At 31.9% G+C, this 288358-nt stretch overlaps 6 protein-coding genes across 7 annotated transcripts in view; all 6 read left to right on the top strand.

Annotated features, from left to right (window-relative positions):
* The first annotated feature begins 3782 nt into the window (after window positions 1–3782).
* Window positions 3783–28523, top strand: LOC143084904 (protein unc-50 homolog). Its single transcript, XM_076260968.1, has 8 exons — window positions 3783–3905; window positions 10139–10394; window positions 11877–11902; window positions 12767–12832; window positions 13078–13198; window positions 21192–21331; window positions 25133–25234; window positions 27996–28523. Exons 2-8 carry the CDS (start codon window positions 10171–10173, stop codon window positions 28130–28132), a joined length of 816 nt encoding a protein of 271 aa, XP_076117083.1. The 5' UTR covers window positions 3783–3905; window positions 10139–10170; the 3' UTR covers window positions 28133–28523.
* Window positions 28524–69043: 40520 nt separating this feature from the next.
* On the top strand, window positions 69044–121419 carry LOC143084902 (sushi domain-containing protein 2-like). Of its 2 annotated transcripts, XM_076260966.1 has the most exons (19): window positions 69044–69126; window positions 81332–81413; window positions 93925–94061; window positions 95054–95395; window positions 96806–96904; window positions 98181–98346; window positions 98884–99147; window positions 101155–101336; window positions 101924–102087; window positions 102564–102851; window positions 103097–103368; window positions 103980–104138; window positions 104974–105165; window positions 106395–106534; window positions 108507–108645; window positions 108931–109152; window positions 112334–112522; window positions 117731–117845; window positions 119791–121419. In XM_076260966.1, the coding sequence occupies exons 1-19, from the start codon at window positions 69124–69126 to the stop codon at window positions 119915–119917; spliced, it is 3282 nt and encodes a 1093-aa protein (XP_076117081.1). In that variant the 5' UTR covers window positions 69044–69123; the 3' UTR covers window positions 119918–121419. The 2 variants fall into 2 exon arrangements, with proteins under 2 accessions (XP_076117081.1, XP_076117082.1); XM_076260967.1 differs by lacking the exons at window positions 69044–69126; window positions 81332–81413 and adding an exon at window positions 90136–90271.
* A 660-nt stretch (window positions 121420–122079) lies between these two features.
* Window positions 122080–157322, top strand: LOC143084901 (sushi domain-containing protein 2-like). Its single transcript, XM_076260965.1, has 18 exons — window positions 122080–122213; window positions 133004–133140; window positions 135043–135381; window positions 136430–136528; window positions 137995–138160; window positions 139186–139449; window positions 141072–141253; window positions 141812–141975; window positions 142341–142628; window positions 143188–143459; window positions 144013–144171; window positions 144503–144694; window positions 145422–145558; window positions 145853–145991; window positions 146259–146480; window positions 147760–147948; window positions 149531–149648; window positions 156318–157322. Exons 1-18 carry the CDS (start codon window positions 122150–122152, stop codon window positions 156445–156447), a joined length of 3261 nt encoding a protein of 1086 aa, XP_076117080.1. The 5' UTR covers window positions 122080–122149; the 3' UTR covers window positions 156448–157322.
* A 7438-nt stretch (window positions 157323–164760) lies between these two features.
* On the top strand, window positions 164761–213369 carry LOC143084900 (glycine receptor subunit alpha-2-like). Its single transcript, XM_076260964.1, has 8 exons — window positions 164761–165483; window positions 202794–202867; window positions 204995–205062; window positions 205830–206059; window positions 206662–206744; window positions 208060–208206; window positions 208955–209355; window positions 210120–213369. The coding sequence occupies exons 1-8, from the start codon at window positions 165392–165394 to the stop codon at window positions 210297–210299; spliced, it is 1275 nt and encodes a 424-aa protein (XP_076117079.1). The 5' UTR covers window positions 164761–165391; the 3' UTR covers window positions 210300–213369.
* Window positions 213370–241045: 27676 nt separating this feature from the next.
* Window positions 241046–262464, top strand: LOC143084899 (glycine receptor subunit alphaZ1-like). The gene is made up of 9 exons (XM_076260963.1): window positions 241046–241298; window positions 253478–253577; window positions 255702–255778; window positions 256956–257023; window positions 258172–258401; window positions 259171–259253; window positions 259815–259952; window positions 260971–261455; window positions 261699–262464. The coding sequence occupies exons 2-9, from the start codon at window positions 253483–253485 to the stop codon at window positions 261888–261890; spliced, it is 1368 nt and encodes a 455-aa protein (XP_076117078.1). The 5' UTR covers window positions 241046–241298; window positions 253478–253482; the 3' UTR covers window positions 261891–262464.
* A 24226-nt stretch (window positions 262465–286690) lies between these two features.
* LOC143042947 (uncharacterized) overlaps window positions 286691–288358 on the top strand; it is a 13500-nt gene continuing 11832 nt past the window's right edge. The window contains exon 1 of the mRNA XM_076215452.1: window positions 286691–287441. Within this exon, the coding sequence (XP_076071567.1) occupies window positions 287128–287441 (314 nt within the window). The 5' untranslated portion in view covers window positions 286691–287127. The remainder of the gene's footprint in view (window positions 287442–288358) is intronic.

Here is a 288358-nt window from a genome sequence, read left to right as displayed (position 1 = left end):
TAATTGTCCCGAATAAACAGCTGTCACGGATGCAAAGAGCTATTGGAGAAACAATTATTTTAACAAAAATATAAATCTTTGTAAGATCTAGTTCAAATATTTATAGTTTTTCACTTGCTTTCCATCACGATATAATTAACGAGACGTTTTTTCAAACACAACCAAATCACCCACCATGACAGCATTTTGTCCAATCACAGAAAGGATTTTCGAGCATGCGTATTCTGTTGCCATAGTTAAGCGTCCTTAAGTTCAAAGGGCACAAACCGAAACTATACCGACTACGTCGGAAAAAAATAAGTATGGAAATGAGGAATGTTTCAAATAGACAACTAAACCAAAGAGCAAAACTCAGTCGAATGCTACCAATAGGTCTTCAACACAGCGAGAAACTCCCGCCCCGGAATATTTTAACCATTTTTCTAGTGTAGTAATGTACATTGAGCCTCTTTCCATCTATCTGGAAAAATTGACAACTATTCACGGTAGGTATAACATCAATCCAGAAGCTTATTTTGATTTGATTTATTTGAGAATAATTATTTTCTCAACTTTGGCGTTATTTCTGATATCTCAACTAGTCTAAGACTCAAGCTGTTATAGTGGGTTTTTTTTTAATTTTTTTTTTATTATTTCCACTATGTCACATATCACATCGTTCCTGATTTTATTGAGAATCGTAGATAAAAAAGAAATAAAATGTTCTGATACCTGTTTAGTATAATTTTATGATTTGATTATTTTCTGATAAAGCTGTGACGGCGGAAATTTTCCATGTGAAATCAGATATCTGTAAAGTTATAAAACTTAGAAATGAACTTTTGTTATAAAAATCATGAAAATAAGAATCTTTATTAAAACATATAAATATATACATGGAAACATGAAAATCTTAAACAAGAAGTGAAACGTGAATTTCCGCTGTCACAAAGCTACTCTTTGTTCTCCAGAATTATACAGTTTAAGGAAAAAAGGCTTTAATTACTGACAAGAAATTATCTTGTTTGGACCCATCAGACCAACGCTCAGGCACTTGCCTCAGAAAAAATATCCTATATACCTTAATATGTACTAGTATATATAAAAAAAAATCTGAGACAAGTGTCTGTGGACCAACGGTATATTATGCCACTTTTCGTAAGTTCTGTAGTTGACATATTTACAGCATCAATTCAGCAACAGTCTAAAATTATTTCGTTAAGATTCATTCCGAAGAGTTTGTTTATAATTTTCTAATTCTTGCATTTCTCTTTGAAGTAATAGATATTTTGATCAAGTTGAAGGAAACAAAACTTTTTCCATAAAGTTTATCTAACTTATAATGCTCTATTAGAATTCAAGCTTTGTAATTCTAGTCCCTTCTGCATCTGGTTAAAGCTACACTCTGCGGAACGGCAGGGTACCTGACCACTTCAGGACTGAAAATCGTTTTTTTCTCAATAATCAAATACCTTGTACGGTCCTGGACAGTGGTACACATATATGAATGTTGATTTTTTGCATGTCACTGAGATAAGCTTTTCATGTATTTTTTAGTTACAGCTCTAAATAAACGTTTGCAGTTTGCCTTAACTTTTGCATGTGTGCTTTATTTTTTATTTGTTATGCTTTATTCATGTTATTTTCAGTTGTGCATTATTTTTTTAGTTTATTATATAAATCACCATAAATTAATTTTCAGCAGAAAACAATATGGGCCATAAGGGAGCAACCATTTAGCTTCAAGTCGTGGGAGGTTCAGTTTTTTGTTTGAGTCAGATTTTTTTCACGCGATGGGCTTCAACACTATCTATCAAAATTATTTGGTCAAAATTTAACACTAGAAGGTAAGGGGGAAATCTGGATTCAGACCGTTATTTTTTTCATCAATTTTGGGAATCAGAATATTTTTTTAAGGGAAAAAACCCTACCCCCTCCAGCCTCTTGAAGTGCAATGAACTTCCCCTAAATATTTTCTATCTGAACTTATTATTTTATTTTAGACAAAAACTATATGTAGGACATTCGTACTGCCGGGAACATGCCGCATGAAATATTTGTCTCTGGACTTTTAGATATTTGGGATAAATTTTTTTACATGTAGTGAATATGTATGAAATATTTCCCACTGAAAGTAACGTAAGCAACAAACAACAAAATATATCGTATTTGGTTAATGCATAAGCCTATATGAAATTATAATTAGATATATACGGTATGAAGAGTGCCAATGAGACAACTCTCTACCAGAGACCAATTGACATAAAACGTAATAAAATGCAATGTTTCCCCATTTAGATTCGAAAAGGAGGAAGATATATATTTTGCTTTAACATAAAACAAATTGTCGGGAATTACAAATTAAACGGGTCTTCTTATAAAATTCACTTTACTTTCTTTAATAACGGTACAATTAGATTAAGAAATGAAAAGATTGTCAGAAGAAAAAGGTTAATTATAATTCATCTCATGTTTACAAGCTTTGTATGATATGGAGAGGTATAAAGCCACGCTTCAGGCCCAATTTTATTCTTATTGCAGAGAAATAAAAAAAAATCGCAGTTTTATGCTTCCCAAATTTGAAAATTTGAAAAAGATGATTTTTTTTATCCTCTCGTGATACAAAACTTTTTCACAACTTAAGAACCTCATCTGAACGAACAACACGAGTCATCGGAATTTTTTTTATACTTTGTGGTCTTGTTGATAGTAACTGACTATCAAGAAAATTCTATCTGAGGAAATATATACAGATGATCCACCATAAATAGCGTACCCCGAATCGACAACATTGAAAACGTATGAAAATCGTCCAGTGGACAAACTTGCAAGACATTTCATTTCTTTGAAAACGAAGTCGTTTTGACTACGCAAATTATCAAAAAGTATGTAGTTATTTTGTAAAGTTAAAGTATATTTACGGAAAAGCACTATTTAGCATGCAACAAATCTAAATTTTCAATAAATAACGTCGCAAATGACAATTTATTTGTAAACAGCGGCAAAATCCGACATTGGACATCTTGCAAGACATTTGCCAGTAGCCGTTGCATTTTTATATGTGGTGTGAGTGCTGCAAAATATCGATTTTGATATGGTCTATGTATGTACTTTTGTCAGCATAATTTACACAAACGAAATATCATACAATCTTATATTCTTAAACCTACAAATTTTGATAACTTAACATTTTCCAATATCTGACCATAATGAACACTATTTGTTTTTGCCAAAAAATAGGGTTGGTCGTTACAGGAACGCATATTCAGTAATATTGTAATATTTTATATATAAAGCATATCACTCTATCGAATTTTCGTGGATATAACACTGTACTGAAGAACACAAATACCCCTGCTAAATTTATTATGCGTATAGTTTGTTACGTCTGGCATGCATATTTTTGACGTTTTGTCAATGTTGTCCTTATTTTAGACTATAGTAAAATATGATAAAACGATTTGTATTTTTTTTTCGGAATAGTATTTACCTGTCCAGTCTATGGATATAAGTTTTATATAACTTAACTGTTATCATTTTATAGAAAAGCTGTTTATTAGTGTGGACTGGTTGAAGTTACACGGTATTGACGCAATAACGTGCGTAACGTCACAGCAAACCAATAATCAATCAATATGTAGGACATAATTTTGGTAAGCTAGAACTTAAGGTATCGCCTTCCTCGTATTATTAATTACTGTAAATTTTTCAGTGTCTGATATATATATATTCATATCAAAAGTTTGTTTTCTCATTTATTTGTAATGTACGGAAATTATTATTCCGTACTCGTTTTGTGGGTTATTTCTACAAAACATTTTACGGACTGCAAATGCGTCTTTGTCTTAAAGACGCTTACGTGAAAACGTCAAACTCTACAAATCACCAAATCACCACGAAAAAGATTATTTTATCATTATTTACAGGTAACACTAGTTTATTTCTTAAAAGATAACTCAATTTATTCGAATCAGACTTGTAACCTGTTATTTTTCTACACGAAAAGAGAAAAATATAAGATCAATTTGTGCCACAAATATATAATTTACCTTGTAAAAAGCCTTGTTTTCACAAACATTGACAAATAATCTTTTCTTGTTAATGTGAATCCCTCAAACGTCGCAGTACACAAATCTAGATAGAATGGCAACATCTTCACCTGTATGTAGTATCATACATGTATGTTGCACAACTAAGCCCTGTGTACATGGTGTAAAGGCAAGGCACAGGGGTTTGTTACAATTGCAGGGTTTACTATCCATACGAACCATTCATGTCCAAGACCAAACAAGATGTCGATATCAACATTGATGACACGATATAGAATCCATATCAACAAACGAATACACCGTTACAAAACACACTGTCGATATCGACAATTACGGTACGATATCAAATCGATATCTGCAAATGAAGATACATGTAGCATGAAATTACATACGGTCAATATCGTTGATATCGACAATAACAACACGATATCGAATCGATATCTAAAATTTGTGAATTAAAAATGTATGAACAAACAAGATGTCGATATCAACAACAGCTACATGTATACAATATCGATTCGATATCGACATAGAAAATTTTAAACCTTCCTGATGATATATGGTATAGGGATATACATTAAAGGTGAAAAAAACATAGTTTTAAAAGAAGTGTTGACAACCCAGGACTATTTAAGAAGAACAGAGGACAAAAGACAAACCTGGTAACAAATAAGACATACAAGGACAAACAACAACATTTGACATTGAAACTAAAAACAAATGAAAAACGCAGACCCAGAAATACTTGGGCGACTATACCATATATTTTTCATGTTTTTAATGCGTTAACATCTATGTATGGATGAATGTCAAATTAAGATATTTTACATGATCTCTTAAATACATTGCCAACATATAGACAAAAATGGTATGTAAACTGGATTTAAAAAAAAAAATACGGATTAACTTTAACCAGAGGAAAAAAAAATATAAATGCACATACATGCAGAGCTCCAGATAAGAATTCACAAATTGGGTTTTTTACCCACCATTTTCTTATATAATTGGATGATAAAGTTTTTTGATTGCATTATCAATTCCAATTCACCCCTCATGTTAATATCAAATTGGGTTTTTCACCACCAAGCTCCTTAATGTATTGGGTTTTTTCATCAACACAATATTGAATATTTAGGCAATATCAACCCCAGATTTTTTTTCCATCTTAAATATGTTTCTTTCTTTGTTTAGCTGTTTTATTTGGTTTACATGTAGGGTTAGGGTTAGGGTTATTTGCTAGCTGTTTTATTTGGTTTATTGACTGAGAAGCAATTGTAGGTTTAATTTGTGTTCCGTTTCAAACCTTCTGCCAGTTTTGTATTTTCTCGTATAAACTGTAAAAAAACGGATATGTGTATTCACAGGCACTCGTCTTATACCTTTATAGAATAAATTCTGAGACCAGTGCCTGTGTGTGTATTCATTAATTAACCGTAAATGAAAAAAAAATAGTATATAAACTCTAATTATACTTGAATGTTTTTGTTTTATTCCAATTTTCATAAATCTGGGTTTAGTTGTCTTTTATTAGAACTTTTTTCGCATTGCTTGGGATTTATCATTACATTCATTGAATTAAGACAAAAGTGAATGTCCGGTAAAAATATTGAATAGAAGCATGTTTTCTGCTTCTTTTGAAAAGCTTAGGGAAAGTTATGATGATAACAAGACTCAGCCAGTGTTTTTAGGAAGCGTCCATCGAACACACATGCTTCTATTCAATATTTTTACCGGACATTCACTTTTGTCTTAATTCAATGAATGTAATGATAAATCCCAAGCAATGCGAAAAAAATATGACTTCATGACACACGCTAATTGGATAAACGCCGAGAAGATCGAAATATTTTTAAAAACACGTGTACCTATTGAGCAACGGAAAACTCTAACAGGGACCCATTTCAGCTACAAGATAGAGGTTTCAGGCCGTTGTTCAAGTAATGGGATGTTTGTCGATATCGACAACAAAGACAGAGGTTTCAGACTGTTGTTCAAGTTATGGGATGTTTGTCAATATCGATTCAATATCCTTGATATCAACAACAGGGGTATACAATGTAGAATGCTTGTTGATATTGATTCAATATCAACATTCAAAACAGGGGATTCAGGCCATGTGGACATAACAACATACATACGAAAAGTCGTGTATCGATATCAAATCAACATCGTGTCTTGGACATACCTCCGAACCCCCTGTTTTTTAGCTCACCTGGCCCAAAGGGCCAAGTGAGCTATTCCCATCACTTTGCGTCCGTCGTCCGTTGCCGTCGTCCGTCGTCGTTAACTTTTACAAAAATCATCTCCTCTGAAACTACTGGGCCAAATTAATCCAAACTTGGCTACAATCATCTTTGGGGTATCTAGTTTAAAAAATGTGTCCGGTGACCCGTCCATCAGATCAAGATCGCTGCCATGGCTAAAAATAGAACATAGGGGTAAAATGCAGTTTTTGGCTTATAACTCAAAAATCAAAGCATTTAGAGCAAATCTGACATACGGTACGAAATTTTCAGATGAATCGGACAACCTGTTGTTGGGTTGCTGCCCCTGAATCGGTAATTTTAAGGAATTTTTGCTGTTTTTGGTTATTATCTTGAATATATTATTATAGATAGAGATAAACTGTAAACAGCAATAATGTTCAGCAAAGTAAGATTTACAAATAAGTCAACATGACTGAAATGGTCAATTGACCCCTAAGGAGTTATTGTCCTTTATAGTCAATTTTTAACAATTTTCATAATACTTGTAAATTTCTATTAACATTTTCTACTGAAACTACTGGGCCAAGTTCATTATAGATAGAGATAATTGTAAGCAGCAAGACTGTTTAGTAAAGTAAGATATACAAACACATCACCATCACCAAAACACAATTTTGTCATGAATCCATCTGCTTCCTAAAGTTTAATATTCACATAGACCAAGGTGAGCGACACAGGCTCTTTAGAGCCTCTAGTTTAGGGGTTTGTATGGATAGTAAACCCTGCAATTGTAACAAACCCCTGTAGGTAATGGCACTTTATTTTGGTGATACTGTACCAAGACATAAACTAATCAAAGCCTGTAAGCACTGAAAAGTAGACACATATGTCTTTTCAGGGTTCAAAAGCTTTATTTATAGAAGAGATCATTATACAGAAAACAAAAGCTATATTGAGCTTTTATATCATCTTAGTACAAACAAAACATTTAAACATGTTAAACATTGTCTTAGATTATGTCAAATTTATTTAAATACCTTTCCTGTATCAATAGTTCTAATGCCAATCATGGTTATGATGGTTATCTGGACTGCAGCCATGAATTTCCAAGGGGGTTGGGTATTTGGACTCACAAACTTTAACAGTCACAATTCAACGTCGACTTTAACAGTGCTTATTTGATTTCAAGAAAGGGGGGGGGGTCTCTTTCACCATGTTGATATGTTTTACACCTGTCTCATAATAATTTGATTACTATGAGGTACCGGTGTTGCTCATTGTTGAAGGCTATATGATACATTATAACTGATAACATCTTTGTCCGTAGGCTAAAGGTCTTTGATGGATCGATGGTATTCTAATTTAACAAATATACGTAATTTAACATCGGTGGCCATTATAATTAATTAATTGTCAATATATTTATGACAGAGAGCTAGCATGGTTAGCTATGTGTAAAAAGATCAGCACTGTTATACTTCGAAGTGAACCTAAATGTATAAGACACATGGTGGTTCTAAAGGCAGCCGTTATGATTTGATGAAGCTTTTTAAACATGTAAAAGAATAAGAACTGTTTCACATTATAAAATGACAGATACATGTACATGTAAACTTACTTTTGTCATGTTTTATTAGTTACACAGTGTGCAATTGTACTAATACAAGAACATGATTAAATTCATATTGGGTGTAAATTTCATGTTTGGATAATTGCACACCGTGCATTCTGTGTAAAGAATTTTTTCTAATTTTGTTATATTACAAATTAATATATTCAAATTCAATTATCATGATTATTAGGACTATAAATAATTATATAATTAATCTAAAACTGTGAAATATGAAAAAATATTAGGACTATAAAGCAACTAAAAAAAAAATATTAGGTCAACATTATCATGGTTATAAGGGAGATAATACCAATATCAATTTAGACTTATCTAAGTCAGAAAATGACAGACTTATTTTGGTCTATTTTGATTAATGAAAAAACTTAATTTTACTTGGTGGCCAAAGTACACCACCTATGACAGCAAAAACCTGTCTGAGAGTTCACAAGGACTTGAGCTATCTATATTTAATTATCTAATTGAACATCCTTACTAAACACAGATATTTTACCTCATTTAGTGTGGTTCCAGGTGGTTGCATTGTAAGGTAAATTAACATTATCTCCGATTTTTTAGACTCTCATTCATATTTTTCTTTAGAAGACAAAGCATTGTCTTTCAATGTTGTCATTATTTGATTTAGATGCATGACCTTTTTAGCTCACCTGGCCCAAAGGGCCAAGTGAGCTTTTCTCTTCACTTTGCGTCCGGCCTCGTCGTCTGGCCTCGTCAACTCTTACAAAAATCTTCTCCTCTGAAACTACTGGGCCAAATTTAACCAAACTTGGCCACAATTATCATTGGGGTATCTAGTTTAAAAAATGAGTGGCGTGACCCGGCCAACCAACCAAGATGGCCGCCATGGCTAAAAATAGAACATAGGGGTAAAATGCAGATTTTGGTTTATAACTCTGAAACCAAAGCATTTAGAGCAAATCTGACACGAGGTAAAATTGTCTATTAGGTCAAGATCTATCTGCACTGAAATTTTCAGACAAATCAGACAACCCGTTGTTGGGTTGCTGCCACCAAATAAGTAATTTTAAGGAAAGTTTTGCAGTTTTTGGTTATTATCTTGAATATTATTATAGATAGAGATAAACTGTAAACAGCAATAATGTTCAGCAAAGTCAGATCTACAAATAAGTCAACATGACCAAAATTGTCATTTGACCCCTTAAGGAGTTATTGCCCTTTATTGTCAATTTTTAACCATTTTTCAAAAATTTTAGTATTCTTTTACAAAAATCTTCTCCTCTGAAACTACTGGGCCAAATTTAACCAAACTTAGTCACAATCATCATTGGGGTATCTAGTTTAAAAAAATGTGTGGCGTGACCCAGCCAACCAACCAAGATGGCCGCCATGGCTAAAAATAGAACATAGGGGTAAAATGTAGATTTTGGCTTATAACTCTGAAACCAAAGCATTTAGAGCAAATCTGACATGTTATCAAATTGTTTATTAGGTCAAGATCTATCTGGCCTGAAATTTTCAGACAAATCAGACAACCTGTTGTTGGGTTGCTGTCACCAAATTAGTAATTTTAAGGAAATTTTTGCAGTTTTCGGTTATTATCTTGAATATTGTTATAGATAGAGATAAACTGTAAACAGCAATAACGTTCAGCAAAATAAGATCTACAAATAAGTCAACATGACCAAAATTGTTAATTGACCCCTTAAGGAGTTATTGCCCTTTATAGTCAATTTTTAACAATTTTCATAAATATTTGTAAATTTTTGTAAATTTTTAGAAAATATTTTCGACTGTAATGACTGGGCCAAGTTCATTATAGATAGAGATAATTGTAGCAACAAGAATGTTCAGTAAAGTAAGATCTACAAACACGTCACCATCTCCAAAACTCAATTTTGTCATGAATTTATCTGTGTCCATTGTTTAATATGCACAAAGACCAAGGTGAGCGACACAGGCTCTTGAGAGCCTCTAGTTATAAATATGCGTGGGTCTTGAAGTTAACTAATTTTGACAACTTATCGACTTGTAGGAGTCAATATTTGCAACTTTTGGATCCTGGACAATTATTTCTTGCTTAACAATATTCCACTTATTTAAGTCGTATTTTGTCTCACATTAAAGGGAGACAAATCCTAAAACTTACAAATTTAGACCTCTATGAGTCAAAAGCAGATTCAGACTTATTTATGTCGGAGCTCTGACTGTACTTGTAAGGAAATCAATTTAATCAAACAGGAATTGAAGTTGTCAAATGTTACAAATTTATATATATATAATAAACATGATGAAGGTAATGATTTTTTTTCCAGCTATGGATTGAGTAGATCAAACAAGGATCAGTATGTACAGTTTTAGTAAATCGTCACCTCCAGCATCACCAACAACATCCACCCACTCATCGTCCTTTAATTCTGTTGATGGAACACATGATAGCAGGAATGAAGCCAGACTTACAGCTACAGCAAAAAGACAGAAATATCTCAAAAGACTCTGTAAATTCAGACAGATGGACTTTGAGTATGCCTTTTGGCAAATGATCTATTTATTCATATCTCCACAGAAAGTGTAAGTAATATTTTGTAGTTTTGTTTATTTTAATTATTGTAGCAGGTTATAATCAAAGAACAAGTAACAGTGTTTTATAAGACTGCAAAAAAAAATCCATATAAAGCTATCATGTCATCGTCTGAAGACACATTTGGATTCCAGACAATAACTTTAGTACAAGTGAATAGATCTCTATAAAAGACACATTTGGATTCCAGACAATAACTTTAGTACAAGTGAATAGATCTCTATAAAAGACACATTTGGATTCCAGACAATAACTTTAGTATAAGTGAATAGATCTCTATAAAAGACACATTTGGATTCCAAACAATAACTTTAGTATAAGTAAATAGATCTCTATAAAAGACACATTTGGATTCCAGACAATAACTTTAGTACAAGTGAGTAGATCTCTATAAAAGACACATTTGGATTCCAGACAATAACTTTAGTATAAGTAAATAGATCTCTATAAAAGACACATTTGGATTCCAGACAATAACTTTAGTACAAGTGAATAGATCTCTATAAAAGACACATTTGGATTCCAGACAATAACTTTAGTACAAGTGAATAGATCTCTATAAAAGACACATTTGGATTCCAGACAATAACTTTAGTATAAGTGAATAGATCTCTATAAAAGACACATTTGGATTCCAGACAATAACTTTAGTACAAGTGAGTAGATCTCTATAAAAGACACATTTGGATTCCAGACAATAACTTTAGTATAAGTAAATAGATCTCTATAAAAGACACATTTGAATTCCAGACAATAACTTTAGTATAAGTGAATAGATCTCTATAAAAGACACATTTGGATTCCAGACAATAACTTTAGTATAAGTGAGTAGATCTCTATAAAAGACACATTTGGATTCCAGACAATAACTTTAGTACAAGTGAGTAGATCTCTATAAAAGACACATTTGGATTCCAGACAATAACTTTAGTACAAGTGAGTAGATCTCTATAAAAGACACATTTGGATTCCAGACAATAACTTTAGTACAAGTGAGTAGATCTCTATAAAAGACACATTTGGATTCCAGACAATAACATAAGTATAAGTGAATAGATCTCTATAAAATTTTACTTCAAGATTCTATATCACAAATGGAATGCTGGGATTGAGTTTGGGGGTAATTGGCAAAAATGTTCAGGAATAAGTGGCATTTTCCTAGTTTCCAGACAATATAAATGTACATGTAATATTGGCGGTAATATGTACATTTAATATGTTTAATTAGTTAAATAATCAATGAATCTTTGTGTTTGCAAATAAATGACATACATGTACAATGTACAAACATGACAAATTTTAAATGTAGGTATAAATTGTACATGTTGTACTGCAGACATAGATTTGTTGGTAACTTTTATTGTCTATCCATGCTAACAAAAATTATAATCTATTGACATGTTCATGGCTGAAAATATGTGTACACTGGCATGAATTTGTAATTATTTTCAAAAATTCTATTTTTATTTCAGGTATAGAAATTTTCAGTATAGAAAATGTAAGTATTTTTAATTATCTGATTATTGTTCTAATTATAAAATAATTTCAGAAAGTTGTTTCTAAGAAACCTGGAGTTGAATTTGATTTTTTTCAAAATAATTTTCACATGTCATTAAAAGACAGAATCTTCCAGGATCTATTAACCACATAGGCAGAATATCTTAAAGGTTTATTTTCCACTATAAATAACATTAGTTCTGTATGGTACATTTTTGATAATATTTTCAATCTAAATAATCTTAATATCATAGATATTTTTTTATGGTATGTATTTATAGATATTTGATAGTTAACATCCTTTCCTCATGTCTATATAAAAGTAAGATTCAAATCAGCAGCTAATTCTGATCCCTTGTGAAAGATGTTCCTTTTCACTTCTCCAATCCTAGACCAATTCCTGGCTTTAATGATTGATGTCCTTGTTCTAGGCTTAAGGCAATGATGTCGTATAATAATTTTAAAATCAATTCCAAGATACCACCATCATGACCATGTGAGAATATGAATTCATCAAATACAAATTTATTCAGAGTTGGCAAAGAAAAAGAACATTAAAGGTTAATTTTATCACTTGTTAATTGGCAAATGATCATCATGATCATGAATAGGAACACATATCAAACATCAATATTTTTTGTGCTGAAATCTCTTTTAGATGTCACATCTTACAGATGTCACAGTAAGATGTGACAAGTTATTTTGAAATTACTTAATTTGATCTTAATTGGCCATTGAACATATATTTATTTTTGACAAGCTATATATAAGCTTTAATAGCTTCTCCCCCTGAAAACCCTAGGGACTAAGCATACCATGTTGATGTACAGGATAAGGATTGAATGATTGTTGTTTGTTATTTCAGATACAAAAGATCAGTGGGCCAGAGATGATCCTGCTTTCCTTGTACTAGTGGGTTTATGCATTCTCAGTAAGTGTAATTACAGTTTTATAATTTTATAAGATATGACGATAAGTTCGTGTACCTATGATATATACCTAAAAAACATGTTAAGCATTTTGCTTGATGTTTCCAAAGACAAATGTCTCGTGCATTTCTAAGAGAACAAAACAATGAGGTAATTGAGAAGGTTCTTTAAAGTGAGTTGACCAGCTGGATAAAAGTCGAGGAATTTGGGCTGCTACTTAAAATAAATATAATTTGTTATTTTTCAGTATCCTCAATTGGATTTAGTGTAGTGTTGAAGATACATTTTGTTGGATTTTTAAAGCTTGTGTTATGGACAGTATTTGTTGACTATATCGGAGTTGGACTCCTTATTGCAACAACATTTTGGTAAGTTTAAAACTTGTTGAGTGTGTAAACTAAATGTTTGTTTTAGTTTTTAAACATGTCATACACGTATATAAATAATATTTTTTATAGTCCTGATAGTTATCTGGTGTGCAATGCAGTAAAAGAAATATAGATAATACCAGTGACTGTCTGTCTGTGTGTCCATCCCTTTCTTACCTTTCTTTGTCTGGTAAAATAATTTTCAGATTTGTATGAAATTTATATCAAAAGTTTTATATCAGCAATGTCATGTACCAGTTAAAAACATAGTGCCGATCAGTTATTTGAAAGGGAGCAATTTTCCTTGTAAATATGAATTGAATTGAAAGTAGATATAAGAAGATGTGGTATGAGTACCAATTAGAAAACTCTCCATCCAAGTCACCATTTGTAAAAGTAAACCATTTTAGGTCAAAGAACAGTCTTCAACACAGAGCATTGGCTCACACCAAACAACAAGCTTTTAAAGGGCCCCAAAAATTACTTATCTTCAAATTTCCCATGGAATAAATGGCCATTGAATTCAACTATACTGCCCCTTTTCAATGAACCTACATGTACATGAAAGGATACGTAAACCCTCCCCTAAAAATAAACCCATTGAAGGTCTTTTCATTTGTTTGATACACAAGTCAATTCAATGTGAGCAATTATACAAACGTGACATATATTTGTTAAATACAATCTTTAATTGAAATTCATCATAGTCAGGCTTTTTAGCACATTGATTAAAAATGAATTAGGGTTTAACAACAATACATACACATGATCTGCTCTTGTATACAGACAGAGAAACTTTAAGCAACAATTACAGTGAATTAATAAAGCATACCAAACTAAGTCTTCCTCAAATAGAATAAATGTCGGTAGGGGTGTTGGGAAATAAACAATTTTTTAAGGATGGCCTAGTGCAAAACCATTCAACATTGTTCTAACGGAAAAAACCAACGGCCTAATCTATGATATAAAAATATGCATTTGTGTCAGAATTTTATGAAATTGATCCCAAATATTTCTTACAGCATGGTCTTAGACATCTTTATAATCAGCACTTGTAATGCCCTTGAAATGATAAAGATAAATTCATTGTGAGCAATTTCAAGCCTACATTTCTTGTAGAATGAATAATAAAACTTTAATGCAACCATAAACAAATATTTTGGAGTTATTGCCCTTGGACAAATATTTGTAATATTTGTAATGGTGTCTGAGACAGTCACATTTGGATTGCTGTAGTTTTATTTAGATTTCATTCAATCCAAATTTAATTTTGTAAAAATGATGATAATATCTTTATATCAAATCAAATCATTTAAACACTTACATATTATATAAAAATATGGAGATTTGGTATTATTCTCTCCATGAAATTCAAAGGACAAGAATGTAAACAATATGTGTATATAAAATTCTTATCATCATACATGTCATATATATATGGCTCATTGTTGAAGACCTTAACCTATAATGGTTTACTTTTATTAATTGTGACTTGGTCAAAGGAGAGTTGACTCATTGACACTCATACCACATCTTCCTTAGTAACAAATGTCCTATCTATATGAAACAAAAATATTTATGAGCATATCTAGCAGAGATGTCATGAATTCACACAATGTAATATTTTTATTGTACATCAGGCAAAATTACTTTATATTTATTAATGTGTTAATATTGAATTTGTTTTCAAATTTAGAAGAACATTCAGGTTATAGTTATGTTTATAAAAAAAAACAATTATTGGGGCAAATATACATTGTGTATTTAACTGTGAAGAAAATGATGTTGTGTAATGAGTTTTTGAAATGAAATAATTTCAATATTTAACATGATTTTTTATATTAAATTTATGCCCATTACCTGTGAAGTAAAAACAAAAATAAAAATCATTACAAATTCAAATTCAAATTCAAATATTTATTGCCGTAAAAAATTTAAACAATAAGTTTGTGACATACAAAATAAGTAAACAATATAACAATAATTCACATATTACAAAGACTGAATGTTTATTGTAAGCATGGTACATGTGGTAAGGAGTCTAAAAATGACTAACAAAAATATCTTGACTTTTTCTGTAACTATTGTGAACTTTGCAAATTAAAGGTTAATGAAAATGAATGCAAAATTTCCCTTTAAAAAAAAAATAATAAAGAAGAAGAAAAAAAAAGAGGGGTGAAATAAATAAGTTCATAAATTGAATAAAGTTAGGCCCGAGACCACAATTAATTCCTCTATCATTTCTATATAACGTTTTGTCGCATTAAATTTTTTTTAAGTATACTTTTTGTCTAATTTTGTGTGTGTGTAATGTACAGTACAAGTCCAAAAATATATGCAATTTTCAGAAAAATTGCATGTTTGCATCATACAAATTTGGCCAATACACATCACCCCTATAGGCAAGTCAAGAGATGTTCCAAAAAGTGTAAATATTTCGTTTTTATACGACCGCAAAAATTGAAAAATTTTTGGTCGTATATTGGTATCACGTTCACTGCGTCGTCGTCGTTGTCCGAATACTTTTAGTTTTCGCACTCTAACTTTAGTAAAAGTGAATAGAACACAAGGTTTATGACCACAAAAGGAAGGTTGGGTTTAATTTTGGGAGTTTTGGTCCCAACATTTTAGGAATTAGGGGCCAAAAAGGTCCCAAATAAGCATTTTCTTGGTTTTTGCACTATAACTTTAGTTTAAGTAAATAGAAATCTATGAAATTTTGACACAAGGATTATGACCACAAAAGGAAGGTTTGGATTGATTTTGGGAGTTTTGGTTCCAACAGTTTAGGAATTAGGGGCCAAAAAAGGGCCCAAATAAGCATTATTCTTGGTTTTCGCACAAGAACTTTAGTATAAGTAAATAGAAATCTATGAAATTTAAACACAAGGTTTATGACCATAAAAGGAAGGTTGGGTTTGATTTTGGGAGTTTTGGTCTCAACAGTTTAGGAAGAAGGGGCCCAAAGTGTCTAAATTGTACTTTGTTTGATTTCATCAAAAATTGAATAATTGGGGTTCTTTGATATGCCGAATCTAACTGTGTATGTAGATTCTTAATTTTTGGTCCTGTTTTCAAATTGGTTTACATTAAGGTCCAAAGGGTCCAAAATTAAACTTAGTTTGATTTTAACAAAAAATGAATCCTTGGGTTCTATGATATGCTGAATCTAAAAATGTACTTAGATTTTTGATTATGGGCCCAGTTTTCAAGTTGGTCCAAATCGGGGTCCAAAATTAAACTTTGTTTGAATTCATCAAAAATTGAATAATTGGGGTTCTTTGATATGCCAAATCTAACTGTGTATGTAGATTCTTAATTTTTGGTCCCGTTTTCAAATTGGTCTACATTAAAGTCCAAAGGGTCCAAAATTAAACCAAGTTTGATTTTAACAAAAATTGAATTCTTGGGCTTTTTTGATATGCTGAATCTAAACATGTACTTAGATTTTTGATTATGGGCCCAGTTTTCAAGTTGGTTCAAATCAGGATCCAAAATTATTATATTAAGTATTGTGCAATAGCAAGAAATTTTCAATTGACAGTTGATCAGCAATAGCAAGAAATCTTCAATTGCACAGTATTGTGCAATAGCAAGAAATTTTCAATTGCACAGTATTGCGCAATAGCAAGAAATCTTCAATTGCACAGTATTGTGCAATAGCAAATATTTTCAATTGCACAGTATTGCGCAATAGCAAGAAATATCTAATTGCACAATATTGTGCAATAGCAAGAAATTTTCAATTGGAGTTATCTTTCTTTGTCCAGAATAGTAGTTGAATCAACTTAAATCATTGTTTTATACGATATACAATGTATATTCACTTTTACTGTGACCAACTGATAAATTTAAACAATCTTTACCATTCAGTGATAACAAGCACTTTATTTTACATTCTAATATTTTATGATGTGTTTAAATGAGTAGTTATTGTTGCAAACTCCATTAGAAATTTGAATTGAGATCAGTTTTGGAAATAGGGAAAGGGGGATGTGAAAAAAATGGTGGGGGGGGGGGGGGTAAATGTATCTCATTTCAGATTTCATAAATAAAAAGAAAATTTCTTCAAACATTTTTTTGAGAGGATTTAATATTCAACAGCATAGTGACTTACTCAAAGGCAAAAAAAATATTTTAAGTTCATTATACCACATTCATTCTGTGTCAGAAACCTATGCTGTGTCAACTATTTAATCACAATCCAAATTTAGATCTGAATCCAGCTTGAATGTTGTGTCCATACTTGCCCCAACCCTTCAGGGTTCAACCTCTGCGGTCGTATAAAGCTGCGCCGTGCATCTGGTTGCACCTGGCCTAATCACTCTTTCCTTATCAAAATCAGTTAAAATAAAACATCCTAAAGTTTATTTCAGCTCTCTTCTTTCATTTCCACCGCAGAAAAGCTAAGAAATGAATGAGAAAGGGAAAGAAAAAAAAGATACACTATATTTAAAGGGAAGTTTATTCGTGAACAACGAAAAGTGGGGTCATTAATTGTGGTCTTGGGCCAGTTTGTGATTACAAACCAAATAAAGGTGGTGATTAACAGCATATTGATTTATGAAAAATATTTTCATAAAAGAAAATAATTATTTTTCGCAAAAGCAAACCCAAGCCTTGTGCAAGATATCTTGTTAGTTTCATAAAAATAAATTAAACATATTTGCAGATTACTTGAAATTAGTGTTGTCAACGGTTGACCGGTCGAACGAACGAATACCAAAAACGCTAACCGGTTAGGGAGCTACCATTTGATTTTTATGGGGGGGCTAGGATGAAAAATTTTGTCCTGCATTTTTTTTTTAGCTGTAATCTCTGTCCTGCCTTTTTATTTTTCACTCTGTTCGGTCCTGTCTTTTTTTTTAAAGTTTATCCTGACTTTTTTTTTTGCAAGTGTCTCATCCTGCTATTTTTTTACTCAAAACTCCTGTCCTGCCTATTTTTTTCAAATTTCATCCTAGCCCCCCCATAAAAATCAAATGGTAGCTCCCTTAACCAGACTTTTTCTTTTAATTATGATAGATTTGATATAAATTTGTATTGAAATCATTGAATAGTTATAGTTTTATTTAAAATTTGTCGCCATGGTAATTAATTTGACAGATCAATTGTCATGATTGTCCAGTATATTGATTGCTATTGTTAATCCTAAAAACTTGAAATTAGTGTTGTCAACGGTTGACCGGTCAAACGATCGAATACCAAAAACGCCTACCGGTTAACCGTACTTTTTTTTTTAATTATGATAGATTTGATATAAATTTGTATTGAAATCATTAAATAGTTATGTTTTTATTTAAAATTTGTCGCCGTGGTAATTAATTTGACAGATGAATTGTCCAGTATATTGATTGCTTTTGTTAATCCTAAAAACGTAAAACTAATTAGAACTTGTCTCTCAGCTCGGGGCAAAATCTTAAAGAAACATAATTAGTATACATGTTTTTTTAACATTAACTTTGAATCAGTAATACGATTAAATTTTAATTACGATTTACTTCATTTTTTTTTTTTCATCTAATATTATGTAGACCAACATTTAATGTGCAACCTCCATCTTGCAATGCTTAGTCTTACTTTAAACTAAATGCTAACTCAAAAACTGTGGAATGCATACCAATGTGAATGTACTCAATGTATATGTGATAGTACGAGTAACATGCTAATCATTTCAAATTGAAACACTCCACATTATTTTCGGAGACAACAAGAGAAAAGGAAAGAATAATTGGTTTCAGACATATTCAATTCTACGAGATCAAGAATTTTTTTTTTTTATATTTCAATCTGAAGATATTACAAACGCTATAGTTGTTATGGTGTATTTGATTAGCTTTAATTCTAAAAGCGTAAATTTATGATTTGGATGGAAGGTTGTCAAATTGACACTCATACCACATCTTATATCTATGTGTAGGGTACTATAGATAAGGCTTTCAAACACCAACTTAAACTACGGGTTAATCGGTTAAATGATTATCGGAGTAACCGGCCTAAGGCAAAAGTGTACAATTTGACAACACTACTTGAAATACACTATATGTTAGAGTCTTGTGCAGGATTTCTTGGTAGTTGCCAAAACCAAATCCTATTTCTAATAAATATATGCCTAAAATAATTTTTCCTGGTCATGATATAGTCAACATTGTTAATATCTAATTATTTTAGTAATATCTTAATAAAAGGTAACAATTAAAAAATTTGTAAGTTAAATAACTAAATAAAGAAGGACTTTTCATCGACTAGATCATTTTCTACATTGGTCAAGTCATATTGTCAACGCTGGTCATTGTCCAGTACATTTATAACCAATTTACAAAGAATTTGATAAACAGCAATATATTCTTTAAATCATCATTACTGTGTGTTCATCTCAGTTTTGCAAACCATTTCAGGGACATATTAACTTGAAAATAACAAGACTTGCTGTGTGGAATTGTGGATGCAGTAGAATTTGTCCCCGTGTCTGTCATGTCTGTAGTGTATATGTCCTTATGTTTTTACACTATAGTAGGGTTTTTTACTTGTTAGAGTGGTGTCTATCTATACTTCTAAATCTAAACACCATTTTTGTTCATCTGATAAATGTATAACCGAAGAAGGCTAAAGTCAAAACTTATATAAGGGTATATATACTTGATAGGGTACACTGGAAGTTTTACCCTTTACATCGATTACTGTTTCAAATAATAAGCAATCAGGCAAATTGATAAGTTCCGGAACTATCCGATGCAATTTCCTTTAAGCCATGTCATTATATGTCAAATGTTACATTGTACCTATTACCTTATCTGTACATTCCTCATCTGACAGGTGCACCACCAAACAATCAGGTATTTGGGATTTGCTATATATATGTTGTGTACAAGTTGTAATGTTGTACAAATTATAATTTGTACAGAATTTTTGTACACGTTATCAGTGTTTTATGACCTGCTGAACAAAAATGGATGATGCAAGCACAGTCTTTTGCTCCGCATATTTGTGTCAATTTTTCACAACTTCATGATACAGTCTAATACTGAGCATTGATACAAAAACATTTTAAGACCTCAAAAAGATTTTGTATAGATATGAATATGGTATAAGGAAAAAAATAAAATTAGAATTTAATAAACCATTCAGGTATCCTCATTTCCAGTGTGAAGGCACGGAGAATAGCACTAAATGTTAGGTTGACGTATATTTTTTTCAATTTTAAATATTACACTGGTACATTTTATAAGTTAAACCTGTATCACCTGTTGCAAGAAGGTAGGTGTCAAAAAACTTATAACTTGTACAAAAACCCTGTACAAATTATAATTTGTACAAACTTACATCTTGTACACAACATATACATGGGTCATAATCACAGGGTTGTCACTACTAAGTTCAATCATTGTCACATTGTTTCCTTATAATTGTGGTATTTTAAACAGCATGACTTTATAAAATTGACGATACAAATACTAAAAATCTAGACTTAAAATAAGGCATAGCCAACATGACTTAAAACAGTGAATCAAAGAATTCAACTTTATTTATAACTTATATAGTACAAAGCTGTTGATTAAAAATTACTCAGTTCCAGCCCCTTTTGTTTTCCAAATAAATAATAATACCAATAATTGACAAGTTCCAGGTCGACAGGTTCAAACAGAAAGATTTTGAAAGCAGAGAAAACTGTGCATCTTATTATAAGCATGACTTTATCAGATGACAATAACAGTACATGTACTTTAAGTTCAGGTTAAATATAAGGCTTACACATTATTATATACTTTAATTCAGTCACAGACCCGCAATTTTGTGGGTGTATTCTAGTACATTCCAATATATTAATTTTTCTTTTTCTATAACTGTCACATGTGTCAATTTCTTTGTCATTTTGTCTCTCGTGGAGAGTAATATAATCTCATTGGCATTCATGCTGTTCACATTTCCTTATTCGTATATTTTTATCAACTTAGTAGTGTTTTCATTATTAACATGGATATTCTTTTTCCAGGTTGATTTCAAATAAGTATATGATAATGGCTCCCCCTAGGGGACAGGATGTTGAATGGGGCTATGCGTTTGATGTCCATTTGAATGCCTTTTTCCCATTATTGATGATATTACATCTATTCCAGCTGGTGTTTTTAGGACGTAAGTATTTAAATTGTAGAATTATTCACACTGCAGCAAATTTTGTTAAAATTTCACAACTTTTAATTTATTTTCTTGGAGATAATAAGATATTAGACAGGTGTGACCTATGATAGAGGAGGAAGTCAGTCTAAATAATTATTTTAAATACTGATTTTGCGAATTTTAAAACATCATTAGAATGTACTGAAGCCATCAATTAGTGTTACATTTTACAAATCCTGACATTAATTTTTTTTTAGAATTAGTCTTATATAAACATGATGAACCAATCTATAAGTTTTGAGGAATCGAAATCATGGGGCTAATCAATTTAAACAATTTTGGGGATACGAATGGTTTCAAGCAATTTGTAGAATTTTACCATTGACTCAGGGCCATGCCCTCACATCAATTGTTTTATTCTAAACATTAACATGATTAAGATACATCTCAGGTTCTTAAGATTGACTTGCTTTAAAAGGTAAAAACAAACAAAAGGATTGAATTTAAACAACTGTATTATAATGTTCTTCTCATAATCTTCATGTTTCGATATTTCTCTTAACTTATATGCATGTTTTTAACAACACGGAAAATCAGAATTAAGCAGTATTTATATTTAGTGTTTTTATAAATTTAGAGACAGGTAAGAGGGAATTCCACAGTTTTGATAAAATATGAGAGTTCTCTGAATTCAGATAAATCTATTTCTGTAATATAAGAACTGAAGTGGAGTTTTTTTTATATGTCACCATTATGAAACAGATATTTGATATTGTACTTCCTTAAAGAAATGGAGAACCATCTAGGTCGTTTGATTAAAATTGAATATACATCCTTGCACAAATCACAAGTCTAGGGTTTATTTAGGTAATTATGCCTGTAATTTTCTTGACTTCAAGGGGTATCAGATTGAATAATTGCTCTGGATATTTTTGCTTCGAGTTGTCTTCCTTATATTTCAATCAGTTCTGAATCAAAATTTGACGATATGTAAAGAAAGATTAACTCGTTCTGTCGATATACATTGTATTATATTAAATGTGATCACAATTTAAACAGAGAAATGTGTACGGAAAGACGTCATGCCCACTGACCCCAAAGGAAATTAAATAAAGAGTTAGAAATGGGATTCCTCCTAGAATTCACATAGGAAAATAGGCAATAAGGTACGAAGTGAATACCTTTTTTCACTCTCAGTGACTGCTATGGAAAGTAAACTTGGAATTGATAGTATAAAAATAAAATACAATAATTACATTATTCATACACTTGTATCGATGATTGGGCCAACCTTAAAAATATGTTTGTTTGCAGTTTTCCGACTGTACCTTCAGACTGAAGGGTCGGTAGGTAGGAAAAATATTTTATTTTATCAGCCAAAATACAGTTTAAGCAAGCAGTTACACTAAACCAAGTTTCTTGTGAAGAAAAAAAAACCATTTTAAAACAACAAACACTGGACATGCTGAAAACCAACATCAAATGAACAGGCATTTTCAGATAAAAAACTTTTTAACCAAAACTGAAACTTTAACATAGTGTCATTATCCAATTTATGACATAAAATATGGTATAATTATTAAATACTGGAACACTTATAAACAAGGAATGTCATTATGACTAGAACTGTTTTAAAGAAATATATTTAGACATGTATGCTTCTTCACTAGAATGTTTTCATGAGTAGAGTATTTTCATCAGAAAAATGTAGATATTAAAGATTTATAAGATAATGTATTGAAGAATGTATTTTTAATTAAAAAAAATAACCATCGAATCTTCCTCAATTGAAAAAAGGCAACTTGAAAAAAAAGTATTAAGACATTGGACTGTTTTCATATTTCTAACAATATTTAATTATATGTGATAAGGTTATATTTTTGCCAGGCTTTAATGAAAACCAAAGAAATCTAAAGTTTGGGGTGAAATCCATAGCACCCCATTAAAAGTAAATGGTCTGTATGGAAATGTTTTTAATGCATAAAAAAAATTGGCAGCATAGCTCCTAAGGACATGTTTTAATTGAATTCACACAGGCCACACAGTTTGGGTATATTTAATATTTCAAAAAAGAGAATAATTGCAATGAGTGGGGCAGCCCCCCTTATCCTAAAGGAGCATACTCATTGCAATAGAAGATAGATTTAATATAGAGAGAGTATATTTATTTTTCAAGCTAACCATTCATTTTCTCTACATCTTTGTGTAGTTCGGGTTGCTTCTTATTGATTTGGCATGATCTATATCCATTAACATTTCAAATGAGCCCTTCCTCCGTACAGGCGTGTTTACAGATATCCATGAAGATTTAGGTCACGGAGGAGTGGTTTCATCTTTGTCGTCTTCACAATGATTTGTAGAAAATATGCCATACTTCAAGCTGCTGTCGATTTATTTAACCACTGAAATTGGTTCCATATAGTCAGGCTCCACAGATTTTGTACCCGATTTGTTTGAGACAGAATGGTTATCGTGTCAGTTATGAATATCCGCTGCATCATTGTCAATGATATCATCACACATCATTATATGTGCCTGAATCTGTATAAACAGTTTACTATTATAAACTTTTTTGTTTGTTATTTGTCTTAAAATTGACACGAGACGACAGCCTAAAGTACTCCTCCGTGACTTCATGGATACCTGTAAACAATTTCCATGTGCTTTATCATTAAATGGTCACATAAACGCTTGACGGGAAGCTAAGAAAAACCGAACTTGAAATGCGTAATTGACCCAGACTTTAAATCATTTCCGGAAAGGTCACAAAGTTCCGGATATTAAAAAAATTTTCTTCAAATTTAAAGCAATAAAATTTTCACAGTCGGGAGGATTTTCAAGGGTCGGTCGGTAAACTGCTAACAAACAATATTTTAATTTAAGCCTTGGCTATTTTTTAAAAGTTGAATAACTATTCAGATTATGTAAATTACATTTTACATGTGCAGTTGAATTATTTAAAAAAATTATACTAATACTAATCAATGAAAACAATGGCAATCGTATCCCTCAGAGCAATCATGCTCTTTGTCATGATTGTAATGAGCAAGAACATATTTAAAATTGATACCAGGTATTTATTTATTTTCCTGATTCATATGTGTCTACTCAGTACTGTAAATAAGTGATTTCTAAACTACCATTGTAATTTACAAGGAAAGGGTTTGTCTTATACCAGACATATATCTTGAACTTGTATTTGCCATCAATAAAATTGAGAAAGGAAATGGGGAATGTTTCAAAGCAACAACAACCCAGCCATAGAGCAAACAACAGCCGAAGGCCACCAATGGGTCTTCAATGTAGCGAGAAACTCCCGTACCCATAGGCGTCCTTCAGCTGGCCCCTTAAAAAATATGTATACTATTACAGTGATAATGGACGTCATACTAAACTCCGAACTATGCACAAGAAACTAAAATTAAAATAATACAAGACTAACAAAGGCCAGAAGCTCCTGACTTGGGACAGGCGCAAAATTGCGGCAGGGTTAAACATGTTTATGAGATCTCAACCCTCCCCTATTCCTCTAGCCAATGTAGAAAAGTAAACGCACAACAATACGCACATTAAAATTCAGTTCAAGAGAAGTCTGAGTCCGATGTCAGAAGATGAAACAAAAGAAAATAAATAAAATGACAATAATACATAAATAACAACAGACTACTAGCAGTTAACTGACATGCCAGGTCCAGACCTCAATTAAACTGATTGCAAGATTATGTCTTCATCATATGAATATCAGGCACAATCCCTCCTGTTAGGGGTTTAGTATCACACTGTCATAAAACTTATTATTCCATTTTTATATTTCAGCATTCATTAATGCAGGATATTTCCTGGGACTAGTGTTTGGTAACACGTTATGGCTGATAGCAATCATGTATTATATTTACAACACATTTTTAGGATATAGTGGTATGTATTATCAATTTGTTTGTTACAAATTAAAACCAGTAAATGAAAGATATATTTATGTTATGTGCAAACAAATGAGTACAAACGACATAAAACATGATCAACTAATGTTAATACAAAATAATCTCGAAATCATTCCAAGTTTAGAAAAAAGTAAAATAACAAAAATATTTAACTCGAAGAAAAATTCAAATCAGAAAGTCCCTTATTAAATAGCAAAATCAACAGCTGAAACAACAAAGGAGTGTAAAACAAATGTCATATTCCTGATTAAGTACAGGCATTTCCTAATGTAGAAAGCAGAGGATTAAATGTGGTTTTGTAGCTAGCTAAACCTCTCACATGTGTAACAGTTGCATAAAATTTCATTTAATTGACACAATGTGTGAACAAATCAAACAGACATAATAGGTCAAAATGTCAAAATTCGGAAAACTTGTAACTAAATTGAAAATATTACAGAATCTATTCAAACATCAACAAAACAAGAACAAAAAAGACAATGACTTTTATATACGGGTTATCAAGATAAATAAGTTAATAAAAACAGCAATGACACAGCAGCAAAAAAGACATTTTTTTTTATTGGTGGAAAAAGACCAAGTCTTCTGAAGGCCTATGGTGCCGACTTTAAAATCATTGAGCCTCCGACTTTAAAATCATTGAGCCTCCGTATGCCGCATTTGTTTCACAATTTCATAACAACTTCTGATTCCTGACACCGATTTTTACACATGATTAAGCATCTGAATCATTTAATTTGTAAATTAGGATTGAAAAACAATCACTATCGTAAATATGTACCCTTTTATTTATGTAAATTATTAGATTTCATCTCATCTACATGAACGTTATTTGATTACTTGTAACCGAATGTTTTTACTGTAGATATTTGTAGTACGCATGCATGAATTTGGTATCGGGACAACTCGCCCTGTATACATGTTCGCTCTTGGTCTGTTCGTCCTGAGTTCTTTCGCCCGTATAGTACGTTCGCACTGTGTTCATTCTCTTTACTCTTATCAAGGACGTTTTATAATACTTCCTTGTATTTATTAAAAAATATTAATATTAAGGGTATCGTTATAAAACTCTTAAACACGATTTAGTGAAAATCATCTGTTCCTTATTTTGTTCCAAAGGTAAGACAGTTGTGTTCAGCCAATCAAATTCTGTGTTTCTCATGATCAATTTATATGCCAATCAAAAACGTTTTCTCTGAAGATTATTCTAACATGTTAGATTTTGAAGTTGTGTTGTTTTCATCTAGTTGTTAAATCGTGAACATGGCATGTGAATTTTCATCTGCAAGCAGGTTCTTACACATCTTAGGGATAAAAGCATGGCTGATTGACAAAATTCAATGATGCAGTACTACCATAAAGATAATAAATAGTATTTTTCTCACTAATTTTTTGACATAATACTTGTTGTAACATATTTTATTTTTGTATTCAATTAAATCATTTAAAGGACAATTAATGTACTATTCTATTTTCACATAGACCATCAAACCGGTTGGGACACTCCCCATTATTGGTGGTGTCCCTTAAATGAGGGACCGTCCCTAAAACAAGTGGTCATTTTACTGTTGAAAAAAAAGAAAGAAAATTTTAAAGATTTCTAACTCAAAAGTGGGAAAATTCATTATATTTGGAACAATTTTTCTTAATGAGGGGTCAAATTAATAAAGAAGTTATCAGTTTAGAAACATCACAAAATTCTTTTGACATGTTTTGACCATTTAATACTTGATAGATGCATAGTTCTTGGGGAAAATTTTCATCAAATAATATGAATAAAAAGGTTCTAATTTTTTACAGTGTTGTAACGTTCTTCCAATGAGGGTTACCCCTCATTTGGAGTGTTGGTCCCAACCTGTTAAAGGTCCATCTTTGTGCATAATTTAAAATTGGCAATTTCAACAAGCATCTAATATTCTTACACAAGAAAAAAAAAACTGGTCTGCTAGCAACATGTTCATCTTTTCTACCGATTTAATAACTAGAATCATGCAACATTCCCCATTTCCATTCTTATTTTTTATTAAGAAAAAGGCATGTAAGTTCATCATACAAATACATTTATGACACTTTTTCTAGACAATCCAGATCATGCAAAATACTTAGCTAAAAATTGTACCCTTTAAAATTGTTGTCCTGCCCTAAAAAAAAACCATGGGAACTTTCAGGTATGTAACAAGTCTTACTATTTTTATGCCCCATTTTATGGGCATTATGTTTTCTGGTCTGTCCATCCGTCCTGCTTCATGTTAAAGTTTATGGTCGAGGTAGTTTTTGATGAAGTCGAAATCCAATCAACTTGAAACTTAGTCCACATGTGTTCCTTATGATATGATCTTTCTAATTTTACTGCCAAATTAAAGATTTTACCTAATTTTCACAGTCCACTGAATATAGAAAATGATTGTACGGATGGGGAATTCATGTACTTATGACACATTCTTGTTTGAAGAAAAAAATATATGTCATAACAATAATGGAACAAAGCAGACTGGGTTAGTGGGGCTGCTTTTATGGTAATTCAAGTTACCTTTTATTCACCTTTCTTCCGCCTCAGAGCTATCAGCTCTTTGAGTTTAGTTCCCTTTGTATAGGTTTTCAAGATAAATATCCAGCTAATTATGATTGTTAGCAATATTACATTGGGTAATTTATGTATTGTAATCAAATGTTGCAGAAGGACCAATTTTTAAATTCATATTATCACAAAGTTATCATTGACTCCTATATACTTTCAGCTTTGCCGTTTTTGAAGAATACGAGAATCATATTATATCCAGCAACAGTGGTTATGTTTTTCTATATACTGTCTGTTATTTTAAAGTGGAATTTTAGTAAAATGTTATGCGACTTTTATGAATACAGAGTTTTCTGATCAAAACATTGTTAAACAGTAAGTTGTGATGTAATCATGAGACACAGAATTGTGGTAACATTGAAAAATTGTTGTCAATTGATTTTTGTTGGTAAGAATTTTTGTGGATTGGGGGATTGCATTTTATGTTGATACTTCATGTTATAGTTTTGACAAATCATGTGGAAAATTCTATAGGAAATTAATATATAGTTCAATTTTAAAAATCAGGGTTCCTGCCCATGAAATCCACAAAAACTTAAACCCTAAAATGATATTGAATCCACACAATATACTACATTTACTAGTTTGTAATAACAAAAATTTTTCCAATGGTTAGTCTGTCTGATATCTATATATAGAATTCCTTCATATTTTTTCTCATGAATACTGTTCTTGTCATAAGGCAGAGATGTACAAATAATAAAAGGGGCAATGTGAGGTCATATGGTCATATGAGATATAGCATTCTTTGTCCCAAGTCAGGAGCCTGTAATTCAGTGCTTGTCATTTGTTTATTTGTTACACATTTGTCTTTCTTTTCTTGTTTTATATAAATAAGGCTGTTAGTTTTCTTGTTTGAATTGTTTTACAATGTCTTATTGGGGCCTTTTATAGCTGACTATGCGGTATGGGCTTTGCTCATTGTTGAAGGCCGTACAGTGAACTATAGTTGTTAATGTCTGTGTCATTTGGTCTCTTGTGGACAGTTGTCTCATTGGCAATCATACCACATCTTCTTTTTTATAATCTGAAAGTAAAAAGTGAGGTGGCACTGGTATTATCTTGTGTTACTGTTTGACGTACATTATTGACTTGCAACATGAAAGAGCTGTTTAATCAGGCAATACTCTGACCTCCTTTTTCTGATATTTTGAACTACAAATCTAAGTATGCTATCATGACAAGTCTTGTAACTTCTAGTTAGCTTCAATTCAAATTTTAATTTACTTTAAAATAAAATGGCCATATAACTCATGTTTAAATTGTTTGTTTATCGAATTTATATCACCTTTTTGTGTATTTTAGAGGGATTGTAATGTTTACATAGCATTCTTTTTGTAAATAAATAAAATATTGATGCAGTGCTTGTAAACGATTTTGTATTAAAATCTGCGAACACTTGTTTTGTTTTTTTGTTTTATCAAAAGTTATAAGTATATACAATACCATTGATATGAATATAAACAAGAAAATGTGGTATGAGACAACTCGAGATCCAAATCACAATGTATAAAATGTTAACAATCAAAGTACGTCATTCAACACAGATCAACTGGAAAACCAACCTTTTAATCTATACAAAAATGAGAAAAAAGGAACACTTATGAACCACATCAACAAACGACAACCACTGATCCAGAGTCTCCTTACTTAGGACAGGTGCATGAATATCAACTGTTTCCATGTTTCAGCAAATGCCAACATTCACTCAAACCCGAGACCATAGTGTAACATTACAATATAAATGACACACTGAAGAAATACGTTTGATGTATAGAAATATACATACAATAGTATTTAATAAACCAAAGAGATGTAGGAAAAGTCAGAAAGACCATTCTAACCTGGGACAAAATGACATCTAATAAAACAACGTACACAGATTAATTTTAGAGATATGATAATTTTGTAAGGAAGTAAACATTTCTTACAAAATTAATCGAGTACAGAAGTGATTTTTATGCCCCATTTATGGGCATTATGTTTTCTGGTTTGTTGGTCCGCCTGTTTGTCCCACTTCAGGTTAAAGTTTTTGGTGGAGGTAGTTTTTGATGAAGTCTAATCAACTTGAAAATAAGTACACATGTTCCTTATGATATGATCTTTCTGATTTTAATGCCAAGAGATTTTCCCCCATTTTCACGGTCAATTGAACATAGAAAATGATAGTGCGGATGAGGCATCCGTGTACTATGAACACATACTTGTTTTGGCTGTTTTTCCTTCTACAATCAGGTTTATTGCACTATATGCAATTATAAAAATACTAGTTCTACGTTCATTTGGCGTTTAAAGTTCCACTTAACAATCGATAAAATTTATGTTGATTCAGTAAATTCTGAATCAATCAGACACAAGTGCTTCGGGTTTTTTTTATTCACATGCTGAAGGTCTTTTCAACTGCAGCGAATATATATGCAAAATTGAAGTATACTGAGTATTGACATAGGGAGATATCAATATGCTTCAGTGGTACAATGTATCGTTTTCCAATAAGGTAAATCAATGTTTTGTCATATTGAACACACTGTTTAACTTTTGACATTATTTTAACAACTAAAAGCGATTGTCGTAAAAACCATGAAATCAAACACTTATTATACACATAAACTATTAGAAAAAAGCCTATTACGTATGGTGTAAATATAAAATTTCAATCCTCGTAAGTATGATGAGTTTATTTATAAGAATTAATATCCCAATGTTGGCATGAAGGCACATTTTAAACCAAGTCAGTATATTTCATTGTATCTACTGTGAATGTCAACCGAAACTGATATAGTATAAGTGATAGTGAGGTTCGTGTTGCTCTATCTTCAGTTTACTATGTTGTGTTCTGATTTTAGTCGCTTGTTACGACTTCATTTTTCATGACATTGTCTATTTGATAACGACTTATGAGTCTGAATGTCCCTTTGGTATTTTACTCATTTACCTTTCTTAAACATAAACAAAAATGTCAAATAGATGTTGTTCTATTTCATGACGACTTCACATCATCTGTTGGATGTTGCAATTTGGGTGTGTATTAATTGCTATTCTAGTCTTAGATACACATTTTTAATAACTTGTTAATGTCTTGAAAAAAGCTTTACTTAGGTGCAAGCAGTTTCAGTATTTTATTATTTTATTTGTGCTTTTCGTAAATCTGACAAGTTAAGCCCGTTTCAACTAGTACTGTTTCTTATAGCTCGTACTTATGTTTTAATCTTACAATAGGGTGAGGGGTTTGGTACCAGAAAACTAGTTTAAACCCGTCGCATTCTGTTTGTGTGTGTCCTAGGTCAGTGGTTGACGTTTAATGATGATCATATTTGTTTTTCTTGATTGTTTTGTACATGGTTCGTTGTATGCACTGTGTTACATTTGTCATGTTGGGGCTTTAAATAAGTTTCTATGCGGTTTTGGGTTTGTTTATTATTGTAGGCCGCACGGCCACTCATAGTTACTAACCTCGTACACCATTAAGTCTTTGGTGAAGAGTTGTTTCATTAAATATCACACCACATTTTCTTCAAAGTCATTCAGATTGCAGGATAAATAATGTTTGTAATATAAATATTACATGTAAATGAAAATATTGTATTTTACAAATTATTTCTTTTTTCTTCAAAAGGAAAGAAAAAATAATAAGAAGGTAAACAAAATGACAGTATAAATGATACCAGACAGCACCATAGCCCAACAGAAACATAAGGGAACATAATTACAGAAAACTGAAAATTGGACAGCACAATCACAAACTAAAATACTGGTTTAAAGTGCTCCGGACGGGTCAACATATAATAGGACTGATATAGTTGGGTATGTTCGCGATTTGAGCGGGAGTCTCCCGCCCAAAACCGGAGGGGTTGGCAGGTATGCAGATATTTATTAACGGTAAACGGAACGAGAGAGAACTCCTTACAACTGTGAAAGGATAACCTCAGTTTGATATTAGGAACCATGTGCAAATGTTACTTAACAGCTGTAATGCTATATCCAATAAAATTCGAAATATACACTGAACATGCAACTAAGACAATCTATACCTGTGTAAATTTCTCCAAAGGCGCGTCCAAAGGAGATACTTAAAATCTATCAAACAAATGTATTTATAACAAACAATATTAAGGCAATGGTATTGAACACGTTTCAATTATAAACAACTGATAACAATATATGGGCAGTGGTAATGAACATGTTTCAATGTTAAACTACTGACAACAATCTTAGGGCAGTGGTATTGAAAACGTTTCAATTATAAACAACTGACAACAATATATGGGCAGTGGTAATGAACATGTTTCAATGTTAAACAACTGTCAACAATCTTAGGGCAGTGGTATTCAATATGTTTCAATAATAAACAACTGATAACAAAATTAGGGCAATGGTATTGGACATGTTTTAATAATAAACAACTGCCAACACTCTAAGGGCAGTGATATTCAATATGTTTCAATGTTAAACTACTGACACAAATCTTAGGGCAGTGGTATTCAATATGTTTCAATTATAATCAACTGATAACAATCTTAGGGCAGTGGTATTGAATATGTTTCCATTCTTAACAACTGACAACATTATATGGGCAGTGGTAATGAACAGGTTTCAATGTTAAACAACTGACAAAAATCTTAAGGCAATGGTGTTGAAAATGTATTTTTTTTTAAACAACTGACAACAATCTTAGGGCAGTGGTATTGAATATGTTTCAATGTATAACTACTGACAACAATCTTAGGGCAATGGTATTGAACATGTTTCAATGTTAAACTACTGACAACAATATATGGGAAGTGGTATTGAACATGTATTAATTTTAATCAACTTACAACAATCTTGAGGCAATGGTATTGATCATATATTAATTTTAAACAACTGACAACAATCTTAAAGCAGTGGTATTCAATATGTTTCAATTAAAAAAAAACTGACAATAATCTGATTGAGATGAACCTTTTGTGTTAATGTAAATAAACTCATCATAGATAACAGGATTTAATTTTGTTTTTTTACGCCAGACGCGTGTTTCGTCTACAAAAGACCCAGAAGTGCAGATGACGTTAATATATTAAAGATTTGAATACTATGAAGATAATAAATGTATACAGATAACTGAATATCAAGCGAATATGTCCTCCAAAAGAAGCATCATAATCGGCTTTTCTAATTTTCCAAATTACAAAAAAACAATATACAATGAATCCCACTTCGTACCCATAAAAGTTACGCACGTATATTAAAATGTCATCAAAACAATCTATCATACTTCTATAAGTTTATGATATGTGTAGATGAATTGTTAAAAAAGGCTATACGTATATCGCATATACTAAATGGATTGCGTATCTTGACCCACCTGGGATAGAACCACATCGAAACTACTTGGCTGTTATTGACCTCGGTGACAAAACGTTCACTATTCAATTTATTCAAAGCGTAAACAAAAGGTGTTTCTGTTTACCTAATCGTTATTTTATATTCTTATGTATAAAGGCTAACATTTCTTACAGTAACTCATAATTCCTTCTCGACTTATCTCTTGCAATCTATGACTGAAGACAATTAAGTCATAGCCGTATTTGGCACAACTTCTTTTTTGGAATTTTGGTTCCTCAATGCTCTTCAACTTTGTACTTGTTTGGCTTTATAAATATTTTGATTTGAGGGTCACTGATGAGTCCTATGTAGACGAAACGCGCGTCTGGCGTACTAAATTATAATCCTGGTACCTTTGACTACTATTTAATGACTTTGATGTTTTACCTGTCAATCAACTGACGTATTTAATCTCCGCACTATATAAGATAGTCAACCTATCATTTGTTTCTTATTAGCAAGTAACCTTATGATCGAATAAATAATTGCTAAAAGATCTACCTGGATATCTGACGACAGCATGAGTGTTATACCATATTCATAATTCCAGATAGTCACAGAACAACAAGGACTACGGTAACATTGGCATCGTAATATTTTGCAGGTAGGACACTCTAATTTCATATATCAGACTGTGTTTTCCTACCGAGATATATACTGTTTAATGTTGTTTAATGTGACCATAAAATATACTTTTTAGATTGAAAACTTTTCATAAAGACTTTTTTAGAAAACGTTTGTTTCCAGTCAAACAGTTAATTACATTACTGGACAACTGTTAAAAAGATATGAATCTTAAATTTCCCCACGAGCAAATGTCAAGGTGTATATCATCGAATCTTTCTGCTATTTATTTATATGTGTAAAATAAAATTGAGAATGGAAATGGGGAATGTGCAGAAGGTCACCAACAGGTCTTCAATGTAGCGAGAAATTCCCGCGCCCGGCGGCGTCCTTCAACTGGCCCCTAAACAAATATATACTAGTTCAGTAATAATGAACGCCATACTAATTTCCAAATTGTAATATTAAGCAGTGACCACTTTTTACTTATCAACGAGATAAGTTTTCTTTATTGAGACTGACATGTTTAATAATAACAAATAGGGTTCGAACGATTCAGACCGTTATGTTTAAAAACCGAAGTTGAAAATATAGTTTTTCACACTTTTTCACCGCTTTGTTTCAAAATAAAGGTAGCAGTTTTATAGCTACGTTTAGAAATGAGTACAGCTGGAAGTCAGATCAGTTGTTATTGTAGGTCCTAAAATATAGTCATTTTAAAATGTCATTCAAGTGATTGAAGGTCCTAAATTATAGTCAGTTTCAAATGTCATTCAAGTGATTGAAGGTCCCAAATATATTCATTTTAAAATGTCATTCAAGTGATTGAAGGTCCATAAATATATTCATTTTCAAATATCATAAAAGTGATTGAAGTTTGTTATGATTTTGTCAAATTTCCTCGCTGTCTTATGATTGTTATATGTGTTTTCATCACTGCACTGGAAGCCTCAAATTTGACTAATTTATGGTGAGTACTGTCTGCCGTATTTAAACTTTTTTTTTTCAATATATGTTGCTACAGAACTTAAATGTCATAAGCTACGCCTTCTGTAATTGACATAATCATTGTTTGTGCACATATATTTAAATTTACTATGTTCGACTCTGGAAACACATGAAATTGAAACTAATTAAGGTATCAAACAAGATTCCACAGGATCGCATGAATTACATACAAAATGGAGAAAATAAAGGCAACAGCAGTATATCGGTTTTTATATTATTGTGTGAGTCACACAGCCTGGTGAAGAATATATATTAGAAGAAATGATTTGAGTGCGAATGAGACAACTTTCTATCCAAGTCACAATGTTTAAACAGTAAATCATTATAGATCAAGGAACGGACTTCAACACGAAGTTCATATAGCTTGACCATTCACTACCGTAATGTATTAACTGAGATATTCAAGAGCCATACGATGAGAAGAATATATGTTACTGGTGAGAAATTAATGTATGCTTAATGTAAGAAAAAGAAGATCCCATATGAATTCCGAATATCTGTTAAATTAGGGATTATAAAAAAAAAACTTGATTTTCAAATATTTACCTAAATTTTCTGTTGCTTTTTGAGTTATTTCGGAAGTCAAATAATAAGGAAATGATTATGGAGGCAGTTGTTCTGATTGATTGATGATTGGTGTTTACTTTATGCCACATGAACACATAAAAAGGCTATATTGCGTCGAGAGCTTATTCAAATATTTATACAGTTTAGCTTAAGTTCTGATAGCATTGTATTATTAATTTCATTCTATATTATATATTTTAGATTCACAAGAAAATAAGAATGGGAGTTGAAAAGAATTCTGACTTTGATAATGCCTTGGTTATTACTATTTTCTTGTTAATATGGATGGTGGGAATAGTCATATCTAATGGCACTGTAGCTGGTATATTACTTTTACGAAAACGCCTCCGAAATATACCAAATTTGTATATTGTTGCTTTGTCTTTTTCCCAGTTGCTTATAGGAACATTCGTCATTATTTCTACAATTTTTGGAGTTAATGTAATCAGCACACCGACGGCTTGGTGTATTACTGCTCCATTTTTTGAACTTTTTGCGTTTTCTGCTGGAATATTTTATCTAGTTGGATTGACAGTAGATAGAGACCGGGCTATTCTACATCCAATGTCGTACAAACCAACCATACACAAGACTGTTGTAATCTTAGTCATGTTAACGATAGGAGCTTTGGTTTATAGTGTACAGGTATTTATCCAGTATGGAATTAACAATTATGTCAACAATGACCAGAATGACAAAATGACCAGTTCTAACGAAAGCCACCATGAGTCCAGCAACGTGTGTAATATCCTAACAGAAGATGAGTCGTCAGATTTATGGTTTAGAATTTTAGATTGTGTGTTGCTTTTCATGTTGCCTGTGATAGGTATGGTAATTATGTACTATCGTATTATTAAAACATTGTGGTCGCCAACCATATTAAACACGTCATCTACCATACGAAAACGAAAGGTAATTCGATCATCTGTCGTTTGTGTTACATCATTCCTAATATGCTGGTTACCATTCTATCTTCTAGACATAATTCATGACAGTATTGAGGTAATCACGGGAGACGAAGTTAGCGGAAAAGGTTATGATGTTGCCCGGATTGTTTTTATATTCCTTGCGTTGTCAAATAGTTTGATTAATCCCATTATTTACGGATTTTTAAACAAACAATTTCAAAGAGAAATGTGGCAAATCAAAAAAAAATATTTTTGTAAAAGTAACCAAGTTGCTGATACTTACATCAACACTCACAATCATACAAATGACAACAAACAAGGATGCTCCAGTCAACATACATCTTTGCCATCATAAATACATACAAATGGCAACAAGCAAGGATGTTCCAGCCAAAAACATCATTGCCAGCATAAATACATACAAATGGCAACAAACAAGGATGTTCCAGCCAATAAACATCATTGCCAGCATAAATACATACAAATGGCAACAAACAAGGATGTTCCACTTAACAAACAATGATGCTCCCCTTAAAAAACAATGATGTTCCCCTTAACAAACAATGGCGTTCCCCTTAACATACAAGGATGTTCCACTCAACAAACAAGGATGTTCCACTCAACAAACAAGGATGTTCCCCTGAACAAAAAAAAATGATGTTCCCCTTAACAAACAATGATGTTCCCCTTAACAAACAATGATGTTCCCCTTAACATACAAGGATGTTCCACTCAACAAACAAGGATGTTCCACTCAACAAACAATGATGTTCCACTCAACAACAAGGATGTTCCACTCAACATACAAGGATGTTCCCCTTAACAAACAATGATGTTCCCCTTAGCATACAAGGATGTTCCCCTTAACAAACAATGATGTTCCCCTTAACATACAAGGATGTTCCACTCAACAAAAAAGGATGTTCCACTCAACAAACAAGGATGTTCCACTCAACAAACAAGGATGTTCCCCCTAACAAACAATGATGTTCCCCTTAACATACAAGGATGTTCCACTGAACAAAAAATGATGTTCCCCTTTACATACAAGGATGTTCCCCTTAACAAACAATGATGTTCTACTCAACAAACAAGGATATTCCATTCAACAAACAAGGATGTTCCACTGAACAAACAATGATGTTCAACTCAACAAACAAGGATGTTCCACTGAACAAACAAAACAAGGATGTTCCACTGAACAAACAAGGATGTTCCCCTTAACAAACAATGATGTTCCCCTTAACATACAAGGATGTACCACTAAACAAAAAATGATGTTCCCCTTAACATACAAGGATGTTCCTCTTAACAAACAATGATGTTCTACTCAACAAACAAGGATGTTCCACTCAACAAACAAGGATGTTCCACTCAACAAACAAAGCAAGGATGTTCCACTGAACAAACAAGCATGTTTCACTCAACAGACAAGGATGTTCCACTCAACAAACAAGGATGTTCCACTCAACAAACAAAACAAGGATGTTCCACTGAACAAATAAGGATGTTCCACTCAACAGACAAGGATGTTCCACTTAACAAACAAGGATGTTCCACTCAACTAAGAAGGATGTTCTACTCAACAAACAAGGATGTTCCACTCAACAAACAAGGGTGTTCCACTCAACTTAGAAGGATGTTCTACTCAACAAACAAGGATGTTCCACTCAACAAACAAGGATGTTCCACTCAACAAACAAGGATGTTCCACTCAACTTATAAGGATGTTCTACTCAACAAACAAGGATGTTCCACTCAACAAACAAGGATGTTCCACTCAACAAACAAGGATGTCCCACTCAACTTAGAAGGATGTTCTACTCAACAAACAAGGATGTTCCACTCAGCTTAGAAGGATGTTCCACTCAACAAACAAGGATGTTCCACTCAACTTAGAAGGATGTTCCACTCAACAAACAAGGATGTTCCACTCAACTAAGAAGGATGTTCCACTCAACTTAGAAGGATGTTCCACTCAACTAAGAAGGATGTTCCACTGAACTAAGAAGGATGTTCCACTCAACAAACAAGGATGTTCCACTCAACTAAGAAGGATGTTCCACTGAACTTAGAAGGATGTTCCACTCAACAAACAAGGATGTTCCACTCAACAAACAAGGATGTTCCACTCAACTAAGAAGGATGTTCCACTCAACAAACATCATTGCCAGTATACATAGAACAGTGTAACTGGTTTGATTAGTGTTGTCAAATTGAACAATTTTGATTAACCGGTTACTCGGACAATATTTCGATCGATTAACCGGTTAACCGATCGTTGAATTGATGTTTTAAAGGTCTTCGGTTTTATAAGAAGATGAATTGAAGTTTATGGTTTGACATTATAAGGCTTTGAGCAGTCTGATAAAAGTTCATTTTTGATAATCCAATACTACTATATATACAATGGCATCTGTAATAACTTCAGAATGTGAAGATGACAATCGTCCTAATATCATCGGATTAACAATGTATATAACCGGTAATTGTTTCATTTTCACTGGTGTCATAGAAAAATTATGCTGTGGAGTGTTTCAATTTGAGTTCATTAAGCTTGTTACTAGTACCACACAGTATTATACATTGATTCCATTCACATAATTTGCATTTAACCATTTTTGAGTCCGCATTTCGTTTAAAGTATAACAAAGCATTAAAAGATAGAAATGACATATTCTCATTATCAACGCGATATTAAATCAAAGTAAAATAATGAAGTAAATCGTAAAATTTAATCAGCTACCGGCTGCTCACAATACATGTACGCTAATTATGTTTACCAGCCTGTTTTTTTTTTTGTTACCTTTGTTCCATTAATACTTACTTTTAAATTAGATCGTGCCCCGAGCTGATTTAAAAGTTGTCTGTGTGTTAATTAATTTTGTAAAATTTGCGTGTTTTCAAGGTAAACAATATTGTAATCAATATACTGGACAGTAGATCTGTCAAATTAATTAGCAAGACTATCATTTTAATAATTAATTAATCATTTCGATACGCATTTATATCAAATCTATTACATGTAACATAGAAAAAAGGTCCGGTTAACCGGTTTGAGATTTTGGTATTCGTTATTCGGTCCTTTCGATGGTTAACCGGTTAACCGATTAAACGTTAACAACACTAGTTTTGATTAACAACTATGCTTGTCTCTGAAACATATTTTAAGTAACGGAAATAATGTAAATCTTCGACAGAACAAAATTATGTAATATCAATCTGTTATTTTTTGTTTCATTTGGTTTTGTATAACACATTAAATCAGTAATCCAGGACTCAAGCCACTGCATTTTGAACGTTTGTCAACTAAATCACGAATAAGTTCAAAATCGAAAAATTTCCCCATTTTTTCTTGAAATGACATTTCCTAAATAAAACCACGGAATTTTTTATTATCAATTATCAGCAACTATCTATCAAAAAATCAATAAACAAGTGAGTTCTTTAGTTTTGTTTTGTAGAAGAAATATACTACCAGTATTTGGTATACTGACAACATATAGCTACAATAGAGTACAGTTCGTCCTATAAAGTTCTATCTGACAACATATAGCTACAATAGAGTACAGTTCGTCCTATGTTCTATGTATGAAGCATACTTATAGGTATAAGTGAACAATAACAAATCTGTTACATGAAATAATACTAGAAGTTATTTTGATACAACAGATCACATTGCTTAAATCTACTGTAAACAATTTTCTACGCGGAATAGATTCACTTGGATGTATTTTGAAAAACCTGTCAAAATTTTGTGGGTCCTAAATACTCTCTTCATTTGGCCTTTTAATATTTTTTGTATTCTAGTATCATTGGTGAGTCGACATCACACTCGTCTGACGTACAAACTTTAATCCTAGTATCTTTTTTAGGTCATGTAGAACTCATAACAATCTAACGAAACTCCCCCAAATTGATAGACATTACATCATTCTTGATAATTTTTGCAGACTTATTTGGCCAACACCTCATAAAGTATTTACACATTTTTGTGTATTACTTCCAAAGTCGCGAACATTTTCATTTCCTTATATCGACATAGATTTGACGGATTACCAAAACAGGGATCTATGACAAACTTCACGAGTTCATCTTTCAAATCATCAGTTTTTAATTGTGCACCAAACACTACCGTTTGCGCCAACATTTGGAGTTTCCATAACTATCACTTTGGTAGCGTACAAGTTTACCATTATACGGACCTTATTAACAAGAGTAATGTGATCAAGTGTGCTCATGATAGAACAAAAACAATCGAAGAACACAAGTATTACGCTAACCATCTTAACGAATGATTTGTCTACACATGTCCCATCTCACAAGAGTAATGTGACCAAGTGCGCTCATGATAGAACAAAAACAATCGAAGAACACAAGTATTACGCTAACCATCTTAACGAATGATTTGTCTACACATGTCCCATCTCACAAGAGTAATGTGATCAAGTGTGCTCATGATAGAACAAAAACAATCGACGCTAACCATCTTAACGAATGATTTGTCTGCGCATGTCACATCTCACAAGAGACATCTGATCACCGTCTAATATCATTCATTATGAACCAAAACAGTCGCCTGATATGTATTCCTTATTGTAACATTTTATAAACATGAACTGTGTAACCGCATGACGATTGATGAACAAGAATAGGTTACTAATTGCACACCGCCGGTCTTTATCCGTTTGTAGAATGTGAAATTCCGATATTTAATTTGAAATCTTGATTCGGATATACATTTACAGGTAGACATGAGCATATACTTAATAAATTGAAGAAAATATGGTCCGTATGTTGGTTGGTCCATTCGTCCGTTCCTTATGATATTATCTTCCTAATCATGATGTAAAATTATGGTATTGACCACAATTTCCGGTCCACTGGACATAGCTAGAAAATGAAAGTGCGAGTTGGGCATCCGTGTACTTTAAATACATTCTTGTTATATACATGTAAGTACTTTAAATACAAAGTTATTAAAGATCTAAACACCAGCACCAAATCAAATTCTCACAAAGTAAAAAAAAAAACCCATATACAACTGTATACAAGTTTCGTCTTTTTCTGTTCATATCAATCAATGAACTTTAAACTGCATCATCGTATAATTTTACACACAAAAAAAGTACTGACTGGCATATAGTTATCGCCTATCATAATCAGATATCCTGCAGAATGATCTGGCACAATACGACGTTTAACAACTTCCTACAATCACATATTTGAATTTGATCTGGTGTGCACTCAAATTGGTAAATAGAGCAAAGTGATATGACACTCTTTATATAGAAAGTACTTATCGCAAACATAGTAATTAGAATTTGACAGGCGATAAAGTCGTGTTTTTCAAATGTCAAATGAAAACAGACAACCAAAAAATAGAACTATAATATTAAAAATATTCTACACAACTATATCATTTAAAAAAGGGCAGAAACAATTAAACAAAACCTGTCAATTTTTTGCTCCATTTGTTTTACCTCGGTTTTTGGTGGGGCTCGTTTTGAAGGTATTGAATTTTTGAAATACTAAGGCTTTCAACCTCTGGAATTAATTACCTTAAGTTAGCTGTATTTGGCAAAGCTTTAAGGAATTTTTGGTTCTCAATGATCTTCTACTTCATACTTTTCGGGGTCTTTTTAACACTTTTTGAGTTTTTTGTAGACGAAACGAACGTCTGGCGTAAATATTTAATTTCAATCCTGGTATCTATGATGAGTTTATTTAATTCTTCTTTAGTTTTCTATGTTGTGTTTTGTATGCTGTTGTTTGTTTTTTTTTTTTTGCCATGGCGTTGTTTGTTTTTGTTTTTTTATCATGGCGTTGTTTGTTTTTTGTTTTTGTCATGGTGTTTTTGTCGTTTTGTTTTGTCATGACGTTGTTTGTCTCGTGTTTTTGCCATGGCGTTGTTTGTCTTGTTGTTTTTGCTATGGCGTTGTTTGTCTTGTTGTTTTTGCCATGGCGTTGTTTGTCTTGTTGTTTTTGCCATGGCGTTGTTTGTCTTGTTGTTTTTGCCATGGCGTTGTTTGTCGTTTTGTTTTTGCCATGGCGTTGTTTGTCTTGTTGTTTTTGCCATGGCATTGTTTGTCTTTTTATTTTTGCCATGGTGTTGTTTGTTTCGTGTTGTTGCCATGGCGTTGTTTGTTTTGTTGTTTTTGCTATGGCGTTGTTGGTCTTGTTATTTTTGCCATGGCGTTGTTTTCTTGTTGTTTTTCCATGACGTTGTTTGTCTTTTTATTTTTGCCATGGCGTTGTTTGTCTTGTTGTTTTTGCCATGACGTTGTCAGTTTATTTTCCGACTGATAAGTTTGAATGTCTTTTTTTGTTAAACTGTATAAATGTTTAGACACAATTGATTCTAATAAAAATGTATATTTGTGTCACTTGTTTAGACGTACTTATCTATATAGTTATTTCTGTGACTGTATCATACGATCCTTTACAATAGATATTTAGCTACTATAAACCAACTTATTTTCGCGGATACTTTATTTCGTGTTCAGTTCCTTCTATGTAACTTCGCGATTTTCAAATATACTTGATGTGGTTAACCAAGAAAATACCATAGTTTTACATGTTAGGGATGATTTATCGTTATTTTTCTACTTGCGAAAGTCGCGAAAGTAAATCGCTCGCGAAAATTAGTTGGTTTACAGTAATTTGCAAGCAAATTCCATCGTCTTGCCTTATATATCATGTACTGTGTTACAACTCTAGATTCTAATGACGAGAAAAGGGTAAAACTAGGCCACCGACAGGTGAATTATTAGTTAAGCCTAGGTGATCAAATGGTCTAGAGCGATACACACAGTACTGTTGGTGTTCTCTCGATATGCCAATAGCAAGTTTTCGTTATCCGACAAGGGAAGAACACAAAAAAATGAACATGTAACATTGGTGTGCTGATTTTTAGGTTGGATATATTTACTGATTTGTTTGCAATAAATGAGGTTTTATCTAAGTTATACATAATTTTATATCAATGTTGAAGCACAACGTTAACGGTATTCAAAAACAACTTAGATTCAATAACCAGTGGATTCAACAACTGTAACTAAAAATTTACTTAAAAGTTTTGCTGACGTCAGATATTATCATTTTCTGCTTTCTCTCATATGTGTACATAATATTGGTATTTTGAAAGTAACAGATAAAAAAAATAATAATTGATTAGGACAAAGGCCATCTAACCAAATACCATAAACTAAGCCGACATTGATGAACTTTTATGGCAAATCTAAAATACTAATGGATGAATTCAGTCGAGGATTATAAAAACAATGGTAGAAACGTTAAAAATAAGACGTTAATACACTCTCTAAGTAATAAGGGTTGTGAGGCATTTGATGCAAAACATGATATAAGAAACTTAAGTAATCTATTAACACTTGCAATCGTTATTCAAAGATCCCAATTTCTTGAGCACTCACATAACGTTATCCTTAAAACAAATCATGGTTTTATATGGTTTATGTTTGGAAATGACATGAAACTTCATGATCACATGATTATGGTTCACAACTTATACATAATCAAGGATTGCTGAAGACGAAATCATTAACAAACATGCGCCAGTTCAATTGTCTTTTGGAATTGTAACAAAAGATGGATTTTTCTTCCTTCCCTCTTTTAGCAACACTAATTACATAGATCTCCTTAAAACATTGTTATTTTGTGATTTTTGTCAAATACTTTACAAAACCTCTGTCCAAATGATTTAAATTCATTGTAACAGCGGTCCAAATCGAGGTCCATTCATTGTAATAGCGGTCTAAATGATTTACAGTCATATTGTAACAGCGGTCCAATCGAAATAAAACTTCTGTGAAACAACCTGCCTTAGGATCGGTGTCAACAGATTTTGTTTAATTGAAAATATTCAAAAAGCCGACAGTAATTATCCAGTAATCATATTTATAATTCATTTACGTAGAAATCGTTCTTTGTGGAAAAAAAGAGCCCCTATGCCAGCAGATGTCTAGTTCTATCATTGCTAATCAGATGAGGCAATACGCGCTATTGTTTCTCCATATGCGGTAATGGTTACATTTTTCGCTGTATCTCAGTCCGTATCGTAAACCTGGATATGTAGGATAGCTCGTTTCGAAGCCGAGACATTTTCACATATGTGGTTAAATTTTAGGGGTACGAAGTGTGATTCATTTTTCAGTACATTAGCATACCTCAAAATTCCTTTCGTAATGCGGTTATTCAAGGTTGAAAATCTCTTTCTTCACACAATAAGTTATTTGAAATTTTAATACTTAAAATGCATCTGAAAACTCCATAGTTTATACAAATTTATTCTATGGTCCTCTACAACACAAATCGTCAAGTCAGTAACTTGTCTAAAATATAAACATGTCCAATACCACAACACAGAGATTTTTTGTTTTCACACAACTTTTGTGTTCCACAATTGGAGGCGCACTAGGGATATTGACCCATACTGAACTCCATAGTTCTGATCTTTCCGAATATTCTTGTGTCATTTTCATCGGTATGATATTCTGAATAAATGTAAAATTGAGAATGGAAATGGGGGATTTGACAAAGAGACAATAGAACAGACAACATCAGAAGTTCAACAATAGGTCTTCAATGCAACGATAAACTCCCGCACCCGGAGGCGTCCTTCAACTGGCCCCTAAACAAATATCTATACTAGTTCACTGATAATGGACGTCATACTAAACTCCGAATAATCATACAAGACTAACAAAGGCCAGAGGGTCTTGACTTGGGACAGGCGTAAAAATGCTGTAGGAAGTATTTTAGTCCATTTCTGAAAAAAGTTGTTTCAGCATTATAAGACAATGACCCTGTTATCTTCATTAATTCTGAATACAATGTGAAGGTATTATTGATTTCCTCTAGTGTACATCAAAAGCCACATTTGATTGTAACCTTCAGTTATAATAAACAGACCCAGTTTAAGAATTTAATAACATTTTCATGTATTTAAAAGTACATTTTGATTGATAAATTGTGCAAAAATGTAATTTCATAAATAAAAACACCAAGATACTTAATTATTTTTACCAGTGGAAATTTGGTATTTTCAACTATAAAAACCACCCTAAAGTACTGTGAATGGCATATTTATCCTATAATTAAAGCTCAATGAAGGGAAAATTTTCTAAACTTGTCCTCTAACATAACTCCATTTAAAAAAAACCCAAAGTTAAGGTTAAATGTTTTTCAGTCAATGTCAGTGAAACACTTTAAAAAAATGCACATAAGTTTTGAAGTCAGCATTATGACATCGGACGTATTATAACGACTGATTAAAACAATCTTAGTACAGTTTGCAGTATTAGGTTTCATAACGAACAATTGCTTCAGAGTTTAACTCAAGTAGAAAAGATCAGTAACTAAGCATTTTTATATGATATCAAGACCATTTCAACAGTTTACTTATTAGCATATTTTCAAAACTCTGATTGCAATTTCAATTGCATAAATACCAAAATAAACAATTAAAAGCTTGCCTAATAGAATAAAACGCTTACCAGTAAATCAGAACTTTTTAAAACCTCTTATTTGCCCTCTCAGGTTAAATTGAAATGATACGTCTGAAACTGAAATAGACAATACATTTACTCATGTTGTGTTATCATTTCATTTAATACAAACTGTACTGTGGGTCCGCAATATTCTTCAACTTTGTACTTGTTTGGTTTTATAACTGTTTTGACCTGAGCGTCACTGATGAGTCTTATGTAGACGAAACGCGCGTCTGGCGTATTGAATTATAATCCTGATAACTATTGAGAGAAAAAAAATCAAACCCTTGAAAGTGTTTTCACAAATAAGGAAATTCCCCCTCCCTTGTGGATTCACAATCCTTAATTTTAATCTTTTTAATGAGGAACAATCAGTAGTAGCTTAATAGTTGAATAGGTGAAAAGGTTTGACCCTCCCCTTTGTTCTCTCAGAAGAGAAACTATCTTTTGACTTGTTGCTGTCCATTAAAAAAAAAATTAAAAACATGCTATTCTATAATATTGCTTTTTGTTTATTAAAAACAAAATTTAGTGGCCAGCTGTTAATTAATGGTCAAATAGTGGTTTAAAACACATGTGTCAAATAACACTCATACGAAGTGTAGTATCAGCTATTTCTGTAGAACGTGTATAATGATTAAAACGATAATGACATACAATGTTTTTTTTTTTTTTTTACTTTGAATACATGTGATAACTCCATAGTCTTTATACATTTATTCTTTGGTTCTCTACTTTCCAAATAAGCACGTATCGTAAAGCTCAGTAACTTGTTTAAAATGTAAACATGTGTAATATTCCTACACAGAGATTTGTTGTTTACACACAAATTTTGTGTTCCTCAAATGGAGGCGCATTAGGGATATTGACCCAGAGATATTGTGTTGTGTAAATGAAACATATTGATACATGATTCTGTCGTATTGGAATAAATAGTCAACATGAAAGTTGAATCTAAGAATGTTAAAGTCTATCAATACAACAAAAAAAGTAAAATTATCAAAAAAACTGAACTCTAAAGAAAATTCAAAACGGAAAGTCCCTAATCAAATGACAAAATCAAAAGCACAAACACATCAAACGAATGAATAACAACTTACATATTCCTGACTTTGTACATGCATTTTCTTATGTAGAACATTATGTTTCCAGGATAAAAAGTCAATATGTATTGTTTATTCTGAATACCATATCTATAGTTTTAACTATCAATATTAACCATGTTAACAGTAACTACAACTTATTAATTGCTGGCTACCATTTTTCGCCATGAACATGCATGATAAATAAAAAATAAACATTGTTAAATGACGAAACCATTCTAGCAAAGTAGAGTGCTACCTGTGATTGCGATGCTAGATATATACTTTAAAATCTTATAAGAGCCTTTCCAGTTGATAGTAATTGCAATGTTGTGTTTTTCGTATTTTGGAAACCTAGTTGCTTCAGGTCTCTTATTATTGTTTCAAATAGTAATTAGTTTTATGTTAGCATTGCAGCATTAGTCAAATAAACATGAAGGAAAGAGAAATTGTTCTGCATTAAGCCGTAGAATAAACAGAAATATCTTTTTCACATCCCGATTAACCCTCATATTGATAATAGAGGGGGTGTGGAAGAATGTTTAAAAGCGGGATCAAAAACGATCGAGAGAAGTTGTTTAAATGTACTATAATTTATGTGTTGCTCTCTTTCTCTCCAACTCATTGGTACCCAATTGTGCTGGCAATGGTACACATTGGTAATTTGTTCGACACAAACATCGGGACAATTTTAACACCATATCACCCGTTGAAAAGGGGACACTTGAAAACAGAATGTGGTCAGGAATATGACAGCTTGTTTTCTTTCATTGATAAAGTTAAAATTGATAAACTGAATTATTTAATTGTGTTTCTACTACCCAGCTGAAGTATAAGCAACTGTCCAATAGTTTAAGTTAGTTTTTAACTACTCATCTACTACCCAGCTGAAGTATGTGCAACTGTCCAATAGTTTAAGTTAGTTTTTAACTACTCATCTACTACCCAGCTGAAGTATGTGCAATAGTTAGTTTTTAACTACTCAATCAACTGAATCAAACAACATAAAACAAAGTTGAGTACACTATGACTCACAGACAAACAAATCATTCTGTAATACTCATATCTCAAACAGTCGAGCGGTGATAAAAATAACACATAATATCCACGGCAACAGTGACGGTTGTTTTTCTCTTTAATTTTAATTAGTGACTTCTTTTTAATGTTTAAAAACATTGATTTGGTAAGTTCAACGCATTAATGATCAATAGGTAGTAATTATTCAACCACGTTTATATATAGTTTACCTTTATATATACGAAGATGATTAATAGACCTTTTCAACAATTGTCTACACCTACAGTTGAGAACAACTACGACATGTAAAATGTACAGGGTCATCTCAAAAGTAAAAATTGAAAATAATCATACTGATTTTATTGCTTGAAATTTATTTTATTGGCAATATTTCAACTTTCCAAAAGATTTTAAATAACAGGTAGTTTTTATTTTAAATTTAGTATGTAGAAAAGGATAGGCTTTAAATCTTATTTCATCTTTTTATACGTTGAGCATAATGTCAAAATATCACATCATTAACTAAAACTTCTACTGTGTCTCGAAATTTGTTTAGTTTATCAACGCAATCTATCAGGTAGTGGAGAAATCTGCATTCAGAAATATTTTTTTTTTGGTCACCTGTCGGACCAGAATTTTTCTTCATCAAATTGGGGATTATAATTTTTTTTTTTTTTTTAAAAAAACGTAACCCTCCTATCCCTGAAGTTACATTTTCGATCCCTACAAATTTTACAGATAAAAAATTATCTTTATTGTAATGCGGCACAATCTTTGGAAGACTCGCATACTCATAAATTGAAAGGAAAGCTGATCAGAATGCGGAATGATTGCAGAGATTTTTTAATCAATTAAACGTAAAATGTCGTGTAAATACATGTAATAAGCATATTAATTCGGCTCTCTTTTATTTGATCGTGAAATATATTTATGTAATATGTAGTATATCTTCTGTAGCTATATAGTCAAATATGCATACGTTATGATAATCATGATGGATTTTTTTTATATTTTGAGACGACCCTTCCATTTTACCTGTAAACTGTAGGTGTCATTAGTCGGTGTCGAGAGATTTTGAAAAGGTCTATTACCATGGTTTTGGTGATTAACACCTACCGTTTACACCCACACTTTGAACTACAAAAACAATATGTGGTTTGGTTGCCTTAGAGCAACTTGAGATAACTGTAAATCCCTAAAAAGTGAACAAAGACAATACCACATAGCATGTTAGCGGGAACAGTTTTGATGTTGGTTGTATTGATGTTATATATTCATTGCCCTGTCAAATGGTCTGATCAATCTTATAAAAAAAACTAAACAAAGAATTTCAAAGAGAAAATGATTATTTTTAACATACTTTATTGCCTGTATAAGGTAGCACTACAGTCAGACTTTTCAGACTCCAACCAACATTCACTCATTTGAAAGCTGAAATATTATGCTTTCTTCATCTTAGAATTATAATGTTTTTGGCATGATCAATTAAAACATCAAGCTCATGAACTGGCAAACAAAAAATGATCTCCCTACTTGGATACAAATGCCACATTCATTTCAAATGGTAGTTAAAATTATATCTTCGATTGACCATGTCCAAGCTACAAAATCGTGTCTCAGATTTTTTTTTATTTAAGCCTCCAGTTAGAAGTTATGTTGATTCAACTGCTGAGCGCCAAACATCATTTCACCTTACATCTTTAGAGACCTATAAATTTAATCAGAATCAAATTATCCCAAAACAAGGACACTGTTTTTTGTAGTAAATACGCAATTTACTCACATACATCAAATTCGAACCAAATAGGGTACCCATAGAAATTCTATTTTCATTTTTGTAAGACAATTCCCATAAAAAATAGTTTTAAAATTCAGCTAAAAACTTAATATCACCCCCTTTGAAACCATAGAAATGCAACATTACTATAGACATTCCTCTGGTAAACGTCATGAGTGTTCTGACATCATTGTGTCATCAAAAGAACCGCACAGTTTGTGTTTTTATATACTTTAACTTTTTTTTTTTTTTTTCAACTTTAAATATTTTATTTCAATACTGGTAGTGAACAATGTCCCTTAGCGCTACAACAATGACGCTAAGGTTCCTCCCTGTGTTGTTAATTGCTTATGAAACCAGGGGATTTGATTAGCAAAATATATCTCATATTTATATCTTGTGTAAGTTGCATTTTACAAAGTATTCATACGAGCACACAATACATATATATTATTCAGTGATCCTATATATAAACAATCATATAAGAAAGTAATAAAAAGAAAAACACCAGATAACCGGATTTTTGCCCGTCAATTGTTTTGATTATATAAAACTAATTTAACCGAAAGTAGAATGATCAAGAATGATCAAGCACGGTTGACCTCATGGCTTGACAACAAAATTCATGAAATGGTGAGTAATTTATTACAGTCGTCAAGTCACTTATCGAATGTGTAAATTTTTAAACTTATAATAATCGAATATTTCAGGTAAGTAAGAATGAAGTATATCGAAGAGATGAAAGAAGGAGCTATTGACCCCTGATCTTGATTGATTTGTAAATTATTTATTGATTGATTTTTTGTTATTTAAATACTGTAGTATTTATATCAGGTCTAATTCTCATAAAAAATAAATACTAGAGGCTCTAAAGAGCCTGTGTCGCTCACCTTGGTCTATGTGACTATTAAACAAAGGAAGCAGATGGATTCATGACAAAATTGTATTTTGGTGATGGTGATGTGTTTGTACATCTTACTTTACTGAACATCCTTGCTGCTTACAATTATCTCTATCTATAATGAACTTGGCCCAGTAGTTTCAGTGGAAAATGTTAGTAAAAATCTACAAATTTTATAAAAATTGTTGAAAATTGACTATAAAGGACAATAGCTCCTTAGGGGATCAATTGACCATTTCGGTCATGTTGACTTATTTGTAAATCTTACTTTGCTGAACATTATTGCTGTTTACAGTTTATCTCTATCTATAATAATATTCAAGATAATAACCAAAATCTGCAAAATTTTCTTAAAATTACTAATTTGGGGGCAACAACCCAACAACAGGTTGTCTGATTTGTCTGAAAATTTCAGGGCAGATAGATCTTGACCTGATAAACAATTTTACCTAGTCAGATTTTCTCTAAATGCTTTGGTGTCAGAGATATAAGCCAAAATCTACATTTCCCCTCTATGTTCTATTTTTAGCCATGGCAGGCATCTTGGTTAGTTGGACAGGTCATGCCACACAATTTTTAAACTAAATACCCCAATAATGATTGTGGCCAAGTTTGGTTAAATTTGGCCCAGGAGTTTCAGAGGAGAAGATTTTTGTAAAAGATTACAAAAATTTACGAAAAATTGGTCAAAATGGACTATAAAGGCAATACCTCCTTCAGGGGTCAACTGATACTTTTGGTCATGTTGACTTATTTGTAGATCTTACTCTGCTGAACATTATTGCTGTTTACAGTTTATCTCTTTCTATATAATATTCAAGATAATAACCAAAATCTGCATAATTTCCTTCAAATTACTTTTTTCGGGGCAGCAACCCAATAAACGGTTGTCCTATTTATTTGAAAGTTTCAGGGCTGATAGATTTTCACTTGATGAACAATTTTACCCTATGTCAGATTTGCTCTAAATGCTTTGGTTTCAGAGTTATAAGCCAAAATCTACATTTCACCCCTATGTTCTATTTTTAGCCATGGCGGCCATCTTGGTTCGTTGGCCGGGTCACACCACACATGTTTTAAACTAGATACCCCAAAGATGATTATCGCGAAGTTTGGATTAATTTGGCCATGTAGTTTCAGAGGAGAAGATTTTTGTAATAGATTAATAAGATTTACGAAAAATGGTTAAAATTGACTATAAAGGGCAATAACTCCTAAAGAGGTCAACTGACCATTTCGGTCAAGTTGACTTATTTGTAAATCTTACTTTGCTGAACATTATTGCCGTTTACAGTTTATCTTTATCTATAATAATATTCAAGATAATAACCAAAAACAGCAAAATTTCCTTAAAATTACATATTCAGGGGCAGCAACCCAACAACGGGCTGTCTGATTCATCTGAAAATGTCAGGGCAGATAGATCTTGACCTGATAAACAATTTTACCCCGTCAGATTTGCTCTAAATGCTTTGGTTTTTGAGTTATAAGCCAAAAACTGCATTTTACCCCTATGTTCTATTTTTAGCCATGGCGGCCATCTTGGTTGGTTGGCGGGGTCACGCCACACATTTTTAAAACTAGATACCCCAATGATGATTGTGGCCGAGTTTGGTTTAATTGACCAATAATTTTTTAACCATTTACATTCAAAGAAAAAATGATTATAGTTATCACATTTGGAACAAATCACACAATTTGGATTATCAGATATTTTCCAACGATACAAATTATGATTAATTGCTGTAATATTATGCATTGATTTCCATCTAAACATTTTCATTCTATTATCTTTTAAAAAATAGAATGTAAAAGTAAGGTTCTTCTTTATAAAATAAATAACGTTATCAAAAGTGAAATGATTTTTCCATACATAGAATCCTACTGGGAGCTCTTTATTAGATTTAATTAAAATATTATATATTTCTTTGAATGAAATTTTGTCCAGATTGTAATACAATCCATGGCTATTCATCTTTATATCTTGTTGAAAATTAATTTTAGTATTTGTAGGTGTTTTACTCTTTAATTTTTCTTTCCAGGATTTGGGTATAGCTTTCCGTAACATACATATTTCTGCTATCCAATTTTGTTTCCTTTTAAGTTTGTCTAAAAAAATTTGAGAAATTTCTTCTTTATCGTCGATTATGTCATTAATAAAAATTATATCTTCTTTTATCCAATGTTTAAAATGCAAACTTTTGCCTTGATTCTTAATATATTGATTTCCCCATATAACTTGTTTCCTGATATCTAAAAAGTTCTCAGGGTTTTTTGTCTTCCCGCCGCCATTTTTAATCCAGCATTTTAAGATTTCTAAGTAAAAAGAAGGCAGGTTTTTTATGTTTTCTAATGATTCGTGAGAACCCAGATTCATTTTAAATATGAGGTTTTTACCCCCAAACTCACTGAAATAGTAGGTTGGAATAATTTTCCAGTTTGCCCAAGTTTCATCTGTAAGTCTTTTAACCCAATTTTTTTTCATGGCTTCAATGTAAGAATCTAGATCTGTCATTTTTAACCCCCCTTCTAAATAATTTTTTCTTAGCACTGAGCGTTTAACTTTCTCACTACCACCCTCCCATAAAAAATTATATATCATCTTCTTAAACTTAGATATAGTTTCTTTGCACAGATTTATTAGTGATGCAATATATGTTATATTAGGTATAACAAGTGTTTTGATGATAATGATTTTACCAATCATGCTAAATTTATATACTTTAACTGTAAATTTTGCATCATTTGAGCAATGTCCATCCTTCAACAACACTAATTCAACATATGGCGCGAGTTTGAAGTCACCAACAGCTGTACAGAAATAATTAAATGTAAAGCCCCTTCACTTTGGATTTAATTCTCTCTTTAGTTTGTGTCTCTTATAAATTCATTCTAATTTGCCTCCATCATTAAAATAAAGTTTGATTACAATATAATTAGATAACACCACATTATTTTTCTTGTGGACAGAGATAAACTGTTGGACGTTTGGTATCAGTAGATGATTGAATGGTTAGCTTCTCCAATATGTTCATATCTATAAATTATTTGCCATGTGCTTTTATTTACATAATGTATTTATTAATTTACTTCCTGTTGTGACATCACATCATCTTATGTGAAGAATAGAAACGCGCGTATAGTCCTTGTATTTAAAATGATTTTATCTGAAATAATTTTAAGTAAAAGATCTACAATGTAAATATCTGTTTCTGTGGTACAAAGTATTGGTTCTTCATGGGCACAAACCTTTAATTGTGAACGTATATCAAACACATTTGGAATGAGTTGCAATTCGACAAGGTCTTTGTTCTGCTTCAAACGAAACAGATTTACAAAAGTATTAGATTTGTTGTTATAACACACATCAACTTTCTTATATTTACCAAAACCTTACATGACTTCTTTCGCATACATGGGACCAGTAAGACAGATGCGAAACATATGTTTCTCCCGTTACAGTGTCATCTGCGTCTTGATAACTCGGCCATTAAGGATAACGCATATGTTATCATAACATTCATAACTTGATTTTCGAGTAAACATCTTTCTTTTTTTTCTAATTTATTGTTTCAAAACAATTTTCAGATCGCATCAAAGACAAATAGTGAACAGAAACATTAAATTTGCTATGTCAAACTGTTATGGATTCATACAAATGCTAAAGATCTTCTTAAAATTTAGAATCCCAGTTATAACTGTTTTGCAATTTTGCAATTTTCGATGCTATTTCTGATCCTTCTTTGCAAGATCGTCTACTTATTCATTTGTTGATATTGACGTGAACTTCAAGATTTAAAAATTTGGATTGATGAAAAACATTGTGAATTCGCCTTTCTAATTATCAGTTCAGTTTAATAGGTGTTACACTACTAATTGGGGCCCGGCCAGAAAGCACATACCAGAAAATAGTACATATTTAACACAAAATAGTTCCTACGCATGAGTGTAACATTTAAAACATGTAGGATGTTTAGATGTTTTTGGCATCAAATGAAAGCTGAAGGACTGATGATCATTGTAGAACACTTTTGGACTTTTAATTTTAAATATTAAAAAAACTGCACCAAATTTTAAAAAGAGGGTACATTTTGTCTGTTTGTCAGATCTGAAGTACCTGTTTTGGTACATCCGGAGTTCCGGGAACCAGTTCATTCTGATACGCCATTTAAGGTATTCTGATTTTTTCAGTACACGACACCATTAAGTGTTGCTTTGACATGCAATGATTGCCACTTTATTTGACCTTAAAATGAAAGAGGTGTGCCTGCTTTAAATGGAGGAATTTAACATAGAAAGTAATGGGACCATGAATTAATGGTGTGCTTCCAATACGTTATTTCCCAACGTTTCGAGTAAACATATCTGAACTTTAACTGTAGTACCGTGCAGGCGTATCATACTAATCTCATTTACATCAGTTATGTGCTCTAGATAGAATTGAAAAATTTGACGAACCCAGTTTTTGCGAGAATTATCTTAACATATAATTGACTGAAACGATGCGTTTGCACATGTTCTACCTCTAAGTGATATGTTTTCGCGGTCTTATATCTTTGTGTACCAGCACAGACGTCTGATCTGTAAATATACTGTTTTCGTCTTATATCATACTGTTATATTTTGATGTAGAGTTTGTAAAGTAATGACTAGCAAGAGATGATAACTTATTACACACATCCATTGTCGATCTTTTGGCAGTTTGTGTAATTCAAACATTTTATTTTAAAAACTTTATTTGCTTATTCTTATTGGCTTGTCGGCGTGATCAACTGAAAACATGTATACAACCAGTATGGACGTATTTACTGCTAACGGTAGCCATTAGCAGATACTAAATTCTAGTCATGCAAATATGCATTTCAAAATTTCATTTTTTTGTTTTATAGATAAAGGCTGACACGACTTTCACAAACTCTGAATAATAACAATTGGCTAAAAAAGTTAGAGGGCCCAAAAAATAAATGTTTACATTTCATTTGTCAAACTTTTCAATAATCATCAAGTTCTCAAAACGATTAAATATGATTAACCAGTGAAGATTGTCGTCTTTCTCTATAAATGTCGTTCAGAGAACTGAAAACAGTAGTTAGCAGCACCATGCAGCATTAAATGTAAGACTGACTGGTGTATATGTATCGTCTATAATAATCAGGTAAAATAACCCTATAGCATATTCTCGAGCAATACGACCTTTCCCATCTTCTAAGAATTCAATTTAAAATTTTATCGTGATCTTTTGTAGGTAAAACAGGACAGAACGATATAACATAATGTACTAATCGCCAACATATTAATTAGAATTTGAAAGAAGGTAGAGACGTCTTTATTTATTTCTTAAAAGTGTAACAGACTTGCAAAAATATTTTTTTTTAACATAATAACATAAAAGAGGGGCGAAAGATACTAAGGGAACAGTCAACCTCATGGATCGAAAATAACGACAAATAATAGTACTCGAGACACAACATAGAAAACTAAGGACTAAACATCACGATTCCCCCCCCCCCCCCAAAAAAAAACTAGGGGTTATCTCAGGTGCTCCGGAAGGGTAAGCAGGTCCTGCGCACATGTGGCAAGCGTCGTGTTGCTAATGTAATACAAATCCGGTTAATAGTCTAATTCGGTAGGTCACATTCGTGGAAAGGGAATGGGATTGTAGTTACAACATATCTTATATCAAATGTGAAACGGTTATTCCATAACGATCAAACAACTCGTGATTGCGTCCGTAAAATTTAAGAAGGGATGATTTCAACTTCACCATTTGGAACTCTCGGTTTATAGCTTCCTTGTGAGCAGCAAACCCTTCATTAAAGATATCATGATAGGAAACACAAGCCTTGGAATATCGTATCATTTGCGAGATATATACTCCGTATGCAAGTGCTGCGGGAATGTTGCAACATAGAAATGGAAAGTTCACATTTAGGAAACTAAATTTAAAAAAAAGGCGGTAAAAAATTGACCAAAAATTACAAAAACGTTTTTTCTTTTTGATCAATATTTTTTTTAAAAAGATGTGAAAGATACCAAAGGAACATTCAAACTCATAAGTTGAATATAAACTGACAACGTCATTAACATATATTTTATTCGTGAATCATCGAACTTTTTGTACTGAATGCATTATCAAGAATTTTGGCTTATAAATTATTAATCAATAAGTAAGTTATAAATAGCTAGTCATGAATAACGAAGAGAAAAGATTAAAATGTATAAACTTAAAAACAACATCTAGTTATAATAGTGTTTTTGTCTTTTTCCATATTTCCTAGAAGATAACGGCAGACGGTTTGCTTACTTAAAGCATCATTATTTTACCCATAGACATGAAAGTTTTCTCTTAGCTTTGTGCATAATCTTATGAATGTAAAAGATATCATATAAAAACAAATCATTGTTTATCTACAAATCCACCAAACCAAGTTCAATCAACTAAAATCAATAAATTTTTAGAACAACTTTAAAATACTAATGGATGAACTTATTCGAGGATTATGCACGACAATGGGAAAACGACGTTTATACTCTTAATGAGTTGAACATATTGTAAGGCTCTTGATTCAAAACATGATATAAAAGACTTACAGTAGAAGAAAACGTATGTTGACAAACACTATTTCATTTAATGATTGTTAATCTCAAACAAGGTACTTTCCAGTTTACTGACGAAGTTGGTCGTATTTTGACATTCAGATAAATTTAACTCAGAACATGTGATACACTTGACAAATACTTCAATTGATAGAGCCATATTTATTATTTATTTATTTATTTCATGTACCTGTGCGAATTTCAAAAGCGCAATTTTACACCAGTACTCAAAACCCTCCTTCCTTGATGGGTGCATTTTACATAGACAAATAAAATCGTATAGTATGATCAAAATGAGGATGTTAATTTGATGTATGCCTTTTTGTGCTTCTTCGCTACATTTGTTGTTTTTATAGTGATTAAGATGATTACACAATGTTGACTGCTGTACCCCTATTTTTGGCATTTTTACCTATTGTGTCTGTTTGCTTTGTTCACGCATCGGTGACAATATAATGGAATTTGATACGACTGTCATACAAGTGAGAGATTTAGCTAGCTATAAAACCAGGTTCAATCCACCATTTTCTACATTTGAAAATGCCTGTACCAAGTTTTTGTTATTTGATTTTGCCATGTGATTATGGCCTTCCCGAATTGATTTTCCTCTGAGTTCAGTATTTTTGTGAATTTACTTTTTATGCACGATATTTTTTTTATTTTTTTTCATTCGTACCAATATATCATATCTTTTCCTATACTGTAGTTTTATGATTTAGGGTAAACATTTAGATAGTCTGATATCACATAGAAATAAGAAGATGTGGTATGTGTGTCAATGAGACAACTAATTATCCAAGTAACAATTTGTAAAAGTAAACATTTAAAGGTCTTAGAAAAGCTTATAAGACATACAAAAAATATCAAAACTTTATTGAATTAGAAAAATAAATGGGAAATGCTATAATTAAAACGTAATTTATGGTTGAGTTTTTTTTTATTATTTAAGAATAAATGTACATAGGTTTTTGAAGTGAACATTTAAAATTATTTCAAGATGTCAATAAATTTGCCAAGCCTTTATCGAATATCACGAAATCTTGGGTATGAGCCTCTACAAGATCAAGAATACAACATCAAGGAATTATTTCTTCTTTTTGCAAATTAATGGATTTAGTTTTTGGCAGTCAACATTACAATTTTAATACACTTACAGCAAAAATAGAATGCGCGACATTCCGTTGTCTTATGGGGCAAACGTTATACAGAAAAATAATACTGACATAAACCTTTTATTTTAAGTTCAGCTAGTCAAAAGCATTGGATATTTCAGTGTGTATGTTAGCTACGTCAAGAAGCACAACTACTCAGAAAGAGTTGTTAGATGTATACACTTGCAGTTATACATTAAATACTTATTTTGTTTAATGAATAATTTGACGACAAAAGATTTCACTTGGATTTTGCCATTGTAATTTTTATTTCTATGCAATATCATTTCAGCTGTGCATGCATATGGAGTAAATATCAGTCATTTAATACGATTTATCAATGCGTGTGTTTCCTATCACGATTTCCTCGACATAGTGTTGACATTTGATAAAAAGCTCAGTAATCTATTTCAATATTAGTTAATTCATTGACGTCCTCGTTTAATGATATGTAACTTTTAGACTCAGAATTATCTCCAATGATTTTACTTCTATGAGGAACACGACGGTTGTCACATGTGGATCAGGATCTGGTTACCCATCGACAGCATCTATCACTAATTGTTTGTGCTGCCCTTGAATTGGTTTTACATGTAGTTCTCTGTGCATTTTTATATATCGGTGTCTGTGTTTTTTATAACGGTAACATTTATGTCTATTCTTTGTCATAATAAATGTCTTTTTTTTTTAATTTTTACAATCAATCAAGTGTCAAGGTTTGTAAACTTATATCTGACTGAAATGCCTTATGGTTACAAAATAGACAGCTTCCTTTACACAATAATGCTCGCTGCCTGAACACTTCATATAACTTAAACAATGTGTTATTCATAGAATTACTAATCGAAGAATTGAAATAAAAATATTCAAGAAGTGACCGAACAACACATTAATTCACGAATGCCTGTTCCGCATGAGTTTATTATCTGTGATGTTCGGACACGAGTTTAATATTTTGAAGATTTTAAATCTTTTATTCCTCTCATAAATTGGACTTTTTAATCAAATTAAAGCAGAAAATGTAAAAATAACTAAATCGTTTTTTAAGCATTCACTATTTGCTTTGATGAGACGTCATTGACAACGTCTATTGTTGTATGACGTCAGAGGAATGAAATAACTGTGTTTAATTCGCATGTAAAATATCGGTTTTTTTTCACAGGGACATCACTGTCATTCAGTGATACCAGTGTAATAACTATTTTGTAACTCGACGGATGTCAAATGTGGAACAGTATCTTCCTACACGTCCGGAGCACCTGAGATCACCTCCAGGTTTAAGCGGGAATTGGTGCTTTAGTTTTCTATGCTTTTTTATGTAGTTTTCTTTTTCTCTTTTGATGGATTTTCCATTGCATTTACAGTTTGGTTTTTTTCGAGAAAAATACCAGGCGAAATATACCAAAAGGAATTCCAAACTCATAAGTAGAAAACAATCAATCTGACAATTGATTGACCCAAAACAACCAGAAAAGCAAACAAACAACGGTATTCAAAACACACCATATCAAAATAACGATTAGGCAATATAAACCAGATAAAAAAAGACGGACGCTATTTCAGGTACTCCATAAGGGCAAACAGATCCTTCTGATCAAGAGACACCAGTCTTGTTGCACCAAATGTAACAAATAGTTGTCAAATAAGAAATCAAGCATCTTGATAATATCAGTATTAGAATACGCTGAAGTACGAAGGTCTTCTCCGAAATGTGATTGTCTTTCGCAAATGTACGATGGCCTATGTCTATATTGCTCATTGAAAGTTACAGACGTTATTATTATAATATTTTTTTTTTTTTGTTAAGATGAAATTTACGTGTTTACTTGCCAATACATTAAAAAAAATGTATGGTAATTTTGTATTCATAATATCTATATGTATTTGGTTAAAAATAAAATGAATCGTAAGATGAATATTCATCATGTCATACTAGTAACCATGTCCAACTGAAACCGGATTTTCTATCTCTAATTTTATTTAATGGCCTGTTTTAATGTGCTAAAGTATTACCGTACAAAGTTTTACACAGCTTAGTCGTAAGTACTTCGGTACTTACATGATTTAACAAACTTTACTAACATTGTCCGTTTATAAATTTTGAAATTATTAAGAAACTAAGGTTTCAACTCCCTCAGGCAAAGTTGGCTTTAGATGAAATTGGCTGTTTATTTTAGGTATTTTTGACATATAGCTCTTCAACGGTTTCGGTACGTATACATCTTCGGATCTCAAATGTTTAGCTTTGAGGGTTCCTGGTGAAGGTAAATCCAAAAAAGCGTTTCGGACGCAAGAAATTATTAAACGTGTTGTTTTCAATATTTTTTAAGACGAATTTTAATGATAATTTGTAAACATTGCAATGTGTGGGTAAAATTGATATCTTACACTCAGTTTCAGAAAACAAACCATTGCTCTTGTGTGTTATAGAAACAAAAACACTTGTTTTGTTGTTGCTTAAAGTCGTACTTGGAAAGACAGGTGAATTGTAGATGTTTTCTTATTTCAAAAACTGTAAGGGTTGTAGGGATGTCATGGTTATGTAAAGCAGACTACAGCAAAGTAGCAGTTATGGAAATAGGATTGAAATGTTCAACAGCACAGGGTTACTGTACTTTGATACCTTTATTATATGTATTTACTCCCATACTGTTTTTTCGCCATTAAATCGGTTTTGTTCATAGTCACTTGATCTTCTTACGGCCATCAGTAAAACACATTCGAAATATTCGCCACTAGAACTGTTTATAAAAGTAAAGAAGAGGACCAATCAAACAATTTATATATACAAAATCAACAAATACCTGAGGACATGTTAGATAAGTTGCAATATTTTTTATAAACCTTTCGCCAGTACTTTTAGAAAAAAAACACGAAACAGTTCAATGCGAGCTTTACATGCTAATAAGTATATAAGTATATAAGTATAAATGTTTACAACTTTGTTATATATTTTTTCAGCGTCTCATAAGTCAACTTGTTGATTTTATTAAATATTGCATATGTTTAGAGTGAGGAAAAAAAAGTGCAGAAAAGTCAAACGCGTGAAACAATTGTCATAGAAGAAACTCTTAAAGGATATTTGCAGTTACTAGGTATTTTTCTGTAAAACTAAAGCTCGATCTTGAATGACGATAAATTAAATGTTAATGTTTTCAAAAGTGAGTTTGTGGAACATTTCGCAGACTTATCACGTTGTTTGTTAGGACGCTAGTATATAATAAAATTAAAAAGTAAAATAACAAAAAAAAAATAAAGAGCTTCAAGGAAAACGGAAAGTCCTCCAAATAATGGCAAAATATAATAAATATATTGCATTTCTCTGTCTTGGGTATTGTTGCATTTAGTTGTACTGTTTACCGGTCATGTAATGTTGTCATGTTATCAGTTTATTAGACATTGCCATGAAGCGCAAGCCACGGTCAGCCATAAACCCAGGTTCAACCCACCATTTTTTGTTCAAATGTCCTGTACCAAGTAAGAAAAAAGGCAGTTGTTATCTTATAGTTCGTCTCTGTGTGTGTTGCATTGTCGTTTGTTTTTTGTTCACCTCAGTGTTTCTGTTGTTTCGATGCTTTCCTCTTATAATTGATGTGTTACCTTCGGTTGGAGTTTGTAACCCTGGTTTGTTTCTGTCTCCATCGATTTATGACTTTCGAACAGTGGTATATACTGTTGCCTTTTTATATAAACATGTTAAAACATAACGGTACAACAGTCAACATTTAGTTATAATCCTAATCACTATTAAACCAAACACTTTGTCACCTATGAAAACAAAATGACATACTCAATAGAGAAAGCACAAAAGCAAAAACGAGTTACATGAATAAAAAAATATTACCCTAGTACAATAACACAAAGATAGGATGTAAACAATCTAAGCCAAGTCAAAAGGATAGTAACAAAATTGGACAAAATAGTAAAGGTTACAAATACAAAAAAACAAATAAAGGACTCTATATGACGTATTTAAGATGATAAACGGTAATGGAACGGTAGAATTTGTTTTTCTTTTTTGATTGAAATTCGAATTTAAAATACAATAGATAATTAGGAATTGAAAAAGGAGGACATATTCATGATACTGTGCTCGTTACACAACTCAGAAGTGCTTGTTTCTGTAATATAAAACCTCCGACTTTCAATTAAGAAATAAAGGGTAGGCATTATATTCGTGATTATTTTTGCCTGAGCGATATTGTTACTAAAATAACACGAATATAATGCCTACCCATGTTAAAACTGCAATAAAGTATCGCTTGCATCAATTATTTCGATTCTGATTAGGACAAATTAAGGTAATTTCTATACCGATCTGTATAAGTGTAAAGCGTATGTGTAGACCCTTCCACGAACCTCATTTTTTTGTTTATGAAAAATCAAACGAATGGCAATGTGATTTTACAGAGGGAGGAGTTTTGAACACCCAGCATAAACGGTTGTCGTATCTAGGTCAAATATGTCAATTTCGAATTGCAACTCATTACAGTCATAATAAATAAATGAGTAACAACGTGTGCATCATTTACGAGTTTGGAAGTGTTTTAAATTAATGAAACAAACTACATGCATGTGAATTTGATATAAATTCATTATTCTGCAGTACATGTAGTAGTCAATACACGCATTTGCCAAAAAATATTATTGGATTTATAGCATGTGTTTAATCACAAAGCGAAAGAAGCACGTCATATTAGAATAAGGTGTAATGTGATATTTAAGAGAATTGTTGAAGCACACGCTTTCATATTGTATACACACTGAACAATATGATATAGTATTACAACGAAGCCGGAATTTCAAATTCTTATTACTAATTAGAAATTGTCTGGAACTTGTACGTACACGAAACAACCGACATAAAAGACATCGTTACTTTTATAGTACAGATGTATGTATGTTAACGTCTTATTATCATAGAGAAGATATATAAGATATTACCCTCTTTTATACTCAATTAATCCGTGGGAAACACTGATACAAAGAAGAGTGTGAACACTGGTATTGTCACAAAAGGAAGCTAACAACAAACGGTTTTATATTAACGAGATATATCATTGTCAGAAACAATAAATAGCACTATTAATCAGCTTTATATTTTAGTTATTGATAATCTAAGACATAAATATATTTCTATTAAATGCGGACCTTCTCACGGTCAATAATCTGTCATGAAAGAACACATAAATAAAGGCAACAGTAGTATACCGCTGTTCAAAAATCATCAATCTATGGACAAAAAACAAAATCGGGGTAACAAACTAAAACTGAGAGAAACGCATTAAAAATTAGAGTAGAACAACGACACAACATTAAAATGTAACACACAAAGCAACGGACTAAGCATTAGACAAAATCCGATGAGAATAACCAATATAGCATCAAAACCAAATACATGAATATGGGATAGTAAAGTACCGTGACACGTCTTATAGTAATGTGAATTCACACTCAAATACAGGAGAAAACAAACGACACAACGGAAACACAACGTAAAAATATTACACACACAGAAACGAACTATGATATAACAATGGCCATATAAACAAAGATGTAAGTATAATAAAATTCCACGTTTTAATCTAATACTCCAAAAGTGGAGCGAAAGATGCCATAGGGACATTCAAACTCTTAGATACTATTGTTACCTTTATTTAAAGTAAAATTGTAAAATCAGGCATTTCATTAAATATCTGAACTAATAGGGATTTTGTAAAGATAAAAATACTATTATTTCGAGGATTTTATATTACCCATAGTCATAATTCCCAATATTACGAATTCACTGCAATATATACCCGATATTACGAATTCACTGTAACATTTGCCCGATAATACGAATTCACTGTAGCATATGCTCTTATAAAATTATTATATCTATCATACGGTATATAACGCAAATGGTGTCTGAAAATGTAAACACGATGAATGTTGAAAGGTAACTGTTACTGTAAAAAGGAAAAAAAAAGCTTAAAATACCGAACTCCTAGGAGAATGAGACAACGTGTGAACTTTCAATGTTTAGAAGTTTTGACTTTAAAGACATATGGTAATGGTAATTACATTATTCCTAAAATACAGTTACCTTTACTTTATTGAGCAGCACAACCGATTAAACATGTGGAGTAGGATCTGCTCACCTTTCCGAACCTGAGACCACCCCTGTTTTTAGTGGGGTTCGTGTTGCTCAGTCTTTGATATATTTATATTCTTTTGTTTGTTTTTGTTAGTTTGATAATAACTTGTTAATAACTTCAAGAAATAACTAAATGAACTGTTAAACAAGAGGTCAAATGTTTTACCCACATACTCTTTGGGCATTGAACAACACTATTGCATGTCGTTTCACGTACAAACATAAACGCGTATGTTCCAAATTTAAATATTAAAACTCATATGGTCTGGAACAGATGAAGGTTTCTATGTAACGATATGTTATGTATATCATCAGTTAGTTTCGCATTGTAAGATTCGCTTTGATATACAAAAACAAATGCCTTTACTAGTATATCATTTGTTATTAGACGACGAAAAATATGTAGATCAACAGCTAATTGAACAGATAATACAGTAGAAAGATGCAAGAGAACATAATTAGAAATTAGAAATTATAGTTTAATATTCCTTTCGCTTCAAAAGATTTTGCTCATTTGAATAGAATTTACATAATGTTGTTGTCTATTTCTGTCATAAAAGCCCCTTTTGTTTAATTAGATATTTCATTTATCATCAAACACCTTTATATTAATATAATATATCGACTTAAAGATATCCGTCATAGAAACAGTTTAAATGGCAGTGGTTAGTTACATTAAGGAATTGATTGAGAAACTAAAGGGGACCATGCCAACGTTGTGAAATCATTGCATGTGGTATTTTGAGCGATGAGTATTGTTTTATAATAATTAATCTTGACCCGAGGCTATAGCCAATAATATTTGTGCACGAGAAATCATTTAAAATACGAAGAGGTCAACAGCAATTCTTACGCAACCAGAATAATTCAACAGCTGTAAATATATAATTCCACCAGTGTGGAGACAGGTTAGAAAATATTTCATATGGACGGTGAAAGAGCCACCAAGAACTGCATTGTTGTAAGTGACAGTCAACAGACGTATTCGTTCAGTGAATGAACATTTGTTTCAATAAATGTGTCAGATTGATTCAGCTAATCCGTTTCAACTAACATTTTAAAGTATTTATTTCTATGCCTCAATTTTACACTACTATTTCCGGTTACGGTGAAGGTTGGCACCTGTTAAAACTTTTAAACCCGCTTAATTTGTATGCACCTGCTATAGGCCTACATGACAAACCTGTTATTCAGCGGTTGTCGTTTATTATTTTAGTTTATAACTGGTTCTCGGTTCTTTTTTATTTATGGATTAAACCGTTGGATTCCTGTTGAAATTGTTTTACACTTGTCATTTTCAAACTGGTTACAGCTTGCTGTTCGGTGTAAATAAACTCAACATAGATACCAAGATTGACATTTATTTTTAAGCCAGACGCGCAGACTCATCAGTGAGATGACCCTCTGTGTTGACAGTCGTACCTTGCCATATACAGTGAGATGACCCTCTGTGTTGACAGCCGTACCTCGCCATATACTTTTATATGGTATAATTCTGTTGCCGTGATTTATGTGCTTTTGAGTATACAAACAAGAAAATAAAAGTAGTTATACATGTTATACCCTTACTAAAATATTAGGTATAATTAGATAACGAAAAATACGTCAATTTGAATATCTGGTGAATAGGTTATAGCATAGATATATGTTAGAGAGCAATATAATATATATAGGATTAGAGTTTCTCCTTTTAATATAGTCAATTGTATTTGCATGTTCGTTTCACTGAAAACAGATTATGATGGAGAGTTGTCTCATTGGTACTCATACCACATCTTCCTTTATCTATCTACTCATTTTGATAAAATTTATATAATTTCGTTGTCTTTTTCCATTTGAAAAAAAAAAATCTGAATGTATTTTTATTTCATTAGATATTTCATTTATCATTCAACAACATTACACATTTTAATTGACGACTGAAAGTTATCTTTTACGAATAAAGAAAACATAAGTATACCGCTTAATCGATTAAGCGAAAACATATCTTGGTCATTATCCAAAACCGAGGGAGCTACTCCAGCGGAAAAAAAATCATTACAACGGCCATATTTTTGACTTGGTACATGACATTGTGAGAAGAAAATAGCCGTATGGCTAGTCAAGCCTCCAGCTTATAAAGCTAAATTTGAAATACCGTTAAAATGACAACACTATGTGACAGGAATACGGAGACGGTTTAGATACGGATGGTATGTTGAATCAATAAATTAATTTAGAACCCAAAGGTTACTGCGAGGTTACAAAACAATAATAATAATAAAAGTATACTTAATTAGAAACACTCACACACATATTTAAATGTGTAAAAAGAGACAAAATACAATGAAATCATTGATTAGGTTTGTGGGAATGGACTTGTTAATTTGTATTTTTACGTCAAACGATCAGTACCGTGTAAAGCATATATAGTCTTAGATGCATGATTTTTTTTATTAGTTGTTAGTGGCTTTGAACTAGTTGTCAGATAACTGCGAGTACTCTCAGATCTGTTCATTGTGCCTTTTTGTGTCGGGATGTATAAGTACCCGGCCACGTCCACTTGTATTTTTGTCCATCTGATGAGTTAAGCCTTTTTCAACTGATTTTTATAGTTCGTTCTTATGTTGTACTGTTATACCACTGTCCCAGGTTAGGTGAGGGTTGGGATCCTGCTAACATGTTTAACCCCGCCACATTATTTATGTGTGTGCCTGTCTAAAGCCACGAGCCTGTAATTCAGTGGTTGTCGTTTGTTTATGTGTTACATATTTGTTTTTCTTTCATTTTTGTATATAAATAAGGCCGTTAGTTTTCTCGTTTGAATTGTTTTACATTGTCTTATCGGGGCCTTTTATGGCTGACTATGTGGTATGGGCTTTGCTCATTGTTGAAGGCCATACGGTGACCTATAGTAAAATGTCTGTGTCATTTTGGTCTCTTGTGGACATTTGTCTCATTGGCAATCATACCACATCTTCTTTTTTATATGTACATACAAACCAATAGTTTTCCCGTTTAATGGTTTTACACTAGTCAATTTTTTGGGGGTAAGGAATTTTATCGCGTTAATTATTACATGAGCAACACCTTAGACTATATATATAGAGAAAAGGCTATAAATATAGAGAAAAGATTATAAATATAGAGAAAAGACTATAAATATAAAGACTATAAATATAGAGAAAAGACTATAAATATAGAGAAAAGATTATAAATATAGAGAAAAGACTATAAATATAGAGAAAAGACTATAAATATAGAGAAAAGACTATAAATAAGAGAAAAGACTATAAATATAGAGAAAAGACTATAAATAAGAGAAAAGACTATAATTGTAGAGAAAAGACTATAAATATAGAGAAAAGACTATAAATATTGAGAAAAGACTATAAATATAGAGAAAAGACTATAAATATTGAGAAAAGACTATAAATAAGGAGAAAAGACTATAAATATAGAGAAAAGACTATAAATATAGAGAAAAGACTATAAATATAAAGAAAAATATTACTGGATAAACTCCAGTTCTACTGATAGAGGATGGAATTAAAGAAGGTAATAACTAACAGGTAATTCCTTGATATTTGTTATGTTCGTATTGCTCCGTCTTTTGTTTTGTATTATGTTGTTTGTCTTTTGATCGTTTTTGGGGGTTTTTGCCATAACATGATCAGTTTTATTGAAGAAAAGAGTTTGAATTTCCATTGGGTTTCAAAAACCTCGCTTTGGCAAACAACGAACTCTTACTTAGCTTAAAAGTACTGTGTAGGGTAAATTATGAAAGCAGTTAACTGATGCAAAATGTAATACATATATAACAATTTACTTATTCTTTGTAAAATTATCTGAAATTATCATATATTTGTCAATGCCACTATTACATAATGAATCCATAATACATGTCATTTATGTCACTTATTTTGTACTTGGTAATAACGTCCTTCACAAATGTATATGACCTCCAAATAAACACCACTCGAAGATATTTTTAAAACTACAGATAAACTATAACTTTTATAATAATTAGTAATTTTACACATGACTTTATAATAACACTATATGCAGGCTGTATTTATATATGGCCGGTGGTTGGTGCTTACGAATATTGTTGTTATACAAATTTGTCGTATTTAAATATTTTTTTAGGAAAAATGCACAAAAGAGTAAATAACTTTCATTCAAATTTGTTTTTCAAATTGTGTTTAACTAGTTTAGATATCAATAGATATATTTTAGATGACTAGTTTAAATTTCAAGAAATATAGTTTAGATAACTAGTTTAGATATCAAAGAACAAAGTTTAAATATCAACAACTTAGTGGGGGAATCGTTTATAACTCTTCCTTCTAGACGCAAAAAGATGAATCATGAATTATATGAGTGTTATGTTCGTTTTAAGGGGGAATTATGATTATATAAGTATTATGCTCGCAAGGGTTAATCATTCTATAATTGGTATGACCGTCTACGTGTAAAGCGGGTAAATTAATTTTATGAATGTTCATGCATGCATATGTAAGGGGAGAATTATTCTGTAAGAGTCATTCACGTGCGAGGGTGCATCCTTCATTGACTTTTTTATGAGCATTAGCTAGGTATTGAAATATTTTGAATTCCAATCAAACTGGGTTTTTTAGCACAACTAATTAGTCAATTGTCACTGTGTCTATTGTGGTGGTATATATTAACCAGTACGTTGACGGAACATTATTAGACAGAGAAATGGTAGGTTTTTGTTAATTTATTTGTTATTTGATATCGAAGAATATATATATGCATATGTAACTATTTTCTATTGTCAAATATAATATTTTCTACAAATGTTCTAGATAAACGGAGAAAAAACAAAAAATGCACGTCAAACTGACGAATTGAGTGAATCTTGTCTCGATTTTGTTTAATATCTCGGTAAGTGTTCACAAGAAAAATATTGACATGGAATTGGCAAACTGTGCACTTTGAGCACATCAATACTTGAATGATAGTGTTTCTACCTCGCTGTCTCTGTATTTGCCCTATTATAGATTCTATAGGACCCGAAACTCGAGTCAAGTGCTAATACAGCTGATCGATACTACAGGGCCAATACAGAAACAGCCAGTTCATAAAACATTTATTAAATGATGTATATTCCTTTAATTTATATTAAAATAATATAAGCAACTTACAGTGAAGAAGATATAGAATGTCATATCTGAACTTGTCTTTTCACATTCACGTCCACGGATTTTTTGTCAACATTATCAAATGTAATTTCTGATTTCTTGTCTATAAATTAAATAAATGCTATTAAAATTCATTTTATCTGGCAAAATGTAAAGTAGCTTGGAAGAATAATTCAGACAGTTTAAATTTTCTTTTTCTTGGATCGTCTGCTTACTGATGATAAACAGAAATGAAACAGTGTAAATATTAAAAGTTGTACTATAAAGGCTGTGAAATATTTCAATTTCAAGACTTCAAGACATTTCAAAACACTGAACATCATTTAATCGTTTTATTTATGAGTGTAAGTTAAAATATATATATATATATATATATATATATATATGGATGTTTGTATGCATAATAATACGCCTAAAGTTTAGTAATGGCGTTAGAAAATTAAAAGCGGAAGTGAACGTATTGGCCCCAATATTGGCCTTGTCTGAAATGCAACATAACGCTTTATTTATATCGACAGGATAATGTCTTCAGTATTGCACATGCTGAGTTATCCGTATTGGGGCTGATTTGGCCATATCATTTAATAGTTCTGTGTATGGAACGAAGGAACTGGGTCATGCGTAAAATGGAAGGAGCCGATTTGTCATAGATGTCTGAAGTCAGAACCTGGTTTTGTCAGAGAATAAAAAAATAATAATCGAATAACATAATTAATCTTTTGTGTTTAAAAGAAGTCTGGTGGCTCGTTTAAAAACGATTTCTTCCAGAGGACAACATATTATTTATTTGAATATGTTATACCTTGAATTCCTACATTATTGCAACAAAAATAATTGTAACTTTGTTTTGGAATTAGAAAAAATACTTTAATTGCGAGATAGATAGAAATGAAGGTCATAACGCAAATTGAGTTCTCTTTACGTTATTTTTTATGAATTATGTAAATGTAAGTGGTTAAACTTTGAAATTAGAGTTAACGATCTTAAAAATTGAAACACGCACGTTTGATATGAGATTTTCTTGAACGTCAGTGTGGTTATCGTTATAAGTAATCCAATATACCAAGGGATGTAATATTTCCTAATATCGTTTGAAATAAATATTCTTCAGGCTAAGTGTTTATTATAAGCCATGATCAGACGAAAAATGTATATGTATGCAGAATAACCATAGGAAATAAATGTTTATGGGGAGAGAAAGATAATATTAAGTACAAATTTGCATATAAGTCTCAGACCTTTAAAAAATTGCAATAAGGATTATTTTATTAATAGTTCTATAAAAAAAGGTTCTGTTATATCTTCATTGTGTTATGAATATCGTATATTGACGTTGGTCAATATATTATAGACAATATATACGTATTTATGATTTGTTTTTAAAGTGAGCGTAATTCAAACAATTTCATAACTATTTTTTTTTTACGATTTTTAGTATAAAAAATCATAAAAACATGAGTAGTTTGTTTGGGGCCATCAAAGGTAGGGATGGTATTGCGAGGGGTAGGCGTGTGACTTATAAGCCGCCTGGAATCGTCACTTATGCTATATAACTGAATCGTATATTAAATTAGAATTTTATAAGAAAAAAGATAACATTTACACCCGCGAAATTGAATGATGTGAGTAGAATATTAGCTCTTTCTAAAAATTAATATTTTAGAATCGTCGAAATGCAAATTCGTGTCGATTTGAACTATTTGTATGTAACTTCATATGTCAGAAGTTAGAAGGCCTGATCGCAATATACATTTGTGTACCTCGCACACAAATCATTTTTCTTACGATGTTTCTATATGCTGTATATCCATTACTCTTGGCCTCATTTTCATATTTCAGCAATTCCCTAACACAATGCATAACTGCGACTGTCACACTGATAAAAGTTGATATCCATGGCTAAGATTAACATTTCGTGTTCAGAATACAAAAAGAAGACGTGGTATTATTGCCAATGAGACAACTCTACAGAACAGACCAAATGACTTTTATTAAATTATCTATGTTGCAGATAATCAAAATAGATTCAATTGCGATCATATAAGCTGTTGCTATATTTCAGTGCGTACACTCTCGACTAAATAATATGTAGCATTTAATTTTGTTGAATTTCTATCAATGGGCAAGGTATGGATCTGTGTTAAACTTGCTTTTAATAACTTTTAATTTCAAAACAAAACAAAACAAAACCGGGTCATATACATAGAAAAACGGGCTGATTATGTATTAAAAATCAATGTCAAAACTGGCTCCTTCCATTTTGCAATTACCCATTTCTGTCGTTTTCTTTACACAGAAATACAAGAATTGAGGTGCTTAAAATGAATATATTTGTAATCTCCATGTAAATATTTTTCGTTCCGTATATTGTGAAAAATTAATCTAGATATGAAAAAAAATCGAGTTCACTAAATTCGTCATTTTGACATGCATTTTTACTTATTTCTCAGTTAATCTAAAACGGTTGTAGAAAATATTTCATATGACAATAGAAAATAGTTATATATGTACATACATTCTTCGATATCATAAAAATGACAAATAAATAAATAGAAACCTACAATTTATCTATCAAAGGTCTGTCACCGTACCGGAATCAAAATATTTTTTTGTTGGTGTAGTTAAGACACAGTGATTGTAGACGAAACGCGCGTCTAGACTTACACATAATAAGACATGAAAGGCTGGTATATTTGATGACACACCTATACAGATACATTAGATTCATTTGATTATGAAGACAAATGCAAAGGTGAAACCCCAGTTATGGGAACATTTTACTAAGTGTATGAATACAGTGCTACAAATATTTTAATTCAAATGTCCTGTAATATCAAACAAAATTGAAATAAATAATGGCTAAGTTAAAACAAAATGTCTTTAAGAATACATTTGAACAACCAGTATAAGCGGCATTGTAGTCATATATGGGTGTATGTATTCTTCCTGAGAAACTGTATTTAACTGTTACCTAAATATATCAGTGTGGGTTAATGTAAGATTAAATATGCAATAGATACATGCGAATGCGTTCATGCTGTTTCCCAAAAAGCCATCAATGATTTTGTTTGTTTTAGAGCAACAAAACTGTTTCGCAAGATCTAGTTACCATTTTTAGGCACTTGAATTCACAACCTGTGTTTGGTTTGGTGTGTGCAGCTTTTCCTGGGCTTCTTATTATTTATCATCCCTTTGGTATCTGATTGCTCTGTTTTATGTCTGTGATTGCACGAGTATATGTTGTATATTGGAAAACTTATCATTACTTTTCCCATATATATTTAGCTCTCCAATCTTTACGTTTGTGTTGTTTTAATGTGGAAAATAAAACTTAGATACTATATTTAAGGAATCGAATCATTGACCTATTGTGCGTGCAACTGGCTTAAGTTAGGACAACGTGTTGTTTTCTAATAAGAATTTTTCAGTTATGTGAGATTGGTTGCTCTATTCAAGGTAAATAACAAAGGCAATATCAGCTCAGCATATCCTGAAATTTGTGTTTGGGTTGATGTTTCCAGTTGAAAAATGCATATACGTGTGTTATTCTGATTGTTTTGCTCCTTGTTGGCGCTTTGATTGGCAATAAAATATTTGTTTGTTTGTTTGTTTGTTAGTGGTTTGTTTATCTAATGAAATCCATTAGATATAAAATATTTTTTTCAGAACGATATAAAAAGGGCTCTGTGTTGCCCCTTAAATATAAGATCGATATTATTAAATGATTGAGCATGCTCGTACTTCATTGGATTGATACATATACAAAAAGCTGATGATGGTTTATTTTGATTTATAATTATTAAGTTGTATATATAATGTTGTTCTTATACCCCAGACTGGGTTGTTGGCCTCAGCATTTACAGGCTCCTCACTCGCGTAGTGGTATTAACCATATGTGGATTCTTAAAAATTCTAAAGAACTTCTAGACAATTTTAAATCTCGGTCTATTTCTGAAATTAGTTCTATCAAAACTTTTGATTTTTCAACCCTGTATACCACCATTCCCCATGTGAAATTGAAAAATCGCCTAAAAGAAATAATCCACAATGCCTTTCAACATAAAAATGGTAGCATACGCTTTAAATTTATTACTTTGGGATTTCATAAGGCATATTTCGTTAATAGTGACAAACAAAAAGGTAAAACATGCTACACAAAAGAACAAGTGGTCAGTATGCTGGAGTTTCTTATCGACAACATATTTGTTGAGTTTGGAGGTAGACTTTTTCAACAAACTGTCGGCATTCCTATGGGAACGAACTGCGCGCCTCTCCTTGCTGACCTCTTCTTGTTTTCATATGAATCGGAGTTCCTTCAGACACTTGTCAAAAACAAGAAGATCAAAGAAGTCAGGTTATTTAATTTCACTTTCAGATATATTGATGATGTTCTTTCCATTAACAATCCAAACTTTTCTGATTGGGTTCCATTAATATATCCACCAGAACTAGAAATTAAAGAGACAACAGACACGGCTACATTTTTAGACTTATACCTCGAATTTGACATACACAGTCATCTTAGTACCAGAATCTATGACAAACGAGACGATTTTGATTTTGAAATTATCAATTTCCCCCACCTTAGTAGCAACATACCAACTTCACCTGCATATGGAATATACATTTCCCAACTTATTCGGTATTCAAGAGCTTGCAGCTCCTACTCAGACTTTGTAAAACGTCACCAGTGTCTGAGCAGAAAGTTGATGAACCAGGGGTATGTCAAAGAACGTCTCGTCCTTTTTCTAAAAAAGTTCATCGGAAGGTACCCAGAACTTGTTGATAAATATTCCGTATCAACTTCACAAATAATACACGATGGTCTTGAAGTATAGATTTTGCGTACTGACGTTGTTTATCATCTTAATTACGTGTTATATTATCCTTTTATTTGTCTTTATTAATATTACTTTTACTGTTGTCTGTTTTTAGAGATATCCTTTTGACGTAACTCTGTGCTTATGTATCCCATCATACTTTGAACGACAAAATTATTTTATGATGTGACTCTGTACCTATGTATCTTGTCATACTTTGAATGACAAAATTATTTTATGATATGACTCTGTACCTATGTATCTTGTCATACTTTGAATGACAAAATTATTTTATTCATTAATATTACTTTTACTGTTAACCAACTTTTTTTGTGATATACATTTTACGTGACTCTGTACTTATGTATCACGTCATACTTGGAACCACACTATTATTTTATTTATTATTATTACTTTAACTGCTAAGTCAGTGTTTGTTATATCTATTTTGCGTGACTGTATTTATGCATCCCGTCTAACTTTGAACGACAAAATTATTTCATGTCTACCTGTGCGAATTTCAAACGCGCAATTTTACACCAGTACCCATACCCTCCTTCCTTGATGGGTGCATTTTACATAGACAAATATAATCGTATAATATAATCAAAATGAGGATGTTAATTTGATGTATGCCTTTTTGTGCTTCTTCGTTACATTTGTTGTTTTTATAGTGATTAAGATGATAACACAATGTTGACTGCTGTACCCTTATTTTTGACATTTTTGCCTATTATGTCTGTTTGTTTTGTTCACGCATCGGTGACTATATAATGGAATTTGATGCGACTGTCATACAAGTGAGAGGTTTAGCTAGCTATAAAACCAGGTTCAATCCACCATTTTCTACATTTGAAAATGCCTGTACCAAGTCAGGAATATGACAGTTCTTGTCCATTCGTTTTTGATGCGTTTTGTTATTTGATTTTGCCATGTGATTATGGACTTTCCGAATTGATTTTCCTCTGAGTTCAGTATTTTTGTGATTTTACTTTTTTTGGGACAGGAACATACAGAATGTGGCGGATGTTAAACATGTTAGCGGGCGCCCTACTCCATCCCTAACCTGTGACAGTTGTGTAACAGTACATTGTGTGCATTAAATTTTTAATAAATAAAATAAAATTATTTATTATTTCAAATTCGAAATAAATCGTTTTGCTTTTGTTCTCTCTCATACATGTCGGCGTCGTTTTTATAAGACGTATAAAGGCAACAGTTGTATACCGCAGTTCGAAATTCATAAATCAAAGGGAAAAAAAAACAAATCCGGATCACAAACTAAAACTAAGGGAAACACATCAAATATGAAAGGAGTAGCTTATAAAATAAAGAGATGTAATAATTCATCGTTTTTGTTATTACAGCATTCAGCAAACATCACTATTCTTTCCAGATGTATTGATGTCTAATGCGGCGCCTAATTCTATGTCAAAATACATAATTGATGTGTTTTACCACAAGTGAATAGTCTGGTAGAATGCGATTTATCTATTATTTGTTATTTGCTTTCCATAAATTGTCAGAAAATTGAGTGTTCTTAGATCGGTACTATGTATCTGTCCTTGTCTTAATAATAGTTGCTTTTGTGCCGATCATAAGAGTCAAGTCATTTCCAGCTGATGTTTTACTGTTTGCTCTAATGGTTTATGGAAATATCATTGTTCCAAGTTGTTTGTAAGGTTCAGAAACATATTTAACCCCACTATATCATTTTTGTCTTTCGTTACCTATTTTGTAGTAAAAAGAGAACGTTGTCGCTTGATTTGTTTTACATGTTGTCATATCGAGGCCTATACTAATATGTTGAACAATAACCTATAGTTTTTAATCCACTTTGTTTTGAATCAATTGAATAGTTGCAACATTGTCAATCATACCACATCTCCTAATTTTAAATGGTTCGGTTTACATACTACCCTAAAATGTAAAACATATATCAAACATGTTAACTGGCGTACTTTAAAGGCGTAACACACATATTTTGTTTTGTTACCACATAATGATTAATATTTTGCTATTCATTCTTACAATTCTCTTTCTGTTACAACTCATGCAATACTTGTAACAGACTTACACGAGACCGTGGTTTTATTATAATTTAAATTGTTTTTTTTGTGCCTTGTACCAATCTTTTGAGTTGTTGCCAATTGCAACTGATTTTTTAGTTTGCTCTTACGAAGTGCAGTTGCACTACTGTACAAGATTTGAAGAAGGGTTGAGTACTCACAAACATATCTAATACCCCCTTATTATTTATGTGTCTGTCTCAAGTCACTAACCTGTAATTTAGTGGTTGGTCTAAGTCTATTATTTTTCTTATACCGTATACGTGGAAAAAAAAACATATTATAAATTAAACCGTTAGTTATCTCCTTTCAATAGTTTATTATTTCAATAATAACATGTTATCCATTCGTTTGATGTGTTTGAGCATTAGATTTGTCGTATAATTCGGGACTTCCCGTTTTTTTATTTTTCTCGGAGTTTTTTTTGTTTTGTTATTTTACTTTTTACATGACAGAAATACAATACATTTTGTCGTAGTCCATATTGTACAACAAACGTTGTAATATCGATATCGGATAATAACACATGTTTCGCAGTAATCGTATAATATACATGGTGATGTTTCAATTACCTCTCCTCATTTTCACATTTAGTCCTTCTGATAACCTTGATAAATTTATAACTGTATATCGGATGAGAACCTTAATAAATTTGGTTACATAAAATGAAAGGTAGACTCCTTTTGATTTCTAAGTTTATAAATTTGGTGCGTTATTAAAGCAACATTTTTTTTTTATTTGGAGTTTCTATAAAAAAAATTTTGAAACTTGAGCTTACATGGTTACTAAGACTTGTAAACAAGAAAGAAAGGGGTGAAAAATTATTTGTTAACTGCCAGTGATTGTTATTATCTTATATGAAATGAGATGAGAAAAAGAGAAATTTTGTCTGGAGTTCCGGACAGGATAAAACGTTACTAATGACAAGTATTTCTTTATGTGAAACAAAAATGATGCTAAATATGGAAAAAACACATTTTTTCTTAAATTTAAAAAAGTCTTTAACAATGACTTAAAAGGGAAAATAATGGTGGTATAACCCCTTAATTGGATGACGTATAAACAAATATATGCACACTAAATGCTGATACATATTATCCAGGCCATGCAGTCATAATTATTTATTTTATACTTTTGGTAATTAGGAGATACGTTTTAGTATGGTACAAATCAAATATTAGAGTTTCATTTAAATTGGTAAATATTAATTTGACTGCTAATTATGGTTTACTAGTATAAGTTTATAATTTAGGAAAACTATGATCATATGGAATGGATGGAACGAAAACAAAATAAGAAAATGTGCGATCACTTCGACTAAAGTGTAGGTTATACATGAAGCTACTATTAACTAGCCGAACAAAGAGCAGAAAAGAGGTTCCCTAATATAGAACACGTTTTACCTAACTACTGAGGACGTTATGCAAAATTGGAACCTAACTTTCTTGTGAGGTTACATAAAGGGGAAAACACTTATACTAGTATTGTAGTATGTACCTCATAGACCTTATATATACGCCCTGTTCGCTATAATAAGGGTCGCAATTTTACAATCTGCCGTCATAATTGTTTTTTAGTTTGTATTGCCACTGGTTATCGCAAAAACAGATATAATAACTGAATAGAATTCGAAATATATATGATGTCACAATAAATTGAAATTGGCAGGCTTTTTATATCATCTCATAATAACTGATATCGATTTGATGATTATTCTCCGACGACAAAATAGATGTAATTTTCGGACGACGTTACACTTTTCGTTTAGTTTATCAGAACAGACTATTTTCTCAATTAAAGTGGCGCGCCATCTATAAACAATAATTAGGTGTAACAAAAGCATCTATAAATGATAGAAAAGTTTCAGAGATGGTACTGCCTAACGGTAGGTAAAACATTATCCCTGTTCGACATGTTCGACTTAAGTGGAAATAATTTAACGTTCTCTAAAAAATGTATATAAATAAATGGGAGCTTTTTGGAGAACATTTTTGAGAACTTCCATTTAATTACCCAAGATATCTAGATTCATCAGACTGCACAGCACGAGACATGCAAACTATCGATGTTGATACTTTTCAAGGAAAGTTGTCGACGACGTCATGAAAAATGTTGTAACATTTGTACAATGTTGTATGTGTACATTAATCCGCTTCGCGGATTATTCAATGTGAAGAGTCAAAAATTAATTTGATGGTTCAATAAATTCAAAATAAATAACAGCCATTCATTAACTATATTCGATTGTGAATTGATATAATAAAATGCCTACCCTTCATAGAGAACTAGACTAGTGTGTACCGAAATATTTCTATTTATATCACGAAAATCAATAGTCTGTTTCTTTTTTCACTTTCGCTTTATGCTCTTGAAATTTATGTTTACGAGAATCACAATGAATCGATATGGTAAATTACAACACATAACAGTTTGTAATCAATTACTTAAAAAAGATTGTCTCCTTCAATTGTTTGCAAGATATTTTAAATAAAACCACATGACTTCAAAAATTATTTTGAAGACATTTCTTGTTTGATTTTAATATAAGTGAACAAGGTACATTTAGAATGAAGATTGTAACAGCAGCTTCTGTTTTTCTATATGGATGAAGTTTTGCTTTAAGTGCTTTAATTTTCTAGTGTACAAACACGAGTATTATGTATGTACTGAACTTTAATATAAATTTCTAACAATTGAATTACAAACAAAATATTTATATATGTTCATATGAAGAGAATATGTACATCACACCACATCTTCCTCTGTCTATCCCAATAAATACAACATAATGACCCAATAAACAAACTTACACACGACATTTGTGTGACTTACAACACATGGCTTATTAAAATCTAACACATATACAGCTTTCAATTTTTATTTTAATCAAACAAACAGCAACAACCTGTAGATGTCACACTCATACTAATTGCATAACGCATAGTATAGGAAAACTAATAAAATAAAAAAGATTCGACGCGAAATAACTCGAACAAAATATAATTAAGTATACAATGTTCTGAAGAAATGTTGTAGTAAGACCAAATAAGGCTTGTCAACAATAAACTCGTCATATATACCAGGATTGAATTTTGTATTTACGCCAGACGATCTTTTCGTCTACAAAAGACTTATCAGTAACGCTCGAATCCAGCAAAGTTTAAAAGCCAAATAAAAAACGAAGTTGAAGAGCAGTGAAGACAAAAAATCCTATTTTTTTTGCAAAATACAGCTATGGTAATCTATTCCTGCGGTAGAAAAAATTCACAAGTTTTGTAAACAGTCTATTTATAAATATGACCATATCAATGATGATTCATGTCAGCACAGAAGTGCAGAAACATATTATCATAACCATTTGTGTTGTTTGAGTTTTGCTGAAACTAGATTAACTACAGTAATATTATACTAGTTAAATTGACTTGGGAAAAAACTCATCAAAAATACCAGCGGCTCTTTTATAATAAATATTATAAGAGTAAAAAAAGTTCACGTTGGTCATACATAGTTCAGTATATTAACTTAATATTCTGAATATTAATGTTAATTGTAAGACTTTTTGTGAAGACGTCACCGGCATATGTTACAATTACAAACACGTAAAAATATGAAAATCTATGAAAAGGATGACCGAGTACCAAACCAAAACATAAATCTATAGTTGAGTTTTGTTGTATTGATTTTAAACTACCGGTTAGGTTTATAGGAACATTATAAGTTATATGGTTCGCTACTGACCCCCTACGGATCCGTAGGGGGTCAGTAGTTAACCGTATAACGAATTCATAGCACGCTAGACTTTTCTGTTGCGTTTTGTTGAAAAATAAACAATGAAACACAACACCATTAACGCGTCATGAACCCCCTATGAAATTTACTAACCCCCTTCGGTCTCATAGGGGTCACCACGTGACGGTGTTAAACCAATGACAACGTGATAATTTACCCGAGGTGCGATAAAATGTTTTATTAGGTGATAAGTATGCTTCAAATAGATGTACACAAATGATCCTCTTCTGTTGAATTGGTTAAAGCTGCAGAGTCACTACCTAATATACTATTGGTATCACACTTTAATGTCATTAGATTTGAACCACACTGGTATATATATGGTCTGATAAAGCAGGTAAAGAGCAGGGGAACCCGTTAATGCAGTTTGGCACAGTAAACAGATGGATATTTAACATTGCTCACTTGTTGTCTTTCTGGTGCCTCAGAGAATAAAAGGAGCATATGTGTAACTAACATTTAATGGCTTTAGGTAAAATAAATTGAACTCTTTGACAAAAAGTAACGTAATATACATGTGATAAGAATAATATTCGTTACATAGTGTGTTTGTGACCAAATAGATATATACGGGGTCAGTAAATGCCATATGGGGTGAGAGCAAAGATCTAACCCAATATGCAATTTACTGACCCCGTATATATCGTATTAGGTCACTTTTACACTATGTAACTAATTTATCTTACCGACTAACTTTATTTGTCGAATTTAGACTAGAGTTGTCTCATTTGCTATCATACCGCATCTTCTTATTTTTACATTGAAGTGTTCAAGTGTTCAAATTTAAGAACCTTCTTACAATGGTCTGCACAAAAAAACTTATGTCAACAATAACAATTCAATATCACCAACCTTGATATATAACAATATTAAACAGAACTTTCAATACAATCAAATAATCAAATAATGCCAAAGTCGTAACTTCACTAACCGTGTATTAATAAAAGCCCCGCTTCCCTACTAACCTAACATTGAATATACACGGTCTCCACATGGACGCTTTTAACCAATCATATTCCTAGAAATGTATAGGAGGCAAGATAAATATATATATATTCCTGATTTTAACATGATATAATTTTTTCAGGATCGGAAATCGATTACCAGGCGACAACAAATATTAAACATGAAACTATTTCTTCTAATGACAATATGTGTTTACTGTCAAGGTAAGTGCCCTAAATATTACGGTAACCATGGTATTCTCTGATTTCTATATGTATTTACTGTCAAGGTATGGGCCCTAAATATTGACATGGTTTCTTCAAGTTACAACATGTGTTTACTGTCAAGGTGTGTGCCCTTAATATTGCCATGGTTTCATCAAGTTACAATACGTGTTTACTGTCAAAATATGTGCCCTGAATATTGCCATGGTTTCTACTGATTTCAATATATGTTTACTATCAAGATATGTGCCCTAATTATTGCCATGGTTTTTAATGATTTCAATATGTGTTTACTATCAAGATATGTGCCCTAAATATTGCCATGGTTTAGTTTAAACATTTTGTATTTGCTTAAATGTGCAAAAGGGATGAGACACAAGTTAATCAAACTTATAAAGTCTTCTCCCATAACAATTTATAACAATAGAATATTTACAAAGCATGCATACAAACAATACATTATGTATATATATATATATAAAAATATTGAAACTGTGAAAAGATGGTGTGTGATGATGTGAATGGTTATACACAATATGCATGTATTTGCACTTTATAATGTGCTATATATATTAAACAATTAGAAACCTCGTAGACTCTTTAATAAATTCATATACATTCTTTACAATTCTTTAATTTTCGACATTAGTTAAAGAAGTATCGCCGGAGGTTAAGATGTTCAATTTTAGTGGAGAGTTCTCTGGTAAACAATGTAGATTATTAAATAATTTGGTTCTTATATTCGCATAATTAGGACAATAAAATAGAAGTGACGTGAATCTTCGCACTTAGCACCACAACTACAAGACGGATCTGAAATAATGTTGACTCTGTTAAGATCATAATTTAAAAAAGAAGCTTAGCACCTAAGTTGTGTCAAAATAATGTTGATTTTACGATTGACAAAGTCATAATGTTTTGGTACTTGGGCTTTTGATTTCAATTTCAATTTTTTTAGTTCGGTTTTAAATTTACCTATAGTGCCTAACAAGATTTTGTGAGGGAATTCGATGTTTGCTATACCACTGTTCAATTAAACGCACTTTATGACAATACTACTATACCAATTGTAATGAAAATGTTTGCAGTGTTTTGAGAAATGATTTTACTTTGTAGTCACGTATTGTTTGTGAAACATTTTGTGTTTTAAAAGGACGAATTTTCTGTATAAAGTCAATAATTATGTGGACTTTTAAAGCCCAAACTTTGTATTGCCTTAAATACATACATGAAAGTTCCGAAAACTGTACCAACACACAACGACATGTTTATGAAATGATAGCAAAACTTTGGTTTGACAAATTTTTATTCGTTATTGCAAAAAAATAAACTTTGAATATCTTACATTTTCTCCCTACCCAGTTTACCCCTATTACTTATTCTGATGTGGACCGGTCATTGTTATTGAAAATTACGGAATTTGATTGGATTAAATTATTACTAGTTTACCTAGAAACTGTTTATGCTTTTCGTACATGACTATTGGTTAAATCAGAACGTGCATGAATGTGACAGTAAGTAAAATTACCTTCAAACTGGACACTGGATGAGTCCATGTTATGTTTTATCAATGGAAGTATAGGTACGGAAGGTAAGAATTGCCAATTCTCCTATTTTCACAATTTTCTCCAAATACACAGTAGATAGATTATTTTTTAATAGGCAATTGCGGAGAAAAACAGAAAAAAGTTTAGAAATAAGAAGTTTTATTCCAATCAACAAGTCATTTTTCGAAGAGAAATGCCAACATACATTTTACGCACGGCTACGCCAGGTAAACATATTATAATCTTACAAAAAAATATCATTTTTCAGTCTCATAGGAACATACTAATTACAATAAATCCCAAACTAAAGAAGTCATTATATAACGTCAAAATATGTCCGATCTACCTATGTTGGGACCCAAAAAGTCAACACGATCGTTTTAAGGTCAATTTCGTCTACCTCACAAAATCTTATTAGGCACTATAAAGAGTCAATGTTGCGTGTCACCACATTTAGGTTATTCCACAGTCGTATTGTTGAAGGTATGAAGGATTCTTTGGTCAATGAAAGTCTACAAAAAGGGTATCATTCCCATTACGTAATGGATGAGCAGCTATACCATTGCCATAGTTTCTTCATGAGACAATATGTGTTTTCTGCCAAGGTATGTGCCCTAAATATTGCCATGGTTTCTTCAAGTGACAACATGTGTTTACGCCAAGATATGTGCCCTATGTGTTGCCATTGTTTCTTCAAGTGACAATATGTGTTTACTATCAACAACGTAATACCCGGATGATAGAGACATTGGACAGAGGGGAGTTGTATAGCTTTGATTTCTATTATCTCCTTAAATAGACTAACACATATATATAGTATACATGTAACTGGCCGATTGACACAGTGTAGGCGGTGTTGTCTTGGGATCCCACTAAGCATGAGTTCTAATCCTGGCGAGGGAAGAGCATATTAAGTTTTTTTCCGCAAATTTGTAGATTCAACATTGTTGTTCTGATTTTAGAGTAGCTATGTGTATAAATAATTGATCAATTTATGTAATATACTTTAAAAGAATTTGACATATGATAAGTGCAATCACTTTCATGTTTCCTTCCAAACAAGTTATTTCAAATAAATCTATTTCTATGACGTCATTCTATTGTTATGTAATATGAAAGTAAAAAGATGTGGTATAATTACCAATGAGATAAATCTCAATCACAGCTACCAAAAATCGATCCGGTTACTCGATCACTTCGTCAGCTGTGTCAATTGCAGAACCAAGTGACAGTTAGCCGCTACTGTATCCATTACCTTTGATAATGACAACAATCATTCTTTGCACATACAAAATAGTTCGGAAAGAATATTTTATTGGTTTCTGGGTAGCAAGTTGGTATCTTTAATATAAAAATTTGGAGAATGTAGTATTGTTATGTGAAGTAAAAAGTACCTTCATAGACCATATTAAGTTTTGTAAGAAACTAGTGTCTCCCTGTTGATATTTAGTGGCAAACAGAGTATTTCAGCCATTCATGACAACATGGTTGGCGGTCATTGATTGGATTAGGGTTGTTTATCAGCTATGAACGTTATGTATTTCCAGTGAATAATCTAATGCATGTAGGTATGGACACGAATACTTTATCCAACCAATTATCGGTCCACAAAAAGCATGGTACAGCCCGTAATAGAGAAGTGATCGAATTGATGTTTCTTTACCATCAAAATTAGCCACGTTATCGACAAACTTAATTGAGTAGTGACCGAACTATTTGTACTTTACAATCTAACTCTCTTTCATCTTGTTACAGTATTAAAACATTTGACTTTTCTACTCTGTACACTAGTATTCCACATTCCAAACTAAAAGACAAATTGAAAGAGTTGGTATTGCTTTGCTTCGTAAAAAAGAATGGCCAACGTAGATACAAGTATCTTGTCTTAGGGAGGGATAAATCCTACTTTGTAAAGGATCACTCTGATTCGAACAAAAAATTCTCTAAAACTGATATTATCAAAATGCTTGATTTCTTGATTGACAACATATTTGTTACGTTCGGAGGACGTGTTTTTCAACAGACTGTCGGCATTCCAATGGGAACAAACTGTGCCCCTCTACTTGCCGACTTGTTTCTTTATTATTATGAGGCTGACTTCATTCAGGAACTTCTTAAGAAGAAAGATAAGAAGTTAGCACTATCCTTTAACTCTACTTTTCGCTATATAGATGATGTTCTTTCACTAAATAATTCAAAATTTGGTGACTATGTGGAACGCATCTATCCAATCGAGCTAGAGATAAAGGATACTACAGATACAGTTAAGTCGGCCTCATATCTTGACTTACATCTAGAAATTGACAATGAGGGTCGGTTGAAAACAAAACTTTACGACAAAAGAGATGATTTCAGCTTTCCAATTGTGAACTTTCCATTTCTAAGTAGCAACATTCTAGCAGCACCTGCATACGGGGTATATATCTCCCAATTGATACGATATTCCCGTACTTGCATTTCCTATCATGATTTTCTTGATAGAGGGTTGCTGCTCACAAGGAAGCTATTAAACCAAGAGTTCCAAATGGTGAAGTTGAAATCATCCCTTCGTAAATTTTACGGACGCCATCACGAGTCGGATATGTTCCTTACGTCGTAACTACAATCCCCTTCCCTTTCCTGAATGTGACCTACCGAATTAGACTATTTACCGGATTTGTTATCACATAAGCAACACGACGGGTGCCGCATGTGGAGCAGGATCTGCTTACCCTTCCGGAGCACCTGAGATCACCCCTAGTTTTTTGGTGGGGTTCGTGTTGTTTATTCTTTAGATTTCTATGTTGTGTCGTGTGTGCTGTTGTTTGTTTGTCTTTTTTCATTTTTAGCCATGGCGTTGTCAGTTTGTTTTAGATTTATGAGTTTGACTGTCCCTTTGGTATCTTTCGTCCCTCTTTTTTAACGTTAAAAAGATTGCCAATGCTGCCAAACTTTCATGTGTCGATAATCAAGTTTAATACCGATAATATTGAAAATAATTCTAATAATATGAAACAAAATATGTCCATGCACCATTTCGATTGGGCGAAAAGTAGTCATTTCTTCAAAGTCAGAACAGAAAAAAAAAAGGTTTATGGAAGGACGTCTTGATAGTATTATTTCCTTTAATATTTTACCCAAAACCAAAAGAAATGTGTTTGATAGGAATGAAGTCCTTTATTTTTTCGGACTACAATGTGTACCGTATGTGTGATTGATTTGAATTCAATCAATAACTTTGAAATGTTTTCTCATATGTATACACAAAAGGGAGGACTGGTATTTGAACTTCTGTTAGAATATGTCTTCGTCCGTTTCACATGCCAAACTTTTTTCTAGTTCAGTTTAAACGGGAAAATTTTGTTGAGAATTTTTTTTAATATGACAAAATAACGAGCAAAACTATTTCTTGCAAAGACACACACAGAGAATATTTTTTTTAGTAAAAATCAGTAAAATAAAATTTCTCCAAAATATACCATGGCCAGGACCTGACAGTTTTTAGCAGTGTACAAATGAAAATCGTCCGGAAAACTGCGCTTGCTGTCATTTTGAGAGATCATGCAACATTTCACATATTACCCATAAACAACATACATGTAGGTTCTCAATTATTAAAAAAAGTTCTAAAAGATAATTTCAAATCAGAGTAAACATATTAACTTCCTTATATCCAGTCAAATTTCTCTATAGGTTACACAAAGCTGGTTCTTAAAACGTTTGTATCAGGGAAAACATTTTTCTTTGACTTTTAAAACATGTAGGGGACACGGATTTCTTAACCATTCACATATAATATTCCGTATTTCTGATTTTTTGTTCGATAACGTAACTTATACGACTTTTTTTTATGACTACGTGAACTTGTGTCATTTATTTTTGCTGGTCTTTAGGAAGACAATTTACAATTGTGCAGTGAACGGAGGCACTTATACATAACCTTATAATTCTGTTTGGAAACAAAAATAAATTCCCAATATATAAATATACATGTATGAATATACATGTATTATATGTCGTGTACATGATTGGATTTTGTAGATATAACTACCGCACAGAAAACGTATCATGGATTTCGAGGCTTTCATATTCAAGGTTTTGAATTCTACCCTTGTTGAAAACCTGTGGAGACCTCTACAGTTCCTTAAAACATCAATTATTTTTTTGTAAATTGAGTGCCGTCTCCCTGAACATGCAAACACTTAAGTCATATCTTTTCATTTTCATATTTTTTTCCCTGTTTGTCTCTGTTGTCTTGATTGTTGGAACGGTTAGTGGTATCTAACAATATTTATGAAAACTTTCTGAGAATTATGAATATTTCTTCTCTGTCAGATATTGATCATTACCAATGATAAAAATGAAATGCCGTACATCACATCTTATAGAGGTTTAAATTTCAAATATTCGTCAATAACGTAAGATATAGAGCAATTTTGTCTTCAACATTTCAAATGTTAAAGGGTACATTTGTATTTTTTACTTCGATTTGAAGGAAATTTATTTCAGTTTTTTCTGTGACAAAGTACAAGCATGTCGGTATTGCAACAATGTATGATTGACATAATCCCGGGGACATAATAAACAGATAGGTATGAAAAAGAAAAGATATGGGGTTTTCTGTATCAGACGAAAGAAAAACTATTACAGTGTTGAATCCCATAAATATGTGTCATGAACAAAGACATATGTTCGATTGAATAATGATTTCCTCGTAACAAATGATAGAAATTTCGGAGATCCCGTGTTTGATCCTTTACCGTTAAAATGAAAATGCCAATGACAGAGGTTGATTATAAAAAATGTTTTACTGTGTTAAAAAAAAACTTATACTTAAACTATGAAAACTTACACGTTGGACATGAAATATTGTGTCGATGAAGAAAATTAAATTATGTCACTTCTGAAATAAGTTTGTCGATAACGTTACTTATTCTGACGGTAAAGAAACGCGAATTCGATCACTACTCTGTTACGGGCTGTACATATATTATTATAATTTATTATTACAATTATGATTAGATGTGTGTTTCATTATAATCATACTACGTTATTTTGATTGGCTAACAGCAATCTCGTGTGATTCTTCATTTCAAAATGAATTTCATGAATTGAAACAAACATGATGACACGCGTTTCCACAATAAAGTGCACAGTTAAATAAAAGAAAAACTTGATAGTAATCGTGTTTTCATGATCATAGCGAAAACTGTAAAGTATTGAATGCTTCTTTTAGCAATTTCATAAGGTTTTAAAAAGCGTTGACCGTGAGTACATTTTTAAAAATATACTTCGGTCATCGCTTTAACACCCCAAATGATATACCAAAATTAAGCAATCAATTCTTAAATGGATGTTGCGGGAATTTCTTTCTCGCTGCATTGAAGACCTGTTGGTGACTGTTCTATGGTCGGGTTGTTGTATCTTTGACACATTCCCCGTTTCCATTCTCAATTTTATTAACTATAATAGCAGTTGTTTTCCTATAGTAAATAAGTATAACAGATTAATGTCAGTGTTATTTTAAGGTATATAGGATTTTTTTCTTAGACTAGTGCATGTGTATCACAAGAAAGAAGCCAAATAAATCTCTTTTCTGTGTTTATATTTTTGAAATTATTACATTTTTGTCAAGCAGAATTTAACACCATTTGTGGTTGCAGTTCGAATGCTGGATTTTCCTTCAGAATATGTCTGTTATGTTATGATACATTGTTAGTGATAACGACATTTTTATCATCTAATACGTATGTGCCAAATTTTCTAATTATTTAATATGTATTTCATAGAAAATCAATCAAACATTTTAAAAAAACCTCGAAACATACATATCAAAATATCTATAAAGGTTCAAAAAGTCTGTCCCTATATACTAATTATGATTTATAAATAGGCGGGGGAAACTAGTCTTAGACTTCTTTACTGAAGAAAGATCGGCTGTTATTTCTCGTAAAACTACCATTACATAGTTATATATAGAGAACATATCCTATTATATCAAAATGATGACACAATAAAAAAAACAAAAACGAAAAGCAGAAGAATATAAAACATAAAGACTATATTACAATGCCAAAAACGCCATTGTTTTTCAAATCGTGCGTAAAATACATCCTTTCACTGACGTGTAAAAAGTGAGTGGAGCTGATTATCTCTAACAGGGGCTAGACTAGGAGCCCTTTTCATATTATTGTGCAATACTAGGGGCATTATGTTTTTCGGTCTGTTGGTCCGTTCGTTCGTCGAACCGTCCTACCGTCCGTCTGTCTGTCATGATTCAGGTTAAAGTTTATTTTTCAAGATAGTTTTTGATGAAGTTGAAGTCCACTCAACTTGAAATTTATTACACAGTCATGTTCCCTTTGATATGGTCTTTTCAATTTTATATTTTAACACCTCATTATTCTCGATTCTTTAAACTTTTGTCTTTTCTCTATTCCTTATTTTGTTGGCACAATCCCTGTAGAATTGGTCCATGATAGTTCTTTATTTTTGTAAACCCTCGAGTGTAAACCCCATATATATTCCCTCTTCTATGAATACGTATTTTAGTATTTATGTATCTCATTCAATCTATAATAAATTAACATGAATTCCACCAAAATACTATATTTGTAATATCCAGTCATCCTACCTATTATCAATCGTTATGTGTTAGTCAGTCTGCATTAGTTATGAGTGTATTAAAGTCAAATAAATACAACCAATTAAGTAAACATAACCGCACGTCACCTTTAAAAGTCGGATAAGATAAAGGAAAGGGAGGTAATTCTAAACTTTATTGATTCGCAGATTACATGATCCTATCTAAAACTCAATAAGGTTATAAATAAAATTTTGATTAAGTTAACATTATTCTATTTGACAAAATCATACAACCATCGAACGGTTGATGATGTATATATCCAATAGAAAGGGACAACCGATTTTCCATCATTCTGATTTTCATACAGTGACTTCAAAATATTAGCAGTCTTTATTTTTAACAACTTTTTATCAGTCTTAAACTGTTAAACTAACATTTTCCCGTAATAAAAAATCCAACTTTCCACACCTCCTCTAAACCAATCCGCACTTAAATAATAAAATATCAAGTCAGCATTCACACACTTTCCCGCTTAAAAAATATAAAGGTCTGAGTCAACATTTGAATTTATCACATTCCAAGTGAAGTGACCGATTTGTTATCGCTAACTAAACAGAAATGACTATATCATTCTTCTATCACCACGAAGAAGACGCGGTCTTGGTTTGACGGGAAAATGGCGTCCGCCACGGAAATTCAAATTTATTTGACTAGGATTGTTTTTGCTTTTGTTTTATTCTTAACAAGTAAGTTAAGTATGACTATCACAAGTGTACTTCATATTATAAGGTGCTGCAGAATGATTTGACTTCAAATTTTATATGAAATCACAGACCGGCATGTCAGTACTACCGGTATATGGTCGTGTATTGTTTGTGTACGGCCAATATAAAGAACGATGCATTCATAATACAAATAAATGCTGCATTTCAATTGGCATGTCAATTTTCGAACCAGTTTACAAACATTGATGCATTGGTTTTTCTCGTTTCAATTGTTTCAAATTGTTTGGTATTGTTTGTGTTTTGATTGTGTTTTTTTTTTTTGTCTTTTTTTTTTTTGGGGGGGGGGGGGGGGGCTATTTTAGATGACTTAACCGTAATATATTCACTCATATTAGGAATCATACCTCTTATCCTTATTTGATATCATCATCATAGACTGTTATGAAAAATATATTCAAATTATTTCCTGTACGGACAGCTGATCAAATAACAAGAAAAATGATATATATACATTACAACTCCTGTTTAATTTAAGAATTTCCTGGAACAGTTGCATTTTAGCTAGACTGAGCAGCAGTTTACTGTCTGTTACACTACTGTGGTCATATGTCTTAGTGTAATGCTAAGATATACGGGATATGGTATAAACCTGTCACTAAACTCGTCATAGATACTAGATTGTAATTTTATACTTTGCGCCGGACGCGCGTTTCGTCTACAAAAGGCTCATCAGTGACGCTCGACATAAAAAGGCAAAATAAAGTACGAAGTTGAAAGCATTGAGGCACAAATTATCTTATACTCAATATACAGGTTTATTTGAAAAAACTTCCATCATTTTCCATTTAGTTGAAATTAGTACAAATGGTGAAATCCTGTTAGATATTTTATAAACTCTCCACTTTTTTTTCATTTAGAAGTTGATCCTTATTCTTGTTAACCTTCCCTCTTCCCCTCATTCTTTCACACACACACAAACACAGTTTAAAATATAATAAGTCCCTATAAATAGATACATTTATGTAACCATCTTTTTATCTGTTTTCTTCAATTCATTAGTCGATCAACTGTACAAAACGTTTCATTTGAATACACGGTTATTTTTTTCCCGTCAAATTCATGCATGAAGTATTCGTCACTGGACGTTCATCAAAGCTCCTAAACACGATGTCATCTGATTTATTACCGTCACATTCTTAATGAGCTTGATTTCTGATGCTGCACCTTCTATTTTATGTTTTATAATTAGGTTCATTGATGGCACATTTAGAACTGGTGTAGTCTCATTAACGATGTATTTTCTAACGAGTTTCATGACGTCTGTGTTTTTATTGACAGGATGACCAGAATATTGACAGGAATAAAAAACTTGTAATGCAACTTCATCAGTTGTTTTTTTTTTTTTTTTTCTAAACTTTAAATCGCATTATTAACCTACAAATTCTCTTTAATTTTTTCTGAATGATCAATTAGTTAAAAGTAGACTCTTATCCGAAGGTGAGCAAGTATGAGAGATCATGGCTTACCCCAGTTATCTATAAATATGAGTGTTTGTTTAGTCAGATGGATTAAAGTGTTATTAATCAATGATCCGTTATGGGTGGTTATCATTGAGATATTGTTATCTGTTGATAGTCGGCTACGGCGTGCAAACAATGTTAGGTACTAAGTATTGGTACATTTCTGATGACATAGTAAAAATAATGTCGAATATTAATATTTTATTTTATCAAAACCTGATTTATCATATAATACCTGACAACATAGTATTACAAAGCACACAAGCATAAAATCAATTTTAATATGCATGTAAGAGAAATATGTTAGCCAATCCAAAATTCCCATATAACAGGGGCTTGATATAGTTTTATTCACGGTTCAAACATGTTTTTTCTTTGAAAGGCATTTAAACATGAATAATTAAACTATAAAAAAGAACGATACAGTTTACTTTATTCGCTTTATTAAAATAATTATAAACTATAGACACAAAACATTTAATGATACATTCTTGTTTTCTTAAAGGCTTTGCAGTTAACAAAACGGTTAGTCCGTCAATTGTATTTATCACATATTTTTACAAATAAAATGTCAGGAGGAAATATTGCAAAACCAAACGCCAGTAGATCTAAAAAAATATGTTTTGTCTAAGATTTTCACGAAGAAATAAAGCTGTTATCATTATTATATAAAAGTTATTAGTATAATCATACATTCATAATTGTTTGGTTGGTTGGTTGTTGTTTGTTTTATGTTCAATTGCAAACATACAATACGTCTTCAAATATGAAACCGTCAGAAAGCTAGGTCTAACTAGGTGGACAATTTTGACTTCCTTCCACTGGTAAATGAAAGACAGAGGATTGCATTTTAACACGTTGTTACACGCCGATTACGGACATATAGTTTTTTGGTTTTTTTTTTTGTATCAGGAGAGATCGAATTTAATATCCATATGTCTACCGAACATGGCTGAATTTTGCATTATGACAATTAAAATCAACCTTGAATACCTTAAGAGTTAGCTTTTCCAAAAAACTACGACAGGCATTGTTGAACATTCGCACGCAGGTTAATATTTTTTTTAGACAAAAAGACGACTATAGGTTAGCGGACGGCCTTCAACAATGAGCACATCCCATACAACATATTCAGCTATAAAAGGGTTGAAATGACAAATGTATAAAAATTCACACAAGAAAACGTATGGCCAAAAATCTGCATTCAAGCTTGAAGAATAGATGTATATGAGTATGAGAATATTTAATGTGTTGAAAAAAACCTGGGTTTGAACTATTTTAGTTATAATTCAAAACAAATTAAAGAAATAAAAAAAAGTTATTGATTTGTTCTGAAATCTCCATTGTTTTCCAATATTTTCTTTTTTTTAAATTGATCATGTTACCCTAAAAAGCTTTCAACTAATACATAATGTTATCACATTTGACACTACGAAATCATTCTTGTTTAAAGCGGCAATGATTTAACAATATGAGTTCTATCTTAAAAAATAGAAAATTCTTGCAGATGAATTTGAAGAAAAATACCGGACAAATATTTTTTAATAGTAAAACGTAGATTTCAAATTTGATATCAATGTTGATATTTCCTATAACACATATTTTATTATTCTAAGAATAATGAAATCGCGCTAATTAAGTCAAGTTGTGTTGTCTTAAGAGTACACACAATAAAGATTCCAAACTGTATAGATACCCTGCGGAAATAGTTTAACGTACCTGAGTCAATAAAATCTTCCAGCCATGTACCAGACAGCATTCATCCCCGAAATTGTTCATTGCTCAACTCTTAATATTCTCCCCTGGAGACGGTAATCACTATGTCAATTGTGTTAAACATTGGTGTTATTTTAGTCTAAACTGTTTTATTTGACTTTATTTGCCTCATTTTTACCCTTTGTACGTTATCGATAGTATTTTTTATTTAGATTCTAACACAAAACTCTTATTATTACGATAAAGTCACACATTTTTATTCAATATGCCGGGTAGTTACATGAATGGCTTATCAGAATGTATCAAACTAGTCGAAACCTGGAAAGAATGATTGTTTACACGTTCCCATGGATAGAGAACCCGAAAATAGTATTCTGCGACAAACCTGTGTGTTATATGTATATTAATTTGCTCATGATTGTATTGCTTCTATTTCAGTTGTGAAAGGCGATGAAATATTTCCACTTACTGGCGGCAAGCCTGTGACTAGAGGTGAAGACAAAACAGGCCACAAAGTCACACTTCCGGCTAAAATCAAGTTTCCGTTCATGGGAACCATCTATGAAAATCTCTATGTACGTTTCATTACCTTAATATTTAAAGATACAGTTCTACTAAAATTAATTCCATATCCTATATTCTGTTACATCATATCATATCACAAAACGTACACATAAAGAAGAGTACTTGAATAATGTATCAAAACGTACACATAAAGAAGAGTACTTGAATAATGTATCAAAACGTACACATAAAGAAGAGTACTTGAATAATGTATCAAAACGTACACATAAAGAAGAGTACTTGAATATGCATCAAAACGTTCACAAACATATTGTTGATCTCCACAATTCATTTGTTGATAACAAAAATATTCATGAGCTTAAGTTGACATTCGTGTTGTTTTGTGAATGTCAACTATTAAAACGTCTTTATTTCCCCATAAATTTCTTTTTCAATTAAAAATTAAGAAATGCTACATTCAAATATATACCAAGAAAATTACCTAATGTTGCCCTAAACGTCGACCAAAAAGAGGTGTCTGTTCAGCACTAGAAATATATTTAGGTTGCTAAATGAAAGTCGGAAGACCTGTTTTTCTCTCCGAAGTATGCTCACTTGGAAGATAAAATTCTTTCCATGAATTATTTTCCTCATTATTTCGATGATTCGAAATACCCATAGTAACACGAGATTACCTGTTACAATGGTGCTATATAAAATGATCATTTCGACAATGTCTCTTCAGTGATGATATTTGATATTCAATAAAAATGTTGAAACATGATGGTCAATTCTTAAATAATCCACTTTAAACAATTTCAAAATATCTATTGTTTGATCTTATGAGTGTACCTCATTTTAACCATGTGTATTATATAGTTCTTATTATAGATTGAATACAATGTATTGGTTGTTTTCTTACTTTGAATGTCTACAGGAAACATTTTTGATAAAATTACGACGATTTCGTTGCAATTTATACTAGTACTCTGTAAATAAATTAGCATTGAACCGAATTTGTTCATATTATTTGTTATTGTCGTATTTATACTTTTATATTCAGGTATCTAAAGATGGCCTTGTTGGATTTGCTCCAGGAACACTACATCAAACCGAAATATTGACTGAAACTCTTACCAAAGAGGACCCGGCATTTGCGGCTCCATATTATTTTTCTGCACAAGACATTGGTTCTAACTTAAATGGGAAGCCATACACTGGTAACGTGTTGTATAGAACAACAGATTCTGATATACTTGCAGGGGAGTTATCAAACTACTCATCTATCATCCAGGAATCTATGGTTGGGTTAGAAAACCAGTTCGAGGCTTCTTATGCTTTGGTGGTCACGTGGAAGGACGTCATATCTAAAACAGATGTCGTGAAAGGTTGCAGCTCGTGCATGGTACGTTTGCTGTCCATTATATGTTTCCCTCTGGTGTACTTTCATTCAAATAGTCGCAAGAATACAACAATAGTCCATTTTAAAGTTAACGACTTTATTTTATATTCTGCGTTTTTTATCAGAGAGAAACATTTTTTGCTGGACAAACTGCGTTGACCCAACTTATAAACATATGAAATATAAACTATTCTTTAAAATGGGTTGTTAAAAGAAGGTTTTTTGGTTTTTGAAATCTTTGGTATAATAAAATGTTATAGTTTTAATTGACAGGGAACACACCATGGAACTGTCCGAAATATTAAACTAGAAAATAAAGTCGGTAGTTTGATGAAATAGAATAACTAGCAATTTCTATGTTTCAGTCTCTTAGGTCATGGGAAAGGCATTTTTTTAAAAGACACAGGTTCTTGTTACCCACATGACATTGTCCCTTTCATTCAAATCAAATCATATCAAATCAAAATACTGAAGTACTAAACATCAGATGACCGCATGTTCTTGTGGATGCTCACAAGCACTTGTCTCAGGAAAAAAATCACATCTTTAAACCTGAAAATGGGTTTAATGTACAGATGTAAAAAAAAATATTCTGAGACAAGTTCTTGCGTGGATGATAAATAAATGAAAGGGAATTCAACATCACCGTAATAAATATTATATGTTTATTGTAGTGATACAAATCACTATACTCTGGTTAATATTATATTAATATTTGTATGTTACAGTTTAGAGTATGTATAATTTTCATCCATTTTTATATCATTATATTCTACTAATTGATAATAGTGCAGTGCAAGTGCATGGTGGACACTCTTCTGTAATAATTCAATTTTTCTTATGGATTGGATTTGAGTTGGTATTCATATTTTCCCTCAAAACGAGAGAGCAAGTACTGATAACTTTGCATGTATCTGTATATTATTTTACCTACTTTATATAAAATTGCATTCGTTCTTGATAAGTTCTTCCGCATGTGTTAACGCAAATTTTTCTGTACGTGTGCATAGATATTAATGATTTTTTACTTACGTATATATTTAACAAAACATTTTAATATAAGTATTGATTTATGTTGTAAAAAGGTATTTGATTAGTAATTATTGAAAAAATGAATTTATAACAAGCGATAAAGAGTGTTATTTTGCAGTCGATGATGTGGGCGTATTTATCATGTTTATAGATCGGTTAAAAACCCCAAACGAATGTTAAGTAATGAAAATATTTGCGATAGCTGTACACCGGAATGCCCTCACGGTCATCCGCTGTAATTAAAAAAATATATATTTTAACTCTGGTGGATTGTTGTTTCATTGGCAATGATAGCACATCTTTTTTTTTCATATTGCAGTGCAAATTCTATCATAATTTCGGGGATGTACTTTATACTCAAAGAATAATGTTTTGTTTCAGACTAATACATTCCAATTAGCAATGCTCACAGATGGTACTGCAAGTTTTGCTATATTTAACTACGTTACAATGAATATTACACCCGACAGATTTACACAGGTGAGAATTACTTTTAGTCTCAATAGTTTAAAGCAAGTTATATCGAAGAGAGATACTTACTTACATTTGTACTTTAACAAGTGAGATTTGAATCAATGACCCAAACTGCTCAATCATTTTCACATCACTTCTCATTTGTCGAAAATAGACAAAATATCGTATTGCGTGAGATACAATTGTGGTGTTACGTGAGATACGAGTGTGGAGTTGCGTGAGATACAATTGTAATGTTGCATGAGATACGAGTGTGGAGTTGCGTGAGATACAATTGTGGAGTTGCGTGAGATACTACTGTGGAGTTGCGTGATATACAATTGTGGAGTTGCGTGAGATACGATTGTGGAGTTGCGTGAGGTAAAATTGTGGAGTTGCGTGAGATACGATTGGGGAGTTGCGTGAGATACAATTGTGGTGTTGCGTGAGATACAATTGTGGAGTTGCGTGAGATACAATTGTGGAGTTGCGTGAGATACTATTGTGGAGTCTGTTTCTCTTGTGATTTAACCTGATATGAAGACTAACTTTAAAGTTCTGTTATTAATAAGGTCTAGTATTTCCCTTCTTTATGAGTGATGTCAATGAACATGAATGCCTTTTCTTTTAACGTGCCAGCAAATTAGAGAACCATATACATCTAACGTCTCAATTAAATGTTGTTTTTTTAAACAATTATAATGATTTTGATTGAAAATCATATATCATGAATCAGATATGTTTTAAAGGCCTAATGTTAGAAAAAGGAGAATGCTAGAAAAAAAAAATGTCTTCTGTATCAGCTGTTAGATTTGAGAACGATTTCAGTAACGACTTGAAATCTAATAAAACGATAAAGTCCAGTTTTTCTGCATTTAAGTGACACACGTTGATGAAAATGTATTGGACTTGGACAGCAAAAAAGTACTTTACAAAACATCATGATTTTAAAAAGTTGTCTGGAACTAAAATCATAAAGATACTAAGTTTTATCATGTGATTTTTTTTAATGTACAGTCGTAATGTCTAAGGATTTGATTGACCGTTGTCATGGTTTAAAGCTGAGACTCAGACCACCGCATACATGGTAATTTGTCAGAGCCACATCCATTCTATGTATGTACACAATGAACGCTTTGAATATTATACCATTATACTAGAAATCTGATGAGTCTTCGTGACATATAAGTAATTCTACCAAATTCCGTTGCTCCATGGTAACAGTTGTGCAAGCATACCACATCTCCTTATTTGTATAACAAAACCTATGTACAATGAGAAGAACTTTGATATTCTTTTGTAGTCTGGTTTTAATGCTGGTGAAGGGAGAGGATACACAACTGCATTAAATTCCGGACAATTGAAATATCCCAAGAGTTATCAAGGAAGTGATACAAAAGGGAGGTATATCTACAGAATAGATGGAGAACAAGTCCAACATGGGGGATGCTCTACCGCTAATCGTGGAGGTAATATATATCTCAACACATAAAAAAAATCATTTAAACAAATCCTAATGTGTAGTTTTTAAAAAAAAATTATTTTAAAACCTCAGTACAATTGTTGTTGTTGATTTTGAAAACTGCTTTGTGTATCTTTTATTTAGAAACAAAAGCAAAATATGATATAAATAAGCTTTAAAATGTTAAGCCTTAACGTCGAATAATGTGTGAGACATCATCGTTTAATCCCATTTTCGAAATTAAAAACACTGTAATTCGAATTTACAATGTACCATCTATTTTATTTATTCTTAAACAAATTAAAACTGTGTATCTAAACTCATACATGTGTGTTTTTTTTCAATTTTACTGGGCAATTTATAAACGGATCACTATATGTTAAACGTCTGACGACGACGACAACCCAAAACAGATATATCAAACGATATTTGCACAATCTAAGTATTCATAACACGATATCATAAGAGGGAAATTGTGATCAAATAAAAACGACTTGAAAACAAAAAACTGATACTTGGAATTCATATTATTTTTTCTTTGTAGGTGTTTTAAATATTTATCCAACATTCGCTGGAATGCTTGGTGGTAAAATGTTAGATATATCTGGTCCATGTATGCAACGTAATGCAAGTCAAACACAAGTTAAGTGTAGATTTGGAGGTAGAGATGATTTAGTCACATACGGCTATAAAGTTAATGTTATGAAGGCAAGATGTTCTGTTCCTAGAATGTCTATACGTGGATGGATAACTGTGGACGTGTCGATTGACCGGCGACCATATTCACACAGTACAAAAATACTTATTGGTATGTATAACAGATAGCAAGAAAACATGAAAACATGACTGCATAATATACGCTTAAAATACTTTATAGCATATTTCTATATTTGAAAACTTTGTGTTTCCGTTTAAATAACTAGATGTCTTTTAGTATTTGCATGTTTAAGGTTTTTGTATAATTAGCGTATACCGAACATTCAAATCTATTCATAATTCGTATATGTTATTTGAAGAAAAAACATTATGCATAGCAAGTAGTGTTTTATATGTTGTAATTTTTCGAGCATCTCATTGAATAGCCCAAAAAATTTGCAATGATATGCGGCTTGTTACTGAAAAGAAAATGTGTACATCCAAAATTTTCGCTTAACATTATAATTGAGTGGGATCTTCTAACGGTCAGAAAAACCTGTGATCATCTCCCATTTATTGATGGGGTTCGTGTTGCTTTTCTGTTATATTTTTTGTTTGTTTATTTGTCGTGATCTTTTTTGTCATGGAATTCAGTTTGTTATCAATTTCCGAGTTTAAATGTCCATTGTGTATCGCCGCCTCTCTTTCAAAAGTAATGGAAATTGATATCTACTATCTAGTGGTGTAGATAAAGTAGCTATATTAAGGTAAAATCAAGATTCTAAAAGCTCAATCAGTTAAAAACAAATCCTCCAAAGGTCACGTATGTTGCTGAAAATTTGGTAAATTATCAACTTCTGAGGGATTTTTTGTCAGCACTCGTTGACTTTTACGGTTTACCACACTTTATTCGTACAAATGACGCGTTATTCATGGTCTTTGGGCACTTGCTTTATTCAATATTTAGCTGCTCCAATGATCAGGATTTCATCATTGAGAAAAACTTAGATTAAGTACTGTAGTATCATAAAACAGTTTTGTCTAATTTCAGGGACTCATAAATTATGCTTTAGGAAGTACACCACTAATGCATGGTCCCATTCTATGTTAAATTCCTCCGTTTCAAGCAGGCACACCTCTTTTGTTTTAAGTTCAAATAAAGTGGCAATCATTGCATTTCAAAGCAACACTTTAAAAAAATCCTCCAGAGGTCACGTATGTTGCTGAAAATTTGGTAAATTTTCAACTTCTGAGGGATTTTTTTCAGCACTCGTTGACTTTTACGGTTTAACACACTTTATTCGTACAAATGACGCGTAATTCATGGTCTTTGGGCACTTGCCTTGTTCTATGTTAAATTCCTCCGTTTCAAGCAGGCACACCTCTTTTGTTTTAAGTTCAAATAAAGTGGCAATCATTGCATTTCAAAGCAACACTTTAAAAAAATCCTCCAGAGGTCACGTATGTTGCTGAAAATTTGGTTAATTCTCAACTTCTGAGGGATTTTTTTCAGCTCTCGTTGACTTTTACGGTTTAACACACTTTATTCGTACAAATGACGCGTAATTCATGGTCTTTGGGCACTTGCCTTGTTCAATATTTAGCTGCTCCAATGATCAGGATTTCATCATTGAGAAAAACTTAGACTAAGTACTTTCTATGTTAAATTCCTCCGTTTCAAGCAGGCACACCTCTTTTGTTTTAAGTTCAAATAAAGTTGCAATCATTGCATTTCAAAGCAACACTTTATGGTGTCTTGTACTGAAAAAATCAACATACTTTTAATGGCATATGAGAAAGAACTGGTTCCCGGAACTTTGGATGTACCAAAACAGTTACTTCAGAACTGACAAACATACAACATGTACCCTCTTTTTAAAATTTGGTGCATGTTTTTTAATATTCAAAATCAAAAGTCCAAAAGTGTTCTACAATGATGATCACCAGTCCTTCAGCTTTCATTTGATACCAAAAATACCTAAGTATTCTACATATTTTGAAAGTTACACTCATGCGTAGGAACCATTTTGTGTTAAATATGTACTATTTTCTGCTTTCTGACCAGGCCTCAATTAGTGGTGTTATACCTATAATTTTACTATTACTTTGATTAGCTTTTAAACACACTTTTCTCTTGCTATTTGAAATCAAGTTTAAATTAACACAATATATTTTATAGTTAATCCAGGGAAAGTGTCTGGAGCGGAGAGACTACAGTTACCTTATATGGGTCAGGGACAAGGTTGGAATGAGACGGACACAACACAGTTAACTTTAAAATGGAACAGTTCTTTGTTAACAGATAATGGAAATGCAAACCTTAACATTTTTTTGATGGGATATAAGGAAAATAGTAATGGAGTGAGTCATGATATATTTACTCTTCACTAATAAAATCTTCATTCTAACTGCATATTACAGTTTTGTGATCTTACATTAACGTTGGTCCGTCGTAAATACATTTGACCCGAATAAATACTGCAGAATATCATATGCACGATACAACACGAAGTATAGTGTAACTCGTCTGCTATGCTCGCTTGTTAAAACTCTTCATGTTGTGACTCGATGGTAATTATGGAGGGAACCCAATGTTCGGTAAATATCGGATATCGATCTTTCATGGTGTTATGATGTGTTTTCTTCGAAAACTGAGTGAAAACGAGTGAAATTGTGTAATATTTGAAAATCAGTTTTCGCTACAATCAAATCTCATTGAATTAGATTTTCTGACTTGATAGCATTGTTAATTTCATAGCCAGAAATTACAATCAAACATTTCTTTTATTTTTATTCTAGTAATGATTAATTACCTTGTTATCGTTTTTTTCTTTCTTTACTAGCTAAGTTTAGTGTAAACATTTAACTAAGGACCAGCGATTTATTTGTTTGTTAACGTTTTGTGTTAAAATATTACGACTGTATATGTACGCTTTTGTTTTCCTTAGGTAACCTGGCACAATCTCAGAAATATAGGAAGTATTCGAGCAGCATTCGGACAGTTTACATTTCAAACAAGTAATATAACTTGTATAGGTTCTATTTGTGATGAGTATGAAATCGGAGTTGTTATGGCTGAACTAGAAGATCAAAAACAGGCTACGTTCTACAGGTATAAAGCAATTTAATCTTAATATTATTTTGTCTGACAAATTTGAATGACTCAATGGAAACAACGTTTATTAAACATCTTTTGTATTGTGTACATATGGAGACAAAGAGTCACAACATACAGTTTCAATTGAATATTTAACCTTGTTTTTACAAACAACATAGTACACAGGTCTTAATGCTCGTCTTCATCATCATTTAGTATGGTAGGCATTATATTTATTATGTCCTCGGTGTCTATAATCGTTTAGCTATTCATGGAATGTGTTTGATAATGACCAGATTAATTCGGCACCCCGGTTATTGAACAGTTTAGTTTTTTAAGAAGTATACTTGAGTTCGATAGTAAAACTATATATTTGAAGCAGTGCAAATTAGATTAGCATTTCCTAATGTTCTAAGGTGGCCATGCTTAAACTTCTACTGAGAGTGTCGAATGAGTTAATAAATATTGTTTTAAATTTTGCCATATTTCAGATTCATCATAAGCAAGTTAATACCTCTTGGGTTTTTTGTAAACCACGCAATGGTCATGAAACTAGGTGAGAATTGGCCGAGTCAGAAATGTAAGATGTGGCATGACAAGGATAAACAGGATATGAGCTGGCTGAACGATGTAGAGAGTTGTCCCTGTACATTAGTCCAGGCTCTCAGTGATATCGGACGTTTCTACTCTGATGCTGGATGTTACCTGTATGATAAGAGAACCAGTAAATGTAGATACCACGAAGGATCTGTCCATTGTGTGCGTTCTGTTCAACCGACGTAAGTATAATTAACAAATTATAGAAATTTCCTATTTCTCATGCATGTTTGAACTGAGGTATATTTGACTGTTCATTTCCTCTTTGAATTTTTAATTGAAATCAAAATAATCAAAAATAATTCTTATATGATTTGCATCGTGATCAAAATACTTCACAAAAAGTTAAACTATTACTACAAATTATGATAAAACTAATATGAATATATGATCAGATTTTGAACATATTGCTTTTGTTTATCTGTAGAAAATCTGGTGCCGGTAACCAGTGTTGCTATGATGCCAATGGTAATCTACGGTACGCCGCTGATAGTTTTAGAGGAAGTACTCCCGATAAAAGTCATGGTTTGGGTGCCGCTCCTTTTGGTCGGCTTGACCTTGTACCTGACATGTCTCACTGGGTATTAGATATTGCTTCACTCTTTCAATGCTGTATGTGGACTGACTACAAGGACTGTGACTATTATATGGACCAACGACCAACTATTGACTGTAAAGGATATAGTCCTCCTATGCCAGGTAAATAAACAAATAGGTTATACTAATAAAGAAAAGTACATAAAATATGATTTACAAGGCAAATTAAAAAAGAAGTCCATGAAAACTAACAAAAGTCAATGCTTTCAATCAAAGCACACGTGCGCATAATTAACTACTAATTTTGCCTATACCCACTTCTTTCTAAAGTTGGTGGTGCAAAGAGTTGGGAAAGTGTTATTTTATTTTTAATGCACGACTTATATCATATCATTTCAACAAACAACGGCCGTAGTAAATAAAAGATGCACTATGAGCGTTGGACTAATGCGTTTGCTTTATAGATGCCATAAGTATACAATATTACGCTAATTGTAGACTTATATATAAGATAACATTTTTTTAACAACTTACATTAACATTTTAAGTTTTGGAGCACTTAAGCGCAACCCGGAATTTAGTAAGTTTAGTTAGTAAGTTGCTCAAATATTAGTTTCGTCATAAATGATCAGTGAGGAACAACAATAAAATTTGACTTCATACTATCAAAATGTACTCTTTTCTTGGGTTTTTAACAAATCTGCATTGTTGTTAGTATAATCCATTAGCAATTTTAAGCTAGTGTTTTTACTAACTAACTTTTCTATTTACAGCAATGATTTTTGGGCAAGGTCATATTGAAACTTTTGATGGAATACATCAACGTATGTGTGGTCATGGTGATTTCCTATTGATGAATACTACATTACCGGATGCTAGTGTTGTAACAGTTCAAGGTCGATTCTACGAAAATGTTTTCCCTGAAGTTGTTGGTAAGCTTAGTATTATATTAGCAAGAATAACAAAAATTAAAGTTTATATAAAAATACATTTATTTAAGTGAATTTTGGCTAGAATTGTTCACTGGTGCATGTAAAAGGCAACAGTAGTACACCGGTGTTCAAAGTTATAAATCGTTTGAGAGAAAACAAATCAGAGTTGGAAACTAACACCGAGGAAAACACATCAAGAATAAGAGGAAAACAAGGGAACAACTGGACCACTGAAGTCAAACAAAAACACACTAACATACATAGAATCGAACTATCTGAAAACAGTTTTCGAAATGGATTTAGTTTGATGTTTTACCCTTTGGCACAACATCGTTGCATACTCTTTAATAGCTTGCTGAACTTCCCAGAAGGCTTCACATTGTAGTGCAATGAACAATACAGTATTAAACAAACTTATTATGCAATGCATGGAAATAAACTTTAATTAGTTATCAAAAATATAATTTAGTACGACAGACGGGCGTTTCGTCTACATAAGACTCATCGCAATGCACATGCCTTGTCTATCTTTAAAATGAACGTAATAGCCTGTCAATATCTTCATTGTATCGTATGTCTTAGTTTTGATTTGTTCGGAACATATTCTGCCACCCCCCCCCCATTTACATTTGATATTGCTTTGATATAAACCATACCGTAGCTGGGCCTAAACATAACTACCTATTGTTAGTCATTATTGGAAAGAAATGACCCAATGTTATGCGAATACCCATATGTATGATATTTTTGAAATAACAGGAAACAGATATATTAGAGTCCGAAGTTATATAATTCAACCAGTTTGTTTCTAATCCGCTCGTTTCTTGTTATGCAGGTGAAAGAGGTAACACCTCTGTCATGTTAACCAATGTAGGAATTCGTGTTGTTCGTGGTGGTTCTACGGAGACTGTAGAAATAAGACTAAAACTACCAACAGCAGACAGGAGTGAACGTTATCTAGATGTGCTTGTCAATCAGCAATATCATTTCTTTGACAATAAACAATCCTACTGGCAGGACTTTAAAGGTGAGTATATGTTTATTGGTATATAATATAGCTTTTATTGCATGAATCAATCACAAAAGACATTTTTATATATGCAGTGTTCTAGCAAGGAACTGAAAAGGGTATGATGCTGGTAAGAAAATGGGCAATTTTAGGCGTTAATGTCATTGAAAAAAGGGCAATTATTTAAGCCTCATAATTAATTAGCATAAAACTCAGACACTATGCTAAAATCAAGTTTCAGCCAAAATGGAGTTGTAAAATTCAAGAAATACAGTTCACAAATGATGTGCTTAAGTCAAAATGAAATTCTCACAGTTCATCTCTTACTTATCATGATCATCGGAGAAACAACGTTTGAACATTATAGTCGATATAGTACACCTGAGGTAATAGTACGGTCACCATCACAAAAGTCGTAAGAATTCAGAATATTTTGTACATAACACAAAAACAGTTGGCAGTTTGAAAACGAGCTCCCTGTATCTTGTTCGATTTTTCCTTTTTCGAAAAATGTGTCTGTGTGAATACCGTTGATGGTGTTTAATAGTTCCCGATGGTATTATCAGTTCAGTGGACAGTGCTTTGGTTATGAAATGATTGATATTGTTTCTTCATAAATTATACGTGAATAAATTACACAACTATTGGAAAATAAAGTTAATAAATTCTCATTGCATGACAAGTTGTTTTTTAAAAGACATAGATTATACTCAGGAGATGTCTAGACAAAATATCTTAATGTCTGAAAATACGTGAATATTGTTTTAAATAGAAACTATTAAAACCCTCTTCCTTTTTTTCGAAAATACAAAAAAACATATATAAAAGAAAATACAATAAAATGATGGAACGGAATAGCTCGTCAATCGTTATTAACGGTTAAGTAGGTAACCAAAACAGGCGTATTTATCTTCTATAAGTTGGTGTTTTATCTATTTATTTTGAGGTGTTCGTATTGAATCGAGCTTGGCATTCTTGATTTTTATTCAAATGCAGTAGCTTGCCTTTTTCGACCTGACATATTAAGGTGTTCTTTTTTCATATTCAATTGCTGAAAATATACAAAATAAATTGGTTCCGTTCCTGACAATTGTTTAATCAAAAAGTTGAGTAATGAATTGGTAATTACTATGCAGACAAGACACATACTTTATCAAAGTATAAGCCAATCGTGAAAAAAACTATGAGAAACTGATTAAAAACACATTTAACACTATAACAAAATGTGTTTTCCTTCCTTTTATAAGCATTCACGGTTGTGAACACGGACGAGACAGGTAAAGAAGCTAACTTCACTGTTATTCTAAAGCAGTATGGACTTGCTGTACAGATTGCTGATTGTGACAAAACATTGTGTGTCTTAGTTGTGGCACCACCTTCATTTAAGGTAACTTGTATGAATGATTAAAACGATTTGACTATACTATGTTTAAACCATGATATACATTTTTTTCTTCAATGAACAATAAGTCATCTTATTATTGAATGTGTAATGTCTGATAAGTTATACAACGTAACAAAAATTATATTAAGGAGTGGTTGTCCATTTGTTTGATGTGTTTTATCATTTAATTTTGTCATTTGATTAGAGGCTTTCCGTTTTGAATTTTACTCGGAGTTCAGTATTTTGTGAATTTACTTTTTTTCTCAAAAGAGAAGTATTTTTTCTGCATGAAAAATATTGGAATAAATAGTCTGGATCCAGAACATTCGTTCTTGAGGTTTTTCTACCGCCAGACATTCATGGTCGTTGCAAGAGTTGGTACAGCTTATTTTTTTGTAGTGCTTTTCATCTTCATGAGTGAAAACAGACATAGATTATTGCCGCTGACTGTTACGCAAATCATCATTTCAAATGTTTGTAACAGTAGCCCTTTTCATGTAATTGATTACTTAACCTTAAAATCGAATTTGCAGAAATGAGACTTTTGTTGAAAGAGAAATATATGTAGACCATTTTTAGCCATAAGCTTGTATCAACTATTGAAAATAAGAGCGCTCTATAGTATACTTATTTAAGATTTCCATAAAACCAGCGGTTATATATATCAGTACTCCGAACTTTTTATTAACCTTAAGACTCTGATTGAAGGTTAAAACTTTCCATGTAGAAAGATGATACATTTAAAATTCAGAATATGCTTGATTTATATGGAACAGATCATACATGTAGATACCAGGATTGAAATTGTGTATTTGCGTCAGAATTTAACGTGAGGTAAAATATCTAGAAATGTGTGAAATTTGTACCATTTGGTTGAATAAATAGGATTTTGAATTTTTGGACATTATAAACATTTGTTGATTATTTCTCACAACTCCCAATTGACATTTACAATTGTTTTGAATCGATATTATACTGTTAAACATTTTATTTTCGCGACTTTCGCGAGTAGAATATAACGCGAATATAAATCGTCCAGAATATGTCAAACTCGGATCTATCCATATTCAACTATTTCAACAAAACAAATGAGAATCGTGAACTTTAAGGTAGATGGGGTGTCTAAATAATAATCTATAGATAAAGGCAACAGTAGTATACCGCTGTTCAAAACTCACAAATCCATGGACAAAAAAACAAGAAGAATTTTCTAATAATTTGCCAAAATGTAGTTTATATTATGCTTTTAAAAAAATAATAATAAAAAGAATGGGTCACGGGGCTTATTTACACGCTACACGGTGTTCATTGTTCAAAATTGACAAATTTTGTATAGATTATGCATGGAAAACCCAATTTTCTGCAGTAAAGCCTAAACTACACCATATAATTTTGAGATAACATATGAGAAGATAGCTTTAATGCTTTCAGTTCAGAAAAAGAAAAACATGGGGTCACCGGACCCGTTTTGCTGCTACATAATAGAATAGGTAAATTCCTAACACATTCAATTGTAAAAATACCTTTATCTGAATTATCTGCCCTTCCATTTGAGTTGCCTCCCCTTATGTGGCAAAATTGGAAAAAAAAATAATCAAACAAAAGTTTTCTGTTTTTTGTAAAATACAACCATAAATATGATAAAACATGTCATTTTTTATATTGAAATGAAAGTTCTTACACATGAATTTCCTACTACTCTCAAAATTTGAACATTCTATTAAAGATCTAGACCTTGTTTTCTGGTATTTCCAAATTAAAGATGGAGGAAGACACCCTATTTACTTTAAAGGGTGAAACGCGAAATAATGGATTCGCGAAAATAAGTTGGTGTAGATGTTATATCGATTCAGAATAATTGTAAATGTTAATGGGTAGTTATGAATAAATATTCACCAAAATCAGTCGTAGCGCTACTAACCCCAGTTTGAATTATCAATGTTGTACATTGTCAAGTTCTTTAATGTATTAACAGGGGAGAGTAGCAGGCTTGCTTGGTAACTTTAATGGGAATGCCACGGATGACTTGCTACATGTAAATTATACAATAACTGAACAGATGAAACAAGACAAACTAGATAATTTAACACTTTATCAATATTTCAAATATCCATGTAAGTATTAATAAATTTATCTTAAAATTGTAACAAGAAGGTTTTCTTTATCTGATTTATTATGATGAATTGTTTCCTCATGAGTTAAAGCCCTATCTTAGTTTAACCTTCTTCAAAATATAAACATCGAGATTAAAATAAAACAAATAGTAATAAATGACATGTTTATTTGCATCCCTAAAACTGACATCAATTTTGATTTCTAATTTTTGTATTAATTATTTGTTAGATTGCGTAAGAATCGTGTATTACAACACATTTCAATTCATTCATATTGTATTACAGGGGCAACACCAGCGAAAGACAGCGTTTTACCAATGTATGTCGCTCCAAGTTATGACCCGCCAATTTGTTACGTAGATCAACCTAACAGAACACCTCTCCGGGAATGTGACAATAATGAGCCTTGTTTGTTTGACTATAGTGCTACTGGTGGCAAGGACATTGCATTGAGAACTAAATCAATGTCTATGAGAATTCACGAACTTCGACATTTTCTTACACCAGGTAAAGACTACATTGTCTAGTTGTAGTTATAGTTTGTGTTTAATAACAACCAGTTACAAATTCTCCAACTTTTAGAATAAGGACGTAATGAACATTCGTGTTTGTGATATTATACTGAAAGGCTTTCTAACCACATTGTAATAAAATATGAATCTAACAACTCAGCTAGCCATGAATACCAGGATTATATTTTGTACGCCGGACGTGCATTCTACAAAAAACACATCAGTGACTTTCGAAAAAAAAATGTCAAATAACGTAGAAAATTTAAAAGCATTGTGGAACCTATCTTGGGGTAAAACATCCATACCAAGTCAGGAATATGATAGTTGTTTTCCATTGGTTTAATGTGCCTGGTGTGTTTGAGCTTTGACTTTGTCATTTGATAAGGGAATTGCCGTTTTGAATCTTTCTTGGAGTTCATTTCTTTTTCTATTTTATTTATTAGTGTCTTTAGATTCCTAACTGATAACAATACATAATTAAATAAACTAAACTAAAACGATTCGGTACTTATTTATGTGAATGACAACAATCAGGACGAATAAAACAAATTATGCAACTCTAACATTCGAGGAATATAAGCAAGATTAAAAATGCCTGGACAACGTCGGGAATGTAACAGGTTTTTATTCCGTATGTTAAGGCAGCCGAACGTGTATTATATCAAGTTTTGTTTTATAGGCTTTCATCTTAATGAACTTACATTTAATTTAATAGTTCAGTATTTTTGTTTTTCCTTTGTTTCTTAAAATATGGCAGTCCTTATCACAGACGCTAGCGTAAAGTTTTTAAATAAAAAAGAGAAAATGTCTTATATAACACAAAACAAACGATTAGTGTAAGACGTCAATAGTAAAGTTTTGCAGCATCCAATTGTTTTGATCAACTAGAATGTTCTTTTGAATCTCCTTATTTTCATTGTGATAAAGTCTATTTCGTGTTCATTCCATTTGATTTTTAAACGCTACATGTTTTTTTTAGATCAGGCACGAGAATGGGAATCAATGGTCACAATCTGTCTTGCGAAGTGCTAAGAGTACATATTAATATTTCTGTTGTTATTCTTTTGGCTCCCGCAGCTGTGTCTATTTTTGTTCTACTAATGCAATTAACTGTTTGGTATCTGCTCCCACTTTCTCTAAAAAAAATATGAAATTATCTATATCTTAATTGATACATATATGGGTCATTTTCAAAAAATGTCGAATTTTGAAATTGAAAAATTTATTAAAAGTTTCTTATTCAAACAACCCTCTACATAAGCAAATCAAAACAAACAGTATTTTAAGAACAACATTTTAAAAGATGCAATCTTAATTATGGCCTACAAGAATATTCTGATCGGTGGTACAATGGTACAATATTTTGTCTATCCTGTTACCATTTTCAAAAGAAATTTTGGGTTAGTAAGAAAAGATTTAGATAAAATGTTAAGCTTGTTTTACGTAGCCAATTAGATGGTTTTCAAGAGAATAAACTTCTATATATATTCATTCTGTAAAATAATAGATTATTTGCCAATTTTCCATGTTGTACTGAAAAATGCCCCTAAAAATTGGTTTTCAAAGGTTGTAAAAATTACCACCAGTAATGCAAGTCTAAGATAGCAATTTATATTGTTCGTCATTTTTTCACCCTTTCAAACAAACCCAACATCAAGTAAATCCCTCATAAGTTAGTTTACTTTTCTCTTTATATCATTGGTAACAGGAACATACGTTTCTGATATATCACTATATGAAAATCTATCCTGTTACCTTTTTGTCTATCCTGTTACCGATATCAGTATTGCACCTGCAAATGCTTAATTTGGGAAGATTAAGACGTTATAACCTTAAGATGAGTTCAAACAACGAAATATTTTATTCCTTTTGCACCTATATGTTAAGATAAAAAAAAATTAACGACGTTTTTGTCTACAATTGTCTATCCTGTTACTGTAACCATAGCAATCATAGTAACAGGATAGACATAACAGGATAGACAAATTTCTTCGTTTTTGATTGCTGTTGTGAAATAACTACTCCCTTTGGTGAAGTGATTATGGTTTTCTATTGTGAATTTGGTTTCAAATACGTTATTGCGCTTTTAACAAGCATACTGTTGATGTAATTAATCAAAATTGTTGGCAACAGCATAGACATGAAAAAAAATACACTCTATTTTTTTCACTAAATGTCTTGAAATTTCTTTTCTCTACACTGTCGTTGAAGAAACGATCCGTTTTAAATGTTAAGATTACTTTGCACTTTTGAAATCAACACTGACTGATTCAATTTGCATAGGAGAAAAATTTAACGGCTGATTTAAGTAGCCGTTACAGGATAGACATGAACCTCCCGTACGCTGATTGAATTTAGTTTGTAGATAATATGTTACATGCAATGATAAAGAAGCTACAAGTTTTCGTTAGAGTATTAATAAACGTTCTTAAAAAGTCCTTTTTGCAGATATCAAGGCGATCAGAAAATTGGAAAAAAATCATTTGAAATGTGTTTTTCTGACATTGTACACACGCAAATACCCCCAAAATCGGACTTAAATGCAGTTTAATCTTATCAAAATAGATGTATGGTGTGTTTATTTTTAATGTTCTGAATCACAAATCCGACAAGCTTTCATTTAAACCAATACAACTGAAATTTCCATTATAAATAAAAAAAAATTAGCATGGGTGTACTGAAAATTCGACATTTTTTTAAAATGACCCATATATGAAGTAAAAAATTATAAAATCTTCCCTTACATGTGAAGTACTTATACATTATAATTAATCTCTATGACGACGACTACTAAGATATAATTTCCTCCATTGATCTATTTTATTATTACGAAATTCTTCCACATTTCCAAACAAAAGATGTATGGGTCAGATTTACTTTTAATGTAAATATGCTATACTTCTTTAAGAATACGCTGTTATTTTGCTTGACGTTGACAAACAAGCATTTTCCTAGTCTGCAATTGTTATTAGTAACTTTAATGCCATGAATAAGAACAGGACAAAATACACCTAGGGCAAATCTAAGATTTTAACGTATGTATATCTGTAAACAAAATGGGATATACGTAAAGGATATTACTTATGGGTGGCATGAATATAAATTTCTATATTTATAAATTATCATTCATAGTATTATAAAGATCTATCGTCATTATTCTTATTTTTTATTGATAGTTAGATCATGTGGACTACTGAATGTTCCACGAAGTGTCAAGAGTAACACGAATTACTTGCTAGACCAGACAGTTACTGTACGGAGTTGTAGACAGGGACATCTACAGGGTGATGACACAACATATACATGTTCAGCAACCAGTGAAACTACTCAGACATGGTCTCCGTTGGTCAATGCTAAATGTTCAGGTATATACTATATTTAAACTTTATCAATAATTTTACACTTTTCCTTAGACTCTTAGACTCATAGTCTTAATACTTTTACTTTTTTAAAGGATAGACGCTGATACTCGTAAATATAAGGTAATGGCGTAAGTCAAGTGTTCCTGTCAATCCATCAAGGTTTGTCAGGGAAATACAACACACATGACATCATTCATTGACTCAAACAAAAAGGGTACAATTAAATCTAGTTAGACTACTTGTTGTGTTTCCATATTCTAAAAAGGCTAGAGGTATAGGGGGAGGGTTGAGATCTCATAAACATGTTTAACCCCGCGGCAATTTTGCGCCTGTTCCAAGTCAGGAGCCTCTGGCCTTTGTTAGTCTTGTATGATTTTTAATTTTAGTTTCTTGTGTATAATTTGGAGTTTAGTATGACGTCCATTATCACTGTGCTAGTATACATATTTTTAAGGGGCCAGCTGAAGGACACCAACGGTTGCGGGAGTTTCTCGCTACATTGAAGACCAATTGGTGGTCTTTGGCTGTTGTCTGCTCTATGGTCGGGTTGTTGTCACTTTGACACATTCCCCATTTCCTTTCTTAATTTCATTTTTTACAGTTTGTCTTTATTGCCGTGTGGAGATAGTAGAGTGCCTCCCCGTGCTTAAGGTGTATGCTCTTATATTATACTAGATTATGGAGTGTGTGTCCGATCGGTAACTTCTCTATGTTCATTACTTTAAGAATATTTATCTAAAAGTAGTATTTTAATATTCAGCCCAATTCATCTACTTAGTCAGACGTCAGTCGTTAGCTTGATATACCCTATCTTTTGTTAAATTTGTCGGGTAGTTTATGACAAAAAGCGTTAGACGTCTTTAGCCGAACAGTTTTCTCCTTTTTACATTATTCAATTTACTGTGTGCTGGTTCATATTCTGGACGCCAGTCTTCGCTCCTTTCTAATAAAATCCACGTACCAAAAAACAAATATGAAGCTTAGAAATGGAAAATATTAAATACTAAACTCGTTCAAAGGGTATCTACACGGCTCAATCTTCAAAATCGCTTATCTAACAACACTACCATCGCTAACATTTTTAACAATAAAAATCGTGGTTACCCTTTAACGATAAGAGTCATGCCAAAAAATGACTTACATGTCCCCGTCTAGACTTGCTACAATTCCCTTTCTAATATTTCTCTCTTATTAATTTATATGTTTACTGATAAGTGCCAGCCTACTGATTGCCCTTGGAGAAAGGCCTTCCTCCTGCAGATGTCAGTATAATTGTAATCTCCTAGTTATAGCAGTAAAATTATTAAAGGGGCAAAATTGAAAAAAATAATAATAATTAGGAAGGGACATGTAGCAAGTCTAGTCCCCGTCTTTCAATCAACAATACGGTAAGGTGCACGTTTAATGGTCGCACATTTTCTTTAAATTTTGAAACTGATATTACTTGAAAAACAAACAGTATTATTTATTTACTCACATGACACAAACCGGGATGCGGTATTCAGTACGTAGGTGAAACTTGAAGTTATTTATCTAAACGCACACAAGAACACCTGCATCGTTTTCAAAGACCCAATAAATTCAAAAGTATCATTTATCAACATCTTAAAAAGCACAATCATCCTATTAAATAGTTAACAGTTCAACCTTTAGAAGTAGTAAGTAAGCAGCCTGGTGAATCTCATTCAAAGTTTGTACGATCACGGAAAATAATTGAATTAAATTGGATTAAAAAATTACAGACAGTCTACCCTCTCGGTCTGAATGATAATATCATTGGAATTGGTACTATATCAAGAACCGATTCTGTTAACATTTTGAATATATATAGTTTCTAAAACTGTTCGAAAAAAATCGTTCTCATGGACGTAGAAAAAATCGCAATCAAAGAAAATTTCGGACCAACCATACAAATATTTCGGACCTAATTTCCATTTCAATAAACAACGGCAGACATTATCTGTTAACCAAGCTCTGTTCTTTACCTATAAACAAATTAAATAACATTTTAGAGGATTACAACACAATTTCATATTACAGTCCTAAGTATCAAATCGTTCAAATTATAATGGCATATTGTTATTCTAAACTGTTTCCCAAAATTGATCGCCCTGAAGATCATAAAAAACATTTTATAAAAATAAAGTATGTCAATAAAGGTTTTGATTTTGTAAATATTGCCGGTATTTTTAACGACCATTCTGTTAAAGACCAATTCCTGGATATTTTGATAATACTGAACTCCCTCTAATTTGTTATATTTACAAGAAATCTACCCGGAAATATGTGTTTAATTATAGCCAATTGTGTAAAGATGTAAATATCATTGAAAATACACCTATGTCATGTAATTGCAGTAATTCCGAATACACTTATGGCCCAATTTCCCATGTCATAACAGGAGACCTTAACATCGTTCGCGACCGAGAGTTAAAATCATTCCTCAGTAAAGGACCTAAATATCGTCCCCCGTCAATTATTAATTGGAATGAGTGTCGTAATATCATCCACGTTAAAACGGGGAAAAGCTAACAAAAAATCTTTGGACTCTTTTTTTAATTCCGTTATGAAGATACTTGATATTCGAATACAACATTTTAAAGAACATTTTACTCTTAACAACAATCATAAAACCCCTATTTCGCGTATCAAACATAAACTAAAAGAACTAGCCAAGGAATTTGTTTTTGTCCCGGCTGATAAAGCTGCTAATAATATCATTATTGTTTGTCGTAAATTTTATATTGAGGTTCTACAAAAGGAAATCACGAATTCACCAACATTCCAACTGACTTCATTTTCAGAAAACGACATCTGTAACAAACACAAGCTTTTAGCTACTTTTTTACAAGCAGAACCAAATACAATGAAAGTCCCAACTATGTACTGGCTTCCGAAGCTACACAAAAAACCTTATAAATATAGATTTATTTCATCTTCAAGCCATTGTTCCACTACTAAATTGTCTATTCTACTTACTAGTACACTTGGTACAAAAAAAAACCTGATAATAAATTGTTCAAATAAGGCCTTTGAAAATAGTGGAATTAATTAGTTTTGGAGTGTCAAAAACTCGTTGGAGGTACTTGATAAATTGCATGCATATATTGGTGATTTTGAATCTGTTAAAAGTTTTGATTTTTCTACCCTATATACCACTTTGCCCCATATTCTTATTAAGAAAAAATTCACATCCCTAATTAAATGGGCATTTAAAAAGTCAGAATGCGAGTACATATGTTCAAACTCTTTTAGGTCATTTTTAGTAGCAATAAACAAAAGAACTATGTCAATTGGACATGCTTTGATAATATATATGCGCTTGAATTTTTACTTGATAACATCTTTGTTCGCTTTGGAGATTCCGTATATCGTCAAGTTATTGGAATTCCAATGGGGACAATACTTTTAGATATTTGGATGATATATTGACTCTTAATAATGACGACTTCAGTATGTATACTAAAGAAATTTATCCTGTTGAACTTACTTTAAATAAAGCTAATACTAACAATGACCACTGCCCTTTCCTCGAACTTGATATCTATATCATTAACGGGAAGCTTTATACAAAAATTTATGATAAAAGAGATGATTTGTCATTTCCTATCGTTAATTATCCATTTTTAGATCGTGACGTTACCTTGTCACCATCTTATGGTGTTTATATATCTCAACTTATACGATTCGCTCGTGTATGTAACAACGTATTAGATTTTAGCGAGAAAAATTTATGTATTACTGAAAAATTATTACACCGGGGTTTTTGATATCACAAACTAGTCAAAACATTTACTAAATTTTATCATCGGTATAAGGAAATAATTCGTAAATATAACTTTACATGCATACATCTTATACGTTCAGGTATTTTACATCCAATCTTTTATGGTAATATTTTTTACAAAGCACAAAAATGTCAATATTCACCTCAAAAGCTTACAAAACCTTTAAAAAAACTTCTTAAAAAGGGATATAGTTACGATACTGTTGTCAGGTCATTGAAGATTGCATATTTTGGCTTTAATATTGATTCACTTATAGGGTCTTTGCATCGGAACTAAACACATTTATTTGAAAAACAGTTGTTGGCATGACACGGGTTATGTTCTTCTCATATATTTTATGATAGTATGATACTAAACCGCTAATGGGAGGGATTGTACCTGATATTCATATGATGAAGACATAATCTTTCAATCAGTTTATTTGAGGTCTGGAGCTGGCATGTCAGTTAACTGCTAGTAGTCTGTTATTTATGTATTATTGTCATTTAATTTATTTTCTTTTGTTACATCTTCTGACATCGGACTCGGACTTCTCTTGAACTGAATTTTAATTTGCGTATTGTTATGCGTTTACTTTTCTACATTAGCTAGAGGTATAGGGGGAGGATTGAGATCTCATAAACATGTTTAACCCCGCCGCAATTTTGCGCCTGTTCCAAGTCAGGAGCCTCTGGCCTTTGCTAGTCTTTTATGATTTTTAATTTTAGTTTCTTGTGTATAATTCGAAGTTTAGTATGACGTCCATTATCACTGTACTAGTATACATATTTTTTAAGGGGCCAGCTGAAGGACACCTACGGCTGCGGGAGTTTCTCGCTACATTGAAGACCCATGGGTGGCCTTCGGCTGTTGTCTGCTCTTTGGTCGGGTTGCTGTCGATTTGACACATTCCCCATTTCCTTTCTCAATTTTGAATTTAAAGTAGAAATTTAGTTACGAATAATTGCAATTTAAAAGAATATGACAGTGTATATTTGGAAACTGATTACACCTTTGCTTTAATTTACATAAGTTTTGTTTTGCCCGTATTTTTTTGTTGTTATGTATTAAATTCTGTATTTGAAAATCAAACGGTATTAAACTGTTGCCTGTTGTGCTTTTATTTAGAAAGGTAGTAGCAATTTGATCGATTAAGGATTTATTAAATATGTATCGACCAAAGATCACCTGCAATGAACAGTTATGTGATGCCATAAGATTTGTCATCCGATGAATACGATTTGGTGTGATAGTATAAATACAGCCATACATAGTTCTTTTAAAAAATAATGATGGTCGTAAGTTACGATGCACTACTAAACTATAATAATGTACTCGTTAAATTTGTTAGTTTCTTAATTTTCACATGTATGTATTACCTTGATTGAGTCTTTCGTGCCTTTGTTCTTTATTCAAATGAATGAACTGTATCATTTAATTACAGATACCGTTGAGACTGCCGAGACTGGTATGATAGTGGGTATTGTTGTTGCTGTTCTTGTTGTCATTATTATCCTTGCTATTGTTGTTGTTGTTGTCAGAAGGCGTAAGAACAGAGAGTAAGTCTATTATTTTCTTTATGTAATAAACAATACTGATGTTCTTATCATTATGTAACAACGACTTTTAAATGTATGATTTTGGCTTAATTTTTTTTTTCAAAAAAGACAAACATTTATCAAGTGAAAGGTTTAGCTAGCTATTAAAACGGGTTTTATTCACTATTTTCTACATAAGGAAATGCTTTACCTTGTCAGGAATATGATATTTATTTTCCATTCTGTAGATGTGTTTAAGGTTTTGATTTTGCTTATTTATGAAGGACTTTCCGTTTTGAATTTCCTTTGGATTTTGGTATTTTTGTTATTTTACTTTCCAATATCATTATGCAATTGTAACAGAGATATGCTTCATAGATTTAATATAGGTATTGGTAAAAACAAATTACCTAACTCCGAGGTAAAGTAAAAAGAGGAAGTCTACAGATACTGACAAAATCAAACACACGAAATCAAGGAAAACAACTGTCATAATATTTAATTGGTATAGGCATTTTCCGAAAACAAAACGGTTGGTTAATCCTACCACTTTCATCACAGTATTGACAATGGAAAAGCAACTCAAACAGACATGATAGTTTATTGTGACTATTATTGGGATCAGCCATAACCGTGTAAATAAACTCACCATAGATACCAGGATTGAAATTTTATATTTTGGCCAGACGCCCGTTTAGTCTTCAAAAGACACATCAGAAATTTGTAAACAGCCAAATAAGGTACGAATTTGAAGAGCATTCAGTAGGAAAATTCCTAAAAATTTACCAAATACAGCTAAGGTAATCTATTCCTGAGATAGAAAAGCCTTAGTATTATTTACAAAAATTATGAACATATCAATGATAACCCAAGTCAACACAGAAGTGCTGACTACTGGGCTGGTCATACCCTCGGGGAATTTAAACTCCACCTGCAGTGGGATCGACCCAACATCCCAGACATACAAACAACTGACTACAATATTCAAATAAACATGTGTTTGTTTGCCTTTGGTTGCTGTTACGATAAACATACAAACAAACAAACCAACAAAGAAACTGCGAAATAAAAAAAGACTGTGATTTTGTTTTAATTAGCAAATCCCGTATCGGGGCTGGGGATTTCTATATGGTTATTAGACCCATTGGTAGCATGAGACTGATTTCTGCTTACAAAGGGAAAAATACACGATGAATCACATGAGAGTAAAAATACAGGTTTCGAAATAAACGAAATAAACGTTGCACTATATGTTAAAACAAAAATTGAAGAAAGCACAGACATCAAATAGATCATAGTTCAATTATTTAAAAAACGCACATCTTTTGTACTAGTTTCATAAAAGGATATCTTTGATGATTTTATTATTTCCCACATACATCGCTGGTTTCTTTGACGATCTTATAGTTTTCCTCAGTTTTAGTTTGTTACCCCGATTTTGTTTTTTGTCCATGGATTTATGAGTTTGAACAGCGATATACTACTGTTGCCTTTATTTACCATACGGCAAGCCATGGGAAACTAATTATAGATATATATTTAATCCATAATGTGAAAACAAAAGTGATAAAAGAAATAAATGTGGCATCCATCTTATTATAGAATAAAGGGAACATTTATATGCGTTTGTTATTTTTTTTACACCCCTAGCAATTCCTTTCCGAATTCCTAATTATTCGTAAATCTATAGAATATGGCCAATTCTGAACGAATTTATACAAGTCCTCTTGGTCTTTTGTTTTCAGTCGTAAAACAGAATGTAAAATGAAGATTTGAATATTTAAAAAAAACATGAGATTTGTAATAAAATAATTTATAGTTCTAGAATCCGTATCATTCAAATAGACATAAACAAATGAATTCATTTGTAAAAACATAGATATATGTCGATTAGAATGCATTGCTCAATTTGAAATGATGCGTACATTTCCTTTCACATATTTAAAAACTAATCTTTCATTCCTAGGTATGATTCAAGTAAGGGACAGTATGGTGCTCCTAAGGAGGAGGAAACTGTAAGTTACAGTCGACCACATAAACCAACTAAAGAACCAACTGACGAGGGAGAAAAAAAACAAGAATACACCTTATAAAGGGATACTAGCAATCATTTTGTATATTTTGTCATTATGCTAATTGAATGAATGGATGGATGAATACATGAATGATTTAATGGGGTGAAAGAATGTAAAGCTTTGACATATGCATGTCTTTAAATGTTAAACTGCTTAAATGTTGATAAAAATGTAATGTTTTCGGGATTGTGATGAAACAATGTCGATGAATGCTTAAACTCATTGTGTGAGCTTTTGTTTGGTAAACTTATCATTTATTTGGTAGTATAGAAAATACAATTTACGAAATAATTATCTTGAATTCTTCTCCGCACAAGGTCATTATGTATTTATGTAAAATCATATATTATACTTGTAAATGTCAACTTACGGATCTTCAAAAAGAATGTTGATAAAATCAACAATTGTTGTCGAATTGATACTTGAAAACGCTTGAATTTACAATGAAGTTTATTACTAGCTTTGGAATAAATCATCTTTTCGTTTGATGTATTTGAAAACTTGAATGATTATTGTAAACGATACCTTTTTAATGTTGAGGGTTTTTTCCCTCCTTTATCTTTTATTACATGATTTATACCTGTAACTAATATTGATATTGCTTTATTGAATTTTATCTTTGTGTGCACACTACACTTCCTTATAAATGTTGACACATATTTAATTTTCTTTTTGTGTATCTGTGTATGTTGTTTTGGTACTTGTATAACATACGGTTAAGTATTGTGCAGAGCCTTCTCTTGCTATCATGTGCACATGATGAAAAAAAGTAATTTCTACCTCGGTGCCACATTTTTTTAAGACTCAATGATTATTTTAGATTTTAAACCTGAAAAAGGTTACAAATTAATACTTTTATCGAGAAAGGCAGCATTGGAGACGAATTTGCATCAAACATTATTTTCTACGTTAGTGAAGCATTTAATGTTATACATCATTTCATCAAGGAACTATTTGATTAAAAAATTTATTTTCGATGTAGCACGTTTTCTAATTGGCTGAACGTTTCTTGTCTATCAGCTCATAGACATATTTGCGTGATCCACGTTTTTTATTCATGATGTACTCCTTAAAATGGAATTAAGAATACAATTAAAAGGAATGACTGTTCGATATAATATGGTGTTTTGCGAGTTATTTAGTGTGCACCACATTTGCGATATTGTTTCCTCATAAAAAAAAATATTATATTCATTCCTTATTTATGTTATTACTATTTAATCAAACTTAATTAAACATACAATACTTGCCCCTATCATGTAGCCACCTGATACAGTTGTTTTTCTTAGCATCATATTTAAACTTTCATTATACTTCACGTAGATCAAATTCATGTCATCTGTTTTTATATGTACGTACAAACTTGTATAACCATGCTTATTATGATGTACACTAAATCCTGTTACACCCTTTGGGACTATTGTGTGTTTTTGTTTTATTAAATGAACATCTTTTTTATACATCAGTGTAAAATATTCTTATGAAAAAATAAATAAAGAAAGAAATATTTACCAATCTATTCTTACACTTTTATTCAAATCTGTCTTTAAAAAATGTTTGCACTCCAGTAAACATTTAAAAATACTGAATTGGAAAATCTGATTTACTGTATATTGACCATGTGAAGTAGACATTCGACATTAGTTCTGGGTGTATTATTTGATGACCGGCCGTGTGAGGGCTGTAAGAACACTCCCATCATCATGGCTGGATTAAATCCAAATGAATACAACGAAATAAGTAAACATATAAACAGCATGTCGTAGCCTTTAAAAGTCAGATAAGATAAAGTGTAGAAAGGTAATCCTTTAATAAGCTTCGATATCTTTATATTTTAATTCAAAGATTTTAAATGGTCATGATTATATTTTAAAATATTTTGAATCATAAATTAAATTCAAATTGATTGATTATTGAATTTGAAAAATTATAAAATCATCAAAAATTTTAAGCTCAATGTATGAAATCCAAAATAACAAATTATTTTACATCATTCTAGTTTTCATATTTTCACTTGCAGTAATCTACATTAAATTTGTTAACATATTTTTATAAAGTCAGTGTTGAAGGAATTTGTGTCCGTAAGATAAAAAAAAAACAAAATAAAAACATTCAAACACTTTCCCGCTTAAAAATCAAATTGTCACATTCCAAGTGAAGTGACCGATCTGTTATCACTAGCTAAACAGATAGCACTATCTAATTCTTTTATCACCACGATGACAACGAGGTCTAGTGTTTGACTGGGAAATGGCCATGGAAATACAAATTTATTTGCCTAGGATTGTTTTTGCATTTGTTTTATTTTTATCAAGTAAGTTATTTGTTTAATTTTGTCATTCTGCACATTTGAAGGTCATATTTGAAGAGGGTACAGAAATATTTAACTATGATATCATAGATAGTATGTAAACATACTCATCATAATCTATGAATCCGTGTACCATGCATAATTTATCATGTCAGCAATTTGTTGTGTTCGAGTTTTAAAGGGAAATTCCGCGATTTTTTACTTATCATCTAATTATGTTCATCTTAACATAAAAAACACATTTGCAAAGTTTTAAATTTATATTCCTTCTAATAACGGAGAAAATCAAGTATTTGTAACTTTTTTGGTTGAATTCTCGAGTGGGTCGTGACGTATTAGCCCGATTTATTGAATTCTGGGAAAAAATAAAATCTGTTTAACTCTTACAGCTTATCGACAATATACGTAATTAAAAGCGCACAGCTGACGAATGGTCGAAGTTATAAACCACAATATAAGAATGAACGAAAGTGAATATGCATATATATACCGTTTTGTATTGATTGAATTAAACTCCTATAAAATTATCTCTAGTAAATGTTTTTGAATAAATTTAATTAATTATTGTTGAGATTTTTTTCATAAAATATTTAATGAACATTTATACTGATATTGAACTGAAAATATTTCAGTTCTATTTACCGTTATTGTTTTGATAATCATTTCAATGCAACTAATGTGTGAGCAGAGTGTGTATATTATTTTGTAAAGGTCACTGTATATTTCTCGGCTTGAGGTCAATTCGTTTACCTTGTAGCTATTTAGCCGCAGGTGTGAGTTCAAGCGTACACAGGTATAAATGTTGTTATTTGGAAAGGATAAATAGAAAGGATTAGAGTATATGCTGTCATGATGTTAATACACTAAGATTAAATACACGATGAGAATAAAGATACAATAATTAAATTGTGTAAATTAATTGAAAATAAAATTCAGATTCGTAATTCCGAAAGTGTATAAAAATAAAAGGAAACAATTTTTGATTACTTTCTTAGCGGCAATTGGCGTAAAGATTCAAATATGAAGCAAAAAATAGTAGTTTTAATCTTTAATAAAAACTAAATGCAATATTACCCAATTTGATATACCATTGTACATCTGTTTGATATCATTGACTTTACCGGAATTTCTTAACTTGTATTCAAATCTGGCTGTGTTTAAATGCTAATAAAACTATTGCAATTTTAAAGTTTTTAATTGACAAAAAAATACAACATACAACATGCATAATTTTTTTTTAGTTTCTTTTTAACATTTTATTCTTACATAATTAAATTCATTTGACAATCATTTACAAGAACTTTTTGTGAAAAGAACACTAATTATCTAAGCTAAGGCATTATATCTTTTGAGGATTTTTGAGGATTTTTTTTTAAATTCTATGATAATAGTTGTGCAATGTTGAACATGATAGCCGTCATTAATCCAAATAAGTAATACAGTAGTTGTAATAAAAGTTATACTTTAGTCATGCATTACAGATATTGACGAATTTATAATAGTTCGTTCATACATCGTTGTTCATGAAACAATCATTATTAGTATACATGTAAGTTTCCTGACGTATAAGAGCCATTGAGGATGAGCTCCAGAGAAATCAGACTAGTTGCGTTTCGTTCGTTTGTTTGTTGGGAAAGGAGAGGAAATGCAACCGCTTGTACAGATAAACGACAGAATTACCATACAAGCATTTATAGTCAACACAATCAGAAAGAGTTCCCATCGTTAGACGGGGAATATGAAGGCTTCCAAGAATGAACAAGTGACATGTCTAACTCTGAACAGTTAGAGAACAGACTATCGACATCGAACGCTTGTTCTTGATATTTGAAACTGTATGCATATATATACGTATACGTTTATGATATAGTGATGAGTTCTGACAAAAACTAAATTCCTTCATGGTTATATCTTGCCATACGTTTATATTGGTTTGTAAGGTGATTACTCAAAATCGTTATTTGAAAATCCTGTTTGTGAGATGTAGATTCATTTCAATACAGAAATTTCGTCTATATATTTCACAAGTGTATAACACGGAGAAGCTCTGAAGGTTCATTACTCCCATTTTGTTTGGGTGTGAACCATCGATGTTTACAGCAATATCAAGGAATAAGGTGATGATGGTAGAAAGAACTATGGGCGTCATGTGGCAAATATTACATGCATATCGGACAATGAGTTGTCAATCTGTATGAAAAGTTTTCAAATACAACCATATTATTGAGAAGGAATGTTTACATGCTATACTCTCGTACTAGTATTACAGGGTTCTTGTGGCGTTCACCTTAGACACACATCGTTTTAACGATGTTTAAAAAAAGACATAACCAATTTAATGTCATATTTCCCTATTTTTTAAATATAACTAAAATTCTTTTATCTGACAAGAATATCCCTATTTAGCGAACAAGTAATTTATTCTTTTTTCGGTTATTGAATACCAAGAAAGAAAATAAATCCCGAAATTAATTTGAAACTTTGATACTCAAAAGTTTCCCAGCAAAATATTCACATCCCCTGGGGATAATTAGTGTTCGTCCAGTGGCATATATAACAATTGTGATGACGAATTCCTTCCTTTGTTTGAGAACAATCTTATTGAAATATAAATCTGTGATTTTCCTAGGTCCACAGCTTCAATGAACCAAAGCAAAAGTTATACATCGACCTGTATTTAAATCAAATTGGTTCTCTTCTTCTTTTGGTATACAGCTGTAGTCTATCGACATTCGATGATTACATACTGTTGGCATACGTTGGCTAGTCTATTTACAACACTTTTACCCCTATTTATTCAAAATATATGTTTTTTTCATATGTTCAATGTATACACGTATATATTTTAAATTGCGCTATAGTTCCGTAACTTTATATCCAGTCGTATTAACGAATCGTCGGCAAGTGCGTACATTTTTTTAAATCAATATTTCTGGTCTGTTCCAATCTGTCCTTCACTATTGACAATGACTATATATTACATTTTCCCAAATTCACCCTTGGAAAAAATATTTAAATAGATTTTAATTTCATCAAATCTTATTTTTTGGGTATTATTTATATATTATGAATTATATTCTTTACACCAGAAATGTTATTTATAAACAAGCGTATGAGTTTAGTAATGACAAGTAAGACAGAGTTGTATATTATACATCTGATAGTTCAAAATGGAAAGTTATAAGTTATAAGTTATCAGCCGTGTACACTGATCAATACCTGCAGAAGTGAAACGATGCATGAACTTGCAAGCCCGACAGGAAATCGCTTGAATACCTGGACGTGTCACCTCATACCCCTCACAATACCTTTGGAAGTAATACCTTTAGCCATGCTGGTGATCAGATACGGGAAGATCAAAATATATTTGAAAAAAGTTTATTACTTTAAAGAATTATGAACAAATTAGATTTTCGAAAACAATTTTCACGGAACACTTATTTATGATTTCAACTTTGACTTTTCACCTAATTCCAATATCAACAGTTTAAAAACAACAGACCATGGTAATTTAAAAAAAGTAAGAATATTTTCCGTATCAAGTTAGTTAGTCGTATTAAACAACCGTACGATTGACAAGATATCGACACGCAATTACGACTACATCGGTTACTGTAGTTTTGTTTCTTTGTGGTTTATAGACATATCGTTTTTATTCATCGGGAAAGAAGACAAGATGGCGGATCTCGGAGAATTGATACTCTAAATTTAAAATCGATGGTGATCGCTTATCTAGCGGAATAAAACTTTAATATCTATGAATTTAAACATTTTTATACAGAATGAACATAATATCAATTTTTGATTTTTTTGCGAAGTTTCCCTTTAAAGGCACATGGTAAGCCCAAAGATGTAATACCCAGAGATGAAGCTCAACCCTGACTTCAAAGGTTCTATGTGCGTTGTAATAGCTTTCACACTTATCTGATAATGACATGAACCAGTTGGTCATTGAGATGCAGATTGACAATCAGGACAATAGAAAACTTTTTGGAGCATATATATTCCATGTCTTCTATGTTTTGTTATTTCACTAAATTCTTAAAAATCTTTACTTATAAAATTATACATATTTCATAAACATCATGAATAAAATTATTATAATTTTTGTAATTATCCATAAAATATATAAAATACATCTATGATTTAGCAATTAACTTATTCTGTAAAATATAAAAATGGTTTAAAATAGACAATTTCTCTTCTAAAACTGTAGACAAACTAATGAAAAAAAGAAAATAATGTACTTTAGTATTATTTTTTTCCCAAATTCGACGCAGTTTGACACTTTAATGAATCATATCAAAGAAAAGGTGTATTTTACATGTAGAAGTTTAACAACGTGTTATTCTCATTTTCAGGAACTTACAGGAACATAGTTTTTATAAAATATAAAGATACAAGCCTAAAACATACATTTTTGAATTTAGTTCAATATATTCCTTGTAAAATGCGCAATTTTCGATCGATTTCATCCATTTTTTGACCATTTTATTTGTCTGTCCAGTGCGCTACAAATAGACATAATTTAACAACTGAAGGGATATAACTTGAAAAGACATTTAAGAAAATCTATTATGCTGTACTGGTCAATGAGATCAACATATCTATAAGAGATGTGACTAGAGTTACTTGATTGAGGACAACACACATAAAACATCAAAGACAGTCAATTTGGTCATGGTTCTTTTTATTTAACAATTGAGAACAGTGGGGAACTTTTGGCGAGCTTTATCTATGGGTATCACATCTATGGTAAGCCGCATGTACTGCCAATGCAAAGAGATAATGCATTCCAACTGGCAGTGTACAATTCAGAAACAAATAAATACATTAATATAATTATTGTACAATTAAAATTATTTCACAGGTCATAATGTTATTAACATTTCGCATAAAAGTCGCAAAAAGTCTAAACGTTATATGAAACATATTTAAAAGGGTTAAATGCTGAAATAGAATACAACTTTCAAATTGATTGTCCGTTTGGAATTCTCGCCTCGTTTTAATTATACCAACCATGAATACTCTTAGGTTTCCAACAATAAATGACCATACAAAACTGGCAATAAATAATTCGAAGTTTAAGTAGTTCACACATTATTACAAATACTCAACGAAGACCAAATATAAAGAAGATGTGGTATGATTGCCAATGAGACAACTCTCCACAAGAGACCAAAATGACACCGAAATTACCAACTATTGGTCACCGTACGGCCTTCGACAATGAGCAAAGCCCATACCACATAGTCAGCTATAAAAGACCTCGAAATGACAATGTAACACAATTCAAACGAGAAAACTAACGGCCTTATTTAGATAAAAAAAAATGAATGCAAAACAAATATGTACCACATAACAAACGACAACCACTAAATTACCGACTCCTGGCTTGGGACAGGCACATACATACATGATGTGGCGGGGGTAACCATGTTAGTGGGATCCCTAAAAACTAAGAAGTTCACAAACTGCTACACAGATATACTTCTATAAATAGCGTGAATTAAAATCTTTGGATGGATATTTTGGACTCCTATTAGGGGCTGCATGGTTTTTATGAAAAACGGGTCTTGATATTATTTAACAACGTTAGTTGTGACAAATTATAGATACGCATTATATATTTTTTTTTACAGATAAACTTTGATTAAGGTATTCAAACGGAAGAAATTCAAATATGAAATTTATTCAAACTATTTCTGATTTTTTGTGTGATTGATTACTGTTTACTTAACCTTCAGCGGCAAATATTTCAGTTATGAACACAATCACCGTTTAAGGATGTACTTAGGTGAGGTAATGGAATATGTGTCAAATGTTCTGACTCCTTTGGTTTTTTTCCATACAATATAATTTAAAATATTTTGCCCCATAACACCCATTTATTTATCCTTTCACATAAGACTTAATAGATCATAAAGGGTCATTTGCCAAAATGTAAGCAGATTTTTTATTTTCTCTTCTTTTGATTTGAGACCCAAATAAAACCAATGCCAATATAAGGTAAAAGTTGGAGTCAGCTTTTTCCGTCCATAATTTAAAAATGATATTTCTCGAAAAGGAGCTCTATGACCTATTAATATTTTAGCTTATTTTATTCCTTAACTAATGCTCTTCTGACTTATAGTATCAATTTTAAATTCTTGATTTTTTTTTTAATTTCACAAACGCTCACCTAAGTTCATCCTTAACATTAGGTTCGTCCTATAAATAGAGTCTTCCAGGGTGAGCGTCAGAAATTTTTTAACTATAACCGAAAAATAAGATATTGACAGAAATATAAACGTTGCCACCTACGGCCCCTTCAAAGAGTTGTTGTAAGGGTTTATAATAGCAGAGAGCGTGGCAATATCTCGAAACGAGGCATCGGATTAAATATCACCGTTCTAAAAGGATAAGCAGACTCTGAATTTTTACATCTCGCTTAGCCAAAAGGAAGTCCAGTTTAGGAAAGAGTTTAATTCCGTTTGGAAAAAGACCGAAAGCCACCAAATGTCCTTACCCAAGTCACCCTTGATGTTTTGATATTCTTTCTGTTCAAACAAAAACAGAATTTGTATTCGAGAAATAAACTAAGCAATGATTATTAGACAGGCAATACAACTCTTGCCAGAGTAAGGCGTCGATTTGACTGTGTGGAATGTATAAATATGCAGCCACGTCTGGTTATAATGGGGAGATTAAATCCGGTGCCTCGTATATGGATAGCGCCACGCTCTCTGTGCGTTAAGAACCATTACACCAATTATATGAGCGGTCCATAAGTCCAGTAGCATTACAAATATCCCGACCTTCATTCAGAATTGGTTCCTGTTACAGGATATTGTGTTATTGTTAATTTGCCTTCGTCTTGAACATTCATGTAATATTTTTCCTGTCCAGCTTTGGCTATACTTGATCATACTTTGTGTCGTTTATGATTTACAACTTTTTAAACAAGTTTTTGCATTTTCAAATGTTTTGCCTCGAGCAGCAATAAAGAGACATGCATTGTCGAATGCGCATCTGTGGGTTGCAGTAAAGTTGGTACTTGTTAATGTTTTCACAGTTTGTGCTGGTCGACACACAGTGCATAAGGTACATTTCAATAAACGGTTGATATGACGTTTAGCAATGCTGGTCACCGACATCACGTCATCTGATTCACACCTGAGGCATTCTTAATGGGCTTCATTGCTGATGCTTTTCCTTTAATTTTATGTTTTTAATCATGTTCATTACTGTTACATTTTGTCCTTGTGAGGTTCATTAACTTTATAACGTCTAGTCAGTGTCATTATTACCACGTTTTTAATTTGCACCTTGACCAGAATATTTATAATTAATAAGAATGAAATAGAATTATCGTGATGATCTTTCATAATTTGCATTTTGTTAATCTTCAATTGCGTCAATAGCCGACGAGTTCACCACATTTTCTAAATGATTATTAGGTTAAATTTAGACTGGTATCCTGAGGTGAACACGTATAGGAGAGTTATTAGAGATCTGGCCTTGACCCTGTTATCTATAAGTATGATTGTTTGCTTAGTAAGATTGATTAAAATATTAGTAATCAATAATCTTTTATTGATCGAATAACATTCATATACTAGTATCGTAATCTCCTGATAATTTTCTGTATATATATACTGCGTGTAAAAAATATAGGTATATTCAATTGATTGATAGTTTTAACTTACCCTCCAGTGGCAAATATTTCATGCACATTAAGGACGAATAAAAACACGGTGAATGGTATAGGTTGATTGATTGGTTTAGCTTACACACAAGTGACAAAAATTTCATGCACATTTAGGACGAATAAACACAGTAAATATTATAGGTTGATTGATTTTTTTAGATTACACTCCAGTGGCAAATATTTCATGCACATTTAGGACAAATAAACTCAATAAATGTTATAGGTTGATTGATTGATTAAGCTTATACTCCAGTGGCAAATATTTCATGTACATTAGGACGAATACACACAGTAAATGTTATAGGTTGATTAATTGATTTAGCTTACACTCCAGTGGCAAATATTTCATTCAAATTTAGAACCAATACACACAGTTAATTTTATTGGTTGATTGATTGGTTTAGATTACACTCCAGTGGCAAATATTTCATAAACATTTAGGACAAATGATAAAGGATAAAATAGGGTATGTTTTATACGAACAGGGGTTTGCATAGAAAGATAATTGCTCTAAGCTTTTTCTAATATATGTAAATAGTTATTTTTCATACTATTGGACAGTTCAGACTGTTTCGTAAAGCTTGAAATTTATTTCCGGTTTTACCTATTTCAAGCAGGTAAAATATAAGAATATATTATTGATATACTGAATAGCACTACATAGTCATTAATTAATACAATTAATGCATTTTCGTAAATAAATGGCTATAAACTTTGTCTGATACCATACCATACCATACCATACTATACTCATACCAAATCTATCTTCTTGTATCTATTAACTGTTGCATTTCATATAAATTACGAGTTACACATTGCAAGTGATTAAAAACTGTTCTAGATTTCATAATCTTTTTTTTTCTAAATTTATATGAATTTAGCTTTTCCCGCCAAATTTGTATGGTTTCGTATTATGTTCTGCTATCACATCAATTTCCTATGTTAAGAGGAATTGAAAGCACAAATACATCCAATACCAATTCTGTATAATTATTTATGCCTGTACCAAGTAAGAAGCCTCTATTTCAGTGATTGTCGTTGATCTTGACCCTCCATTCTTTATATGCCTGTACCAAGTAAGAAGCCTCTATTTCAGTGGTTTTCGTTGTTCTTGATCCCCCTTCTTTATATGCCTGTACCAAGTAAGAAGCCTGTATTTCAGTGGTTGTCTTTGATCTTGACCCTCCTTCTTTATATGCCTGTACCAAGTAAGAAGCCTCTATTTCAGTGGTTGTCGTTGATCTTGACCCCCTTCTTTACATGCCTGTACCAAGTAAGAAGCCTCTATTTCAGTGGTTTTCGTTGTTCTTGATCCCCCTTCTTTATATGCCTGTACCAAGTAAGAAGCCTCTATTTCAGTGGTTGTCGTTGATCTTGACCCCCTTCTTTACATGCCTGTACCAAGTAAGAAGCCTCTATTTCAGTGGTTTTTGTTGTTCTTGATCCCCCTTCTTTATATGCCTGTACCAAGTAAGAAGCCTCTATTTCAGTGGTTGTCGTTGATCTTGACCCCCTTCTTTACATGCCTGTACCAAGTAAGAAGCCTCTATTTCAGTGGTTGTCGTTGATCTTGACCCCCCTTCTTTATATGCCTGTACCAAGTAAGAAGCCTGTATTTCAGTGGTTGTCGTTGATCTTGACCTCCTCCATTCTTTATATACCTGTACGAAGTAGGGAAGCCTCTATTTCAGTGGTTGTCGTTGATCTTGACCCCCTTCTTTATATGCCTGTAACAATTAAGAAGCCTCTATTTCAGTGGTTGTCGTTGGTCTTGACCCCCCTTCTTTATATGCCTGTACCAAGTAAGAAGCCTCTATTTCAGTGGTTGTCGTTGAAATTGACCCCCCTTCTTTATATGCCTGTACCAAGTAAGAAGCCTTTATTTCAGTGGTTGTCGTTGATCTTGACCCCCTTCTTTATATGCCTGTAACAAGTAAGAAGCCTCTATTTCAGTGGCTGTCGTTGATCTTGACCCCCTTCTTTATATGCCTGTACCAAGTAAGAAGCCTCTATTTCAGTGGTTATCGTTGATCTTGACCCCCTTCTTTATATGCCTGTACCAAGTAAGAAGCTTTTGTTTCAGTGGTTGTCGTTGATCTTGCCCCCCCCCCCCCTTCTTTATATGCCTGTACCAAGTAAGAAGCCTCTATTTCAGTGGTTGTCGTTGATCTTGACCCCCCTTCTTTATATGCCTGTACCAAGTAAGAAGCTTGTGTTTCAGTGGTTGTCGTTGATCTTGACCCCCCTTTTTATATGCCTGTACCAAGTAAGAAGCCTGTATTTCAGTGGTTGTCGTTGATCTTGACCCCCCTTTTTTATATGCCTGTACCAAGTAAGAAGCTTTTGTTTCAGTGGTTGTCGTTGATCTTGGCCCCCCTTCTTTATATGCCTGTACCAAGTAAGAAGCCTCTATTTCAGTGGTTGTCGTTGATCTTGACCCCCTCTTCTTTATATGCCTGTACCAAGTAAGAAGCTTGTGTTTCAGTGGTTGTCGTTGATCTTGGCCCCCCTTTTTTATATGCCTGTACCAAGTAAGAAGCCTCTATTTCAGTGGTTGTCGTTGATCTTGACCCCCCTTTTTTATATGCCTGTACCAAGTAAGAAGCCTGTATTTCAGTGGTTGTCGTTGATCTTGACCCCCCTTCTTTATATGCCTGTACCAAGTAAGAAGCCTGTATTTCAGTGGTTGTCGTTGATCTAAATAAAGAAAAACGAGAAACAAAGAAACAATAAACCACACCAACAAACGACAACCATTAAATAACCAGTTCCTGTCTTATGACAGCTGCACACTGCAACTTACAAAACGGTTTGGAGTTTGATGCTCATTGTTGATGGCGACCTGAGATTTTATATCCTCGTTGTCTGGTCACTTGTCTCACTGTACCATATCCGCTATCTACGACCAGGTAAAATATAATGTTTAGTACATTTATTGCATATAATACGTTGAGTCGTTATTTGGTCTGTGGTTAGGGTGATTCAATTTTTTATTTAACCTCTTTTGTCAATGCACTTTTAATCAGAATTGCAATAAGTGGATAAACGTATATAACCAGTTAAATAAATGTTTGTGTTGATGATAATATTACTTCTATTTCAGTTTCAAAAGGCGATGAAGACATATTTCCACAAACTGGCGAGCGAGTGACTAGAAATGAAGACAACACAAACCACGAGGTCATACTACCGTCTAACGTCAACTTTCCGTTCATGGGGACTATTTACACAAAACTCTATGTATGTAATATTACTATACCTTTTAGAAGTGAGATACATGTACCGTTACGGTAAATACTTTATATATGTCATATTCTGTCACATTAGGAGTATTCTTAATAATATTGATACAACACAAGACTATGTAACATGATTTCATCCGAAAAGAGGCAATTTCAGGGTTACACCAGGATGTTTTGTTATTTTATACTCCTCCGAGAAAAAAGGCGGACAAAGAAAAACAAAAACGAACATCACATGGTCAGAACAGTCCGATTTAGTACTGTCACTAATCATTTTGCTAATTGTGGTTAGGTTACTATAGCAAAAACTATCCTGTTTGCCCATATAACAGCAAAATAAAGAAAATGTGTTATCCATCCATGACACAAAGTCAATACATGCACAGTAGTGAGACCTTCAACACGGATCATTAAAATAGTATTACCTCACTCAAGTTTAAGTGGAATTCTTTGCAAATTGTTTTGAATGTGATACCACTATATATAAATCCGGGTTCGTATAGACAATCTTGCTTATAACTGAATATACTCTGAAACCTGCACCTTGCAGTAACCTCATTTTAGACATAATAAATGTATACCTCGAATTTTACTACAGCTGTCATCTTAATAACACAATCTATGACAAATGAGACTTTTAAACTTTGTAATTATAATCATTCTAAAAGAAAGGCAGCAATTTCCCTCGCATTCGCATAAGGAGTATACATTTCTCAACTTATTTGACATTAAAGAGCTTGTAGCTCTTACTTAATAAGACTGTAAAACGTCATCGTTGTTTCAGTAACAAAATCATGAACAAGGGTTTTGTCAACGAACGTCTCGTCCTTTTTTTTTTTTTTGAAAAAAAGGCATTGTTAAGTACCGAGACCTAATAAGTAATATACAGTGTTTACTTCACAAATCATAGAGGATATTCTTGTAGTGCTGAAGATCTGTATAATTATATTTGATTTACAGTTACTTTTTTAGATGACCTCATTTTGGTTGTATGGCCCTTGATGCGACTATGTATTTGTGAATTCAGCTTTCGGGTTTTGGTTTTTGGTGTTTCCGATAAAAACGCGCTCAGAGTTGCAACTGGGACGCATTAGGTTTTTTTTATGTTTTCATGGTGTTTTGAACAGGTTATATACCCTTCCATTCATATTTTTTAGTTCGGAATTTCATTACTTTTTTTTCGATACATGTGCAATGTAACATGGGAAAATAGAAAAGCTAAAACGTTACTGAATCTTGTTTTGTTAAAATTGAGAACAATTATAGATAGAGTACAATTAATAAGTATTTATCCTTTCTTTACCTTCTACTTTATATGAGACTTATTATAGATTATCGTCGATCATCTCAACGATGTTGATTTTCTCGCTTGACCCAGTACGAAAAACGTGAGAAAAGCAATCGAGTTGAGATGATCAATGATAATCTGTTTATCGCTATTTTACCTATGACGACGTTGTTAATGTTGTTAATTTCATTGATAACGGCGCGTGCGCCCTTAGTTTCTAGCGATAATTTTTCATATTACTCTTCTGTGCTGAGAAACTTCTAAGGAAATTATCTTTGAGACAGATCATTGGACATTTTCGTAAAAAAGCGATAACAGGAACTTACAATTATTGGGCTGTAGAACGGAAATCAACCAGGAACACATGACAATAAAATGGACGTACAAATACAGCCAACAAACGCAATTATGAACAAAAAATAGTCCAGACAGCCTGACTTTGTACATAAATCAAATGTGTTTGGGTTCATCTTGGTATACGTCCAAATCTCCTAATTTAGCCAGTCATTAATCCAATACAAAATATATAGTGATATCATACTTTATACTTTAAAAAATGGATAAACATTGAAATTACTTTGTTTATATTTTTATGAATATATTTAAATGCAGGTATCTAAAGATGGTCTTGTTGGATTTGTACCAGGGACTCTTCACCAAACAGAAATATTTACTGAAACTCTTACCCAAGCAGACCCAGCCTTTGTTGCACCATATTATTTTCCTGCACAAGACATTGGTTCAAAAATAAATGGGAAGCCGTACACTGGTCAGGTTTTGTACAGAGAAGGACCTGATATACCTGCAGGGGAGTTATCAAACTACTCCTCTATCATTCAGGAATCTATGGTGGGGTTAGAATACCAGTTCGAGGCTTCTTATGCTTTGGTGGTCACGTGGAAGGAAGTCATATCTAAAACCTCCGTTCTGAACAGTTGTAATCCCTGCAAGGTAAGTTACTAACTCTGCTCTTTACCCAATATGTGTACTATTTGTCATACTCATGAATTAACACGGAGTCACACAATTGTCTTTTTAAAGTGACCGACTTTAAATATTTTGCAAAAAGACATATTTTTTAGGCAGTACAAACTGTTTCATGAAAACTCACAGCAAATCAAACTAATATTTATATCTTTCAGGATATGACAATAATTTTGATTCTTAAGTACTAAGTGCATCATACAGATTGATAAAAATGAGGTTGCAGAAAGATGGATATGCATTTTTTCAGTAGGTTCTGATTAAAAGGAAACATTGACTTCCTACCCAGGAGTTTTCTTTTGCAAACATGTATAAAATTATAAGCGAATGCGTTATACAAAAGTTTTAATCTCAAAATCAGTTCAATCATGGTTATCGTTGTGTTGTGTTAACTGTTGTTAGACTTTCGGTCCATTGTGTTTTCGCCATGGCGTTGACAGTATACCCGGTAATTTGGACATATGAGTTTAAATGTCCCTTTCGTATCTTTCACCTCGCTTTGAGACATTTTGATATTTTTGTTTTTAATTTTCAAAAATGATTTAAAAAAAGATAACGCAATAAAATCAATGTTTAATAAATTAAATCGAAGCTAAGATCTTTTTTTTTAGATGAACAACGCCGGTGTTTTGAAAGAGCTTATTCATTTCTTGATACTTCATTCAATTATATGAAATATATATGATATGTGCTTATCCTTTTATCTTAAATCCAATTGACCAACTACGAGTTTCTATTTTATGGTCAAAAGGCACAATCGGTTCTTACTGTATCATAATAAAAAAATCATTGTGACATGGGAAATTTTAGGGGAAAAAGAAAAATCACAAATGTACTGAATTCCGAAGAAGATCCAAATGGAAAGTCCCTTATCCAATTGTAAAATCAAAAACTCACACGCATCAACCAACGGATAAGAACTGTCATATTCCTGACTTGGTACATTGAAGTCACTGTGCAGTGCGCCTTATTTCATATTATAGAGGATGTAGTTGATGAATGATTTTTGTTTCAGAATAATACATTTCAATTAGCAATGCTGACGGATGGTTCTTCTAGTTTTGTTATATTTAATTATGTGAAGATGGACATTACAACAGACAGGTTTACTCAGGTGAGAAATAACAACCATTAAAGGACATTACAACAGACAGGTTTACTCAGGTGAGAAATAACAACCATTACGTTTAGAGACTTAATGATGTCTTTACACCAAATCCATTGGTTGTTGGATGCCTATTGATTGATAATTTGGTCTTATATGCATGATTTTTGTATTAGTTGTTTTTTTAATTTGAACCAGCTGTTAGTAACTGCTAGTTCTTTCAGATATGTATTAAGTGGTTTTTTTTTTTTTTTTGTTGTTGTGATGCATAAGTACCCTGCCGCGTCCACAATGTGTTTTGGTAGATGTATTTCTATTTGTATCGATCTGATGAGTTAAGCCTATGTCAACTGATTTGTATAGGTTTTTTTTTTCATATGTTGTACTGTTACACCACTGTCCCAGGTTGGTGAGTGTAGTTCTCCAACTAGTTTAACCCTGCAACATTCAATTGTATGTGCCTGTCCCAAACTAGGAGTCTTTAATTTCAGTTTGTCGTTTGTTTCTGTGTAATATATTTGTTTTTCGTTCATTATTTATACATAAATTAGGCTGTTAGTTTTCTCGTTTGAATTTTTATACATTTGTCAATTCGGGACCAGTTAAAGCTGAATGTGCGGTATGGGCATTGCTCACTGGCTGAAGGAAGTATGTGAAAGATTTTAAGGAATCTATGGAAAGGAAATCCCTGACATAATAATTTATCAGTAATACATAGATTACGTGCATTAAAATTCTAAAACTTCAAAACTGACAAGGGCATAGAGAACGACTTGTGAAATATAAACACCGTAAGATAATGCCAAACGAACATCGCCATCCAAAAAAAAAAAAAATTATCAATAATGAACGAAAAATCGTCATTTTGTCGTTAATTTTAAGCGTGGAGTTTACCGTGTAAAACTAAAGTTTCTCAATTGAGGAAAGCACAGAAATTACCCGGCGTTTACATTTGACAAAACTAATCATCAGTATAACGATAAGTGTTGTTGACATTATCAGTTAAATTCAGTTGACTTTAGTCATAAACTGCATGTGATTCATAACAGTAAAAAAAAACAGGCGTAATGAGTGCCAACTGGAATAACTACAATCTGTCGATAAAGTTGTTGCCAATACGTACATGAAAATTATCAAGGAGAACATTATCAACTTCAATCTTCAAAAAACTTCAATCATCTCATCACAACTCCAGTAAGTATCTATCATATTTACCGTTCTCATTAGAAACAAAGGCTTTACATCAGTTGCATCAAATACATGTGTCGCTCATTTTATGATTCGGGTATTTTGATTACCGTTATGTTCTTCTTTCTTATTCATATACTGTTTTTGCTCATATGTATCCTCTAGTCGCAAGGGAGCGAAAGACGTGCTGATTTTCATATGGTTTAGTATTAATGACTGTTACAATTACCACAAAAAGATTGACACACGATAGAAGTAGACAACACACTTTTGATTTTCTTTTGTAGTCCGGTTTTAATGCTGGTGAGGGAAGAGGATACACAACCGCCTTAAATGCTGTACAATTAAAATATGCATTGAATTATCAAGGAAGTGATATGAAGGGGAGATATATCTACAGAATAGACGGAGAACAAATACAACATGGGGGATGCTCTGACGTTAATCGGGGAGGTAATGTATTTATTTTATTATATTATATATAGCCTAGTTGGCAGGGTGACCTAAACCTCTTTCTAGACACAAATCAGGCGGGTTTGTCACGATATCACAGACACATGGTTTCAGATCTAGCTTATGTTAGCATCCCTGTATAACCCTGGTCACCAGAAGGAGAACGTCTGTAGTGAAGTTAATTTTTGTACAAACATGAATTTTTAAATTATGGTAGTGGTTCCAAAAACACAATTTGAATCAAAGTAAATACGGTGTCACAGAATATTTTAGACTTTTGTGTTTATTAAGTAGCTTTATAGTTTGCAAAGAGTAACTGCTTAGCTGTTGGTGCTAAGCTTTCTTTTTTCATATTTATTGAACATTTTCTTTTTTTTTACCAAAGAAATAACTTTTTTTGTTAGATATATTTCTATTTGTATCCATTTGATTAGTTAAGCATTTTTCAACTGATTTTTATAGTTCGTTCTTGTGTTGCACAGTTACACCACTTTCCAAGATAAGGGAGAGGATTTGGATCCCGCTATCATGTTTGACGCCGCCACATTCTGTATGTATGTGCCTGTCCCAAGTCATGAGCCTGTTATTCAATGGTTGTCGTTTGTTGATGTAATACATATTCTCGTTCATTTTTTGTACATAAATTATGCCGTTTGTTTTCTCGTTTGAATTGTTTTACATTAGTCATTTCGAGGCCTTTTATAGCCGACTATGCGGTATTGTTTTTTGCTCGTTGTTAAAGGCCGTACGGTGACCTATAATTGTTAATTTCTTTGTCATTTGGTCTCTTTTGGAGAATTGTCTCATTGGCAATCATACCACATCTTCTTTTTTTATATATATCAAACCATGACTTGAAGGTATATTTTGTTTTCGCTCATGCGTAACATTTCCCGACACATTTTGTCATAAATCAAAACGGGTTTCAATTTGGAAATGAAGACTCAAATTCAAAATCTTACAATATATATATATTCACCTTTTTTTTAATAAATATATTTATATAAATTATGTTATATTTGAAGGTGTCCTAAACATTTATCCAACATTTGCCGGGATGCTTGGTGGTAAAATGCTAGATATATCTGGTCGATGTATGCAATTCAACGATCTCACCACACATGTTAAGTGTAGATTTGGAGAAGACAACAGTTTGGTCACATACGGTTATAAAATCAATTATATGAAAGCTCGATGCTCTGTCCCGAGGATGTCTGTACGTGGATGGGTATCTGTAGAAATGTCAGTTAACAACAGACCATATTCACATACAACTAAAATATTGATAGGTATGTAACTAGCAGTTAACTGGAGCTGGCATGTCAGTTAACTGCTAGTAGTCTGTTGTTATTTATGTATTATTGTCATTTTGTTTATTTTCTTTGGTTACATCTTCTGACATCAGACTCGGACTTCTCTTGAACTGAATTTTAATGTGCGTATTGTTATGCGTTTACTTTTCTACATTGGCTAGAGGTATAGGGGGAGGGTTGAGATCTCACAAACATGTTTAACCCCGCCGCATTTTTGCGCCTGTCCTAAGTCAGGAGCCTCTGGCCTTTGTTAGTCTTGTATTATTTTAATTTTAGTTTCTTGTGTACAATTTGGAAATTAGTATGGCGTTCATTATCACTGAACTAATATATATTTGTTTAGGGGCCAGTTGAAGGACGCCTCCGGGTGCGGAAATTTCTCGCTACATTGAAGACCTGTTGGTGACCTTCTGCTGTTGTTTTTTTTTTCTATGGTCGGGTTGTTGTCTCTTTGGCACATTCCCCATTTCCATTCTCAATTTTATAATAAGTAAAAAAAACGTTAATGGTTTCTATAAATGAACAAAAAATCTATAAAAAGGCGCTGTTCCACTGTAGGCCCATGTCATGTCATGTCTTATTGCTATTGTATATTCAATGATAAGTCGCTTTCGGTGATGTCAAAATCGACGTCAAAAATGAAGTCAGAAATGTGATTAATCCAAGAGGATAGATACCACTGTGTCAAAATAGTCCATATCAGTCAACTAAATCATGATGCCGTCTGTTTCAATTTTACCATTTTAACCCTTGGTTAGAGAACTTTCGATTCCAGTAACAAAAAAAGACAAATACAACCACACAGTCACCCCACTATAATATACAATAAAACAAGTCACACAATATTCCCCAACTTTATAAATGAAGTGATTAAATCAAACACTTAACAAATGTAACGAAAGAACAAACCTATATGGAAAGTAAGAAAATGAAATGGCACACAAAAGGTAATCTAAAAATTACAATCATAGAAGGGCGTATGGAATTATAAAAGGTAGATAAACCGAGCTGCCTTCTATAAAACATTAAGTAAATAAATATAACTTATAAGTTTACAAATAAAATAGGACTGCTTGTCAATGTCTATGTTTTCTTTTTCTTTTTTAAACCCTAGCGTTTTCGCACCGAACGTTTATCAATACCCTATAAACTGAATACTTTAGAGAGAGTTTCATCTGAGAGCTATAACTCTCAGTTCAACTTGATTCGGAGTTTTGTGCTTTTCGGATGTTTTAGCTAACAAACATGTTGTTTCCTAACAATAAACACTTTTCTAGTTTTGCCAACGAATATTTATTGACTTATACAGCAATTTGGTTTCAAATTATTGACATATTCATTTGGATCGCCAGTCTGATATCTGCAGATAGTACATGAGGAATGTGTGGTTAATCATTTACAGTGACCAATCTTGATGTGAAACAACATTCAGACAAATCACAGTCCTAAGACACCTTTCTTAACCTGACGGACGTTTCTTTGATAAAGGATAGTGTTGGAAATATAATGAAGCACATATCTTTTCTGCTTACCCATTCATCGGGTGTGTAATATATGATATATGTAGGTGCTTTTAGTCACTTATATTTGTTTTACAGTTCATCCTGGCAGAGTATCAAAGGGTGAGAAATTACATTTACCATACATGGGAAAGGGACAGGGATGGAACGAGACTGCCACAACACAGCTGTCATTGCATTGGAACAGTACTTTGCTGACAGACAATGAATATGCTAATGTCAACATTTCTTTGATGGGTTATAAGGAAGATAATAATGGGGTGAGTCAGGATAGGTGTTGTAGAGGGGATATTGTTAATATCGGATATGTTTCTTATGAGTTTGAATGTCCCTTGGGTATCTTTTGTCCCTTTTTGTTAACTTAGGGAACTTATATATGACAATATAGATAACAATATAAATCAGACGATTCCTTGATTTTGTTAATTGAGATTATATTTGTTTACAAGATATCGGATCTCCATAAACCTAACTGAGTTTTATAGGTCCTTCTAACTCCTCTGTTATGTTTTTTGAAAGTCCAAATATTTCTTATGTTCTGATATCATATTCCAGGTCTTTAAATTGATGTAAATGATGTACATCTTATATTATTGGGCATGTTAATGACCGCACAGGGCATTGCACTTCGAATGCTGAATACAGTTTATGACTTGGAAATCCTGCTTTTTTCAGCTAGATTTTTACCTTCAAGTTGATGTTTTATCTGTTCACTCCAGGTTTCGCTGCAAAATGAGGTTATTATCTGAGCAAGATAATAAATTATGCCATACGATTGTTTATATATATATATATATGTTAAATTTCTTACATTTCAGATAACGTGGGCAAATCTAAGAAGTATAGGAACTGTTCAAGCATCATCCGGTCAATTTACATTTCAGACAAATGATATAAATTGTATAGGTTCTGTGTGTGATGAGTATGAAATTGGAATTGTTATGGCTGAACTGCAAGATATAAAACAGGCTAAATTCTACAGGTATGAAGCTATTAAATGTTACACTGTTCCAAACATTTCAATTTTTTTAGAAATAATAATGCAAAGTCAAACGTGTTGTAGGATTCTTTAATGACTTATAATCTAATAAACATGTCTTTCGCGATGGTCGAATGATTTGTACCGTCACAGAAATTATGGCAGCCAAACAGAATTTATCTTTGTGACCAACTGAGAAATTAGTTTTGCAGTTGTATTTTTGTGACTCACATTTTTTTTTTTGTGAAATAAAAAACAATACGTTCTATTTACCTCAAAGAATTTTGCTAGACTACCAATAAAAGTTGCAACCAAGACCTTATTGGAAATCTTTATAATGCTTGTATTACATTTTTTGTATTTTTCAGATTCATAGTCAGTAAAGTTATAACCCTAGGTTTTTTTGTAAACAATGCCATGGTAATGAATCTGGGTGAGAATTGGCCTAGCCAAAAATGTAAGACTTGGTATGATCAGGACCGACAAGATATGAGTTGGCTGAACAACGTAGTGAGATGTCCATGCACACTGGTACAAGCTCTAAGTGATGTAGGAAATTTTCATGCTGATTTCGGATGTTACCTTTATGATAATAGAACCACTAAATGTAGATTTCACGAGGGATCTGTCCATTGTGTCCGATCTGTTCACCCTTCGTATGTTTATATTTTATATGATAAAGTACGGTATTTTCGTATGAAAGTCTCTCTACCAAATTAGTAAAACTGAAAATGACGAATGAACAATGTGTGATACTTTTTTTTTCTTGTTAGAGTGGTTTGTTGCTGCCTTATTATGTTATTATCATTGAAAGCAGACAACTCAACTGAAAAAAGAAAATGACTAGAAACAAACTATGACACAGCTTTATACTAAAAACTAAACTTCTTACAGGAGCCCAACTAAATTTTTAACCTTCAGTGCTCCGGAAGGGAATGCATCTCCGAAACTTGATATGGCATCCATCATGCTGCTCATGTAAACACAAATCCGGCAATAAATCTAACAGGATGGCCTTATTTTTGTATGCACTTTGAGCAATTTTAAAATGAAACCCATGATAAAACATTTATAAAACAAGTAGTCGGCGTCAATTAGCTTTTGTATCCTGACATCAAATTGTAAAACTGTTTTAATGAAATTGAAACGTTTTTTTTGTTAAACTCTTTTCTAGATATAATAACCACATTAAAACTGATTTTGCTATTTCATTAGACAAACCGGGGCTGGAAACCAGTGTTGTTACGATGCCGGCGGTAATCTCAGGTATTCATCTGATAGTTTTCAAGGCAGTACGCCAGATAGAAGCCATGCTGCGGGTGCTTATCCTTATGGTAAAACCGGACTTGTTCCCGACATGTCCCACTGGGTTAAAGATGTTGTGACGTTCTATCAATGTTGTTTGTGGAATGATTACAGGAAATGTGATTATTACATGGACCAGCGGTCAACCCGGGACTGTAAAGGATATAATCCACCAACACCGGGTAAAAACATGTTAACATATTGCTACACATATGAATTTAATTTTGTTTTTTTAAGCCAATACAAATCTGTTTCGTCTTTACCATTTATACACCGAAAAACTTTCACATATGTCATTTTAAAAAGTCGATTATTCCTATGTATCAATTGATGCTACACCAACTGATTGTTACGGGTTAAATAAGATCCTTTATCCTCTTAAATGGGATGCCTATATCTCAATGGATGCCACACCAACTGATTGTTACGGGTTAAATAAGATCCTTAATCCTCTTAAATGGGATGCCTATGTCTCAATTGATGCTACACCAACTGATTGTTACGGGTTAAATAAGATCCTTTATCCTCTTAAATGGGATGCCTATGTCTCAATTGATGCTACACCAACTGATTGTTACGTGTTAAATAAAATCCTTTATCCTCTTTAATGGGATGCCTTACAATATCAAAATGATTTATAAGTTTTATCTTTTCTTATTCATTTACAGCGATGCTGTTTGGCCAAGGTCATATTGAAATAATTTATAAGATTTATCTTTTCTTATTCATTTACAGCGATGCTGTTTGGCCAAGGTCATATTGAAACTTTTGATGGGATGCATCAACGTATGTGTGGTCATGGCGACTTCCTATTGATGAAGACTACGTTACCGGATACTAGTGTTGTCACAGTTCAAGGTCGATTTTACGAAAATGTTTTCCCAAAAATTGTTGGTAAGTATATAATTATTAATTATACAGTTATTGTCCAGTAACATTGCCAAACGTAGAAGATTTATAAAAGTACATTTTGTAGATATTATTCAATCCTTAAGAAATTGGACTTACTCATCTAAGAATAACTCCTGCAAAATAACAATAATAGGCACATTTATCAACGTAAAGTTATTCAAAAAGGATATTTCTTTGTAAAAAGTTTTGGTTAAGAGAGAAATGCAATATTGTAATCTATTATATATTTTTTTCAATTTTCATAGAAATCAAAATATCTCAATAACACTATAATTGTTTTAACATAAACTATTATATGTTGCTTTTTATGAAGGGGAAACGGGAAATACGTCTGTCATGTTAACCAATGTAGGCATTCGTGTTGTTCTTGGTGGTTCTACAGAAACTGTAGAAATAAGACTAAAGTTGCCAACAGCAGATAGGAGTGCACGCAAAATTGACGTCCTGGTTAATCATCAATATCATTTCTTCGATAATAAACAATCCTACTGGCAGGACTTTAAATGTGAGTATGTGTTTAGTGCTATTATTATCTTTGCATCTGTCAAATTATATAAAAGGCCGTGTGGGAATCAAATTTGAAAAAAATTTGCGAGCAGAACATCTTAGCATTATATGCATAAACGACACTGTCAACTCTTTAAAATGCAATGGCAAAAAAAAATCTTTTCATGGTGTTTTAAGACTTAATCCTGAATATATTATTTATTTTGGACCCTGATATATTATTTATTTTGGACCCTGAACACTGATTATTTTTAAATGAAGTTTGTTCGACATTATATACCTGCAATATCGTTATTAGCTATGTATATTATTGTATGTTGTTCGTCCTGAATATGCATGAAATATTTGCCACTGGACGTTAAGCAACCAATAATCAATAATCAATCAATATTGTATTGTTGTTAACATGTTCTATTTAAGTAGGAATGCAAATGACTGCTGTATTTTGTAGTACAAACAAATATTAACTTTGGTGCGGCCTCCTAACAGACAGTAGATAGATTAGATACTAAATCAGTTACTAAATCTATCCACACTGATATATATATTTTTAAGTTGTTTTCTAATGTCTCTGTACCATATTTAATGGTACCCAAACCTGGCCATATTGAATATAGCCTAAACTTAAAATGCTTACATTGTATAAATAAATGAATTACTAAACATGTGTCTTTTGTCGTTATTATTTAAACTACTAGCAATTATATCATTGTTTATCTTTTAAGCTTTTATCGTGGCGAATACAGATGAGACAGGTATGGAATCAAACTTCACAGTTATTCTACAGGATGGACTTGCTATACAAGTAGCTGATTGTGACCGGACATTATGTGTTGTAGTTATAGCACCTCCATCACTTCAGGTATATAAAACATATTTGTCAAAGTAACGTTACATTTAAAATGTAAATAGAAAAATAGAACATATTCCTTTCTACTATATTAAAAACATCAACATTAGTCAGAATCTGGGAAGTCGTTATTATTGAAAATGTTGTGATTTCGTGTAAAACTTTTATAAAATGTTTTAGGGAATACAAACACGAACCAAGTGATAAAATATTTGTTTATAAAAGACCACAGACTTCAACTCTGCATATATCTCACAGTAAAAGTTCATTTTAATGTTTTATTTAACAAATGTGATATGTTTTCAGGGGAAAGTAGAAGGTCTTCTTGGAAACTTTAATGGAAATGCTACAGACGACCTACTTAATGTCAATTATACCGTTGCTGCACAGATTAATAATAACTCATTGGATGATTTAATGCTTTATCAGCTGTTCAAATACCCATGTAAGTATACGATGAGTAATTTTGTCCTTAAAAATTAAATTGCATATATGCGGCTTTATGTAAAACTGTAACCAATAAAAAGAATTTCAAGATAGTACTAAAAACATAACATTCGAAGCAAACTAAGCGCTAAAGAAGTTCTAAACTAAACGAGGCCTGTTTATTAAATTTGTCTATTGTGAATATTATGTATGTTGTTCCGTACCTTTATCATTGCATATTAGCTCATATATACATTTGATATACAATCACTCATGTCGTTTATAGGGGCAGCACAAAAAGACAAAAGTGTTCTACCAATGTACGTCGATCCAAGTTATAATCCACCAATTTGTTCAATAGAACAACCCAAAAGACAACCACTACAAGAATGTCACGACAATAAGCCTTGTATGTTTGACTATAGAGCTACTGGTGACAAGGAAATAGCAATGAAAACTAAATCAATGTCAATGAGAATCCATGAGCTACGACGTTTCCTAGCTCCAGGTAAATATAAACTCTTTCATCTATAGATATAGAACAAATAGTTGGCTATAAGTTGGAAAAGCAAAATTTGAGCTGTCATGTAATGTTGTCATTTTAATGTTATATTTAACATTGCCATAAAAGCGGGAGATTTGGCTAGCCACAAAACCAGGTGCAACCCACCATTCTGTCTTAAAATGTTCTGTACCAAGTCCATGGCCATTGTTATATTATAGTTCGTTTCTGTGTGTGTTCCATTTTTATGTTGTGTTTCTGTTGTGTCGTAGTTCTCCTCTTATATTTGATATGTTCCCTCGGTTTTAGTTTGTAACCCGGATTTGTTTTTTTCTTAAACGATTTATGACTTTCGAACAGCGGAAAACTACTATTTCCTTTAACTTTAAATCGGGCACAAATTGATTGAGAGAAAACAAATCAAACACATAAAGCTTTAGCAAAATGACGATATTTAAAACACAATATCTGTATTAATTCGCCTTTTTCATGTTCACGAAAAGGATATTGCAAGTATTGGCATGATACATTTAACATTCAAAGTGATTTCAGCTACACCATTTGTGTTGTTTGCGTCTATGTAAGATTTATGTTGTCTCTTTGAAATATTCCCAATTTTCATTCTCAACTTTATTGTTTGAATTGTTTTAGTCGGTTGAATCGTATGACTGCGATGTATGCTTACACATTTGTGGCTGGAAGGTCCCGGGGTTCGGTATTATTGTCGCGTTAGCCTTTTATGTCTGTTTGTGTTGCTTGTCCATTTTTGTAAATATAACAAAGTACAAACATATGTCATACAAGTGGCTGGTTAAGCTAACTATAAAACTGGGTTTAACTCACCGTTTTCCTTTAGAGTGTTTGATTTTGTCAGTTTTTCTAGAGTTCTGCTTTTTAATTTTTCATTGTAGTGCATTATTTTTTAATACTTTCAAAAGAGGGACGAAAGATACCAGAGGGACAGTCAAACTCCTAAATCGAAAATAAACTTGACAACACCATGTGAATGTTTCAGTTCGATTGTATAATGTATGTGCATGGTCTACTTATAATTTGATTATATATGTTTAAAGACAATCTGCTCATATATACATTTACAATTGGTATACTAGTTATTTTCATCAACTTTTTTAAGTGTTTGTAACTCTTAATGAAAATACCAGGCCTTGCCCAGAAGAGTAAAATTTATGTAGAATAAAGATTGATTACATGGTTGTCAAATAAAATAGTTTTTTTTTTTTTTTTGAAAGTGTTCAGCTAAATTTAGAATATTTGTAAATTGCAGTTAGGACCTGTGGACTACTAAATGTTCCTAAAAGTATTAAGAGTAACACGAATTACTCACTCGGACAGACCGTTACTATAGAGAGTTGTAGACAGGGACATTTACAGGGCGACGACAAAACGTACAGATGTTCACCTACCGGTGAAAATACTCAGACATGGTCTCCTTCGGTTAATGCCAAATGTTCGGGTAATTATTAAGTAGTGTACTATTGTATAAACCAAATATATCTGAGGCATCGTTATAGTAAGTTCTTTTATCAATGTATCATTGCAAGGAACGAAATATGACAAAACGAATGTATTATTATGAATATTATCTTTAAAAAAATATAAAAAAGTGATTATTCGGTTCTTACTGCTGTAACACTCCACACACGAGAAACAATCGCAACAATCATAAGTGTTAAACAGGATTATTATTATTTTATATTAAAATTTAGAGTCATATGAGCCGTACCTTGCTTCGAAGGATTAGTTTTTTCATCTAGAATAATCGTTTTTATGTCACGATAAAATTACCAACTGCGTTCAGCAGAGTTTTTCAACAGCTTAAAATCCGTCAGAGACACGTTTAATGAAAATAAAGGCAATGCATAACAGTTATTGTTGAAATATCTTGTTAGCCAGTAGATTTGTTGTATACCTTTATCTACACAATGATAGTAAAGGTAGTTTTACGGTTCCTTTTTTATACTGGCACTCTTTGTGTTTATTTAAAAAAAAAGTAACACAGCTATATTTTGTAGCAGATTCCTACGGATGTTGCTACAGTTAGGTGCGTCATACAACATTCGGGAAAACTCATTCAATTTTGTCTAGTCGGGTTACAATCGGGATTATGTCGTGACAGATTCTGCTGTAATGTTCTTTAGATTTTGAGATTTGTTATTGCTGTTTTTTTTGTTTTTTTTTTGCTGATTGAGTCCAGATTGAATCCCGAATGCGAACCGTCTTTGACGAAACGATCTGGAACAGTCCTGTTATAAAACGAAATTCGTCTGAATCCCGACAATTACAGAACATGATACGACTGAGTCTAGACAAAGCCGTTTGCAACACAGAGCAGAAGACGGTGATAAGATTGCGTTCCGAAAGTACCTGATCATCCCAAATATGGCGACAGTTTTTTAACGGATATCCTCCGTCAGCGTCGGTGGACTGTCTGATCACTGATCTGATGTCTGTTGGATCGCATTCGGCATAATTGGGACGATGTCGGGATAGATTAGGTCGGTTTAACCCCGGGAAAGATGAATATCGGATAAGAAACTGATTGTGAACGGGATAATCGGGACAAGTTCGGATGGAAACGGCTGAATTTGGACGCTTCCTGAACAATATCTGATTGTTGTCGATATTAAATAAATGTTTTATACAACTTTCAAGTTTAAATTTCCAGCCACGATTTTCAAGATCGTGATCAGACTTTTAACAAATTATTATCGGGAATGCTCCTAACAAGGACGGCAGTAAAAATCGCGAATGTATGACCCCAGCTTTACCCTTCACCAGTTTCTCGGCCTCATATAAAAAAGTTTATATTTTTCTGACATTGGCTTAATATTATATATTTACTATGTGTACATGATTTAAACGGGTGTACGATATTAATTAGTGCAGTGTAAAGAATAGTTAACAAAATGTGGAACAAATTATTATTCATCAATATGATAAAAATAGTTTTAGGTAGTTATCAGGCCGACTTGTGGGCTCAATGAGCATCCTCCTTTAATTTAAACATATATGGACAGTATTTAATTGCATTTCAGAAACAGTTGACGAAGCCGAAACCGGTATTATAATTGGAATAGTTGTTGCTGTTGTTATTGCTGTTGTTGTTTTCATAGTTATTGTTGTTTTAATTAAAACGTTTCGTAGGTCTAGAAGGTGAGTATGCAATTACCTCAAAGAATTAAATTATGTATGTTGATAAAAAGTAAAATCACAAAATATTGAACTCCGAGGAAATTCAAAACGAACAGTCTCTAATCAAATGGCAATATCAAATGATCTGCTTATGAAAACAGGACATACATATTTTAGAAAATGTTAATAAAGTGGTGAGATCTAAAAAAAAATATATATATATAATTGAACTCCAACATTGTTTTATGTGTCTGTCATGTGACATAAACCTTGAGTTGTCGTTCGTCATATCGTTTTGTGATTTAAAGAATTATGTACTGATTTTTCTTTTTTATCAATTCATAACGTTTATTGTGTAGAGACTATTTGGAGCTGGGTATTGTTAATTCGACAATGAAAGACTGCATGTAGCAACATGACACTTTCCTTGTCTTTTTTTTCCTAAAATAATTCATATACAAATCTTATTTTTCATATGTTGATTTAGTTGCAGACGTTACTTTTTTTCAGTCGTAGCTATTTCTATCTTTTCTCAGGTGCCAAATGTGTTGATGATCGTGTATTATTATATCATACTAGAACACACCCGTATATCGCGGGTCCGTGACTGAATTAAAGTATAAGATAAGATAAGATAAGAATTTTATTAATCTAATCAAGAACCCATAAAGGGCATCATTTTACAACACAATATGATTGGAAAAAGCAAAACAGAAAACTAATACATACTATAACGTTATGAACAGGATCAGAGCCTAACACAACATGTGTTTTATATAACTATTATATTAAACCTTATAACAATAAAATACTAAATTACTTCATATATTTTGTTTACATCTGGATCTTATTTCTAAACCTTTAATAATGTAATTTCCTAGGCACATGAGAGTTGGTAAATGCTCATTTGTGAATAGCCAGAAATATTTCTTATCATTAGGTAGTTCTTTAAAATTAGTACAAAAAGTGATAACTTTATCAAATAATAATTTCCTCTGTTCATCATATAATGGACAATTTACTGTAAAATGGGTCTCATCTTCGATAGAATTTGATCCATGTGATAAGCAGTGATGACATAGACGTTGAGTTCTCTCTATGTATTTTTTATTATATCTATCTTTCTCAATTTTAAGATCATGAGCACTTATTCTCATTTTACATATAGCTCTTCTTATACTAAAATCTTTAATTGATAAATAAGCCTCCTTTACAAAGTCTGTCTTGAGGTTGAAATAATTCTCTAATTTACTATTACCTTGTGATAAGGTTTCAGATCTTTTGACCAACCAAAATGTTTTGAAACTATTACAAAGTTTACATTTTACAAATTTAATTAATTTATTGAGCTTTGTATCTAAATTTTGTATATCAAGTGATTGAAGTACATATTTCATAGATGAATACCAACAATTAATGTTTTCTGCATCTAAAATTTTATTACAAACATAAGCATCATAAAGTAACCCTGTGTCCAACTTGTTAAGCCTGTGTACATATTTTACCATAGATATAATGACAGAAAAATAAAGAGGAAATCTTGCAACCTCTGATAACACTGCTAAATTTGAGGCTTTCTTATTTACACCAAGAATATACTTTAAATATCTGAAATGTGATTTTTCCAAATAATCATTTATGTAGATTAATTCAAATAGATAATCACTTTTTTTCTTGCAAGCAGCAGAGTTAATTTTAAATGAACTCCAAATTTCACTACAATATAATAAAATTGGTTTTATTGTGTGATCATATAAATGAATTGCAGTACCAATACTTGGATTACAAGCTGACATGGATTTTTGTAATTTAAATTTTGCCTTTAAGGATTTTTTGAATAGCTCTTCTTTCCCCTGTTGAAAAAGACCACTAGAAGTAAGACTATCCCTAAATATTTACATTTATTAACACATTCTATAGCCTCTTTATCTAAATAAAATGATTCCTTTAAAAATTTTCCAGGCTTGTTAAAAATTAAAACTTTTGTTTTGGACAAGTTTACATGTAGACACCAGTCAATACAATAAGTATGCAATATATCAAGTCGGTTTTGAAGACCTTTTTTAGTGTTTGATAATACAATAATGTCATCAGCGTACATAAGACAATCAATTCTACGCCCATTGATATCAACAGCATCTGGACTTGGCTCAAATTTTGGAGGCAGATCGTTAATGAAAAGCTTAAATAAGTTTGGACTTAGAACATCCCCTTGTCTTACCCCAACTAGTGAATTGAAAGGTGGTGTTAATACATTGCCCACTTTCACAGACATTTCATTCTTGCTGTACATATCTTTTAAAATAGTATAAAATTTTCCAGATATGTTATTTTCCAATAATTTATATTTAATACCACAGTGTATGACCCTGTCGAAAGCCTTTTTAAAGTCCACAAAGCAAGCATAGATTTTTCCCCCTTTTTTGTTAGTATATTTATCTAATATGGTTTTTAAAACAAACATATGATCAGATGTTCTACTCTTTTTTTGAAAAACCAATCTGACATGGATGAATTATATAATTTTTATCAAGATGAATGTCAAGTCTTTTATTAAGAATCCTGTTAAATAATTTTCCAATGCATGAATTTATTGCTATGCCTCTGTAATTTTCAGGTTTTCTAGGACTCCCTGCTTTAAAAATTGGACATAAATAAGATAATGCCCATTTGTGAGGGTATTTTCCAGAGCAGAATACTAAATTAAAAAGTTTCTGTAAAACAGGTGCAAATATACTTCCCCCAGATTTTAATATCTCATTTTGGAATACCATCCAATCCTGCAGCTTTATTATTCTTTAGTTTATTTATAGCATCTAAAATTTCTTTTAGGGTTATTTTGTAATCTAGTTCACAAAAAGTTGGATTTTTTTCTAAATTTTTTACTTTTTTACTAATTTCCTCTAATCTGTCTTTAAATTTGTCAGAGTTAAAATTTAAAGATTGAAAATATGAAAACCAGACATTACTTTGAATAGAATTTTCTGGACCATCCGAAATGTCTTCTTTTAATTCTTTAATGAGATTCCAATAACTCTTTGGATTATTATCCCTTAGATTATCCAGACTGTCAAGAATGTTTTGTTTAAATTTCCTTTCTTTATATTTACGTAGCTTATTATACTCTCTATAACATTTATAATAAGACCCTTTTATAATTGGGTCCCATGGGAATTTTGATAATAGCTTACCTTTAGAAATAAGACTTTTACGTTTTTTCACTAGGTCTATGTCAAACCATTTTTTATTTTTATGTTTACGTACACCTTTTAATTTTGTTTTACGAAATATTAAACATTTACTAGCAGCGTTATCTATTATATTAAAACATTCATTAGCCGCTTGTTCAATATAGTCCTCTGAAAGATTAATTTTTGAGTCTAAAAATTTTTTAATACTGTTTTTAATATTTGGCTGGCATAAAGTATCTTGAAGTTTTTGTGTAGAAGTTTCTGACCATATAGATTTTCCTGGAAATAAAATAGTAATGTCTTGCTCATTATTTTTATGTGAATAACTAGCTAACATGCCAAATGTTAGTTTACAGTAACAGTCTGACAGAGTTGATAAAAAATCAGCAACATGAAAAAATAAAGTGTCTGCAATCAAGTCTTCTGACACGATAACATAGTCAACCACACTACTACCTACTGCTTTCATACAAGTGTATTTACCATAAGAATCACCCCACATTCTCCCATTTAAAATACGTAATTTGGACGCAATACACAAGTCCAGAAGTTGTTTACCTCTTGAATCTACTTTCATATCATAACTACATCTTTTTTCTTGAATAACATCACAACTATAATTATCATACATTGGTATATGTGTATCATTTACATCATTAATTATAAAATCTGGCTCTGACCCTGTCCTTGCATTTAAGTCCCCACACAATATAATACTACCTTGTTGACTAAACTTAATAATATCTTTTTCTATGTTTTCAAGTGTGTCGTCTTCTGATTTCTCAGCATAAAATGAAGTTGCAGGTATAATATATGCCAAACATAGAAATATATCTGTATTTAGATTAAAATAATGTTTATCAAATTGCAACCATTGATAATCTTTACATGTATTTGTTAAAATCTTGATGCCCTTGCGAACTTCATATTTTATCAAAATACCTAGGCCCCCCTAGTATCTAGAATTAGTTGATTGTGGTCTACAAATAGGGTAATAGTTAAAACCCTCAATATTGACTGTAGTGTTATAACCTACATGGGTCTCAGTTAATAGTACAACATCATAATTTCTTATCTCTTGAAGAAAAAGGGGTCTGTTATTTTATCATGGTGTTTTGGAATAAGCCCACCTATATTCCAAACACAAAATGTTATGTTGTGGAAAAAATTATTTTTCTTTTGACTGGTCTTTAATCAAATTTTTTGTTTTAATTTCCCTCTGATGACCACTTCTAAGTTGTACAATATTTTTTTTTTAGATAGAGAGTTAGCTTTTGGGCAGGTACAATGTAATATGAATATGAAATCCTTGTAAAGTAATAAAACTCTTTTCCCTCTTATGAAATAACTAAATCCTCTAACTGAGGAAAGGTAAAAATGGGTTAACCTTTTCTTGTCCTATAATTTTATAAATGACAATTTAAGTTTATACAAGACAGAAAGCAAAACAAAATCTAACTACAATTGCTTATAATATGTATTAAACAAAACTTAATTATAACTGGCAACTTTATTTTCTTTTATATTATGCGCAAGCCTTATTTTAGTATTAGTATTGTCATCTGATAAAGTCATGCTGATTATAAGATACAGAGTTTTCTCTGCTTTCAAATCTTTCTGTTTGAACCCGTCGAACTGGAACTTATCAATTATTGATAATATTAATTATTTGGAAAACAAAAGGTCCTGGAATGGAGTATTTTTTAATCAACAGTATTGTCCTATATTAGTTATAAATATTGAATTCTTTGATTCGCTGTTTTACGTCATGCCCGCTAACAAATTTAAAACTGTACCTATACGCCTTATTTTAGTCCAGATTTTTAGTATTCGTATTGTTATCTTAGAAAGTCTAACTGATTAAAATACTACAATAGGTAACAATTTGACAATTAAGTAGTGTCAACCCTGTGATTATGGCCCGTGTAATACAATATAGCATATTAATCCTGAATACACCGTTTGGTGGTGCGCCTGTCAGATGCGGAACGTACAGATAAGGTAATCGGTAACAGGTGAATATACTATTGGTATCGGTATTAGACTCGACCCGGAACTTCTTAATTATTGGCAATATTAATTACGTGGAAAACAAAAGGGCCTGGAGTGGTGTAATTTTTAATCTACACCTTTGTACTATATTAGTTATATATAAAGTTGAATTCTTTGATTCGTCGTTTTTACGTGATGACGGCTGACAAATTGGACCTCGTAATTTTAGTATTATAGATTTTCAGTAGATACCTTCTAATTCGTCTTCAATGGGCATTTGGGGATTTATGCATGTTTATACAAATACGTAAAATATAATGCAACACTCTATGCACGATTAGACTGGAATATTTTATGTATCTTCAACGCATTTAAGTCATTATTAACACGCATGTGTTGCTGTCATGAACAAAGTTCATATTAAAAGATAGAGCTGTTAACTATTCGCTTCCAAAAACGCTGAGAAGGAATACAAAACAGACATAAAATGTGTTAAATAGTTTGCTAAATTGTATTTGTATAGTAGATTAACACAATCATTTTTAAAGTTCGATGCACAATAGTTGTTCCTTTCTGGATGAGTGTTGTTGTTCTTATTCATTAAATTATCGAATCTTTTAAAAATAATCCTGAGAAAGCAGTTGTAAGAGTGATAAACTCATCATAGATGCCAAGATTAAATGTGTGTACGCCAGAACTGCGTTTTGTCCAGAAAAGAGTCATCAGTGACGCTCAATTAACTCAATAGGTTAAAAGTACACATAATTTCGTACAAGGTTTTAAATTAATGCAAGTAATATTTCCAATATAACTAAAATATTTTTCAATATTCGCTTTTCCTCCTTCTAAATCTTTGGTTGAGTGGTGTCTAGAAGTATGGTTATCGCTGGCATCCTCCCCCCCCCCCCCCCCCCCCAAAAAAAAAAACAGCTCTTAAGGATGTACTTATGTGAGGTTTTGGAATTCGTCAAATGTTCGGACTCCTTGGGGTTTTTCCATATAATGCAAGGTAAAATATTTTGCCCCATAACACCAATTTATTTTTTCATATAAGTCTTAATAGCTCACGAAAGGTCGTTTACCAAAATTTTAGAAGATTCTTAATTTTCTTTCTTTTGTTTTGAGACCCAAACAATACCAATGCAAATATAAGGTAAAATTCCGAGTCAGCCTTTTCCCGCCATATTTTAAATCTCAAATATCTCGAAAAGGAGGTCCATGACCTATCAATATTTTTAGCTTATTTTTATCCTTAATGAATGCTCTACCAGCTTATAGAATCAATTTCAAACTCTTAATTTATTAATTTTTACCTAACCTCACCTAAGTACATCCTTAAGTGGGGCGTCCAATTGGCTTTCCTGGATACAGTAATGCGGATACACGTCCAATCTAGATATACGAATTTCTTTCTTGATTCATGTAAAATATTATGTTCTATGGAATGTTTAGTTTGAAAATAATGTGTGGGTCTTTTTAACGTATTTCAACAAATGTTTCTTTTTAGTTATGATACTGGTAAAGGACAATACAGATCGCCTTCTAACCCTGTAACAGACGAAAACGTGGAATATAGTGCGAGTTACAGTCGATCACATAAACCAACAAGAGTACCTACTGATGAGGGAAAGAAGTAAAAAGCTAGGCAGGGATACAGTTTATATACATTGTACTCATCATCATGCTAATGGTGTACTATTGGTTAAAGTTTATTGAATGGATACTAAAATATAGAGATACATGGCAGAGGAATGTCTTTAAATGTAAGCGTGTCTGAGAGTCGATGGAAATTGTTAGTTTTCAGAATAGAGGTGAAACATATTGTATTATTCTTAGCAAAAATCGTGTCTGCTTGTGTACAATAGGTCTTCATGTGAAGAACTAAATATCAAATGATACTTTGGAATGTATTGAAACAGAATTCTCAGGGAAACAATGCAATCAACTATCGTTATCAATTATCGTATACTATATAGCATTATTATTGTAAATATCCATTCTGAATCGTCATATCAAGGATAACAGGGTGGTTTTCTTAAGAAACATTGAATTGTATTAGAAAAATGACAACTAGCATTTTGAGGATTTTATTCTTTTCGTTCGGAATTCAGTAAACTTACCTGAATTCACATTTTATTTCGTGTATTGTTCATTTTTTTCTTCAAATCGACGCATTTAACTTATAAACAGTAATTTGTATTTTCATTTTCCTTTTTATACTGATGATCAGATATGCAAATATTTTACAATTATTTTGCTGAGCCTTTGAACTGGAAGATATGCCACGTATGTCCTATGTTTATTTGCATTAGAACAGAACTTAAGAAATTCGAGTGCTTTTCAAAAATCAATTTTCGTTTAAGTAATAATCTTATATATCCGAAATAGGTTTCAAATTATTAGAGTTATCGAGAAAGGCAGCATTAGCAACATATTTGTATAAACATTATCTCTATACATGATGGTCATGCATTTCATTTCATTTTTAATTAAAATAAGGTATAAAAATGTAGTTCATTCTTGTTACTAGTATACCATTCTTGCAACCGTGCAAGATTGCCTTCAGAGGCGGATTTATGGGGGCAGGGGGCCCGGGCCCCCCTTTTGAGAAAAAATTTTGGTTTCTTATATAGGGAATCACTGAAGCGTGACAAAATCAGGCCCCCTCTTAGGCAGCAAGTGGGCCCCCACTTATGAAAATTTCTGGATCCGCCACTATCCTTGCTTAAATATAACATTTACACTTCAGTAGTAATGTACATGTACATCTCTTTCTATAATTTAGCTTCTAATATTTTACAATCATGTAAGTGCAATTTCGTGTAACCATATTTAAAGTTATATGATGCCGTTTCACCCGTCACAATAATGTAATAAATTAAATTAAGGCAACCACATGTGGAGCAGGGCCTGCTTTTGGTTGTGTTCTTGTTGTTCGGAGAATTTGGACATATTTGGGCGAAATGTGATTTTAAGGACACATTTTAGGAAATGAACACTTTTGACAGTGTTCCAAATGAGTTTCATATTTAATAAACTTCAGAATGGTAACAACACAAACTTCATCACAATTACCGAGTCATGTCACACAAAATAGTCTGCATCACCATCATTAGTTGCTGTATATAGGTTACAATAAATCTTGGTATTTAGAATAAAGAGTATAGCTAATCCTGATTGGTCGTTGTGTGCTGTCGATATATTTCATTAGTAAGTACCTTGTCCATTTTGCTTTATACAAAAGGCAAAATGATATATCTTTTCTCTAAGTCCTAAACATTTGACGTATTTTCTAAGTTGCAATGAGACACGAATTTTCAAGTCCAGAATCGATAGACTAGAGAGATGAGTTCCCATTGCGCTAAGAAAATCAATGTATTTTTTGGGCCAGAAAATATTGTTGGAATAATTTTTCTTTACTCCTAGCAAGTTTTCGTTCTAAAAATCAACTTTCTAAAGACTGTATCTCGAAAACGGCTACTTGTGTAGCCTATGATGAAATTTATTGTTGTTTGCAATCTATATATTACACATTTAGCAAAATAGAGTTATTTCTCTTTTCATTGGTTTGGTCTGATATTTCATCAAATGTAATGGATGGAATGTACGAATAGCAAGCTTGTAAATTGAAGTTCTGTACACGTTCCCAAAATCTTTCTGACAAAAAGTTACTTTGTATCATGGATTTCTGGAAACTTAAAACCTTCAATATATTCAAACTTTGAATCATTCAATTAAAGGACATCATCAATATTTCAGAGCGTGAATTTGCAGAATACTGTTAGTTTATTCTAATTGTGGAAACCTGTCTAAATCATTACACACACACACCTACTTTTAATAAAACAGTGAATAGACATAATTCAAACCAATAACGGAATCTAGAGCAAGTCTTATTATTATTTATTCTTCTAAAAGGTCAAGTCTTACATCTATTTTATTGTAAGAATGAAATAGTCGTAGAGAAAACATTATTCAGTTTTTCATATAGCCTTAAATCTATCGTTTGACAGGCCAAATATTTTACACTTATGTTGTTTAAAATGAATGAATGTTAACATTTAAGGTCATCAAGACAAAATAATTAACAACCATTACATGTAACGTTTCAAGAGACAAAAAAAAGTTTTACAAATTTCTGCGAAATTTCTACCATCTTTGCACTACAACAAAACGCAATTTGTAAGATTTTAATCCATTAGACGATACTATGGTCTATATTAGCTATTCATCCAAATATACATGTTTAAAATTATGTAACACATCATGACTGAAAATTGTGCCTTTAAACTAGTTTTACCCGCCACATTCCATATGTGCCTGTCCCAAGTCAGGAGCCTGTGGTTCAGTGGTTGTCGTTGATTCATGTCTACCATACTAGTATTTATTTTTGTCGTAAATTGTTTCGTTATAGATCATGTCATTAGTTTTCTCAATAAAATTGGGGGGGGGGGGGGGGGTCCTAGCCGCTTACGGTATTGGTGTTTCTCATTGTTGAAGGCTGTACGGTTTTCCATTATTGCTAACATCCACCTCATTTGAACTTTTATGGTTGGCAATCATACAACATCTCCTTATCTTGATCTTAGAGTAATGCAGTATCACTTGTTGATGATGATGTGTTTCATACTTAGATTGCAATATTCAATCATTGTGACGTCACAAATTACTAACATCTTTCGCATTGTTTAACTATCGAAACACCGTTAAAAGTTTGTTTCTTCATACGCTCTACGTTTCTAAGTATTATGCAACACTTCTTGTAACGATTATTTTGATTGGATAGCGCCAAAATTTTCAAGCCATCAATTCATCGACTATTGCTGTATGTGCAATGTTTAGTGTATATGTAATAAAAGTGTAGTTAAATTGCTAAGAACTGAGAGACAATATTGAAATGGTATTCCATTTAAAAGTTTGCGAGCGTCAATTTTACTTTGTAGTTCGAAATATCAGTTTACTGCAAAACTGTTTTCAATAAAACTTATTTCGTACTAAATGATTGAAAAATTGCTTAAGGTTGTTTTTTTTTTTTTTGCCAGAGGCAAAGTGAAACTAACATTTTTAAGGTTCCTTCAAATATGTATCTCAATTTTCGGTACATAACCGGAACAAGTCTCATTCATTTGTTAGTGGACGGGTTACACGTATTATCCTCTTCGTGTTTAGTGATTAACTTATAGATGCAGGATATAGGGAAGGAAAAGGAACAACAGGCAATGAGAAGCCAAAAAATCATTTAATTTATTTTATTCTTAGTTGTGACTGTTATGACATCTAAAATTCCGCTAACATGACTAATAAAAAAAATCAAGTAAAAACATTTTGGCTACGACAAATAAAAAATACCAGTGGTCGTGTGCGACTCCAATGTGGGATATGCGACACTGATACGAGATAACAAAAGACATCTAGGGGTCACAATATGGTAAAATACATAAATACACAAACATCATGCTTTTGAAGGAACACAGCAACTGAATAGTTCAAAAAATAAACATTTTTATGTACTATGTCACTGCAAGGATTTTTGGGGTTTTTTTTTCCTGCGAATTTTTATGCGATTTTTGTTATAGGAAAGACCTATGAAACCGGAACCTTGATATGTCAATGCATGAGATAACTCTCATCAATAATACCTACCTAAGGAAAGATCGAATAACTCTCATCAATAATACCTACCTAAGGAAAGAACGTATTTATATTTCATGGGCTATTAATACAATACCTTTTATCTCCAAATGTAAATAGAAAGTATAATCTTTTTCAATAGAATAATATTTCTATTTAATGATACAAAAATCTACAGGTCGGCAATAACAGGAACTTCAAACAAGAAGAATATGAAAAAAACAGCAAAATGAGTTAAACAGACACTGAAGATTAAAATGGATTTTAACTTGTAGACTAAACTAGTTGTATACAGAAACAAATGCTTTTTCTAAGATGCTGACTTTGACACCCATAATTGTAATATACACGTTTGCCTTGAAAACAAATGGCCCCACTTCAAATTAAAACAAATACATTTTTGTTATTGCTAAAGATATTTTGTCTTTTCTTTTCATTATATTTCAAATGAAAATAACTGTCGGGATAATAGTTTTCTATATCACCATGTTACTCATTATGTTTAGCTTAATTTGAATATCTTTTAATAACTTCAATAGTGGCTAGCTTTAATAATATATGTTCTTTGATGTGATATTACGTGTTTTATTAGATGGTTTAGTTGTCTATTGATATCAACTAAGGTGCTTAGTAAATAAGTGTTACTAGTTATAGTGTTTTTTATTCCATTGATAGAGATTAGAAGAAAATGGGGACGCACACATGACTTGTACTGTCTATCTGTCGGTCACCTTGCATTTGTCAGTAGTTGCCTGATTCAGAATAAATAAATCTAGTTAGATTTTTTTTTTTCATTTAGGAAACCTGGTGTTGGAACAGATCATTTACGTCTTTTTTTTTTCCTATTTTTACATTTTTCTTAACCCGATGCTATTTAGTACTTTATACAGTAACAATTTTATTTAGACATTAGGCATTGTTAAGGAAGGTACATGTATGTTGACATACACATACACACATAAGATATGTGATACGATGACTAATGAGATTTTATTCCACTACAGATCAAACAATGTAGAAAGTTAGTAATTATAAGTCACCGAACGTCCTTCAACAATGAGTAAAACTAAAACCTTATACTATGCTATGAAAAACTCGTCTCCTACCATCAATAAAATAGCCGTAAAACATTCTTTTTATACATTGAGCAATTGTTAAGTTCAGTATGCACATATGAAAATAAGATGTAGTACGATTATCAATAAGATTACATTCCACAAGAGATCATACGACATAGAAGGTTAGCAATTATAGGTCACCGAACGTCCTTCAACAAGTAAACCAAAATCATATACTATGCTATGAAAGATTCGTTTGGATTGCAGTGTCTCCCATCATCAATAAAATAGCCGTAAAACGTCCTTGATCAATAACACATTGCTGTAAGGACAAGTAACAATGAACTGAACATGTATAACAGTGTAACTTATATATAAATGACCTCCATTTTCACTGAACTAGAAAACATGTTTGCTTAGGGGCCAGCTGTGTTGAAAACCGATTTGTGGCCTTAGTCTGTTGTTTCTTTTTAACTCTTTGTTCGGTTGTTGTCTCTTTAATACATTCCCCATTTCCATTATATATTTTTTATCAAATAGTTTGTTTCCTTGGCGATAGAATATTTGGATAAAGAACAGAAATAGGAGAATTGGTCTTTTACTTTTGTTCTTCAACAGCTTTAATGCATTAAGTGTCAATGCACTGCATTCTGAACAGAATCAGTATCAAGACATGTAAATTCAAGTGCAAATGTACTCACTAATTGATTTTATCTTTTTATTCAAACTTGCTACTTGTATTTAATGTACTTGTGAACAAAATATCCCTTTATACAATTTATTGAATTAAAAACAAATAGTTTCAAAAAAGTTGTTATATTCCAGAAATATTTATGTTCTATCTTGGTAGCACTAAAACATTTTATTTTGTTAAAAGTAGACGCATTGTTGTGAAGATTACTTAACTGAATGAAATCTGTCCATATCTGCTCATCATTTCGGTACCACAGCTTCATTTAACATATCAATAACTTGTCATCTTAACATTATTTTACAAATTATTGATCAGATAAAAACTGTCAGTTCTGCTAATATGAAAGTCTATTTTCGTGGATCTCTCCTTATAATCAAACTTTTCAGCTTAACTGGTGCATCTAATACGTCACACTGAGTTAGTACGAAGACGAGCCATGTGGCTTATATCTTGTACGGAATGATTAGAAAAACAGTTATGTAGTCAGCGATAATATCGTTCAAGACATTTTATTTAAAAATAATAGAGCCATTAACTCATGAGAGATATTAATGGGGGAACAATCTTCTGTCAATTTTATTGCCTTTATCATTTTACATTTTCTAGCTTTCTAGCTTTGAGAAGGCATTTGTTTAAAAGTGTGCTAGCTTTGAGAAGGCATTTGTTTATAAGTGTGATTCCACTTATCTAACCTGTAATTGTTTACGTCATAGATCTGGAGTACGCCTGTATTTGGTCCTACTTAATCTAGAATGAAAATGATTTTATAATTATTATACTTAATGCTATGAAAATAGGAAAAATGCATACAAAACTGTACTATACATTACATAAACTATATGGTGATCTGAACAGAAATAAATAATTAAAAAAAAAACGATTGTTGGCTGATGTTTCCAACTGCAAGTTTTCTTTCTACAATCACGTTTCACGTTTAATGACACTATTGTTATCTTTATATTTTGCTTCTCCCTCAAATAGCAAAGTTTTTAGAAATTCATTACATTTCAGCTCACCTGACACATGAAACGACGTAAACTATTGTAATACCTCCATTCATTATACATTTAGGTCATCTGCGATGTAACAAACGATCAATTTGAATCGCTAGCATGTTTGATTTTTTTTTTTTTTATTCATGATCTGAATGAACGAGAACATGGCCGACAGAAACAATCATTGATTTTGATTAAAGAATTAATACCTCTGAAACTATAAGTTAAAATCTTTTTAAATTTTCTAGTATCCTCATCCATGTTGTCAGAGTCGGTATTTTGCACAGAGTTTTAATTGAATACAGAAAATTACATTACTGTCTTCCCTTCTGAAATTATAAACCAAATTCCAACCAAACTTTTCAAATTGAAGAAGGGAAGGCATCCACAAAAAGTCTGAGTAGTTATAAGGGAGCGATCCGAATCATAAGTCGGAAAAACAAATAGTACCAAAACCTAAAGAAAATCATTAAGTCAAACAGCTTTACAACAACCCCAGAAAAAATTAAGTATTAAGGAAGGAGGGACTGGCTATGACTACGAGGTACATCCTTCGTTATGGTTAAGGCCAGTAAAACTTAGTTGATAAATCGCATTCAGTAATAACTTATACCTAGCGGATTTATTGCTACTTTTTCTCGCCTTGAAAACTCTCAAATATTTGTCACTGCACTTTAAAATAAATAGCAATTAAATAATCTATTCACTCGCAGCATTATTAAGTGGAACCACACCACATTGGAAAAGGTTTGCTTGCGCAAAATATGTGATTCTGTAAGAACCTTACTCGGTACAAAAAGTATGGAGACGTAATATGATTGTCAATGAGACAACTATCCACCGAAATGCAGATGAAGTGGATTGAAATAGTGATATTTGGTTTTCAATTGCTCTCTCAAAAGAAACAGTATTTACTAGATGGATTGGCATCATTCAGTTTTTCTCGAAATTCGAAAACAAAGTTTTGTTGACTACTAATTCGTCTTATCTTGAAATTGATATATTAAATTAATAATGCTTCATGCATTTATTATTCGTACAAGATCAAGACGGATATAAATGTAACACAGGTAAACAATAAGTACCCATTGGAATAGCAATCAAGGAACACAACTGTGCTTCTGACATCTTTTTGTTAAAGTTGTGTATTAGCTGCTGGATATAAACGATAGATGTTTAAACAGATGTTATTTTATTCAGGTGTTCATATCGAAATTTTCATTCTTTTTTTAATAATTAGTATGTGCATTAATATAACAAAGCTTCACAAATTCATGATAATTGCCAAAATAAAAAATATGGAGATGTGATTTGATTGCCAATAATACAGCTAACCAACCGAGTCTAAATGTTTAATTCGGTAAAAAGTTTGTTCTTAACACAATACTTTTTTTTATTTGTTCAAGTTCTAAAGTGGTTCCATTATAAGCCAAGAAAACACAATGGCGATAAACAATTAGATTGGTTTTTACGTTATCGAAGGAGGAGAAAGTATTAGATTTAATCAAGCGCTACTTTGTAAGAAGTTGTGATTTTACACATGAAAACATTAGCTAATGACGAAACACGCTTATGATTAGTTTAAACAAAACTGATAGAGGTCATTGCATCTGATTGAATTTATAACCTCTTCAGTAGTAACAGAACAGCCGTGAATTTATCAAAGTCTTCTAGTGTCAAGAAGACGTTACGCTTAATTCGTATATAAAATTACAATTGAATCAAGAAGACGTCGATTTGGCACATTAAATTAACATGATGAATTCTGTAATTTTAAATCTATTGGGTAATAAGTGATAAAATTACAGAATGCGAATAATAGTTTATTGATATTTCACGTAACCTGTAGTAATGACGTCCAATTTCAAAATGGTGGATGAGGCTTAATATCACGTGACAAAGACTCGAGACTTCTTGTGAAAAGTCGGGGAAAAAGTTTCTTTCAGAGCAAAGTGAAACTTTTTGAATTTAAATATTTTTGAAACACATGTTAGAGTGATAATAGTAGTGTTGATCACATAACGGATGATCGTCTGCCGAGAGATTCTCGTCTGCTGTATACATCGCTCGATATTTTATCAGTATCTCTATACTAACTCTTTGGAGAATAAATTGGCAGGCGAATTTGCTTGAAGATAATATCAAATGCTTACATTGAATTAAACATGGAAGTTTCTACTAACTTCCGCCAGTTAACATAAGAATGACACGAAAGAACCACAGATTTCTCGTGCTTGGACTTGTTGTCACCTTTATATGTTTCCCGAGCGAGACAGAAGGGGAAAATATTGCCAAGTAAGTGTTTTTCTTCTTTCATTCCTTTTGTTTCATTCAATGTTGTGATATGGGTACCTTTTATTTTGTTTCGTTTAATCATAGATGATTTAGAAAACGTTACTAAAATGATTTCCCTGTCATATTGTTCTCATCAGATAACACGTCTTACGTTTATTACTCCAAAGCATGTGTGATGTAAACACAACCAATCTTTAGGGAAATAATTTATAGCAATTAAATCTCAAACGTTTTTAGATATTGTAATATTGAATTATGTTCTGTTGCAAGCGCTTAGACCTTTAAAGTCGATTACTCGTCATATATGACAAAGCGATGAGCGGTTTGAAAATAAAAGACTGCTAATATTACTAGTGGTCACTCAATATCTATAGTTCTGGTACGGACTGTATTTATTATTACTTGAAGATATATTTTAGCCCATTAATAATCATTTGTATGTGGTTTACATGAAATGAGTTATTTCAAATTCTACATTTCTAGAATGGTTGAGACAAAGATTTCGCCCCGGGCTTTCATGCTGTATGTAAGTCTTGTTGTTGACCATCAATTCTAATTACACAAACCTACACATACAGTCCCATTGTAGAAATTCGTTTATATGCACCAGTTGTTTATCATGGGTTTTATATAAGTATAAAAAGACGCCCACCGGCTGAAGAAAAAAATACAAATCCAAAAAATTTATTTTATATGTATATCTAATGAGCTTTAGGAATATTAATGCTGAAGATACCTTGTGCGATATGTCTTCGAAAGGAGAAAGCTACGAATTGTTTGTTTACAAATGTAACAGAGAGTTCATTTCGTCAAAATTTAATACTATCTTTTTATATTCACATATTCGTAATATATGTGTATGCTTCAAATATCATGTCAAAGATTCTTATTAAACTAATTTATTAAAAATATAATATTGTAACTATACGTTTATCGAAACCATGCGTATTCAGGAAATGAAAAAAATAATGACGATAAAGTTTTGCAACTTGTGAGTGTCACAAGTATGTAATGAAAATACAATCCGAAAATAACAATATTGAAAAAATAATGAAATAAGAGGACGATTTTAAAATACACTAATACTAAGTCCTATTATAAAAATAAGGGTAGGTAATGGTAGGTTCATATCGTTTGCTTTCAATGGTGTTTTTTATGAACCTAAGAAAGCTGATGATATAGGACTACACGAACACTAAGATAACATATTTTAAAGGAACGACATTTAACTGCACAAAATATTTGAAAACATATTAAAATTATCTCAAATGTTATATTATCCTCTCTGTGCGAGATCTGGTTTCAGGTAAAACCCAGTGATATGGTCATAAAAGCGCTTCTAATGTGTAGACTCCAACTGGTTCAAATACGTTATGATAATCTAGGGAAATAAATAGTTCTGAAAAACAATAAAACTTCTGGGTAATGCTTAAACTTATGTTATATCAGAGACATATAATACAATTATATATGTCTCTGATTATATTAATAAAATCGTTTATGATTTAAAAAATATGAAGCGTTTACTGCACCATTAGAAATTCAGAACATTCGAACAATTGTATTGTGTAGAGTTCAAGATGTGTTGGTTACGACCACTACTTTAGTGTTTACCTATCATGATTTAAATTTACGATCATCGGATGACTGGCAAGCAAAGACCATTAAAGCAGAGTTTACCGACAAATGCTTATTATAACTATACCAATGAATAAGGCATGTAGCAAAATTATAATTGTCACGGATGCTGTCTTTTGAAAAGGATATAGTTTTTCTGTTCTTCTGTTTTCTAATTTTGAATGGCAACTTTTTGTTCAGCATCGCCATTTTGTTTTTCTTTTTAGAATCTGACAATCAAGTGGAGCAAATGCTAAAAAGTATTTTTCAACTGACTGTTATATTTTATTGTAATGTTGTACTGAAGCACCGCAATCTAAGAGTGGAGGATTTGGCGCCAACAAACTAGTTTAACCCATCCACATTCCGTATGTGTCTATCCAAAGTGAGAAGCCTGTAATTCAGTGGTTGTCGTTTGTTGCTGTATATCTAAATTGTTTTTGTTCATTGTTTTGTACATCTCTCAGGCCCTTTATTTTCTCAATTAACGTATTTTGAATTTGTCAATTCTTTGCCGTTTATAGCTGAATATGCGGAATGTGTTTTGCTAATTGTTGACGTTCATACGGTTACCTATAGTTCTTACTTCTGTTGTGGTGAGTTGTCCCGTTGTCAATCATACCCCATCTTATTCTTATATTGTATATTCACCCTACAAATAAGACACATGTAGACAGTTGTTTGTTCAATTAACCTATATGCCTGTGGATGTCATTGCAGAGACAAACAGCATACTGAAGTATGTCTTTACGATGTCACGGTGTCCTTATTACCATAGGATTATAGATGCCATGCGCTTTTTCCTTTTGTAAGACATAACATAACCGACAAAAAAATTCAACACAAGTAGAAATTAATAGCAGGAATGTGTTTGCATTGGCAAAAAGGTGTTGCAAATCTGCTATCAAACACTGATCTTCACCTGAGCGCTGAATGGGTGCGTTTTAGAAATAATGAATGTTGTAAACGAAGCCAATTATATATTATTATTTTAATATCTTTACCACGTGTTGTTCCTTTGTAACAATTAGTAGTATGTCATTGTTGGAATCCTCTTACACCATTTAAATCTATATAATTCCATGTGGCTGCCAACATTACCAGCTTACTGCACCTATAGTAACTAATGAATAGTATTTAAGTAATGGCAAAAAATATGTAAAATGTAATTATTTCTAAATGAAAACTTGCAGTTTTGTTATTTGTAGTAACACAATATATGAGGCGTTTAAAATTAAATGCATTTCAAAGGTCTTTTTAACATAACCAGATCAATAGGATCCAGGAACATCGTGTTTATCTTTCTGCCTTCGTTAAAGAAAACAAACTGCTAAACATGAGTCTGCACATTTGCATGATTTGTGATCTAAGCTGTCTTCAGCTCTGAATTGAAGCATTTTAAAATGTGAATTGGCTTAGAAATCACTAAACAAAGGGTACTAGAAGAATAACAAAAGTGTGACTTTGAAAAGGTCTATTAATTTAGATTTCATTACAGGTCCTAAACTTAACAATTTCACTTGAATCTTATGTCAAACTCACGCGAATTTCACTTAAAAATCCTATTAATATTTGTTCACTATATATTCATGTAAATCTAAAAAAAAAAATGTTATTGAAATAATATATAAATTTTAAATTCAATTAAAATCCTGAAAAATACCACGTTTGTGTGAAATTCACGTAAAAAAAAGAACGTGAGATTCATGACAATTTCAAATCACGTGAAATTCTCATGAAAATTGCACGTGAGTGCCATGTTATTGTGTCGAGTTGAAATTCACGTGAGCTTCATGTGAAATTCGCGTGAGCAATATTTGCTTGAGAAAATGTGTATAGTTCTCTGTTACTTTCGTGGTCTGTTTTACACTATATGACGCCTAAGCTTCTGTAATGCCTGATGAATCTAAATGGGTCATATTTTTCTTGGCAACCGTTTAATAAAGATTTTCTTTTAATTGTGTTAAGTATTGTGTTAAGTTTATAACGAGAAGAGGATTTTTACCTGTTATTTACAAACTACAGGTTATTTTGGGTACATTTAATCGGTTACGCCTGTTTCGTTATTTTAAACAACTTCTATAAACAAATACAGCTATAACAGATTGATCATCAAATAACTTCATTTCTACACAATGTTTTATGAGATCATTGTTTACTGTCTTTTCAAAAATAAGTTTTTAGAATAAATGCGTTTGTTTGTTTGCCTTCGTATATCTTTGACAGCCTGTTAAATATTGACTTCTTGTATGAGACTCATAAATTTCTAAGCTAGGGATTGTTTATTTGTAGGTTTTGAACTTGAAACATTGGTCGTAAGGAACCCCGATGACGACTTATTTAAATATATTTCTCACATGTTTACAGTTGAGTTACTGGGACATTCTTATCTTATCTATAGTATTGGTGAGTGATTAAAAGAGCTGAAATAGTGCTAGTGTCTATAATAAGTACATTTTAACTATTTGTATGTGATAGCAGTAATAAAGCGATTTTAGCAACTTGTTTTGAGAAAAGTTATATTGCTATTTCCATTAATATAATAAGAATATAAACTAGCATATTAATCTATTGCAATAAAAAATCATAATATCTAATAAAATTTGTAGATTTAGCTAACAAAGTTCTTATATTTGTATAAAGTAACATTCGTTTATAGTGGAACATTGTTTTAACGTTGAATACTATACGCGACAATTATAAATTTCTTGCTGGTCCCTCTCTCACGGGGGGGGTAACTTCCTATTATTGGGTATACGGGGATGTGCCAAAAATATGGGTCATAATTTTTGCGAGATTTTATATAAGAATGACCCTCCTTTTTAATGACATCCTATATTAAAATGCATTTACGTTTGATAAATGTATATTGATTTGGGGTATGATCTACCTGGGATTTCAGTATATTTAACATATATGTTCCTGGATCTGCATATCATATATAAATATGCTATTGAGAATCTTACATTATTAATGGTCAATTATTATATTATATTAAATCAGTTCATTTGAAAGTTCACCTTTCAAATAAGTTCCCAAATGAACCCCGGAAATTTGTCTCCTGATTTGATCTTCAATAACGTTTCGAGGTCATATTTTAAATATTGTATATAAGTATAGGTCATTCTTTCTTAAATATTTATATAACTATAGGTACTGAATTTCAGTGAATGTTATATTAAAATGGGTACGTTTTTTGTGGCAAAAATGGCACACCCCTACCAAAAAAATATCGAAGTTATTTTTTTGATATACCAATGATAAAAACTGAAATATATTGAATTGATACATTTTGTAATTATTCCAAATTATATCAGAAACCTTAACTTAATTATAAAATAATGAACCTGTTAAGGGGAGAGAATACTCGCATAACATTTTCGAATTGGCACATAATACAACGGAATGTCACTCTTGCATACAAATGGCACATCAATATAAATAATTATCTGTGCCTTTAATGATGATTCTAAATTATAAATATAACAAAAAGTTGTTAATCTATAGATAGTTAAGACTAATGAAAGCTAACCCTTTGTAAAAATATTTCTTTGCAATTTTTTAAAACTTCCTCAGAAAAATGCTCGAGCCACTTGACTTTCATAGTTCAAAATTAACGTTTTTACACAATATTTGAATAAAGTAGTTGAAGATTATTCGCTTCTCAAAGTGTAAGACGCAATAAAAACCGTATGCTTGCACCATCCTACCGAAATACGGATTTAATTAAGTCCTGAACATTTCGACATTTCTTCGTATATTTTGATCAAAACCGGTTTTAACCAAATCACAAGTACGTGTTAAGATCCGACTAAATACTTATTTTACGATATGGTCAGGTAAAGTTGCTATATAAACCTTTAATTCATTTTTTCAATCGCTTACATTCAGACTCATATCGAAGAAGTAAGTTTCATTACACCCATGTGCTTCTGACATATATTTGTTACGTTGCTACCTCCCCTTGTGTATTATGAGTTTAAACTGTCCGTTATCTTTCCCGCGGTTGTGTTTGTTATTGTTATTTTAGTTCTCTTTAAGACTTAGTAGGATTGCTGGGATTTTGACAAAATATTTTTCCAACCATAATTATGTTTTGATAACTGTCTAAACACCATTTGTTTACATTTCACACCAGAAATATGATTTCACACTTTGAATTTAGAATATTGAGTGGGAGCTTTAATGCTGTTTGAGATCCTAATTTATTATGACATCTCAAAACTGTTGTACTTTATCATTGCAAAAGTGCAAACACACGCCTATTTATTTTACATTCATCAATTTAAAAATACTCAATGAGCTATTTTTGATGATTTTGCTTATGTCTGAACGTGTCAGTTTATTTCTATTATTTTCTGCGGGTTGTTGGAAAGTTCAAGTTAGATTACATTAATTTTTCAATTATGACTTACTTATAAAATATCTTAGTATAGTTTGTAAGTACTTAGTTAGCTGTCAAGGCGGCGCTTTACTGACCGTTTATCAATGATTTAAATCAGAGATATACGGCTAAACTATTACTAATAACTGGCCTGATAGTGTAGGATCGTGCTGTTCTCTCATTGGAACTACGTACTGTTAGTTTTTATATACACATGAAAATACATGTAGGGGGTAAGTGGGATAAATGTCTATGACATGGCAACCGTATGGGAAAGAAAAGACTACAGACCAACGTTTAGACTACTTCACAACTGAGATATAAATATTTATTAGACGACAACCTTATTCGACACCTGGCAAAACTTTTAGCAATTTTTATACGACCGCATTTTATACGATATGGTCGTATATTGGTATCACTTTGGCGTCGTTGTCGTCGTCGTCCGAAGACATTTGGTTTTCGCACTCTAAGTTTAGTAAAAGTAAATAGAAATCTATGAAATTTAAACACAAGGTTTATGAACATAAAAGGAAGGTTGGGATTGATTTTGGTTGTTTTGGTTCCAACAGTTTAGGAATTAGGGGCCAAAAAGGGCCCAAATAAGCATTTTTCTTGGTTTTCGCACAATAACTTTAGTATAAGTGAACAGAAATCTATGAAATTTTAACATAAGGTTTATGACCACAAAAGGAAGGTTTGGATTTTTTAAGGGAGTTTTGGTCCCATCGAATTAGGGGCCAAAAGGATCCAAAATAAAGCTTTGTTTGATTTCATCAAAAAATGAATTATTGGGGTTCTTTGATATGCCAAATCTAACCGTGTATTCAGATTCTTAATTATTTTTGGTCCTGTTTTCAAATGGGTCTACATTAAGGTCCAAAGGGTCCAAAATTAAACTTAGCTTGATTTTAACAAAAAATGAATTCTTAGGGTTCTTTGATATGCTGAATCTAAACATGTACTTAGATTTTAGATTATTGGCCCAGTTTTCAAGTTGGTCCAAATCGGGGTCCAACAATTATTATATCAAGTATTGTGCAATAGCAAGAAATTTTCAATTGCACAGTATCGCGCAATAGCAAGAAATCTTCAATTGCACAGTATTGTGCAATAGCAAGAAATTTTCAATTGCACAGTATTGCACAATAGCATGAAATCTTCAATTGCACAGTATTGTGCAATAGCAAGAAATTTTCAATTGCACAGTATTGCACAATAGCATGAAATCTTCAATTGCACAGTATTGTGCAATAGCAAGAAATCAAATCTTCATTTGCACAGTATTGCGCAATAGCAAGAAATATCTAATTGCACAATATTGCGCAATAGCAAGAAATTATCAATTGCACAGTTTTTATCAAATATTCTTGGAAAATTGGAGTTATCTTTCTTTGTCCAGAATAGTAATTGAATCAACTTAAATCATTGTTTTATACAATATACAATGTATATTTACTTTTTCTACCAACTAATAAATTAAAACAATCTTTATCATTCAGTGATTACAAGCACTTTTTTTTACATTTTAATATTTTATGATGTATTTAAATGAGTAGTTATTGTTGCAAACTCCATTAGAAATTTGAATTGAGATCAGTTTTGGAATACGGGAATGGGGGGATGTGAGAAAAAAAATTCGGGGGGTTCAATTTTTCTCATTTCAGATTTCATAAATAAAAAGAAAATTTCTTCAAACATTTTTTTTAGAGGAAGCATAGTGAATTGCTCAAAGACAAAAAAAATTTTTTTTAAGTTCATTAGACCACATTCATTCTGTGTCAGAAACCTATGCTGTGTCAACTATTTAATCACAATCCAAATTTAGAGCTGAATCCAGCTTGAATGTTGTGTCCATACTTGCCCCAACTGTTCAGGGTTCAACCTCTGCGGTCGTTTATAGCTGCGCCCTGCGGAACATCTGGTTGGTTTCTTAGTGCTCTTCAACTTCTTACTTTATTTTTGCCTTTTTAACAATTTTTTATTCGAGCGTCACTGATGAGTCTTTTGTAGAAGAAATACGCGTTAATATAAACTTTCAATCCTGATATCTATGATGAGTTTATCTCCAGGTCAATATACAAACTATGGAAACGTACGAATAAGATTCTTTTGTAGAGATATAATCATTAACTAGACAAACAATTAGAGAATTATGCATTGGAAGAAACAATTTGTTTAATTGACAATATTGTGAATATCAAAAGACACATATATTGCAATCCTTAATGATATTTTTTTTATTTTGCTTGAAATGAGCAGTATTGTTAAACGAGAGCGTTATTTCTTTTAAAACTTTTATTTTAGTATTCGCTTTTTTATCTAAATCCTGTGTGAACAAACAAACAATAGTGACTGTCTTTTATTTTTAGATTGAACAAACAATGGTAAAAATTTCATGACTTGGACTTGTAGGGTATTTCAAAATTTATGTTCTGTTGTTTGACTCGCCGGCGATCGAACCCACCACCTTCCGCGTTAGGCCGGGAAAAAAAAAACGGCACCACGGCACTACCGTTGTAGTTTCATTAGCTAGACAACATATCTTTAATATAAGACACTCAATTAAAATCGATCTACCAATCTTTAATAGGAACATAAAAAACAGTACATGCATTGCAATTTTAAAAGCATTTCTTCTCTTATGCCTAACTTTATATTAAGGCATCAATTTATCATGACACACAAAAAGGTCTAGGCAAAGAACGTAAACAGGAGAATGTCTATTTTACACTGCGATAGTATTTTCATTAAATAATTGTAAGACATAATTTATGCTTTGATTGATTCATATTTCCACTAGGTAACATTTTAACATTCGATAGATAATTAAGGTCATCATTAAAGATTTGGTTCTTCTTTTCAAGATTTTTCATTTCTTTTGATATCTAATTTTGAATCGTTCCTGTTATCTTTAGTTCTCGACATTTTTCCTATGATTTATGACGAGATTCACCCACAAACCAGCTGTTTTATTGCTCGATGTATTTATATTTTAAATTCTTATGCTTTTGCACTTCAATATGATACGCCGTGTAAGTGTACCAAATTATGTCCAATAACAGGTTTATAGTGGGGTATTACATAATCCTGACACGAATGACGTCAAAAGTTTCGTTATTTTTTTTACTTCTGTAAAATACATCCCAATGTGCTGTTATAAATTCATAGATGTGAGTATGCTATAAGTAAGACTAAAGATTACTAGATCAAGTCGGTATTAACCATACGGCCATCCCAACATATACAATATATCTAAGATGGTCAAATACATGGGTGGATACATAGATAAATAAAAATATATAATAAAAAAAGCAAAATAAGGTTGTTCAATTTAAGGTATGCTTTTTTGTGGTTCTTTGTAACATTTGTTTGTTTTTATAGTGATTAATATAATAACACAATGTTGACTGCTGTACCCCTATTTTTTTATATTTCACCTATTGTGTCTGTTTGTATTGTTTACGCATCGTTGTCAATATATTGGAATATAATGCGACTGTGAGAGGTTTAGCTAGCCATAAAACCAGCACTATTTTTTACATAAGACAAATGCCTGTTCCAAGTCAGGAATATGACAGTTGGTGTCCATTCGTTTGATGTGTTTGAGCTTTCGAGTTTGCAATTTGATAAGGGACTTTCCCTTTTTTTGAGGTCAGTATTTTTGTAATTTAATTTTTGTCGAAATGATGCTTTTCATGTCACGTTAACAAATCTAAATTCATGGCTCTAGATCTTTCAATCATGATTACAATGCAGAAAAACTAAACTCTAAAATTTGGGTATTTAAGTACACAAAATAGGTAATTGAGTTAGAGAAGGTGGTAAAACCAGTTGTATACCGCTGTTCGAAATTCATAAATCGATTGAGAGAAAATATCAAATCCGGGTTACAAACTAAAACTGAAGAAAATACATCAAATATAAGAGAACAACGACACAACAAAAACACAACACTAAAATGTAACACAGACAGAAACGAACTATAATATAACAATGGTCATATTCCTGACTTGGTACAGGACATTTTGCTTGAACCTGGTTTTGTGGTTAGCCGAACCTCCCGCGTTCAGGGCAATGTTAAATGTAGCACCAAAATGACATCACACGACAGGATTACAATACACATAATTGAAAAAAATAACATAATAACTCATTTAGAAATCGACAACACTGAGTTTTATAGTACAGGAAGAATATTGTCCCGACAAGATAATGTTGTTCGTGTCAGTCGAAACGTTTTTATTGTTAACCTATTTTTTATCCTTTCATAGCGAGATAACAGTCCTGCGAGTATACACGGAAATATTTCCAATGAGATGAGGTTAAATATACTGTTATGACCAATTTACGTGATAAAACGTGATTGTACATCAGTTTTTGTTTGATGTTTTTTCCCTTTGTCTTTTTTTTTTAAATTGTCATAATAAATATTCAGATCCACATGACGTATTTTCGTTTTGACGCATTTTGTACCAGACTACGACGTAGTAATATACAATGGTCAAACCTCTGGAGTTATTATCAACATAGAGTATTAATTTTTTACCAGACCGAGTTTCTGGATTGTTCTTTTCTCCATTCACAAGGGAAACTGTATCCTATAATTGTATTACATCAGCCATTTTATCATAAACAATTCAAAACTACACAAAACAAATCCCTTGAGTAATAAAATCTTTAATAACAGGTCAACAAATAATGCAGCATATAAAACAAACAAAATCATCACCAGAGGAGCCCAGTAAACGATTTTATTTAATGGGACCCCAATGTGTAATATTTTGGTGTTGGTGTCCATATCAATTATATTAGATAGATACAAACTAAGAACGCAGATTCATGTCAATGGTGTATTTATTCTGATTTGTAAACAACGATTGATTTAAAAAGCGATGATTTATTTCTCTAAATTGTTACGAGTATAAACATTTCAGTTATATTTATCTACAAAAATGTTTAAAATGTTCTGACGTTATTAACCAACAAGTAATAAAATTTACTGTTATATTTCCCTCGTGTCTTGTTTATTTTTGGGTTCGATTCATAATAGCATAAGTAAATGTTTAACATTCTATTGAAGTTAATTACTGTAACTTGGTGGTGCTATAACTTCAAAGCTGTGGTTTCTCGAGTTGCCTTAATTTGCCCCACACATCGTTATACGATCTACGTGTATCTTAAATTCAAATTGTAACATTTGTGAAATGCAATTCGACAAGACATACGAGCTATATATACTTACTTTTGTGTCTGTCTTACATGGTGTTGAAGCTTCAGATACATTCTTGTGATGGCTTATGTCTGCATCTAAATATATGAATATAAAAAAAAAACAAGTACACTGATTATTGAAATTACTCCAAGGAGGTGTAATGTGTGCAGCAATTTAACTTGTGAGAACACATTAAAACTGAAAAAGTTTGAAAAGTCCTTTTATTCTTGCTGTTTTGCTTATTTAGTAAAGTTTGTAGACGATAACACAGATACTCTTTTCTCTTTTGGTTACAACGAAATAATGAACACTATTGTTTCTTAACATACCCATATACAGTGATATATGTGGCAGGTTTGGCTAGCCATAAAACCAATCTTAACTCCCATTTCTTCTTAAAATGTCCTGCACCATGTCAGCGTTTGTTTTTGTAGCAGTTCAGTCTTTCTGTTGTTCCGTAGTTTTTCCTCTTAAAGTTGGTATGTTACCTACGATTTAGGTTTGTAATCCGGATTTGTTTTTCTCACAGTCGATTTTTTAGAACAGCGATAAACTATATAGCTACCGTTTCCTATATGTTTTTGTCATCTAGAAGATTCGCTTGTGTCATATTCCATATTATAACTGAGTGATTATGGCTGTTGGTGCGTATCTTAGCTGCAGTATACTAGCATTCAATATTAAGGTCGTTTACAATTGATAGTGAACTATTTATTTCATCACTTTAAGAAGTGATATCGCAGCTCAAACTATTTGACAGCAACATTCTTTCACATATAAATTACTGTCAGCGTTATCTCACTAGGTACAGATTTTAAATCATTAGATACTAGTGATGTCATCAGATCTGTTGCATTACAGTTTGTGTCCTATTCTGGAATGTGACATAAGTACTGGGTGTGAAATCAAAAGGCGGGTGATGAATGAATGGCAGGAGACTCTTACCTGTCCAACTCCTTTTAAAATTCATGCAATTCCTTAAGTTTCTGGTTTTTTTTTACCTTGATTTATTTGATTATAGACTTTGGCTGGCCATTGAACCAGATTCAACCCATATTTTATTTCTTAAAATGTTCTGTACCAAGTCAGCCATATGGCAGTTGTTATCAAACAGTTCGATTCTATGTATGTTGGCGTTTATATTTGTTGAACTTCAGTGTTCCTGTTGTGAATTTGTTTTCCTCTTACGGTTGTTGTGTTTCCCTCGGTTTTAGTTTGAAACCTGTATTTGTTTTCTCTCAATCGATTTATGACTTTTGAACACCCCTATACTACTGTTGCCTTTATTCAACATCGGTAATATATAATACTCTTAGTTAATCACTACACACGGTACTGTCATATGTTCTTGTCTAATTGAAAGACATTTCCATTATTCGTATATGATATTTATCATTTACTATCATCAACAGAATTGACCATTGGCCAGTTTAATGATTTACTAATTTTGTATTGCATTGTAACAGAATTCCTTGTAAGTGTCTCTTCTTATAAAATATTTTTGATTAATTCCTTATTTTATATTGTGCTTATGAGATAACTGAATCGACTTCAGCTCCTCAAGGTACAATAATTTGGCTATGGCAAACTTTTATGAATTTTTGGCATACAACATTAAAAGAGGTGTTCCAAGTGAAAAGTTCACAAGAACGCAAAAAAGCGTGACATCATCGCGTTTTAACCTGTTATAAACTTTTAAAGTATATTCTGACGTTTGTCATTACTAACTAGGTGATATATATTGATGTGTACACCATAAACAAACTCGCTGACTATTTGAATATTTCATTAAACCGTAAATTATTATATCAACAAGTTCTTTGGATTTGCTATTGGAAATTTTAAGTTTTTAACACAATTATAAGAACGTTTTTCTATGATTTTATGTGCTCTCTATACACTTGTTCATTATTTTTAAATACTTCAAGGTTGCATTTCTGTAAATATTGACAATGCAATTTCCGAAAGGAACTCCTTTTACGGCTAAAACAGTACCACTTTTACTATGAAGTTTTGAAATTTTTTTTATCATAGAATTGAAAGTTCATATGCACTACAATTTTTTTCAAAGGTCAAAATAAAGGGCTGTGCGGCATATTTTCAATGTTTATATGACCTGAACTTTTCAGAATTTTTTTTTTTGTAATATATATTTTATTATTTTCATATCATTTTCAAATCTCATCTACAAATAAAGATGTACACACAAATTATTCTGCTATAAATCTTAAACATATGGTTAACCATACTTGTTATAAATTATAAAATACATTGTACAAAGTCAAATAACAGAATACAGAATACATCTGCATCGAGCTCTATTTTTTAATAATATTATTAATGTTTGACCATTTTTCTTTTATTCTTTTTGCTTTATTGGTAGAGCACAAACTCATAGAGACCATGTCAACCCTATAATAATAGTTAAGCCATTCAATTGCTTCAGCAACAGATGGGACTGTAAATCTAACTCGACATAAGTAAACATATCTCTTCAATATCAGAATACATGTATTTAGAATATCTTTAAATATGTGATAATTAACACCCAAGATTATACTTGATAAGGTTGGGAGAAAGCTTACATTACATACATCTTCTAACTTTTGAAAAAAATTAAGCCAGAATGTTCGAACGTATCTACATTCAAAAAAGAGGTGTATGTATGTTTCTTTAGTTTCTGTACAAAAAGTGCACAGTTCTGTTTCACTATATTTACACTTCATAAGTAAAATATTTGTTCCTAGAATTCTATGGAGTAATCTGTATTGAAATGCCCTTAATGTGGGATCTTCAGTTATAAGTAAAGGAAGACTAAAAAAATAATTCCATTCTTCGGCCACAATATCTATTCCCAATTTTATTTTCCATTTCTCTTGTATGCGTGATGGGGTTTCCTTTATTTTCTCTAGAAAAAATTTATACATATGTTTTGATACTTTATCAACTGTTTTTATGGCGGTAACAATTTTGTGACTGACAGTATTTAGTTTGATAAATACTTGTGAATGAATTATATTCTTCCATTCCTTTGGAAGAGCCAAGATTAGTCCATAGAACTCTAAGAAAGTTGTTTTTATATTATGATTTCTAATAAATTCATCATAATTGTAAAATTCTCCATTTTCCTTAATGAGATCATTTATGAAAAATACATTATTCTGTATCCACCTTTTATAAAAAACTGTTTTTCCATCAATCATAATATTTTCATTTAAAAACAATGGTTGAGACAAGATATCACTTGGGGCTGTGGTCAGAGGTTCACACAGTGAGGCATATGATGAAATTACATTTTGCCAAAAAGGGTTAAATTCTTTTTTAATTTCATTGAGTGCTGATTTTGATAGATGCCACATATTTTCTCCACCATTCATTTCAAGGTGATCTGCCAATAGAACTTTCCATGAGGAATAATTTGTGGGGTCTAAAACTTTTTTAACCCAGGATAACTTAAGTGATTTTATAAATGATTCAATATGTGGCATTTTTACCCCACCATCCTCGTAATTTGAGATAAGTATATTTCTTTTAATTTTGTCCCCTTTACCATCCCACACAAATCTGTATAGCATAGCTTGTAACTGCTTTAATATATCTGGGGATGGATCTGGTAAAACAGTAAAACATTGAATTAGAATTGGTAGGGCGAGAGTTTTCACAACTACAATTTTCCCATATATAGTAATATTTCTGAATGACCAATCACTTAAAAGATTTTTTACTTTTTGAATTTTTTCTAAATAATTATCAACACAGGCTTTAGGCATCTCGGTCAAGGGGGATCCCCTCACGCCACTTATAACCAGGTTCCATTTTCGGCCCCAATACTCCAGAAAACTTTTCAGAATTTAAACTAACACTAATTTTCTTAACTTCCTCTACCTCGAATGAAGGGTTACCACAGATTTCAATGTAAACAATATGCACATGTATATTTACTGGTAACATTCTCAAGTTATGTCTCTATATGAGATGGAACACTGAGAGCACAACTGGGAAACAGTATGTAAACAAAATTAATTTTCTATGCATATTCAAGATCTCCCCAAAAGAGGCGTGGTTTGAGAAACAGCTGTATTTACAAAGTGCAACCTTTGAATTATTGATATCCATCTGCACAACACTTTTTTCAAATAGTGAGTCAATTGTACTTGACAGTCTTGAGTTGTCTTTGTTATGTACTGTTTTTTGTCTGTTTGTATGTTTTATCCATGGCCTTGTAAGTTTATTATCGACTTATGAGTTTGATAGTCACTCTTGTATCTTCCGCTTCCCAATACATAAGATACGGCTGTACAGTACAGTAACTACCTTTTTTGTGCTTAATAGCATTGCAATAATGATGATAATGGTTGTAATATTTAATATTTTGTCGATAAAAAATTAAAATCCTTTTTCATTATGGTTTCTTTAGTAAATAAGCTACATCAATGGTATACTTTATTTAATATGTATTTACTGTGTCACTTCGTTTTTTGCCGTGAAATGTACATTTCAAATAGTATACTACCATTTTCTAAAGTCCTGAAATTAAGCATACTCTTACATTTAACTCAAAAACCAATTCGTTTTATCTTATGGGAAGATGGGAAAAGTTCCTTAACATAATACCTGATGATGTATATCACTATGTTTTGTGAAATTGATTTGTCAAGTAGTATTTTTAAGAAAAACAATTAGCTCAATTCGATTACAGCATCGCCTTCAGATATCTATGTAAAGTCTGACATGTGCTTTTCACAATCATTTTAATTGCAATATCCTTCTAACCTATTTATTTTCCATGTACCTATATACAGGATATTGGTGGAGTTCTTAAATTAAAACAGCGTATGGATATTTCATTTCTAATTCGGTTATTAATTCAAAACTTGTAAGCAGTAAAAAGTACATATCGAGAATGTCGATTATTGAGAAACGTTTATGATAGTATTTTCATTTTATTATAGAAGTTGTATAATTTTTGTTACAAGGCATGACTTTGCCAGTTTGTGATCGACTAGTATTAGTTTGAATTGAATGTCCCGTTTTCATAGTAACTCAAAAGTTTTCATCTTTGCCTCTGAAGTGGTTTGTGTATTGAAACCAAACGTTTGAATTCCCTACCAGAAATGCTCTTTTCCGTGAAAGTGTGACACCTGTAAAAATAAATCAAAAAAGAATTGTTCCCATTAATACATCAGCAAGTTTTTATCATTTTACATTATTTTGTTGATGAGTACTTATTACATTATATTTCCTATACAACATAACATACTTGACCTACTGATCATCATAATATCATTACCTCTGTTAACATAGCATGTGTTTAACTGGTTCCTCTTGCACGTTTAAAGTCTTCTTCAAACTTAAAAAGCATAGATAGAATAAATCAAATAGTTCATAATTGATAGTTTCGTATATATTTATTTTTGTCAGAAGAAATTACGTGATTAAAGAGAACAGGTGGTTTTTCTCCTTCACGGGTTATCTTATAAGTTCGATTATTCTCCACCCAGGAAGATGACAGTTCTGTGATTATTTCAAATTTGCAGTATCTAAAGTTATACAAAGCAACAAATGTACTTTTGAATGCACTTCAAACGAAACCCATAAAACGCATATTCTTGACATAGGAATAAACTTATCACATGGATATCGTATAAACGAAAGTACACATTGAACTAACACTAAACTTCGAAATTGTTTTATCTTTGGACCTTAAAAATGAAAAACTACATGATATACCTCATTATTGTAAAGATATTGTATTAACAGGAAAAAAACAAAGCGGGCAAGTACAGTCTGTGACATCAAGGATTTTCTTAATGATTCTATTTATCAAAACAAAGCAATATACAAAAAAAGTCAAACCATTGCAGAGAGTTCTCCTAGAAACCTAACTAATATACTAATAAAAAGAAGTAAATCTAGACTACCTAAGTTTATCATTGTTATTTATTTATGTACTTGTTTTGTTTTGTGGATGTTTTTATCCACTAATTACTGTAATCATAGCATATGCTATTGTTGATACATGTATTTTTGCTGGTAAGCTCATGACAAAAAATATAGCAGTATCTGAAAAAAGTGCATTTGTGATCTCTTTAGTGTCTCGCTCATGAGTACATGGTTTTCCTTATTAATATGTATTTTGAAAATAAAAACTATAACGATGTCGAATTTCAACAAATACCGCGCTCCGAAGAAAATTCAAAACAGAGAGTCCCTTATCATATAGCAAATTCAATAGCCCAAACACGTAACATGAGTGAAAAGTAAAATCACAAAAATACTGAACTTAGAGGAAAATCAATTCGGAAAGTCCATAATCACATGGCAAAATCAAATAACAAAACGCATCAAAAACGAATGGACAAGGACTATCATATTCCTGACTTGGTACAGGCATTTTCAAATGTAGAAAATGGTGGATTAAACCTGGTTTTATAGCGCTTACTCTCTCACTTTGATGACAGTCTCATGAATTTCCGTTATATTTACATTGATGTGTTAACTAAACAGACACACTAAATTAAATAGTCAAAATATGGATACATCAGTCGTCATCGTATAACAATTTTAAAGGGAACAATTCTACAGAACACAAAAACATCAATCTACAAACACATTCATTGATTTGTGTGTCTGACGTCAGAAAATTTTATACGTCACATAGATTTGTCGTTCAATGTTCCTACAAACAATTTAGAACGACAACCGTCATATTGTTGATTTGATACATGCATTTTCAGACATAGAATATGGTGGATTAAACCTGGTTTAAAGCCAGCTACAACTCGCTCATGTATGACAGTTGAATTAGATTCCATTATATTGACAATAATTTAATCCTGGTATCTTTTAGGAGTTTTTTTGAAACCTTTGAATGCTAACTTAAAGGCGTTTCTACCTCATGATAGATAACCTTGGCTGTATTTCGCAAAACTTTAAAAAATTTTGGTTATCAATGCTCTTTAACTACGTATTTTAGGCCTTTTCAACTCTGATGAGTCTTTTAAAGACGAAACGCGCGGCTGACGTAAATACAAAATTAAATCCTTGCATCTTTGATGAGTTTATTTGTTAACAAGTCAAACAGACATAATAGTAAAAATGTCAAAAATAGGGTACAGCAGTCAACATTGCGTAATAATCTTAATCAAAATAAGACAAGGTACACAAAAAAAAATAAAAGACAAGGATACAAAAACACAATAAAACGAAATAATAATAATTTACAAAGACCAATTAAAGTACTTTAGATGATAAACAGCTTTAGTACATAGAATCTATACTTCAGTTTTGTCTTTACATTTCATAAATGTTCAAGCAAACACTCTTCTCTTCTTAATCTATAATATTATATCAAAGGAAAATGATAAATAAAACAAACTCCGGTATTAATTTCCGAAACATTTGAATCGGTAGATAGTTGATCTGTCTTTGACGAACTGATATATACTCATTGCAGAAGTTAAAAGGAACCAATTTAATGACATTATATTTTTCGGTTAACATCACAAATTGGTTACCCGATCAGATGTCACTGTGTGTTAACTCATAAGCACCATTGTTTTGCAATTATAGAGCTTAAAGTTATAGAAATAGTCGTTTGGTCTGTAAATTGATTTGGTTATAATCGATTTTGATTTAGTTTGACTGGGTGTATATTTTCATGGCGGATGGTACATGATTTCATTACTCCAAACGAGTATCTTATTTTTGATGTAACTGCTGGTGGACGTTTCTTCCCTCAGGATATCATCAGCTCCGGTAGTCAACACTTCGGTATTGACATGAATATCAATTATATGGCATTTTTATAAATTTCCCTGTTTACAAATTATGTTTTTTTTTTAAATACTAAGGATTTTCTTTTTCCAGGCATAGATAACCTTCTCTGTATTTGGCACAACTTTCTGGAATTTTGGGTCCTTAATACTCTTCAACTTTTTACTTGTTTGGCTTTAAAACTATTTTGTTCTGAGCGTCACTGATGGGTCTTATGTACACGAAACTCTCGTCGGTGTATTACATTATAAGTCTGTTAACTTTGATAACTATTGGTAGTTATCTGGATATGCGTATCTTGTATGGAGTCTCAACACTAGAAAACGAATTAACTATTATTATTTCTGCGGTGGCATTGTCGGTTAGTTTTCGACCTGTGTGTTGGATTATCACTTAAGTACCTTTTCCCCTCTCTTTTATATCTCTATTCAAAATTACCACTAAACCACCTGTTGATCGGTATGCATTTGCCTAGTGAACCGTCACGTACACAAGTAAACTATCCAAGTGTAACGTCCTCGTCTTGTAACGGTGCCATGGTCTCCGGTTTATGTAATTACCACAAATTATAGATCACCAGAGAAATTGATAGATCTGACATTTACAGAAAATCATTACATAGTGTTAATGTCTATGAATTGTCAATAATTCCTAATGTTGTATAACATAAACACTTTATTGGGTAATTTGTATAGTGTAATCGTAGAAGCTAGGAGCCTTACCAGATATAGAAATGAGAAATAGAGTGTTTACGTCAAATCTAAATCGAATACTTTTGTATATATACCAACGTTGTAGCCCTTTTAAGTTTTCTCAGTGAATTTTATATTTTTTTTTTCGGAACATATTTACCCCTTCATAAATGTGTATCATCCATGATGCTGGCAACTGTTCTGAGTGCCTCTCTTATTAATCGACTCATCATTCCTAATTGGCAGTTTATAGATCGCTATTATGGTCTTCTATATTCAGCGTTCCCGACGACAATAGTTTAAAAATATTAAACAACAATTTAATCGTTTTTTGTGTATCGGGCTTTTAGACATCAAATGTTACTGATGTTTAAATTTATTATGTGTTCTAATTATCTCAAAATTTATAAGAATTGCTTTTTCTAAACAATTCAGATACTGAGTGTATGAATAGTGAAATTCAGATTTAGTACAGTGATGAAATATTACACTAACTTAAAAAAACACTCAAATATAATACAAACACTATGCGTGTTGCACTCTGCTAAGTTATATATGATGTTGTCTTCATAAAATTGCGTCATTGACAGACATAAGGAAATGCCGGTACCAAATCAGGAATATGACAGTTATTCTCCATTCGTTTAAGATGTTTGAGTTTTTAATTTTGCCATTTGATTATATATTTTCCGTCTTGAATTTTCCTCGGAGTTTGATATTTTTGCCATTTACTTTAAACTACATTTATTTTTTTTTATTTTGATACAGTTATGAAATATATAATTCAACTTAAACAGTACTCAAATATAATACAAACAAAAGCATATCTTACAACATCATTAGCTACTACTATCGCCTTAATTTAATGTTGCCACATGTGGAGCAGAATCTGCTTACCCTTCCGGAGCACCTGAAATCACCCCTAGTTTTTAGTGGGGTTCGTGTTGTTTTTTCTTTCGTTTTCTATGTTGTGTCATGTGTACTATTGTTTTTCTGTTTGTCTGTTTGTCGTTTTCATTTTTAGCCATGGCGTTGTCAGTTTATTTTTCGATTGGTGAGTTTGACTGTCCCTTTGGTATCTTTCGTCCCTCTTTTAAAGAAAAGTGTAAATATATCAGATATTTCCTTGATATTTTTGATCCATCTATAGCTGACCGCATTAAATCCTTATTAAGTGAAACAGTTTAAAGTCGGTTGAGTACCAATATATCACTGACATTTCGTTATGATTGCTACATTTCATACCAAATCTATCAAACAGATAAATATGAGTTTATTGGATTCGTATAGAATTGTTTTTGAAGCAATTGCGTCGTTAAAGTTGCTTTATCTATTTCCATATACGTATTTAAAATAAGAAAATGTGGTATGATTGAAAATGAGAAAAAAAAAACAAATATCCAAAATAATGAGTGTTTAAGCAACTTTATACGTTAAGTGTGCCATTTTGATAATGTAAAGTTCGTATGATTTTATATCCTCTGTCTGGGTATAATCATATATTTTATTTTTATCATAGAGAAATTATCAGTTTATGCACAGCAATGTTAAATGAAGAATACAAAGGGTATACCATCTGTCTAACAGCTCTAAAGGTTAAAGTCAGATCAACAATAGTTTTTATATTCAATACTATTTTGCTTAAAATCAGATTATAAACTTACCACTGTAGAAAAAAGCAGCAAAATATGTAACAGAAATACGGTACTCAACGGTACATTCAAAAAGGGGAATGAGACAAAATGTAATATTATCAACCAGCGTGTAAACACACTGTAATATTTATGATTTGGTACATGCAGTAGAAAATGGTGGGGGGAAACTAATTTTGTAATAACTAGTACAACTTCTTTCTTGTTTGACAGTTGTTTCTAGTTCTGTTATATTGACAAAATAGGATGATCAACTCAACAGACTTTGTAGGTTAATGTAAAACTATTTGGTATTCAGCAGCAACATCTTGGTAAACAGATCACAGACATACATGTACATCATAACTGATTTAAAAAAACATGCAAATAGATCTAACAAAGATCAAACAAAAACATTGTTTAAGGTTACAGTCAATTTGACAAAGACGATGCTACAAACACATTGATTTTAAGAAAGGCAAAATATACCCCCAAAAAAGTTAAATTCAAAAGCTGAAAACAAACTAGAAATACAATGGTTAAGATCGAATGATGACTTAAAGACAAATAACAGTCAAAACTTTCAACATAGAAAACTAAAGACGATTCGTTTTTTGGTGGTTTTATTTTTTTTTTTTTTTTTTTTGCTTGCTTTGCTTTACCCTTTTTCGAATAGAGGGTAAATAATCGACATCCTGAAATCATAAGACCAAAAGACGTTTTCGAATTCATGCGATTTGATCAGTTATGAACATTTAGTTTGTAAATTACAAATAGATATGAGATTTTATTCAACATCGGTATAGTGGTGTTGTCTCTAGCTATAAAATTGGGTTGAATCTATCATTTTCTACATAATGGAATGCCTTACCAAGTCAAGAAAATCTCAGCTGTTTTCTTTCGTTTAATTAGTATGATTTTTTAATGGGGACTTTCCGTTTTAAATTTTCCTAGGATTTCAGTATTTTTGTTATTCTACTTTGTTATTTATTTTTCCATTACTTTCTTTTCACAACTTTCTGACTGACATAACAACATTCAAGATATAAATACATTTTGTATGCATCATTCTAAATGATTCACTATATTTTCTTAACTTTCCACAATATTTTCGAATCTATAAACTTTTTTTTTCTGTATTTTAATCTCGAAAATCGATTGTGTTCTCATTCTATTTTCTACATTTTCAAAATACAAATAGTTTTTTAGTTTAAAAAATGGCATTTGATTGATATGTACCTTCTGCAAAGACGATAAAAGATTTAAAAGTGCAAATTAACTCGAAAATGTAAATACCATTCGGTTGCAAAAATCAATTGTTAAAAGATACAAGAAATTTTTTTCAAAGGACATTTTTAAACCTCTATGTGCACTTAGCTTGAAATTGCATTTTTTTTTGTTTCAAACTTAGTTTTGATATCAATGTACGATGAGCGAACTATCAATCAATTAAACTGTAAAATACAAGTATTCAGGATTCAATGAGAAATATGGTTATCAGCCTATCGTTGAAACTTTTGTGAAAAACTAGGACGAGCGAATTTGTGTGTTTATTTTGCAAAAAAATACTTCGGCTGTAAAGTTGCTTTATTTTAGGAATGTCATATATTTCCACTTATTTATGTATGTACGATGATAATGGTTCCTTTTAAATTGTATTAATTTGTTTAATCTCAAAGGGATCTTTATATGCGCTTACAAACACGAGTCCGTTTCCGTCATTTTCTTTGATACGAGTGTGTACATATGTGGTTCTATTTAGTTAACTGTGTATAGGTAAGGACTATTTGTTGTACTTTTGTTAGCCTCCCTCTTGTTGTCTTTTCTTTTTTGGAAGTTTTTTCACATGTATTGGTAGTTGTCTCTTACTATCATTTAAAGTTGTCATATGTGACATCTTCACTAATATAACTTAGATATAAAGGTAGCATTCAACATTCAATGGTGAACACAAATACTGTCAATGAGATAACTCAGGCTTTACAATATATGCCCAAAGTTAATCAGAATGTCCTTCCAAAGCACCTGAGATCACCCCCAGTTTTTTTGGTGGGATCGTGTTGCTTGGTCTTTATTTTGTTATGTTGTGACGTGTGTACTAATACTTATCGGTTTGTTTGTATTTAGCCTTGGCGTTGTCAGTTTATTTTTATCTATGCGTTTAATGTTCCTCCAGTATATTTTGCTCCTCTTCTTTTACAGTATTAAGGCAAATTAAAATCATTTAGAATAGCACATGATATATATAAATACCCCGAGCAATGACAAGGTAAACATATGCTGCTAATGCATCGACCTTGAGTAGATAACAAAACAGTTTAAGAACAAGGCATTACCAAAGTAAGTCATGTGTTCTTATTGTTCAGATATCAAAACTTAAACTTTATATTAGGCCGTGGTCACATTGACCTAAACTCGGTGGTGTGTAAGTGTAACTCGCACGTAAACTAAAAAAAACAAAATTACGATTCCATTGATAAAACTCAATGTTTACATGTAGTGTAAAACATGTTTTGTCTACATGCAGTCGATACTCGATGTAGGCCTTGTGTAGATTAAGTGTACACAAAACTAGGCATTTAAAACATTAGTTTCACCGTGTATATTTAAGGAAGAAATAATTTTTAAATAAAATTGATATTTATAACAATTATTAATAAAGTTCTTTACAGAAATATTTGTCTAAACTTGATATATATATTTTTTTTAACTTAACGTAGCTTTATTAAGCCCTTATCAAGACTCAAAGCAGCATCATTGCCGAACACATAATTCATTTGAAAATTAATGTCTTTCCGAATCGACTTGACTTGTACAGAAATGTTTGCCACTGGTCTTTACTCAAACAACGATTCACTATAAATGCATTACTTAAAAAGTGTGAGATTAATGTATTGTTTGTCTAGTACATGTAGCTCGAATCCGTTAAATTACCCTTAAAACTAAAAAAAAAAAACATGTAATGCATTGGCTTTATGAGAATAAAAATATATATTCTTCGCCTGTAAGCACGCCGGCACAGCCTACGTTTTCTAATGCTTAATCGAGACATCTTTATTATTTTTAAACTACTACAAATCATCAAAATGGCTTTCATAAAGAAGCAACCACTTAACTTTAAAATGGAAAGGGGAGGGGGGGGGGGGGGGCTATTTTTGTTAAATGGAAATGAATGTTATTTTTGTGCAATCAAAGTCAAATAGGGTGGGTTTTTTTTGTCATGTTTTCACCACTGCCTGATTCTTAGGCAGACTGGCACTTAAAGATCAAACAGCCTATTCATTTCTATCAGTGATGTTTCCTTAAAATTTTGTGTGAAGGCGTGGTATGATTTGAGGAACAAAATATGATGAAAAAATTTGGGGTCACCGACGTAGTTTTGTCACTATAGCAACCTCAGTTTCGTGTTTTCCCGAATATTAACATAATATTTACTTGTTACCTAAACTTTTAGAAAATGCTTTATATCAAACCTACAAGCATAATTCTTGTTTCACATTAAACAGTAGATTTGTATCTTTCAAATACAGGTTCAAGAGTTTAAGGCTCATATTGATTTGATCTTTAAAAATATGATTTATTTCATTCCCGCCAAAAATTAAACGTAAAACTGAAAAACGTTTCCAGTATTAAAAAATATCTGCCAGTGATTTCTTCATAAAAATAGGAAATTATAATTTGACGTTTTTTCATTACTAGAAACAACGTCATAGATCTTTTATGTCACTACCAAGTTGCGTTAGCTGATGCGCATAAACAATAGGCTGTTTGGTCTTTAAGCATTTGTGAACAATATTTGCCTATTATTTAGTGAAGTCAGTTATCTTTGAAGTTCTTTTTAGTCTTCTATTTCAATCGTCGGTTTTATATAATCAGGAATTTTGTTAGTTATACTTTTCGCATTTTCAAAATTATATTATACATCGGTGTTGTCTGAAATCGTATATATATTGTTAACAAAAATGAAAATTGACTTACGCAATTTTAACTGCCATAGCAATTAATTTCTACAAAATCTCTCGAATCAAACAGAATTATCTGTAAACAAAGTATGTTTATATCTTGGTTATTAATGGCTGATTGTAGTACACTTAAGTCAATTTGATGAAAACAGACGAGTAGTAGAGACTGTGGCAGATGCTAAGTTAGATATCAGAGAAAGAAAAAAGGCAGTTAAATTAATAGTTTTATACCTTGATTCAGTTGTTTGTTGAAGTTTATTGTTTTCGTTTTAATTTGAACAAGCTAGATAATTTAGACATGTCTTGATGGTTGTTGGAAAACCAGAAAAACAAGATGTGATCAGCAGTCTATCATTTAATATCTTGTATTTATTGTTCAACCTCAAACTTTTATAGTATAAGTTTTGGATTTTACAAAGTTTTTTCTGAATATATTTAGACATTTATTGTCGACATGCCTATCTGTTGAGAATTTATTTGTACCGCTAAGTTTATAAAAGAACTGCTTGCAACCGCTAGGTTTCAGTTTTCTCATAACACAATGCAAAAATGTTAATAGGAAACAGAAACCTTTTCGGGGCTAGAATAACAGACAAACAAATGCATGTAAACCTCCGCCTTTATTCAGGAATAATAAACACAGCCAAATACACGCATGTAAACCTCAGCCTCAGTCCAGGAATAAACAGCCAAATATATACCTGTAAAACTCAACCACTGTCTAAAGTACACTTATAAACCACTGCCACAGTCAAGAATACATCCAAACGTGTGTGTAAACCGCCGCCACAGTTCATGCGAAAAGAATCAAAATAGACATTGTAAACCTCTGCCAACGTCAAGGAATAAGCAGCCGAAAAATGGGCATGCAAACCTCTGCCAACGTCAAGGAATAAGCAGCCGAAAAATGGGCATGCAAACCTCCGCCACAGTCTATAAATGAACTGGCAAACATATAAGCATGTAAACCTCCGCCACCGTGCACGAACAGTCTAACATTCGCGTGTAAACCGCCGCCACTGTCCACGAATGATCAGCCAAATACAGACATGGTTACGTGCGATTTTATGTTTCTTCAGTATGATTGTCTTCGGGATTTCTTCTAAGTTATTCTATAGTTTATTTTATGCACATTATTCCAAATTAAAGACACCTGAGTTAACTTGTTTCGTGGTTCTTCCAGGTGCCAATGGTCGCTATTTATTTCTAGTACCACGGCTGCACTGCGGTATTGTATAGATGTCACAGCTGTATGGCATAATTTGTATGCGAAAGAAACCAGATTATCTCTTTTAATTTCAAAATACTCCAAAATTGATGAAACGTAATATGATTGTTGACTGGCAAGACTGGATGAGACTTTTCAGTTTGGAATTTCCAAAATGGCCACTGTTGCCATGGAAACTGCAAAAAAGTCAAAATTCTCAAAATGCTTTTAACTTAATGAAACTTGATATTATTGTTAACTGGCAAGTAAAGATAAGACTTCTGACTTTGAAATTTTCAAAATGGCTGCCGTTGCCATGGAAACAGCAGAAATGTGAAAATTTTTAAAATGCTCTCAATGTACTGAAAATTTACAGAAAGATGTATTGCCATGCATGTATGTGCATTCACTGTTAAACAATTTTGAAATGGCTGCCGTTTAGTGACAATTGGGGGAACGGTGACATCCGCTATTGCTTGCATGGCAATTCTAGTTATGTCACCCGATCGACAATTTCGGGTGACATATTGCTTTTCCTCTGTTTCTTTTTCTGTATTATTATGGCACCCTCAACGGAGTTGGGGTGACATATTGTTATTCTACGTTTCTTTTTTTTCTTATTATTTTTTTTCTTGCAACAAATTTTGTCCAGGGAATTTCTTGAAATCCAATTGACCAATGTCGATGGAACTCTACTATAATAAGGACCCCCACGTGCAGAGTTGCAGGAAGCATGGAATGGTTCAAGATGGCTACCGTTTCCATGGAAACAGAACAAATGTGAAAAAATCTAGTTTTTGGTTTTGGTGAACTGTTTGGATATGCTTTAACTCAGAATCATTATATTTTAATAGAACGTAGGTGCCCACTATATACAGGTTTTTGGATGATTTTGGCTCTCATTGGAACTACTCTGTTGCCATGGAAACTACACCAAAAATTCCAAAAATCTCAAAGTGCTCCAAATTTCATGAAACTTCACAGTAACGATGAGCAACATTGTAAGATGTGACATTTGGAGTTGGAATTTCCAAAATAGCTGTTGTTACCATGGAAACAATGCAAAAAGATCAAAAATTTCAACAAAAAAAATTAATATGCTGCAAACTGGATGAAACTTTACAGGAATAGTAGCTAGCATAAGCAGAGTTGCATTTTGAAGTTGGAATTTTCAAAATGGCCGCCGTAACCATGGAAACAGCAAAAATTTCAAAAATTTCAAAATGCTTTAAACTTAATGAAACTTTGCAAAAATGTTACTAGACATCTGTAGATGCACTCTTTGACTTTGGAATTTTCAAAATGGCTTCCGCTCACCTGGAAATGGGGAGAAGGGTGCCATCCGTTATTGCTAGCAATTACAAATCTAGTTATTATTATTATTATACTTCCACCTATTTTGTCCGGCAGGTTTTTTGGAGTGAAATGGAACCAATCTTAATGATAGTTCACTATAAGGTGGAACACAAAATTTCGGGTTGCAGGTGGGTCTAAGACCATAAAAAATGGCTGCCGTTTCCATGGAAACAGAATAATTGTGAAAAATTCCAGTTTTTGGTTTTGGTGAATAATTTGGAGATTCTTAAACTCAGAATCATCATATTTTGATACAATGTAGGTGCCAGCCATATACTGGTTTTGGATGATTTTGGCAATCATTGGAACTACTATGTTGCCATGGAAACTGCACCAAACATTTCCAAAATATCAAAATGCTCCAAATTTTTTGAAACTTCATGGTAACGATAAGTACATTGGTAGATGTGGAATTTGGCGTTGGAATTTCCAAAATGTCTGCCGTTACCATGGAAACAGAGCATAAGTGTCAAAATGCTCTAAAAACTTCAGGGTTTGGTGAATAATTTTGATATGCTTGAACTTGAAATCATCAAATTTTTACACAATATAGTTATCCACTATATACAGGTTTTGATTGATTTTGACAATCATTGGAACTACTCTGTTACCATGGATACAGTCTGGATGAGACTTCTGACTTTGGAATTTCCAAAATGCCACCGTTGCCATGGAAACTGCAAAAAAGTCAAAATTTCTCAAAATGCTTTGAACTTAATGAAACTTGATATTATTGTTAACTGACAAGTACAGATGATACTTTTGACTTTGAAATTTTCAAAATGGCTGCCGTTGCCATGGAAACAGCAGAAATGTGATTTTTTTTTAAATGCTCTGAATGTACTGAAAATTTACAGAAAGATGTATTGCCATGAATATATGTGCATTTACTGTTAAACCATTTTGAAATGGCTGCCTGTTAGTGGCAATAGGGGAAGGGTGACATCCGCTATTGCTTGCAATGGCAATTCTAGTTATTATTATTCTTCCACCTATTTTGTCCGGCAGTTTTCTCGGAGCCAATGGAACCAATCTTAATGATAGTTAACTATAATGAGGAATACACAAAATTTCGGGTTGCAGTAGGTCTTAAGACCATAAAAAATGGCTGCCGTTACCGTGGAAACGGAACAATTGTGAAAAATTCCAGTTTTTGGTTTTAATGAATTATTTGGAGTTGCTTTAACTTAGAATCATTATATTTTGATACAATGTAGGTGCCGGACATATACTGGTTTTGGATGATTTTAGCAATCATTGGAACTATCATGTTGCAATGGAAACTACACCAAAAATTTCCAAAATATCAAAATGCTCCAAATTTAATAAAACTCCACGGTAACGATGAGCAACATTGGTAGATGTGCAATTTGGCGTTGGAATTTCAAAAATGTCTGCCGTTACCATGGAAACAAGTCAAAAATGGTCAAAATGCTTCAAAAACCTTAAAGTGGCATTTACTTTCTTAAAATGGTAGGTCAAATCCATTGAAACTTTGATGGTATGTTCCCTCCCATGTACCAATGTGGTATCTGCCATTAGAAATTTGGAATGGTATCTGTTACCATAGAAACCAGCCAAAATGTCAAAAATTTCAAAAATTTCAAATACTCCAAAGTTGATGAAACTTAATACATTTGTTGATTGTCAAGTCTGCATGAGACTTTTGAAGTTGGAATTTCCAAAATGTCAAATAAAGGCAACAGTAGTATACCGCTGTTCAAACTCATAAATCCATGGACAAAAAACAAAATCGGGGCAACAAACCAAAACCGACGGAAACGCATAAATATAAGAGGAGAACAACGACACAACACTACAATGTAACTAACACACACAGAAACGGACCAAGCATCAGACAAAATCCCACGAGAACAACAAACATAACATCAAAACCAAATACATGAATTTGGGATAGACAAGTACCGTGACACGTCTTATCGCAATGTCAATTTACACTCAAAAATAAGAGAAAACAAACGACGCAACCGTTGTCATGGAAACTGCAGAAATGTCAAATATTTTCAAAATGCTCCCAACTTAATGAAACTAAATATTATTGTTAACTGGCATGTATAGATGAGACTTTTGATTTTGGATTTTTCAAAATGGCTGCCGTTGCCATGGAAACAGAAGAAGTGTGAAACTTTTGACAATGCTCAAAATGTACTGAAAATTTACAGAAAGATATATTGCAATGCATTGATCTGCATTCACTGTTAAATTGTTTTCAAATGGCTGCCGCTTAGTGGCAATAGGGGAAGGGTGACATCCGCTATTGCTTGCAATGGCAATTCTAGTATTTATTGGCTTCGCTAGTTCGTCAGAATGGTTTACATTAAGACATGTCATTGAGATGTGACGATTAAATTCTACATAAATGTAAGTAACAATGAAATGTACTGGAATAAAAACTGAGGATATCCAAATACATATATTGGCGCCTTCATACCATATGGGTTTAACATCTAGACGGAAGCAGCAAATATGAGGTTTCAAGTCTTTAGCTAGCACCTACCATAAGACCATCGAGGGGTGCCTACATGACATATGGGTCATTTTCAAAAAATGTCGAATTTTGAAATTGAAAAATTTATTAAAAGTTACTTATTCAAACAACCCTCTACATAAGCAAATCAAAACAAACAGTACTTTAAGAACAACATATTAAAAGATGCAATCTTAATGATGTCATACAAGAATATCTTGAAACATTTTTTGATCGGTGGTACAATATTTTGTCTATCCTGTTACCATTTTCAAAAGACATTTTGGGTTATTAAGAAAAGGTTTAGATAAAATGTTAAGCTTGTTTAACGTTACCAATTAGATGGTTTTCAAGAGAATAAACTTCTATATATATTCATTCTGTAAAATAATAGATTATTTGCCAATTTTCTAGGTTGTACTGAAAAATGGCTCTAAAAATTGGTTTTCAAAGGTTGTAAAAATTACCACCAGTAATGCAAGTCTAAGATAGCAATTTATATTGTTCGGCCTTTTTCCACCCTTTCGAATAAACCCAACATCAAGTAAATCCCTCATAAGTTAATTTACTTTTCTCTTTATTTCGTTGGTAACAGGAACGTACGTTTCTGATATATCACTATATAAAAGTCTATCCTGTTACCTTTTTGTCTATCCTGTTACCGATATCAGTATTGCACCTGCAAATGCTTAATTGGGAAGATTAAGACGTTATAACCTTAAGATGAGTTCAAACAATGAAATATTTCATTCGTTTTCCACCTACATGTTAAGATAAAAAAATTAACGACGTGTTTGTCTATAATTGTCTATCCTGTTACTGTAACCATAGCAACCATAGTAACAGGATAGACATAATAGGATAGACAAATTTCTTCGTTTTTGATTGCTGTTGTGAAATAACTACTCCCTTTGGTGAAGTTATTATGGTTTTCTATTGTGAATTTGGTTTCCAACACGTTATTGCACTTTTTACAACCATACTGTTAGTGTAATTAATCAAAATGGTCGGTAACAGCATAGACATGAAAAAAAGTACGCTCTATTTTTTTTCACTAAATGTCTTGAAATTTCTTTTCTCTACACTGTCGTTCAAGAAACGAGGCGTTTTAAATGTAAAGATTACTTTGCATTTTTGAAATCAACACTGACTGATTCAATATTCATAGGGAGAATAATTTAACGACTGATTTAAGTAGCGGTAACAGGATAGACATGAACCTCCTGTACGCTGATTGAATTTAGTTTGTAGATAATCTGTTACATACAATGATAAAGAAGCTACGATTTTTCGTTAGAATTATAATTAACGTTCTTAAAAATTCTCTTTTGCAGATATCAAGGCGATCAGAAAATCGGAAAAAAATCATTTGAAATGTGTTTTTCTGACAATGTACGCACACAAATACCCCCAAAATCGGCCTTAAATGCAGTTTAATCTTATCAAAATAGATGTAAGGTTTGTTTATTATTAATGTTCTGAATCACAAATCCGACAAGCTTTCATTTAAACCATTACAACTGAAATTTCCATTAGAAATAAAACTTTTAGCATGGGTGTACTGAAAATTCGACATTTTTTGAAAATGACCCATATATGGGTAAAACAAAATCAGATTGAAGCATTCAGAGGCACACAGTCCTGTTTATATATAACAAGTGGATAAATTACTTAAAAAGAGATATATATCTAAGTAAATTGTACAAACCGGAATGTGACAGAGGGTGAATAAATTTTAAAATGAAACAAACATTAGATTGAGTGTTAATCATTTTCTAACTGTTATATTAAGGGACGTAGTATAAGTGTTATGTTTTAACACGTTCGTGATTATGTTTTTTTCTTTATATAAAAATATAACGAATGTGGTTTGGCTTGAACAATTGTTCTTAATGCTGAAATCTAAACTATTAATCATAGTAATGGTGTTTGATTTCCATGTATCTTAGACATAATGTCCCTTATTAAATTGCTAGAACGTATTGACTTTCAAAGAAACCCATAAGTTTGGTAAAATTTAATGAATAGACGTCAAAATCCCATTATAACATGCCGGAAGGCAATCTTGGAGACGCATAGCAAAACAGTAAAATTCCTTATAAATGTTTATAACTCAATTTTTCATGAAATCGGACATGAATGTTTGCAAGTTTCAAATCTTTTCTATTGCAGTTCTGTATCGATGACATCATATTAAATTCTGCTTCATCTTCTAGTTGTCTGAGAGTGTTCTGGAAGATAAAGAAAACAAACTTTAACACAATGTATACAAAAGTTATATAATTTTCGACATTGTCAATAAAGAAACTAAAAAAGGTTACTGCATATGCTAACAATAAATTCATCATCTGAAAATAGAAAGTGTAAATATTTGCATATTTATTCCATTTCTGACATATTGTCTAGACTGCACTGTTTCAAGTAACAAAGAGTCAATTTCAATTCAAAAAACATTATTCTATAGTTTGGTCATAGGGCGATAGAATAACAACTCTATGAAATCTAAAAGTAAATTTCAAAGGGTAATATTCGAACATTTTTAAAAAATTGTTTCATGATTAAAAATTTAGCGAGTGTGTGATGATATAGTTCCATCAATAAAACTAAACCAAAATAATGTTTGATAGCAATAGGACTTAATGTCATATGAAACTTCAAGTTAAAAAATTATTATGCATATGTTTTTATAACTAAATGGATGGTTTTCATTATACAACTTATGTACATATACTTTTTTTTCTGAGAAAATTTCTTTAATTTGTCCACATTTAGAAAAAGTTTACTTATTTTTAATTGCTTGCTTCCAGGAAGCAATTCGCCGACATATTTTCCGTATGCATAGTAACCTGAGCGTGACCCTCCTCGTAAAAATCCGGTGATCGCAATACGCATGGATCTGTCAATAAAATAAACATAATCTGATTGTACATGTTAAACACGTGCTCAATACCCCTGCTTTTTGTTATTTGTTTACTATAAAGTGACAATCGGTAAACTTCGGCTTCAAAAGACGGCATTTAATGAGCAGTCATATTTGTTAAATCATAACAGACAGAGAGAAAAAAGTTATCGATAATACGATATATTTGCGTAAAAGATGATAAAATCCTGCACAGAGGACTAAGTTTAAGATATATACATGCATTGGTTCAAGAATTGGATAAACATTATTTTTCACCACTCACTTGTTTCTTATGACTTTAAGAACTGCCCACGTTTCTGGTTGTGTTCGTGTTCTTTTTTATCTATTTTTATGACGGTTTGTCTCTTTTTGACTTTTTTGTCATGACGTTGTCAGTTTGTATTCGACTTTTGAGCTTTTATATATTGTTGGTATATGCCGCCTCTCTTCAACAAAAGACCAGAGATCGTATTCAACAAAAAAGTCTATAATGTATCAATAAAGGCAACAGTAGCATACCACTGTTTAAAAGTCATATATTGATGGAGAGAAAACAAATGCAGGTAACAAACTTAAATTGAGGGAAACATATCAACTGAAGTGCAACAAAAATTAACGACAATGCAACTTACATAGAAAGGAGCTATTATATAACAACAGATAGACATTAGTGAAAAAGTAAGGACTCTAAAGCCTACATTTAATATCAATAGGTGTAAAAGTGCGGACAGAAAACTAAAACAAAATACATGTGAAGAAAAAGCATGGACTTGAAAACTTGATGAAACTAAATGATTCTTGGATATCGATACGTTAAATATATGGGAAAAAGTTTACAAGATATCAATAAGAGAAAAAATTATGATTTGCAACTCTACAAAAACAAAGTTTACTATCAATATCAAAGTGAATAAATGTAAACTTAGAACTGGAACAACAACAAAATCTGTTTGGGACCAATAATTGACATACAAAGTCTATTTTGTTAATTATAGTTGCAATATCAAATTTTGATTTTAAACCACACACTTATGAAACCAATAAGTGCAAAAGATAGGGATTGAAATTGTACAAAGAAAGCCTTTATAATATCAGTAAATGCAAAAGATAAAACTTGAAAGCCGACAAACGAAATCTATAAGGGCAAAAAGTAGGACTTGAAAGCCAGCATGATTGCCTCCTAACCATTGCAAGGATAAATCAAATCCCAGTACCAGAACTAAATTCAATGCTTTTTATCTGACACATGTTCTCATCAAAGTATAAAGAACCTGTATTTACTAATTCTTCAACAGTATACCAGTCTACGTGTGAGAATAAATATTCGAAGCGTTTCATTCTACTTTTGAGAATTACAGCATAAATAAATGACTGGTTTCAAACCTTACACAGTTACAAAGTGCATGGAAAGGCCAAGCGAAGCTATAAATCATAACGTACTTCTGACATTTGCTTTGAACAGAGTAACTAAATATATCATATGTTTAAAATTGATGCGCTCATCGTACTAGAAACAGTATAAGTGTTTCTCCGTATCTGTCAGTTGGAGGGTTGGGGAAGATTTCAGATAACAAATCATTCTGTTTTATCTCGTTTTCTTAGAACAATAACTGTATAAAACTTCTTATTATATAGCAGATAAAAAGATTTTTATTATAGTCTGGCATTAAAAATAAAAAAATCATTGATTAAAAGCAAAGCTTAGTGACGTACCAGTTCACATACATAAAAATTAAATCATCGTGATTTGTGTATTAGATATACATATGATGTATCAATATTCTTGCTACTTTAGTTATGATTTATCCATTCTATAAGCCTTATAAAAATTGGGGAAGATAGGGAAAAAAACACATAGGACAAAATATTAAGTGATTGATTTGTTCGTTCTTGTTTGACGTTTAGTGGCAAGAATGTCATGCATTTTCAGAACGACAAGAAAAATAATAGTAAACTACACATAAATAATTGTAAAATGAAGCAGCATAATCCTAACAAGAACTTTTTTTTCAAATCTCATATGGTTCATCATATCAACCCAAACTCAAGACAACAAGAATATTAAGACTGAAAGTCTGAATTGGTATGCACGTCTAATTTGATAAGTGTTTTATGTTGGTTGTTTTTATAAACTCACAATATTGTAGCACAAAGCAAATAGGATTTTTACTTTTTGAAAGGTTGTAAGAATATATCTCAGTTACTTTTCCCTTCAATACATATCAAGAAGTGGTGGATTTAATAACGATCTCACGGAATCTAATATTATTCCTTTTATCTAATTTAATTAAAGTACTTAAAAAAATCTATAAAGGCATGATTACTGTATTCGACACAAAAAGTAACAATTATTGTTTGAACCTTTTGATAACATAAAGCTATCAATAGAATCGTTCGTGAAGCACGCTATAACAAGATATTTTATGCATTTGTAATGTCAAATTTCTTGTTTACTATTTTGATGTTTAATTCGTGTAGAAATGAATTCATTTGGGCTCATGGTACATCGGTTTTCATAGAAATCGGTCGTTTATATCATTTTGCAGCAGTTATGTATAAATAAATTAACTGATGTGTGCATGTTCTACATATATAACAAAATAGACAATACAAACCAAATTATATCTTAGAAGCAGACAATATAAAAGGGATATATTGTTTGTGGTTTATTAGACCATGAATGAGATGAACAAATGTTGTTTTTAGTTCATGGTAAAATCATTACATATACATAAATAAACGTTTTTACTACTTTTAAAAGAATGTACTTTAAGAAAAGATAATTGTTATGAAAGCAAGTTATATCACAAGCGTACATGCTTAGAAATTATCGCTCAAAACTCCGATTGACCTCCTACGGCGCCCATTGATAAGTTGTAAGCATTCGAATGGGCACCAAGTGTACCCTTCAAATATCAAAATGTTCTTGTGTTATAAATCACAGCAAATAGCAGGCTTGGTAAATCGTGTTTAATGAAAACCATAGAACATCTGCTCATTATATAAAAACAAAAACAAAGCTATATGGTCTTAAAAGATTACCAAGTGGCAATAACATAAGTGAAACTGTAAGTCCACATGAATTAAGACTAGATTAAAGAAGAAATCAAGCTTAAATTGGCATATGTCGACATATGCATGATTGTAGTTGTTCTGAAATAGATTTTAAGGACCCTGTGCATCTGAAGCTGTCGACATATTGTTGGTTTTTTTAATTTTGTTTTATAAGTCTGTTTCAGATGCTTTTTTAATTATGCCAATATTAAAACAAAGCTGACTAACTATGTATATTTGAGGATTGTCACATTATAAAATCTCTATCTACCTTACTCGTAGATTAATACGGTTTGATGTGTTATATGGAACTGTACAGTTAGTACAAATGTGTCGTAACCCAACCATTTCTATTTTTACACGACATTTTAAATAAAGGGTAATGAATTACAGAATTGTTTAATGGTAATTGAAGATGGTCGATTCAATCTTGTCCCTCATCATTTTGTTAATTATTTTTATTGACAGATATTAGTCCCTGCAGTTTATTAATTACTCAACAAATTAATTCCATACACCTACAAGTATCACCAAAATGGGGAAAACTAGAAATGTTAATGATGCTTAATTCTAAGTGCATGCCAAGAAATCCTACATTTCTTTTCGCAAATAAGATATTTGAAACACCAATCGAGCTAAAAATAACAACTGTATCATGATATGATATTTTAGATTCGTGTTATTTAAAAAAAAATCCGATATATATTGTCTCAGGAGATCTTGTTTACGTTTATTTACGTTTTATTGTAGATAACTAAATGAAGGAGTAATACTGTTTATAATATGTCAATTATATAGATATAAATGATACTTAAGATGGACTTTTTACGTTTTCCAACAACCATTACCAAATAGTTGTATAAGCTCATGGGCTTGTCATCAAGTGAGTTGAAGATATATTGGCAAAACGAATTAAAAAAAAACACTGGAAAAATGACATGTAAATATATTGAAGAAGCAGCAATGAATTTTATGTTATATTAATAATGCGTCATATTAAAAATGTCTATTTTCTTTTATTTTCAGAACGTTTTTAAATCATGATGTTCACGCTTTTGTTCTCAAAGAAATTGGAAAAGTTCCCCCAGCACCAGAAAATGGTATGTTACTACCAATACAATATTACTTGAGTTAGTTTAAACTATCTTTATCATAATACAGCGTTTTGAAGTAAGACATCATATTTTGGGAGACAGTTCCTACCATCTTTACTCAAATGTATGAATGAGTTGATATTTTGATGATGAATATCTTGTTAGTGGGAAATGCTGACATTTCAGAGCCATTTCGTTTCACTCTCGGTTCTTTGCAGGGTTTATGTGTCTGAATATTTGTGGTTAGCTTTCTGTGTAATGATGCATTAACTATTTGTTCCTTCTTTTCCTCCTCCGGTTAATGTTGTATGTGTTGCTTTAACTTATGATGTTTTATTGCTCTCCAGACATAATGTCCCTTTAGTTTCTTAGATGAATGATCTGCATTACTTTCCGAAGACACATGAAAAATTGCAATACGTGATATATATATTTCCATCTCACATTCTTCATAAACGAGTCGGTCAACAAACCAGATCTGATTTAAATAGAAAGGTACCAAATCAACCGAGACAAACACATATGAATTTCAAAATGACTGTCATACAAGTACTAGAAACAAGTATCGACCTAAAGAGTAAAAGACAAAGAATCACTGTCCAAGGTAGTATATGTGTACAGGCCCTTTTAAAATATGCAAAAGAGGAGATTTATTTTACCGAATACATGACTGAATAATGAATCTCTTTTTTTTTTGGACAGTCTCTGATAATATATCGTTCATCGGACGACATTAGTTTCCGCTCGATGGTTATTAATTGAATCTTGATTGACATCAGTTTAATGGTCTTTTTGTTAATTTTTCCGCCAAGGATTGGTCTTAAACATTTAGGAAATAAATATGAAAGGAAGCTGTGATTGGTATGATGACCTGCTTGGAAAATTAACTTTGATGGAGGATTTTTCAATAGGTTTTGTCAGAATTTATTAAGGGAACGTTGTCGATAATACTTAGTTATCTGAATATGATGTGTCTACTGTACATCAATGTATAGGATTGATCAGAGATTGTTTCGCCAATATAGACATCCGTAATTAATGCTTATTTAATAACACTGACTAATTGTGGTTACAGAAGAGATTTTGTCGAAAGATTTATATGAAAACACTGTATAACCGTTCGAAGCACTGGGATATCCCGTAAAATAGTTTCATTAAAGCTCTCTAAATATAATCTACTGTCTTTGATGATATTTTAAGTTTGCGGTACATACATGTATGATGTAATATGGTAAAGCGATTCTGTAAAATTCAGTATCATATATTAGTTAATACTGATGCAAATTTAACAAAAGAGACATCAAATTTTTTTTGCCCGACGCAATTTACTTGTACCTAGTCAGTCTCCGTACGGTACTGATCTTTGATAACATCTTTGTCATTTGGACTCTGTAAATTATCTCATTGGAAAACATACCACATCTTCCTATCTTTATATTTCTGGTCTATATTGTGTGTGATGGTTTTTGTTTTCTGTTGGATGTAACTTTTTCATATGGGGACGTCAGAAACAGTAGGATGATACATGTTGTACAATGTTTTGAATTGTACAAAAACTGCCTTCATGCATCGAACTATAAAATTGACGAGTTGATTCTCATCCAAGAAAAATAACAGATGTAAGAACTGAAAAACAACAATATAATCTTTGTTAATAAATCTGCTGAGTTAGTTAAATCTTATAAATAATATAACCACAAAAAACATACAATTTTAATTGGAGTCCTGTAGATGGAGTAAAAAGTAAAAACATAGTTTTCGATTACAAAAGTCTTGTATCTTAGACTTCCCAAACTAGATTCAAGGCGTTATCAATGAAGGTTATTTAGGAAACACTATAAGGAACAATAAATTCGTATCATACACATTTATCAGTCTTTGTAATAATTTTTCTAATTTGTGTAAAGCATCGCAATATCATTTTTCGAAAGTAGCAAAGTTTGCCTGTTTTTACTTGGTTTGAAGGTTGGTTTCGAGACTGGAAAACAAACTGAAAGATGAAAAAGATATTTAAGACCAGCAGGGCAATAGGTTTGAATTTGTTTTTTAAGAAACTTGAATTAGCTAGATACAATGTTGCGTTCAAATAACCTACTTTGGTTGTAATTTTATATTGTATGTAACTGATTTTAGGAAGTGCGATAATCGTCGACTGTGAGCTGAATATTGACAGTTTTGATTCAATAAATGAAGCCAATATGGTGAGTCTAATCTCTGTATCTCTTAATGCTATGTTGTATAACTATGATATATCTATCTAATTATAATAATACGTTTATTTATCGTCTTTTTAATCTGTTGAATAAGACCTAACTGTTCCCAAAACTCCTACAAAACACTTATTAAGCTAATCGAACCCGCCCTTCTTATCTCTTAACGATGATAAAGTGCAGATTTAAGTTGATCCTGTACAATTTATAGTACACCAACAAACAGTTACGTCAGAAGAATTAGATTTGAAATTTTTGCTGCAGTTAAGTTTATCTTTTTTCAATTTTTTGATAAGTTTAATACAGATTTACTAGATTTCAGTCTCAAAGATGTTTAGAAATTTATACGTTGAGGATGCAATTTATTTCTTGTGATAAATTAGACTAATGAAATCATTTAAAAGTGTGGTGTCAAGATAAAATCTAATTTTATGTTGATTGGAACGAAGTATTGTAGGTATTTAAAAAGGTATACAGACTACTTGTATTTGATAATAACGTGCATTTACTCGTCTCATTGGTACATTAAACTATTATATCTCCTTGATATTTAACCGTTTTAAAATTCTAAACTATTAGGAAAAGTGTAACGACCTTACTAAAATGTACCAACAAATTTCTCGTACAGTACATAAAGGTTAATGAATCTTCAACTCAAAAACTCATAAAATTCTTTTTTTTTTCTATATCTCTTTCTCTTTTTAACAAAGATTGATATAAGATTGAAGGTGGTTTTTTTTTATTCTTGATACCTGTAGGATTTCACGGTTGGTATTTTTCTCCACTTGTATTGGCATGACGAGAGATATATACAGTGGATTATGAAGTCATCCAGTCACAAAGTTTCCTTTGATCATAAGAGTATGGAGAAGTTATGGTTACCAGATATTTATTTCCCAAATGAAAAAGAGGCCAGACTCCATTCCGTTTTTGTACCAAATAAAATGTTAAGTGCCAACTTAGGAGGAAATGTGTCGTATACTGCAAGGTAATTTAATATGTGTCTTGTACTATAAAGTAACTTGATTTTTGCCATTATACTACAAGGTGATTTTAATTTGTATAGAATATTGCAAGGTTTTTTACAAATAAAATGTCACGTATGCTAAAATATAATCAAAGATGAGCATGTCTCGACAATGTATGCGCAATTGAATTCAAACATAATTGAAAATCCAAATTTTAATGCTAACGATGAAGAGTTGGTCGGTGATTTTTGGACGCAAATCTAAAGTGGTTAATTCAGACCTTTATAGCAAATAATGTGCAACCATTTGTACAGGTTCTTTATTGTTATGTCCAATGTCAATCTTTCTTATAAGAACATACATTGACTGGTAGACGTTCAAATACATGTCCCTTGGAATTTAGTGGACAATTGTCTCGGTGGCAATCGTATCACATCTACTTTTTAAAAGTCGTAACGATATGTTTCGTAAATCCTCATCTCTCAATATCAAACAAATATATTTGCAAAGTAATTGTCTTGTTTATTCTATCAAATAATTTTTAAAAATGAAAAATTGATACATGAATTCTGTTATGCCTCAATGTATTAGAATCTGTAACAAATGTTGCCTATTTTTACAGAGTGTCCCTGAAGCTAAATTGCCCAATGCAATTAAAGAATTATCCGTTTGATCGTCAGACATGCTCTATTGAAATGGAAAGTTGTAAGTACACAATATTTTTACCATGTATTGGCTGAATTTGCTATTTTAAGAAAACCTTAAATCATATTTGCGTTTGCCAAATGATTGAATCGTCTAGTGAATATTTCTCTAAAATGACTTATCGGCTTCTTTTCCTTTTTCTCTCCGATTTTTTTGTTTTAATATTTACCTTTATTCATAATAAACTAAATTATCATTCCCTATCTCCTTTGAGGTTTCGTTGTAACTGCATAATTTTTACTGCTTAATTATGAAAACGGCATTTGTCTCAAACTCAAGCAACAACAATGATAGAACAAGTTACCAGGTTTCCCGATGGGTATCCTACTACGCATGCATACCACAGCATTATCAACAATAACGTGTTCTTCTGTCTGGTAATAAATCAAATGTGCGGGAAAACGGAACATCAATTTTATAGAGGTGATACATAGACAATAAGAGTGCATTGACTTGACATATCAACGATAAAAGGATGAGGCCTTTTTCGGGCCGAATCCTTATATCGTTGATATGTCAAGTCAATTCACTATTATTGTCTTTATACTGCAATCTAAACAAACATTTTCAATTGTTGTTTAATGTGTTAATGTCACCATTGATTTAGATATTGGGAAACTTCCCCCTTTTATAAAAAGGCCTCATATCATGCAGGCGGAGAAATATACAACACGATGAAATGTACATTTACCTTTTGAAATTCGAAATCGATGGTGAACGAATTTGTTTAAGAATGAACTAAAACATCAACAATAAGCATAAATATAATGATTTAGAGTATGCAGACCAAACATATTAACAAGTAAAATATGTTTTTTTTATATAAATATTGCAAAAGAAATAAGTTTGAGTCGTTGTATACATTGAAAACAAGAACAGGTTGAATAGGTCGTATGAATGATTAATTTTAATCTCGGCAATTTGTATTTAAATATTCATGAGGAAAAGTGATATCATGTCAGTGACTGTATATGAAATATACGGTCAACGCAGTTTGACTGCTCAAATAGAACGAGTGCAGTATAAATGTATGTATGTTCCCTGTGTCACAAAAAAAACACTCTGTTATGGCGACTAGAAAACATCTGTTACATATATTTCTTAACAAATATAGGTTTACTCAATTGACAAATTGTAAAATGTTATTCATCGTGTACAAAACATGTATAATATAATAGATTGGAAAGTTTGCATTGTATTGTAATGTTAGAAATATATGTTTCTGTACATACATATACTACATGTACCTCGACATGTCAAAGTTATTATTTTCACTTCAAAACATTGACTATATGTTATATTGATAATCTTACAGTCAGTTTAAGCGAAAAGAGTTTGAAACTGAGATGGATGGCCACTGGTGAACACAGACCTGTTGTTAAAAATGAAGACGTGGAATTGCCACAATTTACTATTACCAATGTAAATATAAGAAATGAGTCCAGAACAAGACGAGATAGAAGTAAGTAATTATGATAATACATATACCCCTTTATTATCTATACAAGCAGATGCCTTTGAGGGTCTATGAACATATGTCATAACATAAAATTGAGAATGGAAATCGCTGATGTGTCAAAGAGACAACAACCCGTCCAAAGGGCAGCTCACAGCCAATGGTTACCAATGGGTCTTAGCACAGCGAGAAAAACCCCGCACCCGGAGGCGTGCTTCGGCCGGCTCCTAAACAAAAATGTATATTATGTCAGTAATCATTAACGTCATGCTAAACTTCAAAAATTAAATAAAATTAAAAATCATACAAGACTAACAAAGGCCAGAGGCTCCTATATTGGGACAGGCGCTTACTTGTACATGCGGCGAGGTTAAACATGTTTTGTGAGATACCCCTGTATTTCCTATAAAGAGATGTCATTCAGGGTCTATGAGTCAAAACATGTTTTCTCGAATATTCTTTTTAATGAAATACTGCCGCGAAACACAAGCTTTGAATACAAGGAAACAAATAGATAAAACTTGGAATATATTTCATTGGTATAACAAATCTAGAAAGGGCTAAAATTGAACACCCGTTCATCTTCTAAGTGCACCTTAACAGTTCTTTTAGCCATAGTAAACTATACATAGTTTTAAAATGATGCTTTACATCTGAGACTACTAAAACAATGTAGCAGTCTCAATTAAAACTCATCCAAAAACATGAATTTGACGTGTAAGTCATTAAAAGATTGAGTATTTTTCTATTTCAGGTGGTCACAGTTGTTTAATAGCAGACATTATTTTAGAACGGAGAATTAAGTATTATATCGTACAAATGTACATTCCCAGTATGTTTGTTGTGTTTCTATCGTGGATGTCTTTTTGGTTAAATGTCGGTGCAGTACCAGGAAGGATATCGTTAGGTGTGTTGACAGTTCTCACCATGGTTACACAAAGTTCAGGTGTCAACGCCTCGCTTCCACGAGTGTCGTACACTAAAGCCATCGATGTTTGGATGTCTACGTGTTTATTGTTTGTATTTGCTGCCTTGATTGAATTTGCTGTGGCTAATGTGTTAAGTCGCCGTGACCTAAATAGAGGATTTAGATTAAAAGATATCCCAATTTTACCTCGTATATCAACAAAGAAAAAGAAAACAAAATCAGCGGAGGTAATATTTGTGTTTCATAAATTATTTTTTATTATATTTGTGTTGGTAATAACGATATCACAAAGTTTAACTTGAAAGAATATTACTTTATTTCGACAAATCAAAAGTATGAATCTTCAACAAAAGTTAAAGATATATTAAGTTAAAAGAAATATAAATGTTTATTGCTAAAATACAACTGACAGGTGCACTTGATCTGAAAATTACGAACGAAGAACATTTACTGAAATCATCATTGTAAATGTCCTTTGGTCACCATTGATTTTTATAGCGTCGTAGTGTCCCAGCTTACTGACATGCTTTCTTCGATTATGATACTGAATATCCACTATTGCACATTATTCATGATCATATACCATTATCAGTTATGCTCCTGACCTATCTACTTATTTCTACTTTGAAAATGGAATTAAAAAAGAGGCGAATAATTCAAAAGGGTCAATCAAAATCAAAAGCCCAAAATATACTGTCAACGCCATGGCCAAAAAAGTCAAATGACAAACAAATAAACAATAGTTAACAAAACGCAATATAGAAAACTAAAGACTGGGCAACACGAACCCTACCAAAAACTGAGAGTGGTCTCAGGTTCTCCGGAAGGGTTAACAGATCCTGCTCCGAATGTGGCACTCGTCGTGTAAAATAATAAAAAGAACCAACGTCAGAGCCTATAATTTATACTAAAAGACCATCATCTATCAATTGTGTAGTTGATACGGAATATTTATCAACAATTACTACTTTTGTCCTAATCTTTATTATAGGTAGTTATTGGTGAAAACGGAGAGATGAAATTAAACCCAGCTACAGATCCCACACTTTCTAGGTCCATGAATAGGACACCAGGTCACATACAGGCCATGTATTTGGACGTAGCTTCCAGATTCTTGTTTCCATTTTTATTTGCAATGTTCAATGTCTTCTACTGGACACATTATTTGTGACAGCAGACAAGTGGCCAATGAACTTTATCCTTCCTGAAATGTGTGAAATAAATACAGGGCTCTGTGTGCAGAGATGACGGTACTTCTAAGAAGAGCTTTTTAGCAATGGTGTTTGTTGAAATACAAGTTGCTTGCTTCTAGCTTTACTAACGATAAGTGATGGTTTTAAGAGTGAAAACCGTGACAACTTGTATTATTTGTCTCTGGTGATAGTATATATGCACAGATTTCAATATGCAATGCCAATAAGTATCGTTTGGTAAACATGTACTTAAATATTTTTTACATAAAAGCTAATACGATAGATATTCCTCATTTATCAGCATTGAATATAAGTCGTTCATGAAAGATTATTTTAGAAATTTCAAATATTGACTGAATTCTTAATTTCTGCTTAATTTTCTTAAATTTTTATGATTTTTGGATTAGATGCATTTGAATAGTAACCTCGTTTTGTTGGTCTCGAGAACTTTATCAAACTACAGTAACCTCTTGTTTCCTCGTTAGATTCAAAGTGTTGATGCTCCTAAACCTTTTTTCTATCAATTTTCAATGTTTTTCAATATATTTGTTTTCCGTTAAAAGTGTGCGTCTGGTAAAGATTATTTCAGATAATAATGCAATGTATATGTTAACAAGTAACGATATACCCTTTAGTTGTTTGTAATTCAAGTCATGTATAACCTTCCATAAAAGGTACACCTATAATCTATTCCAAGTAGAAATAATATACATTAAGAAATGAACTGCCTTCTGAAACATATGCATTTTGTATTTCCAAAAAAAATATGGTTATTTTTATGTTATTTCTGTGCGTTTACGGTAGCTTTTCAATGGGAGGCATTTCTCTATCCACGGTTGACATGAAAGACGATATAGAATACTACATTTTAATAGCGTAGATATCATTTCTGATAGTGTATGTTTGAATTGTTTTATTTAATAATGTGCAATTATTTTTTTTTTACTGTGATATATGAGGAAGTATGGTGAAAGGGCTAAATATAAAATGAGACGTCTATTCCATGTATATGTGTATCTTTTAGTAAACTAACTATATATATTATCATCTCTTTTACATTTAGTGCGTTTGTTTTTCATGTGAAACATACAACAGAATATATACATGCAAATGTAGGGAAGAGAAAATACGATATCTGATTAGAAAAAAAGATTGTACGATTGAAGTACATGCATGAAAACAACAAAAATCTTTAAAATGAACCCAGTTTAGAATTAACCCAGTTTAGAATTTTTTAGTTTTATCTTTGTTTTCAGGTAACCTGCCACCCGATATTAAGCAATTATAAATAATAAATTCTTGAAAACGTTTACAAAAAAACGAAAGAAGAAACTGTACTTTTAAAATTCTCTTGAATATGTTTCGATAGAAATACATAAAGTTTAACCAATTTAATTACAATTTATATAGATATCCGCACTTGTTATGCCTGGTCGTAAAGCGAGTGCGGTAATTTATTTTTAATTAAATCAAAATTTGAAAAGATTTTATCCGCCTTATGAAGCAGAAGGCGTAGTTTTGATTAATTAAATTTGATAACATATTTTTATATAAGATTTTATTAATTTTGATTCAAACAGGAAAACATTATAGAAAATAAGACATTTTTTACAAGAATATGTATGTTACACCCAACACAGAGATATTCAGAGGTTGAATCATAGTATATACAAATGGTCACAGATATTGTAAATGTACGTATTTGGATGTATATTTCAATATATTTAATTAGACGAATAGAAGAATCCAAGATAACGTAGTCACATTCCATTTTTCATTTTTATTATATTTAATCATTTAGATTTTGTACATTATTCACATTGTAGTTACTGCACTTTTATTTAATTTATGCACAATAATGTAAATAAATGATAATGAAACCGATACTGCTATTAACATCATCTGTAGAGTCAGAAATAATATAGTCATCCACAAGCCAAGACAACCTGGTTTTATCATGTATATTAGATGCCATGGGATTTACACAAAACTCAAAGAAAACTTAATTGAATATTGGTGATTCATCATTATAGGAAATATCTGAGACTACTATAAGACATGTGTTATAGTAGTCTCAGGAAATAGGCATAGGTTTTCAATACTTTCTTTTTAATCTATAGATATATATTTTGCCTTAAATAGAATCATTTTATCATTATGTCATCTTTGAGGAATTGAGATAATTTGGGGGAGGAGAGGGGAAGGATCGGAAATATTTACCGTTTTATCATCTCACAATACATCATTTGATCATTGCTATTAAATCACACCTTTCATTTATGCATTACTTGCAACCATTTTTTCTCATGTTTCTAAATTATTTACAACAGGTCACTGGCCACAATTTATTTCTCTTACGTTTTTGTCAGATTAAATAAATCGCATCCTACCGTTTTGTCCAATTTCTTATGTGTGTAATTCTAACCAGACCAAGTATAACATAATACCAAACATTCAAGAAAATAGCACCTTTAAAACTCATAAAATTCGATCTATGCAGAAGAAGATGTTTCAAAAGCTGTAAATATTACCTTTTTGCGTCTGACACAATTCACTTTTTCTATTATAGAACATTTTCTTTAACATAAAATATAAAAAATGTATTTTCATTTTTTTTTTTCATTTCTGAAACTGTTTTCTTCAAAACTTTCAACCTTCAACTATTTTGATTACTTGGAATTTTCAATCCCCATAACTAGATAACCAACTGGCTGTATTTAGAAAACTTTTGTAAATTTTCGGGTCCTCAAACCTCTTCATCTTTGTTATGCGTACAAACATTTAATTCTAGTATCACGAATGAGTAAGGGAAAGACAAAATACACTATAATTGAAGAGAACAACGAAAAAGGGTCATCAATTGTAGTCCTGGGCAACTGAATACCATTCAAGTGAAAACTAATTACCGTGACCAACACTTCTTTGACTCTCTCATCATCTATGCAATGTTTTCCAAGGTTATAGTGTTGTTCTGTAAAAATGATTTACACTGTTTGCAGATTATTTTGTATTTTCATTCTAAAAACAATAAAATCATTCATCAGTCAAGTGTTTGCTTTGTGGTAACTTTTGTTGCATATATATATCAGACGAAATGTCTACAACATATTATACATACCTGCTGCTATACAAGAATACTATATAGGTCATTCCAACAGACCAGGACAATGACCAATCCCGGATTTCCTCGAAAAACAGACGTGCAAACAAGGAAAAAAACAAACAACATTTGTCAAGAGGTTATACAATAAAACATTGTAATGGGATTAAATCAGTTTAATCTTCACACAAACGATCTCATTTGTCGTTAATTTAAACCAAATAACCTGCAATATCCACCGTCCAAAAAGATGAGCATCAAGTAGAATAGGGGCATAAAAGACTGTAAAGTGGATAGCAGGCCAGGGAAATAAGTTATAGTCACCCATCCGTTGTCACTTCAGTAAGCACAAATATAGGAACAAACAGATTATAAATCACTATGAATATATACAATCATTACATTTGAGACAAAAACAAACATACCAGACACACTTACATACACTTTATCTTGTTTTAGATTTATGAGTTTAACTGTCCGTTTGGTATCTTTCGTCCCTCTTCTATCCTTTTCACCTACTACTAAAAATCTGACTTGCGCTCCCAGTTGTATATGTCATACTTAAAAGAACTTTTAGAACCGCAGAAAAAATGACATTTTATAAAAATACTTCTCGATAATAACAATCAATTGAACAATTACTTATATTTCAATTTAATCGGGCTTTACTAATTAGTGCGAAATACAGGTTACAGAAAACTAAATGAATATTGTGCATGGATATCCAAAATACACTGAGGTTGGAACACAACGCATTTATAAGATCAGTCACGTTCATATCAAACCATCAAAATCTACTTTAAAATATTATGAGTAAAACTTTAATCTTAGTGATATTAAAGTCCATATGAAAACCAGCATTACTTGTGCTGAAACGTTCATTGATTGTAAAGTGAAAACATACCATTGTACTAAAAGAGTGCAAACGATGAAAATGAATCTAAATACAGTCTTTGTTATATGCATGATATAATTTTTATGAACTGATTTAAACAAATCATTGTGTTTGCAATTCGCTATACTCGTGTGAACTTTAGAGACAGTTCTGAAACCAGAATTTTAGGGCATACACAACGTTACTTTACACAATTAAGTTAGTAAATTTATCACAGAAAATAATGATTTATTAAAACATAACAAAGTATTGAACTCCGAGGTAAGTCAATAATCAAATGGCAAAATCAAAAGCTCAAACACATCAAACGAATGGATGACAACTGTCATATTCATGACTTGGTACAGGTATTTTCTTAGGTAGAAATTGGTGGATTTAACCTGGTTTTATAGCTAGCTAAACCTCTCACTTGTATGCCAGTCATATCAAATTCCATTGTATTGACATCGATGTGTGGACAAAACAAACATAATAGGTAAAATTATCAAACATACAGCAGTCAACATTGTGTTATTATCTTAATCTCTAAATAAAAACCATACAAATACCAACAAAGAAGCACAAAATAGCGCATAGACCAAGCATATTAGCAAAAAATATAGACAAGAATACACAAATTTATCATTAAGTATAATAACACAATGACGGGATGTTTAAGTACAAAGCCACGTCATATATGTAACAAAGAAACATAAAAATGCATATAGACAAAGCACATAACAAAAATGAAAGACAAGCAACAAATAAGTTTTCATTTTTTGGGGGTCAAAGGTAAGACTGAAAGTTCTTTATTTTTTTCAAAACTATTGTGTATATAGCTTTTCAATTTGTTCACTAAACACCACCCTGATATATTAAGAAGAAGATGAATTAAGCATGTCATTTGGGTACGTAAAATAAAACCATGGATGCGCAAACTATCCCGATATCTCTATAACCTTAGTCACAGGAGTACAATAAAACAACGTAACAATGCAATTTAAAAAAGATACATGTTGAAGTATCCTAGCATAACCAAGAGCTTTTTCTTCTAAGTAAGGCACACAATTAATATATGAACGTGTATGGTACCTCCAAATTAATGTCGGACAACACAGCTAGTCTTCTCAAAGTTATTTACATTTAAAACATTTACCAATTTACAATTAAACTTATGTACAAGCTATTCTGTCTACTTCCTTGAATATCTATCGAGCACGTGTCGGTCGAGTTTATAAACGAAAGTTTATTCCAATCCTTGTTGGTCTATGGGAAGAATGAGTCTCCATTGGTGTCAGTTTTTTGTTCTTTCTTGGTAAAAGCGACCTGTACCTCTGATCTGTTTTTGGGGATTATATATTGTTGTCTGTCTATATATATAGTTATCAAAAGTACCAGGATTATAATTTAGTACGCCAGACGCGCGTTTCGTCTACATAAGACTCATCAGTGACGCTCAAATTGAAATATTGATACAGCCAAAACATGTACAAAGTTGAAGAGCATTGAGGATCCAAAATTCCAAGTTGTGCCAAATACGGCTAAGGTAATCTATGCCTGGAATAAGAAAATCCTTAGTTTTTCGAAAAATTCAAAGTTTTGTAAACAGGAAATTTATAAAAAATGACCACATTATTGATATTCATGTCAACACCGAAATGTTGACTACTGGGCTGGTGATATATTAGTCCATGTTGGTTTTCATATGTTCTTCCAGGCATCCCAAAATATAGTGTCACACAGCCAGGTGTTGGGTCTGTGTAGTTGTAATGGACAAATCTTGCTGCTCTTTTTTTAACTTGTTCTAATGATTTGATCTATTTTTGGCCGTAACAGCTTTCTAACTCTTCAAAAATGTTAAGAACATGAAATAATTATTATGAATTCAAACATATATATTGAATCAGCATAATAAAACCAAGAAATAAATGTATATATGTATTGCAATAAAAACATAGTCTTCAGTCTTCAATAATAAATAGTTGCAATATGAAAAAATATAGTTCTGTCAAAAGAGGTGTTAGTATTGTAAAACCAAAGAATAGGTTTTGATGAGATTTAGAAGAGACAAAAACTCAGAACAACAAATAAATCAATCATTAGCTTGTGATGCTTCATCAATAGTCTGTAAATCACTTTAATGTAAAAACCAATCAAAACTAATGGCATTTTTGTTTTTATATTCGTTAAAATAAATAAATATGGAATTATCATGGTTTACATGTACTTTTGTTTCTTTTTTTACTATGTGTCGCATTTTGAACATCCCAGTATGCAAATACACATTAAAACTCTTCATTTCTTTTATATTTATTTTTAGTTTTTGCCAAAAGCGAAATGTTATAGTGTCGAACATGATGCTTGTAGCTTATTGTCATTGTTATATAAATAAAATTTGTTTCAGAATGTTATACCTAGCTGCATTCTTCTTTTAAAAATGTCTGTTTCAAACTTAAAACTATCGATGTTTTACTATTTTCATAAACCAGTGAAACCAGTGGGTTCGGACGAACTGATAAAATGATGTAAAACCCTTCAAAAATTTAAAAATTATTACGAAACTAAGTTTTCAACTACCTCAGGCAAAGTTAATCATCAGTTATAGATGGATTTTGATATTATGTGTAGCTTCGTTTTGGTCATATATTTCTTCACATGTGTAAGTTTTCCTTAATTTTGGTGTTCAAATATTTGAATTTGAGCGTTCCTGTTGACGATAGTAAAGCACTCCAGACGCCGTGAATAGTGAAGTGTTTGTTGGGGGTATAGTTATCCACGAAATCAAATATACTTTGTGTTGTGAGACTAATAATCTCTTTTGCTACTTTTGTTATAGCCACAAATTATTCGAAAGGGACAACAGTCTTACAAACCTGACTTATCTTTTTTAAAGCTGTAAGTATTTACTGTCAGCAATGGAACTCGACTATCATTGTATTCTACCTCGATAAGATTAAAATAAGACAAATATTTCTCATTTCAAGAAATATATGTACACAGATAAGAATGAAATGTTATCTCTATAATATCTCTATTGTTAGAGAAAATTTCAAATAGTTTATGAAAATAAATTTGTAAGAATTTCAACATTGATAACATCAAAGAACGGATTCATGTACTTGCGTTTATCAATAGTTTGATACACATTCTCATTAATATGCAGGTAAGAGTTACAGTACTACATTTCACACACAAAGATGGACATTCGCTGTATAATCACTTTTGATACATATATATAAACTCATCATAGATACCAGGTGTAAATTTTATATATACGCCAGACGCACGTTTCGTCTGCAAAAGACTCATTAGTGACGCTCGAATCCAAAAAAAGTTAAAAAAAAAAAAAAAGCCAAACAAAGTACGAAGCTATATACCTCACTAATCGAATTTAGATCGAAACTCTTGCTTGTAATGGACACCATGACTAACAATACATTCACGTGAAAATCAAGTTTATAACAAAATTCAAGAATATGTGGTATGATTGTAAATGTGGAAATCGAGAATGGATTTATGGAAATTTAGGTTCTTCAACAATAAGCTAAACAAGTTTTGTATTTACATTGTGTGTGTCATAGGTCAAAATTATTTGTTCACTGAATACTCACTTGTTTGTATTGATATGTCTTGTGATTGAGTTAATCTATTTCAATTGATATTTTATCGTGTGTCTTTCTATGTTGTGATGTAATATTATTGTTCCAGGTAAGAGTGAATCTTTGTACCTATTAAAACGTTGAATTTATTCGCACCTGTCCTTAGTCAGGAACCTGATTTTCAGTGGTTGTCGTTTGTTGACGTGGTTTATAAGTGGTTCTCGTTGTACGTGTTTATATAGATTAGACTGTTGGTTTTTTGAATGATTTTACACTTGACATATTGGCGACCCTTTACAGCTTGCCAATGGTTCGTGTTGAAGACCGTACTTTGACCTGTAAAGAACATAAAGCGACAGCAACTGTCTCAGTATAAAAGTCTGGATTATATCTTAGTTTATTATTAGATTTTATTCTTATAATTATTTAAAAATCATACGGCCAAATTCAAAAGTAATGCGATATAACTTTCCCAACCACACAAACATACAAAAGGCTTTGGGATGCGTATGGAATCTACAATGTAAGTCACATAAATGCAATAAACATTTTCCAAAAGTTGGTACCGCAGAGAAACACTTAACAAGACAGCTTTATATATTTTATACACAGTACATAAAACTACAACATTTTTATCTTCCTTATTATAGGGGAAAACATTTATCGAAGACAATACAGAAGATTATCAGCTGATGACTTAAAGAATATGTAGACAACATTTACTTATATCGATAACACAATTCTTCACAAATCACTGATATATATATTAATGTTATTTGCAGAACTGTCTATTGAAAATAATGAGAAAAAACCTGATGTGAGAGTAGAATTCAAAGGATAACGTTGTTCGGCAGGAGCGAATGTGAAACGATGCGAGAATAGTGTGTACCTCAGGCATGAAGGGCTCTACCTTAATTTTTATAGAATGGATAGTTTATTTTATATACTTGATGGCCTTGACATTATAGGGTTAAGTTTTTTTTGTTTGCGTTTTATTTCTGATGGAGTTTAAATTTAACTCCATTGGTTGTTATGTTAACTATATTTCAGAACTTTCTGAAAGCGTTGTTTACGGAAAGACACTTGACCTAATTTGTTAGTAGAAGATTTATTTTTCAACATTTTAATATAATTACAAAAAATTCCAATGTGAAGCATCGTGTTTCTCAATTACAAAAACGGTTACCTAGGTTTTATAACAGTTTGAGTTACTAGTATATATAAGGACATGGAGCAGACAGAACGGACGTTTGCTGAACGAAATATCAAAATGAAAATCTAGAGGAAACAACAAATGAAAGCTCCCAGTAAAATTGTTTTAAAATAAAACAGCATTGTAATATGGGCAGGTCAACTTCACCTTTCTTTTGGAAATAACTTTCTGTGTTGCAATAAGTACACATTTAACTGCACCAGATGCATCAATGTAGCTTTGGTGATGTTCAAATACTGCAGTAAATGTCTTTAAACACCCAGCCATTAATCAATCAAGTTATGATCCGAGCTTCTTTTTTTTTTTTTGAAATACACAACCTTATACAAAAGAGGGATGAAAGATACTAAAGGGACAGTCAAACTCATTAATCTAAAATAAACTGACAACGCCATGGCTAAAAGTGAAAAAGACAAACAGACAAACAGACAAACAATAGTACACATGACACAACATAAAAAACTAAAGAATAAACAACACGAACCCCACCAAAAACTAGGGGTGATCTCAGGTGCTCCGGAAAGGTAAGCAGATCCTGCTCCACATGTGGCACCTGTCGTGTTGCTTATGTGATAACAAATCCGGTAAATATTCTAATTATACAAATCGTCGAAGAACTGAGTTGTCAAAAGATAGCAAATATATAGTAGGAAGATTTAACTTTTCCGTATATTTAAATTTTTTAGGCTTTATTTTTTAAGTAAGTATGATTGAATGATTATCTTTCTAGCAGACACTTTTTCAATCATTCTTCACGGTTCAATTATTGAAACATAGATGCTTGTAAAAAGTTGCGTTTGTTTACCTCTGGATATTTATATACACATTATTTTTAACTAACGAGAATCTTATGACAATATACTTCATAACCTTCTACATGCAGAATCATTGATCTCATCGCTTCACACGTGCAAACATACAATTGATGAATTATATTTCGCTGAAACGAGAAAAACACTTGCAAAACGGCGATACTAATTACAATAGAATGCTCAATGAATTTTGAGCCATAAAAATCCCTCCCGATGACATCGCGTTCAACACACCTATAGCAATTAAAAGGTTGCATTTGTAGCCTTGTCTGACCAGCGCCTTCTTTCATCTTATGCACAATAGCTTCAAATGAAGCGTATGTAATAGCTTTCACCGATCAATGTTTTTGTTTTCTTTGTTGTTTGGACGGGTTCACGATCTGTTGTCAGTAAAGGTAACGTAATATTCCTTCAGGGATCACATGATCATACTAATGATTGGTACTAATTGATTTGCAGGGCTTCATAGAAACATCACACTTTTAAGGTGATTGTGCAACAATTCTCTAGACGGACAGATTCCTAGTATGCTTAATTACATAGAGTTATGCGTACACATTAATTGGATCTCGATATTTATATCTTATATACACTTGGTTCTCTTTGTTTCGTTAATGTGCAATGGTTTCTGTGTTATTAAATAAAGTCTGAATGTACTCCACATCAAACAGAAAGTCACCAATTCATTTCTTTATAGAGATTTCATAAATCATTTGCTGCCTAACCTTGCTCATATTAGTAACAATATTTGCATTGAACGGTGACTGAATGAATAATTTGAGGATATTCTCAAAAAGACTCAAAAGAAAAGCAAATCTCATTTAATAGTTACAATCATGCAATAACTGAAATTTTAGAATAGCTATTATCCCTCGATGTGGACTACTGCGATTTAGAATAGCTAGTATCCCTCGATGTGGACTACTGCGATGTAGAATAGCTAGTATCCCTCGATGTGGACTACTGCGATTTAGAATAGCTAGACTGCGATTTAGAATAGCTAGTATCCCACGATGTGGACTACTGCGATTTAGAATAGCTAGTATCCCTCGATGTGGACTACTGCGATTTAGAATAGCTAGTATCCCACGATGTGGACTACTGCGATTTAGAATAGCTAGTATCCGTCGATGTGGACTACTGCGATTTAGAATAGCTAGTATCCCTCGATGTGGACTACTGCGATTTAGAATAGCTAGTATCCCTCGATGTGGACTACTGCGATTTAGAATAGCCAGTATCCCACGATGTGGACTACTGCGATTTAGAATAGCTAGTATCCCTCGATGTGGACTACTGCGATTTAGAATAGCTAGTATCCCTCGATGTGGACTACTGCGATTTAGAATAGCTAGTATCCCTCGATGTGGACTACTGCGATTTAGAATAGCTAGTATCCCTCGATGTGGACTACTGCGATGTAGAATAGCTAGTATCCCTCGATGTGGACTACTGCGATGTAGAATAGCTAGTATCCCTCGATGTGGACTACTGCGATTTAGAATAGCTAGTATCCCTCGATGTGGACTACTGCGATTTAGAATAGCTAGTATCCCTCGATGTGGACTACTGCGATGTAGAATAGCTAGTATCCCTCGATGTGGACTACTGCGATGTAGAATAGCTAGTATCCCTCGATGTGGACTACTGCTATTTTGTTGATTTCATTCTTTAATGTGATTATGAACTAATTTATACAAACAAAGTTTCATCAACAAATTGTCGTGTGCATTTGTCTTCCAAATTGACAGTTATGTTTATCCCCTTGAGCTTATCAAAAAGTGATAATACAATTGTCAAGTAATTGGTATATCCGATTTGACATTTCTAGGGTGGTGATTGCTTGGCCTTTCATAAAAACCTGATATAGGAACTCTTTATATGGACGATTTATATACAATTGCCAAATAAAGATAGTCTCTTTTGGGACTCTTGCATATATTCTTGATTAAATCCACAGTTTTTAATCAAAACGTTTGTTCTTTTGTCGTGGTTTGTTCTTCGCAATGATTTTTTCGGTCTTTTGCGACTGATTCATTATGATTATTCTTTTATTATCATGTATCTTTTTATTGCAAATATTACATTTACAAACTCTTATTGTTTCCTACAGACCTCTTCTTATTTAAAGATATTTGCTGTTTAATACCAAATCCACTGGAACACTACATGAATGACGATACTGTAGACAAATTGGGATCACCTCCTTGTGACATCTTCAGATAAACAATAGCAAAAACAATTGATGATCACATACACCATGACCTCTTATAGATTGACGATACTATTATTGCGGAAACACTATTAAATTGATGATAAAAGTGTCCTTGTAGTGATTATTACCTTCGCCATGTCTCCAAGATTGACAAATGATATCATAAGAAAGTACATCCCCACTCCTCTTTGACAACTTGAAAATTGACGGTGCCATTGCCATGTACGGGAACTCTTAAGCACCTTGTCCAAATTTAAAGACACTACAATCATATATTGGCTGACTTATATTTTACCATAACCATGTTGACAATAATTTTTGACAATAATAAAAAGTGACAATGAGAATTTTCCAGATAATAGGATTGCACAAAAAGGAATATACGATTAAAACAGACCATAACTACATCAAATTCCGACTTAAAAAAAAAACACAAGTACAAAGTAACACGAGACTTACCAAAAGCCGGAGGTGAAGTTCCTCTAGATTCTACTTCACTGGTGACAACAGACATATTACTCCTGATATACTACGTTGGTGATTCTTATTTGATTATTACTATCACACACGTGTCATAGAGAATGTCTCAGATCTAACCTAAAGACGTCACTGAATTTAAATTTATAACCATCAGTCATGTAAAGTCTCCAATCCTAAAACTCGACTGAATTCAAATATTTGAAGTGAAATCAAGTTTTTCAAGAAGGAAGGATTGACAAGAAAAACTGTAACCGATGGAAACAACATAGAGTTTGAAAGATAACAAATAAAAAATCAATGTAAAAAGTAAAGCAAACGCGAAATAACCCTTTAAACATTTTTTCGGGATGAATTTACATTAGAGGTATGCAACCATTTTATTGCTCATTGTGAATAAAAATACGGTTATAATTTGAATTCGATAATGTCAAAATCTAGAAAATATAGAAAGGGCGTTTGCGTGCAACAGTGGACCCTATCTATTGTCAACTGTCAAGAACACAATTGCCCGTAGCGTTGGTTCATTTTGGGGTCCGTTTAATTTTGACAGGATGACTTAAACTTTTGGACACCCTAATGATTTACTTTTGAAGCAGTAACTACACTATATCTAGAAAATCATGACAGACAAGCATTCATTGGGATATCATACGAGCTGGGAGATATATAAGTAAATAATTACATTAGATGTATGTTTCATTATAATACTTTACTCTGATTGGCTAACTGCACATCACGTGTTATTCCGTAAGCAGTTGCATCGCTCAATACAACTTTTCATTCATGATAACACGTGGTCCAACAATAAAGTGCACAGGTGAATTAAATTAAAAAATATATAAAATTCGTGTTTTCATGATCATAGCTAAAAAATGTAATTATAAGTATTGAATGCTTCTTTTTGTAACTTTATAGGGCTGTAAAAGCGTTGACCGTGCGCACATTTTTAGAATGAAGCGCTTCTGCGCTTCATACAAAATATACTTCGGTCAACGCTTTTACACCCCAATAAATTTACAAAAAGAAGCATTCAATTCTTAAATAAAGGCGCTGCTGAAATTTTTCTTCACAGACATGAAAAGTTTACAATGGGAAGATTGATTGGAACTATCTCTATTCCAAAAAGGTGATCATGTTTAATAGTGTTGTTTAGAGTTAGCTTCATTTCCGACCCTGATAAATGTGCAATTCAATATAGCAGATGTTTCACTTTTACACTATTATTACATTGACTAACATTAATGAGATATAACGATTAATAATTTCCAATTTGTTTTTGTATAATATATAATAAAAAAAAGAAAAAGACCCGTTCAAGTCTTCCTTCTAAGAATTATATTTTCTTAACAATTTTTTGTGTTTAATTTGAAATGCATGCACTGCAGCTAAAAGAATGTTTGATATGTTCTGCATATTTACAAAAGTAATACTGTTCGTACGTAAGCATTTTAAGTTCATCGATATAAAGTTGAAGTAACCATAACTAATACCCTTTTTAATCGGAATCTATTTTTGATTTCTCCGCGTCTTTACTGTGCTTAATGAAATTAGAAATGTAATGTCGCGAGGAAGAATTTTTCATTTGGCCTGTTTACTCATCAAGATTTCTGGTGGTGTTACGCTGAACTCTCAGGAGTTATTACTTTTCCAATGAGTTTTGACACACAGTAACATATTGGTTTCCAGTTAATTTGAGGATTATTCAAAACAAGGTGATTTATCTGATATCGGACTGTCATGTTTGACAATAGCTACAGAACAGACATGGCGAACACTTTCGAATTTAATAAATATGCGCCATGTTTATACAATCAACAATTTAGTTAGATTATGTAAAATATTATGTAACGAATGTCTACAGTTATCACACTGATGCACAATATTACTTTTAACTTGTATGTTTAATAATGATGATGACATCTTTATATATTTGTTTACCATAGTCTGAGATATGAAACTTGTAATTGAAAGTAGAAGACAAAATAATTACATGGAAGGTTAAATAGCATCTTATCATCAGAAATTGGTCGAAGATTTCATTTGGAATTTTTGTATTTGTAAATGAGTATTATATATATCTGTCAATCTACGAGTAGAAGCTTGTTTTTTTTTTTCAAACTTAAATTTGCTTTGGAAAATAACTTTTTTCCAATGAAGATTCTAGCACTACTAATTTAACTTGCCTACAACTTGTTTACTTTAAATTTTATTCGAAATCATAGCATACGTTCAATGTTAAGTTTAATTAATTAAGGTAATTTCAGAATCTTGTTTAATATTGCACTGAAAGCGAAATATGTGATTATATTATTTAATATATAGGTTAAATCATGGGAAGGAAAAATATTACGAACAAAAAATAAACCATGGCAACGTATACATTGATTAGATGTTAAACATAACATACCTAGTTTGTACCCTACCGTTTGATAAATAGTTTTTCACCAAATTTTGCTTTAGCCATTACACATATTTTTGAAGCAAACATTGACTTTGAAACACAAAAGCATCTACAATAGGTACGTCTTTTTCGTTTGACTCGGTAGAAAATTTCATTCCACTGTTTGAGTCTTGTATATTTACATATCAAAAGGAATAACCAGATGGTACTGTTGCAACGTTTGCACAGTAGGCACTGAATTTACGTAATAGACTTTTACTTTCTTCTATGTTCACATTAGTCACAAGTCTGTTTCAGTTTGTTTCTACATAATCAGTATTCAAACAACAGAATATTCATTATCCTCAGATGCAGGAAGTAGTTAGTAGGAAATTGATCTATGATTGACATTCAGGTTTAATCTTAACAGACATTTTCTTTTCCTATATTGACTAGACGTTTTGGCTATTGCTGTCTTGTAAATTAGACAAATATGGCGGGAAGATATCAATCATGGTGAGACTTTGACCTTTGATTGGCAGTGACCAAATACCATCTAAACGTGGACAGAAGAATCAATTAATAACGAACAAGGAAAGCAATCACTTCGTTCCGGGTCACAGAATGATAATTGTCTGACAAAAACGAATTTCTCACCAAAAACAAATGTCAGATTTAGTGACTAGTTTATTACTTTATGATAACTTCATCTATAGAAAGTTGACTTTTAATGTTCTTATTCAAGACCAATAATTTATAATGCAGTGTATCCTTAGCAGTTTCGTCTTATATATATATCCATTTAATTTTCAAAAACTAATGTTTATATTTTTTCCAACTAGTTCTTGGACACTCAGCTGACTAGAGTTCGTTATCAAATATTGTGTCTGTATTGTGTACTGTATTTTCGTTTTTGTTATTTCATTTTTCTTTTTGTTTTGCTTTTGGTCTTGGCAATCTCTTTCTTCGAATGTAATCTTTATTATAGCAACCTTGATTTTATTTTAAGTAAGTTTGTTTTTATCCATCTTGCTCCCGTCTTGCGGATTTGAAATTTAAAAAAAATCATTAAAGTTATATAGCTGTACACATGTCATTTAATAACAATAAATTATCAGTAACATGTTAACTTTCAATTAAATGAAAAACAGAAATTGATAAAACTGAAAGCGCTATCGATATTATAACATGAAAAATTATTTGACTATTATCTTCCAAATGAACAATTTGTTTTTACTGACATACATATCAATAGATGCCAAAAAACCATTAACTATCCAGTTCATTATATCAGATTTATAACACATCAACAGAATTCATCTCTCTTTTCGTCTTCAAACCAAGCAACAACTGTTCCGGTCATTGACAACTATTGGCAAACTATTTAATTGTGAATATCGCTTGTGACGTCTTCGTTATCTGACGACACAGTTTGAGATCCATTTCATATAATAATCGTTATTGCAAAATTACACCCATATCAAACAATTATACATTTAAATACAATACAATATTTTTTGAAATACTAAGGCTTTTCTACCTCAGGCATAGATTATCTTAACTGTATTTGGCAAAACTTTTAGGAATTTTGGTCCTTAATGCTCGTCAACTTCGTACTTTATTTGGACTTTTTAACTTTTTTTGGATTCGAGGGTCACTGATGAGTCTTTTGTAGACGAAACGCGCGTCTGGCGTATATATAAGATTTAGTCCTGGTATCTATGATGAGTTTATATACAATGCAATGAAATACAATACAATATAATAGAACATATTTTAAGAGTTAAAAACCCAATCCTAAGCTAATTTGACATGGGCCTTACCCCCTCAGTTTTAAAGACTGCTTAATGAAGACTCCAATATAACAAATAAATTCAGGGATTGGGTTTAGAATGTGTTTTGGTTTATTAAATGCATCAAGATGTTGAAATCATGGTACATAGTCTTTTGGATAAGCAAAAAAAAAATTATCACAATGATATGTTAATGTCACAATTAATACAACAAGAAATGAAATTCGTCATCTAGGACTTCACATTTTTTACATAATCTTCGTGCTCTTGGAATTTCAATGCCTAGGGAATGATCACCCAATTTTGAGAGTAACTGCCTATGTATAAAATTATTGCAATTTAAATATTCCTCAGAATGACAATTAGTTGGGATTAGAAATCAAATTTTGAAAGTTTATTTAAAGTAGTTTTTTTTTCATATTCCTCTGAAACACGCATTTTAACACGTTTTTTGATGGTTTAAAATGAAAATATATTTTTAAGTAATTTTTGGGGTTTATTTTCATATCTTTCAAAAGTTTATCTGCAAATAGGTACCAGGAATAAATGCCTGCGGAATGTAAATTTATGTTTGTTTGTAGAGATTACCCATAAACCAAATTTCAGAGTTGTATGTCAAAAATAGGCCTTTTATAGCTGACTATGCGGTATGGGCTTTGCTCATTGTTGAAGGCCGTATGGTGACCTATAGTTGTTAATGTCTGTGTCATTTTGGTCTCTTGTGGACAGTTGTCTCATTGGCAATCATACCACATCTTTTTTTTATAATTTATAAGAGTATAGAATAATTAACATGACAAATTAGTTTGAACAAAATTGAAATTTGGCATTATATTTTCTCAATAAAAATAAAACTTTAATACATTTTTTAGACTGCTCTTCAGTAGTTTTGTAAAATTTCCGCTATAGTTAATAATATCCCCTAGAAATTTAAAGTCCTTAACTTCAAAAATTTATCATATTTATATATTTATATATTTATTCATGAAGGCTGTCACAATTGTTACCTCAAAATTAGTAATGACTGCTTGGATTTATTTACTATGTTGTGCAATGTAGGCTGCCGTGTGTCTTGATCCGCTTTTCCCATGTCATTGTCGTTTTGTTTTCGACTTTAGTTTAATTATCCCTATGGTACGTATCTTCCACCTCTTTTATATATTTGGCAGGCCATAATGTTACTTTGTTATTATTGTTATTCGGATGAAATACAACGCGTAACGAACTCGACATAAACACACTACCAACTAATACACCAAATACAATTGAGTGCTGAAGGGAAAATGAACATAGCACCGTCAGTTGTTAAGACTCAATGTTAGACAGTTTTGTTTTTTTTTCGTTCCGTTGGTTGATAAAGTTGAGAATTTTGTTTTGTTAAGTTTTATGGACCTTTTCGAAGTAAAACGTATAGTGTTTGCCGTAAAGGCCACCAAAACATAACCCATCTTATCAAGACAAAAAGTCAATCATCACATACGATCTTCATTAAATCTGTAAAATCTTTACTGGAAGAAGAAGTTTGAGCAACAGTTGCTGCGATTTTGTCAGTAAAAATAATCAAATTATAATCTTGTGTTTGATGAATCAGAATACACTTAAACTATGGTGTAAGTTATTGACAATTACATGACGAATCGCTTGTACCCAGTACAAAGTACCAAATAATTGATTAAACGGTTTATGTAGTTCGTTTAATAAAGTAAGCTTGAAAATCCAGGAAATTAATTATTCTGAGAAAATGCAGTAACTATTTTTCATTTACAAAATGCTGGGATGAAATGTAGATAATTGATCATACATTTATTGCTTGATAAATCGTCCTTTTACATTAATTACACATCTTGTTAGTTTAAAAGTTTCAATAGTGCAGTGTTCAGTTCATTAAAATAATTATTAAGTTCCACAGTAACAAGCGACAAGAGAACATTCGGTACGTTTGCAGTTATTCATATATGAAAGACATGAAAGTACTATTTGAATAAACTTATCATAGATACCAGGCATATGTATACGTCTACAAAAGACTCATCAGTGACATAGTTACTTTAAAGGCATCAAGTCATTATTAAATACATTGTAAAGAAGTTAATAAATTTAAAATCATCAATAGTTATCAAAGTTACAAGGATGATAGTTTAATAAGCCAGACGCGCGTTTCGTCTTCATAAGACTCACTAGTGAAGCTCAGATCAAAATAGACATAAAGCCAAACAAGTACATAGTTGAAGAGCATTAAGGACCCAAAATTCAAAAAAAAATGTGCCAAATACGACTAAGGTTGCCTGTAATAAGAAAATCTTTTGTTTTTCGAACAAATTCAAAGTTTTGTAAATTTATAAAAATTACCACATAGTTGATATACATGTCTACACCAAAGTGCTGACTACTGGGCTGGTGATACTCTCGGGGACGAAACGTCCACCAACAGCGACATTTATTTAAGTCAAATATCCCGGTGACTTGGCTACATATTGTTCTGTAGAAGGGTTTTGTTACCGTTAAGAGATCCAATATCAGAACGGGAGATGTCCACTGTCCTTTTCATATTCATAACAATGGGAAGAATGCAAAAATTTCCTATTGCAGAAATAAGTTACGTGTTCGGTAGGTGCGATATCCATACTTTCTGTGATGTCTAAGTGTAACAGACCATAACTATTGATTTGACGGCAAAGATACCAATTGAAAAATGTTTAATAAAAGAATTGCATTAGAATACAATAATCAGATTGTTCTTTATTATTTATATCTTGTCATAATTTGACAGTTAAAGTTAGTGTTTTGAAGGATACAAGTGCACGAATGGGATCCTTCATTATATTTCATTAAACCTAAGCTACCTATTGAATTGAAATGCGTAATTTTGCTAAAAAATACAAACAAGGACTGAAGGCTTAAAAGTAGTTATCTATAGTAATACCCATCAAATATAATAATAACATTTCAGGAATTAAATTGGTTCTTTTTCAAAGTCTTTATATGATAATTTCTAGGATACTGAAAATTTCCAGATATCGTTTTTTTTTTTTTGGACAGTATGTTCTCAATTTTAAACCTTGACAACATGAATTTTTGCAGTCTCTATTTGAAATATGAAAGTCATATTCAAAATATATATGTTTGCTGTGTTCAATAGATATCATATTTTGAATTGGTTTTACAAAAATAATATTATTATCAGGTTTAAAACACAAACTATTTCACGTTTTGTTTACAAATGTTTATTTAAGTGTTTATACGTATGATCTGTTTGTGTTATATTCAATATTGTCAGTTAACTTACTCATTAAAACTTGTTATTTAAGGAATAATTGTAATATTTTTTTCTGTCTATAACGAAATAACATAAAAACTGTGGCGCACACTGAATAACGCGCGTAGCGTGTTATTTTAAAGTGAGCACCACAATTTTATGTTATTTCAAATAGACAGAAAAAATATTACAGTTATTTCTTATAATTTAAATCTAAATTCCATTTTAAACAGGAGTAAACCATGAAAAAAGTAGATGACGTCATGGTCACATGACTAAATTATGTTTTTGAGCTGATAAACACAACAACGTCAGCCAATCAGAAGACGTGTTACATACAAAATTAAATTATTAAGCTTTAAATGAGTAGTCAATGACAAATGTTACTCAACATTATTGTCAACATAACGATTAAGATGACGAAATAATGATTTAACGCCAAAAACTCAATAATAGCTGACTGTCGAATGATACAATTATTTGTTTAAAATTCCAAACTCTATACAAACGATGTAGTGATTCAGAGTTGTCATTTGTCTATTTGTATTGCTCTAGAAGACAAACATTACTCATTTTAATGCAACAACGTTGGTAACGTTCATTTTGATTGGATAACGTCACTTTCTTACATGGCATCAATTGACAATTGATGCTATGGGACGTACGCGCAAGCGCAGACGTCATATGACAAATTTTAAATACATTTTTTTACGTTGTTTCCTGTCAATTTCATTAGAATGGAGATAACAATATTGTATTTAAAGCTCCGACGGCATCAATTGGGGATTTGATGGTCGCAAATACCCGTTTACTGTCTCCGCTAACGAGTCGCCAGTAAACTTAATTTGCGACCATCAAATCCCCAATTGATGCCGTCGGAGCTTAAAATACAATACAGTTATCTCCTAAATGTTGTTACATGCATGTCAACATAACGTCCAGCCTAATGAAATAATGAAATCTTTTCTGCGATGATAATCAATTTGAATATAATAAAAAAGCAAAGAATAAGATCTTTGTTACATATTTCTTTGTTTTGATATTCATTAAGATTATAACACACTTTTGACTGCTGTATCCCTTTTTGACATTTTTACCTGTTATGTCTGTTTGTTTTGTTAACGCATCGTTGTCGATATAATGAAATTTGATGTGACTGTCATACGACTGAGAGATTTAGCTGGCTGTGAAACCAGGTTCAATTAACCATTTTCCACATAAGAAAATGCCTGAGCCAAGTCCGGAACATGACAGCTGTTATTTATTCGTTTGATGGGTTTGATATTTTGATTTTGCGATTTTATAACGGACTTTCTTTTTTAAAAAATTCATCGGAGCTCAGTATATTTATGATTTTACCTTTTTAAAAACTAAAGAGTCAAAATAGAAAATATGATACATTTATATATAAAGTTAGAACTAGACTGCCTAAGTTTGTGACATAAGATTTTCACCTCATCGATAAATTAAATCTAATCATCGTATCGTCGCTTGATTGTTTGCGCATTTATAAAAATTAAAGCTTTTTTAACATGTTAAGAATGTATACGTGATTCACTATCAATAATGTTAGCAATACATTATAATAATTATTGCATCTTTGACATAACAAATAAGAAATATAATTGAAATTTTGACAGGAAGTTATATTTGTTTTCGTTAGATGTAACATTGAATATCGTAAACTATCATAAACTGGTCTGCACTGTGATATCCGATACTGACTGACGAATCGTCTGTCTGAATATTGAATTATTGACTATAGGTCATCCAGGTTTCAACTTCATAGTAAATGAATATAATAATTTGTAAAACTGTACTTTTGCCAACTCTTGTAGTTTTCAAGTTAGTGATATAATTGATTATAGCAATCATACAGATTGTCAAACTTTTGATTTAACATAAAACGATATGGACCAACATGGAAATAAAAAAAAAGTTTAATATCCATTACATATTTTGTTAAAATACACAAAAGTCAATATAAATGATGAAACAAACACAAAACGTCTCTGATTTATTGACATTATGTATGTACATATTGCAAGTAGGAAAGTAGGAAGCCTGTTATTCAGTTGTTTTCGTTTGACGTTGAATATTATGAAATTAAGAATGGAAATCGGGAATATGTCAAAGAGGCAACAACCCGACCATAGAACAGACAACAGCAGAAGGTCACCAACAGGTCTTCAATGCAGCGAGAAATACCAGCACCCGGAGGCGTCCTTCAGCTGGCCCCTAAACAAATATATATACTAGTTCAGTGATAATGAACGCCATACTAAACTCCAAATTGTACACAAGAAACTAAAATTAAAAACAATACAAAACTAACAAAGGCCAGAGGCTCCTGACTTGGGACAGGCACAAAAATGCGGCGGGGTTAAACATGTTTATGAGATCTCAACCCTCCCCCTAAACCTCTAGCTAATGTACAAAAATAAACGCATAATTATACGCACATTAAAATTCAATTCAAGAGAAGTCCGAGTCTGAAGTCAGAAGATGTTACAAAAGAAAATAAAGAAAATGACAATAATACATAAATAACAACAGACTACTAGCAGTCAACTGACATGCCAGCTCCAGACTTCAATTAAACTGATTGAATATTATGTCTTCATCAAATGAATATCAGGCACAATCCTTCCCGTTAGGGGTTTAGTATCATACCATCATAAAATATACGAGAAGAACATAACCCGTGTCATGCCAACAACTGGTTTTTGAATAAATGTGTTTAGTTCCGATGCAAAGACCCTATAAGTGAATCCATATTAACGTCAAAATATGTAATCTTTAATGACCTGACAACAATATCGTTACTTTATCCTTTCTTAATAAGTCTATTTAAAGGTTTTGTTAGCTTCTGAGGTGAATACTGACATTTTTGTGCTTTGTAAAGAATATTTCCATAAAAAATTGAATGTGAAATATCTGAACGTATAAAAGTCTGCATGTTGCGCTATATTTACGAATGATGTCCTTATACCAATGATAAAATTTAGTAAATGTTTTGACTAGTTTGTGATATCGAAACCCCTGGTGTAATAATTTTCAGTAATACATAAATTTCTCTCGCTTAAATCTAAAACATTGTTACATACACGAGCAAATCGTACAAGTTGAGATATATAAACACCGTAAGATGGTGACAAGGACACTTCACCATCTAAAAATGGATAATTAACGATAGGAAATGAAAAATCATCTCTTTTATCATAAATGTTAGTATTAAGCTTTCTGTTAATGATATAGATATCAAGATCGAGGAAAGGGCAGTGGTCATTGTTAGTATTAGCTTTATTTAAAGTAAGTTCAACAGGATAAATTTCTTTAGTATACATACTGGAATTGTCATTATTGAGAGCCAAAATATCATCCAAATATCTAAAAGTATTATTAAAATTGTGTTTCAGATGTTGTTTCGATGGGGCTTTGCGGATTTTTGTCATAAATTGTAACTCATAACAATACAAAAACATGTCCGCAATAAGTGGTGCACAGTTAGTCCCCATTGGAATTCCGATAACCTGACGATATACGAAATCTCCAAAGCGAACAAAAATGTTATCTACTAAAAATTCAAGCGCAGATATTGTATCAAAGCATGTCCAACTGACATAGTTTTTTGTTTATTGCTACTAAGAAATGACCTAAAAGAGTTTGAACATATATATTCATATTCTGACTTTTTAAATGCTCATTTAATTACGTGTGTGAATTTTTTCTTAATGAGAATGTGAGGCAATGTGGTATATAGGGTTAAAAAAAATCTTTGAACAGATACAAAATCACCAATATAAGCATGCAATTTATCAAGTACGTCCAACGAGTTCTTGACACTTCAAAAGTAATTAATTCCACTATTTGCAAAGGCCTTATTTGAACAATTTATTATAAGGTTTTTGAACCAAGTGTATTGGTAAGAAGAATAGACAATTTAGTAACGGAACAATGGCTTGAAGACGAAATAAATCTATATTTGTAAGATGTTTTGTGTATCTTCGGAAGCCAATACATAGACTTTCAATGTATTTGGTTCTTCTTGTAAAGCGGTAGCTAAACGTTTATGTTTGTTACAGATGTCGTTTTCTGAAAATGTCAGTTGGAATGCTGGTGAATTGGTGATTTATTTTTTTCAGAACCTCAATGTAAAGTTTACGTCAAACAATAATAATATTATAAGCAGCTTTATCGGCCGGGACAAAACAAATTCCTTGGCTAGGTCTTTTAGTTTATGTTTGATATGAGAAATGGGTTTATTGTGGTTATTGTTAAGAGTAAAATGTTCTTTAAAATGTTAAACACGTATATAAACTATGTTCATTACTGAATTAAAAAAAGAGTCCATAGGTTTTTTTGTCAGCTTTTTCCCGTCTTGTCCATTTCAAACAGTAAGTACGGAGTGAGTCGTGGATGATATTACGACACTCATTCCAATTGATAATTGACGGGGGCGATATTTAGGTCCTTTACTGAGGAATGATTTAAACTCTCGGTCTTGAACGATGTTAAGATCTCCTGTTAGGAGTCCGTAAATGTATTTGGAAGTACTGCAATTACATGAAGCAGGTGTATTTTCATTGATTTTAACATCTTTACACAATTGGCTATAATTAAACACAAATTTCCAGGTAGATTTCTTGTAAATATAACAAATAAGAGGGAGCTCATTTTTATCAAAATATCCTAGAATTTGTTTTTTAACAGAATGGTCGTTAAAAATACCGGCAATATTTACGAAATATTTACAATATAAAAAAACTTTTATTGCCATACTTTATTTTAAATAAAATGGTTTTTTTTATGATCTTCAGGGCGATCAATTTTCGGAAACAGTTTAAAATAACAATACGCCATTATAATTTGAACGATTTCATACTTAGGACTGCTATTTGAAATTGGGTTGCAATCCTCCTAATGTCTGCCGTTGTTTTTTTAAATAAAAATTAGGTCCGAAATATTGGTATGATTGGTCCGAAATTTTCTTTGATAGCGATTTTTTTCTACGACCATGAAAACAGTTTTTACGAAGAGTTTTAGAAACTATATTCAAAATGTTAACATAATCGGTTTTTAATATATTACCAATTCCCATTATATTATCAATAAGACCGAGAGGGTAGACTGTCAGTAATTTTTTAATCCAATTTAATTCAATTATTTTCCGTGATCGTACAAACTTTGAATGAGATTCACTAGGCTCCTTATTTACTACTTCTTAAGGTTGAACTGTTTAATACTTAATAGGATGATTGTGCTTCTTAGGGTGTTGATAAATGATACTTTTGAATTTATTGGGTCTTTTAAAACGATACAAATGTTCTTGAGTGCGTATAGATAAATATTGTCCAGTTTCACCTACGTACTGAATACCTCATCCCGGTTTGTTTCATGTGAGTAAATACATATTACTGTTTGTTTTTCAAATTATATCAGTTTCAAAATTTAAAGAGAATGTGCTACCATTAAACGTGGACTTTGCCGTGTTGTTGGTGGAAATACTGGCACATGTAAGTAATTTTTTGGCATGACACTTATCGATAGAAGGGTAACCACGATTTTTGTTGTTAAAACTGTTAGCGATGGTAGTATTTTTAGATAAGCGATTTTGAAGATTGAGACGTGTAGATACCCTTTGAACGAGTTTAGTACTTAATATTTTTCCATTTCTAAGCTTCATATATTTGTTTTGTTTATATATATGTACATAAATAAGGCTGTTAGTTTTCTCGTTTGAAATGTTGTCATTTTAGCGCCTGTTACAGCTGGCTATGTGGTAAACAAACTCGTCATAGATACCAGGATTGATATATGGGTCATCTTCACCTAAACATGTATAACCGTACGATGACTTTAAATGCTCACTTCTAAGTCGTTTAATCTATAAGGGAAGAATTGTCTAAATGGAAAATCATATACTACATCTTCTTATTTTAACAGGAATGAGCGAGATTGTGTGTGTTTGATTCACTAGTATAATATATGTACTAGTAATTAAAAAATTATTATTAACTTCATACTTCAAATACCAAACTGTTACAAATTTTTGTGTTTTCATATTTGCTTGAAATAACTTACAAGTTGATAAACGTTAATGAAGATTTTGATAACTTGAACATAAATTTGTCTGACAAAAAATAATTCTATAATCAGGCGGTAGGAGAAGGTATCATCCCGCACAAAAATGCCAAATCCCTAATAATCCAGTCAATCTAACATAAATTTGACCCTAACCTTGAACTAATTTAAGTAGGAGATTTTTAAGTTTTAATCTTTAGCATTATACCCCAAATATACACAGACAAAAGCATAAATTATAACTTTCCCGCTTTTATTCAACAGAAAGTATTGCTTCTTGATATTTTAGCCGTCTTTAGAGTATAAAAACAACTCTAAAGGTGTTTTCATATCTTTTATCAAGCTACAACCTAGATTTCATAATTCATTAGTTGACATTTTATTAGATTTTTCAACATGACCAGATATAGAATCTAAAATTTAATAAAAATGATTAAGCATCTATTCTTCTTTTTGTGGTTTACAGTATCTTGAAACAAGGTTGATGCTGGACAAATATGATTTACAGATATAAACGATGCCAAGTATTCACATTATTTTTTTTCAAAATGGTCACAAAGCCATTAATTTGAAATTTCTTTAATGATAAATGTGCAAAAAAAATGCACATTTCACTTTGATTTTGTACATTTCATGAGCAGAAAATTATATAATGTAGTGAAATAAAAACTTAGAACCCCATCAAATAATCATACTTTACATGAATTTTAAGAAAATCATCCAAAAACTGACAAAAAAAAAGACTCATTTATGCGGAGTTATATCCGGTTCCAATGTTAATTTCCATAGGAAATTAAAAATGCTGATTTTTAAGTTTTCCTCAAGTTAGATTTAATGGGACTTTTTTCTGGGTATATTTGGTTCTAAATGCTATTGATTAGAACTAATACATTTTCTGTTACAATTAGTATGAGATTTAAATTTGCTTTGACTGGACTATAAAACTTTTCATTTGTCTGACAACATCTTATCATATAGTAGACTGGATCTAGAGAACATCGGAATTTCATAAACGATTTTTGTTGAATAATAGTTGAACTAACAGTAACGGTACCAATTTTCCTGCACTAGATGCATATTTCGACAATACATGTCTCTTCGGTGATGCTCGTGGCCAAAATATTTGAAATCCAAAGCTTATATAAAAAAGATGAAGAGCTATAATACAAAAGGTCCAAAAAGTATAGCAAAATCCATGAAAGGAATCGGAGCTTTGCATGAGGGAGATACATTCCTTAATTTATAATAATTTCTAACATTTTGTAACAGCAAATTTTAATTACACAAAAAAATCGTATTTTCATGCCAGTACCAAAGTACTGGCTACTGGGCTGGTGATACCCTCGGGGACTAACAGAAAGAGTTCACCATAATAACATTAAAAATAAAGTTTTCAACTGTTATGTGACTGCGAGTTGTCAACTTATGCAGTTAGTTCTTTCTGAAATAATAATATACATTTGAATAGATTAACTTGATTTACTTTTAAATGATGCGTTAACATTTACTTGGGTACTGCTGTTACAGTTTTACAGATCATGTTAAAAGGCACAAACTTGACATTTTCTATTTCAATCAGGTAACAAGAGACGAAATAAATTTATATTTATACAGTATACATTTGTTGAAATGGGTAAAAGTGCTTTTTCTGAAGGTTTGAAACACTATCCAATTGAATACATTACTCGTTTTACTCAGAGCTGTTTTATTATGTTTTCCGAATAGGGTCTTGGTTAGTCTGTTTGATTCTCCTTTTAACATTAGATAGTATTTTTAGTAGCAATAAACTTTTCATATAGACTATGTGTAAAGGCCCATGGTGACCCATAGTTGTTAATTTCTGTGTCAATTGGCATCTTTTGGGGGTTGTCTCATTGACAAGCATACCACATCTTCTTTTTTATATTCAAATTATGATTTGTATATTATGTAATATTTATATATTGTATAATGTGTGACTATTACGCGCGTAACTGCCGTGACTGTTCAGAAGTTTTGCCCTAAAGAAGTCAAGAGTTTCTTCACAACAGTGTAAGATTTATAGGTCTATAATTCTGTATTTTCTATAGTTTATTCACAGTCTGTGTTTTATCAATATACTGTCTGATGATCTGACTAAGGCAATGGCTAACAACAAATGATCCAAGCTGTGTCTGATCTACAAGTTCATTTATTTGTTAAACGACAGTAATGTGACTTATATCAGTATATCGCTTTCTTAATTATTGGTCAGTGCGTATGTGAATAAATCGCCATGCTTAATGTCAAACTCAATTTAACTCAAAGCAGTGTAGCTATGTATAGTAAAATTAAAGATATATATGTTATACATTTAGAACTTCTATTATATATATACACTGTACATCTATGGTGCTGTATATGTATTTCACAAGATATTCCGTGTCCACTACGCAGAGTACTTGTTTTTATAAGGTGTGATAATTGAATACCTCTTGATTGTAGGCCAAAGAAAACAATTAAGATTGTGTGATATAAACATAAGAAGATGTGGCATGATTGTCAATGAGACAACTGATCAATAAACAACCAAATAACGTATATGTAAACATAAATAGTTATCGTAGGTACTAGGATAATAATTCAGTACGCCAGACGCGCGTTTCTTATGTAATTATGACATTTTGCTGTCTTCAGCGATACGCAATCATAATCCGTAGAGCAAGCTATATGAAAGATAATTTAATATCATACACACTTTTTGATATGTAATATAGAAATCGTCGGCTTCTATACAAACTATATTTTGATTTGCGATTTTATTGTTTTGATACGTGTTAAAATGTTATGAATATTGACTTTTTAAACAGTTTGAGAATGCCGAAATCTATCAGATTCGTATCTCTTTAATACTTTTATAGTTTAAAACGTAATGCAATAAAACAAGAAATTCTGTAGAACTAACTCAAGATTTGCCTCGTTAAATGTTTGATGAGTAATTTAAATTTAACGCCAGAGAAATACACAAATACCTCCTGAGATGATTAAAAGCATGAAGTTGGTATTATTTATTTGTATAAATTGCATTCTAGCCAATTCTATAAACTACTTTGCAATAATCTTACCAAAATCTTATCTTTTCATCAGTGATCTGAAGAGAGCTATTAATATATATATATATATATATATATATATATATATATATATATATATATATATATATATATATATATATATATATATATATATATATATATATATATATATATATATATATATATCAGCTTAAAGGGCTTTGATTTTTGCCAACATAAATTGTGATATGTTATTTAAGAAAAGTCACTGACAGGGGACTGAAGTTATTTTTACTTCTGTTTGTTTTCTTGTTATGTATATTTATTTGCATATCTGAGTGTTTATGTTCATACCATGTTATTGCTGAAAGAGATACCGGATGAGTTGTCTTGAATAGAAAATAATAATAGCTCAATAGGCATTTATTTAATTCAAACAGAGCATCAAACATCATTTACTGTTTGATTGATTTAGATTCTCAGTTAAAGGCATTTTTAGAAGTCAGATGATAATATAATGTCATGAAAATAAACTCATCATATAAACCAGGACTTACATTTTACACTTACACCAGACGCGCGTTTCGCCTACAACAGACTCATCAGTGATGCTCGAATCAAACAATGTTTAAAAGACCAAATAAAGTACGAAGAGCATGTAAGACCAAAAGCCTAAAAGTTTTGCCAAAAAAATCTAAGGTAATCTATTCCTGAAGTAGAAAAGCCTAGTATTTCAAATATTCAAAGTTTTGTTAATCTATTATCATGAACATATCAATGATAACTCAAGTCAACATAGAAGTGCTGACTACTGGGCTGGTGATACCCTCGGGGAAAGCTATTAAGTTTAATTTAAGTTCGCCGGTCGCGCTCAAACATTAAGCAGTATTGAGTCCATATTTCATACAAGCATATTACAATGTGTTTTTTCGTTAGTTTTGTTTTCAAAAGACCAAAACATTTAAATGATTCCGATAAATGTAAATGTCTAAACGACCAGTTCATTTGTTGACAAACGAAAACTATTTTATTACTCGATTGATATAGGCTTTAGAAAACATTTAGTTTAACAAAATTATTAATTTGTACTCTTTATTTTACTTTTACTTTTGGCTAGCCGCAAAACCAGGTTCAGCCCACTATTTTTTCTTAAAATGTCCAGAACCAAGTCAAGAAAATGGCAGTTGCTATCTTATAGTTCGTTTCTGTGTGTGTTGCATTGTCGTTTGGGTTTTTCGCTGCATCAGTGTTTCTGTTGTTTCGTTGTTTTCCTCTTAAAATTGAAGTGTTTACCCCGGTTTTAGAAATGTTTAGTTTGTAACCCGGATTTGTTTTCTGTCGATCGATTTATGACTTTCAAACAGCGGTATACTACTATTGCCTTTATTTAAAGTGCGTATAAAAGAACTACTTAATTCAAAATAAAATTCAAAATTTACTAAAAAAAAGTCATTGTTATATTCTTTCTGCTCAATTATATTCACAACTTTAATACACTAAACACATGTAGAACTTGCCATATATTATAGACACCTGTCTGTCGTTGGAGACTTAAATGTTTCACCTCAAAAAAGATTAATCTTTGTAGTATTTGTTGTTGGGTTGCTAATTCATTGACGTATAACCCACATTTCTTTTGATTCAAATTGCTATTCCACACTCATTTTCTTTGCCTTACATAGCATCAGTATACTTTATTTAAAAACAAATATAAAATCATTACTTAACTCTATAAACTAACATTGAAACTTTTATAACATATTGTCTGTATTATATTTAATAACAGAAGAATAATCCTACAGTTGTGATTATATATTCAGATTCATTATATTAGTAACTAATTAAGGGAACTTTGAAGAATCGAGTAGAGATAGACAACTCCTAAAGTCCTGATTAGAACACTACCAAACTTTATTGAGGAGGGAAGAACAGATCATCGAACTGTACAAGCAGATAATCTATTTCTGTTCTCGCCTTAGACATTTTCTCTACAATATTTACATACTATATTATAATTTCGAGTATTTGATTAATCAATGATTTCGGCATCTTAGAGGTGAAGGAAAATGGAGAAAAACTGTTATCACCATCACATAGCATGGGAATTGTTTAATACAACATAGACACGCTTATATGAATGTAAGTATATATTTTTTCATTTCATTAGCGAATATTGATATTTCTTTTTCAGTCAGCCATTTTTGATAGTTGTAAAATTCTATATTTAACATAATTTGTTTTACTGAGACGAACTTTCGTAAGATCTGTTAGTTTTTATACCTTTACTTTTTATAGATGAATGGTAACAATTGTAAACATATGACTGATGTTTATATTGTTTAACTTTATGTAAAACAAATTTTGTCACACAGAACTTTCATTGCTTGCCTTTATAGGGTTTGACTGATTACGGAAAAGCAAAATATGTCAAATATGTGTAAGGCATCAATGCTAATGATTGGTTGGTTGCTGTTGATATTTGATGTCAAACCGTTTATGTAGACATGTATTTGTGTTAAGGATGACTAAATAAAACAACAAATCAACTAGGTCGGTTAGCTTTGTGGTTTAACTTGCTTAAGGATGGAAAATATAGATATATAGAACGCGAAATACATCAATTCATCAAATTCAAAGAATAGACACATAAATGGAACATCTGCACGACATCTTACCAACTTATGGTCATTTGAAATGTGTCCTGCATTGTAGTTTCAATACATCTATTAGCAATAACAGTAAGTGATCGGTATAAGGTAGCATACATAAGTTTAGGCATTTAATAACTATTACACCAGGGACGCTACTTTAACATGTTTAGTATATACATAATCATGAATTACAAACCTTATCGTGCAATTTCCATTGATATTCAAAGCAAACAATTATCTAAGATATCTGGGACGATCTCATTGCATAAAGGATCTTGTTTGTTTGCTTATTGTACCTCGAACTTACTAACCATGGCGCTTCTTTTACATGTTTAATGCAAAAATAATCACGAATAAAAATATGTTACTTTAAGAATAATTATATTCAAGATATTTTATCTCTCCGAAAAGAAAAACGTAACTTCAAACGATATATATATATATAAAGACCAAACGCTTTTCTAAATGCATTATAGATCCAGCAAATGGCTATTAAATTGATACATGAAAATGCAAGATTTTGTTTAATTTATATTTCCGACTACATTTCCGATATCATGAACAGGGAAATAACTTAACTATTCATTCTCAGTTTTATTTAAGTTTTATTTATCATCACATGTTATCTTTCCTCAATCATTCAGAACTGTTTTCTGATCTACACTACTAAATTAACGTTTATAACAATTTTCTGGTTATCATGATACTGTATTTAAACATCTGTGTATACACAAAATGAAATGATTATGTGGTCGTTTGGGACAAAAATTTAAAAAAATATGTATATTAATTATAAGATATTAGTTAGTGCCTATGCTCCTACTTTGGCAAGTAATCAGGTGAAAATATTTCAAGAACTACAACTTAAAAATTAAAGGCAATTAATTTTCTAAGCTGCTATTATTATTATGTTAAAGAAATATATAAAGAGATATTCAGTGGGGGAAATATATAGTATACAAATCAAATTACAAACAACAATATCAACATCAAGTGCTTTTCGTCAAAGCATATAAAAGAAACAAAATTTGATCCATTATTTCATGTAAAAATTGGTAGTTCAACTTTATCTTTTAATTCCACGCAGGCGCGGATCCATTGGGGTCCGGGGTTGGAACCCTACCTTTTATGGACGATCAATGCATTTGAATGGGGACATGTAATTGGAACCCCCTTTTGTAAAGGCTGAATCCGCCCCTGCCACGTGCATAATTGACCTAGGCATTGATGAAATTCGCGTCTGCATGTCCTGTCTATGCCACTGCTTTATGGTCTCATCAATGAAGTACTGTAACCGATATTACATGTAGGGTAGATTAAATAGATTACGTGGTTGGAGCTTTATTTGTTCCTGTATGTGCTAAGTGTAGTGCTTTCCTTCTACTGATTTGTTGTATGCTTGTTTTGGGGTATTTTGATAGTCAAATTGAGACATTAAAACCTTAGAGGATCACGGTTTACAATACAAGTAGTTAAAAAAGCGTTTTAAACGAGTGTTTATTCTCGGTTATTATGTATCTTTCTCGTGCATGCCATATGTTTTATATGTTCTCTCAGTTCATTCCAAACATTTTCAAACTCAGACTGATTTGGAGCTGGACATTTGTTTATTGTTTAAAATATTCCAAATAGATATCAGAAGATGTGGTATGAATGCCAATGAGACAACTCTCCAATCAAGTCAGCCATCAAATGTCGGGAGGTTATTTGTTTTGTTGGGTTCCTGTCTCATTTATGTATACCCTCGAATGTCTTTGTCACTATTTCAATGTGTTTTATACCACGTGACTAATACCTTAAGGTGCAATATAATACTTCTCTTATAAGAATCTACTTAAAACAAAAAAGATAAGATTAATAAGAGATTTTAGAGAAGATTGATTTTTTTTTATTGTTAAACCCTCAAAGTATCGTTAATATAACTTTTTTGTATCTGTTATCTCATTTAGGCGTCAAAATTAATATCGGATTGTACAAAATGTAATAATGTATTTCCTGAATTGTATACTTCAGGTTTTAATATGAACGTAAAACACAACCCTCGAAATAATATGATTATACAATATCATAATCTAATAAACTACTAATTCGACAAACAACATCATCACACCATAGAAATACATTAATATAACCAGGCTGTACGATTACCTATAGTTGGTTATTCTGTGTCATTTTGATCTCTTATGAAGAGTTTTCTCATTGGCAATCATTCCACATCTTCTTTGTTATATTGTCTATTAATGTCGGGTTTCTAAGACGTTTTCAACCTTTATAGCAGAGTTAATACAAGTTTATTATTTTAGGGTTAGTTTTGTCAAATTTAACATGTCTTCCTTGTGGACTGCTACATTGTTAACAAGCACGTTTCAAACATCCCTCTCAACATGTCGATTTGATATAAAGCAGAGCTCAGAAAATTATGTAGATCATAGTGATAAATTCGTATTTACATAACCTACTGCTGAATATGCATTTACATTGCCACAAACAGCTAAACAGCCACTCACCATTTTCATCAAAATACGAAAACGACACAGTGATATGTTTCATGTCAAATTACTTTAATCCAAGTATATCAAATGCAAGCCGAAACCGTATTTGGTGATTGTTTGTGGCGATTTAATACTTTCTATGACTCAGTGGTATAACGATTTTGTTTTAAATTACTCCGTAACTGCATCAACAAAATCTTTAATTTTCATAAATTAACATACTGCTCATCATTGCAATCTTACTGTTTTGTGGATACCATGTAATTAGTTATCATGAATATTTTGGTGTTACGTGTGCTATTCTTTTAATGATTTTATTTTTATATATAGTTACGAGTTCATGAAAAATTAGTGTCAAGAAAATAAGATGTTCAGACTTTTTCTTTCATTCGGTCGCATCGATAATAGTTATAAGCAATAGCAGATATATAATCTTATTTAGACCGCAGCCATCATAGCGTAATGTTTTTTGTTTGTGATTTCTTTGATACCAGTGAGATTTTATGTGTAGCAATATATAAAGATAAAATCAGTAGATTGGATTTGACCTAAAAGTAACTTCCCTTTTAGGCCACAAATTTAACATCTGACTTTTATTTTTATTCAATTATATGTTCATAATTTCTTCTTGATAATTTGATACTTAATACCATTCGAATATACCCATTGTCAATAATTTATTGCGTTGGGTTTCATTTCAAATTGAGATTGCTGTTTGAGAAATTTTAAATTCATTTTATGAATTAACAAGAACACTGAGTTATTGTTATTAAATAATATTTTGTTTTATAAGTGATTTTGACGTATAATATACTTAATATAAGGCGTATTTTACATCCCAATGTTGTAAATTTCATTTCGATTACATGATTTATTCTCTTCTCCATACATGTGTATTATTTGCCTTGGAAACGTGCACTTTTCATTTAAGCAGGATATTTATCGAGAATATGCAATTTTACAACTAGTAATGCATGACATATCCTGTACACTACACACTAAAAAAAATATTCATAATAATTTATATGCAATAATTATATACAAAACAATTCTTCATGATTACACGTTAGTCTATTTTTCTAAGTCAAAAAATGGTTCAAGTAAGTAGTTGCAGTCATGACAAGAATAAACATTAATGTTTTAACAATAAATGAACTATCTAGCTTTATATCTTCTGAACATTCAACGCATACTCGCCTTTTATAATAGAAAAATTGCACACAAAAATGTCGGTCGAAAGATTGAAAACCTTCTTGAAGCAGGTATATTTTTTTTTTGGCAAATTACCAGGTACGAGATAGTTTTGCGTCGAATATTTTATGTCCAGGGAAAACAAAACTTACTGTTGTCTGGAAGTTCATGAATGTTTTGTATTTGAACGCATTGTGTACTATTATAAAAGATAAATGTGTACCGAATCTTTGTACAAATTACTATTATTGACACGCGCTGTCTTTCAATGAGTTTTCAATGTTATCTCCAAGTATTAACCAGCTTTATTTTTTACACACAAACTTGAAACTCCGATCAAGCACTGTCATTTGTTGGCATCAAGATGAAAATAAGAACATCAGACAGAGTTATATACATAACCTTTTTTACCGTAGAGGTGTAATACCCCAAATCAGTTTACGCCACATCCGGTTGCATACAAAAAAGGGTAGAAAAACCTTTTCTCTTGAATCTGACAGTCGCCGTAAATTAATCCTATATTAAATTTCTGGGTCATAAACATATCTCTTGGAAGTTGCAAAATATTGTTTAAGTGTACACAACTTCTGTTCAACAAATGGCAACGTTTACACAACATATATAACTTATAAGTATCTGTATATCTATCTGACAGTAAAGATAATAATTCAAAGTTTTTCTATAATATTTGATCTGTTATATACATTTTACATAACAGAACATTAAACATTTTAATGCATATCTAAGTTAATGTTTAGCTTTGCATCGGCAATGTGTTTTCCCTAAAGTAACATATTTGCAGAAAATCTACACAACTATTATGATGAAGTCCACTACTTGGCTGATGGACGGTAGGTTACTGAGTAACCAGTGTTTCGGAACGGACATAACTTAAAACACGTGATTCTAAAATTATCGGGTGATATTTTTAAAATATTTAGAATCTAGGTTTCCAACTTCCTCGAGAAAATAAACTCATCGTAGATACCAGGATTGAAATTTCATATTTACGCCAGACGCGCGTTTCGTCTATACAAAAGACTCATCAGTGACGTTCGAATAAAAAATGTGGGAATAGTTACGCTTATATAGGTGTCTTCCCATTCATTCAACTTTTTAAAATAAGGTATTTTCATTTAGCCAACTTTTTATTTTTGTTAATTATTGGGTTGTTTGTTTAATAATAATAAGGTGTCTTTCAAAAATTTAACAGTAAATTTGTTCCTGTATGTTTTTGTGTTATTTAAAAAATATATAGAAAATAGGCAATAGTAAACTTGTAACATTTTATTTTTAAATAAAATTTAGTATATTTTAAATAATAAATAAATGTTTTATCATTTATACAGACAATGACAGAAGAAACCCACAAATCAGTAATATTTTTTATATGAACATTTTATGAAAGTAATTATATATATCTTTATTCTTGTAAACCAAAGTACAATCGGCCTAGACACAATCAGATGTACATTTTGTGTTTCACATGAAGTCAAAAATGAATATAACATCAGGAAAAAACTCTTTTGATATTTTGGTACAGAAATCATGGTTTTTAAAAATAATGAAAAATAGCCATTGCTAAGCTAACACTGGAAGCATTTATATAATTACATGCAGTTTTTGAAAGAAATATTTAATATTTTTATTAAATTCCAGGTGTTAAAAATCTGTCTAATTTTCTTTAATGGTTGCCCTCAAGACATGGTCACCAGTTTCAAATGTTAGGTCAATTACAAAGACAACAAAATATGTTTAGAATTATTGAATATCAAACATTTTATCCGAGAAAGAAAATGACAAGAACATGTTTAACTCCCAGTTATTTCAAACAACAGTAGCCGCTTTGACCATTAATATTATCTGATTAAACTATACCTAAACTAATCTATAAATAAAAACACTTCCAAAAAAAAATCCTTTCTCTTGGTGTATAGAACATTTAAATAACTTGATGTATGTTCTTACAATAAACAATGAAACTTAGCAATATAATTTATATGTTTTGTCTACGGACAAGACATTGTATTGATATTTAATTAAATGCATTATAAGCCGTGGATTTTTTAAGATTAAGCAGCAATTTACAATCCAAAATTTTAAATTGCACAAATGGCAAACGCACAAGTAATAGTTTAACTAATTCCTCATGCCAGAGGTCGCTACCTAGCAGTTGCAGGCTACATATATTGTGTTAAGACCAGACAACAGGGCAGAGATGCAAAAGTTGTATACTGAAAATGTACAGAAATGGACTGCCCTGGCACCTTAACCACCACAGATAATCTAGTTACCAGATTTTCAAGAGACCACAACCACCCACCATCACATGCAGATATCAAAGCCAAGCTATTCCTGTCACACTTATCAGAGAAAGCACGCTCCTAGACCCACTACCAACACTCTATGACAGTGAAATAATACAGTTCAGGTGCAGGGAATGGTTCTTCTGCCAGCGCATCTCGGAAAAGGTACAGACTCTTGGTTTGACCGAAGAATATAAGAACGATCTATTACTTCATCAACACGTATGACGAGCATTAGCACTTCCTTTTGTACCTCCGCACCAAGTTGAAGAAGTATGTGTTCTACGCACTGATTAACTACCAGACCGAAGATGAACAAGTTACCAGGTTTAATGACTACGTCACAGAACAGTGGGTTGACAGAGAACTAGAACGATGTTCTGTTCAGTCTTTGTGTAGTAAAACGTATTCAACTTATATTTTGTCCCATTTGGATCATTTGGTCAGAAGAACAGAAAAAAGTGAACGAAGAGGATTGTTTTGTGTTAATAAAATTTGCTGTTACAAAATGATAGAAATTATTATAAATTATACGGAATGTATCTCCCTCATGCAAAGCTCACATTCCTTTCATGAATTTGGCTATACTTTCTGAACCTTTTGGATTATAGCTCTTCATCTTTTATATAAGCTTTGGATTTCAAATATTTTGGCCACGAGCATCACTGAAGAGACATGTATTGTCGAAATGCGCATTTGGTGCAAGAAAATTGGTACCGATAATTTTATTACACACAACAAAAAGCTCCATTTCCTTGACAAATCTCTTCATGAATAAAAGTGCAACTGATATTTTTATATCCAACTCACATTTTATTTAACGGTTTAATTCTTATTGACACTTTTTGTGATAAAGTTCCATTTCAAAACAATTTATACATCAATGGTTTACAAAATTTTGGAATTTAGCACTCCCGATGAAGGTGAAACCAGAAAATCGCGTCCGTCGTACCAAATCTATTAAGTGTCTTACTTTAATATTTCATTAGTTATATGTATTATGTTTAGGCATTCATTACCTTAGCCGTATTTGGCACAACTTTTTGAATTTTTGGTCTTAATGCTCTTCCACTTTGTACTTGTTTGACTTTGAAACTATTTTGATCTGATGGGTCTTATCAAGACGAAACGCGCCTCTGGCTTATCTAATTGTATGCCTTGTACCTTTGATAACTATTATTTCGATGACGAATGTCATCTGAAAAATACCACTTTGGGTAGTTTGAAACGTGAACACCTTTAATTTTTTCTCCCAATAGCAATGAACAATTGTTTTTGCCTTGCCTTAAACAGTATCTAACAGATGTGAAGTGTTTAAGATATTGGGGAATGTTCCAAAGTCGTTCTCAAATAAATAGTCGTAACGAGGTGAAATTAACTTTGTTTATTCCACTGTAATAAAGCGTAGAAGATATCTTTTGAAAAATATCTATATATTATACGAAAACGACGTAAACAATATTTTTTTATGGATCTATATATTATATAAAATTTGACGTTATAATCGATTTTATTTAATATCTTTTCTGTTCAAATTGCGATTTATTGTTCTTGTAAAATGGAAAGTGAAGAAAGGTTATTCAGCACTGATTGAACAAGCTAGAAATAGCATCAATGATTTGTACATTTTTTGTAACTGAATTAAAAGCAATTGTTCTTTCTTCTGTTAGAAATCTTACAATTACGTAACATCTTTTCAAGTGGGAATGCAATGTTGCTGAACGATTCACAAAAAAAACCCACATGTACTGGTTGTTGATGAATATCGAAGTATTACAATATTATCGGCGTTAGGGACTATCGTCATACTGTAAGTTATTAATACACAGCATTTGTTCAAACATTTTCAAATCTGTCTGCTGAAACAAATAAGGAAATGCAATTTATGTTGTTGTTGTTTGTCTCTTCCTGCAATGTCTATATCTTCTTTGTTGAATTTATGTGGAGGGTCACTTTCATAGACGTGTGTGAATGGGTGATTCTATGTTAGACTGTTAGAGAGAGGCATTTTGGATTCGTAAAATCTAGTTCATCTATCATCTTTTATCATATTGAACAGTTGGTTATCTTGTTAATCTTCATCTTGTAAGATTAACTAGTATTTAGCACATTGGAACTTTTTGTTTTACATAAGTCTGGCAGTTGATGAGCACTGGATGGTTTCGAAAAGCTATTTTTGTAATTTGACTTTTTATCCTACATTTTTAATAACAATAAACATCATGTATATTTGTTTCAAATTAATGAATTATCAATAAAAATGATCATTACTTTTAAAAATAGTGAGTGTATGGGGAATAATTAAAAACTAGTTAAGCGTTATTCTGTTTATAAACAATCTACAATAAAACAATCATATAGACACCACTGAAAGAAAGAAACATATTATTCATAATTATAAAAAAGAAGATGTGGTATGTTTGTTAATGAGAAAACTCTCCACAAGAGACCAAATGATATAGAAATTAACAACTATAGATCACAGTAAGGTTGTCTACAATGAGCAAAGGACATACCGCATAGTCACACATAAAAGGCCCCGAAATGTCGAATGTAAAACAATTCGAAGGAGAAAAATAACGGTCTAATTTATTTACAAAACAATGAACGAGAAACAAATATGTCACACATCAACAAACAACAACCACTGCATTACAGGCTCCTGACTTGGGACAGGCACATACATACAGAATGTTGCAGGGTTAACATGTTAGCGGGATCCTAGCCCTTCCCTAACCTGAAGCAGTGGTGTAACAGTACAACATACGAACGAACTATAAAAATAAGTTGAAAAAGGCTTAACTCATCAGTTGGACACAACTAGAAATTCATCCAACAAAAACACAGAGTGGACGTGGCCTCGTATATCATAACAACAAAAAGACACTAAGTACAGATCCGAGAGCACCCATAGCCACCGACAGCCAGTTTAAAGCCACTAACAACTAATAAAAGAAATCATGCATTTAAAACTAAACCATCAATAAGTACACATCCAGCATCCAATGCATTTAGTGTTAAGACGTTATAAACAGTCAGAGAAAAACATGACCTTGTGCAATGCCAAGATACAGGTATCGATAGATTGTAGATACATGAACGTGTATGTGTATATATTAATACGATTTAGTTGCTTTACATTTACTGATAACAAAATCAATATAATTTTATATACCAATAAAACAATATTTAATGATCTGATTACAGTGTTGAATTCATTTGGTAACCTTTAGAATTAAGTTTATTCAAGGGATCGATAAGTTTACCAGGATCGTTTCTAAATTTCCGGGCACATTAAACAACATCTCCGTAAAAATGAGATATGCTATCTCGTTTGAGATACGTTTTCAAAAAGGTACAACCAAAATTCAAAACCAAATCGTTATATCTATGGAAGAATTTCGAAAAGGTTTTAAGTTATTTCTGGTAACTAAATCCCTGGCTTAATCATTTACCAGTAATATATAGATTACGTTAGTTAAAATCTTAAACTTCACAACAGACATGGGCAAAGCAAACTAGTTGTGAAATATAAACATCGTAAGATCTTAAGAGGAACATAACCATCTTAATAAAGGGAAAATTAACCACATGGAAAGACAAATAGTCCCTTTTATCGTAAATCTTAGAATAAAGTTTCCCGTGTTAAATTTGATTTATTAAAGGTAGTTCCTTTAGGTAAATTTTGGCAGTATATTTAGAAAGTTCTTGATTAATTCACGAAAAAATATCATCAATTTAGCTCCAACTGTTGTTGAATTTATTAATTAAATGCAATTTAGATTGGTCTTTACTGAGTTTGGTCATACACTGTGATTCATAAAAGTACACAAACAAGTCTGCTATTTAAATGGTGCAATTAGTGCCCATTGGAATACCTACAATATGTGGATAACTTTGTTTCCGAAACGTTTATAAATATTATCAAGGAGAAAATTAACAGCTTCAAACAGTTTAAAACTGAGCCTTAATAATAAATAGGATTGGCTTTTATCTGTTGATTCATACAAATAATGAAGATTATTAACATGGTTATGTACTTTATAACAACAAAACATTTCAATTACAAGCAATCTCGTAAAATGCAGAACAACAGTAGAAAACCATATAAAATTATCAATATCATTGTATCAATTGAAGCTCCATTTATATTTCAACTTTTCATTGATTCCTTTCGCTTACTTTAGTAGTAGTAAGAATATTCGTGACAGCTAAAAATCTTGTTATTAATTGTACATGCAATTTGTTGTTTATCAATAGGACGTGGATGATGAATCGATACCAATGGTATAAACAATAATTATATCTGTTACAAATGAAATTTAAGAATTGCCTGCAAAAGTAATTAAATCTACCCATGCCAATATTGGCAATCTTTGACCTTTCAGCATGTAGATATGGTTAGTGAAACCACCAGGGAACCAGAGAATTCTTTGTAATATATTTGGCACGCTATGATTAATAACTATTTCCTTCAGATGTATTAAATCTTACAGTTTAAGTGAACTTACTGTATTATTCAGATTGAATGAAATTACCGAAGCGAATTATAGCTTTGATTTTAGTCAAGGTTAAATCAGACTTTGACATTTATGTTATTTTACTCTTTTTTTTCAAAACAAACTTTTGTTTTGTTTTGTCTGTTTCGTTTTTGTTCTGGTGTTTGAGGAAAAGATAATCAGTGGTATATTCTATTTTACATACTAGTGAACAGCGGGAAATGTTTTAAAACATTGTGAATTTCGATGCTATTATGACTATTTTTTTTCAATAACAGGTTATTGTAATTGATGTTTACTTATTATTATGTATTAACTTTTGTTTAGTAAAGTTAAGTCACAAGACTATTTTATATGGTTTGCGAAAGTAGTCCCTTGAACAATGTCTCTGATAACAACTGCAACAAAAATTACAGCCTTATAGGACAACGGTATGGAATGAAAGTCAAAAAGATCTAGTAAAATTCTTCATTTCCACATAACATTTTGTTATAAGATATATATTTATATTTAACTTTAAGATGTTTAAGTTATTGATTGTTAAAGGCTTGGAAAGTTCGACAATGCAAAAACAAAATGAAAAATAAACTTACAAACCAAAAATAATTTGAATATTATTTTTAAATAATATGAACGAATATATAACCCACTAATAAAAAAGATACTTAGCAACAAACATTTTAAACTTTTCTATTCTTTACAAAAAAATAGCTGTAAGCTCTTTTATTTTGAATGTAACACGTCTTCTCGTTGGCTAAAATCGTTTTGTTTATCTGCACATAAATAAATGTTGTCATGTGAAGGTAACGTCATCGACGTTTTTTCCTGATTGTCTATTTAAAAATGAAAATTGAAATTAAATTGTTGGGAGAGACTGTTCTATGGTTTCAGTTTATTCGGAATAACATAAGTGATTATAATTTACAATCTTTATACTTCAAAAATACAAAATACACAATTAATTGTACTTACAATATTGTGCCTACTATATATATGACAGAGTTCAAACAAATGGGTCGATGCAATCACTAAAACTGTGGGTGTATCTAATCATTTTGATTTTATTGGGACATAAAACTTCAATTAATATAACAGCAATTATAATAATCCCATTTAATTGATATTTAATATAATTATCCAGAACTGAATTAAAATGATTTTATATTTTTTTATTTACAGGAAACATGACGCGAATCCAGGACAAGATTTTCCAGATAAGGAACCTGTTGGTGTGTATTGTATGTCACGCTATATATGTAACGGCGGCTAATGACATAAAGTAAGTCGCCAATATACCCATTAAAATGTACTATCTAATTAGTAAGCACGAATGTGTTTGAAATTAACTTTTTTAAGTTCAATGACAGCGATATGTGAAAGTTTTAGTAAAACAGAGTATTTAAATACATCACTGAAATTCACTGAATTGTGCAACGGTTTGCTAATATTTAATTGTAGCAGTACATATAAATATTAAATGGAACGACAGATTCAAGAAACTAAATCACATGGCAGTAAAACAACATGACAACCACAGTGATTAGGCATGTGTACAGGAACCTGATGTTCAGTAGTTGTCGCTTGTTGGTGTGGTTCATAAGCGTTTTTCGTTTCTCGTTTTTCATACCAATTAGACCGTTGGTTTTCCTGTTTGAATGATTTACACTAGTAATTTTATATGCCCTTTATAGCTAACTGTTCGGTGTGCACTACGGCTCTTTATTCAGGAGAGTACTTTGCCCAATAGTGGTTTCCTTTACAAATTGTGACTTGTATGGAGAGTTGTCTCATTGGCACGCATACGACATCTTCTTATATTTATTATATCCTAGTTCATTTTGTAACAGCTGGCGATATTGATAATAATGTTACATAAGTGAAATAAAAAATATAATCTATGGTATGAAAGCTTAGACGAATTATTTTTTTTCAAACCATAGTTCCTTGCCATTTTTACGTCGTTTGCACAGTATTCTTATTTTTGATTTCGTATAAGAAACCCAGTTTATGTGATTGACTTTGAAGAGCGAAACCACTCGTTCTTCTTACATGTGTTTAAAACTTATTGTTTTCTCTAATTTTACGCTAAATCAAAAGTTAGGGGCAAAATAGCAAATTGATATTTAAACTCATACGTCGAAGACAAAATTACAAAACTTTGTCAAAATAAAGGAACAAGTAAGTCATACATGTACCAGTTGTTTCTCATGGAAATCTCTATTGTTTGTTTGTCTGAGATTAAAAATTAAAAAAGGACATGAATGAATCTAAAGACGTGATTTAATGGACTTAAGTTTCGATTGATTTACTTTCAATGGCAAGACGTTTATGCATGTTCTGGACGATATTTAACTTTGATCAAATGAAAATACTCTCACGATGAAACGATTGACCTTTTTTTATTATTCCAGTAATGTTTGTCAAATGAGCCAGTCCATGCAATAAGGTACAAAAAGTCCTTTTGATAAACTTTACAGGACACGTTATCAAAGTTTGTTATGATATTTTCGAAAAATGATTTTATCCGAAAAAACATTACATAAATGTAAACATTCATAAGATTGTCAATTCTATCCCGATTTTGTCAATTAAAACAGCAAAAGACGTAGAAATATCTGAATTTTTGGTATGTGAGCAAGTGTGAAATCATTTGTTCCCCGGGCTAATGCTATACCGACTAGAAACTTTAAATTTTACGACACTAGAGAGACAAAAGTCAATAATTTTCTTCAGTTTTACCGGTTTAAGGAAAGTAAGACAACATTAAAACATGAGGGAACATACAAAAACTATGACCTCTTGTGTTTTAGAAATTGAAATTTAACTTAACTTAGTTAAGTTATTTAATATTATATAAATCAACCGTCGATGCACGGGATTCGAACCGTTGCCCAGTCTGATTGCATTGATTAAGTTAAGCTATTTAATATTATATAAATCAACCGTCGATGCACGGGATTCGAACCGTTGCCCGGTCTGATTGCATTGATATCTGCATCGTAAGCGAGAACCATATCCCCACTGCTACCGGGGTTAACATTATCAATAGGCAAATCAAGCCATTTAAACTGTACTTTGATAATGATTGAAATATATGAAATAATTCATTAAAAATCTTGATAAAACTAAAAGTGTGGGGGGGGGGATCTCAACACTTGCAGGTGCGTGTAGCTCACAGCTTAAGGATATGAGGAAAAGTAAATGTGTTTTATAAATCACAAGTCTACTACCAATAATTGTGCACACTTTTTAGAATTTCGTAAAATTTTCGTTTTTGTACCTTTTCGCATGGACTGGCTCAAATATACTACATAAATCTGAGTGAGTATGAGGTGTTTTGAAGATTGAGCTATGTGAGACAATTTCATGTAATAAAACATAGTTTTATTGTTATCTTTAATAGGGCAAAAATAGTAGATCTCTTGTGGAAAGGAGATAACCAAGAGGTTTTAAAATTCCCGCCTCATTATGACTTAGATGGTACGTTTATTATATATCTTATCAGAACTATTATCAATTCAAATACAAATGTAGTGCTTTGTTTATATTTAACCTTTACTGTTTAGTCCAGTTTTTGGTAATATCCTTTTCGCGTGGTTCGATATTTTTACATTGTGTTATTGTGCTATTGTCATTTCTGCATTCCTGTCTTCGATGTTTACCTGTTTGTTTTTTCTATAAAGTGTCTACATGCCATTTTGATTTTAGTTGACGTATTTGTGTTTTTTTTTTTTTTATTGTGATTAAGAATATAACATAATATTCACTGATGTACCTTAATTGTTGACATTTTTACAAATTTCGTGTGTATCTGTTTTGCTCACATATTTTTGTCACAAAAGAGAGTTTTGGCTAGTTATAGACCAGGTATTATCAACCATTTTGTACATAAGAAACTGTCTGTACCATTTCAGGAATATGACAGTTGTTGTCCATTGGTTTGATATGTTTAAGTTTTTGATTTTGTCACTGGTTGAGGGACTTTCCGTTTGATTTTTTCCTGGAGTGCGGTATTTTAGTTAATTAATTTTTAATATAAGTAGGATTAGGACACAACCTTTAAATATACAGATCAGACGTCAAGTAGGATAAACGGTACTGTAGTTCCATCGGGAGGAACAGAGCAATAAATCGGTTAAACTTTATAAGTAAATCGGTTTATATATACATAAGTTGACAGACTTACAGATCGACAGGTTGACACTATAAAGGTCGACAAGTGTAATACAGTTTAAGCATTGTCAACCTGTCGACTTGAAAACCTGTCAACCAGTGAACCCTAAAAATATTTACATTTTTAACACATTGTCAACCTTTCGACATGTCAACCTGTCTACCAGTCATTTATTTTTGTCGTTGTATAATTCAAATACCCTTATTTCCCATGATTATATTCGCGAATAAATTCTTTTCAGTATTAATTTTTTTGCCTTGGATAGTTTATTTCAAATGAAAGTGGACACAAAAACAAATATTTTACTCAGCTTGGTTCAAATGAGTATTTTTTTTAACAAGTTTCAGTGTTACAGGAAACGTATGGCGACATATTGTGGATTAATCTAATAACGAACTAACGATTGCTTCAATTTAGAAGGTGTTGACCAAGATCTATGTCATAGAAAACCTTTATCTCATTTCTTTTTAATATTATTTTAAGGAGGGAAGACCGATATTTTCTGTGATATGTATGTGACAAGTTTTGATGATGTTAATGAGGCAGATATGGTAAGAAATATAAATTATAAAAAGTGACAAAAATTCGTAAAAACAAGGTTTTGTTCTCCGTGTATTGCTTTGTGAATGAATGTTAACTTACGTTTTGGTGGCCAGGTGTTTGTATTTGTCAGAGACCAATATATCTAGGCACTTCCATATGACAAAACTAAAAGTGGTCAAGGTGTTTGGATAAATAAAAGCCAAAAAGAGAATACAATTGTCAAAAGATAACATCCAAACGATAACAAATTGACATAATTTAGAAAGATAAGAATATGTTTTTAGTGAAAATCGAACTATTATATTTTGATTATTGATTTTAACCGCACACGAGACAGACGAAAATACAAGAAAATGTTTCCCCCTAAGCGCTGAAAATACAAAGCAAAGAGTATATGAAGATGCCTGTACCATGTCAGGAATATGACAGTTATTATCTATTCGTTTGATGTGTTTCAAACAACACGAACATAATATTAAACCTGGATGATTTCAGTTGCTCCTTTGTGGGAGATATAATATCATATTACATTAGTGGTACCAGTAGTGTTGCACGCGGAAAGTAAGATACGTCGATAACTTGCATTGACGAATGTCACCATAATGAAAGAGAGGACGATAATGTGAAACTATTTTAATAAATATACACAAAGATGTCATAACGGTCAACCAATTCAAGAAAGTATATGTAAAAAACTTTCGAAGAGATGACTTCAACTCCTTTAGTAAGCCATAACTAACTATCAAGGAAATATTGATATTGCACACTTACTCTGAGTAAATATATTCAAGTAATCCGAAATATGTTGCCAATGAGACTATAGAAGGTTATCAAAGGTACCAACATTATAAGTTAGTACGTTAGACGCGCGTTTCGTCTATAAAAGAGGGACGAAACACACCAAAGGGACAGTCAAACTCATAAATCCAAAACAGACTGACAACGCCATGGCTAAAAATGAAAAAGACAAACAAACAACAGCACACATGACACAACATAGAAAACTAAGACTCATCAGTGACGTTCATATCAAAATCTATAAGTGATTTATACTAAGTATATAATATGCCATTTGTTTCCAAAATTTTCTAATTTTTCTATTGTAGGTAAATTTATTTCTGTTTTCATTTCATATATTTGTATATTTATTTACAAGGATTTTACAATTAGTCTACTGTTACACCTAGAGTGGACCGACATGAGGTTACAGAAAGACCTCCAATCTTTAGATTTCGAGGAAGTTGAACTAGATTCCAAAAGTGTCGGTAGTTTATGGACCCCGGATGTGTTTTTCCCAAACGAGAAAGAGGCTTCTTACCACAATATTATGTCACCTAACAGAATGTTTCGATTGACTAAGAAATGTATACTAAACTATACAGTCAGGTAGGTTCCGTACATATTCAATTGAAGGTTAAACTGACGAAAATGACAAACAGAACAGCATCTAAAGTTTGATAATGTATTTGCCATGACTTTGTCGGTTTGTATTCGAATTGTGATTTATATATTCCTTTAGTATCTTTTGCTTCACTATAACTATCATACCTAAATATAATAGCTTTTGCGTAAATTTAAATACCAACAGTGAAAAAGATGTAAGAAAAGCATTCTACTGATCAGGTTCTTAAACTATGATTATATTGCTGACAATGCGGTATTGGCTTTGTGCATTGTTGAAGGCCTCACGTTGACCTATAGTTCTTAATTTCTGTGTTATTTGGTTTCACGAGGATATTTTTCTCATTGTCAACGATGCCACATTTTTATAATATACACTTTTATATAGAAAATACGATAGGCGAAGGTTAAAAGAGAAAAGGAACCAACGGAACAATTAAATACATTGGTCCATGAAATTCTGACAACAACTTCATAAAACGAAACCAAACAAACAAACGACCAGCATTCCACCAAACAGTTTACAAAAAATCTATACTTCAGCTTGAGCTGTTTTCTACTCTTTGGTCAGGTTGTTGTCTTTTTTGGTTAGGGTAAGGGTTACCAATCAAATATATAGCACCTGAACAACAACAAATTAAAACACATTTGTATATACTATAAAAGTTAACACACATGTCTTATATGTCTTTAAATTATATCGAGGAAAAGGAAATGGATGAATATTCGATTTTTTTTTTTACCATCTTTGCAGACTGACCTTAAAGCTGAGTTGTGTAATGAGGTTACATAGCTACCCTTTTGATAAACAGACATGTAGACTACACTTAGAAAGTTGTAAGTAAACTTATACATATATACGAAAATAACCTCCTCTATTAACTTGCATATTTGCAGCATACAAAAGGAAACTGAGAACAACGAACAGCAGACAACATAAGGGTCGACTTTTATCTAATTTGCATATTTAAATAAAGGCAACAGTAGCATACCGTAAATACAGGTTTTTTTATATGATATTACAAACTTTGATTTTGTGAGCCATACGCATTTTAACTGTTTTATAATTTTCATGACCCGGGCCATTTTATAAATGACTATAAGGTATGAGATGTTCTCATCTTTGTAAGCTATAAGTGCAAACATCCACGTTATTTGAACTCTGGTAGATTGTTGTCTCATCGGCAATTATGGCAAATCTTATTTTCATACAATTGGCAAAAGGAAACAACTTTTGTAAAAAGTATGTAATAAATTATTCAAATCTGTAATTGGCAAACAAAACCTTGATTTGAAATGATTAACAATAATAATTATTATTATTTTCAGTTTGTTAAGACGCTCAACAGATAAATTTGATTTGAAATGTTTAACAATAATGATGATAATAATTTTCAGTTGGTTACGATGCTCAACAGATAAATCTGCATTGGTCGAAGGAAAACCAACCTATTGGAATGAATATAACCAGTCTTCCTCAGTTTGAAGTTGTGGGTCATGCTTATGACAACTTCTTTTCTGATCATCGAATAAGAGGTATTATATATCTAGATATACTAACCGATGATCAACACGATACATGTTTCAATATAAGTAACAAATAAATACTGCATTTATAAAGTATACCTTTCGATCACGAACACACATAGGATAAACGACTTAAAAAAAAAACTTTCTCAAGCATGATAATCTTCGATCATTGAAAAAAGCAACAGCATATGAACTTATAATTGTGATTAGAGGATTAAACAGAAAGAAATTAAACGCCATGTATATTACTTTTTCAAGCTGAAACCTAAGCGTGTTTTGTATTGACCAGAATTCACTAGTTTACTTCAAAACACTGCTTGATATGAAAGTATGAAAAATCTCTACAAGACTTACGCGTAGTCCTATAAAAATATTTTTAAAAAATGTAAAATATAAAAAATCCCCAACTCAAAGGAAATTTCAAACCGGAAAGTCCTTGATCAAATGGCAAAACCAATAGCTCAAACACATCAAACGGATGTCATACAACTGCCATATTCCAAACTTGGTTCAGGCACTTTTAATGCAGAACATTTTAGATTAAATCTCTTTTATAGCTAGCTAAACCCCTCACTTGTATGACAGTCGAATACAATTCAAATATATTACATTGTACCAACAATTTGTGAACAGTACAAACAGATATTATAGGTAAACATGTCAAAACTAGAGTTACAGCAGACTCCATGTGTCATAATCTTAATCACTATAAAACAATATATATGTCAACAAAAAAACACTAAATGGCATATAAACGAAGCACATAAATAAAGATGTAAGAGAAAAATACAAAAACTGTCAACAACATAACAACACATTGACCAGATACATAAGAACCCAGTCACGCCAAAAAGATATCCATTCCAATATGACATTTACATGATAATGACCAATAACTGACAGTGGTTAATTATTACGCTATTTCCAGAGTTTATCATTATACCTTATTCAATTCTTTTGACAAGCAGCAACACAAAAGGGTACATGTTTTTATTGTTAATATAAAGATTTTTTCCATTCATAGGAAACTATAGTACCTTGTCAGCACAGTTTGACTTCCGGCGGAACATTGGATACTATGTCGTCCAGATGTACATCCCGACTCTGCTTATTGTCATGTTGTCGTGGGTCTCATTTTGGTTGAATGTTAATTCAGTACCAGGAAGAGTAACCCTAGGCGTATTGTCGGTTCTGACTATTTCTACCCAGAGTTCAAGTGTTAATGCGTCACTTCCTCGTGTGTCATATACCAAGGCTATAGATATATGGATGGCTACCTGTCTTGTATTTGTCTTTGCTGCACTCATTGAATTTGCTATTGCAAATGTGCTGACTCGGAAAGGGTCACACAAGGGAATCATTATGAAAAAACTAATAAAGTTGGCAAAGGAAGTCAGGGAAAAGGCACTTATGCGAAATAATCAAGGTGTAATGGCTTCCTCTGATCCAGATGGTTTACGTCACAGAGGTAGCGTTAGCTCAGATGAGACAAATGGAAATAAAAAAGAGGTAAATAATGATTGATGCTTATATTCTGGTTTAAAATGTATGGTTTGCATACAAAATGCTTAATAGAAACAATATAAAGAAACTTCTTTATATGGAAACTATTGATACAGCTCGTTTTATTTAATTCATAGATTACTTAAAATGTCTATAAATTGTATTGTAAATAGTCCTAAATAAGATTATCTGCATTTTCAAAATAGTTAGGAAAATATGGATTAAAATTTTACTTTTGTTATTTTTTAGACTGTTGTAAAGATGGATGCAGGTGTGACGCTACAGAAACAACGCAGTGAATTAGAAGATAAACCAGCATTTGAGAAGGGCATGCTGTATGCTATGTACTGTGACGTGGCATCGAGAATTCTGTTTCCGCTGGTTTTTGCTATATTTAATGTTGTGTATTGGGTGCATTACATCCAGATCCTAAATTATTAGAAAGTATAGTTTAACAACCGGAAGTAGTACTTGTAAAACATTTGATTATTCAGAAATAGAAAAACAGGAATATTTTTTTTTATATCGAAAGCTTCACTGTTGTGTGCCACCCAAATAAGACAGAGTTTAAAACGATATTTCCGTGTAAATGTTATACATACTTTATTTCTTTGTTATCCTTTACTATTATTATTGATCTGTTAAAATGATGTCCATGTCTGTCCTAGTGTGCTCATGAGGGTAGCAAACAATTACATAACAAATATAGTTGTTTAAGTACATAAGCTTAAAACTCCATTAGCAATTATCTTCAAGGAATAGCATTTATGAATTCAAATAGATTGTTATGTTGTAGTATGTTTTTAATAATGTCTATTAATAGATTATGTCTATTTACAGATTGTGATGTTGTAGTACGTTTATTATTTGTTTTAATATGTTTTTATTTTGTGATGTAAGTTTGTTTGTTAGTTTTGTTACGAATTCATTCCAGCGACTATGATTGTTAGGAAATTTTAGCGGTAAAAGGGCGATAATTGTAGCGATTTTTAATAAATTTTCCACCCTTTTAAAACTTTTTCTGTATAACTATTAACGGAAAAATCACAAAAATACTGAACTCCGAGGTAAATTCAAAACACATCAAATTAATGGGCAACAACTGTCATATTCCTAACTTGGTACAGACATTTTCTACAGCAGTCAGCATAGTGGTATAAACTTATAAATTAATCATTATAAAAACGAACAAATATATAACAAAGAAGCACAAAAGGCATATACACAAAGCACATTAGCAAAAATGAACGACAACCTAGAATACAAAACTTTTTCCTAGCACAAAACACACAATGACGGGTTGCATAAGTACGGAGCCACATCATATGTATTAAAGAACCATAAAAAAGGGCATATAGACAAAGCAGTTTGGCTACAATGAAAGACAATAATAAAATATTCTCATAGGACAAAGACAAATTGACGCTCATAGAACAATATCACAATGACGGAATGTATAAGTACAGTCTCACGTCAAATGAATATCACAAACAAAGAGGGGCGAAAGATATAGTTCATCAACTTTCTGCTCAAACACTGGTGACGATTTACAAAATCAGTAGAAGCTGCAAGCTCTTGAATACCGAATAAGTTGGGAAATGTATATCTTATATGCAGGTGAAGTTGGTGCTTTATAAATAAGGTGGGGGAAATTGACAATTTCAAAATCAAAATCGTCTCCATTGTCATAGATTCTAGCACTGAGTTGACCGTGTATGTCAAATTCGAGATATAAGCATATATAAGTCTAAAAATAAAGCGGAGAAAGCCGTGTCTGTTGTTTCTTTAACATATAGTTCTGTGGGATATATCAATGGAACCTTATTAGTACGGCTGCTTGGTGAAAAATTGTGCACATTCTGCTACAAGCATGAAATTTGGCATAGACCTTCCTCAACTATTACTCTTGTATTTCAGATAGGGAGGCATTTGAAAAAAAGTCTCACTTCCGGTTAAATCCAAAATGGCGGACGTCATACTTAAATCAGCCCAATATCGAAGGCTAGCATGTGGATAGGTGTTATTATAATGCTACTATCATAATATTTGGTACAAATCTTTGTTTTTTACTACTTTTGGATATATCATATAGATTAGTGGTCTTTGAAAATCCTACTTCCGGTAAAATCCAACATGGCGGACATTGTACTAAAATAAGCTTATTTTTTAGGGAGGGTAATTGAAAATTGTTTTAACGTATTGGTACTATCATAACATTGTGCAGGAACCTTTCTTTGGTGCTTCTTATGGATACAATGTATAAGACATATACCTTTAAAACCCTTACTTCCGGTAATATCCAAAATGGCGGCCATAGAAATATCAGTTTCTTATTTCGTGTTGTTTATTCTTTAGTTTTCTATGTTGTGTCGTGTGTGCTGTTGTTTGTTTGTCTTTTTCTTTTTTAGCCATGGCGTTGTCAGTTTGTTTTAGATTTATGAGTTTGACTGTCCCTTTGGTATTTTTCGTCCCTCTTCTTTAATATTCAATTTTTTTCTAAATGTAAAGAAAATGTTTTTTTTTGTGCTGGTCATTATATTTTTGGCTTTAGGTTATCCCAAAAACCACTAATTCTATTATGTTGTAAAGGTTCAAATACAAACTTAACACTTCCGGTAAAAAAAACCCAATATGGCGTAAATTTCAAAGATGAGTCTTCAATTCATATCTTACATATGGAGTTTTGGATAGACCGATTAAAACAATATAAAATCACTTAAATACTGAAACATTTTTAAAATTACTACTATTTGGCCAAAAATACATGTTTATTCACGGTCACCCCACATGTACACAAGGCAGTGCACAGGAGACCCGATTTTCCCCATTAACAACGACCGCGGCATCCTTTCTTTCATCCACAATGTACAAAATGATCAGGCCTCAGAGTTTTCAAAAGGAACCTTTTTGTCTCTTTGCCACATATTAGCGCCTCGAATTGGTACCATAAGAGCCAATTCCGGACTCGTCCCCGTAAGCACCTGCCTTAGTATGTTGCGCGTTTTACATGCTAGAATGACTAGACCAAGTTGAGGGAATAGCCTCAATTAGCCTTCTGTTTTGCCCTTTTACAAGCGAAGAGAGAACCGTATCACAACCGGTAAAGGCATGGATCACAATAAGTGTGTGTGATCATTCATTGCCTAGTGCATTTGAAAGGCCATTGATAGCTATTAATCCAATTTTTTGGGCCCTCTCAAACACAATCCATAGTTCGTCTACCCCTATGTCACGGAATAGCGAAAAAGTAATGACAGCATCATCAGTAACGACTGTTCAACTAATGACTCGTTTAAGTTCGTGTTTTACTGCTTCAGACACATGAACCATGATTCTAGTGTCTGCCTCTTAATGTGAACTTAGTGCTAAACTTGAAATACATCATGTGGTGGATACGATAGAATATCCTGAGCATTTGTTGCTACAACTACCATACGCATTCAAGACTTCATCCACTCGTGTCACAGTTTCAAGGTATTTTATTAAGGTAAGGACAAAATACCCAATCAGCATACTCGTTAGGCCTTAAATACATGTTTATTCACAATCGAAGAGCCGATTTTCCACGTTTACAAAAACTGTGATATTGTTTCTAACATCCAGAATGTACAAGCTCCTGATAAGATGAAGAGGCCTCTTATAGAGTTGACCAAAAGGGTTACCATGGATCATATTTTTTCTTTCGCCATTCATAAGCGTCTGGACTAGACCGACTCGTGGGAATAGCCTCAATAAGTATTTTCTCTTCCAAAAACACATGTTTTCTTGCTTTGTTAAACCCATCTGATATTTTTTTTCGATCTTACAACAAAACCATATATCGTTTTATCAATGACATTATCAAATCCATAGCTGGTGTTGTTGGTTGATCAATCATCATTCTAAATGCTAAAGTCACATCTTCAAACGCCATCCATGTGACCAACGCGGTCCTTTTCCGGCAAACGTGTAATCTCTCAATGCCTAGTGCATTTGATATATATATATATATATATATATATATATATATATATATATACGAGTCTAAATTGAAAACTACGTTCAAACCTATGATTGCGTTGGATAAAAACCGCAATTTTTATACGTGTGCATGTCAAACAAATTTCGTTGTAGAAGGGTCTAAAAACAGCACAAACAACATTTTCCAAAAGACTATAAAGTGAAAAGTATATTTAAACAAAACGCATTTGACTAACAGGTCGAACAACTGATGTTCTTTAACCCTGCTGACTGCCATTGACGATTGCCAAATAAAATTGATCACACGATGTAACAAAACGGATCTAAATATATATTTAATACGTCACAGATAAAAAAAATTGTTAACTTGTGGCTACGATGTTGCGCCACAAACATTCGGTGTCAATATTTCTTTAGTACACCAGATCTAGATTTCGACAATATATGTCTCTTCAGTGATGTTAGGGATCGAAACGGTATTTGGAAGGCCATATAATTTACTCTCAATTTAAGATTGACTCTTGAATTTTAAGAGACAATATAGGATGAACGGATCATGTAAACCGGAGGGAAAATATGATACATGCCCAAACAAAAAATATAAACGAGTCTAAATTGAAAACTACGTTCAAACCTATGATTGCGTTGGATAAAAACCGCAATTTTTATACGTGTGCATGTCAAACAAATTTCGTTGTAGAAGGGTCTAAAAACAGCACAAACAACATTTTCCAAAAGACTATAAAGTGAAAAGTATATTTAAACAAAACGCATTTGACTAACAGGTCGAACAACTGATGTTCTTTAACCCTGCTGACTGCCATTGACGATTGCCAAATAAAATTGATCACACGATGTAACAAAACGGATCTAAATATATATTTAATACGTCACAGATAAAAAAAATTGTTAACTTGTGGCTACGATGTTGCGCCACAAACATTCGGTGTCAATATTTCTTTAGTACACCAGATCTAGATTTCGACAATATATGTCTCTTCAGTGATGTTAGGGATCGAAACGGTATTTGGAAGGCCATATAATTTACTCTCAATTTAAGATTGACTCTTGAATTTTAAGAGACAATATAGGATGAACGGATCATGTAAACCGGAGGGAAAATATGATACATGCCCAAACAAAAAATATAAACGAGTCTAAATTGAAAACTACGTTCAAACCTATGATTGCGTTGGATAAAAACCGCAATTTTTATACGTGTGCATGTCAAACAAATTTCGTTGTAGAAGGGTCTAAAAACAGCACAAACAACATTTTCCAAAAGACTATAAAGTGAAAAGTATATTTAAACAAAACGCATTTGACTAACAGGTCGAACAACTGATGTTCTTTAACCCTGCTGACTGCCATTGACGATTGCCAAATAAAATTGATCACACGATGTAACATATATAAAGCCTTTCCCACTTGCAAATGCAAACCAAAGTTCGTCAGCCCTTATGTCACAGTATATTGAAACAGTAATGATATCAGCATAGACTGTTCGAGTCATGACTCAGTTAAGTCTGGGGTTCCCTGCATCAGAGACATCAATCTTCATTCTAGTGTCAGTCCCTTCATGTAAACATGGTGCTTAACTTTAAACATCATCGTGTGGTGGATAACACTGAACATCCGGAGTATTTGTTGCTATAACTACCATACTCATCCAACACTTCATCCGCTCTTGTTACAGTTTCAAGGTATTTTATTAATTTTTATTTCTGTTCAGTGTTATCCTCAACGTGATGTATTTCAAGTTTAGCATCATGTTCACATTAAGAACCTGACACAAGAATCATGATGCACCGGGGTTTTACTGTAAGATCGCACAAACTTATTAGATGGAGTTAACATGGTTATCAAAGCAAGAAAATAACTATTTGCACAATGTGGAGGGCTAATTGAGGCTATTCCCTCAACTTGGTATAGTCTTTTCCAGCATGTAAAACGTGCAATAAACTAAGGCGGGTGTTGAAATTTACGCCATATTTTTTACCGGAAATGTCAAATTTGTTTTTAAACATTTACAACAGAATAGAATTAGTGGTTTTGGGGATAACTTAAAGCCATAAGTTGAATGACCAGCACAAAGAACAATTTGAAAAAAGTTGAAAATTTAAATAATAAATTGATATTTCTATGTCCGCCATTTTTTATATTACCGGAAGTATGGGTTTTAAAGACATAGATCTTATACATTGCATCAACGAGAAGCACCAAAGAACGGTTCCTGTACAATGTAATGATAGTAGCAATACGTTAAAACACAGTTACCCTCCCTAAAACATAAGCTTATTTTAGTACAATGTCCGCCATGTTGGATTTTACCGGAAGTAGGGGTTTTTAAGACCACTAATCTATATGATATATCCTATAATAGTACAAAACAAAGGTTTGTACCAAATATTATGATAGTAGGATGATAATAACACATATTCACATGCTAGCCTTCAATATTGGACTGATTTAAGTATGATGTCCGCCATTTTGAATTTAACCGGAAGTGAGACATTTTTTTCAAATGCCTCCCTATCTGAAATCAAAGAGTAATAGTTGAGGAAGGTCTATGCCTAATTTCATGCTTGTAGCAGATTGTGCACAATTCGTCTGAAATATGCTTGTAGCCGCCGGACTATATCAGAAAAGTTTGAATTCTTATTGGAAAGAACATCATCAATATATATGAATGTGAAATTAAATGACCTTGCTTTTTTTATTTTCTTGTTTTTTTACAAGTGTGAATGAATTCCAAATCACATGAAATTAGGTAGAGGTGCACAGTTTGTTCCAATAGGAATGCCGACAAATTGTTGGAAATGTCTACCTCCAATTTTAACAAAGGCATTGTCAATAAGAAACTCCAGCATACTGATCACTTGTTCCTTTGTGTAGAATATTTAACCTTTGTGTCTACTATTAACAAAATATTCCGTATGTTATCCGAAAGTAATAAATTTATAGCGTATGCTAGCATTCTTATGTTGAGAAGCATTGTGGGTTATTTCTTTTAAACGATTTGTCAATTTCACATTGGAAATGGTGGTATACAGGGTTGAAAAATCAAAAGTTTTGATAGAACTAAATTCAGAAAACTATCGAAATTTGAAATTGTCCAGAATAAACCATGTAAAGCAATATGATATAATAAAATGTCCCTCTTGCAACACTAAATCAAAAAGTCAAATGATAGTATAAGTAATACCAGGGAAACACATTAAATACAAACAAAAAAAACCCAAAAAAAACAAGATTTAAGAAAGACAAAAGGAGACGGTTAGTTGGTCTGTTTTGTTTGTATTTGAATTTGAATATAAAAAAGAAGATGTGGTATGATTGCCAATGAGACAACTCTCCACAAGAGACCAAAATGACACAGAAATTAAAACTTATAGGTCACATACCAAGGCCCCAAAATGACAATGAAAAACAATTCAAACGTGAAAACTAACGGCCTTATTTATGTATATAGATATAGGAAGATGTGGTGTAAGTGCCAATGAGACAACTCTCCATCCAAATAACAATTTAAAAAAAGTAAACCAGTAAAGGTCAATGTACGGCCTTCAACACGGAGCCTTGGCTCACACCGAACAACAAGCTATAAAGGGCCCAAAATTACTAGTGTAAAACCATTTAAACGGGAAAACCATCATTTTATGAATAATAGCATTTGCAGTTCCCCTCTGTAGGCGTGATTTTACAGCAAATGTGTCAAATCATGATAAATTATGTAGTCTGTCGTTAATTCCTTTCTGAAATCATTTGATTACGTCCTTTACAAATATATTTGATCACAGTTTGAAGACAGATACACATTACACAAATTGACAGATGCTAGATACAAAACAATCCAAGATAATTGGTCAAAAGAAACATATATATACTGTCTAAAGAAATAATAATAAGTGAAGAATCTAAAAAAAAAGAGCAAGAAAAGACAAATATATCAGAAAACAAACTAAAGACAAAAATTGACCTTGAAGATGCAAAGTATAAAAAAACTACTGCAGAAAAAAGACAACAATCGGATTTATCATAAACCTCATTAATTAACAAAATGATTTTCATCTGATAAAGCAGACAGTTATACTTACCACTACAGAAATTAAAATGGAGTCATATCAGATTATTGTAAACGAAGCATGTACTGTATTTTAATCAGATTGGTATTCATACAAGTTTTATTAAAGCTTTCTATTTAAGAGGCAAAGGATACCAAAAACATATGCCAACTCTTATGTCGAAAACAAACTAACAACGTCACGGCAACAAAAAAAAACTCACCTTGGTCTATGTGCATATCAAATAAAGGACACACTCCAACATTGTACACGTGAAGGGACTTCATACTACATCTTCTTTTTATATTCATGACAAAAATCTGTATTTTGTTGATCTTGTATTACTGATCCTTTAGTATGTGTAGTTTCTTTGACTGAATAATAGCTCTTGCTGATCATTTTGCGATTTAAAGTGTTTATTTTCTATTTATCTATGTTGATTTAAATCATATATGGCATAACAAAAGAAAAAAAAATCTGTATAAATATCATAGTATTCATGATAATAAGCAAAAATGATAATAAAATTGTAAACTTTGTCATTTATGGGCAATTATATAACTCCTTTAAGAATTTGCCTAACACTTTTACGTAAATGGACAATTGGTAGAGTTCATTTTACTGTACATATTTGCTCCTTTCAGATATTTTATTTATAACGGTTAAAAAAAACTGACAAAACTTTCAATTTACCGCTTTGTTTTATTTTTAGCCATATCGGTTAGAAGGCAGGTTCATGTGATTCATTTGTTTTAACTAGATACCCTAAGGATGATTTAAGTCAAGTTTGGTGAACTGTCTCAGCTGTTTTCTGTAAAATCTTACAAAAAATTACAAAAAAAAAATTAAAAGAGGGACGAAAGATACCAAAGGGACAGTCAAACTCATAAATCTAAAACAAACTGACAACACCATGGCTAAAAATGAAAAAGACAATAAAAAAACAGCACACATGACACGACATAGAAAACTAAAGAATAAACAACACGACCCCCCCCCCCCCCCCAAAAAAAGTACTCCGGAAGGGTAAGCAGATCCTGCTCCACATGTGGCACCCGTCGTGTTGCTTATGTGATAACAAATCCGGTAAATAATCTAATTCGGTAGATCACATTTATGAAAGCGGATTGTAGTTACGACGTAAGGAACATATCCGATATCATTTGTGAAACGGTTACATGTATTCCATAACAGTCAACCAACTCATGATGGCGTCCGTAAAATTTACGAAGGGATGATTTCAACTTCACCATTTGGAACTCTTGGTTTAATAGCTTCCTTATGAGCAGCAACCCTCTATCAAGAAAATCATGATAGGAAATGCAAGCACGGGAATATCGTATCAACTGAGAGATATATACCCCGTATGCAGGGGCTGCTGATATGTTGCTACTTAGAAATGGAAAGTTCACAACTGGAAAGCTGAAATCATCTCTTTTGTCGTAAAGTTTTGTTTTCAACCGACCCTCATTGTCAATTTCTAGATGTAAGTCAAGATCTGAGGCCGACTTAACTGTATCTGTGGTATCCTTTATCTCTAGCTCGATTGGATAGATACGTTCCACATAGTCACCAAATTTTGAATTATTTAGTGAAAGAACATCATCTATATAGCGGAAAATAGAGTTAAAGGATATTGCTAACTTCTTATCTTTCTTCCTAAGAAGTTCCTGCATGAAGTAAGCCTCATAATAATAAAGAACAAAAGTTTACTTTAAAGAGCGATAACTCCTTGCTGAACAATTTTGTGTTTTAAGTTAAATCTATGTATTATAATATTCAAGATAATAACCAAAAACTGCAAAATTTCAAGGTACACGCAACACTTTGTGCTCATACTCTAGAGGTACACGCATCACTTTGTTCACGTATCCTAGAGTTACCTGTAGCATGTGTGCACGTTCTCTAAATGTGCATGTCTTGTGGACTGTTGTCTCATTGGCAATCATACCACATCTTTTTTTTTTATATGTAACTGTTTATTCAAGTATGTGGAATAAACTTTTTATCCTATGCTGAATATGCACAATGAACTCATCTGCTGGAGAATACTAATTGACCAATCTAAAAACGAGTTCTTAAATTCCTACAAGATATATTTATATTACACTTATTGAATAAGAAGTACAGTAATACAAGGTTTACAAAATAGAATGGCATCTTTAAACACTGTATTTGTCATTACAACTGTCCTCAATAATATGCGCACATGTTGGGCAAATCATCCTTAAAAAGTGGAAATTTTGAAAAAGAATCATGCTTCAAGAAATTATAGTATCACATCCATAACACAGTCGTTACGAAAACAATTACAGAATTACAGCTGTAGTATCACGTACATTACCCTGACGCTTAAATGACCCACGGAGAGCACTGCATCTGCCATCATAATTATACATGTATGTATTTTGTATGCTTCTATTGTATAAAGCTTTATCATTGAAAGGTTTAATCTCATTTGTCTTCATTGGAACCTTCATTATTCTATTGAATTGTCATTTTCGAGGGCCTTTATAACTTGTACTATTCGGTGTGAGCCAAGGCTCCGTTTTGAAGGCCGTATTCTGACTGTGAAAGGTTTAAGTTTAATTTATAAATTGTGACTTGGATGGGGAGTTGTTTCAATTGCACTCACACCACATCTTTTTTGTATCTAAAAAGATAGTTTTCTTGATGACAAAGCCATTTTGTTCTGCAACAAGATAGCTAAACTATATACTGAAGTATTTACTGCATGGATTTGAACGGTGTATCTAGGCCGAACAAACTGAAGTGTGTATTGCACGAATTTAAAAGCTGGTCGAAGTGTTTTTAAATAACTGCACGGATTTGAAAGGTTGTCGTAGTTTAAACAAAATATGATTCTTTACGTGTGCATTTTGACGAAAAGTTTTGTTTTATTCAGTTGCTTTTTCGTATGCAATTATTGTAAAGTATATCTTGATCTTTTTTAATGCAATCATATAATGAGAAAGAGAAATGTGTAAGGGGAAGTAAGTCATGGTATTTCCATTGACTATCATATGAATTTTTCTGTATAATATGGAATTTATGTGGTTAGATTTTCAATGAGACAAGCATCGACCAAAGTCTAAATGACGAGTATGCGCATTTATAGTGCATCCTACGGCTTTCAACAATGAGCAAAATCCACACTGTATAGTCAGCTATAAAAGACCCCGACATGACAACATCCGTAACGATTCCAACGAGAAAAGCTGAGTTCAGCGTTAGAGTATAGAACGGTTTGATTTTACTGGTAACTATTAGTATTGGAATATAACGTACTTTGTTTACTTGTATTCCTTGATTAGATATAAGTGGTTTTTTATGTCACCCGATCGACAATGTCGGGTGACATATTGCTTTTCCTCTGTTTCTTTTTCTGTATTATTATTATTATTATTATTATTATACTTCCACCTATTTTGTCCGGCAGGTTTTTTGGAGTAAAATGGAACCAATCTTAATGATAGTTCACTATAAGGTGGAACAAAAAATTTCGGGGTGCAGGTGGGTCTAAGACCATAAAAAATGGCTGCCGTTTCCATGGAAACAGAATAATTGTGAAAAATTCCAGTTTTTGGTTTTGGTGAATAATTGTGAGATTCTTAAACTCAGAATCACCATATTTTAACACAATGTAGGTGCCAGCCATATACTGGTTTTGGATGATTTTGGCATTCATTGGAACTACTATGTTGCCATGGAAACTACACCAAAAATTTCAAAAATATCAAAATGCTCCAAATTTTTTGAAACTTCATGGTAACGATGAGCAACATTGGTAGATGTAGAATTTCCAAAATGTCTGCCGTTACCATGGAAACAGAGTATAATTGTCAAAATGCTCTAAAAACTTCAGGGTTTGGTGAATAATTTTGATATGCTTGAACTTGAAATCAACAAATTTTTACACAATATAGTTATTCACTATATACAGGTTTTGATTGATTTTGACAATCATTGGAACTACTCTGTTACCATGGATACAGGATCAAATATCTCAAAAACTTTTGACTTTGGAATTTCCAAAATGGCCACCGTTGCCATGGAAACTGCAAAAAAGTCAAAATTTCTCAAAATGCTTTGAACTTAATGAAGCTTGATATTATTGTTAACTGGAAAGTACAGATGAGACTTCTGACTTTTAAATTTTCAAAATGGCTGCCGTTGCCATGGAAACAGCAGAAATGTGAATTTGTTTAAAATGCTCTGAATGTACTGAAAATTTACAGAAAGATGTATTGCCATGAATATATGTGCATTCACTGTTAAACCATTTTGAAATGGCTGCCGGTTAGTGGCAATAGGGGAAGGGTGACATCCGCTATTGCTTGCAATGGCAATTCTAGTTTTAATTTTGGATTTATATATATATTTTTTTTAATATTACTAGAACACACCCGTGATATCGCGGGTCCGTGACTGAATTAAAGTATATAACTATGCGTAAGCCTTATTTTAGTATTGGTATTGTCATCTGATAAAGTCATGCCGATTGTAAGATACACAGTTATCTATGCTTTCAAACTCTTTCTATGTGAACCCGTCCACCTGGAACTTATCATTTCTTGGTAGTATTAATTACTTGGAAAACAAAAGGTCCTGGAATGGAGTATTTTTTAATCAAAAGAATTTTCCTATATTAGTTATAAATAAAGTTGAATTCTTTGATTCGCTGTTTTACGTCATGCCTGCTAACAAATTAAAAACTGTACCTATACGCCTTATTTTAAATCCAGATTTTTAGTATTCGTCTTGTTATCTTAGAAAGTCTTACTGATTAAAATACTACAATAGGGAACAATATGACAATGATTGAATTTAGTATGGGGACGAAGTCCCCAATAACAGAAGAAAATTCAAAAAAAAAAGGAAGAAAAATCGGGAAAATTTTCCCGAAATTTTCATTGTACTAATGAACTCAAAATCGTTCGAACTTTTTTATGTCGTATTTTGAATCCCCGCATCTGCGCAGAAATCTACAATATACTTACTTTTTCCGGTCTCGTTTGCATGAAACTTTGAGTAAAATATATATTTATCGGTCTAGTATAAAATAGGAAGGAACGCAACTACGACGCTCGTCTTTTTCAAGATACAGTGCCAAGTTTTCTCCATCAAATTATTTGGTTAAGTGATATTTGATACCTGATGGACGTGGGTTGTACTTTTGCGTTTTTGGACACTTAAGTGTGTGTTATTTATGGTTTGAAAGTACAAAACAATCCCACATTAAAATATTGTATACCGAGATAACTTTGGATATTTTTCACATTCAGCCGTTTTTAGGACTATTAGGGTAAACCAATTAAAGCTCACCGCCGTGTTCTTATATTATGTTAAAATTAACTCTTATCAATGTCCAATCCCTTTTTATTGTCATTTTAAAAATACGGTTAGTAAACATACATCTCTAACTAAAAAAGGAAGAAAATTAAGAAATAATTAAAGCTTGACAGACAGAAGTCATTTGTATTAATGTGTGTCGGAATATAAGTTAACTCTAAGTTATTAACGTTAACCACTAAAACAGTTTACCAATCCCCCTATTCCCATTCACTTAATTAAAATAATTACTGTATATGGTTTTTACTGTTTTACAAATCGTTAAGCACACATTTTTATAGATATAAAATAGTAGTCGGTACTTATTACATGTACTTTTGGTTGACGTGTTATTGCAGCTTTAACACAGTTGTTAAAAAGGGGGATATCCGTATGCATTTGTATAACCATCATAAACGTACCTGACGATCCTAGTTACATCAGATTTTAATCTGAAAAATAATAATTCTTCGACATAAGACTGTGAAGCATCGAATTTAAGATGTGATCACAAGTAGGCTTCAAAATCGCTGACCATCCATACATTATCCTTTTTTTTTCCTAAAAAAAAGAACCAAAATGTCGTTCTCCGTTGAAAACGAATTGAAAAGGAAATATAGACGCTCTTAAATCCATTTAATTACAATGGTATATTTTTTAAAACAAGACAAATCTATAATAGAAACAATCACTTGAGCATCATATCTTGATATACATCTAAAAAAAGACAATGGGACTAGGTTCAACTTGAAAACAAAACTTTACGACAAAACAAGTATTTTTAGCTTCCTAATTATGAACTTTCCATTTCTATGTAGCAACATTCAGGCAGCACCTGTATATATATCCCCGAGTTGATATGATATTCCAGATCCTGTACTTTCTATCATGATTTTCTTGATAGAGGGTTATTGCTGCTCACAAGGAAGCTATTTAACTAATTGTTCCAACTGCATGGTGAAGTTGAAATCATCCCTTCGTAGGGTTTACGGACGCCATCACGAATTGGTTAACCGTTATGGAATAAATGGAATAACCGTTTCACAGACGATATCGAATATGTTCCTTATGTTGTAACTAACAATCCCGTCCCCCTTTTCCCGCATTTGACCTACCAAATTATATTTATTACCAAGTTTGTATTAACATGAGCAACACAACATGCGGAACAGGTGGAGCAGGATATGCTTACCCTTTTAGAGCACCTGAGATCATCCCTAGTTTTTCTATGTTTTGTGTTGTGTGCTGTTGTTTTTCTGTTGGTCTTTTACTTTTTTAGTCATAGAGTTGTCAATTCGTTTTCTCTGGTATCTTTCGCCTCTCTTTTTGAATCAATATCTGAATTTGTGTTTAAAAACTCAAAACAAACTTAAAAATTAATCAACGTGTTCAAAAAACACCCATTTCTAGTTTTCTCAAGGAATTTCATTTTCACAACTCACGATAAACTGTTAAACAATTCTTTTATAGATCTTAAGATTTGGCTTTACTTGTAGAAAAAATAAAACCAAACGTGACATCTTTTTAAGAGCCCGACATTTAGATACGATACATGTTAACTTATTTATTATTGTTCTGCTAGGTTACCAATTTCACTTTGTGGAAAGGCATGAGTATTGTTTTCATCGGTTCCAAATAATCGTAGAATTTGTTCTGAGGAATTTAATATAACTAAATATATATTGATATATATTGGCATCGCTGAATAGCCATGACTTTCTCAGACTGTTTATGGTGTCTTTTATTTAACAATACATCTGTTAGATGTGTAATAATTGGTATTTCAGTAACTGCGAGTACTTTTGATCGGTATTAAAATTGTGTTTTGTTGTGATTTTGTTATGATTTTATGTAGTGTGTGTCAATCTGAGGCGCAAACCTTATATGGTACTATACGATACAACCGGTTACGATACATGGGTTTTGGTTTATTGAGGGAAGTATGTTGAACTTTAGCTGTTTAGATCTATATCACTTGGTCTATTTGGAAATCATACATAATCTCTTATCATCATGCTGAAGTCAATGATCTGGTACTGGCTCGATTGAAATGACAGATCAACTTAACTCTTTACCGTTCCTATCATAAGCATTTTTTTCGTTATCGGTAAAATGTATAACCACATTATAGATATGTGTTCTTTAAAATACATATGCAGTGTTATACACTTTTAAAAAGCTAAGGTTCTCAATATTCTCATTATTTCCTTGGAGGAGGGTTACTGTTTAGTCAAGAGGCAATAGAGTAAATCAATAGGAAAAAAATCATATCAAAGTTTACGGAGGCCATCACGATATAGTTGAAAGAGAGGCCATCATGATATAGTTGAAAGAGAGGCCATCGCGATATAGATGAAAGAGAGGCCATCACGATATAGTTGAAAGAGAGGCCATCACGATATAGTTGAAAGAGAGGCCATCACGATATAGTTGTAAGAGAGGCCATCATGATATAGTTGAAAGAGAGGCCATCACGATATAGTTGAAAGAGAGGCCATCACGATATAGTTGAAAGAGAGGCCATCACGATATAGTTGAAAGAGAGGCCATCATGATATAGTTGAAAGAGAGGCCATCATGATATAGTTGAAAGAGAGGCCATCATGATATAGTTGAAAGAGAGGCCATCACGATATAGTTGAAAGAGAGGCCATCATGATATAGTTGAAAGAGAGGCCATCACGATATAGATGAAAGAGAGGCCATCATGATATAGTTGAAAGAGAGGCCATCATGATATAGTTGAAAGAGAGGCCATCACGATATAGTTGAAAGAGAGGCCATCACGATATAGTTGAAAGAGAGGCCATCATGATATAGTTGAAAGAGAGGCCATCACGATATAGTTGAAAGAGAGGCCATCACGATATAGTTGAAAGAGAGGCCATCACGATATAGTTGAAAGAGAGGCCATCATGATATAGTTGAAAGAGAAGCCATCACAATATAGTTGAAAGAGAGGCCATCACGATATAGTTGAAAGAGAGGCCATCATGATATAGTTGAAAGAGAGGCCATCATGATATAGTTGAAAGAGAGGCCATCACGATATAGTTGAAAGAGAGGCCATCACGATATAGTTGAAAGAGAGGCCATCATGATATAGTTGAAAGAGAGGCCATCATGATATAGTTGAAAGAGAGGCCATCATGATATAGTTGAAAGAGAGGCCATCATGATATAGTTGAAAGAGAGGCCATCATGATATAGTTGAAAGAGAGGCCATCACGATATAGTTGAAAGAGAGGCCATCATGATATAGTTGAAAGAGAGGCCATCACGATATAGTTGAAAGAGAGGCCATCATGATATAGTTGAAAGAGAGGCCATCACGATATAGTTGAAAGAGAGGCCATCACGATATAGTTGAAAGAGAGGCCATCATGATATAGTTGAAAGAGAGGCCATCACGATATAGTTGAAAGAGAGGCCATCACGATATAGTTGAAAGAGAGGCCATCACGATATAGTTGAAAGAGAGGCCATCACGATATAGTTGAAAGAGAGGCCATCACGATATAGTTGAAAGAGAGGCCATCATGATATAGTTGAAAGAGAGGCCATCACGATATAGTTGAAAGAGAGGCCATCACGATATAGTTGAAAGAGAGGCCATCACGATATAGTTGAAAGAGAGGCCATCACGATATAGTTGAAAGAGAGGCCATCACGATATAGTTGAAAGAGAGGCCATCACGATATAGTTGAAAGAGAGGCCATCATGATATAGTTGAAAGAGAGGCGAAATATGCTAAAAGGAATTCAAATTCATAACAAGATAAAACTGACCACGCCATGGCAAAACAAAAAACTGACCACGCCATGGCAAAACAAAAAACTGACCACGCCATGGCAAAACTAAAAACCAAAAAGACAAAATACAAACAACAGTTAAAAAACACAACATAGAAACTTTAAGATTGAACAACATGAACCCACCAGCTGTTGCGGAAGGGTACACAGACCCTGCTCCACATTTTGCAACATTGAGTTTTGCAATATCTACATAACTGGTGATAGGGGGATATGTTCCATGTCGTATTTTCTTAGTTCTTGACTCTTGTCCTCTATTGTGACCTCTATTGTGACACACATTTAAATGAATGCGACCTATCACAGTATTTTTAACTTTTATGAGTCACATGACGGGTGGTACTATTCGAACAGCTTATTGTTTACTCTTCCTGCATAACTGAGTCTATCTCTAGTTTTGTGTTAAAGTATCTTGTCCATTTTGTTTTAGTTTGTAGTGTCATATTTTGTATATTTTGCAATCCTATAAGTTGTCAAAGAGTTGACTATGATAACATTGTATTTTTAAAGCGCATTCATGCTTCGTAAACAATTTGATTTCCGTCCTCGCTTACAGATTAAAAAATAAAGAGTGCACAAGACGCTTTCAATTTAAAGATATAAAAAACCTGATGAAACTGCGAGAGACATAAATTCAACGTCAAGTGAAACAAATACACCAAAAAAAAAAAAAAAAAACATATGAGTTAATCGTGGTGTGTTCTATACTATAAAGGCATTTGACTATAATACTCTGTCAATTTGCTATATCACTAAGGTAAATTGATGTACTATAAGGGCATTTGACTATAATACTCTGTCAATTTGCTATATCACTAAGGTAAATTGATGTACTATAAGGGCATTTGACTATAATACTCTGTCAATTTGCTATATCACTAAGGTACAGTTATATACTATAACGGCATTTGGCTATAATACTCTGTCAATTTGCTATATCACTAAGGTAAATTGATGTACTATAAGGGCATTTGACTATAATACTCTGTCAATTTGCTATATCACTAAGATAAATGTATATACTATAAAGACACTTTGATACAACATGGAGTTAGCTTTTCATATTATTCTGTCATTTAACTTTGTTATGAAGATAATTTTTCATACTATGAAGACATTTTTATATAACATGGAGCTACATTTTCATATTTTAATAAACTATTATGTGATATTGCTACGTCATAAAGATACCTTTCAAACTATAAAGACATTGTAATATAGCATAAAGCAATTTTTTCATACTACTTTGTCACCTCAGTATGTTATAACAATACATTTGTATACTATACAATCATCTCGCTATAGCATGGAACAATTTTGTCATACTATTATGTCATAAACTATCTTATAAACAAATTTTATTATTCCACTGCATGTTGATTTTGATGGTGAAATCAACATTTGATTGGTTGAAACTATCACATGTGACGTCGAACAAAACTTCATATTCCCCTCTGAGTATCATATTCCCCTCTGAACATCATATTCCCCTCTGTAGATCGGGACCTCGTAATATGACGTAACGCGCGGTTAATGTGCATACCGTTTTGAAAGTCGTTTAATTAAAATAGCGTTAGATAAGTCATTACTGTGTTTAAATTTATTCAAGCGTTAAAATAAAAAGACTATTAATTTACTTTTGATCCGCACTGTTTATGTCGTGTTTAGCTATTCAAACAAGCAGATAAGAAAACAAACGTATACAAATTAATATAGTATATTCAGTAAGTAAACGAAGCATAGGCAGTGGAATAAAACATTCATTTCCCTAAGCTTCGAGAGATATGAAGATTTGTTCACCCTCGAAAAATCATCGCTTTATATCATTTGCTTTTAATTTACTGATAACAAAATCATTATTAATACCAATAAAAAACAATATTTACTGATCTAATTACAGTGTTGAATTTATCTTAGTGATATAGCAAATTGACAGAGTATTATATTAGTGATATAGCAAATTGACAGAGTATTATAGCCAAATGCCGTTATAGTATCATCGCATTAACTTTCAAGCTAATAATTCTTATATCACGAGGTGTCATCTATATACCAGTAGACTATTTCATTACGCTATAAGAACATTTTACCATACCATAAGACCATTTTATCATACCATAAGACAAATCTATTAATAGCGGCGAAAATTCCGCGCGAAATTCATCAGCAACATCGATTGTCAAAAAAAAAAAAAAAAAAAGACCGTGAAGGAAATTGTTTTGCTGACCCTAGGAAATCGCTTTCAAGATGAATGAATTGATTGACTTTAGCGATGTGGAACTGAAAAGACACGAAAGGCGACACATACAGTAATAATATAATAAATTCTTTTTTTAAAGAGGATAACTCAAGCCAGGAATTTTGTTACCACAAATTTCTTAAAACTTTTACTAATTTCTTCCATAGATATAATTAAAGATTTGGTTTTGAAGTTTGGTTGTGCCTTTAGAAAACGTATTTCAAACGGGATAGAACATCGTCATCTTTACGAATGTTGTTTACCGTGCCTTGAAATTTAGAAACGATCCTGGTAAACTTATCGATCCTTTAAATACTAGTAAACTTATTCTAAAAGGTTACCAATTCAACACTGTAATTAGATCAGTAAATATTGTTTTTTATTGGTATTAATAATGATTTTGTTATCAGTAAATTAAAAGCAAACTAAATATTTCTATAATGTTATATACATAAACACATTCATGGATCTACAATCTGTCGATACCTGTATCATGGCATTGTACAAGGTCATGTTTTCTCTGACATGTGTATGACGCCTTTACACCGGCTAAATCCATTGGATGTTGGATGTGTACTGATTGACAATTTAGTCTAAGATGCATGATTTTTTTTTATTATTTGTTACCGACTTTGACCTAGCTGTCAGTAACTACGAGTACTCTCAGATCTGTGCTAAGCGTCTTTTTGTTGTTGGGATGTACAAGTACCCGGCCACGTCCACTTGTATTTGTAGTATTTGTATTTCTTCAATCCGTCTAATGAGTTAAGCCTTTTTCAACTGATTTTTATAATTCGTTCTTATATTGTAGTGAATTGTACTGTTATACCACTGTCCAAGGTAAGGTGAAGGTTGAGATCCCGCTATCATGTTTAACCGTGCCATATTCTTTATGTATGTTTCTGTCCCAAGTCAGGGGCCATATCTCGTATCTCAGTAGTTGTCGCTTGTTTATGTGTTACATCTTTATTTTTCCTTTCATTTTTTTATACATAAATTAGGCCGTTAGTTTTCTCGTTTGAATTGTTTTACATTGTCATTTTGACCATTTCTGCGTTTTTATAGCTGACTATGCGGTATGGGATTTGCTCATTGTTGAAAGCCGTACGGTGACCTATAATTTCTGTGTTATTTGGTCTCTAGTGGAAAGTTGTCTCATTGACAATCACACCACATCTCCGACTTCTTTATATCAGATAGTTACAATGAGCGAATCTTCCCTGAGGCCCTCACATACAAGTGACAATACAATCAAACTCAGATATTTACACATAGTTAATTTACAGGTTGATCCCTTAAAAATAAACAAACTAAAAAATGAATAACATACAAGCTTAAAACAAAAAGATGGCCTATATTCTTTTCCCCAAATTTTAACATGAAAGCAACCTGTATTTTTTAGATAGTTTACTTAAAGCACGTGTTTGTAAATTATTGACAGGTACGGTGCAAAATGTATACAAGCGTTCCAACTTTCTCCGTACCCAATACAAGTTAGCTGTATTTTGGATTTAGTATTAACAAAAAGCTGAGAGCTAGATTGTGATATGTTAAAAATGACAATATTGTTAAAATCATAATGATCTGTAGAATGAAGTTAACATATCAATGCTGAGAGTTGATAAATCTTTACTTTTCTATTTATTTTACGAATTTGTATAACGTTTTATAGACACCTCGGGTCACAGAGGGAGGGTGCATTGCAATACTTAATGGATAGGGGTGCCGCTGGGGTTCCGGTACCCTACCCTTTTCGTATAATAAAGATTCTTAAAATGCATAACATTTCAAAATTTGCGTCAACATTCGCGTATGCGAAAGTGTGACTTTTTTCCATGTTGGTTTGGTTTCATATAAAGGTGTGTTGCATGAAACATTGACTACCAAAGTGACAAGAGGGAAAACTTGAGGACAGCCATGAACATCCAGATTTTTGGCTATGAAAAAAACTTTTGATTGGACAAGAAATGACATTTATTTTTTAATCTTATATATTTCTGATATTTTCGCCTACCTCTTTTGTTCCGGTCGCTGTTACATTTTCTCTAATGTTAATGGATTTGTGCTGTTACCAGAAAAAAAAAATTAATAATCAACTTGAAATGTTACTTATTATATACATGTCAGTGCAGTTAAGCAGGGAGAACAGGTCATATATGTGTAGGAAAAATGCGTCCTGGAAGGATGAAATGTCGTCTTTGCAGAATGTTTTTTGTGCACTTTAAACGTATAAAATCCAACTAAGCATGTATGCCTTGTATGAAACATGCTCATATTCAAACCATCATAACTTACTCCTGTTCCGATATGAATGTAATATTTGTTACTGGACCTTAAACACTAGCTCATCATTTTTATCATTTTTTTTTTTTTTTTTTTCAATTAACAATCCAGTCTAAAACTTAAAATTCAACGGAATATAGTATATACATATAGGAAGATGTGGTGTGAGTGCCAATGGGACAACTCTCCATCTAAATAACAATTTAAAAAAGTAAAGCATTATAGGTCAATAACTCAATGATCCACCAACGCCAATAGTAATTCTTTTAGCGCCCTGTATAAACTGACATGTTAAACCTTTCAAATATCATATGTTGTGGGTGTTAATGTGATAGATCATATTCAATAGAGATATTGATCACTTTCGAGACAATTTTACTTCATTAAACATTTATCATATGCTCATTATTTCATCCAATTATTCATTTTTTCTGTCATATTCGAGTAAATCAAATCAACTGATATTTTAACATGTAATTCACAGGAAACGATATCGGTTTAACAAGTTTAATGATATTTAAGTTGATTGTGATTTTAGAGTAATCTTCGTTCATTCGTTTTAGTAGTCGAAGTTTATAATCTTATTAGTTCAAATGATTGTGTTTTCACATAGAAACCACTCGTTCCGACAACATATCTCTGGAATACACCTCCATAATTGACATTTAAAAAGCACCAATTTACTGACTAAACCTTTGCAAAGCACATGTAGTCAACTGAACTTAAATAAAAGTAGTACATGTTAGCTACAAAGAACCTGAATTATTGATACATAACTATTATGGACCCGAAAATTACTTTTCGAGAATGTTTTATTGAAACTATTTCTTCTATTTTACATGCATTATTTACTGGTTAAGGTTAGTTTTATAAATTTTCATAATCCGAACGCAGATTTATAATGTCTTGTGTATTTTCCCAACATAAACATCGAAACATTTGCATTTCTACCACTATATATCCCATTATTGATAACGACATTTAACCGCTATTAGTGCTTTGCTTCTGCAATTGGTATTTCTTATGCGCCAAAAAAATCTTTCATGTGGGCCAAAAATAAAGCCATTCATTTGCCCAAAAAAAAAAACAACATTTCAAAACAATAACCTTTTATTTGCGCCAAAAAATAAAAACTTTTCAATGGCGCCAAATAATAGGTAAATGCATCTACTCATGCTCATGCATATATTATCAATTCAACTATTATTTCGAGTGGATAAATCTCGGACTGAAAAGGATATTGTGGTCGATACTACATCTATTTGATAATTTTTTAAAGGTATTTATAGAAAAATAATGGTTTTATTAGTGCTTTTCTAGAGGTTGGATCTACAAAAAAGTGCTAGACAAACGACGTAGTAGGATGTCATTTGGATATCTCATTGATTAGATCTATAATGAAAAATATAAAGAAGTTGCTACATTGAAATTGATTCAACTATTTCATAATCTTAAGCAACTTCGGTACTCAAGATTATCAGCTAGTTTGTCTTTAGAAGTTTAGTTACTGTCACGCATTTGCGTCAGAATGAAATTTGATATCCATTTCATCTGTCAAGCATTGATTAAAACGGATGTTTAAGAAGTGGTAATTAAAAGTTCTTCTAAAACTGAAAATACTGCATACAACTATTAAGTTAGCAACATTGGAGCACTGGATGCAAAACATGATCTAGTGGTGTATGCAAGTCAAAGTGTTATTCTGTAAAATGAAAAGCGTAGCCAGTTTACTATTTCGACTGTTTTAAGATAGTGTATCCCAAAATGTAGACTATTATCTGCTCTTAAGTCGGGTTGTTTTCTCTTTGACATGTTCCCCATTTCCATTCTCAATTTTATTTCACATAAGAAATACTCCCTTAATTTTTTTTATTTCACTACTGTACAATCCATGGTATATATTTTATATGTAAAACTTGCATTTAAACGATACCATGAACAGCGATGGTGAATGAGTGTGTTCCATTTTTTGACATCCTTGATTGAGCTATTTGATTTAAAATCAGCTATATATGCATTCTAGTCTTTTATACCATGCTTAATTTATTTTCTTTTACACACGACACAGTCTTGATTAAAATAGTTCAACAATTGTATTTGTTTTCTTTTTTGTACACATTTTAATGGCATGGTTGGATGCTATTTTGGAAATACCACGAATCAAAACAGTATTTTCCATTGATATTATTATCAAATTGGCTTACTAGATTTAATTTGAATGTTCAAATTAAACTGACTAATGTAAAGATGTCTTCCCTTTATATCTAGTAACATAGGACCAAGAACCACATAATTAAAACAAAGCGTCAATAGTCCACTAAAACAAAAACAGAAAGTGAAATACACGATTCTAAAATACTACGATCCTAAAAAAAACCAGACTGTTGGTCCTGTTTGGAAATTTTCCCACTGAGATGACCAATTATGACATACTGTGCTTACTTTGCCTGATACATTGTTGTACATCGTTATTGTCATCATTCAAGTAGAGGGCCACCTACGTATAACTTATCTTTACAGAAGATTGCTTATCTTTGTATCTTGTACTAATTGTACTATTAAGAATAATTATCATCTGATCACATAGCTAATTATAAGTATTAATAGAAAATCGTAATCTGGTCAAACATTTCATATTCAGATTTTACGAATGAAGTTTTCTACTTACCACCTGATAATTTTATCTTTTGCAAAGTCTTGGCTCGTATTGAGATACTAGATTAAAGGATAATGAATGAAATCGTATCAAAGCGTGCTCGAAGTCACTGATTGTTCGATGCACAAAGATATATCAGAATTCGTAATCTGTGCTTTTAACGAAATTTTTAACCTTTTTATTTTTTTTTTGGGGGGGGGGGGATTCGTAAGTTATTTTTTGGGGTATTCGGATGGAAACTGTTGTAAGGATTAATTTATGTAGATATCCGACATATTCTTTTTCCCATTTGAATCCCCAATCCTCTCCCTTCTCCCAATTCGACTCCCAATTGCAGTACCAACTATTAAGTTCAGTCTCGTCCTAAACTTTCTTGAAATATTTGCCACTGGACGTAAAGCAACAGGAAATTAAAACTGTCGATGATCACATTCTCGTAAAAAACAGTCCTTCCACTGGACAAAGTATGTTGTGGGTTAGAAATAAAGCATCTTGATGAAAATAAAATTAGAAGATGTGGTATCATTGGCAATAGGACAACTCTCTACCAGAGACGAAAAGACGTAGAAGTTAGCTATTATATATACTTTGGTTTCAGGGAACTTGTTTAGCTGCTTTTAGAAGTTTTTAAAACATAATAGACATATCTACTTTAGAATCCTTTTTCTTGAAATACATTTATGCTTCTGACAAAAGTAATTGAATTTTACTAAGAAGATTTTGCTGACATTTTTTTAATAGATTTGATGCATTTATGGAGAATTGATATATTTGCATTGATTTGCGTTCCCTGACCTGAAGGTGCAGTGTTTATAACCCATAGGTAAATCATATCAATCATCAGATACCGCAATGATAGGGGATTGTTAACTTTGTTTTTATTACTTAGAGGATTTTATCTTGTATATAAACATCTACGTGAATCACATGGTGACAGTTGATGGAACCAGTGGGGTATCATGAGATCTACACCCACTACTTACGCTTAATCAACAGACAGGGATACAGAGGCTTACATTTCTTTTGATAATTAAAAAAAAGATTTATAGTTTTTAGACGGGCATACATATTGTTTAAGCGGATAATCATTATTTAAATTTTTTTATCATTAAAGAAAAAGATATATTGTTTAAAAGGGATAATATTTCATTTACATTCTTTGAAGGAAATTAAAAATTATCGAAAAATTGCCGTTTAATGCTTGGAACTGAAAAAAGAAAGTGAAAACTGTGAAGTGATTATTTTCAGCTTGTAGCTTGCAATTCTTAATTGGACAACTTGATGGTCCAATATTAATTAAATGTGCTGTTTCTATGATATTGATTTCTCATTATGAAATTTGACCGCATATTCATATTTTGCTACAGTTTTCTTGTTCTATGTTTAGAAATTGGGGATTTTTCAATAACTCCAGAAAATATTGAAGAACTGAAAAATTTTGTAAACAATTTAATGAGCTGTAAAAAGATCGTTGGACTTGGGTTAACACTTGTTTACGACAATAAAGTAATATTAGCAGATGGATTCGGAATGGCAAACATTGAGAAACGTATTCCAGTTGACAAACATTCTAAATTTGCAATAGGATCATTAACGAAAGCTTTTACAAGTACAGTCATTGCGAAAGTGCTTAGTGAAAATCCGAGGTAAGATATTCATTGTTATTTATTTTTTATGTTTAAAATGTTTTTAAATTACATATTGTAAAGTACTATAAGATGCATTACTATAGTATATGTTTAAACCATTTACTTTGATTACCTTAATTTGATAACTGATTTTGGATAAGCATAGATGTACTGGCCTAATATTTCTTTTAAACTGAGCACATGTTGAAGATCTACGACCGAAAGAGATAAGACAAATTATTGCGTTAATTGTTTAATGTAATTGATATTAGGTTAATTTACGGTTGAAAACAACATAAACTTGTATGTTTTGTAAGACAATACTCTAATTTTTTGCTAATTATTGTTTTTCAATATTCCGTCAGACTCAATTTACACCTTGTAATACGTCAAACAAAAACTTTAGTGTTATTAAACCAGTACATATAAAACAGACAGGGAATCGTGTTGTTTACATATTTGTTGTAACGATTTGTAAAACAGACTATTCTATAATTATATATTTTTTTATTTTTATCTATTGTTCATTCGAAGAACAGCAGCCGTATATTTATTGGTATGATAAACTATTGTTTCTCTCTCTGTTTTAAAACGAAAATAACAACTTATCGAAAGTCAATGGTAATGGTGTATCAGTACTGGAATATTTGAGGAGATTTAAGACCAAAAATGAACAGGATGGGCAAATACTCATAGGGTCACTTTGCCGAGGGTGTTTGAATTTTAAGTATTTTCAAAATTTCAAAATTTATTAACATGGAATTTCATTAAAAAAAAGTGATACACATATTGTCAGACAAAACATCCAGATTGCCGAGCTATGAAAAAAAATATGAATATAACACTTTATAAATTTGGAATGTTCAAAGCGTTATTTTCTAAATCTCACTTCATATGCTTTCGATTGCATAGTATTACTGTATTTTACCTACTGT

This window comes from Mytilus galloprovincialis, chromosome 8 (assembly GCF_965363235.1).
Source record: "Mytilus galloprovincialis chromosome 8, xbMytGall1.hap1.1, whole genome shotgun sequence".
In the NCBI taxonomy this organism is placed as follows: Eukaryota; Metazoa; Mollusca; class Bivalvia; order Mytilida; family Mytilidae; genus Mytilus; species Mytilus galloprovincialis.
Note: the sequence above shows the minus strand (reverse complement) of the source record. Positions and strands in the feature narration are given on the sequence as shown.

What these genes read in the sequence shown, in the direction of transcription:
- LOC143084900 (XM_076260964.1), top strand. Translation starts at nt 165,392, where the DNA reads ATGACACGAAAGAACCACAGATTTCTCGTGCTTGGACTTGTTGTCACC. An exon ending in CAATAAATGAAGCCAATATG is followed by an intron (nt 205,063 to 205,829) that starts GTGAGTCTAATC and finishes TGATACCTGTAG; the next exon opens with GATTTCACGGTTGGTATTTT. An exon ending in AGAAAACAAAATCAGCGGAG is followed by an intron (nt 209,356 to 210,119) that starts GTAATATTTGTG and finishes TCTTTATTATAG; the next exon opens with GTAGTTATTGGTGAAAACGG.
- LOC143084904 (XM_076260968.1), top strand. Translation starts at nt 10,171, where the DNA reads ATGTACAGTTTTAGTAAATCGTCACCTCCAGCATCACCAACAACATCC. An exon ending in AAATTTTCAGTATAGAAAAT is followed by an intron (nt 11,903 to 12,766) that starts GTAAGTATTTTT and finishes TTGTTATTTCAG; the next exon opens with ATACAAAAGATCAGTGGGCC. An exon ending in AGTGGGTTTATGCATTCTCA is followed by an intron (nt 12,833 to 13,077) that starts GTAAGTGTAATT and finishes GTTATTTTTCAG; the next exon opens with TATCCTCAATTGGATTTAGT.
- LOC143084901 (XM_076260965.1), top strand. Translation starts at nt 122,150, where the DNA reads ATGGCCATGGAAATACAAATTTATTTGCCTAGGATTGTTTTTGCATTT. An exon ending in AAACAGGCTAAATTCTACAG is followed by an intron (nt 141,976 to 142,340) that starts GTATGAAGCTAT and finishes TGTATTTTTCAG; the next exon opens with ATTCATAGTCAGTAAAGTTA. An exon ending in TAGCACCTCCATCACTTCAG is followed by an intron (nt 145,559 to 145,852) that starts GTATATAAAACA and finishes ATATGTTTTCAG; the next exon opens with GGGAAAGTAGAAGGTCTTCT.
- LOC143084899 (XM_076260963.1), top strand. Translation starts at nt 253,483, where the DNA reads ATGACGCGAATCCAGGACAAGATTTTCCAGATAAGGAACCTGTTGGTG. An exon ending in TAGACTACACTTAGAAAGTT is followed by an intron (nt 259,254 to 259,814) that starts GTAAGTAAACTT and finishes AATAATTTTCAG; the next exon opens with TTGGTTACGATGCTCAACAG. An exon ending in CAAATGGAAATAAAAAAGAG is followed by an intron (nt 261,456 to 261,698) that starts GTAAATAATGAT and finishes GTTATTTTTTAG; the next exon opens with ACTGTTGTAAAGATGGATGC.
- LOC143084902 (XM_076260966.1), top strand. An exon ending in CACCCGACAGATTTACACAG is followed by an intron (nt 96,905 to 98,180) that starts GTGAGAATTACT and finishes ATTCTTTTGTAG; the next exon opens with TCTGGTTTTAATGCTGGTGA. An exon ending in GGTCAATGCTAAATGTTCAG is followed by an intron (nt 112,523 to 117,730) that starts GTATATACTATA and finishes ATTTAATTACAG; the next exon opens with ATACCGTTGAGACTGCCGAG.